At 37.2% G+C, this 249494-nt stretch overlaps 1 protein-coding gene across 1 annotated transcript; it reads right to left on the bottom strand.

The window, feature by feature from the left end:
- Positions 1 to 9747: 9747 nt before the first annotated feature.
- Positions 9748 to 248511, bottom strand: Alg1 (ALG1, chitobiosyldiphosphodolichol beta-mannosyltransferase). The gene is made up of 15 exons (XM_090387354.1): positions 248409 to 248511; positions 224988 to 225079; positions 203488 to 203651; positions 191567 to 191647; positions 186906 to 187009; positions 174253 to 174401; positions 155994 to 156083; positions 131210 to 131320; positions 128238 to 128353; positions 96328 to 96366; positions 87643 to 87702; positions 69444 to 69558; positions 52062 to 52172; positions 32352 to 32427; positions 9748 to 9879 (listed from the first exon to the last, which is right to left on the bottom strand). The coding sequence occupies exons 2-15, from the start codon at positions 225071 to 225073 to the stop codon at positions 9748 to 9750; spliced, it is 1434 nt and encodes a 477-aa protein (XP_090243480.1). The 5' UTR covers positions 225074 to 225079; positions 248409 to 248511.
- Between the last annotated feature and the right edge of the window lie 983 nt (positions 248512 to 249494).

The raw sequence follows: 249494 nt of genomic DNA, 5'->3' as shown, positions 1-249494 counted from the left end.
CAACAAGTGATGGAAGTCTATTCCACAAACCAACTGCCCGCTGGCTAAAGGCAAATTTCCGCACATCTATCGGACATCCATCCTTCCTCAATTTGAATTTATGCCCTCTCAGGTGATTATTCTGAGCAAGAGGAAGAATCCCATCGGCATTGAGCATGCTCAAGCCATTCAAAGCCTTATACACCTCTATCAGATCACCTTGCCGATGCCTAGTCTCCAGACTCTGTAATTTGCAAAACTTAAGCCTTTCTTCGTAAGAGCAACCCTTTGTTCCATTCACTAATCTTGTTGACCTTCTCTGTACTCATTCCAGCAGCTATACATCCTTCTTGAAATGAGGCCTCCAGGCCTGTATATAGTATGTGGCCTGACCATTGCCTTATACAACGGAATAATCACCTCCTTATCCCTGATAGAAAAATTCCTGTATATCATTGATAAGACACCATGAGCTACTCTTGCAGCCCATCTGCACTGCTCAGAGAATTTCATATCTGCCTCCACAATTACCCCCAGGTCCTTTTCATTCTCTACCACTGTCAGTGTAGTACCACAGAATTGATACGTTTCTCTGGGGTTACTTTTTCCCATATGTAGTACTTTACATTTGTCAATGTTAAACTTCATTTGCCACCTTTCAGCCCATCTGCTCAACCTTTCCAGATTCTGTTGCAGCAGCATAGCATCAGTAGTGTCTTTAACAACCCTGCCAACCTTTGTATCGTCTGCAAACTTGGACATTAAGCTTGATATACCATCATCTATATCATTAATAAATACAGAAAACAACAATGGACCTAACACTGAACCCTGAGGAACTCCAATAATAACATTAGTCCACGTTGAGCAGTGTCCATTGATTACCACTCTCTGTCTTCTGCCACTCAACCATCCCTTTATCCATAGCAGCAATTTGCCTCCAATGCCACACTGCTCCACACTGTTCCACCTATCCTTTGTAAAAAGGATAGGTGGAACAGGACCAGGGTGTCTGCCAGGGGCAAAGGTTGATGACGTAGAGTGGATATCATCTTTTAAGGGCACAAAAGGTGATATAGTTGTACATGTTGGCACTAATGATATTACGAGTAGAAGACCGGCAGAATTACTTAACAAGTACAGGTCACTGTTCAAAAAAAGCTGTGAATTAGGGTTGAATTTGAAAGTGTCTGCAATTCTGCCCAGACGCGATAGGAGGGATATATGATGAGAGCCTTGTTGATCAATTCGGCCCTGGAAAGATTGTGCAAGGCTCAAGGGGTAGAATTTTTTTCAGATTGGTCTGTACTTGTTAACAGGAGAGACTGCTTCTACAGGGATGAGATACACTTAAATAGAAAGGGTGCAGGAATATTTGCTGATGCTACCGAGGCAGTGTTAGGTGGGTCGGAAAACTGCTATCTTGGGGGGGGGAATACAAGGACTAATAGATTAACAGTAGCCACTGGCAGAGTTGAAAGTACAAGTAAACACATGGGTTGTGTTAGGGTAGCTAAGAATAGGAACAGGGGCATGTGCACATACACTGCTTCTATTGGAATGAGCAGCAGTCTGGAAAACAAGATGCAGGATATTTCAGAGGCTACTGGGAGTCATTGCTGTACAAGTAAACACATGGGTTGTGTTAGGGTAGCTAAGAATAGGAACAGGTGCATGTATACTTGCATGTACACCAATACTAGGAGTTTGGTAAATACATTGATGAATTTGAGGTATTGCTGAAAACATCAAAGGCAGATATTGTTGGGATATCAGAGACGTGGTGTCACACAGATATAAGGAATGCAGAACTGGGATTTTGGGAGTACTATGTGTACAGAAAGGATACACAGGATAGGAAGGGAGGAGGGGTTATGCTATTAGTTAAGAAACACATAAAATCCAAGGAAGTGAAGCCAGTCGACATTGCTGGACACTGCAGTGCCGAGTCAATTTGGTGTGACATAAGCATTGGGAGATCAAAATTGAGAGTAGGAGTGTTTTATAGGCCTAATGACTCTGATGAGTATAATAAGAAACTGTATAGGGAAATAGAGTGGGCCAGGAAATAAGAGTCTTATAATGGGGGATTTTAATTTCCCAGATATTGACTGGAATTTGTGGGTTGATCACTCACACACTAGCAAGGCTTTTGTGGATTTATTGGATGATTGTTTTCTACATCAGCATGTTCGGGAGGCAACTAGAGGGAGTAATACTCTTGATCTGATTATCAGTAGTGATTCTTCATGCATTAAGAATCTGCAGATAAAGGAACCACTAGGTGGCGGTGATCACAGTGTACTGAAATGGGATTTACTGAAAGAGGTAACTACCATTAGGGGTAAAGGGAAGGGTTATTGCTTTCGTGAAGGTGACTACGATGGTCTTGAGACAGTATTTAAATTCTATACAGTGCAACCAACTGATGATGTTACCAACAGCAAATTCAAAATGGGAAGCATTCAAAGAACTTATCTTGGAAGCTACTAGGCTTTACATACCAACCTAGAAATATTGTTCAAGGTTTAGGCCTAAATGGATGTCAGATGAACTAATGAGACATATAGCAGGGAAGAAAAATGCATGGGATACATATAAATTAATGGGTGATATGGAAGCCTATGATAGATATAAGCTGGTCTATAACCAAGTCACAAAGGAGATTAGGCAGGCAAAGGCAGATTATGAGAAATCCTTGGCAAAGGATGCAAAGAAAAACAGAAAAGAGTCCTTTACCTATGTAAACTCTAGAAGGAAAAGGGATGAATCAGATTGGTCCACTGGATATTGATGGTTCAATAGTTGAGGATCCTGCTCAGGTGGCTAACCAACTAAACGAGTATTTTGCATCTACATTCACACATGAGGAGTTATTCAGGAAGGGGACTGCCAGAGGTGAAGTAAACTCTGGCAGTGAGCTAGATGATTTTTTAATAACTGAGAGGAAAGTGGAGGAGAAATTGTTGAGGATAAACATAAAAAAGGCACCTAGGTGGATGGGATCTATCCAGCTATATTGAAGGAGGCAGCAAAGAAAGTAAGCTAATGCTTAGCCATAATTATGAGAGCTTCTTTGGACTCAGGGGAGGTACTCATAGACTGGAGATGTGCAAATGTGACCCCAATTCACAAAGGAGGATCAAAGGCTGACACAAGTAATTATAGACTTGTTAGTTTAACTTCTGTTCCCGGAAAATTAATGGAGGCACTGGTTAAAGAAGCACTGCAGGATCATCTAGACAAGACTTCAGTTATAGCTTGGACACAGCATGGTTTTGTTAAGGGAAAGTCTTGCCTGACCAATTTGATTGGATACTATGATGCAGTCACAAAAGAACTGGGTGCCGGGAATAACTTTGATATTATATATTTGGATCTTAGAAAGGCTTTTGATACTGTTGCACATGGAAAATTGGAGCAGTGTGGGAGGCAAATTGCTGCTATGGATAAAGGGATGGTTGAGGGGAGAAGACAGAGTGGTAATCAATGGACACTGCTCATCGTGGAGTCCCTCGGGGTTCAGTGTTGGGTCCATCAATATCAAATGATATTGATGATGGTATATCATCAATATCATTTGACCCCAATTCACTTAATGTCCAAGTTTGCAGACGATACAAAGGTTGGCAGGGTTGTTGAGGTCACTGCTGACGCTATGCTGCTGCAACAGGATCTGGAAAGGTTGAGCAGATGGATTGAGAGGTAGCAAATGAAGTTTAACATTGAGAAATGTAATGTACAGTGGATTCCGGTTATTTTGGCCACTGGTTAATCAGGGCAAATCTTAAAAAACAGAAACCAATCGAGAAAATAGCCAGGGTTTACTTCGCTTAATTGGGACAGCACACCGTTTAATCAGGGCAGGAGACCGCAGCACTGGAGATTACCTATGATTGTCTCTGGCGGTACCACCTGGTTCAGTCGAAATTCTGAAGGTCACAACCATAAAACAATAAAAACAATTAGCAGTCACCTGTTTATTGATCTTTTCTGTTAGTGAAATCTATCATAAATGGACAGTAAACTCGATATTACTGAATTTGCGATAATACCGACAGCTGGAATTCTGTGGGTTGTTATAGTGAAATTTGTTTACACTTCCATGAAATCTTCAATCATATAAAAAAAATTAATTTTCAGATCTTCTCTTCATTCCTATTTTTAAAGCTTTATAACTCATTACTCCGTTCTCTCTTGTGCGTATCATGTTACTTGCAATTTGGGTGTGCTGTGTTCTTTGTTGTTGATTGCTTATCTTTTTACTATTTTAAATTTTAACCCCACCCACAAATGTCAGCGAACAGAAATATCAACTAGTTCGTATGTACATATTACAGTACGTATTAATTATTCCGATTTTCACGTATCATTTAATTTTTTAATTGGTAAGGTACTAAAGGGTAAATTTGTGCTTAATATATCTTTACTTTTTTAGCCTGTGGATAATATTCCTCCTATTTTCTCTAATTAGAATCGCTGTTTAATAGCATTAAAATTCAATTCACAAAAACGTGATCACAATGACCGGCGCTTACTACACATCGTATAGTGTGAACGGTACTTTACTATAGTGAGTTTGTCGTAACATGATTTGATTGTACAGTGAACTAATTGTAGAGTGGGGGTACATTGTATTTTTAACTATTTGCGTAAAACTTTGGATAATTCGGGCAGCCGCTTAATCGGGCTAAAATTCACTAGTCCCGATGTGTCCCAAATAACCGGAATGGACAGTATTACATATGGGAAACAGCACCCTAGAGCAAAGTATCAACTCTGTGGTACTACAATGACAGTGGTAAAGAATGAAAAGGGCCTGGGGGGTAATTGTGCAGGCAGATATGCAGTTCTCTGAGCAATGCAAACGGGCTGCAAGAGCAGCTCGTGGTGTCTTGTCAATGATATACAGGAATTTTTCTAGCAGGGATAAGGAGGTGATTATTCCCTTGTAAGGCAATGGTCAGGCCACACCTTGAGTACTGTATACAGGTCTGGAGGCCTCATTTCAAGAAGGATGTAGAGCTGCTGGAACGAGTACAGAGAAGGGCAACAAGATTAGTGAATGGAACAAAGGGTTACTCTTACAAAGAAATGCTTAAGTTTTGCAAATTACAGTGTCTGGAGACTAGGCACCAGCGAGGTGATCTGATAGAGGTGTATAAAGCCTTGAATTGTTTGAGCATGCTCAATGCCGATGGGATTCTTCCTCTTGCTCAGAATAGTCACCTGAGAGGGCATAAATTCAGATTGAGGAAAGGCAGATGTAGGATAGATATGTGGAAATTTGCCTTTAGCCAGCGAGTAGTTGGTTGGTGGAACAGACTTCCATCCCTTGTTGTGGAAGTTGATAGCCTAAATAAATTGAAGGCTCAGCTGGACAGGTATTTCGAATGAACAGAGGGGTGAAATGGGAGCAGGTTTTTTTTTGGTTGATGCTGCATAAGCTTGCTTTCTTGCATCGTATGCCTCTACTAATGCTAATTTCTCCTCCACTTTGCTCTCAGTTATTACAAAATCAGTTAGCTCCCTGTTAGAGTTTGATAAACTTCTGGCATTCCCCTCCTTGAATAACTTGTGTGTGAATGTAGATGCAAAATACTCATTCAGTTTATCAGCTACTTGAGCAGGATAATCAATAGTCGAACCATCTATGTTTAGTGGACCAATCTGATTCATCCACTTCCTTCTGGAGTTTACATAAGTAAAGACCCCTTTGCTGTTTTTCTTTGCATCCTTTGCCAAACACTTTTTTTAGTGTTTTTTTCTTTCATACACTCTGTTAGAATACCCAAAAACCCAAAATAGTGTAGCAAAGAGCAACGAATGATGGTCTTTATTGCACTGTTTCCGCCAGATGTACATCCTTCCTAAAACTAGATTTCTAAACCTGATAAAATATTCAAGAGGTGATTAACCCATTACTTTACACAATGGGTTAATCACTTCTTTGCAAACCTAATTTTTCTAGGTCTTTTTACAGTAGTGTGGCCTTGATTTCTGTCATTAACCACCTACCAAACTTTATATCATCTGCTGAGACGTTAAGACTGATATTCCTTTCAATATTGTTAAAAACAAATATTGAAAACCATAAGGGGCCATGCTGAACCCTGAGGAACTCAATGACTGTAGTTCAAGAAGAACATTGCCCATCAAAAACCATATTCTTAGATTTCAGCTTTACTGAAATCTAAGAATATGATGTTAAAATTATTTTTTCATCCGATCTGTGAGGATCTTCCCTGAATCCAAGTATACCTTCTCATAATTATGGCCAAAAGGTTTGCTTTACCACTTTTGCTACTGATTTTTGATGTAACTAGATAGATTCTGTCATCTGCAGGGTGCCTCATTTACTTTTAACTTCAACCTTGCTCATTTCAACATTTTTCGTTCTTAGTTATCACAAAATAATTTTTCTCCTGGCTCTAACTTATAATGGTATTCCTCTCCCTAAATACTTTTTTCATGTGAGAATGTAGATGTAAAATATTTATTGTTTGTCAGTAATATGAACAGGATCATCAATAGTAATGCCATTCATATCTAGTGGCTCATTCCTTCCCTTCTAATGTTAATACAAGCAAAGAATTCTTTTCTACATTTCTTTGCATTCCTAGCCAAACTTCTCATAAGCTGCATTATCTTGCCTAATCCCTTGTAGTGACTTGATTACAGACTAGTTTATACTTACTGTGGATTCCCATGATAATTTATAATCCCATGAATTTTTCTTCTCTGCCACTAGTCTAAGTTCCTCTGACATCCATTTAGATCTAAACTTTAAACATCATTTCTTAGTTGGTATGAAAGCTTAGTAGCTTATACAGATACTTCCCGTGTAGAATCTGCTGCTGTTAATGTCATTATCAGTTGATCCCCTTAATTAAATTTAAAACTAAGGCCTTTACAAAAGCAGTTTTTTATGAAAGAATATCTTGAAAGTCAAAATTCCGCATTATAAGACATTCTGATTTATTGGCTCATTCTGTTTGTCTTCATAATTCTTCATTAGACTCATCAGTGTCTGGGTGGCTTGTAACATACTTCTACTTCATTTTGTTTTCCCAGTTTTATGTTATACCAGACTGACTCATCATCATAGATTCTATATGCTTCTTAATCAAAAGCATAACCCCTCCAGTCCTTTTTTTTTTGTACACAGTGTATTCTCCATATTCAAATGCTGCATTATGTCTGGGTGGCACCATGTTTATGATATCCCTACATTTGATGACCTAACCAGTATTTCAAATTTATCAAATGTATTTACTGTGTTCCTAGCATTAGTGTACAAGCACATATATGTGTGCACCTGTTTTTGCTCTTAGTAAACCTAACATAGCCCATATACCTGCTTGTTCCATGAGAACTCTCAGCAGGCCAGCCTTGTAATCCCTCTCAACATCTCTATAACAACAGCATAAGAATCAGTTTCGCCTCTGTTGCAGCTGCCATTAAACCACACCTCTGTGTATTCCACTCTCCCCTCAAACAGAAGTTTTCTGACAATCATACTGCCTTAATAGCTTTATCAAATAATATTGCACTCCTATTTAAGTGCATCCCATCCCTGTAGAAATAGTCTTTCCTGTTAACAAGGACAGACCATGCTAGGAAAAATTTTATTGCACTAACTTTGCATAATCTCTCCAGAGCTGAATTTATTGACAAGGCTCTCATCACATACTCCCATCTCATGTTTGAACAAAATTCCATACACTTTCAGATTTAATCACAACTCGTGGCTTTTTCTCAACGTTGCCCTATACCTGTTAAGTAACTACTCAGATCATTTATTCTTAATATCATTAGTGTCAAAATGTGCAACAATACCACCTATTGTGCCTTTTTGATCCACAGATCAGGTTGGCTTTCCATATAAACTGTACACGCACTCTCTTTCAAAGCTGGTTCACTAGAGCTCTTTGAAGGATGCATTATATTTTAATTAGAGTCCAGACCAATTAACTTAGTACACCATTACTGTATTACCATTAACAACAATTCCAGTCCTTTTTCCTTGATGTCAGCATGATAGCTTCCTGTTTCCTCCAGTTGAAACTGAGAATATGATTAAAGCTGTATCTATGCTTATCTGTGAACAGGCATGGTGCACTGCACCTAGGTTCAGCTGACATACTGTTGATATCAATTAAAATGAGCTCTTTTGTGTATAGGATCAAGAGAAAACAGCTGGTCATCATTCATATTCTCTCCCACGAAGTTGTTTATGGAATGTATCTGGAAGCGAGCTCCACCATCGATCCAACGAGCTCCAGTGCTATGAAGTTTATATGAAACTCGCAGTTAGCACTGGCATTAGTAGAGACATGATGCAAGAAAGCAAGCTTAAACAGCATCAGCCAAAAAAAAAAAATTTTTTTTGCTCCAAAAGTTTGTCCAGTTCTTCCTTGAATTTATTTAAGCTATCAACTTCCACGACAGATGGAAGTTTTTCAGCAATTAACCAGCCACTAGCTAAAGGCAAATTTCTGCAACTGTCTTTCCACAATTTAAATTTATGCCCCCTCAAGTGTGTAATCTGAGCAAGAGGAAGTATCCCATCAGCACTGAGGTTGCTCAAACCATTCAAAGCCTTATACACTTTGGTTAGATCACCTCACAGTTTCCTAGTCTCCAGATGCTGCAAATTGCAGCATCTGGAGAATAGGAAACTGTGAGGTGCAGTTAGACCAAATAATGGCCATTTTGCATGGAGATGACATGAAGATAGCTTCAGTCAGGTCTTCAAGAAAGTATGTATGTTTTGGAACCAATTCCTATTTTAGCTTACAGTGCTACAAGTGGTGTTCAGTCACTTCCACTTAACTTTGTCCTGCCTTCAACCACAAAGAATCATCTAAATGGTGTCTTTGTGATATTTTAAAAATGAGGTAATCTTGATATTAATAATGCTAGCAATAAATAGGAAGTATAAAGGTTCTGAAAATGAGCTGTTTTTATGTGGTTACCCTATTTGCAGGGTTGTAACAAATTCCTCAAAATAAATGTTTTGACTAGTCTCCTGAACTTAATTATAAATACTACAGTTGAGAAAAAAATAATGGCAATTATGTGAATGTGCAATTTATTAATGTGTAATTATTGCCCACTTACATAATCTTTTCCTTTATTTGTGCTAACCAGAAAATTCCATCTATAGAGCAGTTTTTATCGATATCTACAATAGAATTGTCTGGTATATAATGATGTCCTATCTGTTTTTGACTCTAGAGAGGTTCTTTCATTTTGGAGAACAGAATAAAATGGCAAGGTCTCATGTTAGTGGAATATGATGGATGCTTCAGTTTTTTATTATTTCATCAGTTTTAAGAATTTGCTTGATGTGCAACAACCTATGCTTCTACTTTTGATGCAGTTTTAGTCATAGATCATGCTGAATAAACAGTAGTACTTTCATAGTAATAGGCAACAATCAGTATCATCTTCATTAAAAAAAAGTGAAAGAATCTCCCTGGACTGAGATCATCTTACATATCATTATATGGTCTCTTGCAGATATCCATAAAAAGCATTCTGCAGATGGTATTTCCCAGCTACAAGAGGTATGGTAACAGGTTATACAGACTGGTATTTACATTCAAGGAATATGATCAATTATCCTGATCTTTTACTTTGTTGACACTACTTTTTTCCTCAACCCTTGTATATATTACAATATATGTTACTTATATTTAAAAATGTTTATTTCCTTCTAAAAATTTACAGTAGTATTCTTTTATACACTAACAAACAGATATATTAACTACATTTAAACATACATAAAGCATTCATTTCCCAGTTATGATCCCATTTTAAACCAGCAAACATTTCTAAGTTCTTTTGAAATTTTTTCAGTTGTTCTGTTTTCTGAGGAAATCCAGTCAACAATTCCTAAATAGGTAGAAAAAAAAAAAGAAGCTATTTGAAAAAAACAGAAGTAGAAATCAGAACATGTTCATTAATAAAACCTAGGAAATATTGTCATCAGTGAAATACTATAAAGTAATTATATTTTAAATTGCACAGCTGCAGCAAAGAATTTGGGGAAACTGGCAAAGCAGTGCCATGTAAGAAAATGTATTGTGACATATTCACATGATTGCAAACTTTTACAAATAGCAATTGAAATTTAACATTGACAAATGCAAAGTACTGCATATGGGTAGCAGTAATCCCAGAGTAACATACCAACTGTTTTACTACACTCAGGGTAACGGAAAATGAAAAAGCATAGGGATAATTGCGCAGTCAGATATGAAATTCTCTGAATAATGCAGACAGGCTTCCTGGAGAGCTTTTGGGCTTTTGTCAGTGATATGCTAGCAGGGATAAGGTTTGTTTGTTTTGTTTGTTTGTTTCGGGATTTATTGGGCGCATCGGCAACTATGACCATAGTGCGCCATACATATGATAATTATGCATGCTATTTCTTTTCACTTACAGAAAATGGAAAAAGAAATCAGAAAATAATTTTTTTCCCTAACTAAAGGAGGTGATATACTTTAATCATCTTCAGAAAGTTATATATGCTTGAGACATTTGTTTCATTGTTTAAAAGTGAGGTAAGTGTAAGATCTTTTGTCGTGGCTGAAGTGCAAAGAATCTGGCGTTCTCTTGTATATTTTGTGCATTCGACCAGAATGTGTTTCACTGAGAGCAGTGTATTACAGTGATGACATTGAGGGGGTATTTCTCCTCTTAAAAGATAACCATGAGTGATATTTGTGTGCCCTATTCGCAGTCGAGCCAATATTACCTCTTGATGTCGGTTTGAATTAAAGCTGGAAGGCCATCGCTCAAGGTTTGGCTTGATACTTCGAAGTTTATTATTATGTTGATTTTCCCATGATAACTGCCATTGGCACATGCATTTTTCCTGGATTATTGGTCGATAGTCTTGATGAGGCACTTTCCATTTTTTCTCGGGTGGTAGGTGAGCTGATTTGGCAGCATTGTCCGCTAGTTCGTTTCCAGGAATTCCAATATGTCCTGGGACCCAGCAGAAATGTATGTTTTTTCCAAGTTCTGATAAGCTATGTAAAGAGCTGACTATTCTTTTCACGACTGGGTGGGTGATGTTCATGGTGTTTTTTAGTGCTTGGAGTGCACTTAAAGAATCTGTGAAAATTATACTGTTGTTAATATCAGAGGACTCGATATGGTTCAGTGCAACCTGAATTGCTATTAGTTCTGCGGAAAATATACCGAACTCAGGTGATAACTGATAAGCTAATGTGATGTTTGGAAAAACTGCGGCGATTCCAACGTGGACATCATTCTTTGATCCATCCGTATGTACTATGGAAAAGCTGGGAAACTGGTCTACTACTGCATGGTATAGTTGCGAGAAGTTTTCTCTATGCAAAGTAGATTTATTCCATTCATGCAGATGTAAGTCACATGAGGGTGGAATGATATTCCAAGGAGCAAGAGAGGATGGGAGGCTATGTGCCACATTGTCTAAGGTTAGATTTAGTTCTTCTAAGAGGTGTTCTATTCTCATACCCAAAGGACGATTAGCATTAGGGCGGTTTTGGTATAACCTACTGTGCTGTGATGTGAAAAGTATAGGCCAGTTCGGGTGTTCTGGCATAGATCTAATTTTATAGGCATAACGTAGTATCAGTTGTTGTCGCCTGATTGAGAGAGGTGGTTCGTGTGCTTCAGCATATAAGCTATGTATTGGTGACGTGCGATATGCCCCTAAAGCAACGCGTATTCCACTATGATGGATAGGGTCAAGCCAGCGAAGGGCACTAGGTCTTGCTGAACTATAGACTGGTGCTCCGTAGTCAAGTTTCGATCTTATTAATGCTCTATATAACCGTAATAAAGTAAGGCGATCAGCTCCCCATTTGGTTGCAGAGAGAACCCGGATGATATTTAGTTTTTGTTGACATGATGTTCTTAGTCTTTTGATGTGCTCAACGAAAGTGAGTTTATGGTCTAAAGTGATTCCTAAGAACCGTATGCTGGGATGAACTGTTATTTGTTGGCGATTCAGTTGTAGCTCCGGATTGGGATGGAGTTTGCGTTGGCGGCAAAAATGGATGCAAAACGTTTTTTCTGGACAAAGTTGAAATCCATTAGTCTGAGCCCATGAACTGATCTTATTTATTGCCACTTGCAACTGTCTCTCAATAGTATTCATATTTTTAGCATGACACCAAATACTAAGATCGTCTACAAACAGTGCTTTATCAACAGTGTCTGGAATTTGTCCGGCAATGGAGTTTATTGCAATTATAAAAAGTGAAGCACTGAGTACAGAGCCTTGAGGAACTCCTTCTTCTTGGGAAAATACTTGGGACAGTGAGGTTTTGAATCGAACCTGGAATGTACGCTTGCATAGGAAATTCTGTATGAAAATCGGGAGGTGACCCCGAAGTCCATGACGATGTAATTCACGGAGTATTCCATACTTCCACGTGGAATCATAGGCCTTACTGATGTCAAAGCAGACTAACACATGGTGTTCCGATCTGAGGAATGCATTACGGATGGAATTCTCTAGTCTGACTAGTATATCTAGTGTAGATCTGTTTTGTCGGACACCGTATTGTGCAGAATGTAGCAGATTGAGATTTTCAAAGTACCAGATCAGTCGATGGTTCACCATCTTTTCGAGAATTTTGCAAATGCAACTGGTCAAGGCGATTGGTCTATAATGAGTGGGATTTGTAGGGTCTTTACCTGGTTTAGGGAAGGCAAGGACCGTAGCGTGATGCCATTGATTAGGAAATTTATCTTCCAGGAAGAGTCTGTTGAATAGATGAAGAAGTAACTGTAATGATTCGGTACTTAGTTCCTGAATCATGGAATAGTGAATGTTATCTGGTCCTACAGCACTGCGTCTAGATGTTGACAAAGCTCTATGTAATTCGTGAATGGTAAAAGGTAAATTATATTGTTCATCTCCTTTTGAAGAGAAGTTTAACTTATGTTTTTCTAAACTTGTTTTTAATCTTCTGAAGGTCGGTGTATAACTTTCTATTGCTGATGTTTTTGCAAAGGTTTCACCTAGTATATTGGCAATTCCAGCAGGATCATTTACATTCTGCCCTCTCCATTCCATGATGGGTAGGGGTATCGGTTTATATTTGCCACTCATTTTTCTGATTGCTTTCCAAATTTTATGTGTAGGCATTGCTTGATTAATAGTCGAAGTGAAGCGGATCCAAGCAGCCTTTTTATTGCAGCGTCTAACATATCTCGCTCTTGCTCTAGCACGCTTATATTGAATGAGATTGGTTGTAGTTGGACTCCGGCGAAAAGAATTCCAAGCTTTACTTTGCATTTTTTTAGCCACAAGGCATTCATCGCTCCACCAGGTTTTTGGATGAATCGGTAATTTTGATGAGGATTTCGGTACGGTTTGTTCTGCTGCATGTAATATCATTTTGGTGACATAGCCAACTGCTTCGTCAGTTGTGGAATTTTGGATTATTTCGGGATCAAGCTTGGTTAATTTTTTATAGGACTGCCAATCTGCTTTATCAGTAAGCCAGTGCGGAATTTTAATAGGATGATGAGGGGGCTTATTAAGTAATTCAATTATTATGGGGAAATGATCGCTATGTAGCGGATCGTTGTTTACCGTCCACTTTAGAATAGGATATAAGGTTGCAGAACAGATAGACAAATCTATTGCAGTGCTTGTTCCTGAAGGAAGGTGAACGTATGTAGGTGAACCGTCATTTAGAAGAAGGAGGTTGTTATTGTCAAGACACTGTTCAATTAGTTTTCCTCTTTGGTCGATGCTGTTGTTACCCCAAAGAGTGTGATGACCATTTAAGTCTCCCAGAATGAGGAAAGGTGTTGGGAGTTGAGCTATAAGATTGTTGAGATCATTTTGCTGGAAGGTATAGCTTGGTGGAATGTATAAGGAGCAGATTGTCATATGGATGTCAGCAGCTATACGGACTGCTATTGCCTCGAGGGGAGTGTTCAGTGAGACCTGTTTGGTAGGAATATGTGGGTTTGTTAAAATAGCTACGCCACCATGTGCGATATTCTGATTGGTTCTGTCTTTTCTAATAATGTTATAATGAGACAGTTTTGGTGTATTTTGGGGTTTTAAATAAGTTTCTTGAAGGCAGATACATATTGGTGAGTATTTACAGGAAAGATCGTATAGGTCATCGATATTGGCGCGGAATCCACGACAGTTCCATTGTATTATTCTGTTCATTGTTTATCTCTTATTAGACTTTCTGAGCGTTTTCGGGTTGTTGATGTTTTCTGTTTTTCACTTTTGTTTTTATCTTTTTTTGGGAAGGAAGGCCTTTCGGTGTCCATATCTTCTTCAACAAAGATTTGAAGAACAGGGTCATCTGCTGATTTTTCTTTAGTGTCCATTTGTTGTTGGTGACTAGAAGTTAGGATATGTTTTTCTTTAAATCCTTCGTCCGGAGTGTGTATGTTTTCTTGTGGTATGGTAATTGGTGTACTGACTGCTTGGGTTTGAGTTGCACTGTACAAAGATTTTACGTAATTTGAGAAAGACTGCTTTGGAGATACTGTTATTTCAGTTTGCGATCCGGTTGATTGGAATTTTTTGGTGGCTTGGGCATACGTAGGTCTGTCTGAATGAATTGGTGGTGAGATGATTCTTTTTGCTTCTTGGTAAGAAACATTATGCTCAGTTTTATATTTTTGGATAAGTTTCTCACTTTTCCAGCGCTCGCATATTCTGGCATAAGCGGGATGATCCTTTTTGCAATTTGGACATACTGATTGAGGAGCATTACAGTTTTCGCAATCGTGTTCGATTGAACCACACTTTGCGCAAGTAGGGGTTCCCCGGCAAGCTGTTTGGGAATGTCCATACTTCTGGCATCGGAAACACCGTAGCGGGTTTGGGACGTATGGTCTCACATTACATACCAGATATCCGGCCTTAATGGATGATGGACGATTCGGTGTGTTAAAGGTCAAGATCAGATTGCGGGTAGGGATCAGATTACCATCTTTTCTCGTGGAGATTCTCTTGACATGAATAACTCCTTGTTCTTTCAGTTCTTCTAGCATTTCTTCTTCAGTTACATCTAGTAAGTCCCAGTTTGAGATCACTCCTTTAGAGGTGTTTAGTGATCTGTGGGGTGTTACAGTTACTGGGAGACCTGCAAAGAAATTTGTTTTCAGAAGTCGCTCAGAATGTTTGGTATTAGATGTCTCAATGAGAATATCTCCTGATCTGAGTCTTTTTACGGATTTCGGAGATCCTGCTTTACTTTCCAATTCCTTTTGAATTCTAAAGGGAGAGAGTTTGCCAACTGCATTCTCACCAGTTGAATGGATGATTAGATAGGTTGGAATTGGATATGTCTCTGGCTCAGTTTTTTGGCGCTTTGCCGTTCCTGCTGTGGAACTGTCTTTCTTTTTTGATATCTGGGTTGCGTCTGGCAGCCCAGATAAGTCTGAGTTTGATTTACTCATGGTATGCTCTTTTTGGCCCCGGGAGATTGTCTTTTTCTCCCAGGTTACCAGCCCCGCCACGTGGAGGCAAGAGCGGTGCCGCCTAGTGACCCAAGCGAAGAAAAGGGTTAGTAATAACTAAAAATAAAAAGAGGGATTAAAGAAAGGTGGCTTTCCTTTCTAGGTTATAGTATTTGAATATATCTATTTAATTATAATCTTCAGGAGTTATCGGACTTTCGAAACTCAGGAGAAACGTATTTACAATTAAGCGTACTAGATAATCACTCTGGAAAGGCGCTGTGGTCACTAATATCGCTTGGCACTCGGGGCCGCAGGGATAAGGAGTTGCTTATCCTATTGTAAAAGGCAATGGTTAGGCTGCATCTTGAGTACTGCATACAGGTCTGGAGGCCTTATTTTAGGAAGGATGTAGAGCTGCTGGAACAGGTACAGAGAAGGGCAACAAGACTTGTGAAGGGAATTTAGGGATGCCTTACAAAGAAAGGCTTCACTTCTGAAAATTTCAACAACAGAAGACTAGGCACCTGTGAGATGATCTGATTGAGGTGTTAAGGCTTTGAATTGATTGAGCAAGCTCAATGCTGATAGGATTATTCCTCTTGCTCAGACTACACATAAAAGGGAGAATAAATTGAAATTGAGGAAGGACGGTTGTAGAACAGATGTGCTGGTTTGCTTTTAGCCAGTGGGTGGTTGATTGCTGGAACAAACTTTCATCTGTTGTGGAAGTGGATAGCTTGAATAATTCAAGGAGAAACTAGACAAATTATTGGAGCAAGTGAAATGGGAAGGTTTTTTTTTTTGGCTGATGCTGTATCTTGATTTCTTGCATCATTTTCCACAACTAATACTAATTCATAGGTGGTGCCACTGTTTAGTGTTGGCAGCCTTGCTCTTGTATTTTATTTTATTTTACTTTTTTTTTTGATACTGTTATATGTAACATTTGTCCTGTTCAACCCAAATGTATATGAATTATTGTGTGGTTGGTTATATATGTTATCCATATAATTTGTTTCCTCTGCCTTTCCATGGTGTTACCTACAAAAGACATTTTCTGTTTGATTGTTGGCTTGCTAACAAAGGCCTTCCACTGCAGTCACTTGCCTCATTAGTCTTTCAGTGAATCAAGAGCCCATAAATTACAGAGGGTGAAGAGCTCACTTCAAGAGGAGGAGGCACCACCCACTGTCTTCCCCTAAAAGTACTGTAAGGACTCTCCCCATCTCCTTTCTTTCTCAATACCTACTATTGTGTCTTGTTGACCACGTGGATGCTGTGGACCTTCTTCTGTTGCCACTGTCACGATTAACTGCAGTAACTTGCACTTCTTCGGTCAGTCAGAATACCTGTAACCGAAAGAACAAACCATCTGATTGTTTGTTTGTTATTTGGTTTTTAGGAGCAATAGCAACTAAGGTCATATTGCTCCGGGATATGCGGTGGTCATTCCCTGTCCTTTCCGCATCCTCCGTATTTGGTGGTGACGGGCCCGAACTCCGGTCTAATCAAGAAGCGTGTGCTACGCACTGCTGCTCCTTTCCACCTGGCTACGGAGGCACCTAAAAACTATCTGATCTTGAAGCTCTTCTCTTCATTTCTCAAACTTCCGTATCTGTTGCCTTAATAAAACCTGGCTTTGTGAGAGCACTTCAGACATTATTTTTCCTGTTAATATTGGTTTTATGAGAATAACAGAAGAATTAAAAAAGGGGATAGAGTTTTGGTATTAATAAAAGAGAGCTTTGTTGTATTAAAATTTTTATGTTGTCAATCCCCCTTTTTTGAAGCCTTACTAAATGAATGCCACCCCAAATCTTTTTAATCTAAAATATTGTGCATGTACAATATTTAGCCTTAGCATAGGCACATGATGCAAGGAACCAAGCTTATACATCACCAGCCAAAAAAAAAAACCCCTTCCCATTTCAGTGATTCATTCATTCCAAATGTTTGTCTAGTTCTGCCTTGAATTTATTTAAGCTATCAACTTCCACAACAACAGATGGAAGTTTGTTCCAGCAATCAACTGCTCGCTGGCTAAAGGCAAACTTCCACACATCTATTCTACAACTGTCTTTCCACAGTTTGAATCTATGCCCCATCAGGTTCGTAATCTGAGCAAGAGGAAGAATCCCCTCAGCATTAAGCGTGCTCAATCCATTCAAGGCCTTATAAACCACAATCAGATCATCTCACAGGTGCCTAAGTCTCCAGAAGCTGCAATTTGCAGAACTTAAGCCTTTCTTCATAAGAGCACCCCTTTGTTCCCTTCACCAGTCTTGTTGCTGTTCTCTGTATTCATTCTAGCAACTCTACATCCTTCCTAAAATGAGGCTTCCAGACCTGTATGCAGTACTCAAGGTGTGGCCTGACCACTGCCTTATACAAAGGGGATAATCACCTCCTTATCCCTGCTCGCCAAATTCCTATATATCATTGACAAGACCCTATGACCTACTCTGGCAGCCTGTCTGCACTGCTCAGAAAATTTCATATCTGACTGTGCAATTACCCCAAGGTCTCTTTCATTCTCCACTATCCTGAGTGTAACACCACATAGTTGGTACATTTCTCTGGGGTTACTGCTTCCCACATGCAGTACTTTGCATTTTTCAATGTTAAACTTCAGTTGCCACTTTGCAGCCCATCAACCCAAGTTTTCCAGATCCTGTTGCAGCAGCATACTGCCATTACTTATTAACAACCCTGCCAACCTTTGTATCATCTGCAAACTTTGACATTAAGCTTGATATACCTTCATCAATATCATTGACAAATATACAAAACAACAATGGGCCCAACACCAAACCCTGAGGACACCACTAATAACATTAGTTCATGTAGATTAGTACCCATTGACCATCACTCTCTGTCTTCTTCCACTCAACCATCTTTTTATCCATTGTAGCAACTTGCCCTTAATGCCATATTGCTCCAATTTGTACAGTAGCCTTCCATGTGCAATAGTATCAAAAGCTTTCCTGAAATCCAAGTATATGATATCAAAATTATTTTTTGCATCCAGTTGCTTTGTAACCACATCATAATAACCAATCAAATTTGTCAGACAAGACTTTCCCTTAACAAAAAAAAAAAAAAAAACCATGCTGTGTCTGAATTATTGCTGCAGTATTGTCTAAATGATCCTGCAATGCTTCTTTAAATAGTGACTCCATTATTTTCCCTGGAACAGAAGTCAAACTAACAGGTCTGTAATTACTTGTGTCACCCTTTGATCCCCCCTTTGTGAATTGGAGATACATTTGCACATCTCCAGTCCATGGGAACTTCTCCCAAGTCCAAGGATGCTCTCATAATTATGGCTAAGGGTTTGCTTACTCCCTTTGCTGCCTCCTTTAATATAACTGGATAGATCCCATCTACTCCAGGTGCCTTTCTTATGTTTAACTTCGACAATTTCTCCTCCATTTTGCTCTCAGTTATTATAAAATCATTTAATTTAGAGTTTGATACACATCTGGCCCTCTCTTCCTCATGTGTGAATGTAAATGCAAAATACTCATTTAATTACTATATTAAATATTTAATGTATAATTAGTATACATTCCTCCAGCACTGATAAACAGGTATTTATAGATTTGCTTACCTGGCTCATCCAACATTTTAAATTGAAAGTTAGTACTATTATTTTTGGTGATTTTAATCTTCCTTTGCCTTCCAATGATGAATTACATTCATAAGTGCCTCAGTATTTCAGTGCTCTTAATTTATTCCAAGTTGTTAACTTTCCTACTAGACTTGACTATATGCTTGATCTGTTATTCACAAATATTACCAACTTCTCCTTCATTACCTTGGAATTCCCTCTTCTGTCCTTATCTATATTAAAAGTAAAAAGCTCCTTTTTATCTCAAACAAAGAATAACATTTCTTCTTTCTGTAAAAAGCTGTCCTTTTCTCCCAAATTTCTTACTATTCCAGCAGCTCTTGAACTTCTTAATGTTTTCCTTTGGGATATCTGCATTTTGACATTGCATTTGCTCTGCCTCTCAAAATGGTTGGCTTGCACTGCCACACATGCTACCTCCAAGATGATTAACATCATATCAATTTCCAAATGCTGGTGGGATAGGGAACAGAGTGCTGCCTTTTCTTTTAAACAAAAGTGCTTTAGGACAAAACAAAAAGCCCCTACTGACCTTAATTGTAGCCTCTATACTCATGGTTATACAATTTTTATCTCTTAAAAAAGCAAAAATTTTCTGTTTCTAAATTCTTGGAATCCCACCTCTTAAAGATATAAAGTTATTGTAGAGCATTAAGTGGTGAAGAATGCTTTTGGACATAATGTACACAGACACATTCCACACAGCTACAAAAAAATGTGTAGTCCACTGTTAACTGTATTGTGGTATATCAGGTACAATAAAACATTAAAATGAAGTTTTAAATGCCTCTGGCATTGGCCATAGAGTATAAATGGGTTTTTTTTGTTCATTCTCCACATATAAAATTTAAAAAATGAAATTGGAAATTTTTTTATTCTGGGGTAGATGTCTGCTAATATAATTAAAACTGTGAAATCCTAAGCTGCATGTTACCACTTTGTTGTTCTTTTTCTTTTCTTTCTCTCTAAGAGCAAATGATTAGAATTAACCTAGAACATTTTAGATTTGACAAGTATACAAGGGTCACAAATGAATATAGGTAAATGTAGAAATACTGATATTGTCTAACAGACAAAACAAAGCCAAAATTGCAACATATCCTGGGCAGGTGATCTTAATGTATCAATACATTGTGCCTATATTTAGTGTGGTACATCTTAATTTACCACACTAAATATAAGCACAGCCACTTAACTGTACATTAATAAGTATCTGACTGAAATGGAATTGTCCTCCAATCTACAAATTGTAAATAACAGGTGGAATTTTCTCTGAACAAGCCCTGTTATATTGCACTGGCATCTGATCTGCTATGGCCTGTGTAAGAGTGCCCAATTCTTTTTAACTTCTGTCAGCATCTGGTCATAGGACTGACTGCCACTGATCAGATGTTTTCTGATTGTTGGACCATTCTTAGTGTGCCTTAAACACTCCTGCATTAACACTTCAGCAAGGTGTGCCACACTGATGACATGTTACTAAATCTAAGAGACATAAAAAGTCATTTGTATTATGCTGTTGTCCTTTTCTCTCACTGTGTATACATCTCTAAACTGTGTATATACACAATCACATACACTATCCCTCAGTATCTTTACCACTTGCTTTATATAGCATGGTGCAGACATGATGCTGTTTCTGACAGAGATGTCTATTCCTTTGTTGATAGGGATATATCCATTAAACTGGCCATTCAGTGTAAACTGTATATACATATTTTATTTAAATACAATTAGTACATTACTTATGTTCCTCTATAATAAACAGTCTTAAGTTAATTGAAGATGACACCCTATGAAACTGTAAACATTTCATTCAAATTGTTGCCAACCAAACTGAAACATGTCAAATCCATATAACTGCTTATTCCCAAATCTGGTCTCCATCACTATTGCTTGTAGATAAGCCTCAGTGGTAACTAATTTTTATTTATTTGTTTTTTAAACCCCTTAACTTGAAACAGTAACTACTACCATTTATATTTCTACTTATATTTGTACAGTGTTCTGTTTATTTCACTACATCGTATGGATTTTACTGTGACTTCTATTTTACCTCATGGGTAATACATGGTGTCCCAAAAGTCACTATCTATTAGGTTAAATAAGGCGAATTTCAAAAAAATGTTTTAATGGCAATATTATATGTATAATTGTATACACAATACAGAAAATGAACCAAAAAAATCATTACATATGTACATAGCTTAAAACTTTAATTATTACATTCTACATGTGCGCCATTGGTATCTACAAATCTCAAACCAGTCAGCTGCATTGCGAAACACGTTTACAAGCATTTCAGGGGTTATTTTTAAAATTGCCTCCATAATATGATTTCTGAGATCTGGTATACACTTAATTCTTCTTCAGTAAACATTTGACTTAATGAAGCCCCAGGCAAAGAAAATTAATGGTGTTAAATCGGGAGACTGTGCTACCCATGGCTGAGATCCTCCATGCCTGATCCACCGATTGGGAAAATGATTGTTGAGGTAGGCTTGAATAATTTTTGCATAATGGCATGGTATCCCATCCTGCTGAAAGACTACAGTGTCATGGTAAATGGTTCCTGCAACTGTAGACTCTGCAAAGAAAAAGGGCCCGTAAACTTCTGATTTAGTCATAACAAGCCACACATTCACTTTCAGCCATAATGAGTCTCTTTCCCATTCGATGACACTTCGGTTAGTTTTTCCTCTGACCAGATGCGACAGTTATGTTGACTGACGTTGCCACAAGTGTGGAAGGTCACTTCATCACTGAACAGAATGTTGTCCATTAGATTTTCATTTTGATTACAAAGATTGCCACACATTGTTGCCTTTCCTCATGTAAGTTGTGAAAAATTTGAATGTGGTAAAGCTTTTTATGCAGGTTAGAATGTAAGATTCTGTGAACTGTTGTTTTTGGAATGCCCAATCTGCATGATGCATCCTGAACCAATAATTATTGATCCTCCTTGAAGACATGCTGCACAGATTCAATGCTTGCACAGGATCTTCCTGACTGAATGACAGATGATTACTTCAGTCAAAAAAGTGACTCGAATACAGAATACTCAGGGTGGGGGGAGATAAATGTGGACAATCATAAAATAAAGTCAGAAATCAAGTAGTACTATATTTATATTTTGCTGGAAAGTTTTTTTTTGCCTAAAAAATGGCATTCAATTTGTCTTAGCACTGAACCTACATCCACCTATCGTTGTAGGAAGTGAAAGTTTAAATTTTAAATTTATTACAGTTTAAAGTAATTATTTAAATATTTGAAAGAAATATGTAGTGAAATGAGGATGTGAAATTCGCTATATTATTTATTCTATTTTTTTATTCTTGGTTGATGCTACATGATTTTGTTTTTTTGCATTATTTTGCCCATAATAATACTAAAATTTGGAACCACAGCTCCAATCCTTTCTAGACTGGTCAAAGTCAAGATTGTTTGAGACTTATTTAGTGACCAAATTTCATAGCGATAGGCTAACCCATATCCTCTGTGTACTGGTGCTCCCCAAAACTGATACATGGATCCCACTTCACAGCTGGAGTGATAATTTTTTTTTTTTTTTTTTTTTTTATGTAAACCCCAAACACAAGAGGTATTAGAACTTATAGTACTTAGTACCGTGCTTGGGTTGGAGGTTGAGAAGATGAAAGAAGATATTTGTTGACATTGGACTTGAACTTCTGTAGACTGTAATTTTCAGGAAATACGTATGAAGGAAGGTTGTTCCAGAAAACGGCAGCTGAATGAATAAACGAGGAAGATGAAAAGTTTGAATTTGGACAGTAAATGGATGTTGGCTGGTGGCGGCACATATTCGGACTGTTTTGAAAGAGAGAGCGGGAATTATAGAAGCCAATTCAGAAGAACAGTGCCCATGGAAATATCTGCAGAAGAGGCATGCAGCAGAAACAGTACGTCTATGAGAAAGCGAGTGGAGAGACTCTGTTAGAGATGAATCATTAATTAACCTAACTGCCCTCTTCTGAACGGAATCAAGAAGTCTGAGAGAGGTTTTGGGGACACCACCCCAGATGTGGGACAATATTCCATGGTAGGGCAGATTTGTGATTTATACAGAGTGAGCAGCTGTTTGGAAGAAAAGTAACGCCAAGAGCAAAAGAGAAAAACAAGTTTTTTAGATGCAGAGGAAGCAATATTTGTAATGCGCTTGTGCCAAGAGAGATTAGAAGTCAGGGTAATCCACAAAAGAGATATATCATTTTGCCTAGAAATTGGAGTGTCACCAAAGATAAGCATAGGAGCAGAAGAATCCTTTTTGCGAGATATAAGACAAGACTGAGTTTTAGAAGGATTGAAATCAACTAAGTTGTCTTTGCACCACTGGAGAATTACCTGGAGATCAGCATTTAAGGAATTGGTAGCAGATTTTTGAGAAGTTGAAGCTGATTGAGCAGGGCAAGGTTTCTCTAAATGGAAAGTGGAATGCAACGTGCTATCATTGGCAAAACTATGGATAGGATTTCCAGTCAATAGAAGAAGGTCATTAATATACAAGAGTAAAAGAGTGGGGGAAAGAAGTGAATCTTGGGGGGACACTAGCATTAGTGGAGAAATTAGAAGACAGAATCACCCTCAGTGAGCGATAAGAGAGAAAACTGAATAACCAATTACAAAAAACAGTTGGCAAACCATAAGATGGAAGCTTGTTTAGAAGAAGATCTTTATGCCATACACGATTGAAAGCCTTTGAGATGTAAAGAGCAACTGCTTGTGTTTCACCGAACGTTTTCATTGAATTAGTCCATAAATGGGTAACATAAGCCAGAATATGGGGTTTGGAAAATTTACTGCCAGCAATTGATCGCCAGAAATTTACTGCCGCGTCAGTTTATCGTATTTTACTGTCTAGAACAATGAGATGTGTTTGGTCAAATCATAAAAAGTTATTTTTTATTTAAGTTTCTGCCTTAAGCTATGATTAGCATATTTTTGGAATTCTATGAACTATGAGGGAATAGTACGGAAATTAAAAAAAACGCATGTATGGAAATATGTAATTTAATAGGTAGATTATGTATTTTAATGGTTACATGTATCACAAAAAATAGTAAAAAATCCATTATTTGAACAATATAACAATTGGTTAATTTTAAAATAAACATAATTATAACATTATGTATGTCATAGTACAGTACACTGCAAAAATTCAAAATGAATGTTTATGCAATCTTCAGAATCAGTAACGTTGGGATAATTAATTACTAAGAAACTGTAATATTTACAACACAGTATGTAAATTATTAATAAGAAATATTATGCGCTATACCTCTTAGATAATCAATAATATCACCCCGTTCATCGTATGCACTAACAAGCCTTTTAATTCATTCATCACAATCGCGATACTTCTTTTTTTTTGTTGCCCGGGTCACTTCCACTTAAATATTGTTCAATGTGCATTTCATTAATACTTTCTTCTTTTTTAATGCAATCGATAAATTTCCAAATGTTGGGATGATAAGCGGCGCCTTGTTCCTCAAATCCTTTATGCCATTCTTCAACAGAATTATTCGTTCGTGGTAATCCTTCAAGAACAAGCTAGCATACGTTCCAACATTTCATGGGAATACTTTGATGGTCGACGAAGATGTCGTCTGATTATTTTGAGGATACAATCGATGTATCCTCAAAATAATCAACAACTTCTCGCGATTCTGGAGGAAAAACACCATTTTCACACAAATGTTTTTTGGCACAAATGCAATTGCTGTCAAAATTTGCATATTTAAAGCAAAATTAGAATCAGTTTCATAACGTCGTTTCAATCCATTATTCTGAATGGAACGAAAAATACATTGTGAAAAGTGGAAAAAACAACCCCGTTGCGAAGCATCAGGAAAAACTCTTCTGGCTATCATCGCCAGTTTCAATACTTTCAGCTGCTGTAGTAGAGATACATACGTTTCCTCAGACTTGTTAGGCAATAATGCATAAACTAATGGAAGTGATATTTTTTCCTTGAATCAATGTATTGTATACAGCTGATAAAAAAGTAAGGGAACAGTTTTGAAAGTCCCACCGGCATACCAGTGTTCACTTCGCGCTAACAACTGCAAATTTCTTTTCGTACTGAAAATTAACGTACGATTGTCCTCGGGTCCAGAATCAAATTGTAGAAACAATTCTCCATTGCACGATGTTTTATATTCTTCTGTATTCTTGGAATACAGAAGAATATAAAATTTATATTCTTGGAAGAACTGGGCCATCAAAATTTCGATTTCTTATATTTCGGATCGTTCGTTTCATTGTATCTACACTTGGAAGCTTAGGGGCTGCTGCGCTTGGCTACAGATTCTCGAAACATTTGAAATAATACTATGAGGCGTATTATTTGTTGTTTCTGCATAAGTTCAGATGGTATCAAGAAGTAGTGCTGCCTCAACTCCTGCTGCATCTCCACAATGATTGTGCTCCTTCCATGTTTTAACAATGTTGTTATCTACCGTAGTAACTCGAGCAGCACATTTGGTTTTTCAGTAATTTCGACACTTCCAATGAATTTTTTTCATTTTGCCTGTCTTCATAAAACAAATGTCCACTAAAGAACAATTTCAGTTTTCCTTTTTCTGATTTCAAAAAATTCCACCGACGTGATGCATTCACAAACTCAAAAGGATGAAAAACAAACTCAAAATAAGAAAATGTTGTGATTGTAAGAGATTATAATATATAAGTACCTCTCTAATCAGCATGCCCTACCCCCACTCCCCTAAAACATGCTACTTAAGTTAAAAATAAATTTATATAAATTATATGTATTGCCTGGCAATATATATATAGGCTATAAATTGTTTACGTGATAAACTGACACGACGATTAATTGCTGGCGGTGAATAGTGGGCGATAAAATTTCCTAGATTTAAGTCTAGGAAACTTGGTCTAGGAAAGTTTATCACCGAAAGTTTAGGAAAATTTAAGTTTATAAACAATTTATAGCCTACAAATGATTGCTAGCATATTTTATGACCAGGCAATACATATAATTTATATAAATTTATTGGTCATTTTAAATTGAAAATAAGGCTTTTCTATAGGTGTTATTTAAGAATTAAGTGCAGTTAAAAATGGAAGTTATATGCTAGGTATACATTTCCTAGAAATACATACCATTGCAGGTGCTTTAATTTAATTGCCTGTTATTTTCCAAAATTGGAATTAGGTAGGTACCTACTTAATTCCTTCCATCAGTTTATGCATTATTGCCTAACAAGTCTGAGGAAACGTATGTATCTCTACTACAGCAGCTGAAAGTATTGGAACCGGCTATGTCCCAGCAATCAATAACTATAGATTTTGAGACAGCGATAGTGGCCAGAAGAGTTTTTCCTGATGCTTCGCAACGAGGTTGTTTTTTCCACTTTTCACAATGTATTTTTCGTTCCATTCAGAATAATGGATTGAAACGACGTTATGAAACTGATTCTAATTTTGCTTTAAATATACGAATTTTGGCAGCAATTGCATTTGTGCCGACTCCAATTGTGATGGTCGTTTTTGAACATTTGTGTGAAAATGGTGTTTTTCCTCCAGAATTGCGAGAAGTTGTTGATTATTTTGAGGATACATCGATTGTATCCTCAAAATAATCAGACGACATCTTCGTCGACCATCAAAGTATTCCCATGAAATGTTGGAACGTATGCTAGCTTGTTCTTGAAGGATTACCACGAACGAATAATTCTGTTGAAGAATGGCATAAAGGATTTGAGGAACAAGGCGCCGCTTATCATCCCAACATTTGGAAATTTATCGATTGCATTAAAAAAGAAGAAAGTATTAATGAAATGCACATTGAACAATATTTAAGTGGAAGTGACCCGGGCAACAAAAAAAAAAGAAGTATCGCGATTGTGATGAATGAATTAAAAGGCTTGTTAGTGCATACGATGAACGGGGTGATATTATTGATTATCTAAGAGGTATAGCGCATAATATTTCTTATTAATAATTTACATACTGTGTTGTAAATATTACAGTTTCTTAGTAATTAATTATCCCAACGTTACTGATTCTGAAGATTGCATAAACATTCATTTTGAATTTTTGCAGTGTACTGTACTATGACATACATAATGTTATAATTATGTTTATTTTAAAATTAACCAATTGTTATATTGTTCAAATAATGGATTTTTTACTATTTTTTGTGATACATGTAACCATTAAAATACATAATCTACCTATTAAATTACATATTTCCATACATGCGTTTTTTTTAATTTCCGTACTATTCCCTCATAGTTCATAGAATTCCAAAAATATGCTAAACATAGCTTAAGGCAGAAACTTAAATAAAAAATAACTTTTTATGATTTGACCAAACACATATCATTGCTTCTAGACGGTAAAATGCGATAAACTGATGCGGCGGTAAATTTTTCTAGACTCCCAGAATATCACCAGTGGATCGATACTGATGGAATCCATACTGGCGATCGTTGATCAGACAGAAGATTTCTAGATGGTTTTAAGAGTTGGCGGTTAATTGTTTTCTCCATTATTTTAGAAAGAGTAGAAATAATTGCAATGCAACGATAACTGTATGGGATTGATTTGTCACCCTTTTTAGGAACTGGCTGGATATGAGCAAATTTCCAAGCATAAGGAAAAACACCTTTGGAATAAGAAAGCGAAAAAAGGCAGCAAAAAACAGGAGTAAGTTCAGAAGCACAGGTTTTGAGAACAAGTGGAGAAATACCATCAGGACCCGGAGCTTTCTTAGTATCAAGATTCGTCAAAATCCTTCTGACATGCTTTTGACGGACCAAAGGAGGCATTGAATGGAACGTGTTAGGAATGGTGGGAGGCGTTTTACCAAGATCATTAATACATGAGTTGGAAGAAAAATGGGATGCTAGCAGGTCAGCTTTATCCTTGGCCGAAGTGACAACAGAACCATCTGGTTTGGACAGAGGTGAGAGCAGAGATGGGCAAAAGTTGCGGCCAATAGCTTTAGCAAGAGAACAGAATGCTCGGCAACCATTAGGGCAAGAAGCAAGTTTTCTACTCTTAGCCTGTTCAAACTCTAGTTTGGACTGATTAATAACTGCTTTACAATTGTTACAAGCTTTGGCGTAGGCAGAAAATGAAACTCAAGAATTAGAAACAAGCCAATTATGATATGCAATGTTCTTCTCTTGAACAGCCTTAACACATTTATTGGAAAACTAAGGTTTAGATAAAGGACGAGATTTTAAAGTGGAGTGTGGGATAAAGGATTCCATTCCTCCAAGAATAATTTCACTGACATGATCTGAGCAAACGTTGACATCAGAAGTTTTGAAACAGTAATCCGACCAAAGAAAAGAAGAAAAGAAATCTCACAGGTCATCCCATTTTGGATTCTTGTAATGCCAAACAATACGAGGTTGGGAATAGCCATGAGATAAAGGCTCCATTGGAGAAGAGAGAATCACCAAGTTGTGATCTGAGGTGCCTAAAATGCCACTCACTTTGACTGTGTACTTAGAAGAGTTGTTTGTGAGAAAAAGATCAAGCATGTTGGCTGTATGGTTAGGATTGTCTGGTATTCTTGTAGGTAAATGAATAATCTGTACAAGGTCATTAGTAATTGCAAAAGCCTCGGCATCTCGACTAGCTGTGTCGGTGTGACTAGAAAACGGAAGTCAGCTGGAGTTGTGAACATCAAAATCACCAAGGAAAATTACCTCACTCTTAGGAAAGTTGGACTGGAGAAAGTCAAATTGTAAAGAGAGGAAGTCAAAGAGCTTCAAGCGATTAGTGGAGTTAGGAGAACGGTAGAGACAACAGATGAATTTGACACAATGAGGTAAAGAGATTTTAAGCCAGAGAAGATCGAAAAGAGGTGATTCCAAATTACCAAGTCCCTGACAGGGAATATCGGAACGGACATATGCACAAGTACCACTTTTGAGGCAAAAGGAATCATACAGCGAATAATTTGGGCAATTGAGATGAGCAATATTTGAATCAACAGATAACTGAGATTCGGTCAGAAAAAGTACATGGGGAAAAAGTACATATTGGATCTCGCCACGATGTTCATCATAACCTCAAAAGTCATCAATCATACTGCATGATGGAAGAGATGGGACAGGGTTGACCAGAACTTAGCTTTGGAGACTAAAAATGGGTTCCACCACTTCAAGCCTCCAATAAGCAAAGTGGTGGTATTGCACTGGTTGATGAGAGTCTTCTACCACTTAGTACTGCCTGGTAACAAAGACGGGTGGCATTGCTCCATGTGGTGTGGGCGCCACACCTCGACCCCTGCTTAAGTTGGTTAAGCACACCTGGGTGGTCACCCACCGTGTGCTTGTGCATGGAGGTTATACCCAGGATTACTAATAGTCCCATCATTGTGAAGGTCCAAGCAGAGGATTTGGCTAACACGGACCATCTGGACTTCGCCGCAATTGGGTCCACTTGACTTGAGTGTCACTCGAATATTAGTTCCATCAGCGTTTTAGACTCCCAGGTAGCAAGTACAGCTTGTCTGGCATATCTGAGAGAATGTCTGTGACAACCTCAAGGACCAATACTATGTTTTACATAGTATTATTTACATAATACTATGTAAAAAAATTACATTTACCTGGATAACCAAATATGACATCAGTTTTTATATAGATCAATGGTTTACCCAGAAATGAAAGAAAAGGAAAGATACAATAATACTATAGCAGATTTATTAACAATGTTTAGCTTCTGTACAGAACAAAGTATTAATCTTGTTATAAGTAAGCAAGATAAAAAAATCACAAATTAAAAAGTAACAACTCTCCTTGGGTTAATCAAATTTCTTTAAAAATGTACCTTTGAATGTCTATCTTTTGTGGTTGGTGTCATTATCCCAAACCAAGAACCAGATACACTTTCTCATCCAAGCTTCATCCCATGTTCCTTGGTACCTTTTCTCCACTGACTATATGTCATGGTGGAATCTTCACTAACCTTGAAGATGAGCAATAGTTGCTCATCTTCAAGGTGAAAATCCAGGTGAAAGTGCAACAGAGATTGATTGATATTCTGAATCCCATTTTTTTATAATTTTGGTGATTAGGAAAATGTGACATTACTTGAACAAGCTTCTGAGGTGTAATCCTAATTACTCTTGCACCACGTTCATCATCCAGTTCTGAAGACCTGCCAACTCCCAATCCATCTGGAAATTAAAGAGTAAAAAAAAACTCTGGCAAGTCTTCATTGTGGTACTAGAACGATAGAGGATTTGATGTTGGAATACACTATAGCTTTTTGATCTGCAGACTTTTCAAACTGATATATCCACCATACAAAAGCAGTAATCATCATGATGGTTTGCAGGCTTTTTCCAAATTTGGGATGTAGAAAAAAGCATACACTTATGACTGCCATTAAACCGTCTCTCTAAATAAGTTAATATTAGTAGTGGTAAATGATGCAAGAAGGCAAGCTTATACAGCATCAGCAGGAAAAAAAAAAAAAAAAACCGCACACACACCACATCCCATATCAGCTGTGCATCATGTTTAACAGTCTGTCTTGCAGCTACCACAGCAGACATAAAGCATCCACAACTTGGCAGAAAACATCCATGGATATTCCAAAACAGGTTTTGTATGCACTGAAAAACTTGGTGCCATCACCAAGTTTTTCAGTGTATATAGCACTTCACCTGCTTCAGGGAAAAAAATTATATGTATATTACATTCTCTTATATATCTGGTGCAATGAGTGCTAAAAAAACATTATTGTAAGTGGTGGCCAAAGCCGTTTTTCTTATGTAGCATTGAGCAAACTAAGCTTGCTACTTAGTGCATCAATCGCATATTATGGTGGTACTTTCATCAGGGGGTTTCCTTGGTATTGCACTACTCTACATAAAATGCACTTCTCTAGCAGAGAAGTATATTTCTGTTTTATTTAAAGCGTTTTACACTGCCCAGACAGAGTTTAAACTCAAGTTTCGGCAGTGGCAAACACTTCAAATAAAACAGCAAATTACTTCTCCACTGGAGCAATGCATTTTATTTAGAGTAGTGCAACACCAAGGAAACTCGAGGTGAAGGTGGCTCCACAATATGAGGTCAGCGTACTAAGTAGCAAACTTACTTTGCTACTTAGTACACTGATCTCATATTGTGGAGCCACTGCTACTTAGTAAATTATAAATGTCAGATAATCGAACATGCCTGAAATGCAGTGTAATACTTACATTACCTCTCATTAAGATGGTTTTCACAAGATGATTTTTCCAGCCACTGTACATGTATCTGATAGTAGTTTAGGAACATCCACTTCCCCAAGCCAATGACATATGTTAGTAGATGGTAAAATCATCATCATCAGGGCTCCATTAAACAAATGAAATGTGTTCTGGAATTTCATGTACAGTCTAGCACCATTACCAACCAAAAAAAGAATTACACAGAGTGGTATTTAAAATGTTGATACACTTAAATGTATCCTAAGAAACTAGACCTAACAAGCCTATTCACATAATCACCTTTCCTTTATGGCTTTTTTTCTTATAAAGCTCGTGGAGAAGTTCTGTTGTCAAAAAAACTGTACTTTCTGCTTATTAACACATCCATTCAAATTAAAATAAACTTTATTTGAAAATCAGGTGTTACGAAACACTGCAGTTCTTCCCTCTGCACATGCAGTTAATTGAAGTATTCTCTGCTTATCATTTTTGGAAAGTTTATGCAAAACTGTAATCTTGTATGGAAATATTTTCAAATCCAATTGAAGCATTCGTTGAACAGAATGCTGAGATATTCCAAGTTCATGTGCTGCTTTTCTTGTTGACTTTTCTAGACTCAAAGAGCTTCAACATATTCTGGAAATAACTCTGATTACCAAAGGTAATTTCCATTCCTTAACACAGCATTCTTCTTCAAACTCATGGAACAAATGGACCTTTCAGGATGAGTTTAAAAAGAAAAAGGAAAAAAAAAAACCCACCTGTAGTCTTCTGCCGGAGATTGTGAGGCATAATTTGGCTTCTCTGCATTCACGAGCATGTAAAGCACCATGATTTATTGCTGCTCTCTAGCAAATGTTCCAGGAACTACTGCAACTACTACCAACTTTAAAGAAATTCAACTAACAGTCCAGTTTTAAAAGATGATGATACAAATGTGTCAACATGTCATGTGCCACCCTAAACAATGGCCTAATATTACACTGGGAATGTTTTGGTGAATCCACATATGACAAATTCAGATGTTTTTAATGAGTAGTGCTCCTAACTGCTATTGAGGTCAAGTTTACAAGGTATAAGAATTCTTACCTGTATTTGTTTACATAGGTCTTCACTAGTTTGAAATACAAGTCCATTTTCTTTATTTTTTACCAATTCATTTAAACTATAAAATAGGAAAATAAGTTTTTATAACACAATATTCAAAACTAAATTTTATTGTCAATATCTGTTATCAAAATAAAATTTATGTATGGATTGCTGAAATATTAGTAGGATTTTATAGGAGTTTTCATTCTTGTTTTGTGTATGTGTACAAACATTTCCATTCTGTGTAACATAACTAGAATAGTTACGTTTGTTTGTACCATTTGAATAAATAACTTGTATCGATATGGCAAAATAAGTTTTTTATAACACAGATTCGGCATTCCTTTAATTTCAAATTAGTTTAGTACATCATCAATAAAACTCTCACTAAAATAAGAAAACATTTCTGATAAAATCGGATAGAAAAATCTGGAACATCAAAAAAGGGAGATTATGTTTAAGCATGGAAAAAGTGCAGAAGAATTTTTCATTTTCCCGGATGTGCAGCTCAGTTTCTTTAACATATTCTGCATCCTTTTTATTGAGTTAAGTATTAATTTGAATGTTCTTCTGATTCTGCTTTCAAATATAATTTTCTTCTTGAACATTATATTTGAAATGGGTTTAGTGTCTTACAGGATGTTACTATGTCTAATTTCCCCAAATAGAGGCATTTTGGAGAAGCTTTTCATTCTTACCTCCATAGTGCAGCTGTTTGAAAACAGATACCTACCAAACCTTACTACTAAATAAAGGCAGCTGACCTTTGTCTGATAGTATAATGTGTTATCAGGAATTTAAGTAGAGGATCTGATAAGACTTCCATTCTGGATCTCTTTGCTATAATGGTAGTATCTGATTCTTTATCAAAATGTTCTAATAAAGGACTATGTTAGGGTCCTAGAAGGATTTAGATTATTAGGAGTCATGAATTTTTTTATGTTTCAGTGTGCAGGTTCTCTCACTTACCACAGAGCTGAAAGAAACACATTACTCAGAAAGCAATAACACACTTGGAAGTGGACACCAGGGCTGCCCAAGAATCTATAACCTCAGCCCTAATCCTGTCTCTGGAACCATAAGGACAGGGAGACGTGGCTTCAGGATGGCCAATCCTTGAAAGCAAGCCTATTGTCAACTGGCCCCATGCAAGACACATCAGGATTTCCCATCTTGTTGAAGCAGTAGTGTGTTTGAGCTGGGCACCTCATGCCCATGTGAAGAGGGAAAGAAGAAAACACATTATGGTACAGATTTTTTGAATGAAAGGCATGATGTGGGAACAGTTAAAATGAGATTGAAATCAAATTAATAACACTTAACTCCACTTTTATGAGAGCAACAATTTGTTAACTGATTGTAATGTTGAGGTAACTTTAGAAGAGAACATTCAGTATAGTAAGATATTACTTGTTTACAGATGATGTTTCTGAACCACTTTGGATCTAGTTATCAAGTTTATTCTGAAAAGGCAAGTAAAAAGAAGATAAGAGCATTACTACAATTTTTAAATATCAATATAGACATAAATTTAATGACATAAAGGGGAACTGTACTCAATAATACTGAATTTTAAAATATAATTTCAAGAATATGAACTCTATGTATATAACTGCCTCTGACAGAGACAAAAGGAAACCGAATATCCCGAGATATTAAAAAAAAACAAAATTAACCCACACAGAAAACTAGTTTCCATCTCAGCAAGGAAGTTACAGAGGGAAATCACATCTCCTGAAACAAGTATCCTTGCAAAATAGGATATTCAGAGGAACAACACCCAAAAGCCTTGAGGATCAAGGGATCACAATAGAGACAAATCCAAGAACAACAAACTGCCAACCATAAAGAAGGGCATACCTCAGAACTCATCAGATCACACAGTTGCAACTTCAGAAGCCTAGTCCAAAATGGAACGAATTACAAAAATTACTGTGTAACAAATCATTGTTACACTAATTTTTGTCAATTTCGTAAAAAATAATTTGATCCCAAATTTATAAATAATTTTAGTAGTGGTATTCTTCTCTTACCGGTTCTGTTTCTTAAATTTTGTTATTTAGTTTCAATTAGTCTGTCAATTTTTTTTGTATTTGCTATAAAGGGAGTTATTTATTTATTAATTATTATTTTTTTAAATAAGGAAATGCACCTATTGTGCATTTCCTTATACTGTCCATTGTGTCAACAACTTGATTCCATGGACCAATTTTCGCAAAATTTTATATTTAGGCCTTTTAAGATTTGTCAAGCCATTCCAGATTTCCTTAAAATTGGACTAATAAAAATCCAACAGTTATTATTTTATTTTTTCCATCTTCATGTAATAACTTGACTCTCAGTGATTTCCATGAAATTTATTATTTGGATCTTTTGAAAAGATTTGTTGAGGCTTCCCAAATTTCATTAAAATTAGACCAACAGGAATCCAACAGTTATCCTTTCTTTGTCCTGTAATGATTTGCATCACCCCAGGGGCTCACATCTGGTGAGTATGAGCTTGGCAAACCCAGGGTTCTGAGCTGGATTTGTTTGTTATTTGGTTTTTTTTAGGAGCATTAGCAACTAAGGCCATATTGCTCCGGGAATATGCGGTGGTCATTCCCTGACCTTTCCGCATCCTCTGTATTTGGTGGTGACGGGCTCGAACCCCGGGCTAATCAAGAAGCGTCTGAGCTGGATATCATCATCCTTCTCTCTCTCTCTCTCAGGGTAACTTGAGAATTTCTTTTGGCTGGTGCAGCATAAGCCTCTGGCTTCCTTGCATCGTATGGCTAATAATAATAATGTAATAACTCTACTCGCAGTGATCAATTTTCATGAAATTTTATATTTTGCTCTTTTATAACAATCTGTCAAACATTCCCAAATTTCACTAAAATTGGACGAATAGAAATCAGGCAAGTATTATTTTTTCATACATATCACATAGGCTACGAATATACTGCATAGCCTATGTGATATTGTAGCTGAAGCATTGTATATTATGTTTGTAGCTATGTGCTGGTTAGAAGAATGAATGGGCAATGTGACAAATGCCAGAAACAAAAGTGCTCAATTTTCACATAAACGTTGTTGCTTTTTGCTCTTTTTTTTTTGTTATAAATCATGAATTATTATTATTTGCTAATATGCCTGAAATGTAACACAACGGTGTATATTAATTATTATTATTTTTTTTAATAAGGAGAATATTTTCTTGATATGTTTGAATCCTGTTTAAATTTGAATAATTCTTTCCCCCACCCTGATAAGTATGTTCAATTAGTTTTAAAATTTTACATTCATTCACCTCAGGATTTAGCAGCTGCAGATTAGAAATTAATCTTGCTGTCAAGGAGTCATATTTAGTGTTTTGACAAGTACAAGTATTTCTGATACTTTATTTTCATCTTACAATTTTGGCATTAAATTTAGTGTAAAGGGATTTTATACAGTGAATTTTCATGAAATTATTTATAAAAATTCAATAGTCCAGTACAGTGTAACTTCATGCAATTAAATTTATTTTTGCATGCATAGTCAAAATTACATCAATGTTTTCTTTTTACTTGCCTCTTTTAAAACTGACCTCATAAAATAATCCCATAAAATAATCCCTCAGAAACATCTGTAAATATGTTTATCATGCTAATGTTCTGAATGCTGGGCTTCTCAACTTTACAGCATGAATAAATGAATTGTTGCTTTAACATGGAGTTAAATGTTATTAATTTAATTTAATCTAATTATAACTTTTATTTGGAGTCGAGTAGCTGGTCATAATTTCACAGTGTGTAATATGCATTTTTCAATTATTATCAGAGTTTAAATGAAAGTCAGTGCAGTTCTGTCAATACTGTGCCATCAAGTTGATTATGTGTATTTATCTAATTCAATGAAGTGTTACAAACAAGTTTTTTAATATGGCAGAAGCTATGTAGTTTAAGAAGTAAATTTGGTAAATTTTGGAACTGGCTAATGTTTGACTTGGCAAATCACATTTACTTCAAGCAGTTGAAAGTTGCTAGTTTCCACATACAGAATGCACTCATTCAGAGAAAGAGAGGAAAAGCAACCTGCTGACTGAATTTTTGGAAACATTATTAAATATTAAACTTTGATACACATGTGCATCATGGAGTTTTTAATCCACTTGGATGAAAAACCACCTGACTTTAATAAACGTTTTCTTCCAATTTGACGGAATAAGAACTGGTTATTTTTGTTAAGCAACCTTCACCAGTGACTAATTCAGTCATAGTGAGAAGAAAGCCCAAAAATGTCTTTGCCCTTCCCAATCCAGGCTGATTCAAACTAACAATTTTTGAATTCGGTTCATAAAGGTCATAGGTCAAGTCAGTAGCAAAAGGTGTTAACTTAAATATAATTATAATCAGAGAATCAGTTCACCACTAAACAAGGCTGCACTGAGAACAAGTTTTGTGCCAAATCAAAATGAATTGGTTTTGCATAACTGAAAAAGATAAAGAAATAAATAAAAATAATATATAAGCTAGCATACTATTATGTGAATTTGGTAAAATAATTCTTACTCCAGTGGTATTAGCTTGACACCCCTAAGGTGACTGAATTAACAAGAACCTTCTGGTTGTTAATGTGGGCTATTAATGATGAAATACTGTAATCCTAATTCAAATTTAAATATAATTTACCATGTGCAAGCAAAAGACCAATAAATGAAAAGTGAATATACTCATGATCAAATCGGGGGGGAAAGCAGCTGCAGAATAACATACCCTGTTTGAGACAATTAATAGATAAAAAAAATCAACACCGAAGGATAAAGAGTACATTACATTAATTTGCCTTTCTTTAAAGAAAAACAACAAAGTTGAGTTTATGAAAACCAAAGGACTTTTACAATGAATAAATGCAAAAGAAATATACAAAGATTATGTAATCAAGATCCTAGTTTAAATGATTTTTTCAGTAAATAAAATAAAATAAAAAAAATAAAAAAAAGGGTTTTTGTACTAAAATAAAGGGTCTTGAATTTTTCTTGTAAAAGGCATTTCTCTATGTAACATTGCTATTAAATAGAGAAATATAATGTTACTAATTAGTAATATGGTGTCACTTTTCCCCTCCCCCCCTCCAAGACAACTGTTTTGGTGCTCACTGGCAGGAAGCTAAGCACCTCATCAGTATAATGTCTGACAACCCAATGATGGTTTAACTTGTCAGATGAGAGATGCCAAAAAGGTGGAAATAATAGATTTCCAAAATTAGTCAGGAAATGCTCTGAAGTTATATTATTCATAAATAATATAACTTAGCTACGATTGGACTTACACCTTTATTATATAGCACAAGTATTAAAAAGATGCAGTCTTGTGAAAGGCACCGAGAAATCATTGCCTTTCACAAGACTTCATGTGAGTTACCCTGTGTAAACTGTATTTCTCTTTTTAATGTCCATCTAGTGGATAGGAAAGGGCTCCACATTACTAATATGTTACATTATAACTTCTCTTTTTAGAGAAGTGTTACTTATTAGTAGTGCTGTATAGGGAAACTCATTGTGAAATTAAGTTACTATTTGTGAAATCAATGCCTATCACAAGACTTAGTGGGTTTTTCATATGTGTTATAAAATAAGGATGCAATACATGTCCTACCATAGCTAAATTAGTATTGCCATTAGTAGTGGAAAATGATGCAGGGAAGGAAGCTTATACAGTATCAGCCAAAAAAAAAAATAAATAAATAAATAAAACTCCTCGACATCACCAGTCCATCCTCTTTAATAATTTATCTAATTCTTACTGAAATTTATTCAAACTACCCACTTCTATATCAGAGCCAGAACTAGACAATCCTATGCCTGGCGCAAAAGTGTTATGAGTACGCCCCCATTATATGCAGGTAGTCAATCTTTCAGTAACGTAGCTAGGGTCGTCGACGCTCAGGGGCAACATGTCTTCGTAGCGCCCCTGAAGCTCGGCACCCAGGGGAAATTCTCTCCCTTGCTATGCCACTGAAATCTTTATGAATTTATAAAAATTACTATTGTAACGGTCTACGATTTGCACATATTTATTTACTAAAATAATTTAAATAATACAATGAATATAACAAAACAAAAATATAAAATAAAATTACAAATATTCGTTTATATCTAGAGAAAATTTAATTCTACATAAACTATAAAGTACATATAATTACAAAAAAATTAGAAAACCAGATAGTTCATGTTTATTTTTATCTACTTTAAAATCATAATATATAGTATATATAGTATTTTTAACATTATAACATAAACTAAAAATATGCAATGAAGGTGTATGATTTTAATTGAATTTTTCTCGCATTAGCATTAGCAAGGGCACATGATGCAAAAAAGCAAGCTTATATAGCAAAAGCCAAAAAAAAAAACACACCCCCCCTTCTCATTTCACTCATCCACCTGGTCCAAATTGTTTGTCTAGTTCTGCTTTGAATCTGTTTAAGCTATCCACTTCTACAACGACAGATGGAAGTTTCTTCCAGCAATTAACCACCCGCTGGCTAAAGTCAAACTTCCACACATCTATCTTACAACTGTCTTTATTCAATTTGAATTTATGCTCTCTCGGGCGATTATTCTGAGCAAGAGGAGGAATTCCATCAGCATTGAGCATGCTCAAACCATTCAAGGCTTTATACATCTCAATCAGGTCGCCTCGCAGGTGCCTAGTCTCCAGACATTGTAATTTGCCAAAATTAGGCCTTTCTTTGTAAGAGCAACCCTTGTTCCATTCACTAATCTTGTTGCCCTTCTCTGTACTCGTTCCAGCAGCTCTACATCCTTCTTAAACTGATGCTTCCAGACCTGTATACAGTACTCAAGGTGTGGTCTGACCATACCTTGAGGTGATTATTCTCTTATACAAGGGAATAATCACCTCCTTATCCCTGCTAGAAAAATTCCTGTATATCATTGACAAGACACCATGAGCTACTGTTGCAGACCGTCTGCACTGCTCAGAAAACTTCATATCTGCCTGCACAATTATCCCCAGGGTCCTTTTCACTCTCTACCTCTGTCAGTGCAGAACCACATAGTTGATACGTTACTCTGGGGTTACTGCTTCCCATATGCAATACTTTACATTTGTCAATGTTGAACTTCAGTTGCCACCTCTCAGCCCATCTACTCAATTTTTCTAGATCCTGTTGCAACAGCGTACAGTCATTAGTGTCATTAACAACCCTGTCAATCTTTGTATCGTCTGCAAACTTGGACATTAAGCCTGATATACCATCATCAATATCATTAATGAATACAGAAAACAACAATGAACCCAGGGGGACTTCACTAATAACATTAGTCCACGATGAGCAGTGTCCATTGATTACTACTTTCTGTCTTCTCCCACTCAACCATCCCTTTATTCATAGCAGCAATTTGCCTCCAATGCCACACTGCTCCAATTTGTGCAGCAGTCTTCCATGTGCAACAGTATCAAAGGCTTTTCTAAGATCCAAATATATGACATCAAAGTTATTCTTTGCATCCAGTTCCTTTGTGACTACATCATAGTATCCAATCAAATTAGTCAGACAAGACTTCCCCTTAACTGAGCTATAACTGAAGTCTTGTCTAGATGATCCTGCAATGCTTCTTTAACCAGTGCCTCCATTAATTTCCCTGGAACAGAAGTTAAACTAAAAGGTCTGTAATTACCTGTGTCTCCCTTAGTTTGTTAGCTACCTAAGCAGGATCATCAACAGTTGAACCATCGATATCAATCTTCGGCATAGTCTTCAGCAAGTTTTCCTCTAAGTTTAGGAATCGATGCACAACCAGAAAAATTTAATTATTATTGGACTGTTCTTCATGATTAACGGAGGAAGAAGCATGTGAAACTTTATTTGTTGCATCATATAAGGCAACAAAATCCTGCTTCAAATTGTTTGAAGCAGTTGGCAATACTTTTTTGTCAACTTCATCCTGTGTAGAAACACAAATACATTGCCTGTAGCATGTTATTTTGCACTGTTTTCTTTTGAGGCATAAAAATCTTGTTTAATACCATTCTTTGATAGTTTTTCTTAAAGCATTTAATTACACTTTGATCAAGTGGCTGAAGAACTGATACTGTATTAAATGGCAGGTACTCAACAGTGATTGCACGTAGGCCGTTCACTTGGAAATGAGGGGTGCAGTTTTACACAAACAGAAAAATTTTTCTATTCTTCTCACCCACCTTGCAATCTAAGTCAGATTCGTTCTCCTTAGATTTATGATTCTTGATGCATAATTGGCAATGTCTTCAAACCTTTAAAGCATTGGAGCTTCTGGGCTTTTCCAGCGATTAAGAGTTTTCCTATGTCAAGACATGTTTGCCACTAGGGGAATGGTAATCTGTTGTTTTGACTTTTTTCCCAGCACTAACAATTCTCACCTTTAAATGTAAGCATTTTATCAGGTAGTAACTTATATATATATATATATAAAAAAAAAAAACACTGCCAGTTTCATCAGCATTGATGATGTTCTTCTGGTCATATGCCGAAAGAACATTGTTTAAATGTTTCTCCTTCCATTCCTTCATAGCTTTAATATCGATGGCTGCACTTTTGCTGCACACATTTTTTGAAATTCAGAGCCCCAAAGAGTCTTACATTTTTGGAACAATACCATTGGAAGACTTGAAATCTCCAACCTTTGTGCAATGTGCAAATGCAAATGTTTCAGCCTTAGTTTTTAAAAGATTTCCATCTACAGTTTTTGCATGCATCATTATTAGCCATTCCAAGAGCACCTTTTCAAGATCTGGATACTCTGCCTTTTGCAGTAGTTATTTATTTGTTATTTGGTTTTTTTTTAGGAGCATCAGCAATTAAGGCCATATTGCTCCGGGGATATGCGGTGGTCATTTCCTGAACTTTCCGCATCCTCCGTATTTGGTGGTCAAGGGCTCGAACCACGGTCTAATCAAGAAGCGTGTGCTATGCACTGCTGCTCCTGCCCACCTGTCTACGGAAGCACCTTTTGCAGTAGTAGTAGTGGCATGTGATGCATGAAAATAAGTGTATGAGCTTATGCAGTATCAGCCGAAAAAAAAAAAAAAAAAAAAAATTTACAAAACCAATCCCTCTAAATGTTTGTCCAGTTCCTCCTTAAATTTATTTAATCCATCAACTTCCACAACGATAGATGGAAGTTTGTTCCAGCAATTAACCACCTGCTGGCTAAAGGCAAATTTCCGCACATCTATTCTACATTTGTATTTTCTTAATTTGAATTTATGCCCCCTTAGGTTCGTAATCTGAACAAGTGGAAGGATCCCATCAGAATTCAGCATGCTCAACCCATTCAAGGCCTTATATATACCTCAATCAGATCACCGTGCATATGCCTAGTCTCCAGCCACTGCAATTTGCAGAACTTAAGCCTCACTTTGTAAGAGGATCCCTTCATTCCCCTCACCAATCTTGTTGCTCTTCTCTGTACACGCTCAAGTAAATTTACATCCTTCCTAAAATGAGGCCTCCAGACCTGTACGCAGTACTCAAGGCGTGGCCTGACCATTGCCTTATACAGAGGGATAATCACTTCCTTTTCCTTGCTAGCAAAATTCCTATATATCATTGACAAAACCCCATGACCTGCCCTGGCAGCCTGTCTGCATTGCTCAGAAAACTTCATATCTGCCTGCACAATTACTCACAGGTCTTTTTCATTTTCTACCACCTTAAGTTTGAGAGCCTTGTCGATCAATTCGGCCCTGGAAAGATTGTGCAAGGCTCAAGGGGTAGAATTTTTTTCAGCCTGGACTGTACTTGTTAACAGGAGAGATTGCTTCTACAGGGATGGGATACACTTAAATAGAAAGGGTGCAAGAATATTTGCTGATGCTATCGAGGCAGTGTTAGGTGGGTCGGAAAACTGCTAGCTTGGGGGGAGACAAGGACCAATGGATTGACAGTAGCCATTGGCAGAGGTGAAAGAGATTCTTGCACTGCTTCTATTAGAATGAGCAGAAGCCTGAAAAACAAGATGCATGGTATTTCAGAGACTGCTGGGAGCCATTGCGGTACAAGTAAACACAGGGGTTGTGTTAGGGTAGCTAAGAATAGAAACAGGTGCAGGTATACTTGCGTGTACACCAATGCTAGGAGTTTAGTAAATAAATTTGATGAATTTGAGGTATTGCTCAAAACATCGAAGGCAGATATTGTTGGGATATCAGAGACATGGTGTCACACAGATATAAGGGATGCAGAACTGCAATTTGGGGAGTACAACGTCTACAGAAAGGATAGACAGGATAGGAAGAGGGGAGGGGTTATGCTATTAGTTAAGAAACACATAAAAACCAAGGAAGTGAAGCCAGTCGACATCGCTGGACAGTGCAGTGTTGAGTCAGTTTGGTGTGACATAAGCATTGGGAGATCAAAATTGAGAGTAGGAGTGTGCTATAGGCCTAATGACTCTGATGAGTATAATAAGGAACTGTACAGGGAAATAGAATGGGCCAGTAAATCAGAGAGTCTTATAATGGAAGATTTTAATTTCCCAGATATTGACTGGAATTTGGGGGCTGGTTACTCACACACTAGCAGGGCTTTTGTGGATTTATTGGATGATTGTTTTCTACATCAGCATGTTCGGGAGGCAACTAGAGGGAGTAATACTCTTGATTTGATTATCAGCAGTGATTCTTCATGCATTAAGAATCTGCAGATAAATGAACCACTAGGTGGCAGTGATCACAGTGTGCTGAAGTGGGATTTACTCAAAGAGGTAACTACCATTAGGGGTAAAGGGAAGGGTTATTGCTTCCGTAAAGGCGACTACGATGGACTGAGACAGTATTTAAATTCTATACAGTGGGACCAACTGATGATGTTACCAACAGCAAATTCAAAATGGGAAGCATTCAAAGAAGTTATCTTGGAAGCTACTAGGCTTTACCAACTAAGAAATATTGTTCAAGGTTTAGGCCAAAATGGATGTCAGATGAACTAATGAGGCATATGGCAGAGAAGAAAAATGCATGGGATACTTACAAATTAACAGATGACACAGAAGCCTATGATAGATACAAGTTGATATGCAACCAAGTTACAAAGGAGGTTAGGCAGGCGAAAGCAGATTACGAGAAATCTTTGGCAAGGGATGCAAAGAAAAACAGCAAAGAGTTCTTTACTTATGTAAACTCTAGAAGGAAGGGGATGAATTAGATTGGTCCACTTGATATTGATGGATCAACTGTTGATGATCCTGCTCAGGTAGCTAACAAACTAAATGAATATTTTGCATCGACATTCACACATGAGTTATTCAGCAAGGGGAATGCCAGAGGTGTATTCAACTCTAGCAGTAAGCTACAGAATCTTGAAATAACTGGGAGTAAAGTGGAGGAGAAACTGTTGAAGATAAACACAAGAAAGGCACCCGGGGTGGATGGGATCTATCCAGTTATATTAAAGGAGACAGCAAAGGAAGTAAGCAAACCCTTAGCCATAATTATGAGAGCTTCCTTGGACTCAGGGGAGGTACCCACAGATTGGAAATGTGCAAATGTGACCCCAATTCACAAAGGGGGATCAAAGGCTGACACAAGTAATTATAGACCTGTGAGCTTAACTTCTGTTCCAGGAAAATTAATGGAGGCACTGGTTAAAGAAGCACTGCAGGATCATTTAGACAAGACTTCAGTTATAGCTCAGACACAGCATGGTTTTGTTAAGGGGAAGTCTTGCCTGACCAATTTGATTGGATACTATGATGCAGTCACAAAAGAACTGGATGTAGGGAATAACTTTGATATTATATACTTGGATCTTAGAAAGGCTTTTGATACTGTTGCACATGGAAGACTACTACACAAATTGGAGCAGTGTGACATTGGAGGCAAATTGCTGCTATGGATAAAGGGGTGGTTGAGGGGGAGAAGACAGAGAGTGGTAATCAATGGACACTGCTCATCGTGGACTAATGTTATTAGTGGAGTCCCTCAGGGCTCAGTGTTGGGTCCATTATTGTTTTCTGTATTTATAAATGTTATTGATGATGGTATATCAAGCTTAATGTCCAAGTTTGCAGATGATACAAAGGTTGGCAGGGTTGTCAAGGACACTACTGACACTATGCTGCTGCAACAGGATCTGGAAAGGTTGAGCAGATGGGCTGAGAGGTGGCAAATGAAGTTTAGCATTGACAAATGTAAAGTACTACACATGGGAAACAGCAACCCCAGAGCAACGTATCAACTCTGTGGTACTACACTGACAGTGGTAGAGAATGAAAGGGACTTGGGGGTGGTTGTGCAGGCAGATATGAAGTTCTCTGATCAGTGCAGACGGGCTGCAAGAGTAGCTCATGGAGTATTGTCAATGATATACAGGAATTTTTCCAGCAGGGATAAGGAGGTGATTATTCCATTGTATAAGGAAATGGTCAGGCCACACCTAGAGTACTGTATACAGGTCTGGAGGCCTCATTTCAAGAAGGATGTAGAGCTGCTGGAACGAGTACAGAGAAGGGCAACAAGATTAGTGAATGGAACAAAGGGGTGCTCTTACGAAGAAAGGCTTAAGTTTTGCAAATTACAGTGTCTGGAGACTAGGCACCAGCGAGGTGATCTGATAGAGGTGTATAAAGCCTTGAATGGTTTAAGCATGCTCAATGTTGATGGGATTCTTCCTCTAGCTCAGAAAAATCACCTGAGAGGGCATAAATTCAAATTGAGGAAAGACGGATGTAGGATAGATGTGCGGAAATTTGCCTTTAGCCAGCGGGTGGTTGATTGGTGGAACAGACTCCCATCCCTTGTGGTGGAGGTTGATAGCCTAAATAAGTTTAAGGCTCAGCTGGACAGGTATTTTGAACGAACAGAGGGGTGAAGTGGAAGTGGTTTTTTTTTTTTTTTTTTTTTTTTTGGCTGATGCTGCATAAGCTTGCTTTCTTGCATCAAATGCCTCTACTAATGCTAATGCTAATGCTAAAGTGTAGTACCACACAGTTGGTACGTTTCTCTGGGGTTACTTCTACCCATATGCAGTACTTTGCATTTGTCAAGGTTAAACTTCAGTTGCCACTTCTTAGCCCATCTGCCCAAATTATCTAGATCCTGTTGCAGTAGCACACTGCCATTACTGTCATTAACAACCCTGCCAACCATTGTATCATTTGCAAACTTCGACATTAAGCCCGATATACCTTCATCAATATCATTGATAAATATACAAAACAACAGTGGACCTAACACCGAACCCTGTGGGACCCCACTAATAACATTAGTCCAAGAAGAGCAGCACCCATTGATTACCACCCTCTGTCTTCTTCCACTTAACCATCCTTTTATCAATTGTAGCAACTTACCCTTAATACCATTCTGCTCCAATTTGTACAATAGTCTTCCATGCGCAACAGTGTCAAAAGCTTTCCCGAAATCCAATTATATGATATCAAAATTATTTTTTGCATCCAGTTCCTTTGTAACCACATCATAATATCCTATCAAATTTGTCAGACAAGACTTTCCCTTAACAAACCCATGCTGTGTCTGAATTATTGCTGCAGTCTTGTCTAGATGATCCTGCAATGCATCTTTAACCAGTGACTCCATTATTTTACCAGGAACAGAAGTTAAACTAACTGGTCTGTAAATACTCGTGTCACCCTTCGATCCCCCTCTGTGAATTGGGGATACATTTGCACATCTCCACTCCGTGGGAACCTCCCCTGAGTCCAAGGACGCTCTCATAATTATGGCTAAGGGTTTGCTTAGTTGCTTTGCCGCCTCGTTTAATATAACTGGATAGATCCCATCCACCCCAGGTGCTTTTCTTATGTTTAACTTCAACAATTCCTCCTCCACTTTGCTTTCAGCTATTACAAAATCATTAAGTATCCTGCTACAATTTGATAACCTTCTGTCATTTTCAAACCTTAATAATTCCTCACGTGTGAATGTAGATGCAAAATACTCATTCAGTTTGTATGCTATCTGAGTAGGATCATCAACAGTCGAACCATCGATGTCAAGTGGACCAATCAGATTCATCCCCTTCCTTTTAGAGTTTATATAAGTAAAGAAATCCTTGCTGTTTTTCTTAGCATCTTTTGCGAAGGATTTCTCGTAATCTGCCTTCGCCTGCCGAACCTCCTTTGTGACCTGATTACAGATTAACTTATATCTGCAATAAGCGTCTGAGTCGCTTGATAATTTATATGCATCCCATGCATTTTTGTTCTCTGTTACGAGTCTCATTAGTTCATTTGACAACCATTTAGGCGTAAACCTTGAATAATATTTCTTAAGAGGTATGAAATTTAGGCCTAAACCTTTTAGTAGCTTCCACAATTAATTCCTTGAATGCTTCCCACTTAGAATTTACTGTTGGTAACATCGTCAGTTGATCCCACTGTACAGAATTTAAAAACTGTCGGAGACCACTGTACTCGCCTTTACCCCTGATGGTAATTAAATCTTTAAGTAAATCCCACGTCAGTACACTGTGATCACTGCCACCTAGTGGTCCTTTTATCTGCAAATTCCTAATACATGAATGATCACTGCTGATAACCAGATCAAGAGTATTACTTTCTCTGGTTGCCTCTTGAACATGCTGCTACAGAAAACAATCATCCAATAAATCCACAAAAGTCTGACTAGTGTGTGAGTGACCAACCCACAAGTTTCAATCAATATCTGGGAAGTTAAAATCCCCCATTATAAGACATTCCGATTTACTAGCCCACTCTATTTCTCTGTACAATTGTTCATTGTACTCATTCAAGTCATTAGGCCTACAACACACTCCTACTCTTATTTTTGCTTTTGCAGTGCTTATGTCACACCAAACTGACTCAACAGTGCACTGTTCATCTATATCAACTGGATGCACTTCATATCATTGACAAGACACCATAAGCTACTCTTGCAGCCTGTCTGCACTGCTCAGAGAACTTCATATCTGCCTGCACAATTACCCCCAGGTCCTTTTCATTCTCTACCACTGTCAGTGTAGTACCACAGAGTTGATACGTTGCTCTGGGGTTGCTGTTTCCCATATGTAGTTCTTTACATTTTTCAATGTTAAACTTCATTTGCCACCTCTCAGCCCATCTGCTCAACCTTTCCAGATCCTGTTGCAGCAGCATGGTGTCAGTAGTGTCCTTGACAACCCTGCCAACCTTTGTATCATCTGCAAACTTGGACATTAAGCTTGATATACCATCATCAATATCATTTATAAATACAGAAAACAATAATGGAACCAATACTGAACCCTGAGGGACTCCACTAATAACATTAGTCCACGATGAGCAGTGTCCATTGATTACCACTCTCTGTCTTCTCTCCCTCAACCACCCCTTTATCCATAGCAGCAATTTGCCTCCAATGCCACATTGCTCCAATTTGTGCAGCAGTCTTCCATGTGCGACAGTATCAAAAGCCTTTCTAAGGTCCAAGTATATAATATCAAAGTTATTCCCTGCGTCCAGTTCTTTTGTGACTGCATCATAGTATCCAATCAAATTGGTCAGGCAAGACTTCCCCTTAACAAAACCATGCTGCGTCCGAGCTATAACTGAAGTCTTGTCTAGATGATCCTGCAGTGCTTCTTTAACCAGTGCCTCCATTAATTTTCCTGGAACAGAAGTTAAACTCACAGGTCTATAATTACTTGTGTCGGCCTTTGATCCTCCTTTGTGAATTGGGGTCACAACTGCACATCTCCAGTCTGTGGATACCTCCCCTGAGTCCAAGGAAGCTCTCATAATTATGGCTAAGGGTTTGCTTACTTGCTTTGCCGCCTCCTTTAATATAACTGGATAGATCCTATCCACCCCAAGTGCCTTTCTTATGTTTAACTTCAACAATTTCTTCTCCACTTTGCTCTCAGTTATTAAAAAATCATTAAGCACCCTGCTACAATTTGATAACCTTCTGCCATTTTCAAACCTTAATAAATCCTCATGTGTGAATGTAGATGCAAAATACTCATTCAGCTTGTTTGCTATCTTAGCAGGATCATCAACAGTCAAACCATCGATATCAAGTGGACCAATCAGATTCATCCCCTTTCTTTTAGAGTTTATGTAAGTAAAGCAATCCTTGCCTTTTTTTTTTTAGCATCCTTTGCCAAAGCTTTCTTGTAATCTGCCTTTGCCTGCCTAACCTCTTTTGTGAATTGATTACAGACTAGCTTATATCTGCCATAGGCTTCTGTGTCGCCTGATAATTTATATGCATCCCATTCATTTTTCTTCTCTGTAACGAGTCTCTTTAGTTCATTTGAAAACCATTTAGGCCTAAACCTTGAACAATATTGTGTTCTTATACTACCTGGTATAGCAAATTTCTCCAAATAGCCTTTCAGAATGGTGAACAGTGTTTTACCTTATCATAACGTATCATAGTAGTATACTGCACTTTGTTTTTACTGCATATAAAAATTAAAGTGCACTGTTTTAGAAATGTTTTCAAATCCAATTTTTGTTTGTTCTTTTTTCTCAGTTGTCCTTGCTTTATTCATTATTGTTTTTTAACAAAAGCAATCCTGTATGTTTATTAATTTTTTTGATAATTTGGTACAGGATTATTACCAGAATTATACTGACAATTCCTGTTAGCCTTTTAAATGTATTTGTTATTTTTATTTGCTTTGTTATTATTTTACCAAATAACATAATAATCCTGTGGTGATTGCACTGTAATGACAGCACTTGAATTCTCTTCATCAGACAGAGAACCACTTTCCAATTTCACGATAATAAATCGTGAAACCTACACTGCAACAACTATATTTATCCCCAACAATCCCAAAACTGCTGTGCAGACAAAGATTAGAGAAAGTGCCAACTGCCATTAATGGAATGGACATTTGGTATTGTAGCAGGGTTGAATTTGGAAGACTTCCACCCATCACCTCCAAGAAAATACAATCTGTGAATAAGTGTATCAGTGGCCTTAATGACATCTCCTGAAATTTTATTCACTATCTTCTCAGTAGTCTTACCCTGATTAGAAGCAATAAACTTTGGCCAAATTTAATAGTATCAGCAGATTAGTAGTTGTAGTCTGAATAAAGAGAGAAAAAAAAGGTTACCAGAAGAAATAAAAATATTTTTATTTGGATCTGTCAATAAGCCTACTATAGCCTTATCAAGATGATCAGTACACTTACTGACCCTCTTGCCAAGATGTTAGAGGAAGCTGAGGCCCTCCAAATTTTTTCTAGACCAGGAAGACAGTCTAGACCCTGATTAGAAGGAAGAAACTTGAGGGCAAAATTATGTACTATCATTGGATTCGTAACAATAAACTTGAGGCTACTATTTTGTGGTTTTGTCAGTGAAATTGCTAGAAATGTTTTCATATCCAAGAGAATTTATTATTGTTCAATTCTTCATTAGTGAGTTTTATTTTTCCCACGTATCTCTCAGCTTTTATGGCTTGCAACATCCCTTTGTCTTGTAAATGATAAATTCTAACAGAAAGCATACTAACCTCAAAGATAAGCTGCTTTCCTATAGCTTTAACTAGTGACTGACAAAACTTTTAGAGGGAATATATATGTGAAATGGCTTCTTTTTTTTGGTTGATACTACATAAGCTTGCTTTCTTGCATCAATGCCACTACTACTACTACTACTACAACAACAAAAACACCAAAACCATAATATATTGATACTACCAAGTCAACTTACATAGCACTAACTGTAAGCTGGATTAGACTTGGAGAAAATATATGTAGAATCAGCAGTGACTGTTCAAACTTAGAACACTTATATCTTCAAATTTTGTTCAACTGGAATATATTCATCTTATATACACTGATGAGCCAAAACATTATGACCAGCAAGCCGTTATGCAAATCGAAGCAACTGCAGGTGAACTACGGCACGTGTGCAGGCCGGGACATGGTATAAAAAACACCTCGTACTGAGCTCCATTAATCAATGTTACTCTTGTTCTTCAGATCGGAAAGACAGCAGACTTAAGAAATTTGACAATGGCCAGACAACTGGGTCAGAGAATATCCAAAATGGCATGGCTGGTAGGGTGCTCATGGTCAGCACTGGTAAGTACCTACCGAGAGTGGGCTGAGAAGGGAAAACCCACAAACCGCCGGGGAGGTATTGGACGACCATGGTTCATCAATGATCGAGGTGAGTGAAGGCTCTCTCCTGGATGGTACGTGGCGAAAGAAGGGCGACTGTGGTGCAACTTACTGGTAATTCGAATGCTAGTGACGGGAGTAATGTGTCACAACACACAGTACATCGAACCCTGCTGAAAATGGGGCTGCGTAGCCACAGGCCACTCCGAGTGCCCATGCTAACCACAGTTCACCAGCGACAGCATCTACAATAGGCACATGAGCATCGAAATTGGACCTTGAGTGATTGGAAGAAGGTCATCAGGTCTGATGAATCAAGTTTCCTGTTGCACCATGTGGACAGCCGGGTACGTGTGCATCGTTTACCTGGGGAAGTGATGGTGCTTAGATGCACCGTGAGACGAAAACAAGCTGGTGGCAGCGGTGTCATGTTTTGGGCGATGTTCTGCTAGGATATCCTGGATCCAGTCATCCATGTGCCGGGCACTCTGACATCTACCTCTTACCTAAACATCGTTGCTGACCAGGTGCACCCTGTCATGGCAGCGGTCTTCCCCCTCTGGTGGTGCCATCTTTCAGCAGGATAATGCACCATGCCACACTGCCTAGAATGTTCGAGACTGGTTCATGGAACATGAGGAAGTCTTCCAGGTATTGCCCTGGCCTCAAAATTCCCCAAACATCAATCACATCGAGCATCTATGGTTTGTGTTGGAACAGCAACTCCGGTCTGCGGCATCTCAACCACGGACCTTACAGGAGTTAAAGGATCTGCTGGTTACGTGTTGGTACCAGATACCACAAGACACATTTAGATGTCTTGTAGCGTCCATGCCTTGCCGGGTACGAGCTGTTTTGGCTGCACATGGAGGACCAAAATCATATTAGGTAGGTGGTCACAATGTTTTGGCTCATCAGTGTATGTGATGGCATTGATGATTTTATTAAAGAATAAGGTTGTCAATGCTCATTGACATACACACTTGCAGTGACACTGTATGCTGCTGTGTAAATAATGAAAGCTAAGCCACACCCATTCTCAAATTCATTAACAATATTCTCCTGTCCTCTTTTCCCTCAGAAGCAGTATAATGTCTGTCTTGACCTCTCCAAAGTCTTCTTATGTACATTCCCATCCCTTTTATTTTTGGAAGCTTCTCCAGTAAAACTGATCAGAGAAATCCTCTCATATGTTTCATATTACATAATGTATTTTTTATTTTATATTAATTTTAATTTGAAAGAAAAATGGTAATTCTAAATTCATATTATTATATTATAATAGTCAACCATGTGCTAAATATATAATAGAAATTCAATACATATATCAGTGTATATACAGAAACTCAGTAGTTTACATAACACTTTATAAAAGCTTCAAAATATAATAAGAGGTTTTCAGTATAAATATTTCAAAAAATTTTAAAGGAATCGACTTGAAGAGCCTCGTAAGGTTAATCCAACAATAATTCAACCAGAGGGAGTAATACCCTTGATCTTATTAAGCAGTGATTATTCATGCATTAAGAATTTGCAGATAAAGGAACCACTAAGTGGCAGTGAACACAACGTTAATTTATCCAACAATATCATTAATGCATGAAAAAAAAATTAAACACTACAAAGAGAAAGGCAGCTTACCATTTATAATTAACAGCACAGACAGGTAAATGACATCCAAACATGTCCACTACTTTCATAGGAAGGTCTAAACCACTAGAAGATTTGTGCAAACATATTCCGAGATCAGCACTTCCTGGAGATGAAATATTTCACATGGTGGAAAAATAATAAATAATATAAATATATATTAAATCATTAGTAATAACAATTATATTATCAACTAATATCCACAGAAATAGTATTATCATATACATACATAGAGTACAAGAATATTTGCATATGCTATCGAGGCAGTGTTAGGTGGATTGGAAAACTGCTAGCTTCAGTGGGGGGGGGAGATTCACAGACTAAAAGTACCCGCAGGCAGAGGTGAAAGTGATACTTGCAATGCTTGTATTAGAATGAGCAGCAGCCTGGAAAGCAAGGTGCTGGGGATTTCAAGGCCTGCTGGTAGTCATCATGGAACAAGAAAATACATGGGCTGTGGTGTTAGGGTAAGTAAGAATAGGGGCATGTACACTTGAATGTACACCAGTGCTAGGAGTATAGTAAATAAATTTGATGAATTTGAAGGGCTGGTCAAGACATCAAAGGTGGATATTGTTGGGATATCAGAGACATGGTGTCATGCAGATATATGCAATGCAGAATTGGAATGGAATTTGGGGAGTACAATGTGCACAAAAAGGATAGATAGGATAAGAAGGGAGGAGGGGGGGTTGTTGTTATTTGGTTTTTAGGAGCATTAGCAACTAAGGCCATATTGCTCTGGGATATGCGGTGGTCATTCCCTGACCTTTCCGCATCCTCCGTATTTGGTGGTCACGGGCTCGAACCCCAATCTGATCAAGAAGTATGTGCTACATGCTGCTGCTCCTGCCCACCTGGCTATAAAAGTGCCCCGAGAGGAGGGGTTATGCTGTTAGTTAAGAAACACATAAAAGCTGAGGAAGTGCATCCAGTTGAAATGAGTGGACAATGCAATGTTAAGTCAGTTTGGTGTGACATTTGGTGTTGCACATGGAAAACTGCTATACAAATTGGAGAGGTGTGGCATTAAGGGTAAGTTGCTACAATGGATAAAAGGATGGTTGAGTGGGAGACAACTGAGAGTGGTGATCAATGGACACTGCTCTTCGTGGTCAAATGTTATTAGTGGAGTTCCCCAGTGTTGGGCCCATTGTTTTGTATATTTATCAATGATAGTGATGAAGGTATATCAGTTTTAAAGTCCAAGTTTGCAGATGACACAAAGGTTGGCAGGGTTGTTAACAACAGTAAAGACAGTATGCTACTCCAACAGGATCCAGATAAGTTGGGAAAATGGGCTGAGAAGTGGCAACTGAAGTTTAAAATTAACAAATGCAAAATACTGCATATGGCTAGCAATAACCCAAGAGAAAAGTACCAACTGTGTAGTACAATACTCAGGGAAGTGGAAAGTGAAAAAGACCTGGGGTTATTGTGCAGTCCAGGTGCGCATCCAGAATGATTTATCTGAGGAATTTACCATCCAAACTAGAGTCTGCCAAAGGGACGTGGCCTCCTCGTTGCTTTTCACCATCGTGGTCGACGCCATTATGAGGCAAGCATTCAGCAACAGACGGGGCATACAATATGGCAAGGATCACTATATGACTGACTTGATGTTTGCCAACGATAGTGCTAACTCTGCCGGAAACGACGCTGAAGCCATGGACATCCTCTACGACATTGCCCGTATTGCCAGGCCATACGGGTTGAAGATCAATGCTGATAAGACAAAGGCCCTGACAACAGATGGGTCGCAAGCCACCATCTATCTCGAAGGCATCCAGATCGAGCAAGTGCAGAACTTTAAATACCTTGGGTCGCTGGTCCAGGAGAAGAAAGTTGCATCCACTGTGGAGATCCACAGCAGAATTGGACAGGCGGCCACTGTGTTCACCTCGCTCAAATGGTGTCTGTGGAAGAGGACCAACATTTCCTCAAAGACTAAAATCCGACTCTTCCGGATTTTGATCCTGCCCATTCTCCTTTACGGATCGGAAACATGGATTTGTCTCAAGCTAGATTTAAACAAACCTGAGGTATTCCAAATGCAATGCCTGCGGCAGATCCTGGGCATATCACTTCACGACCGCATCACTAATGATACCATCCGCGCCATATGCCAAAAGCAACCAACCAACTATCGCTGACTAAATCCAGAAGCGAAGGCTTAGATGGTTTGGCCATGTATGTAGAATTGGCCCGAATAGAATACCATCCACACTCGTTTGGAGATAACAACCCACCCAATGGAGCATTCAACGGACCACGCCTAGGAAAACGTGGGCCAAGCAAGTGGAAAATGACCTGAAGAGCTGATGTCTCGACCTTAATCAGGCCGGGACCGATGCCATGGATTGTAAAGCATGGAAGAACATCACAGAGCAAGTCCGAAACCCTGCGGCACCTACAGCAGCGTACTGGTTGCATGGCAACCGCCAGCTAAGGACCAAAGAAGAAGAAGATTGTGCAGTCAAATATGAAGTTCGCTGAGCAGTGCAGGCTGGCTGCCAAGGCAGGTCACGGAGTCTTGTAAATGATATATATTGGAATTTTGCTAGCAGGGACAGGGAGGTGATTATCCTGTTATACAAGGCAATGGTCAGGACACACCTAGAGTACTGTGTACAGGTCTGGAGGCCTCATTTTAGGAAGGATGTAGAGTTGCTAGAATGAATACAAAGAAGAGCAACAAGATTGGTAAGGGGAACAAAGGGGTGCTATTACCAAGAAAGGCTTAAGTTCTGCAAATTGTAGTGCCTGGAGAGTAGGCACCTGTGAGGTGATCTGATTGAGGTGTATAAGGCCTTGAATGGGATGAGCAAGCTGAATGCTGATCGGATTCTTCCTCTTGCTCAGATTAAGAACTTGAGGGGCATAGAATCAAATTGAGGAAACATATTTGTAGAATAGATGTGCGGAAATTTGCCTTTAGCCAGTGGGTAGTTGATTGGTGGAACAGACTTTTATCTTTTCTTGTTGAAACTGATAGCCTAAATAAATGTAAGGCTGAGCTGGACAGGCATTTGGAATGAACGGAGGGGTGAAATGGGATGGTTTTTTTTTTTTTTTTTTTTTGGCTGATGTTGCATAAGCTTGCTTTCTTGCATCGTATGCTTCTAATGCTAGTAAGTACTAATGCTAATAAGCACTAGGACTAATGACTCTGATGAGTGCAGTGAACAATTGTACAGAGAAATAGAGTGGGCCAGTAAATCAGGTTGTCTTATAATGGGGGATTTTAACTTCCCAGATATTGACTGGAACTTGTGGGTCACTCGCATACTAACAAGACTTTTCTGGATTTATTGGGTGATTGTCTTCTACAGCAGCAAGATCAAGAGGCAACCAGAGGGAGTAATACTCTTGATCTGATTATCAGCAGTGATTATTCATACATTAAGAATTTGCAGATAAAGAAACTACTAAGTGGCAGTGAACACAGTGTACTGCTGTGGGATTTACCTAAAGAAAAGGGAAGGGTTTTTGCTTTCATAAAGGTAACTACAATGGTCTCAGGCAGTTTGTACAGTGGGGCCAACTGTTGATGTTACCAAAAGCAAATTGTAAATGGAAAGCATTCAAGGAATTAATCTTGGAAGCCACGAGGTTTTTGTACCAAATAAGATATACTGTAAAGGTTTACACCTCAATGGATGTCAGTTCAACTAATGAGACTCATGGCAGAGAAGAAAAATGCATGGATTGCATAAAAATTACCAGGATACACTGATACTTATAGTAGATATAATATAGTCTGTAATCAAGTCACAAAGAAGGTTAGGCAAGCACAGGCAGATTGAGAGTAATCTTTGACAAAGGATGCAAAGAAAAACAGCAAAGTCTTTACTTATATAAACTCTAGAAGGAAGGGAATGAATCAGATTGATCCACCTGATATCGATGGTTCGACTGCTGATGATCCAGCTCACATAGCTGATAAACTGAAAGAGTATTTTGCAACCACATTCACACATAACAAATTCTATAGGGAAGTAGAGGAGCGAAGTTTATTTAACTCTAACAGGAAGCTAAATGATTTTGTAATAACTGAGAGCAAAGTGGAGGAAAAATTGTTGAAGTTAAACATAAGAAGGCACCTGGGGTGGATGGGATCTATCCAGTTATATTAAAGGAGGTGGCAAAGGAAGGAAGCAAACTGTTAGCCATAATTATGAGAGCATCGTTGAACTCGAGAGAGGTTCCTATGGACTGGAGATGTGCAAATGTATCCCCAATTCACAAAAGGGGGATCAAAGGGTGACACGAGTAATTACAGACTTGTTAGTTTAACTGCTGTTCTGGGAAATAACGGAGTCACCGGTTAAAGAAGCATTGCAGGATCATCTGCACAAAACTGAAGCAATAATTCAAACACAGCATGGGTTTGTTAAAGGGAAGTCTCGTCTGACCAATTTGAATGGATACTATGATGTGGTCACAAAGGAACTGGATACAAAAAATAATTTTGATATCATATACTTGGATTTCAGGAAAGCTTTTGATACTGTTGTGCACGGAAGACTACTGTACAAACTGGAGCAGTATGCGTTAAGTTGAAATTGCTACAATGGATAAAAGGATTGTTGCGTGGGAGAATACAGAGTGGTAATCAATGGACACTGCTCTTTGCGGATTAATGTTATTAGTGCAGTCACCCAGGGTTCGATGTTAGACCCATTGTTGTTTTGCACATTTATCAATGATATTGATGAAGTTATATCAGGCTTAATATCAAAATTTGCAGGTGATACCAAGTTAATGGCAGGGTTGTTAATGACAGTAATGACAGTATTCTACTGCAACAGGATCTAGAAAAGTGTCTAGTTTGTCTAGTTCTTCCTCGAATTTATTAAAACTATTCACTTCCACAACATATTGATTCCAGCAATCAACCACCCATCGGTTGAAGACAAACTTCACATCTATTCTGCTACCATCCTTCCTCAATTTAATTTATGCCCCCTCAAATGCATAGTCTGAGCAAGAATCCCATCAACACTGAATTTGCTCAAGCTATTCAAAGCCTTTAACACTTCAATCACATTACCTGACAGGTGCCTAGTCCCGAATTGCTGCAATTTGAAAACTGAAACCTTCCTTGTTAAGAGCACCCCTTTGTTCCCCCTCATCAATCTTATTTCCCTCCTCTGTACCCATTCCAGCAGCTCTACATCCTTAGTAAAATGAGACCTCCAGACTTGTATGCAGTACTCAAGATGTGACTCGACCTGCCTTATACAATGGGATAATCAACTCCCTTATCCCTGCTGGCAAAATTCTTGTATGTCATTGACAAAACCCCCATGAGCTGTTCTGCCGGTCTCATAGAGAGAACTTCATAACTGACTTCACAGTTTGTCTCAGTTCCTTTTCATTTTCCATTACCAAACCATACAGTTGGTTTGTTACTCTGGGATTACTGCTACCTGTATACAGTACCTTGCATTTGTCAATGTTAAACTTCACTTGCCATTTCTCAGCCCAACTGCCTAATTTTTCTAGATCTTACTGCAGCAGCAGCATACCTTCATTACTGTCATTTCCACCCTGTCAACCTTTGTTTTATCTGCAAACTTAGACTTTAAGTCTGATATACCTTCATCAATGTCATTAATAAATAAATACAGAAAAACTACAATGGGCTCAGCACCAATTCTGTGGGACTCCAATAATAAAATTAGTCTATGAAGAACAGTGTCCATTGATAACTACACTCTATTTTCCACCACTCAACCATCCCTTTATCCTTAACAGTAACTTTCTACAATGCTCCAATTTGTACAGCGGTCTTTTGTGTACAACAGTATCATAAGCTTCCCTGAAATCCAAGTATATGATATCAAAATTATTTTTGCATCCAGTTCTTTTGTTACTGCATTATAATATCCAATCAACTTGATCAGACAAGATCTCCTCTTAACCAATCCTTGCTATGACTGAAGTATAACTTCACTTCTGTCTAGATGGTCCTGCGTTAATTTTTTAACAAGTGACTCCATTATTTTACCTGCAAAAGAAGTTACACTAACAGGTCTGTAATTACTCATATCACCTTTTGATCTCCCTTTGTGAACTGAGGATACATTCACACATCTTCAGTCCACAGGGACCTTCCCTGAATCCAAAGATGCTCTCATAATTATAGCTAAGGGTTTGCTTACTCTTCTGCCTCCCATAATATAATTGGATAGATCTCATCTATCCAAGGTTCAGGTGCTTTTCTTATGTTTAATTTCAATGGTTTCTTTTCCACTTTCCTCTCCATTATTACAAAATTATTTAGCTCCCTGTTAGAGTTTGATAAACTTTTGGCATCCACTTCCCTAAAGAATTCCTCGTGTTTTGAATGTAGATGCAAAATACCTATTTGATTTGTCATCAAACTGAGCGGGATCATTAAAATTTACCCATCGATAACCAGTGGACCAATGTGACTCATCCCCTGCTAGTGTTTACTTAAGTAAAGAAGTAGTTGCTATTTTTCTTTGTATCCTTTGCCAAAGATTTCTCATGATCTGCTTTGATTGCCTAACTTTCTTTGTGACTTGATTGCAGACTAGTTTATATCTACCATAGGCTTCTGTGTGTCGTCTGATAATTTATATGCATCTCATGCATTTTATTTCTCTGCCACATGTCTCATCAGTTCATCTGACATCTATTTAGGTTGAATCCTTGAACAGTACTTCTTAGTACTGTTCTTACATTGCGCGCACACACAGACATTCCCCTTGGCAATATTGTCCCATTCCTGATTGCTCCACAAACATCAATCAAGCAGTGCATTTCAATAGACTGTGATTCAAAGGACAACTGTCCCTCTTAGTTCTCCCCTGAGCAACAGCACTTCCACTAGTTTGAGCCTTTTGCTTTGCTGCTCTGAGTCATGATTTCTATTCAAGTTCAATAAAATTTCAATACAAAATATAACCCTAAACCTATATCCCAATGCAGTTATAACACTATATATATGTATTTCGGTATCGAATATTATCTCCGAGTTACGTTATATGACTTTCTTATCCCCTGTCAACTTATATGTATTAATTTATGATTTACGTTTGTAATCACTAGGTTGCTATATTTATTTAGTTAAAAAAGTACAATTCAATTGACAATGAAATTTAATAAGATCAATAAATTTTACTGATTAATTGATACTACTATACTTGCTATCTAGTTTTCTGTTAAACCTTACGCTAGCACACGGTGTATTTTATAACAATGGTGGCAAGTTACAAACAGTTAATCTACGGACACAAGATATCATTTACTTTCCAAATCGCACTATTAAATTCAAAATAAACCACAGAGCTTGACTAGGTCTATAAGCTACTTATAGAAAATAATTTAATCTAACAATTAAGTCAATAAAGCGAAATGTATAATTAAAAACATTTCGTTCGCAGGAGCTGCAAAACCTGTCCACACGTGGATTTGATACCCTTTCCGATACTAAGGGTATCAAATCCACGTGTGGACAGGTTTTGTATATAACCTACAAAATCTCTATCTAAATTCAATTTAAACTAAAGTATTGTTACTAGGAATATAAAGAAACTCTAAAAAATAAATTAATATGCCAATTTAAGTCAATAAAAAAGCAAAAACTTCTCTATTTGCTGGAGCTGTAAAAACTTTGCTTGTTCACATTTACTCTCACACCCACTCAGGGTGCAGAGTACATGTGAACAGGCAAAGTATTGATTGATTTATTGTAAATGCCACTGACCTGGTGGTCGTGTCAGAGTATAAACAAGAAATTAGTTAAGGAATCAACCATACAGTTCAATTCGTTTAAGCACTCTGATATTCTGGACACTTTATCACGAACGGTCTCCCACATGATTTCTAGCCATAGAGTTTGAACACAGCCTCTTTGTTAATGTTTTTGCAATTTTTATATGTGTGGCCTTTCCCAGTACAATGCTACATATAGGATCTCATCGTCTACATGTTTTGGCAGATGACTGTACTCTACACTGAAAATTGTAGCATATAGTCACAAGATAAAAATTGTTTAATCTGTATGACATCAGGCCAACAAACAAATGCTGCTGTTGCATTAGAAACGTTCTAATTTTTTGTGAAACCTCCAAAAATCCAGTGATTACCAGAATCAGTCATTTTTCTACTTATAAAGTGAACAGTGGCCTCAGCAACCAGTGTTGAATCCAAGGGGTGATGGGGCCGAGTTTAACCCCCGATGGATTAAAATTCCCCCCAACAAAAAATAGTTATTTTTATTTTAATATTCGTTCAAAGACATCAGAGGTTGAATTTGCCACATTTTTTGTTTATTTTTAATTGAAATTTTCTTCTTACTGCGCTCTTTAGGGGCCATATTATCAGTTTACACAATGTTGTAATTATAAAACATGAATTCAATAAATTTACGTAAAATAAACACAACACAAAAAAAATCACATCAACTAAGTGTGGTACTTGTTATGTGGTACATGGCAAAAATAAATCACTGAAATTCAAAAGACAATTTTCAAAATAATTAAATGGGAAATATTTCTGGCTGCACAAATTGTAACTCAAAGCCACTATTTCAAGTGTCGGCATTTTCATTTTATGGTTTTCAGGTTCCCTTTATTTTCACACAAACCATCTCTTGATAGTGTCTCAAACAAACTGTCTACTTGCGACTAATTCTTTGTTTGTATATTGCGAAGAAGACAAGTGGATCGCAGGCCGTGAATAAGTTCGCCTGAATTGGTTCCTGACAGATGCTATTGTAATTATAAAGTGTCCTGCAGCTTTTGGGGGCAGGGCTAAGCAATGTTATGGCAGAGAGGGGAGTCTACTGCACAATGAATACAGCAATCAAACTGAACTTTCTTCCCCACCATAGCATTTCTGCCTTTGATGATGTGTTTTGATAGGATATTCATGTGGTCTATGTGGCGTCAAAAGTGCAATGTGCTTATCATTCCTACCATTCTCACTATCCAATTCTGCCAACATGATAGCATTACCTGAGAGACCTTCCCCCCCATTCCAACATTTTCTCACCTACACTTCTGGAGACAGAAGCCTCAGAAGATTGTTTATTTACACTCATTGACAATTTACCTTGTGATATACTTGGTTCATAAAATTCCAGCTTACCCAAAAGAATTCCAATTCTTCCTTAATTTGTTTGAAATTTGAAGATTTAGTGTTCTCTCTACCAACAGTGAGATTAGACTCCTAGCACTATTTTCAAAATTTGTAAAACCTGCAACACCTTCCAATTCAACACCACAAATTTTATCACGTGAGATCACCCCTGTGTGTATCTGACAATTTTTTTTTTTTTTTAATGATATTATATCACTTCTATCTGTTTATGCAGCGATGCCGCTGCATAAACAGATAGAAGAGACTAACAACCATATAAGGAGCACTACAAGACTTCTTCCTCCATTGATAATAGCTGTATAGGCCTTTACTAATTAAATCACAAAATCTTTAAAATTCTATATCTTTCCCGATAAGAAGATATTTTGTCCCAAAATTAGATACAACTAATCAGTCTGATATACCCTTCTACCTATTTAAAGTCCCCCTCATCCATATCTTGTAGATCAACCCCAGGGGCTCACATCTGGTGAGTATGGGCTTTGCAAACCCAGGGTCCTGAGCTGGATATCATCATCTTTCTCCTTCTTGGTTATTCTTTTCTTTCTTTCTCTCTCTCTCTCTCTCTCTCTCTCTCTCTCTCTCTCAGGGTAACTCAGAAAATTTTTTGGCTGGTGCAGCATAAGCCTCAGGCTTCCTTGCATCATATGGCTAATAATAATAATAATAATAATAGTTAGTACGAAAAGCCTAGTAGCATCCAAGATTAATTCCTTGAATGCTTCCCATTTAGAATTTTCTGTTGGTAACATCATCAGTTGGTTCCACTGTAGTCACCTTTATGAAAGCAAAAACCCTTCCCTTTACCCTAGATAGCTACATCTTTAAGTAAATCCCACATCAATACACTGTGATCACTGCCGCCTAGTGAATCTTTATCTGCAGATTCTTAATGCATGAAGAATCACTGCTGATAATTCAGATCAAGAATCTCTCTCTCTCTCTCTCTCTCTCTCTCGCATGCTGCTGTAGATAGCAGTCAACCATAAATTTACAAGTCTGCCAGTGTGTGAGTGACTAACTCACAAGTTCCATTTAATATCTGGAAAGTTAAAATATCCAATTCTAAAACATGCTGATTTACTGGTCCACTCTCTTTCTCTGTATAGGTAGTTCACTGTACTCACAGTGATTAGTTCACTGTACTCACAGTCATACTCTCATTTTTGTTTTCCTAGTGCTTCGGTCACACCAAACTGACTCAACATTGCATAGGCCACCAATGTCAATTGGATTCACTGCCTTAAATTTTAATTCCTTAACTAAGACCATAACCCTTCTTCCCCTCCTGTCCTTTCTGTACACCCTATATTCAAATTCTGCATCCCTTATATCTGAGTGACACCACATCTCTGATATCCCCAGAATGTCTGTATGTGATGACTTAACTAGCACTTCAAATTCAAATAATACAAATGTAAAGGTCATTCTGTAATGAAATTTATATAATAATACAAGTAATATAATCAGTCATATAATAATATAATCAAAGAATTAATTGAACTATTAAATAAACCAAACCATTCTCAAAATAATAAAAACAGAATTGACAAATATTTATGATTCTGACTTAGTCATAGGAATTTCTAATGTCAAGGTCATGGCATATCTAAACCAGAAAAGATCCTGTTCTTTTATTGAGTGAGGAAGTAGTTTATCGATATAAGGCATGTTTTACTGAGAACATAACGGTGGTTGAAATATTTATTTCGTCTTGAATGTATATTAGTTATTGTGTTGTTTGTTTTATTTTTAAGTTGAACGGTAAATGATTATAGATTGTCGATGGCAGCGACGTTGGACAGTTACATAAATCGTATCCTTGAATTGATATTTGTTTTCGAACTAGGGTTGCCGGGTGTGTGGTATTTGCGTTTACTGGCCTGTGAACAAAATGCTGGTTATGGAAGTGTTCTATATTTTCTAATTAACTAAGTTTTACTGTCACGTAATATATTTGGTTAGTTTTTTAATTATATTTTGTTTTCATTATAATGTTTTCTCGAGATTTAATAAACGCAACCATTGTTGTTTAACTAGAATTATATTTATTAAATATACACTGGTTAGGTTAAACTTACTTGTAACTTACTTTGATGTCAGGATAATATACAAGTACTGAAAAATCTAATGTTAAACTATGGTGGTAAATTTTGAATGCCTCCAGAGAGGACAAAAACACAAAATGAAATATTAGGAGGGCGCTTACTGAATTTTATAAATTACAGGGGAATTACAAAAGGTGATATTGTTGTACACTTTGGCACCAATGACATTAAGAGTAGCAGATCTGCAGATTTACTTAATAAGTACAGGTCAATGTGGCAAAAAAGTCGTGAGTCAGGGTTAAATTTGAAGGTGTCTACAATTCTGCCCAGACACAATAGGCTGGAGTACATGATGAGAGCCTTATCAATCAATTTGGCCGTGGAGGGAATGTGCAAGGCTTAAGGGATAGAATTTTTTTTCAGCGTGGTCTGTGCTTGTTAACAGAGACTGCTTCTACAGGGATGGGATATACTTAAATAGAAAGGGTGCAAGAATATTTGCTGATGCTATCGAGGCAGTGTTAGGTGGGTCGGAAAACTGCTAGCCTGGGGGGATTCACAGACTAAAAGGTTAAAAGTAGCCGCAGGCAGAAGGGAAGGTGATTCTTGCACAACTATTTTTTTTTGGCTGATGCTGCATAGGCTCATACACTTGCTTTCTTGCATCACATGCAACTACTACTACTATCTCATTTCCATAGAGTTCAGAGTGGAAGAAAATAGTATTGCCTGAACTTGGACAAGTAGTAGTGTCATGTGATGCAGGAGTGTTCCAGCAATTAACCACTGCTGGCTAAAGGCAAATTTCCGCACATCTATTCTACATCTGTCTTCTCAATTTGAATTTATGTCCCCTTAGGTTCGTAATCTAAACAAGTGGAACGATCCCATCAGAATTCAACGTGCTCAACCCATGCAAGGCCTTAACACCTCAATCAGATCACCGCGCAGGTGCCTAGTCTCCAGCCACTGCAATTTGCAGAACTTAAGCCTCTCTTGGTAAGAGGATCCCTTCATTCCCCTCACCAATCTTGTTGCTCTTCTCTGTACATGCTCAAGCAAATCTACATCCTTCCGAAAATGAGGCCTCCAGACCTGTACGCAGTACTCAAGGCATGGGCTGACCATTGCCTTGTACAGAGGGACAATCACCTCCTTTTCCTTTCTAGCAAAATTCCTATAAATTCCTATATCATTGACAAAACCCCATGACCTGCCCTGGCAGCTTGTCTGCATTGCTCAGAGGGCTTCATGTCTGACTGCACAATTACTCCCAGGTCTTTTTCATTTTCTACCACTTTAAGTGTAGTGCCACACAGTTGGTACGTTTCTTTTGGGTTGCTTCTTCCCATATGCGGTACTTTGCATTTGTCAAGGTTAAACTTCAGTTGCCACTTCTTAGCCCATCTGCCCAGGTTTTCTAGATCCTGTTGCGGTGGCACACTGCCATTACTGTCATTGACAACCCTGCCAGCCTTTGTGTCGTCTGCAAGCTTCGACACTAGGCCTGATATACCTTCATCAGTATCATTGAGAAATATACAAAATTGCAGTGGACGCAGCACCGAACCCTGTGGGACTCCACTAATAACATTAGTCCACGAAGAGCAGCTCCCATTGATTACCACCCTCTGTCTTCTCCCACTCGGCCATCCTTTTGTCCATTGTAGCAACTTGCCCTTAATGCCATTCTGCTCCGGTTTGTGCAGTAGTCTTCCGTGCGCAACAGTGTCAAAAACTTTCCTGAAATCCAAATACAGTAAACCCCCACTATTCGCGGTTTCGTGTATTCGCAGTCGCTGATTTAATATAAAATGAAACCTAAAAAAATGTGAATTTTAAAGCGCCGTGAACATTTTCCGCCATAAAAAAACATGGGCGTGACTAAAATTATCTTTCCCAGTCAAAACAGGGCTCAGTGGGTGGGGGGAGAGGGGTGACAAAATCGCAAGCGTGGATGTTTCTCGCCAATCCTTGTATACTTGCGTGTACACCAATGCTAGGAGTTTAGTAAATAAATTTGATGAATTTGAGGTATTGTTCAAAACATAAAAGGCAGATATTGTTGGGATATCAGAGACGTGGTGTTACACAGATATAAGGAATGCAGAACTGGAATTTGGGGAGGACAAGGTCTACAGAAAGTATAGACAGGATAGGAAGGGAGGAGGGGTTATGCTATTAGTTAAGAAACACATAAAATCCAAGGAAGTGAAGCCAGTCGACATCGCTGGATAGTGCAGTGTTGAGTTAGTTTGGTGTGATGTAAGCATTGGGAGATCAAAATTGAGAGTAGGAGTGTGCTATAGGCCTAATGACTCTGATGAGTATAATAAGAAACTGTACAGGGAAATAGTGGGTCAGTACATTAGAGAGTATTATAATGGGAGATTTTAATTTCCCAGATATTGACTGGAATTTGGGGGCTGGTCACTCACACACTAGCAAGGCTTTTGTGGATTTATTGGATGATTGTTTTTTTTCATCAGCATGTTCGGGAGGCAACTAGAGGGAGTAATACCCTTGATTTGATTATCAGTAGTGATTCTTCATGCATTAAGAATCTGCAGATAAAGGAACCACTACGTGGCAGTGATCACAGTGTGCTGAAGTGGGATTTACTCAAAGAGATAACTACCATTAGGGGTAAAGGGAAAGGTTATTGCTTTCGTAAAGGCGACTACGATGGACTGAGACAATAGTAAATTCTATACAGTGGGATCAAATGATGATGTTACCAACAGCAAATTCAAAATGAGAAGCATTCAAAGAACTTATCTTGGAAGCTACTAGGCTTTACATACCAATTAAGAAATATTGTTCAAGGTTTAGGCCTAAACGGATGTCAGATGAACTAATGAGACATATGGCAGAGAAGAAAAATGCATGGGATACATACAAATTAATGGGTGGCATTGGAAGCCTATGATAGATATAAGTTGGTCTGTAACCAAGTCACAAAGGAGATTAGGCAGGCAAAGGCAGACTACGAAAAATCCTTGGCAAAGGATGCAAAGAAAAACAGAAAAGAGTTCTTTACCTATTTAAACTCAAGAAGGAAAGGGATGAATCAAATTGGTCCACTGGATATTGATGGTTCAACAGTTGAGGATCCTGCTCAGGTGGCTAACAATCTAAACGAGTATTTTGCATCTACATTCACGCATGAGGAGTTATTCAGGAAGGAGAATGATGTAGGTAAAGTAAACATTGGCAGTGAGCTGGATGATTTTGTAATAACTGAGAGGAAAGTGGAGGAGAGATTGTTGAGGATAAACATAAAAAAGGCACCTGGGGTGGATGGGATCTATCCAGTTATATTAAAGGAGGCAGCAAAGGAAGTAAGCAAACCCCTAGCCATAATTATGAGAGCTTCTTTGGACTCAGGGGAGGTACCCTGAGTAGACTGGAGATGTGCAAATGTAACCCCAATTCACAAAGGAGGATCAAAGGCTGACACAAGTAGTTATAGACATGTTAGTTTAACTTCTGTTCCAGGTAAATTAATGGAGGCACTGGTTAAATAAGCACTGCAGGATCATCTAGACAAGAATTCAGTTATAGCTCAAACGCAGCATGGTTTTGTTAAGTGCAGGTCTTGCCTGGCCAATTTGATTGGATACTATGATGTAGTCACAAAAGAACTGGATGCAGGGAATAACTTTGATATTATATATTTGGATCTTAGAAAGGCTTTTGATACTGTTGCGCATGGGGGACTGCTGCACAAGTTGGAGCAGTGTGGCATTGGAGGTGAGTTGCTGCAATGGATGGGGGGATGGTTGGGTGGCAGAGGACAGAGAGTGGTAATCAATGGACATCAATGTTATTGGTGGAGTTCCTCAGGGTTCGGTGTTGGGTCCATTGTTGTTTTCTGTATTTTTAAATGATATTGATGATGGTATATCAGGCTTAATGTCCGAGTTTGCAGACGATGCGAAGGTTGGCAGGGTTGTCAAGGACACTACTGACACTGTGCTTCTGCAGCAGGATCTGGAAAGGTTGAGCAGATGGGCTGAGGGGTGGCGGATGAAGTTTAACATTGACAAATGTAAGGTGTTGCATGTTGGAAACAGCGACCCCAGAGCAACGTATCAACTCTGTGGTGCAGCACTGACAGTGGTAGAGAATGAAAGGGACCTGGGGGTGGTTGTGCAGGCGGAGATGAAGTTCTCTGAGCAGTGTAGATGGGCTGCAGGGGTAGCTCATGGTGTATTGTCGGTGATATATAGGAATTTTTCTGGCAGGGATAAGGAGGTGATTGTTCCCTTGTATAGGGCAATGGTCAGGCCACACCTAGAGTACTGTATACAGGTCTGGAGGCCTCATTTCAAAAAGGATGTGGAGCTGCTGGAACGCGTACAGAGAAGGGCAACAAGATTGGTGAATGGAACGAAGGGGTGCTGTTACGGAGAAAGGCTGAAGTTTTGCAAGTTGCAGTGTCTGGAGACTAGGCGCCAGCGAGGTGATCTGATAGAGGTGTATAAGGCCTTGAATGGTTTGAGCATGCTCAATGCTGATGGGATTCTTCCTCTCGTTCAAAATAATCACCTGAGAGGGCATAAATTCAAATTGAGGAAAGACAGATGTAGGATAGATGTGCGGAAATTTGCCTTTAGCCAGCTGGTGGTTTGTTGGTGGAACAGACTTCCATCCCTTGTTGTGGAAGTTGATAGCCTAAATTAACCCCAGGGGCTCACATCTGGTGAGTATGGGCTTGGCACACCCAGGGTCCTGAGCTGGATATCATCATTCTTCTCTTCCTTGGTGATTCCCTTCTACTTCTCTCTCTCACAGGCTAACTTGGGAATTTTTTTTTTGGCTGGTGCAGCATAAGCCTCAGGTTTCCTTGCACCATATAGCTAATAATAATAAAAAAAATAAATCACTGATGTGATTACATTGTGCAGAACTTCCCATTGAATACTTATAAGCTGAAGTAGAAAACATTTTATCAAGTGTCAGCAAGATATCCATCATTTTAAAATTTGAAATTTTTGGTGGACAAATTTCTGGTACAGCTTGGTGTCATTAAAGAAACAGATGAAGTAATGAATGTTTTCCAAATGAGTTCAGTTTCAGTAGTTGTAGATACTATTATGAAGAAAAAAAAAAAAAAACACACAAACAAAGAATTGATATACATTGGTCTTTAAATTTCAAATTCCTTTAGCAATGATAAGGCTAAAGGAAATATAATAAATTATCCCATGTCATTCTTGGCATGTTAACTATTTCTTATAGTAGTGCTGAGTGTGTGAGAGTATTCAACCAAAAAAGACTGAGCTATTCACTTTCTGGTAAAGCTTTGGAAATGCTCTAGACAGTATAAACAAAGCTCTGACTGTTGTTATAAACAAAACTTTGGCTCAACATTTCTGAAGAGAGCAAAATCTTTCAACAGAATTTTTCTTGGAACAATCATAATCAGTTGATGTCTAGCAGACAACTGAAACAGAAATCCACAGACAGAAAAATCATTTACATTTAGTGCATTTCGTGGATATAAAATATCCATGAAAAGTGTGATGTAATAGCCAATTTAAAGAGCCCCCCCCCACCAACAACACACAGAATGACATAATATACAATACTCTCCAATTTTGGTATATACTCAGGCATTAACAGAAATGCCATGAATATAGCTTTTATGATGTCATATTTCGACAATCCACAAAACCACACACATTTTACAGTTGCAACTTGCCATTTAGCAAAAGTATGATTCTGCTGGCTAGAAGTCAAATCTACTATTTTTCAGTTTCAGAGTGATTTCTTTACAAAGTGCATCACTGTGATTAGTCACAGTCAGTTTAACTCCTCCCAATACTAATAATGGAGGAGGCCCATAACTTTATTACTGGTAAGTGTTATAGGTGTTGATATCAAATTTGTTAAACTTCCTTGAACAGTGTGGATTTCTATTCAGATGAAATTTTGTGGAGAGATATAACAAAACTTCAAGTAGCTCCTGTAACAATTTAAATCTGTTAATTAGCATTCTGTACTTTATGATAATCTTACTAATTAGGAACAGATATTTAAGTCAGAAAAAAATAAGGAACCTTAGTACATAATGCATAAATAAATAATTTTTTAAATGACATTAACATAATACTTCAACTTCCCAAAGTAAGAAATAAGTGTACTATCTGAGAGAAATAAACACATAATTAAAATGGATGAAAACTTGCCTAGGAACCTGGGGTAATCTTCAGGTGAAAGCCAGGGTGTAATAAACTCAACATGTTGGCAGTTTAGAGATTTTATTTGATTCTTGTAATATGATTTTAATGGACCTTTACCTAAATAAAAAAATTAAATTATGACAACTATTTCATTCAATTCACTTTATACCTTCAAATGGATTTTATGTATATAAAATTGTATATAAGATGGAAAACCAGCATATCATTTGAATATATATAATTTGGTGACACAGGAGTTTTTATTTCTATTTTATCTTCTAAATCTATCCAAATATCTGATTTGTCAGTTTAAGCACTGGGTAAGGAAATTTACAGGATTCATTCCACAATTTACAAGTTGCGTAACAGGTAATTTTTTTATTTATTATATCAAGTTACATTAAGATATTCCAAAGCAGCAATCCTGGGAGTAACTTCAATGAATAAAACCATGCATCAAAGCAATTGACTGGTAAATTATGTCTAAGTGGCCATTAAGCCACGATTGGAAAAGCAGTTTGCTGACAGGACAATTAACTCTGTACCAGGAGTGAGTCCAAGACGGCTTCCCAAGGGTTGATTTTCTGGAGGGAAAAAATTATTAGAAGGAATGTCCAAAACAGTGAGTGAAATTTATTTATTTTACCTTAACCTCTGAGTTAGGTGTGAGAGGTTGACGAGACCCCAACAAAATTTCAGAAATTCTTGCTTCATCCATGCAGCTGAAACTCCTAATAGCTGTTTTTGAAAATGTTTTCTTTGATTTCTCCACTAAAAATTTCAGAAATCTCTGTTACTTATTGTACATTTAAGAAAAATTCATGAACTACATTAAAACTAATTATATGCATGTGTTAGTTTTAATTTTAATGAACTACATTAGTTTTAATGTAGTTCGTGAATTTTTCACATCTGTCACATAGTTATTGATAGCAAACTGGCTTTACTACCTTGTGCCAATTGGTAACACTCTCTTGCTTTGTTTGGAATCAAGCTGTTGATATATGTGCTTCATGTTTCATGCAGTGAGTGCTCCTGTCACTAACAGGCTGACGTCTAAATGCATACATTTGTTGAAGCACACAGTTTTTGATTTGCATTTTGCTTGTCAAAAGGTCTAAATTAAAATTTAGACACGAGTTTTAATTTCAAAAATTAATTAAAAAAATATTTTTTTTAATTATAAAACATGGATTTTTCACAGTTATGTTCAAAAAAAGACTACAAAATAAAGTTTTCATCAAAAAAAGTGAACAATTTTTTCTGATTTTTCAAATATTGATGCTATGTTTGCACAGGAAGGCTTTGATTATGCTGGTCAACACGTAAAATGTTAAAAAATCGAAAATACCCAATCTTGACTAATTTCATGCTACCGAACATAAAAATTTGTTGATTGGCTCTTTTTTCAAATGACAGTTGGGGTCTAATATTAGTGAGTCACTCTGCATTATCAACTACGGCTCTCGGGCAAAATGCATGGCAACACTGCAGTTTCAGTACCACCATGCTATTATCACATGATCAGCAACTGTCACCTCATGTGATAAGTTCACATGAGGCGACCTCAAATGCATCTTCAACTCCATTGCAGTAATCCTCAAATATAGCTGGGTATTGGGTGATTTTTTCTCAGTTAACGGTTGTTCTCTGTGAGAGGTTCCTACTTTTTGCACAGTATTTTTGTTGTGTAAGATTATTTTATTTATTTTTTTTTTTTGTTAGTTGTTGGCGCATCAGCTTCTGCGGCCATAATGCACCTCCCAAAGTTTTTGCATTTTACTCTGATCCAAGCCCGAGGCGGGATTCGAACCCGCAACCTTTGAGTTGCCAGGCAGGCACTTTACCCACCTGGCTAGCCCTGTTGGCACTGTGTATGATTAATATGCCCCGAATGACTTCTGTTATGTATGTGGGGAAGTCACATTAGCTTCAAGAAAGCATTTCTTAACTCGAGCTATAAAAAAGGCCTACTTCTTGTACTTTGGATGTAAAGTAGGCGACCAAGACAAGACAAGAACTGGGCTCCACACTTATGATGCACTACGTGTTCATCAAAATTCAATACGTGGGTGAATCGAAAGGGATATTTTATGCCTCTTGCAGTGCCCATGATATGGAGGGAGCCAACAAATCACGTCACAGACTGTTAACTTCTGTATGGTGCTTCCTATCAGAAAAGGGATGACAATGAAGAAAAGGTGGACAGTGACGTACCCAAATATACCATCTGCAATTCATCCTGTGTCTCACAGTGAAGTACACTACCTATTCCGGAACCACCTGACCAATTTTCTGTACACTCTGATGAAGGTGAAGACAATAATGAACATCAACTTGATATACATGAAGAAGTATCCATTTACATCAAGGGATCCACCATTTTGTCCAAACCTTTATCTTTCTGAACCACATAAGATCACAGAAAGTGAGCTTAATGACCTCACCAGGATCTCGAACTGCCAAAGAATAAGGCAGAACTTTTGGCCATTTTGGCCAACAGTGGAACATTCTAGATTATTCTGTAAAAGTGACAACATTTCATACTCGGAAATAAAGACTATCATAAATTCTATCAAGCAAAGGTGAACTCACTGTTTGTAAGGATGTTGATGGTCTAATAGCAGCAATGATGTGTTCAAAGCCGCTAAGTGGATTTTCTTATTTATTGATTTGAAATTATTGTTTTTCTAAAACTTGTGATTTCAATTTAGTAGTATAGCATTATTTTGTGATTTTCTGATTAATCTGGTGTATTTATTCTTTACTCGGCCTTGTAATTTCATAAAAGTATCGGTAAGGGTATCAAATCCACACGTTACAAATTGCAGCTCCGCTGAACAAAAAGTTTTTTAGCCATATTTAGCTGCTTTATTGACCAATTGTTACATCAAATTATTTTCTATAAGTAGCTTATAGACCTAGTCAAGATCGTTAGTTTATTGAATTGAGACAGTGAGATTTGGAAGTTAATTAATACTTAATTAATAAATAAATAAATAAACATTTATTGCAAATACAGCAAGCCATCACAGCACATGGCTAGGGGCAGATAAGAATACAGAGGAAATGATATAAAGTATATGTACATAGCAAATTTTATATAGATATTAACAATGGCTAGGAATTTTAGTTATGAATTTAAAAAATTGCAGAACAGGGCATTTAGCTTTCGGCTGCCATTACTGGGTTGGATTATTTTTCTTCATTTCATCGGAGATCTGACTCCTGTAGGCTTCAGAGTTGATTAAACTGTTGCAATCAATGTTGTGATGATTTATGAGGTGAAGAGATGCATTGGGGAACATTCTGTCCATTTGTTTGAGCCTGGAGAGGTTGGATTTGAATCGCTGGTTTCTTGTATTTTCCCTGTTGGGGGCAGCTATTATATTGCCTAAATTTGGTGAATCGCATGCAGAGGTGATTATCTTTGCAAGAAGCATGACTCCAGACTCGTTGATCATCTCTTGCAGAGGCTTTGTTTTTAGGTTTTTATAAAGCTGTTGCCTGGATATTGTATGGGGAAAGCGAAGCTTCCTATTGAGCCATCTAAGAACCCAATATTCTAGGGCAAGGAATTTCTTGACGGTTACTTGGGGAGCACCAGACCAGATTTCGGAAGCATAGGACAGAATGGGAAAGATGCATCTTTGAACATGCTTAATGACTGTTTTTCTGTCTTGAATCGCTGCTGTTTCTTGTTTGATTAACCATTTTGCTTTTTGAATTTTTTGAGCAACATATAAATAGTGGGCATTAAAGGAGAGATTTTTATCAAAAACAACTCCAAGGTCTTTGTGAGCGTAAACATTTGGGATTGGGACATCTGCAATTTTTATTTCTATGTGGTTGGGTTGTTTCTGAAGGGAATAAGTAATTTGAGCAGATTTGCTTGCGTTTATATTCAGATTGAGATCTTTCAGGTACTTGATGATTTCACAAATCTGTGAGTTCGCATCATTGATAACTTTGCGAATATCATCACTGGCTTTGGAGGTTATAAATAACTTTAAATCATCAGCATATGACAGTAGATTTGGATTTTCTTGTAGAAGTGGTTGAAGAGATGCTGAAAATATCGTACTGGAGAGAACGGCTCCTTGGGGAATGCCTGTTGAGGTTGTGACGAGAATATCGTCAGTATTAGTGGGGAAGAGGAGAAGTCTACGATTTAGGCTGTATTGAAGATAGGAAATAATCATTGTGTCAACGAGAAAGTGATTTTTTAGTATTTGAAAAGCTTTTTTGAGATCTATGTTGTCGAAAGCACCTTTGATGTCAAAATAAAATACGTCGCATTGTGCCTTGTCTTGAAATGCAGTTTGGATGCGTACAATGGTGTCAGCTAGGCTTGTTGTTGTGGAGCGCCCTCTGGGACCAAAATGCATATTGACAGGTGCCTTGGCGAAGATTGCATGTTGAAGATATGGGAGCATGATTTTTTCAATAATTTTAGTGATTAATGACGAAACAGCAATTGGTCGATGGCTGGGATGGTTATTTCTGCAAGCTTTTTTAGGAATCAGCGTAATCCTGAAAGTTTTGGACTGTCTTGGAAGGAATGGCTGGCAGATGCACCTGGAAATGATATGCACTAACAAATCAATGATGTATATGCTGGACAATCTAATAATAAAACCAGGGATGCCGTCAGGGCCTTCACTACTATCAGGGCGTATTTGGTTAACTGCACGCTGAACTGTATTTTTGTTCACAAGTTGGTTAATTAGCAAGGCTTGATTCGGAGACACATCATGTTGCACTTTGTCTGCTTGTTCATAGGAATTAAATGCTATAAATCTGTTTTGTATACCTTCAGTGAAAATGTCAGATCTGCTTGTTTTCATATTGCATCTTATCCATTCAACAACTAGATCATGCTGTAAGGTAGCTGTTGTTTTTGTAGAAAGTGCTCTTTTATTGTGCTTTAGCGTGGACATAACATCATTTTTGTATGACTGAATTTTTTTGAGTTGAAACAAAGCTCTGCTCTTTTTATATTTTATGTGTGCTGATGAAGTGCCGTATTTCTTCCACTGTCTGTGGTATTTTTGCTTACTTTTAAAGTATGGTTTCAGGTGGGATTGGAACCAAGGTTTGGAGTGAGAAGATATTCTAACAAGTTTGGATGCCGACTCTGTTTTCAGTTGATTCAGCCATTTTATAAGAAGAAAGGTGGCGTCCTGTATAGGAATATTTTTGAGAGAATCCCATGGGTAGTATTTTAAGAGGTGCAAAAACTTTTCTTTCTGAAGGAATTTAATTGATGATATTCTTTTAGTGATTTCCAGAGGGGGGCGAGGATTCCCGCAGCAAATTGTTGCTTGCAGTTCTATACTTTTGTGGTCAGATTTAAATGTAATGTTCATACTAAGTTTTTCATGCAGTGGAAAGTTAGAGTATACAAGATCAAGCGCTTGATTACCTCTTGTAACAGGGACATTGATTTTGTTTGCTCCTAGAACTAAAAATGAGTCAGACAGCAGCTTCATTTGTAGATTATATTTGGGCAGGGGAAGGTTAAAGTCGCCCATTATAATGATGTTAGTTTGAGGCTTAAGAACAGTGGTGATCCAGGTTATTACTTCATTAATGATGTCATCAGTAGGTCCAGGCGGAATATAAATATTATAAATTTGAAGCAGAGATTCCTTAACTTGAATTAGTAGGGAAATTTCTTCAAAGTTGAAAGTATTAGAGTTGTATGTGTTCAAAACTTTAAATTTGGATTATAAAATTATTGCTGTCCCACCACCTCTACGATTAATTCTTGATGTCATGAATGGCGTGTAGCTGAGATTCTTCGGCAGAAGGAAAACATCTTGTAAAGATTCCTGCATCCACGTTTCAACTAAACATATGATGTCATGCGAAATTAACTGCAATTAATTAAACACTGATGTTGAAAATGTTGTTCAATATATTTCTTATCCATTTAATGTCGACTTAGATACGAAACAAATTGCAGAAAAAATCTCTCATATTTTTCACATGCAGAAAATAGTACTTAAAAATGAAATTATTACATTGCAAAATGATAACTTCTTAAAAGCCAGATCATCAGAAAAAGACTTTTGGAAATATTTTCTCGGCAAACTGCCGAGAAAAGTACCCAAATGTAAAAAAATTAATTGAACTTTTAAATTCCTGTTTTGGTTTCACATCTCTAGGTGAATCAGCCTTTTTGTTTTTGAAACAAACAAAAACGAAGAATCGCTCTACTCTTACGGACTTGCATACAGAAGATCCTTATCCAGTATACCTCCAATTTTGAAAACTTGGCAGATGACATGAAGACACAAACTTCACATAAATTAAAAATTTAAATATGTGTGAATTTAAAATAAGAATTCTGAATTGTATGTAATTTTAAAATTTATAAACAACATTTTTTCAGTATGTGTTGATTAACTTTTTTAACCATGTGCAATGAAATTCTTGAGATGGTAGATCACGGCACATTTTGAAGAAAAAAAGATCACATCACAAATTAAGTTGGTCACCCCTGAAATAGGGAATGTCCTAAGAGGATGTCTGTTCTTCTGTTTCACAAGTTATCAGAGAAAATTTCTCAAGCTAGAATAGTGGAATTAGAATGGGTGAACCGAGTGTGAGTCACCATCTCCAGATCCATATAAACAGCTGACTTTGACATAACTTCTTGGAGATATTATGCTGACAAGAAACCTACAACTATTCCCTGCTACACTAATTCTTTTGCATACTCAGTACTGCATGCACCCAATGTTGACAGATATTCAAGCATGATTTTTTAATAAAAATACTGTTAGTTTGACTTATACATCATTAGGTTTAGTAATTCAGCAAATTACTAATTGTAATTACACATTACTATTTGTAATTAATTTTAAATTTTTTTCTTATGTTTTTGCATACCATCTGGTACAATTAGGGTTCTACCAGTGGTACACATACCATTGGCTGGAACCTATTCATTAGCTGATCTGATGCCTCCAAGACAGGAAACAATAACCTCAAAAAGGTAATGTATACTTAGAAAACTAGACTAAAAGGAGGACAATGAAGGCAAAAATGTTGAACAAAGACAAAAAAGTACTGAGGGTCACTTATTTTAAAAGATTCCTTGTTTTTCCTTGTGTTTAACATTGTGTTTAGCTGATCTGATGCCTCCAAGACAGGAAACAATAACCTCAAAAAGGTAATGTATACTTAGAAAACTAGACTAAAAGGAGGACAATGAAGGCAAAAATGTTGAACAAAGACAAAAAAGTACTGAGGGTCACTTATTTTAAAAGATTCCTTGTTTTTCCTTGTGTTTAACATATAATATAACAGTTAACAATTATTGTAAACAGACTAAATACAAGAGTAATGAAAAAGCTAATTGTAAATTTTTTTTGTTGCATTTACTAAGATTTCACCTATTTACTTTGATACTGGGGATATAGAATTTGACATAACAGGATGGGGATATGCTCTTGGTTTATAAGAACAAATTATAAAATGTACAACTAGTAGATAGGGTTGTCAGTGTAATAATGAATCAGTCTAGAATAATAAAATTGGGAAAACAAAAATAACAGTAGGAGTGTGTTATAAACCAAATGATATGATAAGTATAATAAATAACTATGCAAAAAACAGAATAGGCCAGCAAACCAGAATATCTTATCATGGGGGATTTTAACTTCCCAGACAATAATTGATACTTGTGGGTTAACAGCTTGCTCAGGAGTAGAACCTTTCTGAATTTGGTGGTTGACGCTTTTTACACCAATATACAGGGTGTTTCAGTTAAACGTTTCAGAACTTCTAAGAGGGGTAGGGTACATCCTGACAACTCGAAATCATATAGCAATGTGGGGTCGGAAATGCTTTCCTGAAGCGGTGTTGTACACAGAAGCACCATAAAGAAAAGAGACCGTAAGTGAGAAATCGTTTTAATAATACATGAAAAGAAGCAAAAGGTACATGGATTAAAGTAAGTGTTCGAAGTTTCTTCCACGGGCTACAATGCACGCCTCACATCTCCGACGCATGGACATCCGAACATTCTGGAATACTCCAGGCGAATTTCGAATTTCTTCGGCAGCTACTGTGATTCTTGCAACCAGCTCCTCAGCATTGTCAACAGGGTTGTCATAAACTAGCGATTTCATATGACCCCAGAAATAAAAATCAAGACATGATAGGTCGGGTGACCGAGCAGGCCAACGCACGGGACCACCACGTCCGATCCACTGTTGACCAAATGTGACATCCAGGTAGTTACGAACATCTCCGCTATAATGGGCAGGGGCTCCATCGTGTTGGAACCACATTGTCTGTTGCGTCGATGCAGAAATCTGTTCATCTCTCAAAAGTTGTGGCAATACTTGCTGCAGAAAGATCAAGTAGATAGGTCCGGTTAGACGACACGGTAACAGGTAAGGTCCGATGAGGTGATCTCCCATAATACCGGCCCATACATTGACCGAAAATCGAATCTGTGCTGCACGACGTCGTATTGCATGCGGGTTCTCGACCGCCCAGATATGGTCGTTATGCGTGTTGAAAAATTCCTTCCCTTGTGAAGGATGTCTCATCGGAAAACAACACTTCAGCAGGAAAAAGGGGATTTGTAGCACATTTTCCAAGGTACCACTGTGCAAAAGCAATACGAGGTGCATAATCCTCCGGTTGCTGTGTCTGGACACGCTGCACGTGAAACGGATGCATGTCTTGTTCTCGGAGAATCCTCCAGACGCTGCAATGGGAAACCCTGACTGCGTTTGCTAGACTTCGTGTACTCGTTCTTGGATTCCCCTGTACATGCTGCAGCACATTCTGTTCGACGGCTGGAGTCCGTGCTGTTCTTACCCTGTCCCTGTCAGCTCTTTCAAATGAACCTCTCTCAGGTAACCTCTGGTGCAGTCTTGCAAAGAAATTATGACTGGGAATACGCCTCGTCGGATATCGTTCCGCGTACAAACGCTGTGCGGCTGGCCCACTACAATTTGCAGCCCCGTACGCCAAATGCATATCGGCTAACTCTGCATTCGTGTAATCATCCATCCTACTAACTTGGCATTCTTGTTCAAGAAATTCGAAATTCGCGTGGAGTATTCCAGAATGTTCGGATGTCCATGCGTCGGAGATGTGAGGCGTGCATTGTAGCCCGTGGAAGAAACTTCGAACACTTACTTTAATCCATGTACCTTTTTGCTTCTTTTCATGTATTATTAAAACGATTTCTCACTTACGGTCTCTTTTCTTTATGGTGCTTCTGTGTACAACACCGCTTCAGGAAAGCATTTCCGACCCCACATTGCTATATGATTTCGAGTTGTCAGGATGTACCCTACCCCTATTAGAAGTTCTGAAACGTTTAACTGAAACACCCTGTATAAGAGATACATCAAGAGAAAGCAATATTTTTGAACTGATTTTGTTAGTGTGGAAAGAAAATTTGAATATCATCAGTTGTTCATCATACCTTCAAGTAAAAGAACTACTACTCAAAGGCAGCAGTGATCATAGCACATTGATGTGGAATTTATCCAATGAAATAATATTAATGAGTGGCATACCACAGTACTTGGTACTAGATCTTTTACTGTGTTTAATATTAATGATATTGATGTAGGTATTTTAAGTTTGATGTCTTAGTTTGCTATGATACAAAGGTAGGCAAGGCTGGTGAATGACATTAGTCAAGGTATGCTACTTGAAGCAGATCTACACAAACTTGTTAACAGGAGAGACTGCTTCTACAGGGATGGGATACACTTAAATAGAAAGGGTGCAAGAATGTTTGCTGATGCAATCGAGGCAGTGTTAGGTGGCTTGGAAAACTGCTAGATTGGGGGGATACAAGGACTAATAGATTAACAGTAGCCACTGGCAGAGGTGAAAGTGATTCTTGCACTGCTTCTATTGGAATGAGCCGCATCCTGAAAAATAAGATGCAGGATATTTCAGAGTCTGCTGGGAATCATTGGGGTACAATTAAACACATGGGTTGTGTTAGGGTAGCTAAGAAAAAGAACAGGTGCATGTATACTTGTGTGTACACCAATGCTAGGAGTTTAGTAAATAAATTTGATGAATTTGAGGTATTGCTCAAAACATCAAAGGCAGATATTGTGGGGATTTCAGAGACGTGATATCACACAGATATAAGGAATGCAGAACTGGAATTTGGGGAGTACAATGTCTACAGAAAGGATAGACAGGATAGGAAGGGTGGAGGGGTTATGCTATTGGTTAAGAAATACATTAAATCCAAGGAAGTGAAGCCAGTCGACATCGCTGGACAGTGCAGTGTCGAGTCAGTTTGGTGTGACATAAGCATTGGGAGATCAAAATTGAGAGTAGGAGTGTTTTATAGGACTAATGACTCTGATGAGTATAATATGAAACCGTACAGGGAAATAGAGTGGACCAGTAAATCAGAGAGTCTTATAATGGGGGATTTTAATTTCCCAGATATTGACTGGAATTTGGGGGCTGGTCACTCACACACTAGCAAGGCTTTTGTGGATTTATTGGATGATTGTTTTCTACATCAGCATGTTCAGGAGGCAACTAGAGGGAGTAATACTCTTGATTTGATTATCAGTAATGATTCTTCATGCATTAAGAATCTGCAGGTAAACGAACCACTAGGTGACAGGGATCACAGTGTGCTGAAGTGGGATTTACTCAAAGAGGTAACTACCATTAGGGGTAAAGGGAAGGGTTATTGCTTTCGTAAAGGCGACTAGGATGGACTGAGACAGTATTTAAATTCTATACAGTGAGACCAACTGATGATGTTACCAACAGCAAATTCAAAATGGGAAGCTACTAGGCTTTACATACCAACTAAGAAATATTGTTCAAGGTTTAGGCCTAAGTGGATGTCAGATGAACTAATGAGACATATGGCAGAGAAGAAAAATGCATGGGAGACATACAAATTAACCCGTGACACAGAAGCCTATGATAGATACAAGTTGATCTGTAACCAAGTTACAAAGGAGGTTAGGCAGGCGAAGGCAGATTACGAGAAATCCTTGGCAAGGGATGCAAAGAAAAACAGCAAAGAGTTCTTTACTTATGTAAACTCTAGAAGGAAGGGGATGAATCAGATTGGTCCACTTGATATCGATGGGTCAACTGTTGATGATCCTGCTCAGGTAGCTAACAAACTAAATGAATATTTTGCATCGACATTCACACATGAGGAGTTATTCTGTGAGGGGGAATGCCAGAGGTGTATTCAACTCTGGCAGTAAGCTAGAGAATCTTGTAATAACTGAGAGGAAAGTGGAGGAGAAATTGTTGAAGATAAATACAAGAAAGGCACCTGGGGTGGATCGAATCTATCCTGTTATATTAATGGAGGCAGCAAAGGAAGTAAGCAAACCCTTAGCCATAATTATGAGAGCTTCCTTGGACTCAGGGGAAGTACCCATGGACTGGAGATGTGCAAATGTGACCCCAATTCACAAAGGAGGATTAAAGGGCGACAAAAGTAATTATAGACCTGTTAGTTTAACTTCTGTTCCCGGAAAATTAATGGCGGCACTGGTTAAAGAATCACTGCAGGATCATCTAGACAAGACTTCAGTTATAGCTCAGACACAGCATGGTATTGTTAAGGGGAAGTCTTGCCTGACCAATTTGATTGGATACTATGATGCAGTCACAAAAGAACTGGATGCAGGGAATAACTTTGATATTATATACTTTGATCTTAGAAAGGCTTTTGATACTGTTTCACATGGAAGACCGCTGCACAAATTGGAGCAGTGTGGCATTGGAGGCAAATTGCTGCTATGGATAAAAGAGTGGTTGAGGTGGAGAAGACAGACAGTGGTAATCAATGGGCACTGCTCATCGTGGACTAATGTTATTAGTGGAGTCCCTCAGGGTTCAGTATTGGGTCCATTATTGTTTTCTGTATTTATAAATGATATTGATAATGGTATATCAAGCTTAATGTCCAAGTTTGCAGACGATACGAAGGTTGGCAGGGTTATCAAGGACACTACTGCAACAGGATCTGGAAAGGTTGAGCAGATGGGCTGAGAGGTGGCAAATGAAGTTTAACATTGACAAATGTAAAGTACTACATATGGGAAACAGCAACTCAAGAGCAACATATCAACTCTGTGGTACTACACTGACAGTGGTAGAGAATGAAAGGGACCTGGGGGTGGTTGTGCAGGCAGATATGAAATTTTCTGAGCAGTGCAGACGATCTGCAAGAGTAGCTCATGGTGTATTGTCGATGATATATAGGAATTTTTCTAGCAGGGATAAGGAGGTGATTATTCCCTTGTATAAGGCAATGGTCACGCCACACCTAGAGTACTGTATACAGGTCTGGAGGCCTCATTTCAAAAAGGATGTAGAGATGCTGGAACAAGTACAGAGAAGGGCAACAAGATTGGTGAATGGAACAAAGCAGTGCTCTTACGAAGAAAGGCTTAAGTTTTGCAAATTACAGTGTCTGGAGACTAGGCACCAGCGAGGTGATCTGATAGAGGTGTATAAAGCCTTGAATGGTTTGAGCATGCTCAATGCTGATGGGATTCTTCCTCTTGCTCAGAATAATCACCTGAGAGGGCATAAATTCTAATTGAGGAAAGACGGATGTAGGATAGATGTGAGGAAATTTGCCTTTAGCCAGCGGGTGGTTGGTTGGTGGAACAGACTTCCATCCCTTGTCGTGGAAGTTGATAGCCTAAATAAGTTTAAGGCTCAGCTGGACAGGTATTTCAAACGAACAGAGGGGTGAAGTGGAAGTGGTTATTTTTTATTTATTTATTTATTTTTATTTTTTTTTTTTTAGCTGATGCTGCATAAGCTTGCTTTCTTGCATCAAATGTCTCTGCTAATGCTAACTTAGCACATAGGCTAAAAATGGCAATTATATATATGATAGCAACATTTGCAGAAGAGCATACCATTTGGGTAGCACTTTTTCATTATCAGCAATTCAAGGTTGCTGATAATGAAAAAGACAATATGGTAATTGTAGTGTTATTTGAAGTTCTCTGAGCAGTGTTATTTGAAGTTCTCTCAAAAACACTAAAAGGGGTTATGAAAGTGGCAATACCCTCCCTCTCTCGCAACTTTATCATAAAAATAAAATCAACATTAATGGCAAAATTTTCAACTGCAAAACAATTAAAAAAACCCCCCATAAAATTAAGGATCATTTCTAATTACATCTGACTAGATAGTTACTTATTTTATAAACATGAAATAAGTCGTATTCAAACTTACTTCACTATTGTTCTATGTATATCTTTACGGTGGATCCAACTCGTAGGAGGAAAACATTATCACTTTAGATGAGTGGCTTAATACTTTAGATATACGCTACAAGTAATGCGAGTTTATCTGTTAATTAAAATTTTTCTATATAATGTTTGTAAACTTATGATTTCATCTATGAGTGACTATTTGCTTATTTAATATCTAATATTTAAACAAATGCGGAATTACTGCTGTTGATAGTAAACTGTTAACATGGCGGCAATGACTGCGAAATGCTGGCAGCACGTGTTGCAAAATATTTCATTCGTACATGCTTCAGTCTGTCAACGGTTATTAACTCCCAATAAAAATGAAATTTATCTTCAAAGGCCAAGCGCACATTTTGCGTTTGTTCCAGATACGGTTCCCGCCTCCGAAGGTGAGAACACAATACACAGTCAAGCAAGTTAACATTATTTTCTTTCTCTGTTATTTCATGCGTGATCCATCAGGTGAAACTTTTCACGTTGTTAATGTTGTTTTTCTTTTTATCCATCGGACTTTTCTTATTATGTACCTTTAAAATAACGGTCTGGAATATATTCGTTAATTTTTATAAAAAAAAAAATTAAAGAATATACTCACAGGGACTCCCAACAGGTGGGTATGGGCTTGGCACACCCAGGGTCCTGAGCTAGATATCATCATTCTTTTTTTTTTTTTTTTTTTTTTTGGTGATTTCCTCTTACTTCTTTCTCTCTCTCAGGGTACTCAAATTTTCTTTGGCTGGTGCAGCATAAGCCTCAGGCTTCCTTGCACCATATGGCTAATAATAATAATAATAATACTCCAGTGCAGAGAAACTACTAGGACAGCTTACAGGATTCTATTACTAATCTACAGGAACTTTGCCATCAGGTATAAAGAGGTAATTATCATATTATAAAAAGCAAAGGTTAGATCATATCTTGAATACAACACATAGGTTTAAAAACCTCATTTTAGGAAGGATGTAGAGCAGTTAGAAGGGGTACAGAAAGAGCAATGAGATTAGTCTGAGGCACAGAAGGTATTCTTAACCAAGAAAACTAGGGTTCTGTAAATTTTAGAATTGGAAATTTAGACATCTGTGTGGTGTCCTAATTAAAGTGTTTAAATCTTTAAAAGAACTGAGTAAACTGAAAGTTAATAGCATCTTTACTCTCTCATTTCTCAGACAATGTTCACAAGGGAACATAAATTTAAACTGAAAAAGGATCATTCAGAACAGATATATGAAAATTTGCTTTCAGCCAGAGAGCAATTTATTCATGGAACAAACTTCTACCTTGTCATGGAAGTGCATAGTTTGAATAAATTAAAAGATGGTTTGGACAAATTTATTAGGAGTGGGCAAATGTAGTGGGTGATTTTTTTGTTTTTGGCCGACGACGATGATGATTAAATTTGTTTCCTTACATAATTTTGCCAATACTATTACTAAAATTTAGTATTAGCACAATAATGAACAACTGTTTCAATCCTTTTCAAAATTTTATAGCTTCTTTGAATATTTTGAATCTCTGCAAAGTTTCGCCCATTCCCTCTCCAACATCAAACGGTAAGTTTTATTAATCACTTCTTGAGTACAGCATGGATGTTTTTAATCCCTGAACTGCATTATTTTTTTTTATTAGTATAGTCATATAGTGCAAGGAAGCCACAGGTTTTTGCTGCGCCGGCAAAAAAAAAAAAAAAAAAAAAAACCAGAAAAGAAAAAAAGTAGATAAGAAAATACAAATTATGAACTTTCCTCCTCATACCCAGTTAACCTTTGAATTTCTTCAAACTGTCAGCCTCAACTACTTGCACAGACAACTTGTTCTAGTAATCAACAACACACTAGCTAAAAGATTTAATCCCATTTATCCAAAGTTACACGATGTGTACATTACCTAACTTGTTTAACCCTTGTAGTGGTAGTGCTAGACCTTGATGTTACTCTCAAAAATAACAAGCTCATGTTAATTGCTTGTTAAAGATAAAAATCTACAATTTTCAACACATTCCTAAATATAATCAAACTGGTATGGTTTTTGCATTTTTTTTTATTGTTTTCATATAATTACAGTGTAAGTAAACCTCAGGTTCTGTACCACTATGTTTGTTCTACTTTTGTGTCATATCACTAGCATTAGAACCTGATAGGTTCCTGCCAATGCTATGAAATGTGGAATTTTATCTGTTAATTGTGGAATTAGCAACGTGAATAATATTCAAATTCTGCAGACTTCACACGGTGTACCAAATATGAATTAAATTTTGTAAAAATTTGAAAATTGAAGTAAATATTAGTATCTAATATATGTGGTAAACTATCTAAAATCTGGAACTTTACAATCCAGAATTCTTTAAAATCTAGTGCTTTACCATCAGAATTCTTTAAAATTTTGATCTTTTTGTAAAAGATCACCATTTCCCAATCTGAAAATATTAAGAAAGCAATCTGGCATTTGTATTGACAATCACATTTGTCTTTAAGAATGCGTGCAAAAAAAATGACATTTCTTGCTTTATATGATTCTTGAAGGACTATCTTGTCCTTTAATCTGTTTTGTGGCCAACTATGAGAATTAAGACCATTGCATTTAAACTGCATAAATATTGTGATGGTCTTAGTTCTCACAACAGAACAAACATGCTTTTTCAACAAGTTGCCCTGGTACTGCACTACTTTCATACAGATGGCCTCTCTAAAAGGTTATTTGGCCATTTGTTTAAAAGATGAGACTGCTATGACAGCCTGTGAGGATTAACTGTCTCTCATTAGATAACAGGTGGTCTCTAGTGACAACATGCAGACAACATAGTTGTAAAGAAGTTGTTCCATGTGCACTACCATGCAGTATATAAAATCAGTTTTCAAAGTTATAATATAGATATCTTTTAAAAGCTAACTTTTGAAAGTAGTGCAATACCAAATGAACTCATTACAAAATAAGTTTGTTTTGCTGTGAGAATTACAACCACTGCATTATCCATGCAGTTTAAATCCTGATTTCCACAAAAATAGAAGGAAACACAAGACAATCATCATAAATGTTTACAAATGTAAATTCAGTGTTCGTGTTTAATATATAAAATCTAGCACTTCTAATTAATTAATATAAAATCTAGCACTTCTGATCCCCCAAGGATGCAGATTTTAAAAAGTTTACTGTATTTTTATTATTTTTTTTAAAATTATTTATACACATAAGTCAAACATGCACATATGTACATGTGCATGTTTGAAATTTTTCACAGTTAATGGTTTTTTAAACTGGAAAATTGAAGAGACCATCAGTTTGATCTTTATATTTTATGCCCATAATATATATTTTTTTAATTTTCAGTAAAATTAATTTTTTTTAAATAAAAAAGCATAAAAGACAGTATTTTTTAAATGTTTATTTTTTTATTAAAAACTAAAAATTACAATAAGTATTGAAATCCATTAAGAAAAGATGAAATATTTGTATGCTCCAAGCCGAATTCAAAACAAATTTTTTTAAGAAATTAAAAAGAAGGTTCAGTAGATATCAGGTTCTGGGCCATTAGCTTTGTTACTGATGGTGCAGAACCTGTACTGCAGGGTTAAAACTTAATATTTCACTTTTACAATTCAAATAGTGTTACTAACCCGAATACCAAATTCTAATTAAACTTGTATTGGGAGCCAGCAGAATATGTGCCTAAAATTTGGGTGTGAAAATTGTCATTGTGCTGATGTAATTAGGAAATATAAAAATAAAAAGGATCACACTTAGGAATACAAAAATTTTTATGGTGAAAAATAGATAACCACAAAAGAAATTATTTATAAAAAATATTCATAAATGGTCAAACTATAAACTTGAATTTTGGGTTTGTTTGGACCCCATTCAACTTTTTAAATCTGATACAACTGAAGGGTTACTTAAAATTTAATTTTAAAGTGACCTTTGCATTTATGAATCATAAGGACACAAAGTTCTGATGTAATAATAACAAACGTCATATTGCACAAATTCTTACCAAACAAAACATTTTGCCTCTACTATCATTATTTTCCAAACGTCACTCCATTTGCTTATCACTTGAATCTCTTCAGCACCTCCTTTTATAGGAAGGTATGGAAAAAACTTTCAATTTTGCCATTAGGGTATTGAAAGTCCCACCTTTTTGAAGAAAATGTGGGACTTTCGCACTTGGTGATTATAAAAAAAGAAAGAAAACAAGAAAGTAAGAATGGAGGAAACTGAAAATATGTGACATTTTCTTAAATGACATTTTCATCAAGCTTATACTATTTCTTGGTTAACTAACTCTTTACCAACCCACTGATCATCATCATTAATGTATGTTACCCTCTCAACAGGTAAATACTGTAATCTGGCTTGAATTTGGTGAAAATTAATATATTACAGGTTAAATGAAGCTGATTTATTTGAAGGGGGGGGAGTGCAAGAGCAGAAAGAGCCCTGAGGAGGTCAGACTACAAAAATATTTGAGAATAATTACCACAATTTCTTTTTAATATAAGATATCACCATCATTTCTACTGCACCATACTTTCTTTTTCCTTCACGTTCCACTGTTTTGTATGGTTATTTAAGTGAAGAGAATTCATTTATGGGAACAGTAGTTAAAAAAATGGATGTTTTAACTATCCTGTATAGCCACTGTGGCCACATATACATTGCAGCAGACAAAGCAGCACAAGAGTTAATAAGGTTAGGCAGTTTTTGTGACAGCACACAGGGGATATCTCACAATAATAACATTAGTGTCTCCATATGTTACAACAAGAATACAGTTAAAAAAAAAAAAAAAAAGTTTAAAATAAAATAAATTCTTTTCAAGTCAGTTATACCATATCCAAATCATTAATCAAATTCACTACTTAATATTACATCACTTAATATTAGTATTCAATAATGGTAAACTTTATTTGATTAAGAAAATTATATCCACATATAGACAACATACCACTCACTGCACAAAGTATGTTAGGCAAGTTTTTGTTGCTTTTAACTGCTTCTTCATAACCTAGAATAAAAATATCTTAGGAAATTATATGTGAAGCAAATGATCTCATGGATAAATTATTATTATGGCAGCTCATGACTCTGATGTATGGGGGTGCTGCTTCTTAAAGTTACATTAAATTGCCTTGGTTATAAGACATGTAGACATAGATGGTAATAATAATAAGCAAGTTAAAAATACTACAAAATATTAACTGGACACTTACCATTAAGAGACTTGAGTACTCTCAAAATTTTATTTAAAAATAAAAGCCATCCTTCGGTTTTTATTTGTTGAAAATAGATTAATAACGTTTTCATTCAAATTTGGTTCACTGTTCAAATCAACACTGCTCGCTCCACAGTTCCTTTGACTTGTTTTATCACCTCCAAAAAAATGTGTATTGGCAACCTGCCAACTACGCATTGACTCAACCACTTGGGCCAAAATGTGGAACTGTAACACACAGTTTCACACACAGTTTCACCTACAGTTAAACTTCAAAGTTGAAAACGATTTCGTGTTTTTATTCGTTTATTATTGAAATGATTATTCAAAATAATCATTCAGGACCTGTTAATAAAAATATTCATTGCGTTGTATTGTTGTATTTGTTCTTCACAAAATTTCATATAACTCCGTTGACCGTATATTTAGATTTAAAAAGCTGGGGATGCTGCAGTTCCACAGTACCTACTAACGAGCCAGACTTCATTTGGGTAAGACTTCATTCTTAGCTTCTGATGAAGCTTCTAGTTATCCAGAGCTGGTTTAATAAGGAGTGATCAGTATGGCACTGGTTCAGGGTGCCAATGTTTAGGAGGCAGCAAATTTAAAAGAGCAACAGAAAAAATATCACTTTCAATCAAAAAGAAACAAGTGAACAGTTTAAAAAAGGATTCTGGTACTTGTCTATTATCTTCCTGTCAGTAGTTACAATGTAGCCACTCTAGTGGGGCAATGTCCTTCACCATTAAACTTATGTATGAACAATACATAAATATACACTGTAATGGTTAGATTCACTTGTAACCTACACTAGCAGGAGGATAACAGACAACTATTGGAATGGAATTGTATATAGAAAATTATGATCCGAATGTTTTGTACCGCGAATTGTTGTTGGCTCATCACTCCAAAGCAGAGCTTTGGGGTGATGGATCATGGCTCATGGTCTACCAGTCTGACGGTCATACCTGGGTGTAGCTAATGCCTGGAGAAAGCTACCTGCTGGACTATCAGCATGGTTGCCTGGGGCTGTGTTTCATGGTTTGGCCTGGGACTATTGATTGTTTTGGACAAAATCATAAACTAGACATCCTGAACGATAATGCATTGCCTACATTGTGGCAGGAAAGGCCCATATATGCATCAGCAGGACAATGTCCCACATCATACTGCTTGTACTGTAATAAATTAGTCTGATGAAATGAGAGTTGAAAAGTTGTACTGGCCAGTCTACATCCCATCCCCTGACCACAATCCTATATAGCTCTAGGATGAATTCAGCCCAGAGGTTCTCTATGAGAATGGGGTTAGGACTCCGGGCTGGCCAGACCAACTTTTCAACACATATTCAAACCAATCATAGATGAATTGGTCACCACTCTGAATGCTGAATGGCAGAAAATATCAGAAGTCATATATATAAAGTGGAAATAAAATATCAGAAGACAAAAAAAAAGTGGAAAGTGTTGCATGGAGACCACAAGTTGTCATAACAGCTAAAAATTTCATCCCTATACTATTAGATTCATTTCTTAATGATGCAGTTCATGATATTGGGAGGGGGATTACTGAGAAAGTTTCTGACATTGTCAAGTTCAGAAGCTAATTCCTGAAGAGGTTTTTAGGACTGTCACACTCTTAACTTATCCAGCTTTAATGCTAGGGGAGGAGTTAGAAAGTAAGTCCAGAATGGTGTAAGTATCAGTGAGTTTTCTGTAAACTCTTGTGCAGTGCTTTCCCCCCCTCTTGTGATGCGTGCCAAGGCATACTTATCAAGAGAAAATTGGAGGTAGGCTTGGCCAGCTCTAAGGTTGATTAGACCCAAGATGTAATGAGTATGGGAAGAGAGGGTTCATGTGTGTGTCAAGGTGGCAGCCAAAGCTTGTTCTGGCATTGCTGAGAAAGACACTAGCGAATGTCAACTCCACATTCATCTTTAGAGCATGAATTCTTGTCTGTCTAGAATGTCATGGGCAGTATTTCTCAAAGTGTGGTACAAGTACCCCCAGGGGGTAAGTGAAAGGGTTTTAAAGGATACATGGCAGAATTTTTTATTTTACTTTATCACAGTTTTTTTTTTAACTTGTTAAACATTTTGTTTTGTACTGAAAATTTCAATTTTTCCAACGCATGCATTTGTACTTTATGTTAAAGTGTACAAATGCATGCGTGTTACATTAAAGTGTATGAATCCATTATCTACGCTATCCTGTCAAAAGGTTTGTTCATTTTTATTAATACTTCCATTTTTTAATTAAATGAATACCATATATTGTACTGTATTTGCTCTAGTCCAGATAAAATAGTATTACTAAAACTATCCAAAATTATCTTTGCCCACGAAGGGCTACACCAGTAAGACTAAACTCTCAAAAGGGGTATGCAATTATTGTAAGTTTTAGAAACACTGGTTGTCGGAATTGAACCCCTGGCAACTTGCCGTGATGGGAATAAAGATTTATTTATTTATTTATTCCTGAGAGAGAGAGAGAGAGAGAGGTGGGTGAGGGTTGGAGGAGGATGAGGACAAGGCATTTGGCAAAATGCTTGCCATGGTACTACTCCTCACTGATGGTAGGGTGAATGGGAAGACCTGATTTATGTGCTTTAGCATAAAGAAATATAAAGGTAGTTCTGAATTGATCGGGTTGAGGTGCTTAAAAGGTAGATTTATCCAGCTTACCTGCATGAAGGAGCTCCTTCATGAGGAGGATTTTGTAGGGGCAAACTTAATCTTGTAGGTTTCCATGTCTTGTAAAAGATTAGAAATATTTTAAGTATTACCTCTTTGTTGAGGATGATAGTGCCCTTCACCCTTGTCAGCCCGGGTGAGAGAGATGGAATGGGTTCCTCTAAGGCAGTGTTTCTTCACATCTTATGAAATTTGTTTGTGGGACTTGACAATAATAATCTAACATATACTACATATGTTAAGTAGGAGCACATATCACTGTATATGAAAAAAGTTAATATATCTACAAGTATAGTTTAATATTTTTTGTGGCCTATGGCCTCTACCCCAAATATAAAAGTGGCCTGTATCTGACCAAAGGTTGGAAAACACTGCTCTAAGGGAAGTTGGGGTTTTGAATTCACTGGTGATGAGATTCAAATGGATTGTGTTGAAGGTTGGCAGTGGAACCAGTTGTTGGCCTGTAAAATGTCAAGGGTGATGCTTTCCCAAATCTGGTGCACTTATCCCCCCATACACCCATGCTGGCTCCACAGGGGGGGGGGGGGGTTGGAGACAGTGGGTGACAGTTGGTGATGAGATTCAAATGGATTGTGTTCGAAGGTTGGCAGTGGAACCAGTTGTTGGCCTGTAAAATGTCAAGGGTGATGCTTTCCCAAATCTGGTGCACTTATTCCCCCCCATACACCCATGCTGGCTCACAGAGAGGGGGGGGAGTTGGAGACAGCATGGGGGCACTGCCCAAGTGGTCCAGAATCTCCTGTTGAGGTGAGTGCTATCTTCATGTCACTGTGGACAATGCTGAGAAAATTTTCTTGGGTGGGTAGAGCTAAATATTCCCCCCCCAAATGGTAAGTGATTCCAGAGACTGGTTAGAGTATCTTTTACCAATGCTAATCTGCTTGATGAGGCACTGGGATGTGGTGAATTTTGGAAAGCCTGTTCCAGATGTGTTAGGCACACATGTTACAAGAGAGATGGCATTAATGAGGGTTCTCAGCTCACAAATGAAATAGGTTTGATGTCTGGAGAATTTATGGTTGTTGGAATGAATGCTAAGAACCATGCCCCTCACCCCCAGTGATGCATGATTCAGTCTATCAGGTTCAGTGCAAGCATAGTAAGTGCTACATCCATCAACATTACAGCTAGCTGGGGGTCCAACCCACTTTGCTGAACATGCTGGCACAACTTGCAGGAGCAACTTGAGGAGTGATATGGCACTTCACAGAATCTGTGACAGCCATATCTTTAATTCCCAAGAGTCCTGAAATCCTTTAGATCTCACACAATTGCTCCTAAAAACTTGGGTCATCTAACACATTGCCTAGATCCAACATAGTCCACTCATTGAACACCATCAACCAAGAGTTTAGAGAGGCTACAGAAATGGATTTTAGTACAAGGACAATGCATAGGGACCTGCATATCATTGGATTTTACAGAAGAGCTGCAGCACAATGTACAAACATCACAGTATGCAAAACACAGTCTCAATTTGCCTAGTACATATAGTACATAACCCATCTTAACTGGTCTCTGGAACATTGTGTTATGGAGTGACAAAGCACAGCACAGGGTTTTCTGATCAGGTGGTCATGTTTGGGTCTGTTTATTGTTTGTTTGTTTGTTATTTTGTTTTTAGGAGCATTAGCAACTAAGGCCATATTGCTCCGGGGATATGCGGTGGTCATTCCCTGACCTTTCCACCTCCTCCGTATTTAGTGGTCACGGGCTCGAACCCCGGTCTAATCAAGAAGCGTATGCTACACACTACTGCTCCTACCCACCTGGCTACGGAGGCACCTTTGGGTCTGTTGGATGCCCAAGGAATATTATACACAAGAGTAGGATGTCCCTACTGTGAAGTTTGGCAGAAGTGCTGTCTCCATCTGGAGTTGTTTCCCTTGGTTTGGGCTTGGACTATTGGTTTTTGTTCCTGGAATGATGAATGATATATGGTGTCTTAATATTCTGGGCAATTTTATTCTTCTTATAATATGGCAGCAGTATGGGGAGGGCCTTCTCTGTTTCAACTTATTGGTGCACCATGTGACTTGGTTCAAAGCCATGGGAATGGAAAAGCCTCACTGGCCTACACAGAGCTCCAACCTTAATACCACTGAATATCTGAGATGAACTGAAACATCAGTTTTTACTACCATGCCAGCAACCACCAGTTGAATTTAATACTATTTAACAGGAAGATGGCATTTTGGTCCATTCTTCCTTCAGGAGGAATGGACCAAAATGCCATCTTCCTGTTACCAAAAATTGGACTGGAAACTACTGATTAGGATGCAGTCTGTAATTAAAGCAAAAAGGTGGGCCAGCACATTATTAAATATTTTATCAATAAGAAGTTCTTTGTGCAATATAGTGTACAATTCTGCAACCTTTATTATTTAACTTCTTTTATTCTTAATTTATCCGTCCTCATCTGTTTTTTGAAACAGTCTTTTTTTTTTTATCTATATCCTACTTCACTTCCTTTATGCTACAATAATCTGGTCTTTCATCTTGAAATCTCCCCTTCAGTCTACGTTGGCCAAATATTTTCTTATCAGATGATTAAATGTTATGATATTAAATGCTTGGACATCCTATGGTGTCATCTCAACATCAAATGAACCAAAAAATTGAAATAGTGCCTGTTACTATTTGCTAGAAATGCAAAGCAATTCAAAGTAACCCAAAGTGTTTTATAGGCCAAAGTGATTGCCTTAACATCTGGAAATTTTTCAGTGGTGAATTCCACCCAAGACTACCAGAGCCATTTTGTCTCTTTAGTTTGAACTCTTCAGAATAAGCAGATTTGATTCTTCATTCGTCAACAACTCTGCCACGCTAGCTACCTCCTTTGAACTTGACCCAGATGTCTGGATTCACAACAAGATTGTTGTTGTTGTTGTTAGATTTCTGGTGCGTCGGCAACTTAGGCTATAATGCACTCACAACAAGGTATATTTTAAATTGATTCATATCAAACTTTTAATTTTGCAGCCTTATCTCCAGTTTCATTGAGCTTGTCACATTTTTACTTTATTTTATTCTTTTTGTTAAATCCACATTCACCTATTTTATATTTTATTATTATGATTCAAATTATGTAAACCCTTCTAGCTTGGGTGTACCAGGGTATAGTCCTTACTTTATTGGATGGTAATAAATGACTATAATATACAGGGTGTTTCAAAAGTGATGGTCAATAATTTAAATATGAACTGTACAGACTACAATATGCAAAAAAAGCCTAGTAAACATGGGTCCTTAAGTGAATCATTTTCGAGATATTGCACATTTCTAGTTGGGATCCACCACTGACAAGGTGAACTGTACAAAGTTGGGATCCACCACTGACTTGTTTATTTAGGTTAGGTTATGCTCATTCTCTCCCTTTCCTCTTTCTCAGTGCTCTGAGACGTAGCAGGCATACTAGTACTTGTCAAAGGATAGTCAACATGGAAAGAGGTTACAGCAACGAAGAGTATGCGGACATGCACTTCATGTATGGTAAAGCCAATGGCAGTGCACTCAAGGCTGCACATTTGTACCAAGAAGCATTTCCCCGCCAAAGGTAGCCCAACAGGTGCACATTCATCAGGGTATGTCAACACCTTAGCGAACATGGGCACTTTGCACATGGAGTATAAGGTAGGCCCAGCAGCATAACACCTGATGTTGAGGAAAGGGTGTTAGAAAGAATACAACAAAATCCCAGGAATTTTGACAAGGAGGATTGTTCTGCAAGAGAGTGTACTGAGTCATAGCAGTCTGCGGCAAATTTTACATTGCCAATTACTGTACCCCTACCATATCCAGCGTGTACAAGGTCTCAGCAATACAGACTACTCTCCCAGAGTGCTCCCATAGTCAGTGGCGGATCTTAACAGAAAATGTGCATTATCTCGAAAACGGTTCATTTGCGGCCTGATGTTCACTGAGACTTCTTTGCTTATTTTAGTTTGTACTTTTCACCTTTAAATTATTGACCATCATTTTTGAAACACCTTGTATATTTTCTGAAAATTATGATTTACACAAATTCAAGTTTAATGTCAACAAGCATATTCTGTCTTCTCCCCTCCACCCTGCATGGCACTAGAATACTATAAGTCTCAATAATCTTTCATGTTTGGAGTTATCACAATTTTCATAACACATTTTAACCCGGAATTCATAAAGCATCATTTTCCTAAAATAAAATGTGTAATTTTTAATGTGTAAGTATTGTCAGGAATCACCAGCCTTTTCTTAGATACACTAAACAAATAACTCAGAATTTGTAAGTATGGTTGAGAATTTGCAAAATGTGCAATGGAATCAGATAACTGGCACTTACCAAGAAAAGTTTTACTAATGACACATTACCTCAGCTGTTCTCCTGAAACAAATTTCATTATTAAACAACTTAAGTGAGGCAGCATGTCTGCATAACAGTTTGGTAGAAATAGTGTTCTATGCAGTCAGCTGTGCCACATATATACTTTATAAGCTAAATTTAAATAAGAAAAGATTCTAAGATTTATTTACAGTTGTCCAAAAAATAAATCTAAGCCACTTATGAGTTGAGTTCCCAATAATCAGAACCTAAACCTTTTGGTTTTAACAAATAAAGTCCCTTGTCTGGACAAAAGAAGAATTAAAGTATATTACAAAATCAGAAGATGTGAATAGATTTCTGAGATTGTAATTTGAAAATTTTTACATCTACAGTATATTCTTTACAAGTTTTCAATACTTAGTACACTTTAGCATCTTTGCCATGTAAGTAGGAAAAATTTTAAATTCTTATAACTTAAAATCATAGCAGTGGCCACCTCAAATAAAGTGTTAAGTCTAAATTTAAGCAAAAGGATCTTATCAATTTTGACATTTAACACAATGAAACCAAACATTCAGAACATATAAACATTTCTAAGAAAATAGTTCACTGCACTTTTCTTTTCGTGGTCAGTCAGTCATTTACTACACAGATGCAAGTCAATAAGGTTGGCACTTTTAGAGATGATTGATATTTAATTTCTCTCAAAAATTCCTGGCTCTTCAAATTTATTGAAAGCAGCATGAAGATATTGGAAACAGGCTTACCTCCTGACTTCAAAATAAACAAAAATGTTTATTTTGAAGTCAGGTACTACATGACATCATTACACAAAAATTATAATATACTGGGTAATACAATGGGTCTGACAGTTACTATTCAATAAAATGTGATTGTTAGCTATTTGTTAGGTATTTTTCTTTTCAGACTGAATTAAGCTGTGATGACTCTAACATCTTTTGTAATTTATTATAACAAATGCAAGAAAATTATTAATTAGCAATAAACAGTATTGTTTCAATGACCTGTCTTATTTATATCACCCTGTATTATATTTATGCAATTTCCTTAAATCTCATAATGAGTAACTGAGTTAAATTTCAAAGCAAAAGCTTATGTATATTGAGAATCACCTCTTAAACCAAATATTTTTATATAAATGAGCAGTTAAATTTACAAAGTGATAATTAAAAATTAAAATTTAAAAAAAATTTAAGTATGGATGCACTGATATCTTAGTGCATTGTTAAAATAAAATATCATGGCATTGCAACTGACAACAGCAAAAATTATGATGAAAGCAATTATGATTATTTTTTATGAATATTAAAGTTATATTAAAGTGATGATAATTATAAAAAAAATTATGATTTAGTCAATTCAAATTTAAAAAAATATATACCTCTCAGTGCTTCAAGAAGAAGTGAAAAATCTTCATCTTCTGTTTAAAAAAAAAAAAAAAAAAAAAACAAAAAAAAAGATAAATATACAAATGTATATATATATATATGCACCCATATTTGTGAGGAGTGGGGAGAAAGTGAGAGAACAAAATTAGGCACTAACTTTTTTATATACTGATGCTAATTTTTCTAGTGATACTAGTTTTCTGTAATAATGAAAAGTAATTACAGTAGTGCCTGCATTTACAGTAGATTATGTTTAATGTGATCCCCTTTCAATTCTATTAAGCAGCAGTTTTAAATGTTTTTTTTCCTATTCATTAATATATATGCAGTTCAGAAATAAATTACAATAATTGTTGACATGTATGTCAACAATTATTGTAATTGTATGACTCAAAAAAATTAATTTATCATATATTTGTGTATAGTGTGAGTTTTTATGACGAAAATTTTATACAAAAAGTAGGAGATCACACTATACACCTAATACTTCTTAAGAGTTTAAAATTCATGCATTTTCATAGGGAATTTTCGAGGAACTTAAGTTTACCACATCCACACATGCTCATCGTAGGCTAATCTTAACAGTATGATCCTTTATTGTCATTTATGTTGCTAGATGAAGAGTAGAACCTTTTTCATATATATCGCTCTAAATTCATAAATACTTGATACAAATGAAAATTATCAGTTCCAACTTCCAACCCATCAGTACTGTTTAGTGTTTACATAGTTCATGTGTTGCTTTTCCAATGGCTTTTGTTTTTGTTTTTTATAATTTTATATTCTTCATCTGTATTCCCTTATTCTGTTTCTGGAATCCCATATTTTCTATCAAAATGGATTCAAGAAGGAACAAATATACTGCTAAGTTCAAGCTTAAAGTGACTGAGTATGCAGAAAAAATAAACAATTGCAGCTGCAAGACAATTTAATACCATGGAGCATAATGTTAGGAATTGGAGGAAGCTGTCTACACAGCTTAGGCAAAGCACAAATAGAATTACAACTAATAGGTGGCCACAGTTCGAAGATTAAGTAAATAAATTTACCACTGAAGTTTGGCAGAATGGAAACAGTGTTTCTGGGGAACAAATTCAGATCTTTGCCCTGAAACAGGCAAAGAAAATGAACATTGCTGATTTCAAGGCCAGTGTGTTGGTGTGTTTCGTTTCAGAAATTTATAATCAAACATTGAAAGAAGAACAACTATTGATTAATGTGTATTGGAAACATGGATGAAACTCCAATCAATTTTGACATTCTAGTCAGCAAAAAGTGAACAAAATGGGAGAAAAATCAGTGCTAGTCAGAACGACTGGTCACAAAAAAACAAGAGTTACTATTGTGTTAATATGTATGGCTGATGGCACGAAGCTGAGGACAATAGCAATTTTCAGGAGAAAGACATTACGAAAACAGAAATTCCCTAAAGCAGTAGTCGTGCATTTCATGAAAAGGGTTGGATGGATGAACAAGTTTTGAAAATGTGGCTGAAATAAGTGTGGTGTCCCTAACCAGGAACACTAAGGAAAGAAAAAAGTCTACTGATCTGGGATATGTTTAAATGCCATCTGATGGATAATGTTATTGCTCAAGTTGGATCCCAGAATACAGATATAGCAGTGATTCCTGGAGGAGGTCATGATTCATATCACTCTTTATTAAGATATTTAACTGAAATTAATAAGATAGACTACATACATATATATAAAAAACTTTTAAAGCTCTTAAAAACTTTTAAAGCTTTTAAAAACTCTTAAAAAACTTTTAAGAGATAGAATTAAAGGATATGGCAAATGCAACAAAGTACACAAAGCAGTAGCAATGGATGCAAATGTAAATATATGCATATTAAAAAATATGACAAATAAAAATAAAGATGGTGGTAGTGCGAAACATCCAGAAAGCCACAGGCCAAAAAGGAAGATAGCCGAAAAAGTGTTAACCTTTAAAATAAAAATGTGGTAACTTTTAAATTAAAAATTAAAATAAAATAAAAATAACAGCAGCTTACATCAGATAAAGGAGGGAAAATTTTACAAAAATACCTCAAAAAAGGTATTTTTGCAAAATTTTCCCGCCTTGATCTGATGTGGGCTGGTGTTATTTTTATTTTAAAAGTTACCACATTTGTTTATTTTAAAGGTTACCACTTTTTCGGCTATCTTCCTTTTTGGCCTGTGGCTTTCTGAATGTTTTGCACTACCATCATCTTTATTTTTATTTGTCATATTTTTTAATATGCATATATATATAACTGATATTAAATATAAATCAAAATTAATGCCAGTAGCATGGCAAAACTATTGAGTGAAAAATAATAAATTAAACATAATAATAAATGAACAGGGAGGGAGAAGAAAAGGTAAGACTAAAAATTGTAGCAAAAAATAAGAATTTAGCGGCACCCCCTCATAAGGTGCCAGTTCCAAATTACATGATTTATCACAAATAGAGACTAAACTAACTACAATAAAATAAAATATATATATATGTATATAATAAGATTACTGAAAGTGTGAGCAAACAAGAAAAGGTATTAAAAAATAAAATTAAAAATATTAAACTGGGTTATAGATCCAGGGTACTACTAGTTATAGCAGAAAAAACCGGCAACCATAATGAAATAAAGACAAATATATTATCATCAGTGGTGGTATATTATTATTAGGTGGAGGAGCTGAACTATCAGGTGTAATTACCATGGAAAAATTGAGAACACATGAATAGTAAAAACAGATTACCTGAAATAAAATGAAATTAAGGTTTAACGTAAAAAAAATTATAGTACCTAAAACCGTGGGTCCTAGTACTTTAACTACTTGGTAAAAGGGACAGCAGCGAAAATCGTAGCAGCTACCGCAATAAGCCAGGTCTGTTTCTGTTATGACGTACATGTTAAAAGGTGCATACATATACTTCATGGCCAACCCAACAGACACCAAAAGGAAGGATTAATTCTTTAATTATAATCCTTCTTTAAGTGTTTTTCTCATTTTTAGTGAGAAAAAAACACTTAAAAAAAACATATATATATATATATATATATATATATATATATATAGTAGTAGTAATATACAACTGTTAAGAAGCAAAATAAGCAGAAAAAGGGAAATAACAAAAGTTATTGTATGTCTAATGCTCCAAAACATCCAGTGCAGCAGTAAAGGAAGCAAAAGGATATAAATAATGTGTGGTTTGTAAAATAAATAAAGTGTCTGTGAAAATGGAAATGAAAAGTAAACATGGTGCCTGAACTAAGAGAAGTTTAAGGGATAGTCGAAAGTGGAAGTGAAATAGTGGTTAAACAGATGAAAGAATTTGAAAAACCTAGTACAAGAATGAACTGGGACTGAGGAAGCAAACAAAAAATAAAATAATAAAATAACAAAAAATAAAAATAAAAATAAATAACAATGTATTCAGATATGGGAGGGCAATTTTAGCAAGAGGTCAAATCAAGGGATGGCAAATATGCAAAATCTGAATGTAGTAGATAAAAATATGATACATAGCCAGGAAATTCATCATTCCTGACCATGTATCACAGACTGTGTTTCTAAACTTGTCTGTAGTATTAGAAGAAGAGGGAAAGCAAATATGCAGCCTTTATCGTAATACTAATAGACAAGGTAATCCCTAAGCAGTTTAAAAATAAAGTTAATGATGTAAATTAAAATAAATACAAATTTACAAAAGTGTAATATGAAACATAATACAAATGTATGTGAAGTGCTGAAACGTAATTAAATTAGCATGGTTGAAACTTAAAATCCATATATAAAGCAGAGAAATTTGATCAAAAAAGTGTGGACAAGCAAATGGTATATAAGGAAAAATTCTTGGGGAGGGGAAAGATTAGAAAAATATGGTAAAAAGAAGGCGAAAATAGTGATAGAATTAAGGATAGATGGAGCGTTCGTATCACCCTTGCATTACACTAATAGTTTTAGAAATGGGAAAAACATATAAAAAGACATTATAAAGACAAAAAGTGTAGAAAAAGTCATTAAAAATACTGAACTAACTGGGTGTGTAAGGCCCAACCTTAAAGAAAGGGTTCTGGTTTTACTAAGCAAGTGTTAGTAAAAATAGGTGTTAATACCAAGACTTGTAGAGAAGAAGGGAAATCAAAACCAAAACTAAAAGCAGGAGTTACCTGGAGTCATTAAGTCGAGCAGAGGAGAGATGACGTTCAGAGCCAAGATGCAAAAGGGGGAAACAATGAAAAGTCACCGAGTTATATAGATTTAGAGAAACAGATAGGGATGACCTCTATCACTGAGAAAAAAAAGTGGAAAAGATGGCCTAAAAACATGAAATGCCAGACAAAAGCCACAGACATACCAATATGTGAAGGAACATGTGAAACAGAAAGTAGAACAAGAATAATTCTCAACTACAGAAGATAAAATTCTGGTAAAATTTAGATGATCAGAGAACAGGGTTTATAGATCATGGCTCCAAACTTCCAAGATGACAAACTGCTGTGGAAAGAGAAAAGCTCAGCTTGGCACATCTGAAGTTGATTGAAGGTTTAGCGAATCCATTGAAGAGCGTGACAAAAAATTCGACAGGCAAAAAACTTTTGATGGAAACAGAATTAAAAACGTTGAAGAAGAAGAATTTTTGTATCCATTGATAAAATTTTATTCCACCAAATAAAATGCCTGGTTAAATGATGCAAGGTTACCATACAGACACTGGATCTGAGACCGGTGTCAGAGAAGCAAAGTGCCAAACCTAGCAGTTGTTATCAGGGAAGATACACAATAAGTCCAGGAATAAAAAGCCAAATGTACAGAATTCCAAAAATGTAGAAAGGACAAATTCAAACTAAATGTGTGAAAAAACTTAGAGAGTAAAGCTGTTGTTGTTGGTTTAGAGATTTATTAGGCACATCGGCAACTATGGCCACAGTGTGCCAGAGAGTAAAGCAACAGTAATCTCCTTCTGAGAAAGAACCTTAAATGGAAGTCATGAACAGGATTACTAACTAAGTAGTGGAAATCCCACCAAATAATATACAACTGTACAATACCTTTAACACAGACAGGTGCCAAGTAAATTGAAATTGAATTTATTTTTAATTGTAGAAGAAACTATACTGAAACAGTATTTGATGAAAAAGCTTGTTATAAAAAAAAAACTTTTATTGCTTTGCTGAAAAGGATATGGTTGCTGCATAGGTTGGCTACTCTGATAGCTTGAATACAAATACAGTCTACAGAAGTTCAAGTCTAATGTCAACAAATATCTTCTTTCATCTTCTCAACCTTCAACTGAAGCACGGTACTAAGTACTATAGGTTCTAATACCTATCGTGTTTTGGGTTTTCATAAAAAAAAATAAAAGTAGTATTTTTGTGAATTTTATTGGAAATATTAGATTGCCAATTTGTGAGGTAAATGACCTCAAAGTTAAAATAGTTTCTTTTGTCATAAATGTCAATAAGATGAGGAACTGTGTCATTGCGGAGTGTAATTTTCAGATCAAGGAAGTTGGCTGTGCAATTATCAACATTTTCTTTATTGAGTTAAGTTCAGAGGGTTAAATATCTGCAGCTAAGCGTTCAAGGTTGGTATTTAAAACTAATATGTCATCAACATACCAGAAAGCTAAAAATTTTTGTTTGGGATTGCTAATAAAAAATAATTCCTCATAGTAGTGTAAAAACAGGTTAGAGACAAGGCTGGAAATTTGTGAACTCATGGGAACTCCAATTATTTGTTTGTATGCAAGCTTGTCATCGATAATAAAGTTATCGAGTATGCAAAGATTGACGAGGTTGTCCCAAGTACTCTTGTGGATAATAAGTTTCTCATGGTATTTGTTGAACAATTGTTTTAGTATAAACACCAGTAGTTCAAGTGAACAGATTGGTGAAATCAAAAGTTTCAATACTAGTTATAGAGAGATTGGATCTAAAAATGTTTAAAACAGATTGGTTATTGTTAACAATCTATTAACAATAACCAATGAAGATGGCTTTAGCTGTCTGAAGAATTGCTTCCCTTCACCTACCCTGCAAACAATTCTTCATTATTAACAATAACCAAGCTATTTTAAACATTTTTAGATCCAATCTCTCTCTATAACTAGTAACATTTGATTTCACCAACCTGTTCACTTCCATCCCACTTAACCTACAGTGTTTGTGCTAAAACAATTATTCAACAAATACCATGACAAACTTAATAATGAGAGTACTTGGGACAACTCCGTCAATCTTTGCATACTCAATAACTTTAATTTCAATGGCAACCTTGCATACAAACAAATAATTGGAGTTCTCGTGGGTTCACAAATTTCCAGCCTTCTCTCTAACCTGTTTTTACACTACTATGAGGAATTATATTTAACTAGCAATCCCAAACAAAAATTTTTAGCTTTCCGGTACATTGATGATATCTTAGTTTTAAATTCCTACTTTGAACGCTTAGCTGCAAATATTTACCCCTCTGAACTTAAACTCAATAAAGAAAATGTTGATAATTGCACAGCCAACTTCTTTGATCTGAAAATTACACTCTGCAATGATGCAGTTCCTCATCTTATTGACATTTATGACAAAATAAACTATTTTAACTTTGAGGTCATTTACCTCACAAATTGGCAATCTAATATTTCCAATAAAATTCACAAAAATACTATTTGTATTCAAGCTATCAGATTAGCCAATGTATACAGCAACCATATTCTTTTCAGCAAAACAATAAAAGTTTTTTATAACAAGCTTTTAAATAATAATATACCTCCCTTTTTCATCAAATACTGTTTCAGTATAGTTTCTTCTACAATTAAAAATAAATTCAATTTTGATTTACTTGGCACCTGTCCGTGTTAAAGGTATTGTACAGCTGTATATTATTTGATGGGATTTCCACTATTTAGTTAGTAATCACTGTCCATGACTTCCATTTAAGAATGAGATTACTGTTGCTTTACTCTAAGTTTTTTCACTTTTCATTTAGTTTGAATTCGTCCTTTCTACTTTTTGGAATCCTGTACATTTGGCTTTCTATTCCTGGACTTATTAAGTGTGTATCTTCCCTGATAACAACTACTAGGTTTGGCACTTCGCTTGTCTGCCACTAGTCTCAGATCTACTGTCTGTATGGTAACCTTGCATCATTTAACCAGGCCCTTTATTTGGTGAAATAAAATTTTATCAATGGATACGAAAATTCTTCTTCAAGGTTTTTAATTCTGTTTCCATCAAAAGTTTTTCGCCTGCTGGATATTTTGTCATGCTCTTCAATGGATTCACTAAACCTTCAATTAACCTCAGATGTGCCAAACAGCTTTTCTCTTTCTACAGCGGTTTGTCATCTTGGAAGTTTGGAGCCATGATCTATAAATCTTGTTCTCTGATCATCTAAATTTTACCAGAATTTTATCTCCTGTAGTTCGGAATTATTCTTGTTCTACTTTCTGTTTCACACGTTCCTTCACATATTGGTATGTGTGCGACCTTTTGTCTGGAGTTTCATGTTTTTAGGCCATCTTTCACACTTTTTTTATTTTTTTTCTCAACGATAGAGGTCATCCCCATCTGTTTCTCTAAATCTATATAACTCGGTGATTTGTCATTGTTTCCCCCTTTTGCATTTTGGCTGTAAACATTGTCTCTCCTCTACTCGACTTAATGACTCCAGGTAACTCCCACTTTTAGTTTTGATTTCCCTTCTTCTCTACAAGCCATTTTTACTAACGCTTGCTTATACCAGAACCCTTTCTTTAAGGTTGGGCCTTACATACCCAGTAAGTTCAGTATTTTTAATGACTTTTTCTATGCTTTTTATCTTTATACTGTCTTTTTCTATTTTTTTCCGTTCGTAAAGCTATTAGTGTAATACGAGGGTAATACGACCACTCCCGTCTATCCTCAATCCTATCACTATTTTCGCCTTCTTTTGACCATCTTTTTCTCCCCTTCCCCTCCCCAAGAATTTTACCATTCCCTATACCTTGTCCACACTTTTTCGATCAAATTTCTCTGCTTTATATTTGAATTTTAAGTTTCAACCACGTTAATTTAATCACCTTTCACCCCTTCCGCACTTCACATACATTTGTATTATATTTCACATTACACTTTTGTAAATTTGTATTTATTTTAATTTACATCGTTAACTCTATTTTTACACTGCGTAGGGACTACCTTGTCTACTAGTATTAAGATAATGGCTGCATATTTGCTTCACCCCTTTTTCTTATACTACAGACAAGTTTGGAAACACGGTGCCTGATACATGGCCAGGAGGTGCCTCCGTAGCCATGTTGGCAGGAGCAGCAGTGCATAGCACACGCTTCTTGATTAGACTGGGGTTCGAGCCTGTCACCACCAAATATGGAGGATGTGGAAAGGTCATAAAATGACCACCGCATATTCCCGGAGCAATATGGTATTAGTTGGTAATACTCCTAAAAAAAAAACCAAATAACATGGTCAGGAGTAGTCTCCTGATGAATTTCCTGGCTATGTATCATATTTTCATCTACTATATTCAGATTTTTGCATATTTGCCATTCCCTGATGCGACCTCTTGCTAAAATTGCCCTCCCATATCTGAATATAGTGTTATTTACTTATTTATTTCTTTGTTATTTATTATTATTATTTTTTTTTTTTTTTTTTTTTTTTGTTTGTTTGCTTCCTCAGTCCCAGTTCATTTTTGTACTAGGTTTTTCAAATTCTTTCACCTGTTTAACCACTACTTCACTTCCACTTTCGACTATCCCTTAAACTTCTCTTAGTTCAGGCACCGTGTGTACTTTTCATTTCCATTTTCACTGACACTATTTATTTCAAAAACTACACATTATTTATATATGTATATACATGCATATTATAATAAATATAAAGATGTAAGTATGAGCTAAACGGAAAGCCAAAAGCCAAAAAGGAATAATAGCTGAAACATAAAAGAAATATTTTAAAGGAAGTGATCTGTAAAATAAATAAATAAATTTAACTGACCTGTAAAATAAATAAATAAATTTAACTGACCTGTAAAATAAAATAAAATAACAGTAGCTGCCATCAGATAATGGTGGATAACTTTAGCCATAGTTCAAAAAGGGGGAAATAGAACAAAAAAAAAAAAAAAGAATTAAATCCGATGTCAGCAAAAATAAAAGTTGGTAATTGCTCAGGGGACTACACATGACCATGCATCAAAGAACTGCTTTTCCATACTTGTCCAAAACTGTGTAAGAGCAGAAATTTGAAAATTAAAAATAATCGAAAAAGAAAAGAAAAGCAAAATAACTCCTACAAAGTATGGACAAGGTAGTCCATATGCAGTGTTTATAATGAGATTTACGGTAAAATTTAATATCAAAGTTGCTGTATATTTAATAAAACGAATTAAAGCAAACAAATACCGATAAGTCAAAAACTTAAAAGCGTAAGACATTTCAGAAAATCTATATCTGAAAAACAAAACCAAATAGGCAGGAAATGACAGGGCGAAAACACAAATAGTCAACCCGATAGCTGCAGCAAACCATTAACAAACAGGGTCCATACTTAATTTTTAGTAATAAAACCAATGTGAAAGAGCTGTTAAATAAACAGTGACCTTTATAATAGGTAGCAAAGAATAGGAACAGGTGATACTTGCATATACACCAATGCTAGGAGTTTGGTAAATAAATTTGATGAATTTGAGGTGTTGGTCAAAACATCAAAGGCAGATATTGTTGGGATATCAGAGATGTGGCGTCACACATATATAAGGAATGCAGAACTGGATGGGGAGTACAATGTGTACAGGAAGGATAGACAGGACAGGAAGGGAGGAGGGGTTATGCTATTAGTCAAGAACACAAAATCCAAGGAAGTGCAGCCAGTCGACATCGCTGGGCAGTGCAGTGTCGAGTCAGTTTGGTGTGACGTAAGCACTGGGAGATCAAAATTGAGAGTAGGATTATGTTATAGACCTAATGACTCTGATGAGTATAATAAAAAACTGTACAAGGAAATGGAGTGGGCCAGTAAATCAGAGAGTCTTATGATGGGAAATTTTAATTTCCCGGATATTGACTGGAATTTCTGGGTTCGTCACTCACACACTAGCAAGGCTTTTGTGGATTTATTGGATGATTGTTTTCTACATCAGCATGTTTGGGAGGCAACTAGAGGGAGTAATACTCTTGATCAGATTATCAGTAGTGATTCTTCGTGCATTAAGAATCTGAAGATCAAGGAACCACTATGTGGCAGTGATCACAGTGTGCTGAAGTGGGAGTTACTCAAAGAGGTACCATCGGGGGTAAAGGGAAGTGTTTTTGCTTTCGTAAAGTCGACTACAGTAGTCTGAGACAGTATTTAAATTCTATACAGTGGGACCAACTGATGATGTTACCAACAGCTAATTCAAAATAGGAAGCATTCAAAGAATTAATCTTGGAAGCTACTAGGCTTTACATATCAACAAAAAAATATTGTTCTAGGTTTAGGCCTAAATGGATGTCAGATGAACTAATGAGACATGTGGCAGAGAAGAAAAATGCATGGGATACATAAAAATTAATGGGTGACATGGAAGCCTATGACAGATATAAGCTGGTCTGTAACCAAGTCACAAAGGAGATTAGACAGGCAAAGGCAGATTATGAGAAATCTTTGGCAAAGAATGCAAAGAAAACAGCAGAGTTCTTTACCTATGTAAACTCCAGAAGTAAAGGGATGAATCAGATTGGCCCACTGAATATTGATGGTTCAACTGTTGATGATCCTGCTCAGGTGACTAACAAACTAAATGAGTATTTTGAATGAGTATTATTCACACATGAGAAGTTATTCAGGGAGGAGAATGCCAGAGGTGAATTGAACTCTGGCAGTGAGCTTGATTTTGTAATAACTGAGAGTAAAGTGGAGGAGAAATTGTTGAAGATAAACATAATAAAATCACCCGGGGTGGATGGCATCTATCCAGTTATATTAAAGGAGGCAGCAAAGGAAGTAAGCAAACCCTTAGCCATAATTATGAGAGTTTCCTTGAACTCAGGGGAGGTGCCCATGGACTGGAGATGTGCAAATGTGACCCCAATCCACAAAGGAGAATCAAAGGGAGACACAGGTAATTACAGACCTGTTAGTTTAACTACTGCTCCAGGGAAATTAATGGAGGCACTGGTTAAAGAAGCATTGCAGGATCATCTAGACAAGACTTCAGTTATAGCTCTGACACAGCATGGGTTTGTTAAGGGGAAGTCTTGTCTGACTAATGTGATTGGATACAATGATGTAGTCACAAAGGAGCTGGATGCAAAGAATATCATTGATATTATATACAGTAAACCCCTGCTATTCGCGGTATCTGTATTCACGGTTTCACATATTTGCGGTCGCTGAGTTAATAAATATGAAACCTAAAAAAATGTGAATTTTAAAGCGCCGTGAACATTTTCCGCCATAAAAAAACACGGACGTGGCTAAAATTATCTTTCCCGGTCAAAACAGTGCTCAGTGGGTGGTGAGAGAGGGGTGACAAAATCGCAAGCGTGGATGTTTCTCGCTAATCCTTGTACAGTATGTGTTATGCGCTTGTCATGGAAGGTTTTGTCGTTTGCTTTTAATTTATATGCTTATAAATTGAATAAATTTATCAATTTATAAATTGATATGCTTACAAATGATAAATCTACTGTTTTGCAGTGTAAAACAGACTTTTTCGAGTGTGTTAACAGAAGAAAGTGACTTTATTGTGGACAACTTCTTTCTAAACCGTACAAAAATATGGCTACGAATAACAAGGGAAATGTGAAAAGATCAAAGAAGGTGATGACATTAGCGAATAAAATTGAGTTATTAGACAAAATTTCTAATGGTAGAAGTGTCTCCTCATTGGCAAAACATTATAAAATCAATGAGTCAACGGTACGATCAATCAAGAAATCGGAAGAAAAAATCCGCCGTAGTGTCCGTGAAAACGCACTAATTGTTTCAAAAATTTGCTCTGTAACTCGTGATATTAAATTAGAAAAAATGAAAAAAGCTTTAAATCTATGGACAGAAGACCGAACTCAAAATAAAATTTCGTTAAGTTCACTCATCATTCGTGAAAAGGCAAAACTCCTTTATCAACACTTTAGAAAAACTGGGGATAGCACTGGCGGGATAAGTTTTTTAGCTAGCAAAGATGCTGGTTTGAAAGATTTGTTTGAAATTTCTAATAAATATTTCATTTAATATTAAATTGTTTCTTATTTTCATTTCGATGCCATATGCTTGCATTTCACTATGTACTGTCTATGTACTTAGTCATATTATGAAGGTACATATAATACATACATATACAAAATTTTAGAGTAGTTTTTCTTATATATTTCATACTTTGGAACGGAACCCCTTTATTACTATGGGAGCCATAACTCAGTATTCGCGTTAGCATTAGCATTAGCATTAGTAGAGGCATTTGATGCAAGAAAGCAAGCTTATGCAGCATCAGCCAAAAAAAAAAAAAAAAAAAAAAAAGTAACATAAATAAATAAAAATAACCACTTCCACTTCACCCCTCTGTTCGTTCGAAATACCTGTCCAGCTGAGCCTTAAACTTATTTAGGCTATCAACTTCCACGACAAGGGATGGAAGTCTGTTCCACCCACCAACCACCCGCTGGCTAAAGGCAAATTTCCGCACAAAATTTCCGCACATGCAAGATAATTATACCATATATCCTGGGAATCGGAAAACAGCTAGAACCTAAAATATCCAAACTTCTATAGAGCATCTACATATTTTAAATAGCATCTGACAAAAAAGAATCTTCTGTATAACCCACAAAGCACCACATACTTTTTACAGTTTAAATGTTTACCGAAGTGTAAAAGGGCATCACCCCATCTGTATCTCATACTGTGCGCCCTCTTCACAATGAGTTGCCATGTATTGCACTACCTCGAATAAGTAACGCTTCACTAAAAGAGAAGACGATTGTTACTTATTCTCGGTGGGCACCACCACCACCCAGACGGCACTGTTTCAAGGGTAGTTGGCCTTTCATTGGTGGGTGGGCAGGTATCCTGGTATTGCAGACATGACAATCCAGTTGTGAAGGAGGAGCACAATATGAGACACAGACAAAATGATGCCCTTTTACACTACTAATGTAGTTTTTTGCCTTTAAGAGTGATCTATGGTGGGTTCACACCAATATTATATAGATTATTTGTACTCTTAAACCTATGATGCCTTGTTGCATTGACTTTAATTTATACTTTGTAATTTTGTAAAGAATTTAATTTAAGTAAATCATCTTAACTAAATCATCAAAATGCCAATACTGTACTACAACTCATTAATGCAACACAACAATGTGATGCTGTTGCAACACCACAATTACTAAATCGATTCCTTTCATGCCCCAATCTCCCCCATAGGGCCTAATGATGGAGTTCAGTTGAACCTCAAAATATTGCCAAGTATAAAGTGTAAATTGACGTCAATCCACCTCAATAAACATCCAAAACTCTATTTCACTATATCACATAGTGAAATCGTGCTTTTAATTTCCTTCAAATCATAATGAAACCAAATTCTCAAATATAATAATTTTTTTCTGGTATATATTTGCGGCATTTCTCAGGAACGTAACCCCTGCAAATAGCGGGGGTTTACTGTATTTGGATCTTAGAAAGCTTTTGATACTGTTGCACATGGAAGACTGCTGCACAAATTGGAGCAGTGTTGCATTGGAGACAAATTGCTGCTATGATAAACGGATGGATTAGTGGGAGAAGACAGAGTGGTAATCAATGGACACTGCTCTTCGTGGACTAATGTTCTACGTGGAGTCCCTTGGGGTTCAATGTTGGGTCTGTTGTTTTCTGTATTTATAATGATATTGATGATGGTATATCAGGTTTAATGTCCAAGTTTGCAGGGTTGTTAAGAACACTAATAATAGTATGCTGCTGCAACAGGATCTAGAAAAGTTGAGCAGATGGACTGAGAGGTGGCAAATGAAGTTTAACATTGACAAATGTAAAGTACTACATATGGAAAACAGTAACCCCAGAGTAACATATCAACTCTGTGCTACTACACTGACAGCAGTAGAGAATGAAAAGGACCTGGGGATAATTGTGCAGGCAGATATGAAGTTTTCTAAGCAGTGCAGACGGTCTGCAAGAGTAGCTCATGGTGTCTTGTCAATGATATACAGGAATTTTTCTAGCAGGGATAAGGAGGTGATTATTCCCTTGTATATGGCAATCGTCAGGCCACACCTTGAGTACTATATACAGGTCTGGAGGCCTCATTTCAAGGAGGATGTAGAGCTGCTGGAACGAGTACAGAGAAGGGCAACAAGATGAATGGAACAAAGGGTTGCTGTTATGAAGAAAGGCTTAAGTTTTGCAAATTACAGTGTCTGGAGACTAGGCACAGGCGAGGTGATCTGAGAGAGGTGTATAAAGCCTTGAATGGTTTGAGCATGCTCAATGCCGATGGGATTCTTCTTCTTGCTCAGAATAATCACCTGAGAAGGCATAAATTCAAATTGAGGAAAGACAGTTGTAGGATAGATGTGTGGAAGTTTGCCTTTAGCCAGCAGGTAGTTGACTGGTGGAACAGACTTCCATCTTTTGTTGTGGAAGTTGATAGCCTAAATAAATTTAAGGCTGAGCTGGACAGGTATTTGGAATGAATGGAGGGGTGAAATGGGAGCGGGTTTTTTTTGGCTAATGCTGCATAAGCTTGCTTTCTTGCATCGTATGCTTCTACTAATGCTAATGCATTTTACGCTCAATTATGGACAAAAAAAAAAAATATGAAGAAATGTGGCAGGAAGTACAACGAACATGACTATCTAAACAATAAAGAAATTAAGCAGAAGTGTTGTATTTTAAGACTAGCTTTGCACAAAGCAGCAGAAGGTTAAGACTTAAATTGAAGATAGATAAACATTTATTAAATATAGATTGAATATAACAAATTCTCCAGAGTGTACAAAGTTGCAGCATAGGATGCAGATGTATATATAATAACTATGAAAGATAATGCAAAGACAGAAGTGCAAGTCACACAAAATGCCACAATTAAAAGAACAGAAAGCAAATGGCTGAAGGTGTAAAGACTATCTAAAGAAAGGAAACAGAAGTGGCTGTAATTTAAAGAATAGCATCGTGCAAAGCAGGAGATCGCTAATTCTTAAATAGATATAAAATATCACATGTTGTGCTATAAGTCAAAAACAGTGGAAATAAAGGGAAAATAAAAATATACTGAATATGTCAAATGCACCAAAGTGCACAAAGGTGCAACAAAGGATGCAGAAGTATACATATATATATTATAATAAATATAAAGATGTAAGTATGAGTTACACAGAAAGCCAAAAGCCAAAAAGGAATAATAGCCAAAACATAAAAGAATTATTTTAAAGGAAGTGACTTGTAAAATAAATAAATTAATTAATTAAATTGACCTGTAAAATAAAATAAAATAACAGTAGCTGGCATCAGATAGTGGTGGATAAATTTATCCTTAGTTCAAAAATGGAGAAATGGAACAAAAATACAATTAAATCCGATGTCAGTGAAAATAAAGGTTGATACATGATCAGGTTTTTCATCAGGGGACTACACCTGACCATGTATCAAAGGACTGTGTTTCCAAACTTGTCCAAAGCTGTGTAAGAGTAGAAACTTGAAAATAAAGTAAAAATAACAAAAAAAAAAAAAAAGGAAAGAAAAGAAAAATAACTCCTGCAAAGTATGGACAAGGTATTTTACAGGTCACTCCCTTTAAAATATTTATGAAAAAAATAGACGTTGCATTATACATGAAGTTGGCTTTTACACGAGTATATACAGTACTCAAAATATAAAATAGATATATTTTATATTTTGAGTATCGTATATACTTAAAAATATACATATATATAGAGGGTGATTCACTACCAGTGCGACAAACTTACAGGAGGTGTAGGGGGCACAAAGACGAATCAAAATCACATAGCATTGCAGGGTCCGAAATGCCTTCGTCATGCAGTAGAGGACGTTGAACGGGAGGTTGCGTGAACAGCGATCCCGCTGGAAGTCAGCATTTGCGAACCGGTTCCCGAGGCAGTAGGATGGACGAGTATTCAAACGTTGAACTGGCCGACATGCACCTCGCTTTTGTGATGCGGACTGTAATGGGCGCGCCGCTCTGCGCTTGTACCAGGAACGTTTCCCACACAGGTGTGATCCTCATCATACGATTTTTGCACGTGTGCACAGAAGGTTACGTGAGACTGGTTGTTTCACGAGAGGTACCGTGAATCCAGAGCGAACGACGAGGACGCCAGACAATGAGGAGAATGTCCTACGTCTTGCAGAAGGCAATCCGAGTACGAGTACTCGAGCGATAGGCCAACGATTGGACATTTCCCAATCCACTGTATGGAGGATACTGTCAACAAACCAAATGAGTTCATACCATCTGCAATGCGTCCAATCATTGGAGCCTGTGGATTATCCACTCTGGAGGACTTTTGCTACTTGGTTTGTTCAACAGAAACAGTTCGCAAATGCTGACTTCCAGTGGGATTGCTGTTCACGTGACCTCCCGTTCAACGTCCTCTACCGCATGACGAAGGCATTTCGGACCCTGCAATGCTATGTGATTCCGATTCGTCTTTGTGTCCCCTACACCTCCTGCAAGTTTGTCGCACTGTAGTGAATCACCCTGTGTGCGTGTGTGTGTGTGTGTGTGTGTGTGTGTGTGTGCTGTATATCGTGTGCTAGCCAGGTTGGTAAAGTGCCAGCCTGGCAACCCAAAGGTTGCGGGTTCGAATCCCGCCTCGGGCTTGGATCAGAGTACTGCAAAAACCTTGGGAGGTGCATTATGGCCACAGAAGCCAATGCGCCAACAACTAACTAAAAACAAACATACTGTATATCACTTTTTGTTGCTTGCAGTCTACCTTATCAATTTCTGTACTTTTCAGTCAACTATTAATATTTTGTAGTTCTCACCAATTCATCAAATTCTAATGTAGTTCATACTGAAGAGCATTTCTAATTATTATTAACCATATGGTACAAAGAAGCCTGAGGCTTATGCTGCACCAGCCAAAAAATATTTCTGCTAGAGAGAGAAAGAACATGAGTCAGATGTAGAAGGGAATCGCCAAGAAAGACAAGAACCATGATATCCAGCTCAGGACTCTGGGTGCACCAAGCCCATACTTACCAGATGTGAGCCCCTGGAGCTGCATCAATTTTGAAATACCGAAGAATTTCGACAATAATGAAATAACCTTCACCACTTAAGTGTAGTTTCTTTCAACTTAACATCAGTCAATGTGAAATCAACTGGTAATTGCAAGACCTGCATCACTGCTTACCCAGATTCTGAAACCCCAAGCAGAAATAAAATCTGCATTTGTTTGTTTCTTTGATCTTATCTTGAATCCCAAGTGTATTACATCATCTTGAAACCATGATGTGTACTACACCTTATAAGCTAATGCTTTAGCAACATCATTAGTATTTGTGTTAGTAAAGGCCTAAAGATGCAATGAAGCTACTAATCCTGACATCAGGCAGAAGACTGAGATACAGTGGTACCTTGGTTTGCGAGCATAATTCGTTCCAGAAATGTGCTCGTAATCCAAAGCACTTGTATATCAAAGTGAATTTCCCCATAAGAAATAATGGAAACCCAGATGATTTGTTCCAAAACTCAAAAATATTCATATACTGTAAAAATGATTAATACAAAATACATACATCCCTTTTTATATTTTTAAAAGCAATCGAATTTATTAATTATTGGGTAGGACGATTTTCACTGTCACTAACGGAATCACTACTATCTGTTGAGTTTTTCTTTTTGTGCGACTTTAACAAGGAACCTCTCCAATGACACTTGCTTTTGCCTCCTTTTGAGGATTTCACAGAAATATGACACTGCATTGTCGTTAAAACAGATTCATCGCTCGCACTGCCACAGCCTTACTCGGGTGGTGCTTTTCTACGAAATTTTGCACTGTTTCCCACATTTTCCACACCTCCCTAATCTCATTTGAAGAGAGGGATGTCTCCATTTTTTTCTCCTCTTCCTCAGACGAGATCTCCATAACCTCTTACTGTTGCTCGCGATGCAGATCCATCAGTTCGCTGGTGGTAAACTCCTGGCCATGTTCCTCCACCAGCTCTTGAATGTCTTCCTTATTCACCTCCAGTCCCATGGTCATCCCCAAGGACACAATTTCATCGACAACTGGCAGCTCCTGTTCATGAGCAAACCTCTCAACGCAATCAGACCACAGTTTTCTCCAAGCAGAATTGAGGGTTCTCGTGGTGACCCCATCCCAGGCTTTATCGATGATTTTGAGGCAGTTTATGATGTGGAAATGATTTTTCCAAAACTCTCAGAGGGTAAGGTTAGTTCGTTCGGTCACCTCGAAGCATCGCTGAAATAGTGCCTTGATGTAAAGCTTTTTAAAGTTCGAAATGACCTGCTGATCCATGGGCTGGAGTAATGGAGTAGTGTTGGGAGGAAGGAACTTGACCTTAATGAACTCGAATTCTTCCAGTAAGTCGTTCTCAAGGTCTGGAGGATGAGCAGGAGCATTATCCATAACCAGCAAGACTTTGAGTGGCAGTTTTTTTTCTAAAAGGTATTTCTTCACTGCAGGACTGAAGACCTTGTTGATCCACTCAACGAACAAGATACGAGTGACCCAAGCCTTGCCGTTGGACCTCCACATAACGTTTCACTGGCTCTTCTGCACCTTGCATTTCTTGAAGGGTTGTGGATTCTCATATTGATACACGAGCAGGGGCTTGACTTTGAAATCACGGCTTGAATTAGCACACAGCAAGAGGGTGAGATGGCCTTTCATGGGCTTGTGACCGAGCATTGCATTCTCTTCTGCTGTAATGTAGGTCCTCTTTGGCATCTTTTTGCAAAAAAGCCCCGTCTCATCGCAATTAAAAACTTGCTGCAGCAGGTAACACTTGGAAACCACGAGCTTCTGGAACTCGGCAACGAACGCCTCAGCTGCCTTAGCATCCGAACTTGCAGCCTCTCCGTGCCTCACAACACTATGGATGCCACTTCTCCTCTTAAAGTTATCAAACCATCCCCTGCTCGCCTTGAAGCCTTCTTTGTTTTCTGTAGACATACCTGGCTGTTTACTTACGAGGTCGGCATACAAGGCCTTTCCCTTCTCACATATCAAGTTCTCGGTCACAGTATCACCTGTTAGTTGCTTCTCGTTTATCCACACCAAAAGCAACTTTTCTACATCTTCCAGAATACGTGGCTGTTGCTTTGATATTCTTTTGACTCCTTTTGCTACATCTTAGTCCCCTTAGTTCTTCTTTCTTCTTTAATATTGTGCAAATTGTTGACGTAGACTTCTTATAAAATCTTGTGATGGCGGCCACTTTCATACCTTGTTCGTGCTTCTCGATGATTTCCTTCTTAACTTCTACGGTAATCATCTCCTTCTTACTGCCTTCTTTTCCAACCCTTTTCTTCATTGGGGCCATTTTCGTAGTGCACAGTTAATAAAGAACAGTCACTACATTTGAACACAAAATAAAAAAATGCTTTACGCACATACACGTGGTCACAACGCTAGCACGAATGTTGACTGTATACGAATGAGGTATGCCAACTGAGACCGAGCATGTGAGACGATTAACCACAATCCCGAGCAGCACGTGATCACGTGACACTCGGCAGGCAATTTTTAGGGAATAAAGCACAATTACAAAATGAGGAGGCACCCTTGATACACATAAACAAAGCTGCGTGCGTGTAGCAACTGAATAAACAATACCGTAAAGGAGGAGATACATTATTAACACCTCACATTTTACTAAAGTACATTTCTAGGGGTTACTACCATAAAACAATAAAAACAATTTCCAGTTGCGTTTCTGCTAGTGGAAAATGTTATAAACTGGCAGTAAACTCGACCTAATTGCATTTGCAATTATGCTGATAGCTAGAATTGTGTTGGTTTTTACGTTATGGTGAAATGTGTTTCGCCTTTACTGATATAAAACACAAATACATTTTCAGAATCTTCTCTTCATTCCTATCGTGTTGCGTTCAGTTGGGGTGATTCTGCGTTCAACTGTCATTTCTTGTAAACATAAAGGCGAATCGTGCATAAGCGAATTCGGTTCATGTTATATAAGATATCGTTCCCCTATTTATAAATCGTGTATGATCGAATTCGTGTAGGGTGAACACGTGTTATACGAGGGCTGACTGTACTCGAATTGCAAGACCTCGCTCGTTTATCAAGTTAAAGCTCGTTTATCAAGTTATTAAAAATTTTTGCTCGTCTTGCAAAACACTCGCAGACCAAGTTACTCGCAATCCAAGGTACCACTGTATTAATGAAACCAAAATTGCATGTAGAACACAGCTCTGTAATGTATATGCTGTACTCATAAGGAATTTGCTCAGATACTGTTGCATTTGGAAAGACAGCAGCAGATCCAACAAGTAATTCTGACTTTGAGCCATCTGTATAAACTGGCAATAAGTCAAAGTGTTCAGCTTGGTGTGCTGAATAGAGCTGCAGGAAACAGAAAGGAGGGTATAACACTTCATTCAGTTCTTAAGGGAGAACTGAATAAAGTGTTATACCCTCCCTTCAGAAGTCACAGGCTGGAAGATTGCATGCCAGGGTGGAATGTGTTACTTTGATGATAGGGTAACCTTGTCTACTGCGATATATAAATCTTGGAGTAGCTTTTGGACACAAATACCAAAAGGATGGTTAGCAGTCTGACCGATATTATACATGGTTTCCCACTGTGGCTCAACAAATGGTACAAATACTGTAGAAACAACTGCCTTGGTCGAAGCAATAAAGATGATTCATTTGCTAACACGTAGAAACCCTGCACAGGTGATACATGAAGTGTTCCAGTAGCAATACAACCTGACAGTGAATAGCATCCAGCATCAAAGTACACTGTTTCTGGCAGATGCATATACCTGGAATCTATAATCTAATTTTGATTGCAAGAGTGCATGATACAGACAGAGAAGGTGCATCAGTCTGTATCCCAAGAGGTAAAGGAGAGAGCACGAAGTATGTTCAAACCTCTCGTGCACTTTGTATGTAGTTGATGGACGTGTTGTAAAAAAGTGAGCTTTTTATCAAACATGAGCCCCAAAAATCTGGTCTCGGGTATTATTGTAATAACCTTATGACCAAGCCTCATTTCACTTTCAGGATTAAAATTATACTTACAACAAAAATGCCCACAAAGTCTTTTTTGGTGAGAACCTAAAGCTATTTGTCACTGCCCAGGAATTGATACAATCAATGGCATGTTACATCACTGGAAAAATATGTTAAAGTCACCAATACAGAAGGCACTATTTACAGTTGGAAAAATAGTTGTTCTGTAACTGAATTTACTTTGATGGCAAAAAACATAACACATAAAAAACTCATCCTCAAGGCACTCCCTCTTCTTGGCAGAAGAACAGAGAGGGGGTGGATCCCACATGAACTTGGAAAGCCCGATGGGATGTAAATTTTCTAATAAAAACAGGGAAGTGACCTCTAAGACTGAAGCTATAAAGATTTTAGGTCTTTTAAAATACCAAATCTTCAAGTTGTGTCACAAGCCTTTTCTGTACCAAAGAACATAAACACCTGGTATTCTTTTTTTAGGAAAGCATCTTGAATTGTTGTTTCCAGTCCAGTTAGATGGTCCAATATAGACCTGTTTTCTTCAGAAGCTGCACTGCACTGCATGTTGGAGAAAAGGCCATTTTCTTCTAAATACTATGTAAGGCAAGCAATGATCATTCTCTCCAGGATTTTGAACAAACAGACAGCTAGTCAGAGAAATAGGATGATAGGACTTTGGGATCCTTTCCTGCTTAGGGACCCACAAATTTTAGTGTTGGGTATTTAATAATTTCATAACAAATGTTATCCAACATAACTTACCTTAGTAAGAGTCAGAGCTATTTATAACTTTTGTATGGTAAATGGTCCACTGTATGGGTAAAAAATGAAATTAAATATCTGTTTTTCATTTTTTCTGTTTCAGGACCAGGAACTCTGGGGAGTTAGAGCAGTGGTTTTCAACCAGGGTGGCACGGAACCTTAGGGTGCCACAACAACATTCCAGAGGTGCCACGTAATTTGGGCTTAAGCTACTTAAACTTATTATTATTTTTTAATTTATATGTTTATTTCATTATAAAATGGTGTCTACAGTATCTTTTTAATTTTGTGCTGATCTATAATTGATGTTTACTTGGTACCTCTATATAAAGAATAAAATTATATACTGCATATATATATATATATAATTTGTATTATGAAATGTAATTTTTATAATTATATTATTGTAATAAATATCATATAACATATATATATTTTTAATATCATATATATATACATATATATACAGTATATAATTATAATTATTGATAAAAAGTAAAGAAAGTTAAAAACGACAGTAACTGTAACTAATATGTAAATAATATTTATGAGTCAATGCAGTTGCAAGCAATCATGCAATGCACCCATAATGTCTATAATATTACGGATAATATAAAGAACCATTAGAATAAGCAAATAAATCCAACAATAATACCATCAGGGACCTAAGACAACGCAAAAAAAAAAAAAAAAAAAAATTATTATCGTTTTTTACCGACAATCTAGATGACGTCAACTGGGGCCAACCACCCAGAATGAAGGCAAAAAAACGACAAGGTTCTCTGTTTCTGTGATGATAAATATGTGCTAAGTAATTTAAATCTAAACCAAATATAAACCAGTATAGGCCGAAAATAAATCGAATATAAATAAATCGAAAGATGATAATAAAATTTAGAAATATTAGAATCAAAGGCAAGAAATATAAGTAAAATATAAATGTAATCATATATTAATCATCGTTGACCCGACAGAGAACATAATTTAATGATTAAAATAAGATTTAAATATATAATACATACTACATTTGACCGTATCTAGGACATAATGTAATAGTCGTCAAAATAATATGTGGTGCCCCCTATGTGATGGATACGGTAAAAATAAATAATTAAATTAAAGCATAGAGAAACATGCAGATAGTAAGAAGAAAAACTAAAGGAGTAGGAATAATAGAACCTGAACTCCACAAAGGCGAAAAATAGTGGTATAGATAAGAAATAGTTTCTCCTACGTCCTCGGATTGCCCTAATAATTTCGGAGAAATAAAAATAAAGAGTGTAGGACAGTTTAAAGACATTACAAGATATAAGTTGTGGCTCGGGTATGCCCGGGATCGCAAACCCGTTCCTATAGTAGGACCCTGAGCTGAATTTGCATGTTATCTCAGCGTGAACTTAAGTAAATTTAAATGAATTTAACTATATATATTAAAAAAAAAAAAAAAAAAAATAGAATAAAATTAAAAAAAAAAAAAAAAAATGATACACTGTAATTTGCAAGCCGGTGGGTACAAGTTTTCTACGCCGTAAGACACCAAGAATGCAAAGTATCCTATTTACATATATACATGGCACTAAATATAACGATTATATTGAAAATTATATTAAAACAATAGGTTCAGAAAACAAATTTTTGAAATTAATAATGTTTATCGCTTTCCTGAAATGATATTTCAGGTAAGCGATAGGGAAATTATTATTGATCAACCTGCCGTACAACACTGTTAAGCCCGCTGAACAATTTTTATTACTATTGCAGATATAAGCAATTCTTAGACATTGTGATAAAATTATATTAGCATGCACTGATTTTGATATATTAGATTTCCAATTTGTAAAGCTTACTACGTTAAAATTGAATGCATCTCTTTTATTATATACGTTTACGTCTATATTATTATTATGCAATATTTCTATATGAAGATCCAGATAATTTGCTATAGTATCAGAACTATTAGTTTTTTCCAATACAAGTTCTACTGGATATAATTTACTGTAATCCTGGACAAAATGTGGACAATTAAAAACACATATATCATCTACGTATCTATATATAAGTAGGTTATCTTGGAATTCTCTTTCTGTATAATGTAGATAAAGGTTTGCGATTATGCTTGATGCTGGACTTCCCATAGGGGTGCCAGTCACTTGTAGGTATAACGATGTTCCGTCATATATATATAATTATTAAAGATGCATAATTTTATTAGAGAATCCGAATAGGTTAAATCAACCTTTATAGCATTTTTATTTTCTAAATATAGTTTCTGGATATATATATATATATGCGGATATATACAGAGAGAGAAAATCTAACAGGCAAAAAATTGAGTAGGGGTGCCGCAAAATAAAATAAATTACTCAGAAGTGCCGTTATTAAAAAAAGGTCGAAAACCACTGTGTTAGAGAATGTTTCCCAAGAGTATTGACTATTGCAGTTGAATCTGCAATAGAACATCCATTATATTCCAGAATAAGTAAGGGTGTAATGCATACTTCTTCTGCATTTTCCAGATTTGTCTGTCCCAGACCACCTTAGTGCTGGTCAACTGGGTAATAGAAGAAGTAAAATGGATCTCCAATTCCTTCTGGCTCTGATATAATGTGCTTTAGCATGTGCATTTAAAGGCAATGAGATTAGTCAAGGTGAGACACTATCAGAATATTCCCATTTTTATACTGCTGTGCATTCTGCAGTCCACCATGGTTTTGGAAATGGTGGAGACTGGGAAGATGTTTTCAGAACTACAATTGCAGCTGCATGTACATATATGTGATATACGTAACTACATCATTGATGGACTCTTGACTGCCTGCAGTGTGTCTGGATGATCAGCATCATGTAGTGTAGGGCCTCTCATCATGTGCCATGTTGAGGGGACATCCTTCCTAAAATGAGGCTTTCAGACCTGTATGCAATACTCAAGATGTATCCTTACCATTGCTTTATACAAAAGAATAATTACTTCCTTATTCCAGTATACCACTGACAAAACCCTAATGAGCTGTCCTAGCTGTCCATCTGCTCAGAGACCATGTCTGATTGCACAATTATACCAAGTCTTTTTCATTCTCTGCTACCTTGAATATGGTACTACACGGTCGGCATGGTATCCTGTGATTACTGCTACCCATATGCAGAACCTTGCATTTCTCAATGTCAAACTTCGATTGACACTTCTTGACCATCTGACTAATTTTTTGAGACCTTGTTACAGTAGCATACCCTGACAACTGTCATTAACTGGCCTGACAACCTTTGTACCATCTGCAAACTTAGATTTTATTTTAGATTATCTAGATTTATTAATGATATTTATGAAGGCATCAATATCAATACTGAAAATTACCCCAGGGGCTCATACCTGATGAGTATGGGCTTGGCACACCCAGGGTCCTGAGCTGGATATCATCATTCTTCTCTTTCTTGGTGATTCTACTTTTGACACTCTTCTCTCTCAGGGTAACTCAGGAATTTTTTTTGGCTGGTGCAGTATAAGTCTCAGGCTTCCTTGCACCATATAGCTAATAATAATAATAACATAAATATAAATACTGCAAACAACACTGGGCTCAGCAATGAACCCTGGGGAACTCAACTAACAAAAGTAGTCCAAGAAGAGTAGCATCCATTGATAACACTGTCATCTCCCAGTCAAACTATTACTTTATCTATGGCCCACACTATTCCAATTTTTACAGCAGTTTTTTTGTGTGGGCTAGTACCATAAATTTTTTTGAAGTTTAAGTATATTATGTATGTAAGAATTATTTTTTGCATCCAGTTGTTTTGTTACTGTGTCAAAATATCCAATAACACTGGTCAGACAAGAATGCCGCTGTAGAGCAATCACAGCATGGATCTGTTTATTAATTTTTTCTTTTGGTGGCCATTACTTCAGCCCTACTGATTTACGAATAATTAATGTAATAATTATGCATTCCTGATACACTACAATTTACTGTGTTTGAAAAAACCAAATCAAAACCAAACCATCCAAGCCTATCATAGTGTCAAAGTGAAGTGATGTGATTTCCCCTTAAATCACTTGTCAGTTCATTTATTTTTTTGTCTGGGTTAGTTTTTTGCTATCCTAAGTGTAACTTCTAGTTGAAGAAAGGATGAAATGTACTGTTGTTTACAAAAATTTACTTTGTAACTAAATGTAATACACTTGACAAATGGTAGCTGTATTCCCCTCCAGAGGTAGCTATTTGTAGTTAACATTCCACTGATATATACTCTTTTATTGCATCTCTAGCTGAGAGGAGAAACTATGTGTCTACAGTAATTAGTCTCTGAGGATACCTTCTGTTTACAAAAATTACTTAGCAAATAAATACTGAATATACTGAAGTGAATGTAGTAGCTAATTTCCCCCTCTTGGAAATATGGTAGTATGATGTACAGTAGATACGAGTACATATGATATTTGCTTTTTCCAGTTTCTAATATTAAATTGCTAGTTTTTTGAACATTATTTTTTTTTTCATAATTTGTTTTGGGGATGTGATTATACCTGCAATATATCCGAAACTGCGGTATGAAGAAGTGTTATATATAGAGCTTGCGCTGTATTATGATCACTTAGTGATTCCTTTTCCTGGATTTTCTTAATGTATGAAGAGTCACTGCTGAACATAAAACTCTAGTTTACAAATTGGTTTCACTGTTATCCTGTATTCTGTAATTTTAAACAATTGTATGAGGGATGAAACCACCATTTGATGTAGGGAATGAAAATAAATAATTTTTTTTGTAGTTTTTCGGATTGATTAATTGTCATATTCAGTTGTAGTCTGACTTAATGGATAAGATTAATTCTTTAGGATACATACATTTTATAAAACTATTTGTCAAAATATTTATTTCACTATCTAAACCTGGTTGTGTATGTGTTAGTTGTCTGACGACACCAGGGGTTTCCTCCATCTCCGCTGTTGTGTACTGAAATATTTATAAGCATTCAAAAATTGATTAAATACTTTTGAACATTTGTGAACAAATGAATGGTAAGTATTATAGTGAAAAAACATACCTGTATTTGTAGGTTTATAATACAGGTAGTCAACGCAGAAATGAAAAACTTTGAAGATTTATTATTTTTTTTACTGACAAATACAAAAAGAGGAATATTCACAAAGATCACAGTCGGTATGCTTGAGTTTCAAGTGATATACGTAAACATAACATCTGAGTACGTAATGTGATGGTCCAACATCACAGACATTCAATATGTGCAGCAGTTGTTGTTGTTATTTGAAAGCTATTGGCGCAAGAGCAGCTTAGGCTATAATGCGCCTAGCCTAGGTAGGAGAGTTTTGTATATCAGCATTTTTTCACTTTACTTGTAGTTTATGGCAGAACCAAGACTTTGCTATATATATTTGTGTAGTTTCTCTATAAAAGGTGTACTATTAATTTTATATGTTTTGAAAGTATCCAGTTAACTTAAGGAAGGAGAAAACTTTGGTTATATTTGGCCGGTCATCTAAAATTGTTTTAAGCATTAGGTTGTTTTGTTTATTCATTATTGATTGAAAGGCTCTTTGACGTTCTCTATGAAATTTTGGACAGTTCACCATGAAGTGATGTATAGTCAGCGGAACTTGACAGTTTTGGCATTGAGGGGGGGGTCTTCACCTCTGAGTAGGTAACAGTGAGTCATATGTGTATGCCCGATTCGCAATCGAGCGAGGATCACTTCTTCCTGTCTATTCGATCGGAAGCTAGTAGACCATGGTCGAAGTGTTTCTTTTATTAGGCGAAGTTTGTTGTTAGTCTGATCTAGCCAGTGTTTTTGCCATTGTTTTATACTGCTTTGGTGGATCAAGGACTTGTAATCTGTATATGGCATTGTATGAAAGGCATAATCAGATGTGGAAGCTTCTTTTGCTACTTTGTCTGCTCTTTCGTTTCCAGTTATTCCTGTGTGGCCTGGGATCCAGCAGATTCTGATATTGTGATTTCTTTGTAATACCTTTGATACTGAAAATTGGATATGTTGTAGGATTGGATGTCCTTTGGTATTTGCGTTCTGCAAAGCAGTAACAGAGCTAAGCGAGTCCGTGAAAATAATGCTGTTTGCTATCTGTTTATGTTTGATGTGGTTTATAGCCATTGAAATGGCTTGTAATTCAGCAGTAAAAATACTGCATTCTTTTGGGAGTTGTTGGATGAAGGTACGATCCTCAAAATGAATTGCAGCTCCTACACAAGTCTCTGATTTAGACCCATCTGTATATATGAAAGTGTGATGTGGATATTGTTCTTTGTATGCTGCATATAACTGCTGGTAGTTTTTTCTGGATAGAGTGTTTTTCCCCCAGGTTTGAAAATACATATCATATATGGGTTGAATACCATGGTGGAATGGTCTGTGCAATTGCAGTAGCTATGTTGTCATAATCAAGCTCTCGGCTTAGTAGTAAATCTTTCAGACGGATGTTGGCAGGTCGATTCATCCGTGGATGGGCTTGGTATATGTTTTCCCAGTTATATGAAAATAGAAAGTCTCTATTTGGATGATCACTGATAGATTTTATCTTGACGGCATAGTGCAATAACAAGTTCTGTCGTCTAAGCTGTAATGAAGGTTCATGGGCTTCTGCATAAAGGCTTCGTATAGGTGAAGTTCGAAAAGCGCCGAGTGCTATACGGAGTGCACTGTGGTGTATGGGGTCTAACCATCTCAAAGCACTTGGTTTAGCCGAGTCGTAAACAGCTGCTCCATAGTCTAGTTTGGCACGAACTATATATCGATAAAGTTTGAGAAGTGTATATCGATCTGCTCCCCAAGTTGTTGCGGAAAGAACTTTGAGAATGTTTAATTTCTTTAAGCAAGAAAGCCTGAGTTGTTTAATGTGATCAAGGAATGTTAGTTTCTTATCCAAAAGAAGTCCTAATAATCTTATGCTTGGTACTACTGGGATAATATGTCCGTCAAGTTTCAATTCGGGATCAGGGTGGAGGTTTCGTTTTCTACAGAAGTGTATACACGCAGTTTTTTGTGTGGAAATCCGGAAGCCATTTGTTTGAGCCCATTTGCTTATTTTGTTTATTGTTCCTTGTAGCTGCCATTCTATACTTCGCATATTCTGAGAGTGATAGGAAATGCTGAAATCGTCAACGTATAAAGCTGCATCAACGATTCTTGGAATGTGCTCGGTTATTGTATTTATTTTAATAGCGAACAGGGTAGTGCTAAGCACAGACCCCCCGAGGCACTCCTTCTTGGATGAAAACCTTTGAAAGTATTGTCTGCAGCCTAACTTGGAATGTCCTGTGTTGCAAGAAATTTTGGATATATTTAGGAAGATGTCCACGTAAACCAAGCAGGTATAGGTTTTGAAGGATTCCATAACGCCATGCCGTATCGTAAGCTTTTTCTATATCAAAGCAGATCATGACGTGATGTTCCTTTCGGATGAAGGCATTCCATATACTGTTTTCTAATTTTATAAATAGGTCTAGTGTTGAGCGATTTTTCCTGAAACCATGCTGTGCCGGGTCGACAAGACTATTACTGTTCAAATACCACATTAAACGAGCGTTGATGATTTTTTCCATAACTTTGCCTAGGCAACTTGTTAAAGCAATTGGACGGTAGTTGCGTGGATTGGAAAGATCCTTTCCCGGTTTTGGGAAGGCCAGAATTATTGCATGATGCCAACTATCTGGAAACTGGTTTTCTAGAAAGATTTTGTTGAACAGTTCAAGTAATGCCATTTGGGATTGGTGGTCAAGTTCCTTTATCATCATGTAGTGAATTTGGTCTGGTCCTACAGCGCTTTGCTTTGTCTGCAACAGAGCTGTTTTTAATTCATGGAAAGTTAACGGAAGGTTGTACTGTTCGTCATTTCTCGTGGAAAAATTCGGTTTGTGTTTTTCTATTCTTGCCTTGTATATTTGAAAATTAGGAGTACAGTCCTCGTATAACACGTGTTTACATTACACGAATTCAATCATACACGATTTATAAATAGGGGAACGATATCTTATATAACACGAACCGAACTCACTTATGCACGATTCGCCTTTGTGTTTACAAGAAATGGCAGTCGAACGCAGAATCACCCCAACCGAATGCAACACGATAGGAATGAAGAGAAGATTCTGAAAATGTATTTACGTTTTTTATATCAGTGAAGGGGAAACACATTTCACCATAATAACGTAAAAACCCACACAATTCCAGCTATCGGTATTATCACAAATGCAATTAGATCGAGTTTACTACCAGTTTATAACAGATTCCACTGGCAGAAATGTAACTGGAAATTGTTTTTATTGTTTTATGGTAGTAACCCCTAGAAATGTGCTTTAGTAAAATGTGAGGTGTTAATAGTGTGTCTCTGCCTTTACGGTGTTGTTTATTCAGTTGCTACACGTGTGCAGCTTTGTTTATGTGTATCAAGCGTGCCTCCTCGTTTTGTAATTTTGCTTTATTCCCTAAATATGAGTAAAATGTGTGAAAAGGAAGCGTCCTGGTGAAGACACTACAGATTCAGAGAGAAAAAGAAAAGCAATATCGATAAACAGAGGCCGACTGGATCAAAAATTCTTACCCGGGAAAATTTATAGTGGCCTCATACTACGGTTTATGGCCAAAATCACTCCGGCCCACCGGGGTTTCGCCTCTGTCGATAGAGAAAAAATATGAAATTGTGAAACGCTTTGAGCGAAATGAAAGACCATGTGATATTGCACGTGATACAGACCTAAATGAGGCATCGCCAAGAATTACAAAGAATGCAGAGAAAATAAAAAACTTTCATAGCAGGAACAACTCAAAGTGTAATTAAAATCCATTAGATTAAGACACAAGAATTGGAAGAGATGGAACGGCTGTCATCTGTTTGGATAGAAAACCAAACAAAAAACAAGTTTGCTTACAATAGAAGCAAAAGAATTAGCAATATTTTATTACGTAATAGTCGTAATAAAATACGTAAGTATTTTATTACGATTATTTATTGTGTTTGGTAATGTTTTGGTTACAAATGTGTGTTCAATCTTGGGTGGTCGGCACCTAACCCCATTTTTCCCATAGGGCCTGTTGTTTATATTGCACGATTTTGCATTGCACGAGGGTTTCTAGGAACGCAACTATCGTGCCATACGAGGACTGACTGTATATGATGTGGTTGCTGATGTTTTGGCAAAGGTTTCACCCAGTGCATTGGCTATTTCTGAAGGCTGTGCGGTGATTTGTCCATTCCAGTTTAGGATTGGAGGTGGATTAATCTGGTATCTGCCATTCATTTTTCTGATTTTATTCCAGACAGTTTGAGATGGTGTGGAACTTGTTAAAGTGGATGCTGATAGCAAATATCTGTGCAGCAGTCATAGAATGGACTAAGTCAAGTTGTTTCATTACAGAACACAACCCAGTTTGGGTACTGTGGGTTATGGTTTAGACTGGCCAGCATGTGCACAGCATAATTTTTCCTTCTGATATGATCTTTAAATGTTATCTCCTGAACCAGGGGCTCACATCTGGTGAGTATGGGCTAGGTACACCCAGGGTTCAGAGCTGGATATCATCATTCTTCTCTTTCTTGGTGATTCCCTTCTACTTTTGACTCTCTCTCTCTCTCTCTCTCTCTCTCAGGGTAACTCGGGAATTTTTTTGGCTGGTGCAGCATAAGCCTCAGACTTCCTTGCACCATATAGCTAATAATAATAATAACCAGCTAAAGGTCATATGGATACAGTTGTATTCAAAGGGCTACAGCTCTGTCCATATAAGATTCAAGTGTTTGATAATGCCATCACCTTTTATCATACTTTCTGACAAATGTGATGGAATTATCAATAGAACCGTGATTTTTTTTCTCACTGTTTATAGTTAAGTGACTAACCTTATAATTTAATTAACACCTTTATTATAAAAGTTAGTTTCATCATTATTATATATATTTCCTCTTAATCATGGAAACAAATTTTAAAAAAAACACACCTGTCCAGCTAGTACTGCTAACAATTAAAGGCGGACGATCATTTCTCATTTCTACTACTCCATTTGATTTTCTAGTAAATCTAGTTTCTTCTATGCAGTGATCATCTGCTGATGTCCTGAAAGATCAAACAATATCAGTACTCTAAGAACAGGCAAGTAATTAACAAGTATTTAGTTCAGACCCTAAAAAAAAAAAAGAAGCAATTTTAAACCAAAAATGAGCAAAAACTTCATTCATTTAAATGCTTAAGACATATGGGGAGATGCTAATGAAGGTCTTTTCAACTTTTTTTATGTATCACCCTAATAATAAACCTTTCACTACTTGTGAATTTAAAAGACAAAGCACACCCTAAAAAAGAAAGAAGAAAAGTAATTCCCCAAAATTTGAACATCATCCTGTTGACAACACACACATACTTTTTTTTTTTTCTCATCAGAAATGGCTACCTGTCCCTGGTTGATTTTTAAAATATTCCTCAAAGAGAGATGACATGAAAAGTGAAAATTTGTGTCCTTGAAACTACTCTCCACCCAGGTTAATATTCAATACATTACCTTACAAACACTCTTGAAAGAGTCAACAATGATATTTGCTTTCTACAGTTGCATTAGGCGCCTCCGTAGCCAGATGGGAAGGTGCAGCAGTGTGTAGCACACGCTTCTTGATTAGACCGGGGTTCGAGCCCGTCACCACCAAATGCGGAGGATGCGGAAAGGTCAAGGGAATGACCACTACATATTCCCGGAGAAATATGGCATTAGTTGCTAATGCTCCTAAAAACCAAATAACAAACAAACATATAGTTGCATTAGTGTGAACATCAGCAGCATAATTAGGGGGAAATGTAGCCTCTGCTATAGTTACCAAATGGAGTTAAATAAATTACTAAAATAACTAAATTTATAACAATTTATAATTTATTTTAAAATATTTTTTAAATGACTGATTTTTTTGTTATCTAGATCAATTGTAACACTATAGTTTGATATAAAAGCTACAAACTATAAAGTATTTAAGGGCAAAGGCCTCATGCTATAAGGTAGAATGACTAATATGTAGGTTAGTGCAAATGCATCATTTTAACATAGCTATCTACCAAAGTAGTTAAATTAATTAATTAAATTGGCATCATTTTGGTTATATCTCATATTGTGACTGCCTTCACAATGAGATGCCATGGTATTGTACAACCTCAAATAAATAACACTTCACCAGTGGAGAAGACTGTTGTTATTTATTCTCAGCAGATACCACCACCCAGATGGCACCATTTAAAAGCTTGTTGGCTTCTCTTCATTGGGTGGGCCCCTGGGGTTGAATGCTTCCCATTTAGAATTTGCTGTTGGTAACATTATCAGTTGATCCCACAGTATAGAATTTAAGAACCTTCTGAGACCACCACAGTCACCTTTACAAAAGCAAAACCCCCCTTCCCTTTAACTTAATTTAAAAATGCCAAAATTCTATATATGAAATAGTAACAATTTACTAAAGAGATTTATCATTAAAAAAAAAAAAAAAGAAAAAAGGTGAAGCTGTAAAAATATGTTTGTAGGTAGTTCTCAAGAACGCAGTTACTTTATAACTTCATTATTGTTTCTCAGGTTAATTACAAGTGATTTCTCTTTAGGCAACATTATACCCATCCTGTTTCTTTTATAATTATTTTCATGTCCAGATGCAACTGATATATTTTCTTCATTTTAGAATCCATAATTTTCCTTGTCACAGAAGTTAGACTTAACAGATCTGTAGTTATCCAATGCATCCTTAGGGTCACCTTTGTAAACAGGAGGCACATTTTCTCATCTCCATACTTTAGGGACTTTCTGTGTCTAGGTGGACCTTCATAATATTTGAAGGTTTGGTGATATGCCTAGATATTTATTTATTTTTTTAAATATAACTAGATAAATACCATTAACCAACGTGTTATTCATATTTAACTGATAATTTCCCTTTCAGTCCTCTGTTAATCACAAAAATATTTAGTTATCAACTACTGATATCTGAGTAAGTAGTGCTACCAAAAACTATGTTGATATTATATTTATTTCCGAATTGGAAATATATACACAATGGAGTCAAATGTTTCGTGGTATTTTCTTACCACTTATTTGGTGACAGCTGTCTTTATATCACCATCAAAAAAGATCACTTTGGTCACAAGTTCTTGTGACTAAAGTGATCTTTTGATCACAAAGTGATGATTCTAGTGAAGGTGACTAAGGTGCAGAAACTGGTTAGTTCCTACACCTACACCTTAGTCATCTTCACTAGAATCATCACCACTTCACCTGGCTTGAGGATGACTATTTGTTAAATCCCAAAATGCTACCAAAATATTTTTGAGATGATTACATTTCATAACTTATACAACTTCACACAGAGTAAAAGGGTATATTTCTTTTCGATTAACTATAAGTAACCAAAACTATTTACCATTTGGATATTCCCGGGATACACAAAAATAAAGAAATGTCCATTTTTTTCCAGACAAAATAATTTTGAAAAATCGTTATGAATGTTGAAGTTTCTTTTCTTATTTTATAAAAACCGGCCTCCATAGCCGAGTGGTCAGAAGTGGAAGTGCAATAGTACATGCTCTTTGAGTAGACCGGGGTTCAAGCCCCTTACTGCTAAATGCGGTCGATCTGCCAACCCGCACTGGACCAGCGTGGCAGATTATGGTCCATTTCCCTCAGCTTGAATTGTTGAGGAGGCTTCCATCCTGCAGTGGGTTGATAGCTGCAGTTTACCTTTTTTTCTTTTTTTTTTTTTTTTCCTTATTTTATAAAAAAATAAATCAACTTTAAGAGATATTTTGAAGGTTAATAACATGCAAAAAGAATCTTATAGCAGAGATACACATGATTTGCTTAAGAAAAGATTACGATTAAATTTCAAAACAACAAATATATTTTCAAGTCCTTTCATATAACACCCTATTATTATATATAATACTTACTGCGATTTTAACTGAGGATATTCTAAACTCAGTTTGAGAAAGAGGGAATGTTTTTCATCATCTTTTATTGGATGGAATCTGGCTGAAGGTCGATCATATAATACTGCTGCTCTGTATAAAACAAACAGGGCAGTAGTCTATTTCTTGTATCATGTGTATGTTATATATACAATGCACAATTTTAATATTTATATCATGATGAAATTCTTAACAAAATTACTATGAAACATGAGTCCTTGTGCAGTTTAAAATTCTTACTTTTTGTAGTATACAATTTTGATTACGTTCTTCCCCATTACATACTAAATTCATTTTATAAAGGGAACAAAGAATATTTGACATTTATAGAACAAAAGGCTTATATATTATTATAATGAACAAAAAAAAAATTCTTTGTTTGCAGTTTTTTCATCAAACACAAATATGTTTTGTTAATATTCAAAAAATGTTAATTAATACGAGTAAATTAAAGCAAGGGAAATTAGTTGGTATAAAATAGGTAAACAAAAAACACAAAAAACTGAATATCTCAAAAATAAATTCACTGTATTTTAATAAACTGAATGAATAAAGTTATATGTGAATATTTTACATTCAATATACCTTTTATATTTTAACTCAATTATATAGGTATATCCAATTATAGTAACAAAATGCAATTCCTAAAAACCTTCATTCAAGGAAAATAAAAAGAAAATAACATGAGGGCCGGAAGTTACAGCCTAGATTAGACTAGCAGACATCCCCCCCCATGAGTATACTTCTTTATATTAACACAGTACAACCTCAATATAATGTGGGTGATGAAGGGAAATAACAAATTCAATGGAATAGTGTGGTGAAGCAAGCAGTTTGGCATGAATGTCTTCTAAATAAGTTTTCACATTATGGTTTGCCAACTATTTTTTGTAACTGAGTATCCAGTTTTCTTTCTGACTGCTCGCTATGGGTGATGGTAAATGTCCCTCTGTCTTCTAACTTCTCCACTAATGCTGGTGTTTTCCAAGGTTCAGTTCTTTTTCCCATCCTTTTCCTCTTGTATATTAATGATCTTCATCCATTGACCAGAAAGCTTATCCACAGTTTTGCTGGTGATAGCACATTTCATTCCAACTTTCCAGTTTGAGAAACCTTGCCCTGCACAAACAGCTTAAACTTCTCGAATATCCACTACCAATTCCTTAAATGCTGATCTCCAGGTAATTCTCCAGATGGGGCAAAGATAACTTAGTTGATTTCATTCCTTCTAAACCTCAGTCCTGTCTTATATGTTGCAAAAAGGATTCTTTTGCTCCTATGTTTATATATATATATATATATATATATATATATATATATATATATATATATATATATATATATATATATATATATATATATTAATAGTTATATTAGTGATAAAAGGAAAGCAAGAAATAAAGCAAAGCAAGAAAGTTAAAAGACAATAACTAATATTTATTAGTTATTAGTTTTTTGCCTTCATTCTGGGTGGTTGGCCCCAGTTGAAGTCATCTAGATTGTCGGTAAAAAGCGATAATAATAATAATTTTTTTTTTTTTTTTTTTGCGTTTTCTTAAGTCCTTGATGGTATTCTTATTATTGGATTGATTTACTTTTTCTAATGATATTCTATATATATATATACAGTCAGTCCTCGTATAACACAATAGTTGTGTTCCTAGAAACACTTGTGCAATGCAAAATCGTGCAATATAAACAACAGGCCCTATGGGAAAAATAGGGTTAGGTGCTGACCACCCAAGACTGGACACACATTTGTAACCAAAACATTACCAAACACAATAAATAATCGTAACAAAACACTTACACAAAACACTTACACAGACAACTTCGTGTCTTCCTCATCTTCTACCTGACCTCCTGCAACAAGTGTTGCAGTTCTTCAGTTGAAAGTTCTTCTTCATGAGACTGAAGCAACTCTTCTAAATCTTCTTCCTCCAATTCCTCAACCTGCTTTGCGAGGGAAACACAATGTGCTTTTAATTTAGGAAGCTCGTTTACAGGATCAAAGCCTTTAAAATCATTAATAAAATATGGTAAAAGAGGCCACCATGTAAGCATTCTTTTGTCACTTTGTTCCAAGCCTCCAACAATTATGTAAATTTCATTCTTTATGTTGAATCGCTTCCAGGAGTTTTTAACTGTTGGTGCATTTTCACCTTCTGTTTCTGATATCAGCATCTTAAATGTGCGTCTTGTGTAATGGTGCTTAAAGGAAGCAATTATTCCTTGGTCAAGTGGCTGGATAAGAGATGTTGTGTTAGGTGGCAGTTCAGCAAGGGTTGGAGGGTGACTTGGTGCATTGTCCAAAATAATTAAAATCTTAAAATCCAAATTTTTCTTTTTGCAGTAGCTTCGAAACACATCCTCAAACACTTCTAGTAGAAGGTCAGTGAAGATCTGCCCTGTCATCCACCCTCTTCTGCTGTTTCTAAAGTAAACACCCAGGGTAATCCTTATGATCCCTTTAACGCTCGTGGATTGGCTGCATGATAAACAACAACAGGCATCAGTTTCAAGTCGCCACTTGCATTTGCTTCTAACATAACGGTCAATCTATCCTTAGCAGCCTTGAAGCCTGGAGCTCATGCTTCCTCTCTTGAGATATATATTTGTGATGGTATTTTTTTCCAATACAGTCCGGTTTCATCAAAGTTGGTCCAGTGTATAGCCCTCTTCCCCAATTAGTTTTTTCAGTATTGGCGGAAATGCCTTTGCTGCTGCTTCATCTGCAGTGGCAGCTTCACCTGATAACTTCATATTATGGAATGCATGATGTTTCCTGAAATTATTGAACCAGCCACTACTGGCAGTAAAGGGAGGTCTTCTTGAAGGTTTTCAGCTTTATTTCTAAGGTCTTCAAATATTACCAATGCCTTTGCTTTTACCGTAAGCAAATTTGTTCCTGATCTCTTCTTTGTTTGATCTATCCAAACAAATAAAAGATGTTCCATCTCTTCCAATTCTTTGTTTCTTGATCTAATTGATTTTGTTACACTTTGTGTTGTTCCTGCTATGAAAGTTGCTTTTATTTTTTCTGCATTCTTTCTAATTGTTCTCAGTGTTCCCTCATTTAGGCCTGTAGCACGTACAATATCGCATGTTCTATCATTCTGCTCAAAGCGTTTCACAATTTCATATTTTTCTTCTATCCATATTGCTTTTCTTTTTCTCTTTGAAGTATTTTCACCAGAACGCTTCCTTTTCACACTTTTTTTTCAAGTATTTTACTCATTTTTTTTAGAATAGAGCACAAGTATAAAAAGAAAAAAAAAATTAGGAGGCAAGCTTGATATACATAAATGCACAGCAAGCAAGTAGCAACTGAATAAACAATGCAGTAAAGGCAGAAACACTTTTCTCACATATTACATGCTTAGCACATTTCTGGTGGTCACTACCATAAAATAAAAACAATTTTCAGTTTCCTGTTTGTTGGGGTTCCTATTAGTGGAGTCTGTTATAAATGGGTAATAAAAGTCGATCTAATTACTATACATTTGCGATAATACTGATAAGTGGAATTCTGTGGGTTTTTACGTTATTATATGAAATGTGTTTCTCTTCTACAAAATCATAAAAACAAATAAATTTTCAGAATCTTCTCTTCATTCCTACTGTGTTGTGTTCAGTTGGGGTGATTCTGCTACGTTCTACTACCATATCTTGTAAACACAAAGGCAAATTGTGCATAAGCAAATTACGTTCGTGTTATATGCGACATTGTTCCCCTATTTATAAATCGTGTATGATCAAATTCGTGTAGTGTAGTGTAAACACGTGTTATATGAGGACTGACTGTATCTCTATTGGGAACTTCATCCTCACTAATAGAAGATATATCGTGAATGATGTTACTGTCCTGAACAAGGTAAATGTTGGAAGTGATCACAGAATGGTAAGATGCACACATGATATAGATGTAAGAAAAGAAATGAAAAAACTGACTCGAAAAAATAATACAAAGGTCTTTGAGATAACAGAAGAGGAGAAAAAGCAGTATGTACTGGAACTTAAGAACAAGTTTGAGCTTCTGCAGACTGTTCAGGATCAAGATACTGATGAGGAATATTACAACTTTCTGAAAGTGATAAAACCCAAGAAACCTATAGGTAAAAAGAAATCCAAAAAAAGAAAAAATCAGTCAAGAAACACTTGTCATGATGAACCGAAGACGACAAATGAAGAGCACCAAAAAAACTGACAGGGAGAAAATTGAGCATACTGAGTTATGCAAAGCCATTAGAAAGAGACTCAGAGAGAACATAAGAAAATTTAACACAAGAAAAGTAGAACAAGCATTAAGGGAAAACAAAGAATTTAAATCAGCAGTCATAAGCAGTAATACAGAAAGACAAATGATACTGAAACTGAAGAATAGCGATGGTGTACTTATGAATAGCAGAGAAGGCATAATTCAAATAGCAGAAGACTACTATAAAGAGTTATACAAGGAGTGAGGGAATGATGCCAGCAGTGGGGAAGATGGATCGAAAATTAGTAACACATACAACATACCTGATATCCCTTCCTGATGACGTAGCACATGCATTGAAGAAAATGAAGAATCAGGAAAGCCCCGGGGGAAGATGAAGTTACTGTAGAGTTGTTAAAATTGGGAGGAAGAGACATGACACAAAAACTGGCAAGACTCTTCACAAAATGCATTAGAAAAGGTGTGGCGCATAAGGAGTGCAATAATGCAATCATAGTTTTGCTGCATAAGAAAGGAGATAAATCAGAAATTGGAAATTATAGACCAATTAGCTTGTTATCCCACATCTACAAGTTGTTCAAATGGGTCATTACTAACAGATTAGAAAGAATACTTGATGAGAATCAACCGAAAGAGCAAGCTGACTTTAGGACAGGATTCTCAACTATGGATCACCTTCACGTAATGTCACAGCTAATGAAGAAAGCAAATGAATAAAAAACACCATTGTGCCTGGCATTTGTGAATTATGAAAAGGCAATGTTTCAGACATTGGAAAGACAAGGTATAGATACCCCATATATTATGATTTTGAAGAAAATATATGAGAATGCTACCTTCTTCATTAGACTAGACAAAGACAGTAATAAATTTAAAATTGAGAAAGGAGTTCGACAAGGAGACACAATATCGCCGATGTTGTTTACTGCTTCCCTTGAGGAAGCTTTCAGAAGATTAGACTGGTTGTAGAAAGGAGTCAATGTGAATGGAGAGTACCTAAACCATTTACGATTTGCAGATGACATTGTGGTCATAAGCCATGATCCCAAAGAATTAGAGGGAAATCTTAATCAGTTATGCAGAGTTAGTAAGGATTTTGGACTAAAGTTAAATATGGCTAAAACAAAAGTAATGATGAACAAGTATGCCACAGAAAGGGATATAATGATTGAAGGAGCAGTAATTAGCATTAGCATTAGTAGAGGCATATGATGCAAGAAAGCAAGCTTATACAGCATCAGCAAAAAAAAAAAAAAAAAAAAAACACACTTCCACTTCACCCCTCTGTTCATTCAAAATACCTGTCCAGCTGAACCTTAAATTTATTTAGGCTATCAACTTCCACGACAAGGGATGGAAATCTGTTCCACCAACCAACTACCCGCTGGCTAAAGGCAAATTTCCGCACGTCTATCCTACATCTGTCTTTCCTCAATTTGAATTTATGCCCTCTCAGGTGATTATTCTGGGGAAGAGGAAGAATCCCATCAGCATTGAGCATGCTCAAACCACTCAAGGCTTTATACACCTCTATCAGATCACCTCGCTGGTGCTGCAAATTACAGTGTCTCCAGATACTGTAATTTGCAAAACTTAAGCCTTTCTTCGTAAGAGTACCCTTTGTTCCATTCACTAATCTTGTTGCCCTTCTCTGTACTCGTTCCAGCAGCTCTACATCCTTCTTGAAATGAGGCCTCCAGACCTGTATACAGTACTCAAGGTGTGGCCTGACCATTGCCTTATACAAGGGAATAATCACCTCCTTATCCCTGCTAGAAAAATTCCTGTATATCGTTGACAAGACACCATGAGCTAATCTTGCAGCCCATCTGCGCTGCTCAGAGAACTTCATATCTGCCTACACAATTACCCGCAGGTCCTTTTCATTCTCTACCACTATCAGTGTAGTACCACAGAGTTGATACGTTGCTCTCGGGTTTCATTTGCCACCTCTCAGCCCATCTGCTCAACGTTTCCAGATCCTGTTGCAGCAGCACAGTGTCAGTAGTGTCGTTGACAACCCTGCTAACCTTTGTATCGTCTGCAAACTTGGACATTAAGCTTGATATAGCATCATCAATATCATTATATAAATACAGAAAACAATAATGGACCCAACACTGAACCCTGAGGGACTCCACTAATAACATTAGTCCATGATGAGCAGTGTCCATTGATTACCACTCTCTGTCTTCTCCCCCTCAACCACCCCGTCCATAGCAGCAATTTGCCTCCAATGCCACACTGCTCCAATTTGTGCAGCAGTCTTCCAGGTGCGACAGTATCAAAAGCTTTTCTAAGATCCAAATATATAATATCAAAGTTATTCCCTGCATCCAGTTCTTTTGTGACTGCATCATAGTATCCAATCAAATTGGTCAGGCAAGACTTCCCCTTAACAAAACCATGCTGTGTCCGAGCTATAACTGAAGTCTTGTCTAGATGATCCTGCAGTGCTTCTTTAACCAGTGCCTCCTTTAATTTTCCTGGAACAGAAGTTAAGCTCACAGGTCTATAATTACTTGTGTCATCCTTTGATCCTCCTTTGTGAATTGGGGGTCACATCTGCACATCTCCAGTCTGTGGGTACCTTCCCTGAGTCCAAGGAAGCTCTCATAATTATGACTAAGGGTTTGCTTACTTCCTTTGCTGCCTCCTTTAATATAACTGGATAGATCCCATCCATCCCAGTGCCTTTCTTGTGTTTATCTTCAACAATTTCTCCTCCACTTTACTCTCATTTATTACAAGATTCTCTAGCTTACTACAGGAGCAGCAGTGCGTAGCACACACTTCTTTATTAGGCCGGGGTTCGAGCCCATCACCACCAAATACGGAGGATGCGGAAAGGTCAGGGAATGACCACCACATATCCCGGAGCAATATGGCCTTAGTTGCTAATGCTCCTAAAAACCAAATAACAAACAAACAATCTAGCTTACTGCCAGAGTTGAATACACCTCTGGCATTCCACTCGCTGAATAACTCCTCATGTGTGAATGTCGATGCAAAATATTCATTTAGTTTGTTAGCTACCCGAGCAGGATCATCAACAGTTGACCTATCGATATCAAGTGGACCAATCTGATTCATCCCCTTCTTTCTAGAGTTTACATAAGTAAGAACTCTTTGCTGTTTTTCTTTGAATCCCTTGCCAAAGGTTTCTTGTAATATGCCTCTGCCTAACCTCTTTGTAACTGGGTTACAGATCAACTTGTGCTACACACTGCTGCTCCTGCCCACCTGGCTACAGAGGCATCCCGAATTGGCTTCTATAATTCCTCCTCTCCCTTCAAAAGTAGTCCGAACATATGCAGCAACCAGTCAATATCCTTTTACTGTCCAACTTCAAACTCACAGAACCAACTTTTCCTATTCCTTATTTATTCAATCAATTTTGTTTTCTGGAACAACCTTCCTTCAATATATTTCCTGAAAATTAAAATCTACAGAAGTTCAAGCCTAATCTCAACAAGTATATTCTTTCACCCTCTGAAACTTCAACCCATGTATGTTACTAAGTACTACAGGTTCTAATACCTCTTCTGTTTGGGGTTTCCATTAAAAAAAAACTTTAACACCTGCATTATAAGTGAAGCATACAATATTAAAAAAAAAAAACTATTTAGCGGGCATTTCTTAAAAATAAAAAAAAGTTGTAAGAAACATTAATTTCTTACAATAATCTCATTCTTCCATATGAGACATGTTTACATGGAATCCAATTCGCAATAATACTACCTAAACGTAAAATAAGGAAAAATTTAGCCATTAATCCAATGGCCACCTTAGCTGAGTAAGTCAATGTAAGTCAAACAAAAAAAGCTTTGTTTTTGAATTCAACTTATGAAAAATTTGAACCATAAAATAAACATTGTTCAATATATTCCCCCCCCTATTTAGTTTGCTTTTTTCTGTCCCATTTTATATTAATTTGAACACTTGTGTCCACCAGATTCTTCATTATGTTTTAATTTATTCTATCTTTTTTATATTATTAATTTAATTAATCGAGTTATTTAAGTTTAATTCTTTATTATGATTTCTTAATCTGGAGTTGTATATTTGCATGTTATTTTGGATTCTTTGATTACAGTTGACATTAAATTTATTTTAATTGTTATGTTTCCTTATGTATTTTATAGAGGGCAATGGCCATAGCATATTTTATGTTTAGTTGATTTGTATTTCTCTTAAATGTAAGGGGCATATTGGACATCCACTTATATTTGGCTGAGATAGTAATCAGTAATTGAAACACAACCCTGTTTGAAGTTCTATATGCTGGAATAATAAAACATATAATGGAAACAAAAATGCAATACACCTAATGCTCAGTTAATAAATGCAATGTGTTTTGCATTGCATTTGTTAATCACATGTTAGGCTTGTTATGTTATCTGTTTTTTTTTTTTTAGGAGCATATTAGCAACTAAGGCCATATTGCTCCGGGATATGCAATGGTCATTCCCTGACCTTTCCGCATCCTCCGTATTTGGTGTTCACGAGCTCGAATCCCAGTCTAAACAAGAAGAGTGTGCTATGCACTGCTGCTCCTGCCTACCCGGCTACGGAGGCGCCGCACATGTTAAGCAAACATTAAATTTCCATATAAACTCATAACTTGCTGAGATACAGTATCAGAGATTTGTGAATAATTCGATTTTTTAAAAATTAAATAAGAATAAATGGATAGCAGTAAAATATGAATAAATTGTATTTATGCATATTTACTGCTATCCATATGCAGTATCTTGCATTTCTGAATGATAAACTTCAAATGCCACTTATCAGCCCATCTGCCTATTTTTAGATCTTGTTGCCATAGCATATCATGTTTACTGTCATTGACTACCTGCCAAACCTCATATCATCTGCAAACTTAGACATTAAGTTTGATACGTGTTCATCAGTAACATTAATTAATATAGAAAACACTGGGCCCATCACTGGATCTTGGGGAACTCCACTAATAACATTAGTCCAAGAAATACAGTGCCCATTGGTAACCACTTCATTCTCAAACTCAATCATCCCTCAGTAATTTGTCCCTAATGCCACACTGCTCCAATTTGAACAGTGATGTTTCATATGGAACAGTATCAACAACTTTTCTGAAACCTACATATAGGATGTAAAAATTATTTTCCTGCATCCAGTTCCTTTCTTACTGCATTATAGTATTCAATTAGATTAGTTAGACAAGATCACCACTTAAAAAATCCATGCTAAGGTTTCTATATAACTGTATCCCTGTTTAGATGGTCCTGAATTACTTTTTTAACCAGTGACTACATCATTTTAACTGGAACAGAAGACAAGATTGCAGGTCTGTAGTTTCTCATTTTGCCCTTTGATCCCCCTTTGTGAATTGGGGATACATTCCAACATCTCCCCAAATCCAAGGATGTTCTTATAATTATGGTTAAAGGTTTATTTACCTATTTATTGTAATATAACTTTATAGATGCCATCAATCCCATGTGCCTTGCTTACTCTTGGCTTCAACAATTTCTCTTCCACTCTCCTCTCAATTAGCACAAAATCATTTAGCTCTCCGTTAAAATATGATAAACTTCTGGCATCCCACCTGTAAAATATGTGTAAACAGAGCTGCAAACCGAACCAAACTAAACTGCGAACTGAACCAAACCGCAAACCAAACCACACCCATTTTTCTGAACCGTGAACTGAACCGAAGCCACTGAACAGATTTTTTTCTGAACCAACATTTTTTGGGAAAGTGGTTCAGTTTTTGGTTCAAACATCGACTCCAGCCTACAGGTCAACAAAAATTTGGAAAATTTTCATGGGAAAATCCAGTCAGTAGGAAACATACTCCTTCCTCTCTTTTTCCATTGTTCATGGCTAGGCTTCTAGAATGGTTACTAAGAAGACGTGAGAAGCACTGCATTAGATTAGGAGCCCATCTCAGGGCTAGGGAAAGAGTTTTTTCGCTTTGACCACGAAATGAGTTGCGGAGGTCCCTGCTGAGCAATTTGAATAGAAGCTCTGCAGTGGGGCGTGTGGAACACTACACAGTTACACCGATCAAATCAGTGATAAGGAAGTGAAAGGACGTAGTACTGAGAATCATTCATTAGAGTTTTTCTTGGAAAAGATTAGCATATTTCGTTTCTGAGGTTTTGTTCAGAGGGTTCATCATTCCTGTTTCCACTCTGGGAGAATTTACTCTACCAGAGTGATAATGATACTGAGGATATTGAAGAATCTGAGACTACAGACTCTAGTAATACGAATGTATGTAAGGAAAATTTCTATGATCTACATCTTCAGGGTATTATGGTATCTGTTCATTGTGCTGCGAATTCTCTGCAATTGGCTGTTAAAAATTTTCTGAAAAGTGATGAATTGAAACTTCCCTTGGCTAAATCATGAGCAGTGGTGAAAAAGCTGTGAACCCCTTCTATCCTTATACACATTAAAAGAGAAAAGTGTAGGAAACCAATACTAGACTGTGAAACCAGATGGAATTCCACTATTAGTATGTTACGTCTTGTGGAGCTAAAACAATTTTGCATCAATTTATCTGGGTCTATAAAGGAACTGCATTTGTCAGCCAGTGTGTGGCAAAAGATTGAAAATATTGTAGAAGTTTTGGAACCCATTAGGGTAGCATGGAAGTGCTGCAGTCAGAGCAACTCACAATGACTGATTTTTACTACACCAGGATGAAACGTAAAATGGAAGTTAGAAAAATTGAAAATGAATTGTCATCTTTTTTGGTAACCTCTCTCACGCTACAAGAAGTAAATTTGCTGGAAAGCAAGACATTTTTTAGCTTGAATGTATCTGGACCTTAGGTACTAAACATTACTAGATAATATCTAAAAACAGAAAGCTAAGGAACATTTATGTGACATTCATGATAGCTTGTGCCAGCTGCAGTCTACAGAAACAAATCGTGAAATGAAAATTTCAGATGAAATTGCATATATTACTGTAATGGGCAAAACCATGGATGAAATCGAAAAGCTGATAGATAGTGGAAACAAATAAATTCAACTTAATGACTCAGGTGAACAATTTTGATGATATCGAAAGGGTACCAACAAAATCAAGCATCTTGGGATATTGGAAAGCAAAAGAGTTTAGTCACACAGAGCTTTATCAGCTAGCCAAAGTAATCTTCGCAGTTCCTGCAACACAAGCCATGTAGAAAGATTCTTTTTGACATTAAAGATCATTTTGACTTATAAGAGGAATTGTTTAGGCTCAAGATTAATGGAGCATATTTTATTTTTAAAATTAAATAATTAATTTCAAATTATCTATGTTGTTTTTAAGATTTCATGATCAATTTTCAAAGTAAAATTATTTTGATACATTAATTCCTTATGCACATTATCTGAGTAACTAATAATATTTTGCTTGTAACTCATGTTTATTTCTTCTGTTCTTAAAGTTTTATTTTTTATTGTCATTATTTTCTGTAATTTTTTATATTAACTGGAAATATCTGCCTTACTTAATATTATTAAATTATATTAAAAATTTTGTTTGAATAATTATTTTCTTTCCAAATTAAACGTTCTCTTGTATACATTTATGAGTACTGAATAGGAGAAGAGATTAATATTCAGAGTTAATGTTTTGGTAATTTCTGTTCCTTTTCAATCAGAATATCTCAAAGCGTCATAAAAATACCCAACTATTATAATGATTGATTAATTTTTTTCTTGTTACTTAATTTTTACTCGCCTGTATAGAAAATATAAGTGTTTTTCTTTGAAAAGATTAGCATGTTTCATTTCTGAGGTTTTGTTCAGAGGGTTCATCATTCCTGTTTCCGCTCTGGGAGAGTGGACTCTGAATGTTAAAAATAATTTTATAAAATCTGGTATTTTTTCCTACATTAGTTCGATATTATTTCGATATCGAGATCTCACTTCAAGCTGAAATGATTAACATGTGATTTTATTACTTGTCAAATATATACTTTTACATGTCAAATATTTACTTTTACATGACTATTACTTATTTTACATAAAAGTAAATTATTAACATAATTTACTTTTATGTAAAATAAGATTTTATAGTAATATTTTATTATAATGCGATATTATTACTATCATTAATGAACTAAGAAACTATAAGAATTATATTTCAGATGATATACTTCACAGAACCAAACCACTGGTCAAAATCACCTTTTTAACCAGACCGCAAATCAAACCACTTCAGAAATTTTTGAACTGAATCGCAAAACCGAACTGGTCCAAAATTTTAGGTGGTTTGCAGCTCTATGTATAAACGTAGATGCAAGATACTTATTCAGTTTGTCAGCAACCTGCGCACAATCATCAACAGTTAAAACTATTCATATCTAGTGGACCAATGCAATTAATTTCCTTCATTCCAGTGCTTGCTACTTTTCTTTGCTAGAGATGTCTTGTGATCTGTGTTAGCTTGCCTAACTGCCTTTGTGACTTGATTGCAGACTAGTTTAAAGTTTAATATAGGCCTCTGTGTCACCTGATAATTTATATGTATACATGCATTTTTCTTCTCTAACATGAGTCTCATCAGTTCATTTGACATCTTGTTGTTGATAAATGCTGTTTGTTTATTTTCTGCAAAAATGAGTTGTCCTCTTTGGAACACATAATTTTATGGATCTACTAACTACAGTCGAACTTCCCTATAACGAATTCGATAAATCTAGCGAAAAAATTCGTTATAGATAAATTTCGTTATACAGAGAATATCTTTTTTTATTATAAATTATCTAATTAGAAAAATGAAAACGAATCTACATTTATTTTTAATGTATTTTATTTCAAAAACATACTTATTTAAATTACGTTTACACAATTTTTGCCAGTAAGTATCACAAATTAAAAAAATCTGTAATTTTTGTTTGCACAGTACAATTAAAAAATTGTCTGATTCTTAAAGAAAACCTCACATTTGTTCAGAGCATTAAAAACATTATCAGGAACATTTTCACAAAACTGTAGACCCATACGAACTGGCGCCTCCGTGTCCAGGTGGGAAGGAGCAGCAGTGTGTAGCACACGCTTCTTGATTAGACCAGGGTTCAAGACCAACACCACCAAATACAGAAGATGCGGAAAGGTCAGGGAATGACCACTGCATATCCCGGAGCAATATGGCCTTAGTTGCTAATGCTGCTAAAAAAAAAAAAAAAAAAAAAACCAACCAACACCCAACCAACCCATACGAACTGTTAATCAAGCGTTAATCATTTCTTCACGAGTTGGCTTTTCTACGGGTTGTTCTGATGCATCATCGTTAATTTCTTCGTGATCATGGTCGCGTTTAACACTGTTCAGCAGTATTTCATCTTAATTTGGATGTTGTACTGTGATCTACATAAACAAAACTATCCAGTGTTATTTCATTTTTGATGTTTCCGGACGATTCTAATAATGCCCAAAAGTTTTTCAGTTGTGAAAGGGGCAGTTCATCTAGTTCGTCCAGTTCAGAACTGGCAAACTTTTGCCAGTTCAGAGATGCAATCTCTAAGGTTAATTGTAACCTCCAAGTTTCTATTTTCTGATAACGCATTGACAATCTCCATTATTATTCTCTTTCGATAATGAAATTAAAATTTTTAATAATACCTTGGTCCATTGGCTGGAGTTTTGACGTTACGTTTGGTGGTAAAAACAACTTCGCACTTTTAAGTTTGGCAGAAATACTGGCAGGATGTGCCACACAGTTGTCAGTTACCAACACGATTTTCCTTTTTTTATACGCTTGTCTAATTTTAATATCCAGTCTTCAAAGATATCACTTGTCATCCATGCTTTTTTATTAAAGGTGTAGTCAACTTCCAAAGATTTTGTACCTCTAAAACACCTTGGGTTTTTTGATATTCCGATGACTAAAAGTCTTAATTTTTCTCTTCCTGTCATATTTGCTCCAACTAGCACAGTGATTCTTTCTTTGCTTTGTTTTCCGCCAAAACATTTATCATCCTTAAAAGCAAGTGTTCTATTCAGTAAACATTTAAAGAATAAACCCATTTCGTCAGTATTAAAAACATCCTTACACTCATATTCTTCCAAAATCTTCTTTAAGGTATTGTTCCTCCAACTGTTGCAATCTTCTTCGCTTACATTAACACTTTCTCCACAAATAACCTTTTCCACAATTCTGTGGCGCTTCTTAAATTTATCTAGCCACCCAGTGATCGCATTAAATTCTGTATGTCCAAGGGACTGTGCAAATTTCAGAGTTTGTTGCTTAATTATTAGGCCCAATATTGGGATATTCTTTTCACGTATCATTTGCACCCATTTTAGAACAGTTTATCAACACCTTCATATATACACAACTTAATTCGCTTCTTGTCTGCTCCTCCTTCAATTGCATTTAAATTGATTCTCGATTTTTTTAAAATCGTAGATAAACTGCTTGCAGATATGCCATATTTCTCTGTAACATCTTTTTTTCTTAAAACCCTGGTCAATACCATAACAATCTTTGCTTTATCATTAATACTTAAACGCTTTTTCTTCGACATTGTTTTCGCAATTGTAAAAATTACTGGACTGCAGCTCTTGCCGATATATACACCACAAACTTCGCTGTGCTGGCCGTATAGTGAATTGTTATTTGGAAAATTAAATGCACAGCATATAATCCTTATGGGTTTTGATAATTAACTATATAGTATCGGTGTAAATACACCATAGTTAACCCATATATTTGAACTACGTATGTAGCGTAGAGGGCATCGCTGATGAAGATCAGGGCCGTGCCGTGCTATGATGCAGAGAGGTGGCCGCATCAGACAGCACCGTAAGGGGGCAGCATAAGCAGCGAAATCAAAATACGGGAAATCAAAATAGGGGCGGCATTTCGAAGACTTGCATCATACTGAGAAAATCTACCGCACGGCCCTGATGAAGCCACACAGCTTTGAAATGATCGTCTGGGTGGTGGTACCACTGAAAATAAATAACAGTAGTCTTCCGATACTATATAGTGAATTGTTAGTACAGATACCACCTACTCAATGACGTTTGCTTGCCAATTCAACAGTATCACTTCCTTTGAAGAAATATATGACTTTATGAATTTATTTTATTCTACTTTCATTCATATATACACGAAAGAAAATTTATGATTAACGTATGCTGTATGTTACTTTTCAGAAAAAAAAGAAAAAAAAAATACAAGCGCATATAACCTATGTGATTGATGACAAATGAAATTAAAAAAAAAAAAAAAAATCATGAAAACCATCTACTGGGAGTCCAGTTAGACGAGAACGGACATATCATATAATGATTGACACGAAGGTCACGTGGTACAGTGAGGTGAGAAGCGAATGTCACTCAGTAGGCGTTACTAAAAACAGACTATTGTAGCATTCTATATATTTCTGCCGCAGCACGCTAAAGGCTTACCGCACCGAATTTTGCTTTCCCCTGAGCCAACATCAATTTACATATCTTCCCTATTTATTGCAACATTTACGACCACTTTTAAGAAAACCCATTTGGTTTAATAACTGTAACAAAAATGAAACAAAGACCCTCCTACAGGCATCAATGGCCACAAGTGTTCACTAAAAGGATGATTATTTAATTCCAGATGCTAATGTGCAATTTCGGAAGGATGTGTTTTTTTTTGTTTGTTTGTTTTATTTGGTTTTTAGGAGCATTAACAACTAAGGTCATATTGCTCCAGGAAATGCGGTGGTCATTCCTTGACCTTTTCGCATTTGGTGGTGACAGGCTCGAACCCCGGTCTAATCAAGATGCGTGTGTTACGCACTGCTGCTCCTTCCCACCGGAGGCAGTATATTTGAGCGGCTGTTTAGCAGTAAATGCTTGAAAATCTTCAAAAATGCTTTTACTAATTTTTTTAAAAATTCGTTATAGAGAGCCTAACACTTCGTTATATAGGGTTAATTTTACATGTAATTTCGTTTCAAGGTGCAATGTTTCGTGAAAAAATTCGTAATATAGAGAAATTCGTTAAATAGAAGTTTGTAATAGAGAAGTTCCACTGTATTTCTTCAGAACTTCATATTTTAAGGGAATATAAGTTACTATAAATTAGTGTTATATATGTTGCATTATATCTGGCACAGTTGACAAGATAGCTTGGTATTTATTACCAGTGTGTTCCATAGCTTATTTTAGAAGTTATTACTTGGTTTAAAGCTTTTAGTTTTTATTTTCGTTAAATACAAAAAGAAATTATGAAACCAGAAATGCAGAGATTTGCTGATCAAACTTTCTAATGAATCCTGGTTCCCATATTCAAACATTTTCTGGGCCAATTATGAATTTCCAGTGTTGATTCTTTTTAAACTTTTAGAAAGGCTACAAACATCTTGTAGATGGCTTGCTAAATATTGTCAGTATTATTCAGAACAGAGTGCAAGGTAAGGCTAGATCCTTTCTTTATTCTTTTTCTACTCTGATGGAAACTCAGTAGAAAAATACAGACTCTTATACTGAATTAAAGCATTTTTAGCAGATTTTACACAAGTGGTTTTGCTAACATTGGCAATACCTAGTTTTTGTATTGTAAAAACTGGGAATTGTATCCTCCTTTCTTCCTCAGCATTCCAATGATTGTTTGTTTGTTTGTTTGTTTCGGGATTTATTAGGCGCATCGGCAACTATGACCATAGTGCGCCACATTCCAATGAAACTGTTATCCTCTTTATGGAGAGACTGCTAATGATGATGATGATGATGACAGAAGTGGAGGTATATATACTATATATACCTCCTATTAATATATATACTATATCTGCACCCATTCTAGCAGATCTACATCCTTCCTAAAATTAGCCCTCAAGACCTCTATGCAGTACTCAAGATGTGGCCTAACCATTGCCTTGTACAATGGGATAATTACCTCCTTATCCCAGCTGCAAAGTTCCTGTATATCACTAACAAAACTCCATGAACTGTCCTGACAGCCTGCCCACTTTGTTTAGAGAACTTTATATCTGGCTGCACAAGATCTCCCCCAAGGTCTTTTTCATTTTCCACTACCCGAAGTGTAACACCACACGGTTTATAAATTAATCTGGAATTACTGCTACCCATATGCAGTGCCTTCCATTTGTCAATGTTAAACTTCATTTGCCATTTCTCAGCCCGTCTACCTAATTTTTCTAGATCTTGTTGCAGTATCTTACCTTGATTATTGTCATTAACCACCCTGCCAACCTATGTATTGCTTACAAATTTAGACATTAAGCCTGATCAATGTCATTAATAAATACAGAAAACAACAATGGGCTAGCACTACTTCTGTGGGACTTCGATGATAATAATAATAATAACAGTGTCCATTGATAAACATACCTTGTCTTCTTCCACTCAACCATTCCTTTATCATTAGTAGTAACTTGCCTTTAATGTCACACTACTCCAATTTGTACAACAGTCTTTTATTCTTTTTCTTGGTGATTCCCTTCTACTTCTCTCTCTCTCGGGGTAATTCAGAAATTTTTTTTTTTTGACTGGTGCAGCATAAGCCTTGCACCATATGGCTAATGATAATAATAGTAATAATGTGCAACAGTATCAAACATCAAGTATGTTGAAATAAAATTATATGATATTAAAATTATTTTTGCATCCAGTTTCTTTGTTACATCATAGTATTCAATCAAATTGGTCAGATAAGATCTCCCCTCAACGAACCCATGCTGTGACTGAAGTATAAGTGCACTCCTGTGTAGATGGTCCTGCATTACTTCTTTAACCACTGCCTCCATTATTTTTCTTGGAAAAGAAGTTAAACTAACACGTCTGTAATTAATCATGTCACCTTTTGATCCTTCTTTGTGAACTGGGGATACATTCACATATCTTCAGTCCATAGGGCTCCACCCCTGAATCAAGAGATGCTTTCATAATTATGGCTAAGGTTTTTCTTACTTTGCTGCCTCCCTTAATATAATTGAGGGGATCACATCCACCCCAGGTGCCTTTTTTTATGTTTAGCTTTAACAATTTCTCTTCCATTTTCCTTTCAGTTATCACAGAATCATTTAGTTCCTGTTAGAGTTTGATAAACTTCTGCCATCCCTAATAATTCCTCATGTGTGAATGTATATGCAAAATACCTATTTGGTTTGTCAGACATCCAAGCAGGATCAACAGTTAAACCATCAACACCAAGTGGATCAATGTGATTCAATCCCTTCCTTCTACTGACTGTTAATATAGGGAAAGAAGTCTTTGCTGCTTTCCTTTGCATTCTTTTCTGGAGAATTCTTGTAATCTGCCTTAGCTTGTCAAACTTCTTTGTGACTTGATTACAGACTAGTTGATAACTATTATAGGCTTCTCTTTCACCTGATACTTTTATGCATCACATGCACTTTTCTTCTCTGCCGCAAGTCTCATCAGTTCATCTGACATCCATTTGGGTCTAGGCCTTGAATCAAACTTCTACGTTGATATGGGAAGCCAAGTTCCTTCCATGATTATTTCCCTACTTGCTTCCCATTCAGAATTTTCTGTTAGTGACATCATCAGTTAGTTCCACTGCATAAAATTTAAAAACTGTCTGAGACCACTCTGGTCACCTTTACCTTGACAGTAGTTATGTCTTCAAGTAAATTCCGCATAAGTACACTGTGATCACTGCCACCCGCAGATCTTTTACCTGCAAAATCTTAATGCATGAAGAATTGATTAAGACTTAAATTAAAATCTGGCTGCCATCAATAACTGGTTACTTGTCTTTGCTGCTTGCATCTTTATCAGGGTATCTTTATCATCCAATACCTGCCAAAAATAACCTCTGTTTTCCTATATATAATAAGAGAGAAATGTATTTTATTTTGGTTTGCAAATCTAATGTTTAAACTTATAATGTTATACTTAATGTTCTTATTCCCGTAATGATATAAATTATTCTATTAGTTTTTTTATTTATAAAAAAAAATTCTTTGCATGCTTGGCTCCGTATTATTCTCGGCTCCGTATAGCTATTTTTCACTGTGATTCAAAGATGGGCAATGCACTTGGTAAAAGTGACAGGAGGGTACCCATATCGCACATCACATGGAAAAGTGATACAACTCAAAAATTGTGAATTCGAGTTAATATAATAGGAGGGTGCATAAGCATGACCTCTACATCCTGGAAAAAACTACATATTTACAATTCCAATTTTGAGCCAGTAGATAGAGTGCAGCTGTGTCGCTTTTCCACTAAGTAGATATTGCCACGGTCACAGTAGAAAAGTGACAGATCAGAGTTGTAACAGATAGAATTATCTTTGTTGCACTGGTAAAACGACACTCTTTTTAACTGTGACTGGGTGATAGGAGTGATGTTTTCTTATTCTATTACAAATCTAAATTTAACTGCTGTATCTTTACAATTTCAGAACTTAAAAGTGATAAAATACATTGTTTCTTCTGGCAGGAGTGTGAAGGTAACTGGGGGGTCCATAGAAATAGACACTTGCGTTCACAAGTATAGTAAATAAATTTGATGAATTTGAAGTGTTGGTCAAGACATCAAAGGCGGATATTGTTGGGATATCCAGAGACGTGGTGTCACACACATATAAGGAATGCTGAACTGGAATTTGGGGGAGTACAATGTGTACAGAAAGGATAGACAGGATAGGAAGGGAGGAGGTGTTATGCTGTTAATTAAGAAAAACATAAAATCAAAAGAAGTGCATCCAGTTGATATAGATGAACAGTGCACTATTGAGTCAGTTTGGTGTGATATAAGCACTGCAAAAGCAAAAACAAGAGTAGGAGTGTGTTATAGGCCTAATGTCTTGAATGAGTACAATGAACAATTGTACAGAGAAATAGAGTGAGCTAGTAAATCGGAATGTCTTATAATGGGGGATTTTAACTTCTCAGATATTGACAGGAACTTGTGGGTTGGTCACTCACACACTAGTCAGACTTTTGTGGATTTATTGGATGATTGTTTTTTACAGCAGCATGTTCGAGAGGCAACCAGAGAAAGTAATACTCTTGATCTGGTTATCAGCAGTGATCATTCATGTATTAGGAATTTGCAGATAAAAGAACCACTGGGTGGCAGTGATCACAGTGTACTGACGTGGGATTTACTTAAAGATTTAATTACCATCAGGGGTAAAGGAAAGGGTTTTTGCTTCCATAAAGGTGAGTACAGTGGTCTCCGACAGTTTTTAAATTTTGCACAGTGGGATCAACTGACGATGTTACCAACAGTAAATTCTAAGTGGGAAGCATTCAAGGAATTAATCGTGGAAGCTACTAAAAGTTTCACACCTATTAAGAAATATTGTTCAAGGTTTAGGCCTAAATGGTTGTCAAATGAACTAATGAGACTCATAACAGAGAAGAAAAATGCATGGGATGCATATAAATTATCAAGCGACTCAGAAGCCTATGGCAGATATAAGTTAGTCTGTAATCAGGTCACAAAGGAGGTTTGGCAGGCGAAGGCAGATTACGAGAAATCCTTGGCAAAAGATGCTAAGAAAAACAGCAAGGATTTCTTTACTTATATAAACTCTAAAAGGAAGGGGATGAATCAGATTGGTCCACTTGCATTGATGGTTCGACTGTTGATGATCCTGCTCAGATAGCAAACAAACTGAATGAGTATTTTGCATCTACATTCACACGTGAGGAATTATTAAGGTTTGAAAATGACAGAAGGTTATCAAATTGTAGCAGGATACTTAATGATTTTGTAATAACTGAGAGCAAAGTGGAAGAGAAATTGTTGAAGTTAAATGTAAGAAAAGCACCTGGGGTGGATGGGATCTATCCAGTTATATTAAAGGAGGCGGCAAAGCAACTAAGCAAACCCCTAGCCATAATTTTGAGAGCATCCTTGGACTCAGGGGAGGTTCCCACAGACTGGAGATGTGCAAATGTATCCCCAATTCACAAAGGGGGATCGAAGGGTGACACGAGTAATTACAGACTAGTTAGTTTAACTTCTGTTCCTGGTAAAATAATGGAGTCACTGGTTACAGATGCATTGCAGGATCATCTAGACAAGACTGCAGCAATAATTCAGACACAGCATGGGTTTGTTAAGGGAAAGTCTTGTCTGACAAATTTGATAGGATATTATGATGTGGTTACAAAGGAACTGGATGCAAAAAATAATTTTGATATCATATATTTGGATTTCAGAAAAGCTTTTGACACTGTTGCGCATGGAAGACTATTGTACAAATTGGAGCAGAATGGTATTAAGGGTAAGTTGCTACAATGGATAAAAGGATGGTTAAGTGGGAGAAGACAGAGGGTGGTAATCAATGGGTGCTGCTCTTCTTGGACTAATGTTATTAGTGGGGTCCCACAGGGTTCGGTGTTAGGTTCACTGTTGTTTTGTATATTTATCAATGATATTGATGAAGGTATATCAGGCTTAATGTTGAAGTTTGCAGATGATTTATAAAAAAAAAAAATGCAGTCAGACACTGTTGCGCATGGAAGACTATTGTACAAATTGGAGCAGTGTGGTATTAAGGGTAAGTTGCTAAAATGGATAAAAGGGCAGTTGAGTGGGAGAAGACAGAGAGTGGTAATCAATGGATGCTGCTCTTTGTGGACTAATGTTATTAGTGGAGTCCCCCAGGGTTCGGTGTTGTTTTGTATATTTATCAATGATATCGATGAAGGTATATCAGGCTTAATGTCGAAGTTTGTAGACGATACAAAAGTTGGCAGGGTTGTTAATGATAGTAATGGCAATGTGCTACTGCAACAGGATCTAGAAATTTGGGCAGATGGGCTGAGAAATGGTAACATTGACAAATGTAAAGTACTGCATATGGGTAGAAGTAACCTCAGAAAAATGTACCAACTGTGTGGTACTACGCTTAGGGTAGTAGAAAATGAAAAAGATCTGGGAGTAATTGTGCAGTCAGATATGAAGTTTTCTGAGCAATGAAGACAGGCTGCCAGAGCAGGTCATGGGGTATTGTCGATGATATACAGGAATTTTTTTTAGTAGGGAAAAGGAGATGATTATCCCTTTGTATAAAGCAATGGTCAGGCCACATCTTGAATACTGCATACAGGTCTGGAGGCTTCATTTTAGGAAGGATGTAGAGTTGCTTGAGCATGTACATGGATGGAAGGGTCCTCTTACCAAGAAAGGCTTAAACTCTGCAAATTGTAGTGGCTGGAAATTAGGCACCTGTGAAGTGATCTGATTGAGGTGTATAAGGCCTTGAATGGGTTGAACACGCTAAATTCTGATGGGATTCTTCCGTTTGCTCAGATTATGAATCTGAGGGGGCATAAATTCAAATTGAGGAAAGACAGTTGTAGAGTAATGTGCAGAAATTTGCCTTTAGCCAGTGGGTGGTTAATTGCTGGAACAAACTATCTCCTGTCGTTGTGGAACTTAGCTTTAATAAATTCAAGGAGGAACTAGACAAAACTTTTAGAGGGAATGGATGTATGAAATTGGTTTTTTTTTTTTTTTTTGGCTGATGCTACATAAGCTCATATGCTTGCTTTCTTGCATTACATGCCTTCATTACTACTACTATTCTGTGATAGAAAAATCCGTAAAGCATTGAAATTGGGACCAATTTATATTCCTTAGCAGTATATTACATTAACACATTAAGAAACAAGGAATCTGTATAGAGTAACTGAAATACCCATGACGATTTCATCGATTTTAAAAATGTTTGTCAGCATTATGGGAACAACTCAAAGACGAAGACAGTGAAAATGTAAAGTTGGGCGAAATCAAGATACTAAAGGTTGAAAAATGTAGTCCCAGGGCATTCTTCATAAAAACATCGTACAAACAAGAGAACTGTAAAAAAAAATTGTGACTAACAAGAAACTTCAGTCATCGCAGTGTAAAACTATTGAAATGAAATCAGCATACACCAAGAAGATACATGTCAGATAAAAAAAATAAATAAATCAGATATCCTGGACCTGATTAAAGCAAATCATATCCCTAAAAGCTACAAAAAGTTTTATGTTTTGGCATTCTTTAAACCTTATTTTGATTAAAAAGAGAATTAATGTATTTTTTAATTAAAATTCTTTTTAGTGTTTTTGTTACATTGTTCATTTCAAAATATATTTTCATTAATTAACAAAAGATGCTATTTTTGTCTAAACTATTTCAGAATGTTAATTTTTCTGTACCTTTCCTATATTAAAAATGTCACAACTAAAAAAACAAAGAAATAACAAATAAGAAAAGTGACACAACTCAAAGTAATGGCCTCTATGGTAGTCATAGTAACACAAATCTATTAGAAAGGTTTATTGCACTTTATTATGCTGGTAATTTTTTTTAATCTGTTATTAATGTCCACATTTGAGATGAAACCTTATCTGATTTCTTTGTTTTCACTTTTCTGAAAAATTGCATTTTTTGAGTTGTGTCGCTTTTCCACACATTGTGCGATATAAGGAAAGACCTTAAATATGTGGACTACAGAGTTTGATAACTGTGTTACAGCAGACCACAATCAGAAATTTAGAGGGGCTCTAATTGTAGTACATTATATAAGGGTGTGAGAATGAATGGTAAAAATGAATGAAGGGGATATCTTTACAGTTATAAATGATACTAAAATTATGGGGCCACAAATTCAAATTATGGGAGAAGAGTCTTAGACTAACTTGTAGGAGGTTTTCTTTTAGCCAGCATGTTGTTAATCAATTCTCTATGGGTAAGTTGAAGCTAACAGCTTGGAGAAATTCAAAGGTCAAGCTGGATCAGTTACCTACATGAGAAGTGAAACACAAAAAAGTGTTATCTTCTTTTTTATTTTTTTATTTTTTTTCAGAAAAAGGCCTAGAGCAGTGGTTTTCAACCTTTTTTTAATAACGGCACCCCTAAGTAATTTATTTTATTTTGCGGCACCCCTAGTCAATCTACTCGATTTTCTGCCTGTTAGATCCGATTCTCTCTCTGTATATATATATATATATATATATATATGTTATATGATAGTTATTACAATAATATAATTATATAAGGCTTAATGTCGAAGATTTATATAATAATTTATATAATAATATAATTATATAAATTATATTTCATAATACAAATTATATATATATATATATATATATATATATATATATACACACACACATATACACACAGTATATAATAATTTTATTTTCTATATAGAGGTACTAAGTAAACATCAATTATAAATCACTACAAAATTAAAAAGATACTGTACACCGTTTTATAATGAAATAAACATAAATAAAAAAAAATAATAAGTTTAAGTAACTTAAAACCCAAATTATGTAACACCCCTGGAACATTACTGCGGCACCCCGGTTGAAAACCACTGGTCTAGAGCTTTTTTGCACCATATGGTTAATATCAATACTGTCTTGAATAACCTCCCACTTCCTAATGTAATGTAATAAGAGAATTTGCTCAACAGAGATACCTAAAGAAAGTGCTAAGTAAAAAAAAAAAGTTATTAGTTTGTAAATCCACCCTATCCTAGGATCGATTTACACATTTTTCTTCATGATAAGCTGCATAATAGTTTTTAAATGAAATTCTGTAAGATTAATAATGATAATTTCATTACCTTATATTCCATGTGTCATGTAACTTTTCTTTCATTGCTTTTGTTACACATAAGTGATGTGCTGCTCTTCTACCAAAGTGCTCCTCAAACCTAGATATAAATTCATATAAGAATGACCTTTTTCATTCTACAAATATTTTACATTTGAATATTATATTTACAAGGCATAAATAACAAAGGTGATTTCTGAAAAATGCCTTATAACATAAAAAAAAAAAAAAAAAGGAGAAACTTGTTATATACAGGATAGTTAGAAATATTAGCTCAGCTTGTTGTTAACATCTCATAGTTAACAGCATAATGCTTTTTAATTTAAATACAGCATCAAGTTTCACTGTAGCGTAAATACACCTCTAACATAGAGCAATGTACTTTTAGAAATCTCAATCTGGATAGCATTTAATAATGGATAAACACACTAGAAAGCTGTTCCTGTCTTAAAGCCAGGACAGTTTGACAGCTTTCTAGTGTGTTTCTCACAAATTAGTAAGAAATATTAATTAATGCAAATTGCAAGATGAAGCAAAAAAAAAAAAACCATGTGTGTACCCTGTATGCACAAAAGATGTTTTATGTGAAAACATCTTTGACGAAAACTAGAACCTTTTAAAATCGAACAGCTAGAACCGAAGCCATGAACAAGGTAACATTTTATGCTCACGCCCACTACTTACTCTACTGAATCAATGTTAGTGACATTAGCATCATACTTCAGTCTGAAATATTTAGTATGAACGATGTAATGTTTTATGCACATGCCTGCTACGTCCTCTACCAAATCAACCTTTGGAAGAGATTAACAAAATCCAAGCCAATAGCCTAATTATCCATTTGTTGAATTGTATGATTGCAACAATACAAGTATTTGTATTGTTGCAATCCTGATAGGATATGTTCAGCTCTGCTTTGATTCCCTGCATTTCTTTTTCTTCTTTCCACCACTGGCACACTTGTGTGTATGCTGGGTGCTCTCCCTGGCAGTTAATACATAGAGGTTTTGGAGATGAATATCCTGTGAATTTGTAATACTCTGAACCACATTGAGCACATGCAAGAGCACCATGACAGGCCATTCGCGAGCATTTGTATTTTTGGAACCTAAAGCACTTTAGAGAATTTGGTACATATGGCCTTACTGGGCAGTTTGGATACCCAGCTGTGATGGCATTAGGAGACATTGGAGATTTAAAATTGATCTAGTGGGTACTAGATTCCCATTCCTTCACACAAATATTCTTTTTACAACTGTCTTTCCTTGTGGCTTAAGCTCAGAACAGATGTCTTCTTCTGAAACTTCAAAAAGATCCCATTCAGAGATCACACTCACAAAATGAATTTAGTGTCACATGAGGGATGATTTTATCAGAATTCCTCCAACAGAAGTGGCTTGAAGAAGCTGTTCTAAATGCTTATTACACTTTTGGTTTTGATTAAAAGGTCACCAGAACACAGCTTTATGATTTAAAAGGGCCTGCAAACCCTTCTGTACAAAGAAGGGGTAACAGACTTTCACTAGTGGAGTGGATTATCAGGAAGCATAGTGCAGATCCTGATACCTCCTCCTCTGTTCTGGGTCTTCTTAGTTGCAGTAATAGCATTATTGTAACCATCATTATTATCTGGTGGAGGCAGTGCTGGAGTCTCAGAAGATAAGTTTTGATTATCAGGATTCATGAGCTTTTTTTGTGGTTCAGTGCTGGGGATACCCACCCAACATGGACCTAAATAGAAACTCCACTACCAAGCAAGCAATAAATTTGTTCAGGAGTGGGACACCAAGTATACCCAGACACCATACTCACACTTCCACCAGCCTGAATCTTGTTTCACGAGAGCAGGGAGACATGGCTTTAGCGCAAGCAAACCCACTAACTGGCCGATTCCCAGCAATTTTTTATTGTTGGGAATCGGCCAGTTAGTGGGTTTGCTGTTTTAAAGAATTCCAGAACTAGGGGTCATAAATTCAAATTACAGGGGCTGCAGTTTATATTAGATTGTAGGAAGTTTTCTTTTAGCCAGCAAGTCGTTTATTTCTGGAACACATTGCCCTTGCAGGTAGTTGAGGCTGATGTTTGAATAAATTCAAAGGTCAACTGGTATTTACATGTGTGAGGAGGGAAGCATATAATTTGCATTTTCTTATCTACTTGTTTTGTTTTTTTTTGCCAGTGCAGCAAACGCCTGTGGCTTCCTCGAACTATATGGTGAATACTATTACTATTATTATAACACCGAGCTGGGGGATATCATGAGAAGGACTAGAACAATGATGACCAAGAGCTGCCAGCACCATCTGAAGGTAGACCTCACTAAACAACAGAAAAAAGAAATTGAAAACCCTGAACGATTACTTCCAGAAAAACACAGTGCCAATCTACCAGGCCAGAAGGAAGACAGACAAGTGACACATCCTGTTCAATCTGAAAGAGGAGAGGAGATCCATTCACTCAGACAAAAAAAAACAAACAAAGACTGAAAGATGGGCAAAGAATAGATGGGCAAAGAAAGATGGTTCACCAGCAGAATGCACTTCCCTCACACCAAAGCATTGATGCTTGCCATAAGAAAGAAAAGGTAACACCAGGCCCTATAGAGAATACACCAAGGACTCCAGATATCGACATGCCACCTTTCCCAAGAAACAATCCAATACATCACCACAGGATGCAAGGTGATCACCCTGAAGGAGTACACACTCACAGACATGACCAGATTGCCAGGATAATACATCAGAAGCTAGCAAAGAAATACCAGTTGATCAAAGAATGTATACTGTATTATAAGTATGAACCTCAGGCTGAAATAGGCCCCTGCCCACAAGCTGTACTAGGATCACATCATAAGAATGGACAAGATGATCCTGCAAAACAATCCAGACATAATCCTCATTGATAAGAAGGAAAAGACTACCTACCTGATCAAAACAGTGGTGCCCAATGCCAGCAACATCCAGAAAACCTATGATGAATAGATCAGGAAGTCAAAGGGTTGTGGCATAAGGAACAAGTAATGACCATACTCATCACCATGTTAACGAACAGGATGATTCAAAAGAGCCTACATAAGAACCTAACAGCAACATGCCTCCCAGTGAAGTCTATAGGGCACCCCCAGAAAGCCACAATCCTGAACATCTGTAGGATAGTCAGAGAGCTCCTTAACCAATAATAATAACAACAGTCAGATATAACTACTATTCCAAGAACCTGATACCAGTACCCTTTTAGGAACGGAAAAAAAAACATAAGGAGAACAAAGAAAGATAATGATAATTGTAATAATAAAAACAACAACAAATATAATAATAATAATATAAGTAGAAGGCATGCAATTAGCCCAGTGGTTAAGACGCTGGACCACTAATGTTATGAACCCAGATTAAAATCCCACATTGAGATGGATAAAAAAAAAATTGCAGAGGAGGGAGAAAAGGAAAATCATGAAAATATCTTCACTGGACTTAACTCCCTTAACATCGAAATGACGGCTGAGCCATTTCAATGTTAAGAGTGGTGCCATCTGGTGTTGCTTGTGAAACTACCACCCATCACTGGATGCCAAAGCTAAAACAGGTCGACCTCCATAGATGTATAAAGATAAGAAGTAGAAACACCGAACATACTGCATCGAGTGTGACGCAGGATAAAGTCACTCTGTTTAGACAGAGGAATCAGCTTGAAAAGTTGGAGACAGTCACCCGTGGACAACAGTGGAGTGAGTGGGCTGTCTCCCACAACTGAAGGACAAGCCTATCCACCCCCAACCAACTGGAAGTGCTTCCTGTGCAATTGCACTAGTGACCAGCTGGGAAGGAGGAAGAAGCGAGAGCAAATGAAGTGGAGCATTGAAATTAATATGCTCATCATGTGAGCATAATATGAAGTAATGAAACTAGAGACAGACATAACAGGAGGAAGCTACACACGAAGTGCTTGGAACAATTCCCGACTGTTCAAGTCACGGAACAGCGAATAGCAGACCAGAGATGGACCATCATCCAGAACCTGATAATTCCTGCAGCAAAAGAAAAAAAATCAAGCAGAATGCAAGTTACCAACTACAACGAACAACGAATATGGACACAACAGAAGCAGAAATGGAGGAGGAATAGCAAGTACAACAACAGACAAGATCATAATATCCAATCTCCAAGGCAGAATGCACTGGTCCCAAAGGAACTAGTCATTGTTAGTGAATCTGTTGTCAGGGAGGTCAGAAATATACTATGCAAGAAGGATAAGTGGAACAGGACCAGAGTATGTCTGCCAGGGGCAAAAGTTGATGACATTGCAGAGCAGATATCTTTTAAGGGCACAAAAGGTGATATTGTTGAAAAAAATGGGTCAATGTTGGAAAAAAAAGTCGTGAGTTAGGGTTGAATGTGAAAGTGTCTGCAATTCTGCCCAGAAACGATAGGAGGGAATATATGATGATAGCCTTGTCAATCAATTCGGCCCTGGAGAGATTGTGCAAGGTTCAAGGGGTAGAATTTTTTTCAGCCTGGTCTGTGCTTGTTAACAGGAGAGCCTGCTTCTACAGGGATGGGGTACACTTATATAGAAAGGGTGCAAATATTTGCTGATGCAATCGAGGCAGAGTTAGGCGAGTCGGAAAACTGCTAGCTTGGGAGGGATACACAGACTAATAGATTAACAGTAGCCGCTGGCAGAGGTGAAAGTGATTCTTGCACTGATTCTATTGAAATGCAATTGAGCAACAGCCTGGAAAGCAAGGCAATGGAGATTTCCAGGACTGTTGGGAGTCATAGTGGAACAAATAAATAAACTAAACAGTTAGGATACATATACTAAAAAGTTAGGGTAACTAAGAGTAGAAACAAGTGCATGTTCACCAAGGAGTATAGTTAATAAGATGATCTTGAAGTGTTAGTTGAGACATCAAATGCTGCAGATATTGTTGGAATATCAGAGACGTGATGTCACAGAGACATAAGCAGTGCAGAACTGGAATTTGTGAAGTACAATGTGTACAGAGAGAATAGACAAGATAGGAAGGGAGGAGTGGTTATGCTTGTTAGTTAAGAAACACATAAAATCAAAAGAAGTGCATCCAATGGACGTTGGTGGACAATGCAATTTTGAGTCTTTTTGGTGTGACATAAGCACTGGGAAAGGAAAAAATGAGTAGGTGTGTGTTATAGGCCTAATGAATCTGATGATTATAACAAGCAATTGTGCAGAGAAATAGTGCGTCAGTAAATCAGAATGTCTTATAATGGGGGGATTTTAACTTTCCAGATATCAAATGGAACTTGGGGGTTGGTCACTCGCACACTAGCAGGACGTTTGTGGATTTATTGGATGACTGTTTTCTACAGCAACATGTTCAAGAGGCAACCAGAGAGAGTAATACTCTTGATGTGATTATTCATGCATTAAGAATTTGCAGATAAAGGAACCACTGGGTGAGAGTGATCACAATGTACTGATGTGGGAATTACTTAAAGATGTAACTACCATCAAGGCTAAAGGGAAGGGTTTTGCTTTCATAAAGGTGACTACAGAGGTCTCAGACAGTTTTTAAATTCTGTACAGTGGGATCAACTGATGCTGTTGCCAATGTTGAATTCTAAATGGCAAGTCTTCAGGGACTAAATTTTGGAGGCTACTAGGCTTTTCATTCCAATTAAGAAATACTGTTCAAGGTTTAGGCATAAGTGGATGTCAGATGAACTAATGAGGCTCGTGGCAGAGAAGAAAAATGTATGGGATGCATATAAAGTATCAGGTGACACAGAAACCTATGGCAGATATAAACTAGTCTGTAATCAAGTCAAAAAGGAGGTTAGGCAAGCGAAGGCAGATTACGAGAAATCCTTGACAAAGGATGCAAAGAAAAACAGCAAAGAGTTCTTTACTTATGTAAACTCTAGAAGGAAAGGGATGAATCAGATTGGACCACTTAACATAGATGGATTGACTACTGATGATCATGCTCAGGTAGCTGGATAAAATGAATGAGTATTTTGTATCTACATTCACACATGAGGCATTATCCAATTAGGGGAGTGCCAGAGCTTTATCAAATTCTAACAGGGAGCTAAGTGATTTTGTAATAACTGAGAGCAAAGTGGAGGAGAAATTGTTGAAGTTAAACATAAAAAAGGCACCTGGGATGGATGGGATCTATCCAGTTATATTAAAGGAGGCAGCAAAGGAAGCAAGCAAACCCTTAGTCATAATTATGAGAGCTTCCTTGGACTCAAGGGAGGTCCCCACGGACTGGAGGTGTGCAAATGTATTACCAATTCACAATGGGGGTTCAAAAGGTGACACAAGTAACTACAGGCCTGTTAGTTTAATTTGTGTTCCAGGGAAAATAATGGAATCACTGGTTAAAGAAGCAGGATCATCTAGACAAGACTGCAGTAATAGTTAAGCAGGGCTGCCGCAAGTGGGTAGGCAAGGTAAGCATTGTTTATGGGCAGCAGTTCAGGAGGGCACCAAATTTAATTTTTACATATACAAGTCGGACCTCTGTTTAACAAACTTCTTTATAGTGAAATTTTCTATTTGACGATATTTTTTGAATTCCCCTTGGTAATTACATTTAAATAGTTTCCACAGAACGAAAAAAAATTTCCATATAATAAACGGATTAAGTGCATATGGGCTTATTGTCCTGGTGGCATTGTGATGATGATGTTAATCATGATTTGATCATTTACAAAATAAAATAATAAACAAAAAATAACGAACAGATTACGAAAGACTTAACTGGGAACACATTGTTAGCACCTCTGGTCTTCAGGCAATTAGTTTGACTCTTAATTTGTACTACTAAGCAAGAATTAGAAGAAAAAGAAACTGGAAAATGGCATTTTTTTTAAAAACAGCTAACAAAAATTAACACACCACATACAACCACTGATTCTTTCCTTCATACATTACTAGAAGATTTCATGTGCATTAAAAACAAGAATTGTTCATGCTCGTTAACAGGAATGTTCCTTTTCTTTCTTTCTTTTTTTGTTGTTTTGGGGGCTGCTGTCACCACACCCTGCTAATATAAAGAGAATCTGATACTAACAACTCATACAATTACTGGAAAAAAACATCAAATCGTTAAGAACTAGAAAACATCAAAAAAAAAAAAAAAAATAGCCTAACCTCATCAGCTCACACATGCTGACTGGTACAGTCATAAAACATCCACAATGAAAACACTTGTATTCCGAAGCTATCAGATTCACACTCTCACACCATTCAATTACACTCTTACGTCCATCCTTTTGCAAACGGAATAACACACAATAACCAAGGTAGCGGAGCAGCATGACAACGACAACTAAACAACAGCACGATAATTTTGCATTTCATGCTAAAATCAGAAGCGAATTTGTATCCAATCAAGCAACCAGAAATGCAAAATGAGGTAAATTACGCATTCCCAGTAAGTGCCCATCACAGAACTCGACTGAACAATCACTCCATTCTTCGGCCACGTCCGCAACGGAGATACCATGTTCTGTAGTCCAGAATAAGATAGTGTATATGATACTATTTTTATCACGGCAATGTACAGCATTCAGGGGATCTTCAAAAGAATTATATGAAAATGACAATAGTAACTTTTTAAAACTTACTGAAACAATTGCTAAATTTGATTCAGCCGTGACAGAACATATTCGCCGTATTCAGAAATCTGAGTGGAAAAATATCGTGCATTATTTGGGTGATCAAATACAAAATGAAATTATTGAAATAATTTCACAAAATATTACAGATAAAATACTATAAATGACTAGAGAAGCTAAATATTTGCTATGATTGTACTATAATCACTGAAGACAAAAATAAAGTTAAGGATACAAGGAATCATTCTAAATTGATAGCCTTAAAAATAACGTCTTATAGTTTCTTTGTTCAATTATAATTTGGCATGATACTTTAAATAAAATTAATCAGGTAAGTAAAATGCTCAAAAAGAAAGAAAGAAAGAAAAAAAAAGAGATTCCGATATATATGAAACTCTTGGATGTATACAAAATATTACGGAATATTTTAAAGAAAATATAATAGAGGAAGTAGCCCTAAACTATACCGTAACATTTCTGAATTTAAAAAAAAATGGTCAGATGACAATTTATTAAATCATTGCAAAGATTTACGTATTAAGTTAAGTGACATTGATCATAATGAGTCTGATATTGATGGTTTACCGTTATCTGAAGAGTACTTCAAATTTATATTAAAGATAATATTACCCAATTTGAAGTTTTACAATATATTTTTAAAAATGATTTTACAGATACTTTTCCAAATGTAGCAGATGCATTAAGAATTTTTCTAACTTTACCAGTTTCAGTTGCCTCAGGTGAATGGAGTTTTTCAAAATTAAAATTAACCAAAAATTATTTACAATCGACGATGTCTCAACAACGAATCACTAATAATGTCAACAGAAAATGATATTTTGGAACAAATAAACATAAATGAAATAATTAATAAATATGCACACCTTGAAGCAAGGAAACATAAATTTGTATAATTTTTTAGCATTATAATTTTCTTTTATTATTGTGGGTACGATTAACAGTGATTTGGAATTTAATGATTTTTTTATATTTGTTTGTTGTTTGATTATATTAACATGTGAAATATGTTGTAATTCTTTTCTTTTTCAATAAATTATTAATAACTATGTATGCTTTTTTATTTTTTAATCCAAATATTTTGGGGTGGCAAATTTTATTTCGCTTACTGGTGGCATATACGGTCACAGTGGCCCTGGTTAAGACACAGCATGGGTTTGTTAAAGGGAGGTCTTGTTTGACCAATTTGATTGGATACTATGATGTGGTCACAAAGGAACTGAATGCCAAAAATAATTTTGATTTTGACTTGGATTTCGGGTAAGCTTTTGATACTGTTGCACATGGAAGACTGTTGTACAAATTGGAGAGATATGGCATTAAGGGTAAGTTGCTACAATGGATAAAGGGATGGTTGAGTGGGAGATGACAGAGAGTGATAATCAATTAACACTGCTCTTCACTGAAAAATGTTATTAGAGGAGTTCCCCGGGGTTCGGTATAGGGCCCATTGTTTTGTATATTTATCAATAATATTGATGAAGGTATATCAAGTTTAATGTCCAAGTTTGCAGATGATACAAAGGTTGGCAGGGTTTTTAATGACAGTAAAGACAGTGTGCTACTCCAACTGGATCTAGATAAGTTGGACAAATGGGCTGAGAAGTGGCAACTGAAGTTTAACATTGGCAAATGCAAAGTACTGCATATAGCTAGCAATAACCAAACAGAAATGGCCAAACTATGTGGTGCTTCACTCAGGGAAGTGAAAAGTGAAAAACACCTGGGGTAATTGGGCAGTCAAATATGAAGTTCGCTGAGCAGCAAAAACGGGCTAAAAGGGCAGGTCATGGAGTCTTGTCAATGATATATAGGAATTTTGCTAGCAGGGACAGGGAGGTTTGTTGTTATTTGGTTTTTAGGAGCATTAGCAACTACGGCCATATTGCTCAGGGATATGCGGTGGTCATTCCCTGACCTTTCCGCATCCTCCGTATTTGGTGGTGACGGGCTCGAACCCCGGTCTAATCAAGAAGCGTGTGCTACACACTGCTGCTCCTTCCCACCTGGCTACAGAGGCGTCTGGACAGAGAGGTGATTATCCCATTATACCAGGCAATGGTCAGGACACACCTAGAGTACTGTGTACAGGTCTGGAGGCCTCATTTTAGGAAGGATGTAGAGTTGCTAGAATGAGTACAAAGAAGGGCAACAAGATTGTGAGGGGAACAAAGGGTGCTCTTACCAAGAAAGGCTTCAGTTCTGCAAATTGCAGCGCCTGGAGAGTAGGCACCTGCAAGGTGATATGATTGAAGTGTATAAGGCCTTGAATGGCTTGAGCAAGCTGAATGCTGATGGAATTCTTCCTCTTGCTCAGATTAAGAACCTGAGGGGACACAGATTCAAATTGAGGAAAGACAGTTGTAGAACAGATGTGCGGAAATTTGCCTTTAGCCAGCGGGTAGTTGATTGGTGGAACAAACTTCCATCAATTGTTGTGGAAGTTGATAGCATAAATAAATTTAAGGCTGAGCTGGACAGGTATTTGGAACAAATGGAGGGGTGAAATGGGAGGTTTTTTTTTAAGCTCATGCTGCATAAGCTTGCTTTCTTGCACCGTATGCTTCTTCTAATGCTAATGCTAATAGAAGAAGAGTGGAAGAAAGCTCTAGCAGAATTTGGGGGAATAGACCCCACAAAGACCCACATTGTAACAAAGCAGAGACCCAACATAATCCTGTGGAAAGTCACAAACCACTTCAATAGGAGAATAATACCAGATATGAACAACAATGAAGTAACACCAGACACCATCCACACACCTATTTACTGTACCATTGTAGAAGCAACCAGGATGAAGTGAAGGGAAACCAGAGACCAACATAACACAAAAATCAAAGAATCACCAGCTTGGGGAAGAAGGCTACAGAAGAGATAATAGTGATGATAGACCAAATGAGTCAGTACCAATGTGGTAACAGAAGTAAGAAGCTGATCAGAAATGTGATGGCCTTCTTCAAGAAATAAAGTCCACAGCAAACATGAGACTTATAATCAGAGAACTGAAGAATAGAGTTTCTGCTTGGCACCCTCAAGCAGAAATTCCTGGCACTCAGCAAGAGACCTGCTGTTACAGGGAGAGTGCTCAGAGGAAAACAGCAACAGGATATTTAATGAATACAAGAGAGTCTTCTACATGAAAATCAAACAAGAGGAGACAGAAGGCAAGGGACTCCAAACCAGAAGGCACTTGAGGAGCTATGGAGCAACCTGTGGAGCAGGGAAGTTAACCATAACAGCCATGTCCCCTGGATAAATCTGGAAAGGAAGAAAACCAAGAACACACAAGAGATGACAGAATGGGAGATTCGGAAAGAAGAAGTATAACAGTTGGTCAGGAAGTCCCACAACCGGCAAACCCAGGGAATAGTAACATCCATAACTACTGGTATCAGAGGTTCATCTGCGCACACATGCACACAGAGCACAGCAGAGCAGAGCAGTTCACCCAGATAATAAGACAGTGTGATACAAAGCAAGAGTCTGACTCAAAGAATCACATACCTGTCGGCTAAGGACAAAGACACCACAAACCCAGAAAAGTACAGACCAATCACCTCTCTCCCAACAATGTACAAACAGAGCTTGTTTACTGTTGGGATTCTGCTAAATGACTAGGAAGATATCAGACCAACTGCAGAGCCAGAACATAATGGCTGAGCACCAGAAGGGATATAAGCAGAGGATACAAGGAGCAATTGACCACTGTCATTGCAGTTATGGAGCAAACCTACAAGAAGCACTGCAACCTGTACACTGCATACAATGACTATGCATGGCCTTCAACTCCGTGCCCCACAGCTGGCTGATAGAGACATTGACAACCCAACATTGACATACTTCCTAGAAGTAACCATGGCAAAATGGAGGACCACCAAGGTCGAGAACATCATGACCAGACTGATACTCATCAGAAGAGGAACCTTCCAGGGAGATGCTCTGAGCTCACTATGGTTCTGTCTAGCACTCAACCCACTGTCCGCCATGATCAATAACAGCAAGTACAGGTATACCCTATTGTCTTAGGAAGAAGGGAGGAAGAACCTGTACATTAGTATGTACAGGTTCTTACATGATGTACATAGACAACATCAAACTCTATGCTGCAACTGAGAATTAACTCCAGCAGTTACTTCAGATCTTCAAAGAATTCAGCACTGATATCAGGATGCAATTTGGCCTAGACAAATAGAAGATCCATGGATTGCATCAAGGACATCCAGTAGGATGAATCTATCAGCTGAAGACCAGTGAAGAGATTGAAGTCATGACAGAGGGAGAGACATACAAATATTTGAAGATGATGCAGGCCCACCAGTTAGAACACAAGGAGATCAAGACCTGCCTAACTGAAAAATACCATCAGATAAAGAGAAGCCTGCTAAAATCAAAGCTACATGGCAGGAACATGGTCACAGCCATAAAATCTTGCGCAGTTCCACTACTGACGTAATTCTTTGGGATCATAGATTAGAAAGATGCCAAGCTGAAGGAGATTATGAGGTCAACTAGTATAATGATGACTAAGAATTGCTAACACCACCCAAAGTTGGCAATTTAGAGACTGACCATATGCTATAAAGGAAGGAGGGGATTGAGTGACCTCATTGAACAAGAGAAGATGATTAAGCATCTGCATGATTACTTCCAGGAAAGCACAGCACCAATCTACCAAGCCATAAGAAAGATAGACAAATGGCACACAGCACTCAACCTCTACAAGAAGAACACACTTGCACAGAGAAAAGAAACAAAGACAGAAAGATGGGCAAAGAAGACATTCCATGGCAGATACTACAATGACCTCCATCATGACTACATACATAAGATGGTTCCCAACACATGGCTCATAAATGGGAAGCTCTTTCCTGGGACAGAAGATTCATGCTCACATCCAAGACCAAGTAATACACACCAGGAACTAAAAGAAATACATGCCAAGAATGCTAATGTAACAGAAGACACGTCTGCCAACCCCTCAAAGTGCAAAGTAATCTCTTTCTCATCCTGCAGATCTCCACAAATAATAAATACGGAGTACACTATTAACTCTGTGAGCATTGAAAGGTGTGATCAAGTTAACGACTTGGGGATTCTCTTCTCCAGCAGTGCTAAATTTGATGCCCATGTCCTTAAAATCACCAGCAAAGCATTGAAATCACTGGGATTTATCAAACGGAACACCTACAAGTTCAAAAACTACAGATATGCTATCATTCTTTATAAAACTATAGTTCTCCCAATCCTGGAATTCAGCTTACCCATCTGGAATCCTCACACGAAAACTCTAATTAACAAAATTGAAGCAGTCCAAAAAAATTTTGTCTGTTACCTTATGTTCTGTAATCCTTTGTTTTATCATACGGTGTACTATGAATTGCTGTGTGATTACTTTCTTCTGAGGCCTCTGTACACTAGAAGAGTTACTGCTGACATCACCCTCTAGCCATAGTAATCACTGGAACTTATGAAGCATATGATATCCTCAATAAAATCAACTCCAATGCTCCTTGTAGACAAGTCAGGAACCATACACCGTTTTGCCTCGACTCTGCCACCACGGACTTTATGAAGTTCAGTCCACTGAACAGAATCTGCAAATCAGCAAATGACTCTCTCATTGACTTCTCTAACAACTCACAATCGCTGATGAACTCCACCCACAACTTTGCCTCTTCTCTTAAACTGCAAAGTGACTAGCTCTCATCTAATTATTATAGTTTATTATTACAGTAAACCCCCGCTATTCGCAGGGGTTACATTCCTGAGAAATGCCACGGATACCGAAAACGTGAATACTGAGTTATGGCTCCCACAGTAATAAAGGGGTTCCGTTCCAAAGTATGAAATATATAAGAAAAACTAGTTTAAAATTTTGTCTATGTATATTATATGTACCTTCATAATATGACTATGTACATAGAAAGTATGTAGTGAAATGCAAGCATATGGCATCAAAATGAAAATAAGAAACAATTTAACATTAAATGTAATATTTATTAGAAATTTCAAACAAATCTTTCAAACCAGTGCCTTTGCTAGCTAAAAAACTTATCCCACCAGTGCTATCACCAGTTTCGCTAAAGTGTTCATAAAGGAGTTTTGCCTTTTCACGAATGATGAGTGAACTTAACGTAATTTTATTTTGAGTTCGGTCTTCTATCCACAGATTTAAAGCTTTTTCCATTTTTTTCTAATTTAACATCACGAGTTATAGATCAAATTTTTGAAGCAATTAGCGCGTTTTCACGGACACTACGGCGGATTTTTTCTTCCGAATTTTTGATGGATCGTACCGTTGACTCATTGATTTTATGTTTTGCCACTTTCACCATTAGAAATGTTGTCTAATAACTCAATTTTATTAGCTAATGTCATCACCTTCTTTGATATTTTCCCACTTCCCTCGTTATTCGTAGCCATATTTTTGTACGGGTTAGAAAGAACTTGTCCACAATAAAGTGACTTCCTTCCATTAACACACTCGAAAAAGTCTGTTTTACACTGCAAAACGGTATATTTATCACTTTTGTATGCATATCAATTTATAAATTGATGAATTTATTCAATTTATAAGCATATAAATTAGAAGCAAATGACGAAACCTTCCGTGACAAGTGCATAACACATACTGATTAGCGAGAAACATCCACGCCGCGATTTTGTCACTCCTCTTCCCCCCCCCCACCCACTGAGCGCTGTTTTGACCGGGAAAGATAATTTTAGCCACGCCCATGTTTTTTTATGGAGGAAAATGTTCACGGCGCTTTAAAATTCACATTTTTTTAGGTTTCATATTTATTAAATCAGCAACCGAGAATACGTGAAACCTCAAATACAGATACCGCGAATAGCGGGGGTTTACTGTATTTGTTTTATTATTTTTCTATTCTCTGACTAATTAATTTATTATTTGTTTTACCGGTAACTTAACTTAATGCAATCCTCTTTTGTACATATGATTTTAATTTTAAATCTACATCAATGTTTATCTTCCTGTTGGATTTCATATTTTTGTTATCAATTGTGTTCATTGTTCTGCTCTCAGATACGCTGTTAATGGTTACCTGTTGTGTATCTTGTTAATAAAATAAAATAAAAATAAATAAAACATGTCGACATTGCCACCTGGCTCCAGAAACAATCCAGCACATCACCAAAGGATGCAGGGTGATCACCCAGATAGATTACACTCACAGACATGACCAGGTGGTTAGGATAATACATCATAAGCAAGTGCAAAAATACCAGTTGAACAAAGAAAGTGTGCCATATTATAAGTATGAACTCCAGGCCATACTAGTGATCCCTACTCACAAACTATACTTGGACAGTGCCATAATAACAGACAAGATGAAAACCAATAGTAAAACAATAATAACAGTAACTGGACACAACCAACCATCCCATGCACTTGGTACCAGTACCCATCATGGAGCAGAAAAAAATCCCATACAGGAGATGAGTTTTATAATAATAATATGCAAAAATCAGAAGAATAATCATAAAGTAATTTCTTAATAAAAGAAATAATAAGAGTGAAATCATTATGACACTTATTTACTACCTGTTAAAAGCAGAACATGAGACTAGTTGAAAAAACAGTTTGTGCAAAACACAGATAAAGAGAAACAGGAATGATGCCTGGCATTAAAATTTTATGTCATAAAGCGATGACAGAGAGATTCATAGTAACATTGATAAATAACAGATGGGTTGCACAAACAAAAATCTAATAAATTTCATTTGAGTATCCTTGAGACTGTACAAGAGAGATATAACAGTAACAGTGACCAAATTATTATCACAGCAATCAATAATGGAAAGTAACTTTCAAACACAAATGAGGAAAAAACTATTTTAAAATTTGACAGATACAGGCGTGATTACACAGGGAAGGATGGAGATTAGTTTGAAGGATAACACCTAAATCTTCATTAATATCTTAGTCAAGATATAGGAAACACCGCGCCTCTGTAGCCAGGTGGGAAGGAGTAGCAGTGCGTAACACACGCTTCTTGATTAGACCGGGGTTCGAGCCCGTCACCACCAAATACGGAAAGGTCAGAGAATGACCACCGCATATCCCGGAGCAATATGGCCTTAGTTGCTAATGCTCCTAAAAATCAAACAACAATAACAATAAGGAGAGAGAGAGAGAGAGAGAGAGAGAGAGAGAGAGAGAGAGAGAGAGAGAGAGAGAGAGAGAGACAGCAAATAGTTGCCACTTGATGTTGGCAGATTGGAATGTGAATGACATATTATTTCAGTAAAGATCATCTAGTAATGACACTGAGTATAAACTAGGGCTTACAATACTGGGATCCCAGTCATTTTTTTCCGGTATTGAAATACCAGTATTGATACAAAAAATACCGGTTATTCAGTACTAATTTTAAAAAAAAATAATTTCTTATAATTTAATCACATAAAGGTTATAAAATCACCTTTTAATGATTATGACATCCTATCTCTAATATCAAATGTTCGATAAATCATTGAAAAGACACCATGCAACATTGCAACCTGTCCACAATTCTCGGACAACTTCATGTCTGACCGTATCGTACTCCACTACTGATTTTAGTTCAACTCCACCAAGTGTACAAGTTATTTCGGGGTTGCTGTTACCCAGATGTGAGACCTTGCATTTTGCTGAATTAAAGCATAGCTGCCACTTTTCTGACCATCCCAGAAGTCTATCTAGGTCACTCTGAAGACGCTCTGCTTGGCGGCGACCATTAACTACTCTACTGATCTTTACATCATCTGCACGGTTAGACCTCACACCCTCCATCCTTTCATAGATGCCATTTAAGATAATCAAAATCAACAGTGGTCCCAATACCGATCCTTGGGGAACCCCACTTCCTACATTAACCCAATCTGAGGAATAACCATTTATCACAACCCTCTGCCTGGTGCCCTCAAGCCATAGTGCTATTCATCTAAAGATTTTCCCTATGATTCCACCCTGCTCCAACTTATAAAGTAACCACTCGTGTGGGACTGAGTCAAATGCTTTGCTGAAATCCAAATAAACAATGTCGAAATTATTCCCGAAGTCCAGCTCTTGAGTGACACTGTCAAAATAGCTAACCAGATTAATTAAACATGATTTTCCAAAACCATGCTGTGTATCCTACAGAATTCTATTTCCATCTAAATGAACCTGAATTCCACCCTTGATTATTGCCTCCATGATTTTCCCTACTACTGAAGTTAGACTGGCCGGTCGGTAATTTCCCGTTACACTCCTAGAACCGCCTTTATGTTCCAATTTACACCAATCCAACGGAATCTCTCCTGAGTCCAGTGATACTCTCATAACTAGCTTAATGGTTCAATGCACTCACTTGCCGCTTCCTTTAAGATTATAGGGTATATGCCATCAACCACAGGAGCCTTACTCACCTGTTCTCATTAAATAATCATTTGAAATTTCAACATCATTAATTACATTTTTTTCAACTTCACTTCCATAATATCTCATTGACACAAAGGGGTTTTTTTTATGTAAATATCGATGCAAAGTAACTGTTGAGTTCATCTGCAACTTCAGCTGTGGTATCTAATACTGTCCCATGTCCATTACATAAGGGTCCAGTCTGATTTGTCCTTCTGTTCTTTGCATTTATATATGTGAAGAATTCTTTAACTACACTCTTTGCTCTCTTCTTTATTCCTTATCCCCACTCTTTGCTCTCTCCCAGACTCAATAAAGATACTATAGTGAAAATTATACTTTGCTTAATAAAACATCTTTCTCCTTCAGAAAATGATGAACATAATTCAACCATAGAAGACCAACATGGAATGGAACATCAGTGTTCCACAAATTCTTTCCAAAATAAGAAATTGTCTGACTCCAATGAGATTTCAAAAGATGAACTTGAGTCGGAAATTAATGAACTACTTTTAACTATTTTTGCTAAAAAAGTTCAAAGCCTAGAAAATATGGACCGAGATTGTCTACGATTATCTCAGTACAATAGTACTAGAATAGAATCTGAAAGGGTGTTTACTGCCGCTAATCAAATACTGTATGTACCAAAATTAGATCCATTTTAAACGATCATACTATTGATTGCTTATGTTTCTTAAGAGCTCACTTTATTCGGACAGGTAGTGTGGATGCTTAAACATAACTAAACTTTGCAGTAACACTATGTATTTTTTTGTTTTTATAATAACTGTATTTTAATGTTTTTTTTCAGAATATTTATTATTGCAATAAAAGTTTATTTTAAACATGAATTCAAGTAATTACAGTACTTGTTTTTTTCCTTACTTTATTGCACCTAATTGTCATAAAAATGTATTGAGAAAAACGTTTGTTTTTGGAACACTGGTATCCCAGTTTCATAAATTAAAAATAACGAAATACCAGTAATGTAAACCCTAGCATAAACCAATTTAAAAAAAAAAAAAAAAAAAACAGTGCAAAAGAACTAATGCAATTTTGACTTTTTTTTTTTTTTAATAAAATTCTAAACTATGATATACTTACCCATGAAAGGAAAAAAGAAAGCAATTACCAATTTTGGTCTTGTATCATGTCCAATTATCACAAAATTGATGTACAAAGAAACAAAACTGGTAATAATGAACATATATAATTACTAAACAATATAGTTTACATACCATTTACATATTCTTACTAAAACATGTTGGTGACCTAAGGAGAGCTGCAAAATAGTGTATCCATAATTATGCCAATCTATTATAAGATGAGAACATTGAATCCAGCAAACAATCCACACTATAGGTAGAGTAGGAATGGAAGGAGGATTCTAAACAGGAAAAAATATTTTTTAAAATACATAAAAAAAGTAGAGTACATGCATTAGTAAAGTTAAAATTGAATTTACTGGAATTACTAAGAAATAAAATGACTGACAAGTGAGAAATTGTAATTATTTGAATTTTTTTTAAAAGATTTGAAATAGACCTATTATAAATGTTATACATCACCATCATAACACTAATTATGCAAAGAATTACTATGTATCACATGAAAACTTTCAGTCAACACTGATCACAACAGTTTACTACCTTCCTGATGACAGAAAACCAAAGAGGAATGTTCAGAAATATGTATGATATAATTTGTTTAGCCACTGGGTGTACTGGGTGTTATTATTTTAATCAATCTTTCATTTAACATTCAATTAATTAATTGCTATTGATATAGACTATAAAATATTTAAGGGCAAAGGCCTCATGCTACGAAGTAGAATGACTAACATGTAGATCATGCTAAAATAGATATAAACAGTATTTTGCATGTCGTAAATAAGCAAAAAGAAGCAGCATTATAAGTCGTGATTGGGAGATTAATGTGCCTACTATCTTGCAACCCCCACTGTCTTCACACCCGCTAATCAAAAAAAAAGAGACCAAATGTTTAGTTTGTTTTAGTGCGTTGCATCGATTGTTGTGTTCTGTCGCACTGCAAAAGGACAAATTTTATTTTGTTATTTATGTCGGGAATGTTGAAATTTTTTTTATAGTAAATACATTTTTTTTTGTTTAGAAATTGCGAAAATGATGGGTAAATGCAAAAGAGTTGCGCTTTCGGTTAAACAAATATTTGAAATTATTCAAAAGTTTGAAAACGGTGCACCTGTTAAATCTTTACAGAACTATTATAATGTTGGTGACAAAACCATACGCGAAATTGTAAAAAAAATAAAGGGAAGCTATTAGATTTAAAATCGACATCGAAAAAAATAAAGGGAAGCATCTTATTGGACATGCGAGTAGTACGGGGTAAGTTTTTTATCTATCGCCATATTTTTTACGTAGGTTGTTGTACATTTCTCGATACAGTAAGTCTCTGACTTACACAACTACGGATTTATAAATTTGTTTTCCCTCAATTTTTTTATTATTTTTTTTTTTTAGGATTGTAAAATTTAAAAAAAAAATAAAATAAATAATAAGAAGAAATCAATAACGACGATCACGGCACACACAAATTGCACAAGTGAGATCGGAGTAACAAGCAAAAATAAAGGAAAGAAGAGAAGATTCCTACAATTATTTATGTTTTTTATATGACTGAAGATTTCAGTGAAGGGGACACGCACTTCACCATAATAACGTAAAAACCCACAGAATTCCAGCTATCAGTATTATCGCAAATGCAATAAGATCGAGTTTACTACCCGTTTATAATAGATTGTGCTAACAGAAAAGCCCAATAAAACGGCAAGTGCAAATTGTTTTTATTGTTTTATGGCAGTGACCTCCAGAAATGTGCTTTAGTAAAGTGAGCTTGCGCGGTGTGATAATAGTGAGTTTTCGCCTTAACCCTATGAAGTTCTTTACAGAAAATTTCATTTTGACCATTATCATGGTGCTGACTAAGAGAATAGTGACAGCACTACTAGTGAATCTACCAAGAAAAGGAAAGTGATCGATTTGGATCAAAATGTATGAAAATGGTCAAACACTAACAAGTATCGCGCTGAATTCAGATTACAATAATACAGCAGCAATATGTTACTAGTCATTCCCGAGTTACGTAAAACTTGACGAAGTAAAAAGTCCTGGAACGTATCTCTTGTGTATGTCAGGGACTTCTGTATTTTTGGATTAACCAGGAAATCGATTATCCAGGATTTCTTTTTTACCATCTATCCCGGAAAATCGAGAGTTTGAAAGGAGATTTATGAAAAACGATTTCTGTTCTGTATGCTACATTAGCAATCGTCTATGGTTCAAAAACAACACAAAGAAACCAGCTGCTAAAGCTACACCATTGATACACACTGCATTTCCAGATGTTGATGTCGAAGGATCCTTGTGTGTAATAGCTGCAGAAGATCACTTAAGAACAACACCATTCCAGCGCTATCTAATTGTCAAATGGCTTTGTCTACCCAGAAATTCCATCGCATTTACTGAAGTTGGATTTAGTGACAGAGAGGCTTATTTTTCCTTGCTTACCGTTCATGCAATTAAGGTGCCTGAGATGCATATGGACACTACGGCATTCTGGGCCAAGTGATCAATGTGTTTGTTTCAGTCAACATGATGGTGCATCGCTTAACAAGGAAGATTGACGATGATCATTATATAAACATGCATATAAAATGCAAGAAAATACACAAGCCGAGCTATTTGATTGGTTTAGTAAGAAAGCTAGTGGTTAAAGTGTGGCTTCTATATTTGGTCAACATGCTTCTCTATCGATTGTATCAAATCACGATAGATCAGTCATTCTTTGATAAAAGTCATATGGAAATTAATTTGGCTAAAGATGACATAACAGAAGCGGTTTGATCGAGGAAAGTCTCACTGCCCAACAGTAAATGTTGTGGAGCAAGAATAAAATCTTAGAATCACCCCAGGAGAACCTAAAGTACTGCAAAGCCTACTGTTTGACAAGCACACAGAGAAACTGTCCTTTCCCAGCACTTATCTTGGACAATTCAGAATCTTCAGAGAGAGAGAGTTTACAAGTGACTGCATTCATGATGGCAATGAGCAAGCTCAGACAATCTGACTGATGCGGTGTTACTCCATATGATCTCCTTTACATAACAATGAAGATAATGAGATTGAGAACAAGAGTCTCTTTGACAGTGAAATTCAAATACATAGGTAAAGATACAAAACTAGCCCATGAGCAAGTTCAATCCAAAGAATACATTAATTGCAGTATCGAAAACAATTTGGCCTTCCTAAGGGCAATTCCTAACTCAATCTACTACCGGGCTCAATGTAAGTGCAATATATTAGCTATAGAAGCCAATTCAGAAGAACAGTGCCCATGGAAGTATATGTCGAAAAAGCATGCAGCAGAAACAGTACATCTATGAGACAGCGAGTAGAGAGACTCTGTTAGAGAGGAGTCATTAATTAACCTAATTGCCCTTTTCTGAATGGAATCTATAAGCCTCTGAGGGAGGTTTTGGGGGAACCCCCCAGATGTGGGAACAATATTCCATGGTAAGGCGGATTTGCGATTTGTACAGAGTGAACAGCTGTTTGGAAGAAAAGTAATGCCAAGAGGGAAAGAGAAAAACAAGTTTTTTAGATGCAGAGGAAGCAATATTTGTAATGTGCTTGTGCCAAGAGAGAGATTAGAAGTCAGGGTAATCCCCAAAAGAGATATATCATCTTGCCTAGAAACCAGAGTGTCACAAAGGTAAGCATAGGAGAATCCTTTTTTTCAAGATATAACACAGAACTGAGTTTTAGAAGAAATGAAATTAACTAAGTTGTCTTTGCCCCACTGGAGAATTACCCGGAGATCAGCATTTAAGGAATTGGTAGCGGATATTCGAAAAGTTGAAGCTGATTGAGCAGGACAAGATTTCTCAAAATGGAAAATGGAATGCAACGTGCTATCGTCGGCAAAACTATGGATAGGATTTCCAGTCAATGGAAGAAGGTCATTAATATACAAGAGGAAAATAGTGGGGGGAAAGAACTGAACCTTGGAGGACACCTGCATTAGTGGAGAAGTTAGAAGACAGAGAGCCACCTACCATCACCCTCAGTGAGCGATTAGAGAGAAAACTGGATAACCAATTACAAAAAAACAGTTGGCAAACCATAAGATGGAAGCTTGTTAAGAAGACCATTATGCCAAACATGATCAAAAGCCTTTGGGATGTCAAGTGCAACTGTTTGTGTTTCACCAAACTTTTCCACTGAATTTGTCCATAAATGGGTAACATGAGTCAAAATATCACCAGAGGATTGACATTGATGGAATCCATAATGGCGATCGTTGATCAGACGGAAGGTATTTTAGAAAGAGTAGAAGTAATTGCAATGGGACGATAATTGGATGGGAGCAATTTGTCACCCTTTTTAGGAATTGGTGGTATGAGCAAATTTCCAAGCAGAACGAAAAACAACTTTAGAATAAGAAAGTGAAAAAAGGTGGCAAAGAAGAAGAGTAAGTTCAGGAGCACAGGTTTTGAGAACAAGTGGAAAAATACCATCAGGACCTGGAGCTTTCTTAGCATCAAGATTCGTCAAAATTCTTCTGACAGAAGACCACAGGAGGCATTGAATGGAGAGTGTTGGGAATGGTGGGAGGTGTTTTACCAAGATCAATACATGAGTTTTACATTACATCAATACATGATTTTACCAAGATTAATACATGAGTTGGAAGAAAAATGGGATGCTAGCAGGTCTGCTTTATCCTTGGCTGAAGTGACAACAGAACCATCTGGTTTTGATAGAGGTGGGAGCAGAGATGGAGAAAAGTTGCGGCCAATAGCTTTGGCAAGAGACCAGAATGCTCGGCTACCATTAGGGCAAGAAGCAAGTTTTCTACTCTTAGCCTTTTCAAAATCTAGTTTGGACTGATTTAGGTTTAGATAAAGGACGAGATTTTAAAGTGGAGTGTGAAATAAAGGATTCCATTCCTACAAGAATAATTTCACTGACACAATCTGAGCAAATGCTGGCATCAGAAGTTTTGAAACAGTAATCTGACCAAGGAAACGAAGAAAATAAATCTCGCAGATCATCCCATTTTACATTCTTGTAAAGCCAAACAACACAAGGTTGGGAATAGCCATGAGATAAAGGCTCCATTGGAGAAGAGACAATCACCAAGTTGTGATCTGAGGTGCCTAAAGAACCACTCACTTCGACTTCGACCGTGTACTTTGGGTTGGGTAAGGGTTGTTTGTGAGAAAAAGATCAAGCGTGTTGGCTGTATGGTTAGGATTGTCCAGCATTCTTGTAGGTAAATGAACAATCTGTGCAAGGTTATTAGTAATTGCAAAAGCCTCAGCATCTTGACCAGCTGGGTTGATATGACTAGAAAACAGAAATCAGCTGGAGTTGTGAACATTAAAATCACCAAGGAAAATTACCTCACTCTTAGGAAAGTTGGACTGGAGAAAGTCAAATTGTAAAGAGAGGAAGTCAAAGTGCTCCAAGTGATTAGTTGTTGTTTGTTTGTTATTTGGTTTTTAGGAGCATTAGCAACTAAGGCCATATTGCTCCGGGGATATGTGGTTGTCATTCCCTGACCTTACCGCATCTTCCGTATTTGGTGGGCACGGCTCGAACCCCGGTCCAATCAAGAAGCGTGTGCTACGCACTGCTGCTCCTGCCCACCTGGCTATGGAGGCACCTCATGTGATTAGTGGAGTTGGGAGAACGGTAGAGACAACAGATGAATTTGACACAATGAGGTAGAAAGATTTTAAGCCAGAGAAGATCGAAAAGAGGAGATTCCAAATTACCAAATCTCTGACAAGGAATATCGGAATGGACATATGCACAAGTACCACCTTTGAGACAAAAGGAATCATACAGCAAATAATTTGGGCAACTGAGATGAGGAGTAGTTGAATCAACTGATAACTGAGATTTTGTCAGAAAAAGTACATGGGGTTTTCCAGGCTGCAAGTGAAAATGGATATCGTTGAGATTACAATTGAAACCACATATATTTGTGAAATGAACTAGGAAGTGTTTGGAAGATCTAGATGTTTTCACAGATAAGCTCACTCTATTAGTTTGACAATTCATGGTGTACTGAATAGTAAATAAAAGTGGGGGGAGGATATGAAGTATTAAAATTTTTGGATATAGTGTACACATGGTAAAAATATACCTAGATCCATGATATAATGTGGCTTTGACAATGCCCTCTACATACACACTACTCGGACTTCCTCCAGTCACTATCTGTCAGAGTAGAGATAGCAGGATTATACACTAGCTGATACAGAAGCCTCCTAAAGAGTTACCAATAGGTTCGGTCAGGTGTACTAACTAGCAGCCAGCCTGCAAACACCGTTTTAGAGCTGTACCCTCGAAATGTATGGAAGATGGATCTTGCCATGATGTTCATCATAACGTCAAAAGTCATCAGTCATACTACATGATGGAAGAGATGGGGAAGGGTTGACTGGAACGTAAGTCTGGAGACTAAACATGGGCTCCACCACTTCAAGCCTCCAATAAGCAAAGTGATGGTATTGCACCAGTTGATGAGAGTCGTCTACCACCTAGTAAACTCTAGTGATAATACTTTGCATTCTTCTCAGAGATGACTTGTAATCTGTCTTAGCTTACCTTACCTCCTTTGTGACTTGACTGCAGACTAGTTTATATCTGATATAGGCATCGGTATTACCTGATAATTTATGTGCATTCTTTGTATTTTTCTTCTTGACATGAGTCTTATCAATTCACCTGATATACATTAGGTCTGAGCCTTGAACAGTATCTCTTAGGGGGTATAAAAAATCTAGTGGCATCCCTGAATGCTTTCCATTTAGAATTAGCAGTTGGTATCATCAGTTGATCCTAGTGAATAGCAGTGGGTGACCAACTCACAAATTCCAGTCAAAATTTGGAAAGCTAAAATCCCCCATTACAAGACATTCTGATTTGCTGGCCTACTCCATTTCTCTGTATGGTTGTCATTATACTCAATCACGAGGCCCATAACATACTCTTTCTTTTTTTTTTTTTATAGTGGTTATGTCACACAAAACTGATAACATTTCAGTGGCCACTCACGTTGACTGGATGCACTGCCTTATATTTTATGTGCTTCTCAACTAAGATCATAAATTTCTCCCACTTCCTGCCTTGTCTATCCTTTCCATACACATTGTTATCCCTATATTCAAATTCTGTATCCCTTGTGTCTGAGTGACACCATGTTTCCAATATCCCTACAATGTCTGTGTTTGACTAAACCAGTACTTTAAATTCTTCAAATTTACTTACTATGCTCCTAGAATTAGTCCAGACTCCAGACTCAGAACTCGAAGAGGGACTCAGCTCTGTTCCTCATATAAGCCCATCAGAATGCTGCCTTGGTGTTCACACCTTACACACACACTGCAAAAAAAACACACAAAGATAGCCCACTGGCTCTTTAATGTCTCATCATAAATAACACCACAAAAAGGCCAAAATTAGCATAATGTATATAGCTTTCATTCACAAAAGAACCGATATCGGCAATTCTCTCCTGAGCCAAATTACTTCTAATTGATCTTTTTGTTTACTGCTCTTGTTTGAGGCAAAATTCTAGTCAACTCCAACAGTTTTTAAATTCTGTACAGTGGGATAAACTGACGATGTTACCAACAGTAGATTCTAAGTGGGAAGCAGCATTCAAGGAATTAATCGTGGAAGCTACCAAAAGTTTCATACCTATTAAGAAATATTGTTCAAGGTTTAGGCCTAAATTGTTATCTAATGAACTAATGAGACTCGTAATACAGAAGAAAAATGCATGGGATGCATATAAATTATCAAGCGACTCAGAAGCCTATGGCAGATATAAGCTAGTCTGTAATCAGGTGACAAAGGAGGTTAGGCAGGCGAAGGCAGATTATGAGAAATCCTTGGCAAAAGATGCTAAGAAAAACAGCAAGGATTTCTTTACTTATATAAACTCTAAAAGGAAGGGGATGAATCTGATTGGTCCACTTGACATCGATGGTTCGACTGTTGATGATCCTGCTCAGATAGCAAACAAACTGAATGAGTATTTTCATCTACATTCACACATGAGGAATTATTAAGGTTTGAAAATGGCAGAAGGTTATCAAATTGTAGCAGGATACTTAATGATTTTGTAATAACTGAAAGCAAAGTGGAGGAGAAATTGTTGAAGTTAAACGTAAGAAAAGCACCTGGGGTGGATGGGATCTATCCAGTTATATTAAAGGAGGCGGCAAAGCAACTAAGCAAACCCTTAGTCATAATTATGAGAGTGTCCTTGGACTCAGAGGAGGTTCCCACGGACTGGAGATGTGCAAATGTATCCCCAATTCACAAAGGGGGATCGAAGGGTGACACGAGTAATTACAGACCAGTTAGTTTAACTTCTGTTCCGAGTAAAATAATGGAGTCACTGGTTAAAGATGCATTGCAGGATCATCTAGACAAGACTGCGCAATAATTCAGACACAGCATGGGTTTGTTAAGGGAAAGTCTTGTCTGACAAATTTGATAGGATATTATGATGTGGTTACAAAGGAACTGGATGCAAAAAATAATTTTGATATCATATATTTGGATTTCAGGAAAGCTTTTGACACTGTCGCGCATGGAAGACTATTGTACAAATTGGAGCAGAATGGTATTAAGGGTAAGTTGCTACAATGGATAAAAGGATGGTTAAGTGGGAGAAGACTGAGGGTGGTAATCAATGGGTGCTGCTCTTCTTGGATTAATGTTATTAGTGGAGTCCCACAGGCTTCGGTGTTAGGTCCACTGTTGTTTTGTATATTTATCAATGATATTGATGAAAGTATATCAAGCTTAATGTCGAAGTTTGCAGATGATACAAAGGTTGGCAGGGTTGTTAATGACAGTAATGGCAGTGTGCTACTGCAACAGGATCTAGATAATTTGGGCAGATGGGCTAAGAAGTGGCAACTGAAGTTTAACCTTGACAAATGCAAAGTACTGCATATGGGTAGAAGTAACCCCAGAGAAACGTACCAACTGTGTGGTACTACATTTAAGGTGGTAGAAAATGAAAAAGACCTGGGAGTAATTGTGCAGGCAGATATCAAGTTTTCTGAGCAATGCAGACAGGCTGCCAGGGCAGGTCATGGGGTTTTGTCAATGATATATAGGAATTTTGCTAGCAGGGAAAAGGAGGTGATTATCCCTCTGTATAAGGCAATGGTCAGGCCACGCCTTGAGTGCTGCATACAGGTCTGGAGGCCTCATTTTAGGAAGGATGTAGATTTACTTGAGCGTGTACAGAGAAGGGCAACAAGATTGGTGAGGGGAATGAAGGGATCCTCTTACCAAGAGAGGCTTAAGTTCTGCAAATTGCAGTGGCTGGAGACTAGGCACCTGCACGGTGATCTGATTGAGGTATATAAGGCCTTGAATGGGTTGAGCATGCTGAATTCTGATGGGATCCTTCCACTTTTTCAGATTACGAACCTAAGGGGGCATAAATTCAATTTAAGAAAAGACAGATGTAGATTAGATGTGTGGAAATTTTCCTTTAGCCAGCGGGTGGTTAATTGCTGGAACAAACTTCCATCTGTCATTCTGGAAGTTGATAGGTTGAATAAATTTAAGGAGGAACTGGACGGGCATTTGGAGGGAATGGTGTGATTTTTTTTTTTTTTTTTTTTTTTTGGCTGATGCTGCATAAGCTCATACACTTGCTTTCTTGCATCAAATGCCACTGCTGCTACTACTACTACTACCGCTTAATCTGAATTTTCACTTTCTTATTACAATACTCACATTTAAAAATGATAGAACACTTCAAATATATTGAGTAATTGCAGCTTGTGAGAAATCATTTTTTAAGATTTCCCACGCTCTTTTCTCGCAGTTCAATAATAAAATGAACATCAGCTAGAAGTCAGTTACAGTGTATGTTCATTGGTATGGCTACAAGAAAGCAGACAGCTTTGCCAATTGCAAGAAATTAGAATTCTGCAAGCTGTAGATAATGGTGTGCATTCTAAGGCTGATATCGCCAAACAGTTCCACTGTTCCAGAAGAGAACTCTGTTCACTATTCTGAAAGATTGGAAAAGCTTGAAAGTTTAGAGAACTCTGCTGCTGCACTGTGCAGAATTCGAGCAGGAAAGGCTGAGTATCAGGATCTTGAAAAGGTAATTTTGGAATGGCTAATGATGATGTGTGCAAAAAAAGTCCTGTAGATGGTAAAATTTAAAAGATAAGGCTGAATCGGTTGCACATCAAATGGATATTGAAGAATTTAAAAGTTCAGATGGATGGTTCCAGAAATTTAAGACTTGTCATGGCCTGTCTTTCAAAAAAGTGTCTGGTAAAAGTGCAGTTGTGGACAGTGCACAAGTGACAGTGTCTAGTACCTATGACCAAACATGATGTCAGTTCTTCAGCCACTTGCTCAAGGTATAATCCAGTTTTTAAAAAAATTACCAAAGAATGCTATTAAATAAATTTGTGCTGTCTTGAAAGCAAAATTCAATGTGAAATCGACATCCTGCAGGCAATGTATTTATGTGTTTAAGCATGGAATGAAGCTGATGAAAAATTGATTGCCAACTGTTTCAAATCCTGCATGTTTGAATCGTCCATTCAAACATGTAGGATTTACCATTTTGAATGATGCAATTGTGATGTTTCACATGCTTCATCCTCTATTAATTTAATACTGTAGTACATATTATAAATAAGATTATACTACATCCTATTAGTAGAATTATATTAAATATTCAAGCTTTTACTTGTTCAGTTGGGGATTTTATGAACGATGGATATAACACTCTTTCGACATAACCGTTTTTCTCATTCCCCTGGAGGGTCGTTATATAGAGCTTCGACTGTAATTTAAAATTACTGCATGAAATAAGAAGAGTACAGCAATGCACACTTTACTGGATTTTGTCACAAGTCTATGCTATGCTATTACATTTATAAATAATGCTACTGATTTTCTAATTTCTTATCTAGAAACAAAAAAGGTATGCCAACCTACATTATTAGACCCTTGAAGATATTTATTTACTTCCCTTAAAGAACCACAATGATGCACTACACTACAATTTACTAATTACAATATATGATATTCACTGAATGTAACCAAATTGTTTTTAAAATCAGATTCTTTAAATATGACTGAATTCTAAGCTAATAATTTGACTTGTTCCCAAAGGATCCAATGAATAATAAAAGCAACTATTAGCAAGTGTGCCTTTAACATGAAATCATTGATAACAAAAATAGAAAGCTAAGAACAAATTTTAGCACCTGATAAGAAATGTTCCCAAGGGAATTTTTTTTAATATGAAAATTTTGTTCTTTTAGTGTGTACAGTATAGTATATACAGTATACAGTACAGTATAGTACAGGCTTAGTACAGTATATAAAATGAGGTCCCTCTAAACCAAAACCATTTAAACTGCAAATTATATCAGAGTAGTCTAAATAAAATAGGAAACATTAAGTATACAATTCTTTATTCAAAGCTATGGTAAGTTCCTTATCGTAGCTTTGTATTGTGGTTCCTTACCACAATATTTTTCAACATAGCACAATGCACATCTTCTATTGACAAACTGTCTGGATACTGTCAAAGAATTTCTCTGCACCACATGAACCAAATAAATCTTTAAGGACTTCAGTGACTGACAAAGATGATAGTTACTTAGAACCAAATCATAAGAATAAGAAGACTGTGATAGCACTTCAAAATGCAGCTATTGCATAGTGTCAAATCTTGTGCAAATGCTTTTAAGATGGGTGCGCTCGTGCAGTACAAAATCCCTTTTGGGATCAACCTTCAATGTTTGGTCTGGATTACAGGCTTCAGATAGCTCATAAACATATCATAGTACAAAGCATTCTTGACAATTGTTCCCTTATTCATATAACTATCCGAAATAACCTTCATTTTTGTCCCAAAATACAATCAGCATCACCTTCCCTGCAGGTGGTATGACTCGGAATTTCTTCAACTTTTGGCAGCTGGAATAGCACCACTATCACCATACAAAGCCAAAAACAGAGGGCTGCATCAGCACCTGATAAGAAATGTTATTGTTTCAGCTGCCCTGTAAGTAGACAGCTAGCCATCTGTACATGTTTTACTGAATCCTCAGCCACCTGTGCACACTTTACTGAATCCTATCCATCTGTACATACTTCACTGAATCCTGTCTTAGAGAAGTATGATAAGATCTAATGCTCATATTGAGTTGCTTACTCATGTCATTCAGCTTAATACACTGGTTTTCATAAATAAGCCATTTCAACAGCAGAAACCTTGTCTAGTGTAAAAAATGCAATTAATCTCTCCAGGCCAGGTAAAGGAGAATTTTCAAAACCATGGACTTCATTTTTAAACATTTTGACCATTTATATAGTGATCTCTGTTACAAACAGCTACAAATGGAAGCAGAAATTTCAAAGCCATAGATCATTTTTAATTTTCTGGGCCATTTCTATACTATCCTCTGTTACAAAGAGTCCTTGCCATACACACTAATCATCCTACAACTAATTTCGATAGGCTTCACCCCTTATGCATTTAGAAATCATAAAACTACTCTTATCTCCATCTTAGTACAACTTTCCATATACAAAATCATTTTGAATGCTATAAAATATATATTTTATTTTACCTGTTTTTACCTGTTGTTACCTGTTTTTATAGCATATAAAATTATATGCTATAAAAACAGGTAACAACTGGATTAATGGGTGCTAATGCAAACTATATCAAAGATGTCATGTTAGAGGCACATTTAGAAATAATGAGCCACTTTTGGTATTTTCATTTGAACCACCCTCATACAATGACATATAAGCAATAAACTTACCTGCACTAATATATGTTTAGGCTTTCTTAGAGAAAACAGGGTAATCAGTAATATAAATGACAGCCAAAGTGTTTTTAAGATGTAAACCAACAATCTTGGTAAGTCTGAAATTATATTAATAAAGAATCAGCATTGATATATATTTGGTAAATACTTTTTCAAATACATATATATGGTGTCAAAAAAATCCAATTACCTAATAATTTATAATGTTAAAACCATGTTTAAACCATAACCGAGCATGCTAGTTATTTTTTTTCCCTTATACATGTACTTGCTTAAAGGGCTAAGTATAAAAAGTTATCCCATTTATTATCTTAAAAACCAGCAAGAAATAATTCAAAATCATTCCCTTTTTGATGACCCTTTATTTTCAATCTTTTCTAAACAAAACTGTGAAAATTCCATTTTATTTATACTAATTTATTTTTTGAAAATAAAATGCCTCTGCAATACTTTAAACATGTTTTTATACAGTTTATAGTAATAGCCATATAGTGCAATAGCCACAGGCTTCTGTTGCACTCACTGAGGGGACAAAAAAAAAAAAAAAAAAAATTCAAGTAGATAAGAAAATACAAATTATATGATTCCCTCTTCACACAGATAACTATCCAGTTGACCTTTGAATTTATTCAAATTGTCAGCCTCAACTACCTGAGAGGGCAACTTTTTCCAACAATCAACAACTTGCTGGCTAAAAGAAAAGTCCCTACAATCTAATCTAAACCTCAAGCCCTGTGATTTGAATTTATGTCCCCTAGTTCTGGAATTCTTTATAACAGTGAGAATTCCACCTTCATTCATTTTATTAATCCCTCTCAGAGCCTTATAAACCTCAATCAGGTCACTCTGAGGTACCTGGTTGCCAAGCTCTGTAGCCCACATAATTGGAGTCGTTCCTCATATGGCTGTCCTTCTACTGATTTCACCATTTGAGTTCCCCATTTTAAGACCCTTTCAAGGAGCTCAATTTCTTTTATTCAGATGAGATCTCTATACTTCAACACAGTATTCCAAATGTGGTCTTACAATTGTCTTATACAGTGGGATTATGACCTCCCTATCTCTACAGGATAGGGAGGTCATAATCGATAAAACACCATGGGCTTTCCTGTTTCCTGCCTGTTTACGTGCTCAGAAAACTTCATATCTGACTATATTGTAACTCTCAGATCCCTTTCCTTAGCCACTGTTTTTAATTCAATCCTACCGAGTGTATAATTTGTTTGTGGGTTGCTATTCCACAAGTGCCAATCTTTAAAAAAGGCAACATAAATGACCAATAACTATAGAAGAATCAGTCTTCTAAACTATGGATACAAAGTATATTCAAGCCTTTTAAAACTGAAATTAGCAAATATGAAAACATTCTTGGAGAAGAATAAAACGGGTTCAGGAAGAGAAGATCATGTGCAGAAGCTTACTTCACACTCAAGCTTCTGATAGAAAAAAGAAGAGAGTTTAACTTAGAAACCCATCTCCTATTCGTAGATTATAAAAAAGGCTTCAACAAGGTGAACCGAACAAAACTATCTGAAATCTTAAAAGAAGATAATATGCCAAACCAGTTGATCGAGGCCATCTTCAATATCTATGAAAATAATAGAATAAAAATTAAGATTGAATCACAAACAACTGAATCAGAGACAATAAATACAGGGGTACAACAGGATGTGGACTGTCACCACCTCTATTTGACATACAGTCGGTCCTCGTATAACACGTGTTTACATTACACGAATTCGATCATACACGATTTATAAATAGGGGAACGTTATCTTATATAACACGAACCGAATTCGCTTATGCACGATTCGCCTTTGTGTTTAGAAGAAATGGCAGACGAACGTGGAATCACCCCAACAGAACGCAACACGATAGGAATGAAGAAGATTCTGAAAATGTATTTATGTGTTTTATATCAGTGAAGGGGAAACACATTTTACCATAATAACGTAAAAACCAACACAATTCCAGCTATCGGTATAATCGCAAATGCAATTAGATGGAGTTTACTACCAGTTTATAACAGATTCCACTAGCAGAAACAAAACTGGAAATTGTTTTTATTGTTTTATGGTAGTAACCCCCAGAAATGTGCTTTAGTAAAATGTGGGGTGTTAATAGTGTATCTCGGCCTTTACGGTGTTGTTTATTCAGTTGCTACCTGTGCGCAGCTTTGTTTATGTGTATCAAGCATGCCTTCTCCATTTTGTAATTGTGCTTTATTCCCTAAAAATTAGTAAAATACTTAAAAGGAGTGAAAAGGAAGCGTCCTGGTGAAGACACTGCAGATTCAGAGAAAAAAAAAAAAAAAAGCAATATCGATAAACAAAGGCGGACTGGATCAAAAATTCTTACCCGGGGAAATTTATAGTGGCCTCATACTATGGTTTATGGCCAAAATCACACCGGGATTTCCCGGGTAAGGCTTATGGCCAGTCCGCCTCTGCCGATAGAGAAAAAAATATGAAATTGTGAAACGCTTTGAGCGAAATGAAAGACCATGTGATATTGCACGTGCTGCAGACCTAAATGAGGCAACGCCAAGAATTACAAAGAATGCAGAGAAAATAAAAACTTTCATAGCGGGAACAACTCAAAGTGTAATTAAAATCCATTAGATTAAGACACAAGAATTGGAAGGGATGGAACGGCTGTCATCTGTTTGGATAGAAAATCAAACAAAAAACAAGTTTGCTTACGATAGAAGCAAAAGCATTAGCAATATTTTATTACGTAATAGTCGTAATAAAATACGTAAGTATTTTATTACGACTATTACGTAATAAAATTCATAAAATTCGTAAAAAAATTATTTTATTTAAAATAATAATTTTTTTACGAATAAAATACGTATTTTATTCGTAAAAAATACTTTTTTAGTATTAAAAAATACTAAAAATACTTTATTATATTATAATAAAAAATATATTATATTTTTTATTACGTATTTTAATCGTTATAAAATACGTAAGTATTTTATAATGATTAAAATTACCCGATTATTTATTGTGTTTGGTAATGTTTTGGTTCCAAATGTGCGTTCAATCTTGGGTGGTCGGCACCTAACCTCACTTTTCCCATAGGGCCTGTTGTTTATATTGCACGATTTTGCATTGCACGAGAGTTTCTAGGAACACAACTATCGTGCTATACGAGGACAGACTGTATATATATTTCATATTATAAGAGAATGGAGGAAAATCTCCAAGAGAGGCAACGAAATTGGCCACAAAGCAAGAATAGACATGGTTTTTTGCTGATGATCAGGTTCTAATAGAAGAAAATGAGAACTCATTGCAGAAGGCCATATTCTCACTAACAAATGAATAGCAAAAAAAAAAATAAGATTTTATTATTTTGAATAAACGAAATAGAAAAATCATTTGATGCGGAAATTTCAACCTCAAAGATAAAAGTGGTGGCATTCAAAGGAAGAGATCCAATAAGAAGCAAGATCTGCATCAACAATAATATTATCAAACAAGTTAATACTTTCAAATACCTAGGATACCATCTGTCCTATGAAAAAGAAAAAGATATTGAACACAAAATAAATAATTACACAGAAATAACTAAAACTATAAGTCATATTTTTAAATCTAATCTGGAAATCTAAGAAAACAAGGATACGAATACATAACATACTCGCCAGAACTATCCTAACTTATGGCTCCTATCCTATCCTAACTTGAGGCATGGACAATGAGCTTTGAATTTATTCAAAGCTCATTGTCCATATAGGAGGAGGGTGACTGGTGCAGAAATGTGCTTTATGTACAGAACCACAGGTTATACCAGACTTGCCATGAAAAGAAATCAAGACATCCTGTCAGAACAAAAGAAAACTTCGATACTGAATTTTACCAATTCATACAGAAACAGATGGATCCACATGTAGAGACAATGGAGGATGGATGCTGTCCAAAAGAGATTTTGTACTACAAATCCAAGGGAAGGAGAGAGACAGTAACAGGCCACTAGGCTTAATACTGGATAGGAAGAAGAAGAAGATATAATTAAATTAATTTCTTTTTTCATTTCATTTATTATTACTTTATTTAGTTACATGCAAATTAAATCAAACACAGTACTTCCAAGATATATGGAAGTATGTTTAGGTGCAACTGCCAAATCTGAATATGATATTCCAAAAGCAGCTGCACACATCATTAAATCAAACACAGTACTTCCAAGATATATGGAAGTATGTTTAGGTGCAACTGCCAAATCTGAATATGATATTCCAAAAGCAGCTGCACATCATCTTGTATAGAGGAATAATAACATCCCCAGGTACTAAATTCCTAGTGATTGAGCAATAACACCATCTCTAAGATGGTGATATACCACACTGTGCTGAGTTGGAATATTCGGATATAGAATAATACCTCATGGCAGAAATTGGTAAGGCAATTCCCACCATGAAGCATCATTATATACTGGAAACTTTTGACGTAAAGTGTTGCACTCCTAAATTGAAAATAACCTTTTATCTTGTAAGTAGTTATAGAAAATGGATTAGATTTAATTTCAATACTTTGTCTTCTTTTTCTGTTTCATAATTTAATGAATTAGATAACTCATGTGAATATTACGTTTTGCCAAATATATGTGTAAAAAGTTGAATCAATCTGATATCAATGCTTACTTACATTTTTGAAAAGATGGAGGTTCCTTAATGAGATGTACAGTTATACTGGATTCGGTAGTTATTTCTTTGTGTGGTTCAGATCCTGAAACATAAAAAATATACATTTCTCTATTACAGAATTACATATCACATAATGCATTTTAATAAAAAACTACTAACAGAAAAGAAGAAACTAATTTTCGATTAATGCTCTCCAAAGAATATTTACTAACTATAAAAAAAGTTATCTTTAACTCAGTTTAAATTTAATAAACAATTAAAGAATAATAGGCAGTCTTCTACAATTCTGTGTGCATGGAGACAAGCTTAATGTATACATATCAAGAGGACCCTCGTTATCCAAGGATAATTGGTTCCAAAAAATTCCATTTCAAACAAATCCACTTAAAATGGGGAACAATTTTCATAATGTTTATTATTTAAATAAAACTAAATGCAACTAGGCATAATATTTTAAGAGTTTAAGATTCTATATCTATAATATTGGTGTAGATACATCATAGATAATTCTTAAAGAAAAACTATGATAGTAGCGTGAAAAGCATCATTTCATCAGTATCTCATATTGTGCTCATCCTTCACAACAAATTGCCCGTGTATTGCATTACCTCGAATAAGTAACATTATTCGAGGTAATGCAATGGTCAGGTCTGGAGGCCTCATTTTAGGAAGGATGTAGAGTTGCTAGAACGAGTACAGAGAATGGCAACAAGATTGGCAAGATGAACAAAGGGGTGCGCTTACGACGAAAGGCTTAAGTTCTGCAAGTTGCAGCATCTAGAGAGTAGGCAACTGTGAGGTGATCTGATCAAGGTGTATAAGGCCTTGAATGGTTTGAGCAGTCTCAATGCTGATGGGATACTTCTGCTTGCTCAGATTAAGAACCTGAGGCGGCATAGATTCAAATTGAATAAAGAAATATGTAGAATAGATGTACGGAAGTTTGCCTTTATCCAGCGGGTAGTTGATTGCTAGAACAGCCTTCCATCTGTTGTTGTGGAAGTTGATAGCTTAAATAAATTTAAGGCTAAACATTTGAAGTAACCGTTTGGGTGAAATAGGAAGGATTTTTTTTTTTTTTTTTTTTTTCGGCTGATGCTGCATAAGCTTTCTTTCTTTCATCATATAGTAATAGTGGCATGTCATGCAAGAAAGCAAGCGTATGAGCTTATGTAGCAATAGCAAAAAAAAAAAAAAATTCACACAACCATTCCCTCTAAATGTTTGTCCAGTTCCACCTTAAATTTATTTAACCTATCAACTTCCACGACAGATGGAAGTTTGTTCCAGCAATTAACCATCCACTGGCTAAAGGCAAATTTCTGAACATCTCTTCTACATCTGTCTTTCCTCAATTTGAATTTATGACCCCTTAGTTTCGTAATCTGAACAAGTAGAAGAATCCCATTAGAGTTCAGCGTGCTCAATCCATTAGCAGCCTCTGTAGCCGAGTGGTCAGGACCGGGAGTGCACTAGCACACGCTCTTTGAGTAGACCGGGGTTCAAGCCCTTGACTGCGTGGCAAATTATGGTCCATTTCCCTCAACATGAATTGTTGAGGAGGCTTCCATCCTGCAGTGGGTTGATAATGGTTGCATTTTACCTTTACCAATCCATTAAAGGCCTTATACAACTCAATCAGATCACTTCACAGGTGCCTAGTCTCCAGCCGCTGCAATTTGCAGAACTTAAGCTTTTCTTGGTAAGAGGATCCCTTCATTACCCTCACCAATCTTGTTGCCCTTCTCTGTATATGTTCAAGCAAATCTACATCCTTCCTAAAATGAGGCCTCCAGACCTCTACACGGTACTCAAGGCGTGGCCTGACCATTGCCTTATACAGAGGGACAATCACCTCCTTTTTCCTGCTGGCAAAATTCCTGCCTAGGAAATAAGTGAACTCATACACCAACCATTAGATGAATTTTACTGTGACTAAAATTTTTACAAATAACAAAAAATATAAAAATATTATATAGTAGTAGTAGTAGTAGTGGCATGTGATGCAAGAAGCAAGTGTATGAGCTTATGCAGCATCAGCCAAAAAAAAAAAAAAAAAAAAAAAAAAAATCACACCATTGCCTCCAAATGCCTGTCCAGTTCCTCCTTAAATTTATTCAACCTATCAACTTCCACAACGACAGATGGAAGTTTGTTCCAGCAATTAACCACCCGCTGGCTAAAGGCAAATTTCCACACATCTATTCTACATCTGTCCTTTCGTAATTTGAATTTATGCCCCCTTAAGTTCGTAATCTGAACAAGGGGAAGGATCCCATCAGAATTCAGCGTGCTCAACCCATTCAAGGCGTTATACACCTCAATCAGATCACCGCGCAGGTGCCTAGTCTCCAGCCACTGCAATTTGCAGAACTTAAGCCTCTCTTGGTAAGAGGATCCCTTCATTCCCCTCACCAATCTTGTTGCCCTTCTCTGTACACGCTCAAGTAAATCTACATCCTTCCTAAAATGAGGCCTCCAGACCTGTACGCAGTACTCAAGGCGTGGCCTGACCACTGGCTTATGGAGAGGGATAATCACCTCCTTTTCCCTGCTAGCAAAATTCCTATATATCATTGACAAAACCCCATGACCTGCCCTGGCAGCCTGTCTGCATTGCTCAGAAAACTTCATATCTGACTGCACAATTACTCCCAGGTCTTTTTCATTTCAACTCTGTGGTACTACACTGACAGTGGTAGAGAATGAAAGGGACCTGGGGGTGGTTGTGCAGGCAGATATGAAGTTTTCTGAGCAGTGCAGATGGGCTGCAAGAGTAGCTCATGGTGTATTGTCGATGATATATAGGAATTTTTCTAGCAGGGATAAGGAGGTGATTATTCCCTTGTATAAGGCAATGGTCAAGCCACACCTAGAGTAATGTATACAGGTCTGGAGGCCTCATTTCAAGAGGGATGTAGAGGTGCTGGAACAAGTACAGAGAAGGGCAACAAGATTAGTGAATGGAACAAAGGGGTGCTCTTACGAAGAAAGGCTTAAGTTTTTCAAATTACAGTGTCTGGGGACTAGGCACCAGCGAGGTGATCTGATAGAGGTGTATAAAGCCTTGAATGGTTTGAGCATGCTCAATGCTGATGGGATTCTTCCTCTTGCTCAGAATAATCACCTGAGAGGGCATAAATTCAAATTGAGAAAAGACAGATGTAGGATAGACGTGAGAAAATTTGCCTTTAGCCAGCGGGTGGTTGGTTGGTGGAATAGACTTCCATCCCTTGTCGTGGAAGTTGATAGCCTAAATAAATTTAAGGCTCAGCTGGACAGGTATTTCGAACGAACAGAGGGGTGAAGTGGAAGTGGTTATTTTTTATTTATTTATTTTTATTTTTTATTTTTTTGGCTGATGCTGCATAAGCTTGCTTTCTTGCATCAAATGCCAATGCTAATGCTAATGCTAATTTTCTACTACCTTAAGTGTAGTACCACACCGTTGGTACGTTTCTCTGGGGTTATTTCTACTCATATGCAGTACTTTGCATTTGTCAAGGTTAAACTTCAGTTGCCACTTCTTAGCCCATCTGCCCAAATTATCTAGATCCTGTTGCAGTAGCACACTGCCATTACTGTCATTAACAACCCTGCCAACCTTTGTATCATCTGCTAACTTCGACATTAAGCCTGATATACCTTCATCAATATCATTGATAAATATACAAAACAACAGTGGACCTAACACCGAACCCTGTGGGACTCCACTAATAACATTAGTCCACGAAGAGCAGCACCCATTGATTACCACCCTCTGTCTTCTCCCACTTAACCATCCTTTTATCCATTGTAGCAACTTACCCTTAATACCATTCTGCTACAATTTGTACAATAGTCTTACATGCGCAACAGTGTCAAAAACTTTCCTGAAATCCAAATATATGATATCAAAATTATTTTTTGCATCCAGTTCCTTTGTAACTACATCATAATATCCTATCAAGTTTGTCAGACAAGACTTTCCCTTAACAAACCCATGCTGTGTTTGAATTATTACTGCAGTCTTGTCTAGATGATCCTGCAATGCATCTTTAACCAGTGACTCCATTATTTTACCCAGAACAGAAGTTAAACTAACTGGTCTGTAATTACTCGTGTCACCCTTCGATCCCCCTTTGTGAATTGGGGATACATTTGCACATCTCCAGTCCGTGGGAACCTCCTCTGAGTCCAAGGACGCTCTCATAATTATGGCTTAGTTGCTTTGCCGCCTCCTTTAATACAAAAGGTACTAGGAAAGTTTTGCAATACAGCTTTGTTTATTTAATTTTTTCAAAGTAATTTCCTCTACATTCAATACACCTCTCCATCCTCCGAAACCAATCTTTAAACCAGTTCTGCCAAGTTTCACTAGGGAGTAAAGCACACTCGTTGTCCCAAGCCCGTAGAAGGTCCTCATCACTGGAAAAACTATTCAGTGCTTACTTGCAAAATGGTGAACAACAGGTTCCCATATAAATGGAACCTGTCCTAACAGAGGGTAGACAATTTCTCATCTACTCTCTGTTAAGACTCCAGAGGCACAGTTGAACATTCAAAAGAGAATTTCAGCTAGCCCCGGAAAATCTATCAGGAAACTCTCGCAACAAACTGGAGCGAAATCAACCTGAAATTGAAAGCCTACTGCATGACGTGTGTCCAAGAACTGCTGCCACCTGATGCAGCAAAATATGAATTATTGTGAGTGGCTGCTTAACAAGATTGCAGATGGTGAACTCAACCCACTGCTTTATTTCATGAGTGATGAGGCGTGGTTCCAGCTTTCTGGTCATGTGAATTCTCATAACGCTCAATACTGGTGTGCCGAAAATCCTAACAGCTGACGTCAGAAACTGATTCACGACTAGGAAACTGGAGTATGGTGTGCAGTTTCTAGCAATTGAATCATGGGCCCAATATTGTTTTGACACAGTGACACTACAGTGAACACAGCAGTTAATCTTCAAATTTTTGAGAACTTCTACACTCAGTTAACAGAACGCGAGCGTGAAAACTGCTACTTTCAACGGATGGCACCACATGTCTCTTGAATCACTGGCCCATATTCATGACAGTTTCATAGAGGAAAGCACAGTTGGAAAAGGATTATGGCCACCGTGTTCTCCAGATTTGTCTTCATGAGACTTTTACCTGTGGGGATATTTGAAAGGAAGAGTTTGAGCACAACCCCCATACAATAAATGAACTGAAGGACAGCATTCAAAGAAATATTGAGGTTATTGAGTCACTGTTTTGCATCGGGTCACCTTGAATACGATTACACGTGCACAAAGTTGTATAGATGCAAAAGGACATCATTTCCAGCTTCTCTTATAACTGTGTGTATATTCAGAGAGAATAAATAGTTACTTTTGACTGAGTTTTTTTTTTGTGTTTATCTCATTTTACTCCCGTATAGATTTCTCTAATTATTTTGCGAGTGACTAGGCTGGTTTTACTTGAAACATCCTGTATATATTACGGCTAAACACAAAAGCCTGTATGTATAGATTTAATGACATGATTTGAAATTTTAAGAATTATTTTTGAAATATATGCTTAAGAATTATTATTATTACTAGCCATATAGTGCAAGGAAGCCTGAGGCCTTAGGCTGCATCAGCTAAAAAACATTTCTGAGTTACCCTGAGAGAGAGAGAGAGACAGAAGTAGAAGGGAATCACCAAGAAAGAGAAGAATGATGATATCCAGCTCAGGACCCTGGGTGTGTGCCAAGCATACTCACCAGATGTGAGCCCCTGGGATTAATTGACTTCAACCAGCTAATATATTAGTGGGAGTAAAAATAATGTCAGCCAGTACTGGTGACATGATACTTTTTTTTTTTTTTTTTTTTTTTGACTGACAACACCATACAAGCTTGATTCCTTACATGATTTTTCCTTCTAATACTAATAATATTACCCAAGTTATCACAGAAAAAATCCAGATGGAAATGTAAAAAGTGTATTTTAAGAGCCATCCAGCAACCTAAACTTTTACAATTATGTAATTCTTCTTTCAAAAGATGTTCAGAGCTTTCCTTTTTTTTATTACCTAAAAATACCTGTGAACCATAATGATTTTTGACTGCCATGTAACTAACTGAATGATATTTAATTTTTGTTTAAAAGGAATCATGCAATATTTTCTTACTCTGCAATTTAACAAAAATTCCTTCAGTGAGTTTTGCATCCCTTAATTTTGATAATATTCCTTTAACTTCACAATATTCACTCCCCAATTGTTGCAAAAAATGGTCACATGGGCATATGACCATTTTTGGTCTCCTGATTGTCTCCTGACATGACAAATTTTGATTGTTATTTCTGTAAAAAGTTTTTTTCTTTCCATTCTGTTTGAAGTACACCACTGCTTGATATTTTATTAATAGGTTTCAGCTTATTAAATGTAATTTTTTATTTTTTATTGAAAAATTTGAAAAATTAATGTGTCTTTTTTTATGCATAATGCATAAAAATGAAAAAAACTTTTATAAGTTTTTATCAATGGAAAAAAAAAACTTTTATTAGTTTTTCTGAAAATGAAAAGAAAGTGTTATGGTCGAGGACAGATGTAGGGAAGCTCTTGAAGATTAGTTCAACTCTGCCATGGTTTTCTGTGATGACAGAAAGCACTGTTAAAAGTGCCGGATATGTCTAAAATGTAGTATTTGTGTGTGTGCGTGTGTGTGTGTGTCTTATTATGCTGAAACTGTTGTTTGTACCAAGAAGCAGCAAATTTTTTTTTTTATTTAGTCCAGTTTTATATGTAAGAGAAAAAGAAATTACCAACCGAGGATCCAATAATAGTGCATATTTCACATTATTATTCTCAGAAATATACTCTGGGATTGCCTTCCAATGACTGACAACATAGTACTCTTCTGTTGTCCAAATGTATTCGACAAGCAGAAGAAACAGCAATACTTGGTAAATCCACTGCAATTCCATAAAAGTGTGACAAAATTAAAACCATGTAATTGCCAATGTTTCTCGTACATGACTGCACTCAAAATCTGAACCACACTCCTGAACTTTCCTTCATTCCTAAAGTATGGGTTACAGGTATTAGAGGCTTTTTATTTCCAATATATAATAAAAGTGCCCTTAAATTTGGTTCAGATGAATCAACGAGTAGCTGCCATTCTTCAGTTCTGTGAATTGCAATTCTTCCATCAGCCCAATTATATATAGAAACACATAGGGAATCCTAAACAACACAAAATGCAGACAATTTTTTTATTTTTATTTTACAGAAATTTTTGTATCATCAACTAGAAAATTCGATTCCTGCAGGGTTAATTCAAAAAGGTCTACGTTGAACATATTTAAATCATATATAGGTCATTAAGCTAACTTTGTTCAATTATATGTGCTTCTTTGCTACTCTGTACTTGGACCTCTATTGCCTCTTCTTTCTCATCATTTTAGTTGGTGGTACAAGAAAATTGGAAGTTCTTTGAAATTAACTAGTGGTATAGGGATAAATAGCAAAAATAAAATAGGATATCTGAACATTGCTTCTTCATTGAAGAAGCAATGTTCAGATATTCTATTTTATTTTTGCTACTCCTTGAAAAATTAAAATTTTTTAAGTTAGAAATAATAGTCTTCACTGGTTCATATCACACTATGGGACAGTAAATGACATGCACTTCTTTCCTTTCATCCGTTGAGAAGTTTGCAAACCATGATGCGTGACATACATAGGGTACCCAACTTCTGTCTTAATCTCCTAATTGGCATCCAAAGTAGACGTAGAGGATAAACATGTTTATTTTTGTTATAAACCTTTGTCAACACATGTAACAAAAATTTTCCATTGAATTTATACATCCACAGTGGTGATGTCACTTCGTATTGATTGTCAGAAAACCACTTTATACAAAGATAATAAAAAGTGCAGCCAGCCTCAAATGCACACACAGATGACACTAACGATTAACATGCATGAACGTGTTCTAGCAACTTCTTATAACAATGAGTCATAATTATAAATGTAGTGCCTGCACATTGTCAGGTGAATGGTTTCAACACTGAATGTCCTTTACCAGTAGTTTCCAAATATGTTCAATTGGGTTGAGAGTGGGTGGCCATGGGAGGATGGAGAATTCATTGTCATATTCCTGAAACCCAGTTAGCAACCTACCAGGCCTTTTATGGCATGGTGCATTGTCTTGTTGACAGATGCCAGAGTTGTCTGAATACACTGTCATCATGAAGGGATGTACATGGTCAGCAATGACAGAAAAGCAGGCATTCCAATCGAGCAGTTGATTAATGGCAATTAGAGAATCCAGAGCATGCCACGAAAACAGTCCCCAAGCCACAACACTGCCACCATTGTGCTGAACACCAACAGTGCCTCCAGGTGCCATGGCCTTATTGCATTCTCCAAATGCAGATATGCTCATTAGCATGATAGAGTTGGAAATTGGATTTATGAGACCAGGTGACAGATTTCTGCATGTCAGTGTTCAGTGGTGGCGCAGACATGGGCATGCAAGATACAGTTTCTTGTGTCTCGCAGTGATCATGGGCACCTGTAAACTGAGATAGCCTATAGGAGCTAATGTCCAGCACATAGTCCATGTGGCTACTGATCTTGTTATTCCTATTTGTATGTTGAAATACTGTTTTGTAATTAATAATGCACACAATTTTAGTAGACTTTTATCATTATTGTTAGGTTTACAGTTCTCTCTAAAATTTCATAAAATATCTCTCTCTAGATGTAAATATGCTTCTACCAGCCTTCCAATTAAACTAAAATACAGGAAATATGGACATCATTTGCAGAAAAAGTAGAATGCAGTATATAAAATACAGAAAAACATGAACATTGTTTCTAGAGGCAGGCAAAATGAATGTTTAAAAAACAAAAATAAGTGATACAACAAGCAGACAGATAAAGCCTGTGATTGTTCTAGAATACATTTTAAGATTATAGGAAATACAAGACAAGCCGAAGCAACGTGTAACTGTCATTTCCTATCCTGCTAATTAAATCTTCAACCAATAACTATTCTCTCTTTGCCATTAGTTTCTACTAATGTTTTTTCTGTCCTAGGTTATTAAAAAAGAAATTTTCTATTTTATCTTTTTTTTCTCTCCAAACCTTACCGGTTCATATTCACAAAGAAATTTCATCATTCAACTCTCTTTCTTAAATTTTACTCACATAACTCTACTGGATAATGCTTCCCATACAATTAAACTTTCTTCCGAGGTTGCTCTAAAAGCTATCACTACACCTTCCTTGCACTGTACCTTACTTTCAGTATAAATAAATTTATAATTATTATTTAGTTGCAACTTCTCCTGATTCATCCTCGTGATTTCTGTGATGCCTGCTATTTTTATATCACTGACCTGCAGTCTATTCATGAAAAGGAGACAGTTTCATGTAAGCAAACAAAAGGGAATGATTATCATATGTTCACTTGTCGAAGTCCAATTAGCCTGTACAATTAATGATACTAAAGGCAATGTTGGATATTAGCTAAGTTTAAATGAAGGATTAAAATTATACCTCAGCACAGCAAATAGTCGTATAAGAGCTCAATTTAAATCATCAGCCTCTTCCTATTATTGGGAGAAAACCCACTTCAATGTTCATCCTGTCAGTTGCAACTTAGGTCCGTCATTTCCTAGTTGATGTCCCTTATATTAAACCATCCAGTCAAACACTTTTCAATAACTCTCAATGTTGAATATATCATCTGATTTATCTAATTTCTTAGGAAATTAAGCAAATATTAATGAACTTTTATTGTATCTAAAACATATTGGCTTGTACAGGAGCATTTAATTTAACATCTATAACTATATGCTGCCTGTAAATAAACAATGAACAGGCACAATTTGGCCTCAGTAAACCTTGTGTCATTAAGCCCAATACCGACAACATTTTTCTTTGATGTTAATGCACTTTTGTTCACACACACACACACACACACACACACAATCCCCATGTCGTGAATATACACTGGTGGGCAAAACTTAAGGACCAATACTATTTCTAACGGTTATAGCCACAAAATCAAACGAAAATCTGTGGCAATCTGTATAACTGTGGTCATTCAGTAGAAAGCTGGCGCACATGCAGAAATTTGAATCGTGATGAGAGGGCTCACATAAACAGATAAAAGCAGCAGTTATGTGCAAATTACCGAATGATGAGCATGATTGTTACAGTCATTTGATCGGTTTCATACAGTGCTAAAAACAACAAAATGGCCAGTAGAAATATCTGGATGACTTTACCCGGAGTCAAATAATTGGGAAGTTTGAGGAAGGTCGAACTGCGAGGAGTGTGGCTGCAGAGTTCGGTATTGCTATAGCATCATCTCACATGCATGGTCGGCTTTCAGAATAACAGGTACAGCTGTTCGAAGGACCAGTGGTAGTCGTCCACGAAAAACAACTCCCAATGATGACTGCTATATACTCCTACAGGCCAAGAGGGACCGACACCAGACAGCAGGATCCATTGCAAACCAGCTGCACAGGACGCAGGATATCGCAGTTTACTGTGGCCAGGCGACTCCACAAAGGTGGACTGTTTGCCCGACAGCCAGTACCCTGTATCCCTTTAACACCTGCCCATTGGAGACACCATTTACAGTGGTGAATCACACATAAGGACTAGACAGCAGCACAATGGGGTAAGGTACTCTTTACCGATGAGAGTAGATTCAGTCTCAGCAGCGATTCTGGGCGTCAGCTAATCTGACAAGAGGCTGGCATACAGTATCACCCCGCAAACATCACTGAAAGGTATCGATATGGCAGTCGAGGTGTTCTCGTCTGGGGAGGCATTATCTTGGATAGACACACAACTCCAGACACTGGAAAGCGGTACTGTAACCAGTGCATGCTATTATACCGAGGTAATCCTTCCCCATGTGAGTCTGTTCCGAGGTGTCATTGGCCTCGAGTTTGTGTTTATGGAAGATAACACCACACCCCATCGCACTGCAGCTGTTGATATAACTTTTGGAAAGTGAGGCATTGTTCGTATGGATTGGCCTACCCATTCCCGCTGATCTAAATCCCATTGAACACATATGGGACGCTCTGGGGAGATGCCTAGCAGCACATCCACACCCATCAGAAAATGCTCACCAGCTGAAGATGGCGCTGACCAAGGAATGGATCGTGTTACCGCAAGAACTTATCAACAACATTGTTCTAAATATGGACAGGCGGTGCAAAGCCTGCATCGACATTAGGGGGTGGCCATATCTCCTACTGAGGACCACCTCTTCCCTTTGTTCCATCTTTGGCAGTGATGCATCTGTATCATGGCAGCCACTGCTATGTTGCCATTTTTGAATAAAGTCCCTCTGTACCGTTTTGTTTCTGTTGTTGTGTTGTTTCTTTCATCATTTCTGTACCTCACGAGGATCCTTTAGTATGCTTTTCCCACATCCAGGCCACTCCTATGAGAAGCTGCAGGTGAAAACCTGACTGGTCCTTAAGTTTTGCACACCAGTGTAGTATAAGTGTTCTGCTAATTCCTTCTTTCCTGTTAAAGCTTCTGACAATGATTGTGCCTATTATGATGGTTGTTTCAATAGCATATGTAGCACTGTGTGTCTTGGTTCCCATTGGATGAAGCTGTCCAAGAGGTTATCAGGTGACTTCTTATTTACAATTTCATCAACCAACATTACAATTCCATGAATATGTATGATGACTATATCAAAAAGTAGTTTAGGGATGTGACTTTAGCAACAGTATTAACATTTCAATGTGAATCACTTGTACTGGTAATAAAAAAATTGGGTACATTACTTTTGATTTTCTCTCATTAATATATTATCAGAAAATCTTTATTAAGCAACATTACTATTTATGCATTCATCAGTATATCATATTTTCAAAATTCAGCTAATGTTCATTTTAATATATAAAAATTTCAAAATCCAACCTCCATAAGCAACAAAATCTACAGAAAATCCATGTTTTGACAAAGAAAGAGCATGGTAACTCATTCGTGGGCTACGACCAATGTCACCCAAAACAACAAGGCAGACATGGTTTTCCTCCATACTATTCCATCGCCTAGCAAAAACTGCTAGCAAAATTAGGAATCTGTAAATGAAAAAAATAAACTTACATGAGTTTTTACATTTTAAACAACAGATACAGGTGTAGTACTTAATTTCATTTCACTTTTTGTCCCTGTATGCAAATACAAAGTCAACTAAGAACTATGATTAGTACTACAGCAGCATAATTGTTTTTGGACACTAGTGGTTTTGATGGATGTACAGGGTGATACAGCAATACAAATGATTTTAAAAACTCAATAATTAAATAAAGAATTAGTATTTGCCAAATTAAAAAAATTATGACATCATAAAGTGCATAGCATGCCATTTATATTTTGAAGATGATATCCTTGAGGTGATTTCTGTCTCCGAGCAGGGATTATAATCTTCCACACATTGCCCATGACACAGCATAGAATACTGACATATCGGAACCTTGGTTGAAACCAACTGACCTAATTAACTTGAGAAAACCTAGTACTTGGTTCACCAGTGAAAAAACTTGAAATCATGTTAGCACAATGGACTAATTTTACAGTTGTTAACCTTCCATTATCACCTTGAAAAAAAAAAAAAGAAAAAAAAAATTCTGGCTGATAATGTGATGAGTTACACCGATGAGGCAAAACATTATGACCACCTACCTAATATGATGTTAGTCCTTCGTGTGCAGCCAAAACAACTCGTACCCGGCGAGGCATGGACACTACAAGATTTTTAAATGTGTCTTGTGGTATCTGGTACCAACACGTAACCAGCAGATCCTTTAATGCCTGTCAGGTCCGTGGGTGAGACGCCACAGATCAGAGTTGCTGTTCCAACACAAACCACAGATGTTCAATGGGATTGATGTCTGGGGAATTTGGAGGCCAAGGCAATACTTTGGAAGTCTTCCTCATGTTCTGCAAACCAGTCTCGAACAATCCGGGTGGTGTGGCATGGCGCTTTATCTTGCCGGAAGACGGCACCGCTAGAGGGGAAGACAGTTGCCATGAAAGGGTGTACCTGATCAGCAATGATGTTTAGGTAGGTGGTAGACATCAGAGTGCCTGGAACATGGATAACTGGACCCAGGGTATCCCAGCATAACATCACCCAAAGCATGACACCGCTGCGAACTGGCTTGTTTTCGTCCCATGGTGCGTCCAGGCCCCATCACTTCCCCAGGTAAATGACACACACGTACCCAGCCGTCCATATGGTGCAACAGGAAATGCAATTCGTCAGACCAGACAACTTTCAATCACTCAAGGCCCAGTTTCAATGCTCACGTGCCCATTGTAGGTGCTGTCGCTGGTGAGCTGTGGTTAACATGGGCACTTAGAGCGGCCTGCAGCTTCACAGCCCCATTTTCAGCAGGGTTTGATATACTGTGTGTTGTGACACATTACTCCCATCACCAGCATTTCAATTACCGGCAGGTTGCGGCACAGTCAGTCACCCTTCTGTTGCCACATACCGATGTTTGTTTGTTTGGTATTTGGTTTTTAGGAGCATTAGCAACTAAGGCCACATTGCTCCAGGGATATGCAGTGGTCATTCCCTGACCTTTCTGCATCCTCCATATTTGGTGGTCAAGGGCTCAAACCCCGGTCTAATCAAAAAGCATGTGCTACACACTGCTTCTCCTGCCCACCTGGCTAAGGAGGCGCCTGCTACATACAGACAAGTGGTCCGTGCTCTGTGCAGTCGCATATGTTTATGCTCCTGTTCAATGAATAGTTTAAAGGGTTCATCTCAGCATCTTGTCAGGTTTTTGTTACCCATCGACTCAGTTTCTGGCATGCTTTTTCCTGAAGCAAGTTGTTACTACTAAATGATCAGGTAAACAACTTTATTTTCAATTTAAAAACTTGAATTGCATATCTTGTTTGTTCAGCCAAGCCCTTCATCGCATAATAGCCAGTACAAGATCATGCTGACCAGTGTCTTAGAGATCACCACCTCCCCGTAATCAGCTCAACCTGCAGGTAGTCTGTTTAAGTTGTCTCTCTGCAGTGGAGAACAACTACCCACTGGGTACTTAAAAGAAAGGAAAGTCGTGCTATGCTAAAATTAACTGATTGACAAAATACATCCACATAGAGTAAGAAGTGATTTTATTAGCATTAGTAGAGGCATTTGATGCAAGAAAGCAAGCTTATGCAGCATCAGCCAAAAAAAAAAAAAAAAAAAAAAACCCACTTCCACTTCACCCCTCTGTTCGTTCAAAATACCTGTCCAGCTGAGCCTTAAACTTATTTAGGCTGTCAACCTCCACCACAAGGGATGGAAGTCTGTTCCACCAACCAACCACCCGCTGGCTAAAGGCAAATTTCCGCACATCTATCCTACATCTGTCTTTCCTCAATTTGAATTTATGCCCTCTCAGGTGATTTTTCTGAGCTAGAGGAAGAATCCCATCAGCATTGAGCATGCTTAAACCATTCAAGGCTTTATACACCTCTATCAGATCACCTCGCTGGTGCCTAGTCTCCAGACACTGTAATTTGCAAAACTTAAGCCTTTCTTCGTAAGAGCACCCCTTTGTTCCATTCACTAATCTTGTTGCCCTTCTCTGTACTCGTTCCAGCAGCTCTACATCCTTTTGAAATGAGGCTTCCAGACCTGTATACAGTACTCTAGGTGTGGCCTGACCATCGCCTTATACGATGGCATAATCACCTCCTTATCCCTGCTGGAAAAATTCCTGTATATCATTGACAATACTCCATGAGCTACTCTTGCAGCCCGTCTGCACTGCTCAGAGAACTTCATATCTGCCTGCACAACCACCCCCAAGTCCCTTTCATTCTCTACCACTGTCAGTGTAGTGCCAGAGTTGATACGTTGCTCTGGGGTTGCTGTTTCCCATGTGTAGTACTTTACATTTGTCAATGTTAAACTTCATTTGCCACCTCTCAGCCCATCTGCTCAACCTTTCCAGATCCTGTTGCAGCAGCATAGTGTCAGTAGTGTCCTTGACAACCCTGCCAACCTTTATATCGTCTGCAAACTTGGACATTAAGCCCGATATACCATCATCAATATCATTTATAAATACAGAAAACAATAATGGACCCAACACTGAGCCCTGAGGGACTCCACTGATAACATCAGTCCACGATGAGCAGTTTCCATTGATTACCACTCTCTGTCTTCTCCCCCTCAACCACCCCTTTATCCATAGCAGCAATTTGCCTCCAATGCCACACTGCTCCAATTTGTGCAGCAGTCTTCCATGTACAACAGTATCAAAAGCCTTTCTAAGATCCAAATATATAATATCAAAGTTATTCCCTGCATCCAGTTCTTTTGTGACTGCATCATAGTATCCAGTCAAGTTGTCAGGCAAGACTTCCCCTTAACAAAACCATGCTGTGTCTGAGCTATAACTGAAGTCTTGTCTAAATGATCCTGCAGTGCTTCTTTAACCAGTGCCTCCATTAATTTTCCTGGAACAGAAGTTAAGCTCACAGGTCTATAATTACTTGTATCAGCCTTTGATCCTCCTTTGTGAATTGGGGTCACATTTGCACATTTCCAGTCTATGGGTACCTCCCCTGAGTCCAAGGAAGCTCTCATAATTATGGCTAAGGGTTTGCTTACTTATTGTTGCTGCCTCCTTTAATATAACTGGATAGATCCCATCCACCCCAGGTGCCTTTCTTGTGTTTATCTTCAACAGTTTCTCCTCCACTTTACTCCCAGTTATTTCAAGATTCTGTAGCTTACTTCTAGAGTTGAATACACCTCTGGCATTCCCCTCGCTGAATAACTCCTCATGTGTGAATGTCGATGAAAAATATTCATTTAGTTTGTTAGCTACCTGAGCAGGATCATCAACACTTGACCCACCAATATCAAGTGGACCAATCTGATCCATCCCCTTCCTTCTAGAGTTTACATAAGTAAAGAACTCTTTGCTGTTTTTCTTTGCATCCCTTGCCAAGGATTTCTCGTAATCTGCCTTCGCCTGCCTAACCAGTGTTGCCAACTCTTAATAATATTTCCCGCTAGCCACATACTCAAAATCCGCTATTTTTAGCACTTGACCCGCCAAATTTTTAAAATTTTCATTTGTTTGTACTTTGTAGTGAATAAAAACAAACAAACAAATAGTATATATAAATAGTTATTTATTTTCTGTTTTTAATATAAAATCAATATCTAAAAATCTAAATTAATTTCGAAATTCAATACCTCCTCATCATATGTTTCTTGTGTGCCTATTTTGCGAAGCACTTCTTCAGGTAAAACATAATTTTTACAACACTTTTCAACTCTTTTGAGCCCGTATCGTACTGATAAGATTGCATTAACCGTGCCAACACTCATTCTGTTGCGTGTTTTGTTATTTACTAGATTTATGTTGCTGAATATTCTTTCCACATCTGCATTGGATAATGGCAAAATTAAAATACCCAATGCAAATTCGCTAATTTCTTTAAATGGATTTTTACCGCTTGCATCTCGATATTTCGAAACTTCTGACCAAAACTTCATTGTATTGTTGATGTTTTCCCATTTAACGAGAGTAATGTTTATATACTATTGCTCAATTTTTTCAATTTCTACTTCAGACAATTTTAAATTTTGTAATAAATTTATCAGTGGTTCTTTAATATATTGTTAACTGAGATTAATGACATTTTTTCTAATTCTTTTATGTTGTCCGGAAGGCGTTGTTTTAATTGTTGATACAAATCAATCAAGAAATTACGGCATCTCTCTCTTATTGCCATTTCATCTGTTGTTGTTGTGATAAGTTTATTCATTATTAATTCATTTATTTTTCTTTCATTATTTGGTAAAAACATTTTATTGGCAATCATCGACAATAGCATGTTTAAATCATGTAGTAATAATGTAGGATCGGCAGTATTTGATTCAAAAGATTTGTTTACTCTTTGTACTTCAGATAAGATAGGTTTTAAAATAAAAGATATGCTAAATTACTTTCATCTTTGAACATTGAATAAAGAAGTTCTGCAGTATAACATTTGTCAGTCAAACGAGTTATTCCAAAATGGGCTTTTAATTCAATATACTGTTCTAAAATTCTTGTTATAGCAACTTCAATGGATAACCACCTTGTTTGACACGAATGAACTATCTTTTTCGGATCTGCACCATCGTTTATGGCACTGTATAAATATTTGAATTGATTTTGTCGGCTGGTGGATTTACTAAACGCACGATTTTGCATTGCACGAGGGTTTCTAGGAATACAACTATCGTGCTATACGAGGACTGACTATACTAAGATATTATTACACTGTGGTTATTAGAAATAATTATTACTTATTACTCTTATTGCTCTGTGGTTATTAGAAACGTTGAAAGAGATGTCGGTAATTCGGATCGCATTTCTTGGAAGCCAAACAAATACGACGAAGAAAAATTATCCAATGCCATTCCTTCGCTGTTTCAAAAAAAGGCGTCATTAGAATTTTTTCCACATTTTTAGATTTGATTCAACAATTTAAAACTATGACCCAATGATCAGGTCGTTTGACCGCGAGCGTAACTACGTAAAATTGTTGGGGTTCTCCTCAGGGAAATCCAGAATAATATAAAACCGATTCTTCGCTTTATAAAAAAAAAAACTATGAAATATGATATCCCTACTATTTCAATTATGAAATATTTTTATTGTTAATTAAATAATTAATCGAACAATTAATTTAATATTTCTTAAATGAATATTTCTTAATATAAATGTTACATTGCCAAAATACATAAAATGCTAAACATTTATACTCTTCCCGCTAAAAAATCCGCTATCCGCTATTTCATATTTTTATCCGCTAAACCTGAAGCAATTCCGCTAAATCTAGCGGGAAAACCGCTAAAATGGCAACACTGTGCCTAACCTCCTTTGTAACTTGGTTGCATATCAACTTGTATCTATCATAGGCTTCTGTGTCATGTGTTAATTTGTATGTATCCCATGCATTTTTCTTCTCTGCCATATGCCTCATTAGTTCATCTGACATCCATTTTGGCCTAAACCTTGAACAATATTTCTTAGTTGGTATGTAAAGCCTAGTAGCTTCCAAGATACGTTCTTTGAATGCTTCCATTTTGAATTTGCTGTTGGTAACATCATCAGTTGGTCCCCTGTATAGAATTTAAATACTGTCTCAGTCCATCGTAGTCGCCTTTACGAAAGCAATAACCCTTTCCTTTACCCCTAATGGTAGTTACCTCTTTGAGTAAATCCCACTTCAGCACACTGTGATCACTGCCACCTAGTGGTTCATTTATCTGCAGATTCTTAATGCATGAAGAATCAGTGCTGATAATCAAATCAAGAGTATTACTCCCTCTAGTTGCCTCCCGAACATGCTGATGTAGAAAACAATCATCCAATAAATCCACAAAAGCCCTGCTAGTGTGTGAGTAACCAGCCCCCAAATTCCAGTCAATATCTGGGAAATTAAAATCTCCCATTATAAGACACTCTGATTTACTGGCCCACTCTATTTCCCTGTACAGTTCCTTATTATACTCAACAGAGTCATTAGGCCTATAGCACACTCCTACTCTCAATTTTGATCTCCCAATGTTTATGTCACATCAAACTGACTCCACACTGCACTGTCCAGCGATGTCGACTGGCTTCACTTCCTTGGTTTTTATGTGTTTCTTAACTAATAGCATAACCCCTCCCCCCTTCCTATCCTGTCTATCCTTTCTGTAGATGTTGTACTCCCCAAATTGCAGTTCTGCATCCCTTATATCTGTGTGAAACCACGTCTCTGATATCCCAACAATATCTGCCTTTGATGTTTTGAGCAATACCTCAAATTCATCAAATTTATTTACTAAACTCCTAGCATTGGTGTACACGCAAGTATACCTGCACCTGTTTCTATTCTTAGCTACCCTAACACAACCCATGTGTTTACTTGTACCGCAATGGCTCCCAGCAGTCTCTGAAATACCATGCATCTTGTTTTTCAGGCTTCTGCTCATTCTAATAGAAGCAGTGCAAGAATCTCTTTCACCTCTGCCAGTGGCTACTGTCAATCTATTGGTCTTTGTCTCCCCCCAAGCTAGCAGTTTTCCAACCCACCTAACACTGCCTCGATAGCATCAGCAAATATTCTTGCACCCTTTCTATTTAAGTGTATCCCATCCCTGTAGAAGCAATCTCTCCTGTTAACAAGTACAGTCCAGGCTGAAAAAAATTCTACCCCTTGAGCCTTGCACAATCTTTCCAGGGCCAAATTGATCGACAAGGCTCTCATCATATACTCCCTCCTATCGTGTCTGGGCAGTATTGCAGACACTTTCAAATTCAACCCTAATTCTCGGCTTTTGTTCAACAGTGACCTGTACTTGTTAAGTAATTCTGCCGGTCTCCTACTCTTAATATTATTAGTGCCAACGTGTACAACTATATCACCTTTTGTGCCCTTAAAAGATGATATTCGCTCTACAACGTCATCAACCTTTGCCCCTGGCAGACATACCCTGGTCCTGTTCCACCTATCTTTTTTACAAAGCATGTTCCCCGTTTCCCTGACAATAGAGTCACCAACAACTACTAGTTCCTTCGGGACCAGCGCATTCTGCCTTAGGGGTTGTCTCTGTGTCACGCGATGCCCAAGTGCAAGCTCTGGCGTTGATGTGGGCAGCTGAGAGCTTGATGGGGCCCCTCAATTTAGTTTCTTCGAGGGCATCCACCCTGTCCTTCAAGCTCTCATATAGGCCCACAAGAACGCCGAGTTGTTGCCTGATATCGATACACTCCTTGCATCGCGCACACACAAAAACATCCCCCTTGGCAGTATCATGTCCCGTACCCGATTGCTCTGCAAACATCAAGCAAACAGTGCATTTTATAAGGCTGTCAGTCAGAGGACAACTGCCCCCCTCAGTTCTGCTCTGAGCCACAGCACTTCCATTAGCTTGAGCCTTTTGCTTTGCTGCTCTGGTCTGAGCCATGATTCTATTAATTTATTAATTAATTATGTTATGTTATTAATTATATTACGTTTGTAATCTAAATCGTTATATGTATTTATTTAAACGTACAGTTTAACTGCTAATGAAGTTCAACTAACGCTATCTAGTATGGTATATAACCTACGGTATATCTAGTACGGTATCACAATGGCGGGAAAGTTACTAATGGTAGCGGTAGTTACGAACGGTAGTTACGAACACGTGGAAACCCTTACCGATACTTTTACAAGGCCGAGTAAAGAATAAATACACCAAATTAATCAAAAAATCACAAAATAATGTTATACTACTAAATTTAAATCAAAAGTTTTAGAAAAACAATAATTTCAAATCAATAAATAAGAAAAATCCACTTAGCGGCTTTGAACACGACCGTCACTAGTAGCCTCGTCAGCAGACTGTGTTCAGTCAAGTGTTCAACTGCTATTGCCTAGCAGTTGAACACTTTAGAAATAAGGAACTTTAGAAACTATACAGAACTTTCAGTAATTATATAAAAGAAAAAAAGAAAAAAAACTTGCAGACGCCTTCTGCCACGACGGAAATGCTATTTAAACATCTGTTCATTATTATTATTATTATTATTATTAGCTATATGGTGCAAGGAAATCTGAGGCTTATGCTGCACCAGCTAAAAAAAAAATTCCTGAGTTACCCTGAGAGAAAGAGAGTCAAAAGGGAATCACCAAGAAAGAGAAGAATGATGATATCCAGCTGAGGACCCTGGGTGTGCCGAGCCCATACTCATTACCAAGTTCCCCCTATTTAACAATTATTATGCCTGGTCGTGCAACCAAACAAACTTGCGATTGCTGCAAAAAAAATATTAAAATTTTTCTGATTTGTAATGGCCCCTGCAAAAGAATCCTGGGGGGGAGTGCTGTTCTGGAAGATTGATTCCAAAGATTAGTGATACAGCTTGAGCTAGATACGTCTGCAGTCGGTGCAAAATCAGTGTACCAAGTCTGGATAAAAACAACGCAGAGAGAAACAACACAACAAGCGACCTAATCTTTCTCACTCCTGCGGACTCGTCTGTCGAGGAGTCATGATTAGGCGAAACTGATAACCTAGAAAGTAGCAGGAAGCAAGACATTGAGACTGAAAGAAACAGGGGCAACCCTGAAGAGCACCCAAATACACCTTATGACAATGTTACAGTACTGGATCCAACACTCCCTGATGACCCTATCAGGGTCATCAGGGTCAAAACTTTCCAATGAGAACTGGAGGAGCTTACGACTGACTCCAGTAATCACATAACTACAGCCCTGAGAGAAAAGATAATTACCATCTGGTCAAAGATGGAATACTTATTGCTGAATATGGATATCGAATGCAAAAAGACTGTGACCAATTTAGAGGCTTATATGGAGGTACAAGGAAACCAAATGCAACAGTGCCCTCATTCGTACGCAGATGCGCTGAGGACCACTACTAAGCCGAGTAATGAGGCCTATGGCCAGACAACCAAAAGAAAAATATTATTAAAAACCCCAAATATAGTTATTGTAAAACCTATTGACAACCAAGAAATTAAGTCTAGCAAGGAAGACAAGAATACAGTTGTCAATAAACTGAAGCACTTTAAAACTATAAGAATTAAATCGATCAGGAAAACTCGAAATTTTGGGGTACTGATCGAAACTGAAACATAAAAGATCCTGCCATCTCGACACTCGGCCTTACTGCAGAACAATTGAAGAAAAAAAAGCCTCTCAGTAGTCATATTTGAAGTCAGCAAGGACTCCACACCTATGCAAATCACCGAGGAACTATACTACTGTTATTTATCCGTTTCAGATGACCATGTAATGGCCTCATTTGATGTAGCATCTCTCTTTACTTCAATCCCGGTACAACTAGCCATCACACATATGCAAAGGAGAATCTACACAACGACCAGATCCTAAGCAGCAGATCTTCAAGCATCTCACCCTGACTCGGCCCCAGAAGAGCTTATTAAGCCAAAATTTCATAAAAAGTCTAGTCTGATAATAATGTCAACTGGATGGTGGAGTTAACCCCCCCCCCAGCTTGGAATACAATAAAAAATCAAGATAGAATATATATATAGACTAGGGCAATCATCATTTTAAAGAACACGTGGCTGTCCCAAAGTGTTTCAACTGCTGCAGGTTTGGCCACACCACACACATCTGCACTCAGGCTGAGTCAACCTGTGGGCACTGTGCCCAGAAGGGACATCACTATAAGGACTGCCCCAACAAAACCAGCGAGCCTGTGTGCGCAAACTGAAAACTGCGCAAAACTTCCTCATAATCACTCAATAAGAGACAACAGTTGTCCAGTTTATCTAAGTGCAAAGCGAGCACAACAAAGTAGAACCGATTATGGGCCTATGCCTTAAACAGTTCAACACCCAACAGAGCAAATTCATCAAACTTAATGTGCAGCGGGCTAAGGTAGTTCCAGACCAGCTAAAAGTAATTATAAATGAGGAAAATATCAACATCATGATCCTTCAAGAACCTTATATCCATGCCAAGCAGGTGCAGGGTTACCCACTTGCATACAAGATAATCCAAGCAGATAATGAAACTTCCTGGGTGGCAATTGTAGTCAGGAACCCAGAACTCACCACCACCAAAATATCAAGTCTCTGCATATCCTGGGAAGTATGCCTGCATGTCATAGGTTCCCTTGGAACCTGTTATGTGGTTTCTATATACAGTATAACAGACTTGGAGAGGATATTCTATAACAATAAACTATCTGAAAAACATAGTGGCCCTCTTTCCCAATGAAAAAATTATCGTTGGGGCAGTTGTAAACTGCCATTCTCCTGCTTGGTTTGTGGGGGTCTGATGACCATAGTGGCACCCGCAATGGGCAGTGATTGGAACAGTTTATCTCCAATTTACAGCTTATCGTATTAAATAGGCCACACAATTTGCCAACATTTTCATCCACTCTCTGGGAATCAAATATTGATATCCCCCCTGGCAGCAGAGAAGGCTGGCTACATCTCTGGACCACTTCGGACCACTGGGCCATAAACTTCCAAATGTCTAGAATCCAACAGTAACCATTGAATCCCAAACTCACACTAAACAGAATTAAAATAGAAAATGCTAACTGGGAAAACTTCATAGCAGCTCTGGACATCTCTGTCATGCAACTCCTGCGGGGGACTTTAACTTGCTGGATCCAGAAGTGCACCAGAGAACTGTTACCAGGGTCATTACAAATGCTTGTACTACAACCTTTAAATGAAAAAATCTGCTCCCAGCACTGTTCCCTGGTGGTCCCCAGAGCTGCAGCGCCTCCACAGAGATGTAAATAGTAAAAGGAAAGCTTTTCAAAGGAGATCATAGAGATCATGGCCGCAGCCAGAGGTGGAGGTCTTGAGACAACAATACAGAATAGCCAGGAACACCTATATGGTTCTAATCTGCCAAAGGAAAAGGACATCTTGGGAGCATCTGGTGGCATCGACTGGGATACCGACCCTTGGGGGGTTGTATATAAAATTACCACCAATAAATTCCCCAGGGGAGAGGTTCTGACAACCACTCTGAACACCACAAAGCACAATAACAACTACCTGGGAGCAGACAATTAATAATATACTGAATACCATTTTCCAGGCACCAATCTCTGACCTCATACTAATACAAGCCCAACTGTGTGCCTCAATCAGGGCTATACCACGCAGGAAACCGAAGAGCCCTTCACCCTGAAGGAACTTCATCGAGCAGTACTGAAACTCAAGGACAGAAAATGCCCAGGTCCTGACCTTCTGGAGTACAAAATTGTCAGAAGAGTAGCAGACTACAAGCCATACTTACTGCTGAATCTTTTTAACCACTGTCTAGCAAAAGGATCCTTTCCATTTGATTGGAAGACAGCTAATCTTCGACCTCTCCTCAAAAATCTGAATAAACTGCCACAACAGCCAACATCATACAGACCAATTGCCCTTCTAACTATTCTCAAGAAACTCTTTGAGAGACTCATCTTCTTCAGAATTCACAGGTATTATACAAACACAAACCTACAGGCCGACAACCAGTATGGATTCCATCAGGGGTGCTCGACAGTAGACACACTAAATAACCTGATAACATCTTTTCAATCCACACCTGAAAAACACTTCCTTGTAATTGCAGTCGACTTTGCCGGGGCATTCAACTCACTTTGGTGGCCAAGCATCCTCGGCAGGCTGAGGCAAGCACATATTCTTTATTCCTCAAAATCTCTACTCCTGCATTAAAAACTATCTATGTGACAGATCTGTCAGTGTAGAGACTACCTACTCCAGGGTGATCAGAAAGATCCACAGGGGATGCCCACAGGGCTCGGTCCTAGGACCAGCTTTCTGGAACATGGTCCTAAATAAGTTCCTAAATCAAGATCTTGGGCATGTTAAGTCCCAAGCCTATGCAGACAATTTGATCCTTTCCGTGCCTGATTAAGATCAATGCCACAACCATCAAGTGCCACACCCAGCTTAAGCACCTTTGTGTAATCCTGGACTCAAAACTGTCCTTCCTCCCACACCTACAGTATATCCAAAAGAAGATAAGAAATTACACAGCATTGGTGGCAAGGGTCACCTGCGGGGACTGGGGTCTAAACCGACGTACCCTAGCCCTGTTTTACAGTCTTTATTCCAGCCATCTCATATGCTGCAGGGGTCTGGTTTCACCGGGCAACTACAACTTAGCAACTACTACAAAGAACAATACTACTTACTATCACCAAAGCTTGCTGCACAGTGAACACTCCTGCTCTCCAAGTCCTCACTGGAGTCCTCCATCTAGACTTTGAAATAATTAGATGCAGCATGTTGTATCATCTGTCCAAAGGAATCTCCACTACCACCAGTGGATTCACCACTAACCTAGCAATCAATCGCAAGACAGAGAAAAGGCACCTTCTTGCACACCTGCAGCAGGTCTGGCAGAACAGATGGAAGACATCCACTAAGGGAGTAATTACAAAGAAATTCATCCCTGAAGTAACGCTGAAGTTCCCAAGCTGGTTTTCCCTTGGCCTGTACATAACGTACCTCCTCACAGGCCATGGGTTGATACAAGAAAAATTAACATCTCTGGGCATCACAGATGATCCACGCTGCCACTGTGGCACTGACGAATCTTGGCACCATATAATGTATGACTGTCCTGATTATGAAGACTTGAGATCTATTCTGATCGCAAAGATTATTAATTTGCCAAAGGCCCAGGAACGTATACTAATTCATATCCATGACAATTATAAATACTTCACCACTTTTGCACAGGATGTAACTTCAACAGACAAAGAACATTAAGGAACCTAAACCACCAAGACCAATAACTTGAGACAGATTCTGGTCACCCCTCTCCAGTAGCATCAAACGCCTACCTCATCGAAGCTCAATTGAACTGAAATTCACTTCCTTCATCCAAATTCCATCGGGCTGATATCTGCAAATGAATCTGCAGGCAAAATCAACCTGTACTTGATCCCACTCAAGACCCCAAACCCAGACACTGGAGACACCAGCAGCTTTTCTACCACAAGCCACATTGGCAATCAAACCTAGCACTCTAGCCTGGTTTTCTTTTACTCTCCTCCCCAGCCGGAGGGAGGATATTGGTTCCGGTCTCCCCCCCCAGCACCCCTTCTTCTGCTGGTGAGGCATTGCCCTGCCTCACTGAATTTCTAGAGTTGCCTTCTTTATCGTACCCATACCTCTATCTTTTTCCCCCAGGCTTCAGTCTCCCCCCCTACTCTGTCTTACTTGCAGTGTACATCCCACACAACTTATCAATTAATAATGTCCAAATTTAAACCTCTCTTAGCTTTTTATATTCTAGTGTTAACCCCCTTTTTTATTTATTTATCTATTTTTTTTTTTTTCACGTAGGCCCTTGCCACTGAAATCTTTGGAAACTAGGTGGCAGGGCCTGCCAGAGTACAAAAAATGTACTGGGAACCTGACCTGCCTCCCCGGGGCCAAGTGCAGTAATGATGGGTCCCAACGGCTAAATGGTCAGAAGAACAACAGTATACAGCACTACACATCCGTCCATTCCCCACACACTTTTTAAATCTCTGGCCTTCACAGAGTTCTGTTCTACACAAACAGAGTACACAACACGGAGATGGGGGAACTCCTGGTGCCGTCAGACAACTAACACACTTTGCACATATTGCCACATACCATCCAGAAGAGTCTTTGCTCACCTCGAGCCATGGTTGTCCAACACCTTAACAACGGTTCGTGGGCTTTCCCTCCTCGGACCACTTTTGGTAGGTACTAACCACGGCTGACCATGAGAACCTCACCAGCCGTGCCATTTCAGATATGCTCTGACCCAGTCGTCTGGCCATTAAAATTTGGTCTTTGTCAAACTCGCTTAAGCCTGCTGCCTTTCCCATCTGAAGAACAAAAGCAACACTGATTAACAGAGCTCAATATCAGGTGTTTTTTATACCATGTCCTGACCCGTGCCATAATTCACCTGCAGTTGCTTCGATTTGCATAACAACTCGCTGGTCGTGATGTTTTAGCTGATCGGTGTACATGCTCTAGAATAGGAACAGGGTATGCCTGCCAATAGTTGATGACATTGTAGAGCAGATATCATCTTTTAAGGGCACAAAAGATGATATTGTTATACAATATCACCTTATGTGCCTTAAAAAATATTGTACAGGGCAATTTATTCAGAAGTTAGAGTGAAATTTGAGTGTCTGCAATTCTGCCCACACATGATAGGAGGGGTTATATGATATTAATTAATTTGTCAATCAATTTGGCTCTGCAGAGATTGTGCAAGGCTTGAGGGTAGAATTTTTCCCAGCATGGTCTGTGCTTGTTAACAGCAGATACTGCTTCTGCAAGGACATGATACACTTAAATAGAAAGGGTGCAAGAATATTTGCTGATGCTATCAAGGTAGTATTAGGTGGGTTGGAAAACTGCTAGTTTGGAGGGATACACAGACTAATAGAATAACTATAACCACAGGTAGAAGTGAAAGTGATTCTTGCATTGCTTCTATTGAAATAATGAGCAGCCTTGAAAGTAAGGTTTGGGGATTTCAAGAATTTCTGGAAGTCATCATGAAATAAGAAAATACATGGGCTGTGTTAGGGTAACTAGGAGTAAAAACAGGGGGATGTACACTTGCATGCACAGTAATTCTAGGAGCACAGTAAATAAATTTGAAGTTTGATATTGTTGGAATTTCAGAGACATGGTATCACTTAGATATAAAAGATGCAAAATCTGAATATGGGGAGTACAATAGAAAGGACAGACAGGATAGGAGAGGGAGGGATTATAATCATAGTTAAGAACACACAAAATCTAATGCAGTACATCTAGACATGGGTGGCCAGTGCAATGTTGAGTCAGTTTGGTAAGACATAAGAACTGAGAAAGCAAAAATTAGAGCAGGAATGTGTTTTAAGCCTAATGACTACAACAAACAGCTGTACAGAGAAATAGAGTGGGCCAGTAAATCAGAATGCTTATAAAGGGGATTTTAACTTTCCAGATACTGACTGGAACTTGTGGGTGGGTCTCTACTCACAGACTAGCAAGACTTTTGTGGATTTACTGGATGACTATTTTCTACAGCAGCAGCATGTTAGAGGGGCAACAAGAAGCCATAATACTCTTGATCTAATTATCAGCAGTGATTATTCATGCATTAAAAATCTGAAGATAAAAGAAACACTAGATGGCAGTGATCACAGTATACTGATGTGGGATTTATTTAAAGATGTAACTACCATCAAGGGTAAAGGGAGTAGTTTTTTCTTTCATAAAGGTGACTACAGTGGTCTCAGACAGTTTTTAAATTCTATACAGTGAGATCCGCTGATGTTGTTACCATCAGCATATTCCAAAGGGAAAGCATTCAAAGAATTAATCATAGAAGCTATGATTAATTCTTTGAATAGGCTTCTCATACCAAATAAGAAATAATTCTTCAAGGTATAGGCCAAAATAGATGTCAAATGAAGTGATGAAACTCATGCCAGAGAAAAAAAATGCATGGCATACATATAAATTATTGGTCAAATCAATAAAAACTTATGCTGGATATAAACTAGTCTATAATCAAGTCACACAGGAGGTTAGGCGCAAGCAAAGGCAGATTACAATAAATCTTTGGTGAAGGATGCAAAGAAAAACAGCAACGCCTTATTTATTTAATGTAAACAATAGAAAGAAGGAAGAGGATGAATCAAATTGGTTTCCTTGATATCAATAGTTTGAGTGTTGATGCTTCTGCTCATGTTGCTGGCAAACTGAATGAGTATTTTGCATCTACATTCACCATGAAGAACTCTTTAGGGAAGGGTATGCCAGAAGTTTATCAAATTCTAATAGAGAGCTGAATGATTTTGTATTTGTTTGTTTTGTTATTTGGTTTTTAGGAGCATTAGCAACTAAGGCCATATTGCTCCGGGAATATGCGGTGGTCATTCCCTTGACCACCGCATCCTCCGTATTTGGTGGTGACGGGCTCGAACCCCAATCTAATCAAGAAGCGTGTGCTATGCACACTGCTGCTCCTTCCCACCCAGCTACGGAGGCACCTGAATGATTTTGTAATAACTGAGAAGAAAGTGGAAGAGAAATTGTTGAAGTTAAACATACAAAAGGCATCTCGGTGAATGGGATTCATCCAATTAAATTAAGGGAAGCAGCAAAGAAAATAAGCAAACTCTCAGTCATAATAATGACAGCATTCTTGGATTCAGGGGACGTCCTCACAGACTGGAGAAGTGCAAATGTATCCCCAACTCGCAAAGGAAGGGGGACGATCAAAGGGTGACATGAGTAATTACAGATATGTTAGTTTAACTTCTATTCTGGGGAAAATAATGGACTCACTAGTAAAAAAAAGTATTGCTGGATCATCTAGACAAGGCCACAATTATACTTCAGACACAGAATTGGTTTGTTAATCAAATTAGCCAAACAAGATAGGATACTATGATGCAGTCACAAAGTAACTGGATGTAAAAAATAATTTTGATATCATATACTTGGATTTCAGGAAGGCTTTTGATAATATTGCGCATAAAACCTGCTGTACAAATTAGAGTAGTGTGGCATCAAGTGCAAGTTACTACTATGGATAAAGGAATGATTGAGTGGGAGAAGACAGAGTGGTAATCAATGGGCATTGCTCTTTGTGGACTAACGTTTTTAGTGGCATCCCCCTGGGTTCGGTGTTGAGCCCATTGTTGTTTTCTATATTTATCGATGATATTGATAAAGGCATATCAGGCTTAATGTCCAAGTTTGCTGATGATACAAAGGTTGGTAGGGTGGGTAATGACAGTATGCTACTATAACAGCATCTTGAAAAGTTAGGCAGATGGGCTGAGAAATGACAATTGAAGTTTAACATTGATAAATGCAAAGCACTATATATGGATAGTAGTAACCCTAGAGTAACATACCAACTGTGTAGAGCAGTGCAGAGAGGCTGCCAGAGCAGCTCATTGGGTTCTTGTCAATTATATACAGGAATTTTGCTAGCAGGAATAAGGAAGTGATTATCCCACTATATAAGGCAATGGTCAGGCCGTAACTTGAATGAGGTAAACAGGTCTGGAGGTCTCATTTTAGGATGTAGATCTGCTAGAATGGGTGCAGAGAAGAGCAACCACATTTGTGAAGAGAACAAACATTACCAAGAAAGGCTTCAGTTTTGCAAATTGCAGCATCTGGAGACTAGGCACCTGCAAGGTGATCTGATTGTGGTGTTTAAGGCTTTGAATGGTTCAAACAAGCTCTTTAGGTTCAAACAAGCTCTTTTTTTAGGGGTGGGGATGCCAGAAGCGTGTCAAATTCTAATATAGAGATGAATCATTTTGTGATAACAAAGTGGAAAGTGGAAGAGAAATTGTTAAAGCTAAACATAAAAACAGTCACCGGGATTGGATGGGATCTATCCAATTATATTAAGGGAGGTGACAAAACATGTAAACAATGTATGTAAAACTACAGCCATAATTATGTTGTTATTTGGTTTTTAGGAGTATTAGCAACCAAGGCCATACTGCTCTGGGGATATGTGGTGGTCATTCCCTGACCTTTTTGCATCCTCCGTATTTGGTGGTCACGGGCTCGAACCCCAGTCTAATCAAGAAGCGTGTGCTACGCACTGCTGCTCCTGCCCACCTGGCTACAGAGATGCCCCAGCCATAATTATGTGAGTATCCTTGGATTCAAAGAAGGTCCTTATGGACTAGAGATATAAGAATCACAAAGGGGAAACAAAGAGTAATATAAGTAATTACAGACCTGTTAGCTTGGCTTCTGTTCCAAGGAAAATAATGGAGTCACAGTATGGATTTGTTAAGCAAGGGATCTTGGCGGACCAATCTGACTGAAAAGAAACTAGATGCAAAAAATAATTTTGACGCCATATACTTAGATTTAAGAAAAAATTTTGATACTGTTGCATACAAAAAGACTGCTATACAAATTGGAGCAGTGTGGCATTAGTGGTACATCCCCAGAGGTTCAGTACTGGCCCACTGTTGTTTTCTACATTTATTAATGATATGGATGAAGGAGTATCAGGCTTAATGTCTAAGTTTTCAGATGATGTGAAGGTTCGCAGGGTGGTTAATGCCAATAATTAGGGTATGCCTCTGCAACAAGAGTCAGAAAAATTTGGCGGATGGGCCAAGACATGACAATTGAAGTTTAATATTGACAAATGCGAGGTACTTCATATTGGAGCAGCAATCCTAGATTAATGTACCAACTTTATAGGTGCCTCCGTAGCCAGGTGGGCAGGAGCAGCAGTGCATAGCACACGCTTCTTGATTAGACCGGGGTTCGAGCCCGTGACCACCAAATACAAAGGATGTAGAAAGGTCAGGGAATGACCACTGCATATCCCCAGAGCAATATGGCCTTAGTTGCTAATGCTCCTAAAAACCAAATAACAAACAAACAACTTTATGGAACCACACTCAGATGTGGAGAATGATAGAGACCTGAGAGTAATAGTGCAGTCAGATATGAAGTTCCCTAAGCACTGCAGAAAGGCTGCCATTGCTGAATATCATTGACAAGATCCCACATGGGGTCTTGTCAATGATACTCAGGAATTTTTCCAACAGAGATAAGATTATCCCATTGTTTAAGGCAATGGTTAGGTCACATCTTGAGCAATGCATACAGATGTGGCCTCATTTTAGGAAGGACATGAATCTGTTGGAACAGGTGCAGAGAAGAGCAACAAGGTTAATGAGAGAAACAAAATGGTACTTTTAATAGCAAAAGCTTCAGTTCTGCAAAGTGCAGCACCCGGAGACTAGGCACCTGTAAGAGTTCTCACTGAGGTATTTAAGTATTTTTTGAATGTATTGCATAAGCTCAATGCTGATGAAATCCCTCCTCTTGCTCAGACTACACGCACAAGGGGCACAAATTCAAATCGAGAAAGGATAACTGCAGGTCAGATGTACAGAAATTTGCCTTCATCCAGTGGGTGGTTGAAGCCCCATTAAATATTGTAGAGGTGGGTAGTAGTTTAAATAAATTCAGAGAACTAGACAAACTACTCAAGGGAATGTATAGGTGATATGGGAATTTTTTTAAATTTTTATTTTGTCTGATGCTGTATAAGCTTGTTTTCTTGTATCATTTGCCACTACTAATACTAATGTACAATTTTAAAAGAAATTTTTTTTTTTATTAACCCAAGGAGGGTTTCTATTTTTTAATTTGATTTTTTTTTAGCTTGTTCTTTACTTGTGGCAAAGATTAATGCCACAAGTAAAAATAAAACAAATGCAAAAGTTAAACACTGTTAATAATAACATAGTATTATTGCATATTTACTTTGCAATTTCTGGGGAAACCACTGATGGTATGCAAAAACTAAGGTCATATTTGGGATCAGCATATCCATGAAGAAATGCAGATAAATAGAATCTTAATGTTATTAGAAAGGATGTTTGTTTTGGCTGATGCTATATGAGCTTTCTTACTTGCATCATTTTGCTATTAATACACTGATATATTAATAATTAATATTAATTTAAACCACTACTACTAATAATAATAATATTGAAATTTTGGGAAATTTGTACCAAGAGAAGCAGCAGAAAGAAGCAAAAACAATAAAAGAACAGAGGACATACACAACTAATTCCCACAGCACTTACTGACCAAAATGTGGTTAGAGAGACAGATGAGGGAAAATGGAAAGCCTTCTCTGATAATCCATTCTCCTCAGACAGAAGTTAATGAGCAAAACATATCAGATGTTATATAAATATCACATATAATTCTAGATGTCGTTGTTGTTTGGTTGTTTCATGGTGCCCTAGCAGCTTAGGCCATAATGTGGCAAGTTATATAGTTGCAGGGGAGACTGAACATACAACTCATAAAATGCAACCGGGAAGAGTTCCAGAATGACAAAAATAAGCCAAGATTTTGTTTCCAACATTACCAAAACGCAATAGAACTCAGATCACCCTGGAAGCGAAACAATAGAAGGAATCAGGCTGCATTCAAAAGAGGTTTCTGTGCAATTGACCATGTACAAATCATCACTCAGAGAGTGATGCAGAAAATATAAGATACCATGGTGCATTCTATTCACAGGCTTTAAAAAAGCCTTTTGGTATCTAACATAATGCATATTCTTCAACCATCATAAGAAAAAGTTCTGCTGTCATTGACCCAAAATAGATACCAATAATTGGGATCAACACAAATCACTTTGCTCAATAAACCCACTAAAATTTGTATTCAAAGGAGAGTAGGAGATGCTGTCTACCCAGATTTGTCCATACGTGTCTTGTAGAGCTGAGGAAAATGGACTCCAATGGGGGCATGCCACTCAGAGCACATTTACAAGCTTTCCTTTTTAACACTATCAGGATTCCATTTAAACATAAAGGCTCACGCACAACTTTTATTATATTTAATATTGGCAATTGAAAAAAAAAAAAAAAAAAAAAAAATTGAGGTCCTACATAGTGCCTAACTATATGAATGTTACTGCATTTATTTGTAGATTCATCTATTTTGTGTAAAAAATATGCCAGAATGTGAAGAGGTTAACTATCAAACAGAGATCACTGGCAAAAATACACAGCAATGTGAAAATGGTCACGTCTAGCAGGAATCACTAAATAAATGTACAACTGCCCACAAATTCTCCTAGTATTTGCCAGAATTCCAATCCTTATCTCAGTAACAGACTATACTCTTAAAATAATTCTAGGTAAATAGAGGTTAATGTTTAAATATTAGTTTTATTGTGATGCATTCTCTTTTATCATTGTTCCACAAAATTCATTTAAAATTGCATGACCTGCAAAAATGAATAAAAGCAGTCAGCTAACATTAACATCAATGCTATTATTAGTACATCACAAACAAAATATAGGAATTCCAATCACTTACCCCAAACTGTATAGTGTAATGAGACAAAGAAGGGGAAACGAAGGCCAAGTAAATAAGATATCTTCAAAGGCATATCCAAACATCATACGTCCCTACAAATGAAGAATCAACATATACATTTAGACTCACAACAATAGTTTGGTAAAATCAAAAGTTCTGACAATAAATCACATAAAAATTCACATATATGGTGGATGTTCAAGTTTAATAATACTATTTCAGTTTTCTACACCTATCCTGATATTCTTAATACCTTTCCAACTGATTCACAACCAGTAAAATACTGGGCAGAAATGTATTTAAATTCTTTCTCGCCTCCACTCTAACAAATGTAAAGTTAAGTAGCAAAGGTTGTGGACTATATTTCAGAGCAGGCATTTAAGCAATTTGAAAACTCTAATGACAGATATAGCAATTTTCAACATGTGAGAGTGAGTGAGACAAAAATACTACAATTAACAATTTCTAACCTTTCCAGTAAATTCTAATGAATAAATGAAACACTCTCAGAACTACATGTGAATGATTATCAAAGCAGCGGCAGGCTAATATTGACACAGCAATTAATATTCCAAATGAATGTTCCTATACCTACAAATAAAATTGAACAGCATGCTCAAGTTTATTTACACTTCAAATATGCTGCTCAAAAACAAAAAGTTGCATGCTTGAAATGAAAAGTCACAGAACATGATTCATTGGGAAATAAAGCCAAGCATGAGACAAAAGTTACAGAAATGGTTGAGAAAAGTGATTAATCTGGCATTTTAACAAAGAAGTAACAATGTACATAGATCCATACACTACTCAATGGAGAGATAAAAATAACAGCTGCTTCCAATGCAGGAATATGTCAGGGAAAGGTTACATTAGTCCTTTGGTGTCTCTACAATGATTTCAGTCTCTGTGTGGTGATCCTTGCTGATATTTTCTCTCACTATCACTGTTAGCAGATTCAGTTCTGCAAGACTGCTAACATTTGTTGCACTGGATTCGCCTCTTTCCCTTGAAATTTCCCTCTGTGAGGTGTGATCTAGATCGATATTCTGCTGTTGAACATGTGGATAGTGCTATTGTTAATGAATAACTTTTGCAATAATTTGGAATAATTCCTTCCCAAAGACAGGAAATTCATGCCTGAAAGCTGCCATGTTTGGCAAAACTGCAGAAAGATGTTGCACTACTAGAAAGAGTACAGAGAAGGGCAATGAGATTAGTGAGTGGAACAAAGGGTTGCCTGTTACCAGGATAGGATTAATTTCTGCAAATTGCGACATCTGGAGATAAGGCACCTGCGAGGTGATCTGATTGAGGTGTATTAGGCCTTGAATGGTTTGAGCAAACTTAATGCTGATGGAGTTCTTCCTCTTGCTCAGATTCTGCACCTGAGGGGGGGGGGCATAAATTCAAATTGAGGAAAGAGTTGTAGAATAGATGTGCAGAAATTTGCCTTTAGTCAGCGGGTGGTTGATTGCTGGAACAAACTTCCACCTGCTGTTGTGGAAGTTGACACCTTAAATAAATTGAAGGCTGAACTAGACAAACTTTTGGAGTGAATGGATAAGTGTAATGGCAATTTTTTTTTTTTTTTTTTTTTTTGGCTGATGCTATATAAGCTTGCTTTCTTGCATCATATGCCTCTACTAATGTACTGCTAACACTGCACCCATCCCATATCATCTGGATGTACTGCCTTACATTTAATGTTTCTGAACTAAAAGTATAACCACTTTACCTCTCCTGTCTTGTCTGTCCTTACTAACATGCCTGGCGCCTCGGTAGCCAGGTGGGCAGGAGCAGCAGTGCGTAGCACATGCTTCTTGATTAGACCGGTGTTCGAGCCCATGAGCCACCAAATATGGGGGTGTGGGAAGGTCAGAGAATGACCACTGCATATCCCCAGAGCAATATGGTCTTAGTTGCTAATGCTCCTAAAAAAAACCAAACAACAAACCTAACATGCCAACATATGGTAAGTAACGTACATTGGTACTTAAGTAATGTACCAACTGTGTGGTACTCGGGGTAGTGGAGGGTATATGCCATAAACCCTCTGGATTTTTTTCGGTGAATAGTGTATACCTTCTGGATTTTTAAAGTCTTAAAAAAATAAATATTATTAAAATATTTACTGATGATTAAAAAATAAATTTATTAAGTTTATTTATAAATAAATAAATTTATATATATATATACACACACAGGTATACACTGTATACCCTCTGGAATTTGATTAAAAAGTCTGATATGCACAGTATATGCTCTGCTTTTTGTAACATTCATAGAGTATACCTTCTGCTAATTTTACGACCATAGCACTGGTGGTACTACACTCAGGTTAGTGTAAAATGAAAAAGAACTGGGAGTAATTTTGCAGTCGGATATGAAGTTCTCTGAGCAATGCAGACAGCCTACCTAGACAGCTCATGGGGTTTTGTCAATGACATATAGGAACATATAGGAATTTTGCTAGCAGGGATAAGGTAATGGTCAGGCCACATCTTGAGTACTGCACAGAGGTCTGCATTCCTCTTTAGGAAGGAAATAAAGCTGCCAAAACAAGTACAGAGAATGGCAATGAGATTGGTGAGTGGAACAAAGGGGTGCTCTTGCCAAGAAAGGCTTTAGTTCTGCAAATTGCAGAGTCTAAACACTAAGCACCTGAAAGGTGATCTCATTAAGGTGTTTAAGGCTTTGAATGGATTGAGCAAGCTCAATGCTGATGGGATTCTTCTTCTCACTCAGACTATACACAAGGGGACACAAATTCAAACTGAGGAATAGCGGTTGCAGAATAGATGCGCAGAAGTTTGCCTTTAGCCAGGTGGTTGATTGCTAGATTAAACTTCCATCTGTTGTTTATGGATGCTTAAATAAATGTATGGAAGAACTAGACAAACTATTAGAGGAAATAAATATATGAAATGGTAAGTGGCATTTTTTTTTGATGACTCTGTATAAGGTAATAGTAATAATATTCACCATATAGAGCAAGGAAGCCACAGGCTTTTGCTGCACTAGCAAAAAAAAACCAACCAAGTAAATAAAAAAAACACAAATTATGTGCTTCCCTTCTCACACAGGTAAGTATCCTTTGAATTTATTCAAACTGTCAGCCTCAATTACCTGCGAGGGTAACTTGTTCCAGCAATTAACGACTCTAGCTAAAAGAAAACTTCCTACAATCTAATCTACACCTCAAGCCCTGTAATTTGAATTTATGATCCTTAGGTCTGGAATTGTTTAGAACAGTGAAAAGTCCACCTTCATAGATTTTACTAATCTTTCTCTTAGAGCCTTATAAATCTCAATCAAGTCACCTCTGAAGTGACTGGTTGCCAAGCTCTGTAGCCCACATAATTGGAGTCTTTCCTCACACGGTCGGCCTTCTGCCAATTATCTCACAATTCGATTTGCCTGTCTTCAGACCCTTTCAAGAAGCTCGATGTTTTTTTCAGGTGAGGTCTCCAAACTTCAACACAGTATTCCAAATGTGGTCTTACAATTGTCTTATACAGTGGGATTATGACCTCCCTATCTCTAGAGGATAGAGTTCGGTAAATAGTTAATAGGACTACATGGGCTTTCCTGGCTGCCTTTTCACACTGTTCAGAAAACTTCATATCTGCCCATATCGTAACTACCAGATCCCTTTCCACCTCCACCTCCTCCTCCTCCCCTGTTTTTAATTCAACAACACCAAGTGTATAATTTATTTGTGGGTTGCTATTCCTCAAGTGTAAGACCTTGTATATAGCAGCATTAAAATGTAGCTGTGACTTCTCTGACCATCTTTGAAGTCTGTTCAAGCCATCCTGAAGGGATGCTGCTTGGCTCTGATCTTTAATAACTCTGTCAATCTTTACGTCATCTGCAAATTTTGACATTGCACCTTTGTTGATGTCAATTATGAAAATGAGAACCAATAGTAGTCTAAGAACAGATTCCTGAGGGACCCAACAACCCTTGACTTTACACCAATCTCAAGAATATCCATTAATCACAAACGTGCAGCCACCCAGCAATCCATCTTACAATCTTACCAGTAATCTGAACCTGTTCAAGCTTATGCAGTAACCTCTCACAAGGGACTAAGTCAACTGCTTTGCTAAAATCCAAAAAACTATGTTGAAAATATTCCCTTAGCAGCTCATAATTAACTCTGTCAAAATAGCCCACTAAGTTGGTTAAGATTTACCCTTAACAAAGCAATGCTGTATGTTCTTCAGAATGCCATATCTATCTAAATGTCCATGGATTACACTCTTACTGCCTCTAAGATTTTTTCTACCACTGAAGTCAGACTAACCGGTCTGTAGTTACCAACATCACCATTAGCATTAGTATAGGCATATGATGCAAAAAAGCAAGCTTATGCAGCATCAGCCAAAAAAAAAAAAAAAAACTTCCACTTCACCCCTCCATTTGTTTGAAATACCTGTCCAGCTGAGCCTTAAATTTATTTAGACTATCAACTTCCACAACAAGGGATGGAAGTGTGTTCCACCAACCAACTACTCGCTGGCTAAAGGCAAATTTCTATACGTCTATCCTACATCTGTCTTTCCTCAATTTGCATTTATGCCCTCTCAGGTGATTATTCTGGGCAAAAAGGAAGAATCCCATTGGCATTGAGCATGCTCAAACCATTCAAGGCTTTATACGCCTCTATCAGATCACCTCGCCGGTGCCTAATCTCCAGACACTGTAATTTGCAAAACTTAAGCCTTTCTTCGTAAGAGCAACCCTTTGTTCCATTCACTAATTTTGTTGCCCTTCTCTGTACTCATTCCAGCATCTCTACATCCTTCTTGAAATGAGGCCTCCAGAACTGTATACAGTACTCATGGTGTGGCCTGACCATTGCTTTATACAAGGGAAATCACCTCCTTATCCCTGCTAGAAAAATTCCTGTACATCATTGATAAGACACCATGAGCTACTTTTGCTACCCGTCTGCACTGTTCAGAGAACTTCATATCGGCCTGCATAATTACCCCCAGGTCCTTTACATTCGCTACCACTGTCAGTGTAGTACCACAGAGTTGATACATTGCTCTGGAGTTACTGTTTCCCATATGTAGTACTTTACATTTGTCAATGTTAAACATTTGCCACCTCTCAGCCCATCTGCTCAACCTTTCCAGATCCTGTTGCAGCAGCATAGCGTCAGTAGTGTCCTTAACAAACCTGCTAACCTTTGTATCGTCTGCAAACTTGGACATTAAGCTTGACATACTATCATCAAAATTATTTATAAATACAGAACACAATAATGGACCCAACACTGATCCCCAAGGGACTCCACTAATAACATTAGTCCACGATGAGCAGTGTCCATTGATTACCACTCTCTGTCTTCTCCCCCTCACCCACCCCTTTATCCATAGCAGCAATTTGCCTCCAATGCCACACTGCTCCAATTTGTGCAGCAGTCTTCTATGTGCGACAGTATCAAAAGCCTTTCTAAGATCCAAGTATATAATATCAAAGTTATTCCCTGCATTCAGTTCTCTTGTGACTGCATCATAGTATCCAATCAAATTGGTCAGGCAAGACTTCCCTTAACAAAACCATGCTGTGTCCGAGCTATAATTGAAGTCTTGTCTAGATGATCCTGCAGTGCTTCTTTAACCAGTGCCTCCATTAATTTTCCTGGAACAGAAGTTAAACTCACAGATCTATAATTACTTGTATCAGCCTTTGATCCTCCTTTGTGAATTGGGGTCACATTTCCACATCTCCAGTCTATGGGTACCTCCCCTGAGTCCAAGGAAGCTCCCATAATTATGGCTAAGGGTTTGCTTACTTCTTTTGCTGCCTCCTTTAATATAACCGGATAGATCCCATCAACCCAAGTGCCTTTCTTGTGTTTATCTTAAACACTTTCTCCTCCACTTTACTCTCTTATTACAAGATTATCTAGCTTACTGCCAGAGTTGAATACACCTCTGGCATTCCGCTCGCTGAATAACTCCTCATGTGTGAATGCAGATGCAAAATACTCGTTTAGTTTGTTAGCTACCTGAGCAGTGAGTTAGCATTAGCATTGGTAGAGGCATTTGATGCAAGAAAGCAAGCTTATGCAGCATCAGCCAAAAAAAAAAAAATAAATAAATAAATAAATAAAAAATAACCGCTTCCACTTCACCCCTCTGTTCGTTCGAAATACCTGTCCAGCTGAGCCTTAAACTTATTTAGGCTATCAACTTCCACAACAAGGGATGGAAGTCTATTCCAGCAACCAACCACACGCTGGCTAAAGGCAAATTTCCTCACGTCTATCCTACATCTGTCTTTCCTCAATTTGAATTTATGCCCTCTCAGGTGATTATTCTGAGCAAGAGGAAGAATCCTATCAGCATTGAGCATGCTCAAACCATTCAAGGCTTTTTACACCTCTATCAGATCACCTCGCCGGTGCCTAGTCTCCAGACACTGTAATTTGCAAAACACAAGCCTTTCTTCGTAAGAGCACCCCTTTCTTCCATTCACCAATCTTGTTGCCCTTCTCTGTACTCGTTCCAGCATCTCTACATCCTTCTTCAAATGAGGCCTTCAGACCTGTATACAGTACTCCAGTGCCTCCATTAATTTTCCGGGAACAGAAGTTAAACTCACAGGTCTATAATTACTTGTACAAGGGAATAATCACCTCCTTATCCCTGATAGAAAAATTCCTATTTATCATCAACAATACACCATGAGCTACTCTTGCAGCCCGTCTGCACTGCTCAGAAAACTTCATATCTGCCTGCACAACCACCCCCAGGTCCTTTTCATTCCCTACCACTGTCAGTGTAGTACCACAGAGTTGATACTTCACTCTGGGGTTGCTGTTTCCCATATGTAGTACTTTACATTTGTCAATGTTAAACTTCATTTGCCATCTCTCAGCCCATCTGTTCAACCTTTGAAGAGCCCGTTGCAGTAGCATAGTGTCAGTAGTGTATTTGACAACCCTGCCAACCTTCGTATTGTCTGCAAACTTGGACATTAAGCCTGATATACCATCATCAATATCATTTATAAATACATAAAACAATAATGGACCCAATACTGAACCCTGAGGGACTCCACTAATAACATTAGTCCACGATGAGCAGTGTCCATTGATTACCACTCTCTGTCTTCTCCCTCTAAACGACCCCTTTATCCATAGCAGGAATTTGCCTCCAATGCCACACTGCTCCAATTTGTGCAGCAGTCTTCCATGTGCAACAGTATCAAAAGCCTTTCTAAGATCCAAGTATATAATATCAAAGTTATTTCCTTCATCCAGTTCTTTTGTGACTGCATCATAGTATCCAATCAAATTGGTCAGGCAAGACTTACCCTTAACAAAACCATGCTGTGTCCTAGCTATAACTGAAGTCTTATCTAGATGATCCTGCAGTGCTTCTTTAACCAGTGCCTCCATTAATTTTCCGGGAACAGAAGTTAAACTCACAGGTCTATAATTACTTGTGTCGCCCTTTGATCCTCCTTTGTGAATTGGGGTCACATTTGCACATCTCCAGTCCATGGGTACTTCCCCTGAGTCCAAGAAAGCTCTCATAATTATGGCTAAGGGTTTGCTTACTTCCTTTGCTGCTTCCTTTAATATAACTGGATAGATCCCATCCACCCCAGGTGCCTTTCTTGTATTTATCTTCAACAATTTCTCCTCCACTTTACTCTCAGTTATTACAAGATTCTCTAGCTTACTGCCAGAGTTGAATACACCTCTGGCATTCCTCTCGCTGAATAACTCCTCATGTGCGAATGTCAATGCAAAATATTCATTCAGTTTTTTAGCTACCTCAGCAGGATCATCAACAGTTGACCCATCGATATCAAGTAGACCAATCTGATTCATCCATTTCCTTCTAGAGTTTACATAAGTAAAGAACTCTTTGCTGTTTTTCTTTGCATCCCTCGCCAAAGATTTCTCGTAATCTGCCTTCGCCTGCCTAACCTCCTTTGTAACTTGGTTACAGATCAACTTGTATCTATCACTTGTATATATCAGGCTTCTGTGTCACGTGTGAATTTGTATGTATCCCATGCATTTTTCTTCTCTGCCATATGTCTCATTAGTTCATCTGACATCCACTTAGGCCTAAACCTTGAACAATATTTCTTAGTTGGTATGTAAAGACTAGTAGCTTCCAAGATAAGTTCTTTGAATGCTTCCCATTTTGAATTTGCTGTTGGTAACATCATCAGTTGGTCCCACTGTATAGAATTTAAATACTGTCTCAGTCCATCGTAGTCGCCTTTACGAAAGCAATAACCCTTCCCTTTACCCCTAATGGTAGTTACATCTTTGAGTAAATCCCACTTCGGCACACTGTGATCACTGCCACCTAGTGGTTCATTTACTTGCAGATTCTTAATGCATGAAGAAACACTACTGATAATCAAATCAAGAGTATTACTCCCTCTAGTTGCCTCCTGAACATGCTGATGTAGAAAACAATCATCCAATAAATCCACAAAAGCCTTGCTAGTGTGTGAGTGACCAGCCCCAAAATTCCAGTCAATATCTGGGAAATTAAAATCCCCCATTATAAGACTCCCTGATTTACTGGCCCACTCTATTTCCCCGTACAGTTTCTTATTATACTCATCAGAGTCATTAGGCCTATAGCACACTCCTACTCTCAATTTTGATCTCCCAATGCTTATGTCCAAACTGACTCGACACTGCAGTGTCCAGCAATGTCGACTGGCTTCACTTCCTTGGATTTTATGTATTTCTTAACTAATAGCATAACCCCTCCTCCCTTCCTATCCTTTCTGTAGACATTGTACTCCCCAAATTCCCGTTCTGCATTCCTTATATCTGTGTGACACCACATCTCTGAAATCCCCACAATATCTGCCTTTGATGTTTTGAGCAATACCTCAAATTCATCAAATTTATTTACTAAACTCCTAGCATTGGTGTACACGCAAGTATACATGCACCTGTTCTTTTTCTTAGCTACCCTAACACAACCTATGTGTTTATTTGTACCCTAATGATTCCCAGAAGTCTCTGAAATATCCTGCATCTTATTTTCCAGGCTGCAGCTCATTCCAATAGAAGCAGTGGAAGAATCACTTTCACCTCTGCTAGTGGCTACTGTTAATCTATTAGTCCTTGTATCCCCCCCCCCAATCTAGCAGTTTTCCGACCCACCTAACACTGCCTCGATAGCATCAGCAAACATTCTTGCACCCTTTCTATTTAAGTGTATCCCATCCCTGTGGAAGCAGTCTCTCCTGTTAACAAGTACAGACCAGGCTGAAAAAAACAGTTGAACAGTTGAACCATCGATAAAAACAGTTCAACCATCGATATCAAGTGGACCAATCTAATTCATCCCCTTCCTTCTAGAGTTTACATAAGTAAAGAACTCTTTGCTGTTTTTCTTTGCATCCTTTGCCAAAGATTTCTCGTAATCTGCCTTCGCCTACCTAACCTCCTTTGTAACTTAGTTACAGATCAACTTGTATCTATCATAGGCTTCTGTGTCACGTGTTAATTTATATGTATCCCATGCATTTTTCTTCTCTGCCATATGCCTCATTAGTTCATCTGACATCCATTTAGGCCTAAACCTTGAACAATATTTCTTAGTTGGTATGTAAAGACTAGTAGCTTCCAAGATAAGTTCTTTGAATCCTTCCCTTTTTGAATTTGCTGTTGGTAACATCATCAGTTGTTCCCACTGTACAGAATTTAAATACTGTCTCAGACCATCGTAGTCGCCTTTACGAAAGCAATAACCCTTCCCTTTACCCCTGATGGTAGTTACCTCTTTCAGTAAATCCCACTTCAGCACACTGTGATCACTGCCACCTAGTGGTTCCTCTATCTGCAGATTCTTAATGCATGAAGAATCACTACTGATAATCAAATCAAGAGTATTACTTCCTCTAGTTGCCTCCCGAACATGCTGATGTAGAAAACAATCATCCAATAAATCCACAAAAGCCTTGCTAGTGTGTGAGTGACCAACCCACAAATTCCAGTCAATATCTGGGAAATTAAAATCTCCCATTATAAGACTGTTTTTATAACTGTTTTTATGTATTGGTGATACATTGGCACTTCTCCAATCCAAAGGGGAGATTCCTTTGCTTTCATGCATCATTTGCCTCTGTTAATGCTAATGTGGAACTGTTTCAAAAGCTTTGCAAAAATTTAAGTAAATAAGATCAAAATTATTCTTTGCAACCAGTTCCTTTGTAAAGACTCTACAGTAACTAATCTGATTAATAAAGCATGATCACCCCCTTAACAAATGCACGATGTAATTGCCCTATAACTCCATAACTTATGGACTTCATAATTTTCTCTAATACAGAAGTTAATTAGGGAATTACAAATCTGTAATTACTCACTTCACCCTCTGAATCACTTTTATGAATAGGAAACAATCTATAGAGAATTCCTCTGAATCCAAGGATACTCATTTTTATGGCTAAAAGTTTGACTGAAACAGAGGAGCTACAAACGGATACTGCTATAAACCTTTTTTCTTTAACATTTACACAAATTTTATGATAAGAAGTTGGAGACTAACTGTTTATGGTAATATTCCTCTAAAACAAGGAACATATTCAGACAATCTACTGTTCACAGATGATCAGATTTCAATACCCTGCTCTAAGGATGATTTACAATATTCAGTCTATCATTTAAACTTATTCGCAAAAAATATAATATTGGAAATATCACTAGGAATAGCCAAAGTAATAGCTTTCCAAGGTCATGTCCATAAGGAGCAAATTCTGCATAGAAAACTAAATCCAAGAACAAGTAAATAGTTTTAAATATTTTTGATACCCTTTATATATATGGAAGAAAAAAAAAAGACAGACTCAAAGATAATAAATTAAAACAGAGCACTAGGGATCATAAATCAAGTTATTAGACCTTTGTTTATACAAAAATAAGAATTTACAAACATTAGCTTATCTTTACTTATGTATAAAAGTGAGGCTTGGACCATGTATAAGAAGGATGAAAGAAGAATAATGGTTGCAAAGATGCAATTTATGAGAAAAACTGCTGCTAACACCAGACTTTCCAAAAAGAAAACATGATATAACGGAAGTAAAGAAAAACCAATCACTGAACACATACAAATTTACAGAAGATGGGCCAATCATGTACATAGAAAGAATAAACAAACAATCACTACATAAACAGTTACAATATAGTTCTAAGTTATTAGCATTAGTAGAAGCATTTGATGCAAGAAAGCAAGCTTATGCAGCATCAGCCAAAAAAAAAAAAAAAGTAACATAAATAATAAAAATAACCACTTCCACTTCACCCCTCTGTTCGTTCGAAATACCTGTCCAGCTGAGCCTTAAACTTATTTAGGCTATCAACTTCCACGACAAGGGATAGAAGTCTGTTCCACCTACCAACCACCCGCTGGCTAAAGGCAAATTTCCGCACATCTATCCTACATCTGTCTTTCCTCAATTTGAATTTATGCCCTCTCAGGTGATTATTCTGAGCAAGAGGAAGAATCCCATCAGCATTGAGCATGCTCAAACCATTCAAGGCTTTGTACACCTCTATCAGATCACCTCGCTGGTGCCTAGTTTCCAGACACTGTAATTCGCAAAAGTTAAGCCTTTCTTCGTAAGAGCACCCCTTTGTCCCATTCACCAATCTAGTTGCCCTTCTCTGTACTCGTTCCAGCAGCTCTACATCCTTCTTGAAATGAGGCCTCCAGGCCTGTATACAGTACTCTAGGTGTGGCCTGACCATTGCCTTATACAAGGGAATAATCACCTCCTTATCCCTGCTAGAAAAATTCCTATATATCATTGACAATACACCATGAGCTACTCTTGCAGCCCGTCTGAACTGCTCAGAGAACTTCATATCTGCCTGCACAACCACCCCCAGGTCCCTTTCGCTCTCTACCACTGTCAGTGTAGTACCACACAGTTGATACGTTGCTCTGGGGTTGCTGTTTCCCATATGTAGTACTTTACATTTGTCAATGTTAAACTTCATTTGCCACCTCGAAGCCCATCTGCTCAACCTTTCCAAATCCTGTTGCAGCAGCATAGTGTCAGTAGTGTCCTTGACAACCCTGCCAACCTTCGTATCGTCTGCAAACTTGGACATTAAGCCTGATATACCATCATCAATATCATTTATAAATACAGAAAACAATAAAGGACCCAACACTGAACCCTGAGGGACTCCACTAATAACATTAGTCCACGATGAGCAGTGTCCATTGATTACCACTCTCTGTCTTCTCCCCCTCAACCACCCCTTTATCCATAGCAGCAATTTGCCTCCAATGCCACACTGCTCCAATTTGTGCAGCAGTCTTCCATGTGCAACAGTATCAAAAGCCTTTCTAAGATCCAAATATATAATATCAAAGTTATTCCCTGCATCCAGTTCTTTTGTGACTGCATCATAGTATTCAATCAAATTGGTCAGGCAAGACTTACCCTTAACAAAACCATGCTGTGTCCTAGCTATAACTGAAGTCTTATCTAGATGATCCTGCAGTGCTTCTTTAACCAGTGCCTCCATTAATTTTCCGGGAACAGAAGTTAAACTCACAGGTCTATAATTACTTGTGTCAGCCTTTGATCCCCCTTTGTGAATTGGGGTCACATTTGCACATCTCCAGTCCATGGGTACCTCCCCTGAGTCCAAGGAAGCTCTCATAATTATGGCTAAGGGTTTGCTTACTTCCTTTGCTGCCTCCTTTAATATAACTGGATAGATCCCATCCACCCCAGGTGCCTTTCTTGTGTTTATCTTCAATAATTTCTCCTGCACTTTGCTCTCAGTTATTACAAGATTCTCTAGCTTACTGCTAGAGTTGAATACACCTCTGGCATTCCCCTCGCTGAATAACTCCTCATGTGTGAATGTCGATGCAAAATATTCATTTAGTTTGTTAGCTACCTGAGCAGGGTCATCAACAGTTGACCCATCGATCTCAAGTGGACCAATCTGATTCATCCCCTTCCTTCTAGAGTTTACATAAGTAAAGAACTCTTTGCTGTTTTTCTTCGCATCCCTTGCCAAGGATCTCTCGTAATCTGCCTTCGCCTGCCTAACCTCCTTCGTAACTTGGTTACAGATCAACTTGTATCTATCATAGGCGTCTGTGTCACGTGTTAATTTGTATGTATCCCATGCATTTTTCTTCTCTGCCATATGCCTCATTAGTTCATCTGACATCCATTTCGGCCTAAACCTTGAACAATATTTCTTAGTTGGTATGTAAAGACTAGTAGCTTCCAAGATAAGTTCTTTGAATGCTTCCCATTTTGAATTTGCTGTTGGCAATATCATCAGTTGATCTCACTGTACAGAATTTAAATACTGTCTCAGTCCATTGTAGTCGCCTTTACGAAAGCAATACCCCTTCCCTTTACCCCTAATGGTAGTTACCTCTTTGAGTAACTCCCACTTCAGCACACTGTGATCACTGCCACCTAGTGGTTCATTTATCTGCAGATTCTTAATGCATGAAGAATCACTACTGATAATCAAATCAAGAGTATTACTCCCTCTAGTTGCCTCCCGAATATGCTGATGTAGAAAAAATCATCCAATAAATCCACAAAAGCCTTGCTACTGTGTGAGTGACCAGCCCCAAAATTCCAGTCAATATCTGGGAAATTAAAATCCCCCATTATAAGACTCTCTGATTTACTGGCCCACTCTATTTCTCCGAACAGTTTCTTATTATACTCATCAGAGTCATTAGGCCTATAGCACACTCCTACTCTCAATTTTGATCTCCCAATGCTTATGTCACACCAAACTGACTCGACACTGCATTGTCCAGCGATGTCGACTGGCTTCACTTCCTTGGTTTTTATGTGTTTCTTAACTAATAGCATAACCCCTCCCCTCTTCCTATCCTGTCTATCCTTTCTGTAGACGTTGTACTCCCCAAATTGCAGTTCTGCATCCCTTATATCTGTGTGACACCACGTCTCTGAAATCCCCACAATATCTGCCTTTGATGTTTTGAGCAATACCTCAAATTCATCAAATTTATTTACTAAACTCCTAGCATTGGTGTACACACAAGTATACATGCACCTGTTCTTTTTCTTAGCTACCCTAACACAACCCATGTGTTTACTTGTACCCCAATGATTCCCAGCAGTCTCTGAAATATCCTGCATCTTATTTTCCAGGCTGCGGCTCATTCCAATAGAAGCAGTGCAAGAATCACTTTCACCTCTGCCAGTGGCTACTGTTAATCTATTAGTCCTTGTACCCCCCCCCCCAATCTAGCAGTTTTCCGACCCACCTAACACTGCCTCGATAGCATCAGCAAACATTCTTGCACCCTTTCTATTTAAGTGTATCCCATCCCTGTAGAAGCAGTCTCTCCTGTTAACAAGTACAGACCAGACTGAAAAAAATTCTACCCCTTGAGCCCTGCACAATCTTTCCAGGGCCAAATTGATTGACAGGGCTCTCATCACATACTCCCTCCTATCGTGTCTGGGCAGAATTGCAGACACTTTCAATTTCAACCCTAATTCACGGCTTTTTTTCATCAATGACCCGTACTTGTCAAGTAATTCCACCGGTCTCCTGCTCTTAATATCATTAGTGCCAACGTGTAGAACTATATCACCTTTTGTGCCCTTAAAAGATGATATCCGCTCTACAACGTCATCAACTTTTGCCCCTGGCAGACATACCCTGGTCCTGTTCCAATTATAAGCCAAATGGGACAAGATCTGTCAACAGACCTCATGGAGGCAACATATGATAAATTACCAGGTCACTACCCCAGTTATAAAACCCCAACTTACAACCATTGTGCAATACAAATAAAACTCATTAAGATACAAGGTATGTTTTCAATCTTCAAATGTTTATTTTTCCTCCCATTGAATACAAATGGATAAATGCTACTGAGAGTTTAGCGCTGTATTAAACTTATTATACCTTTCATGAAAGTTGTGCCAATCCTTGGCTGATAAGCCCACAGCAGTCAAAAAGGAAGAAAAATGCATTGGATCATTATAAATTATCAGGGGTTACAGAAACCTACAGTAACTATAGCCTAATCTGCAAACAGGTCACTAAAGGAGAGTTAGGCAAGCTAAGGAAGATGGTAAGATATCCTTGGCTAAGAATGCGAATAAATTGCAAAAAAAAGTTGTTGCTTATTTTCACACTAAAAAGAAAGGGTTAAACCACATTGGTCCACAAGATATGGAAGGCATAACTACTGATGATCCTGTTTGGGTTGTTGACAAAAGGAAAAAATATTTTGGATCTACATTCACATTTGAAGTTTTTAGGGATGGGTATACAAGATGTATAACAAGTTATAACTGGGAGCTAAATGGTTTTGTTATAACAGAAAAAAATTGGAAGAGAAATTGCTGAAGCTAAATGTAAATAAAGCATCTAGAGCTGATGTGGTCTATCCAGTTACATTAAAAGAAGCAGCAAAACAGGTAAACCTTTGGCCATAATTATGGGAGCATCCTTTGATTCGGGGGAGATCCCTATAAGTTGGAAATGTGCAAATGTCTCTCCAAAAAAAAGGAATAATTAGATGAATTATGATGAGAAAAAAGATGAATTATGTGCTTCCCTCCTTACATAGATAACTATTCAGTAGACTTCTGAATTTCTTCATTTGTCAGCCTCAACTACCCATGGAGGTAACTTGTTTCAGTAATCAACAACTCACTGGCTGAAAGAAAACTTTCTGCAATCTAGCCTAAACCTCTTCTCCTGTAATTTGAAGTTATGGTCCCTAGTTCTGGAATTATTTATAACATTTAAAATTTTGCCTTCATTCATTTTACTAACCCCTCTCAGTGCCTTATAACCTCAATCAGGTCCCCTCTTAAGGGGCTTGATTGCCAAGTTATGTAGCCTACATAAAGTTTGTTCCTCGTACAGTTGTCCTTTTGCCAATCTCACCATGAGAGTTGCCTTCACTGGATCCTTTTAAGAAGCTCAATGTCTTTTTTTAGATGAGGTCTCCATACCTGAGCACAGGTATGGAGACCTCATCTACATACCTGAGCACAGTATTCCAACTGCAATCTTATGATTGCCTTTTACAGTAGGATTATGACCTCCCTATCTCTACAGGCTATCATTCAAAAAATTATTGATAGAACCACAATGGACCCATAATGGACTCAATGGTTAAAGTGGTAATGCAGAATCACCTTGACAGGAATAGAGCTATACAAAAATCACAGCATCTTGTATGACCAACTTGATTAGCTACTATGATATAAGGAACTGGATGCAAAAAATAATTTTGGCATCATATAACTTAGTATTCAGTAAAGCTTTTGATGGTGTTCAACATGAAAGACTGCTGTACAAATTACGGCAGTGTGGCTTTAGGGGCAAGTTACTGCTATGGATAAAGGGTTGACTGAGTGGCAGGAGATAGACAATGGTTATAAAGAGGAACTGCTCTTCTTGGACTTATGATATTGTTGGGTCCCTAGGAGTTCACTGCTGGGCCACTTGTTGTTTTCAATATTTATTAATGATATTGATGAAGGCACATTGAGCTTATTATCTAAGTTTGCACATGATACAAAGGTTGGCTGGATGGTCAATGAAAGGAATTAATGCATAATACATCAACATATCTAAAAAATTAGGCAGATGGAGCTGAAAATTTAAACAATTTGGCCTACCAAATTTGGGTATTAGAGAAAAAAACTTCAAATCTTTAGGCAAAAGATGTGAAGCTTTCTTAGATGGTTTCTTTGCTGATGAAAACATCTGTGAACACCAGTTTGTGAACTTAAGTTCATTTCATGATATTTATCCTAGATCATTAAATATTTGTTTTTGCAAGCGTGGATATAATTCTTTGCACTTAACTGACTGCATCCATCAGCACCTGTTTTGCCAAAAGTTCCTTCTTAATACTTATATGGATCAAAAAATAAATAATTTTTAATAAAGTATGATCAAATATCATTGAAATTAACTATAAGTTTATTTTCTTTATTCTATCTTTTTTTATATTTGAATAATATATTTATAGTCTATTTCCTTTTTTTAAGCAAAAATAATAAAACAGAAAAAAGGAAATGTAATTTTATCTTCTTTATTTTGTTCCTTGTTTAAATGAAAATGTTATTCTAACCAATTAAAAATGATAATAAAAACTGTTTCAAGATAATAATTTTGGAGCAAGGCACTGAAGATTTTTAGAAAATCTATTGGTCACCAGTGAATAATTTGTAATATAGCATGGCACAAAGCCTTAATTTGATCCTGATTACAATGTTGGGGCAGCTTACTTGATTTCATCCTGATTATCACGTTATGTTCTTTGTGACCCCACCACAACCCATATGAGTCACAAGGGGGCCTGCATATCTAAGATTACCAGAGACATTAATGGTGAGAAGAACATCAGGGGTGAAATTGAAGTGAAAAGGCCATCAGAAGCAATAATGGGAAAAGGAGGGCCCAGAATTGATAGAGTAGTGTTAAAAATGGAATTAATATTAATAAAAAGCCAGACAACAACAAATTTAATATGCTGGGTGGACAGAAACATTATGGAAAAAGGGAAGACTGAGCATTAGCATTAGTAGAGGCATATGATGCAAGAAAGCAAGCTTATAAAGAATCAGCCAAAAAAAAAAACCTTCCCTTTTCACCCATCCATTCAGTCCAAAAGTTTGTCTAGTTCAGCCTTGAATTTATTTACGATATCAACTAGCACAACAACAGATGGAAGATTGTTCCAGCAATCAACCAACCACCCACTGGCTGAAGGTGAATTTCTGCATATCTATTCTACAACTGCCTTTCCTCAATTTGAATTTATGCCCCCTCAGGTGCAGAATCAGAGCAAGAGGAAGAAAGCCATCAGCACTGAGCTTGGTCAAACCATTCAAGGCCATATACACCTCAATCAGATCACCTCACAAGTGCCTAGTCTCCAGACATTGCAATTTCCGGAAATTAAGACTATCTGGGTAACAGCAACCCTTTGTTCCACTCACTAATTTTGTTGCCCTTCTCTGTACTCGTTCTAGTGGCTCAACATCTTTCCTAAAATGAAGCCTCCAGACCTGTACGCAGTAATCAAAGGTGCGGCCTGAACACTGCTTTATACAAAGGGATAATCACCTCCTTGTCCCTGCTAGAAAAATTCCTATATATCATTGACAAGACCGCATCAGCTACTCTTGCAGCCTGTCGGCATTGCTCAGAAAACTTCATATCTGACTGCACAATTACCACCAGGTCTTTATCATTCTCCACTATCCTGAGTATAGATAGTACACCACAGTTGGTATGTTATTCTGGGGATACTGCTACCAATGTTAAACTTCAGTTGCCACCTCTCATCCCATCTGCTCAACTTTTCTAGATCCTGTTTCAGTAGTGTACCGTCCTTATTGTCATTAACAACCCATCCAACCTTCGTATCATCTGCAAACCTGGACATTAGGCCTTCTTCAATATCATTCATAAATACAGAAAACAAAACGGATCCCAAACACAGATCCCTGGGGAACTAAACTAATAACATTACTCCATGAAGAGCAGCATCCATTGATTACCACTCTCTGTCTTCTCCCACTCTCTCATCCTTTTATCCATTGTAGCAACTTGCCCTTAATGCCATACTGCTCCAACTTGTACAGTAGTCTTCCATGTGCAACAGTATTAAAAGCATTCCTAAAATCTAAGTATATGATATCAAAATTATTTTTTGCGTCCAGTTCCTTTGTGACCACATCATAGTGTCTAATCAATCTGTACAGACAAAACTTCCCCTTAACAAACCCATGCTCTATCTTAAATATAACTGTAGTCTTGTCTAGATGATCCTGCAGTGCTTCTTTAACCAGTGACTCCATTATTTTCCCTGGAACAGAAGCTAAACTAACTTGTCTAATTACTCCTGTCACCTTCTGACACCCCTTTGTGAATTGGGGTCTTATTTGCACATCTTCAGTCTGTGGGGACTGATTTAACTCCGAGTCAATGGATGCCCTCATAATCATGGCTAAAGGCTTGCTTACTTCCTTCCTTTGCTGCCTCCTTTAAATATAACTGGATAGATTCCATCCACCACAAGTGCATTCCTTATGTTTTACTTCAGCAATTTCTCCTCCACTTTGCTCTCAGTTATCACAAAATCATTTAACTCCCTGCTAGAATTCGATAAGCTTCTGGCCTCCACTTCCCACCAGAATTCATGTGTGAACGTAGATGTAAAATCCTCATTCAGTTTGTCAGCTACCTGAGCAGAATCCCCAACAATCGCACCATCGATATCAAGTGAACCAATCTGATTCATCCCATTCCTTCTAGAGCTTTCATAAGTAAAGAAGTTTTTGCTGTTATTCTTTGCATCCTTTGCAAAAGATTTCTCATACTCTCCCTTCGCTTGTCTAACATCTGTGACTTGATTACTGACTATGTTATTTCTGTTTGTTTGTCTGTTATTTGGTTTTCAGGAGCATTAGCAACTAAGGCCATATTGCTCTGGGGATATACAGTGGTCATTCCCTGACCTTTCCGCATCCTCCGTATTTGGTGGTTACGGGCTTGAACCCCAGTCTAATCAAGAAGTATGTGCTACGCACTGCTGCTCCTACCCACCTGGCTACGGAGGCGCCATTTTATATCTGCCATAGGCATCTGTGCTCCTGATAATTTATATGCGTCTAATGCATTTCTCTGCCACGAGTCTCATTAGTTCATCTGACATCCATTTAGGCCTAAACCTTTAACAGTGTGTCATAGTTGGTATGAAAAGCCTAGTAGCTGCCAAAATTAATTCCTTGAATGCTTCCCATTTAGAATTTGCTGTTGGTAACAGTATTGAAATTCTATAAAGTGGGACCAACGTCATCAGTTGGTCCCACTTTATAGAATTTCAAAAATCTCTCAGACCATTGTAGTTACCTTTATGAAGGCAAAAATCCTTCCCTTTACCCCAATGGTATTTTACATCTTTGAGTATCATCATTTATGGACTAATTCAATGGAAACGTTCGGTGAAACACAAGCAGTTGCTCTCGATATCTCAAAGGCTTTTGATCGTGTTTGGCATAAAGGTCTTCTAAACAAGCTTGCATCTTATGGTTTGCCAACTGCTTTTTGTAATTGGTTACCCAGTTTTCTCTCTGATCACTCACTGAGAGTGATGGTAGATGGCTCTGTCTTCTAACTTCTCCACTAATGCCGGCATCCCCCAAGGTTCAGTTCTTTCCCCCACTCTTTTCCTCTTGTATATTAATGAGTTTCTTCCATTGACTGGAAATTCCATCCATAGTTTTGCCGATGTTAGCACATTGCATTCCACTTTCCATTTTGAGAAACCTTGCCAAGCTCAATCAGCTCCAGGTAATTCTCCAGTGGGGCAAAGACAACTTAGTTGATTTCAATGCTCCTAAAACTCAGTCTTGTCTTATATCTCGCAAAAAGGATTCTTCTGCTCCCATGCTTATCTTTGATGACACTCAGATTTCTAGGAAAAATGATATCTCTTTTAGGGATTACCCTGACTTCTAATCTCTCTTGGCACAAGCACATTACAAATATTGCTTCCTCTGCATCAAAAAAACTTGGTTTTGTCTTTCGCTCTCGGCGTTACTTTTCTTCCAAACAGCTGTTCACTCTTTACAAATCGCAAACCTGCCCAACCATGGAATACTGTTCCCACATCTGGGGTGGTGCCCCCAAAACCTCTCTCGGGCTTCTTGATTCCGTTTAAAAGAGGGCAGATAGGTTAATTAATGACTCCTCTCTAACAGAGTCTCTCCACTTCCTGTCTCATAGACGTACTGTTTCTGCTGCATGCCTCTTCTACAGATATTTCCATAGGCACTTTTCTTCTAAATTGGCTTCTATAATTCCCGCTCTCTTTCAAAACAGTCCGAAAACGTGCCAACATCCATTTACTGTCCAACTTCAAACTCACAGAACCAACTTTTCATCTTCCTCGTTTATTCGTTCAACTACAGTTTTCTGGAACAAACTTCCTTCATACATATTTCCTGAAAATTAGTCTACAGAAGTTCAAGTTCAATGCCAACAAATATCTTCTTTCGTCTTCTCAACCTCCAACCCAAGCACGGTACCAAGTACTATAGGTTCCAATACCTCTCGTGTTTGGGGTTTACATTGAAAAAAAAAAAAAAAATCTAACAGCAGTATACTGTGATCACTGCTACCTAGTGGTTCCTTTATCTGCAGATTCTTAATGCATAAATAATGACTTCTGATAAGTAGATCAAGGGAAGATCATATTACTCCCGTTAGTTGCCTCTCGAACATGCTGCTATAGAAAACAATCATCCAATAAATCCATAAAAGTTGCTAGCGTGTAAGTGACCAAACCACAAGTTCTAGTCTATAGCTGGGAAGTTAAAATCCCCCATTATAAGATAATCTGATTTACTGGCCCTTCTATTTCTCTGTACAGTTGTTCATTATACTCATCAGAGTCATTAGACCTATAAAACACTCCTACTCTCAACTTTGCTTTCTTAGTGCTTATGTCACACCAAACTGACTCAACACTGCACTGTCCACCCACATCAACTGGATTCTCTTCCTTAGATGTTGTGTTTCTTAACTAACAGCATCACCCCCTCCTCCTCTTCTGTCCTGTCTATCCTTTCTGTACACATTGTACTCCCAAATTCTAATTCTGAATTCTTTATCACCGTGTAACTACATCTTTGATATTTCAAAAATATCCACTTTTGATAGACTTTTTCTCGTTTGATGAATATCTGGTAACCCTAAGCACATCCCATAAGATTCCTCGGCAGGTTCTATAAAGAGCTCCCCTTCCTGCTTTCCATATTACAAAATGTCCCAACACAATTAATATTGTACCTCTGCTTATAGCTATCATTAAATTTCCCTGTGCATCCCCCCACTATGTTTTCCAAACTGCCACACTATCAATGGCATCAGTATATATTCTCATTTCATTCAATCTCTATTAAAAAAAAAAAAAAAAAAAAGTCTCTTTGCCATGCTCTGAAAAATTCGAGGGCTGGATTTAAACTTGTTGTGGCCTAAGCTATAACAGGTATGAGGCCCTCATCTCTTACCTGTGACAATATTAAAAAAAGAATTTTTTAAGATGGAGTGAGGCCCCTTGCAATGTGAGGCCCTGGGCTATAGCTTGTTTAGCTTATGTGTAAATCCAACACTGCTTTGTATAATCTAGCCAGTGTCTAAATAATTAATTGGCAAGGCTCATCGAGGCTGAACTAATCATGCCTAGGCCATATTCCAAGCACTTTAAAATACAGCCTTAACCCATGGTTTTTTCTATTACCTCACACCTAATGAAGTAAAGCCATAGTTTGCCTTTGCTTCGCATTTTTAATACCTAAGCATATAAAAATATCTTTTGTGTGCTTAAAATATGCCAATTATTCTACAGTGTCACTCACTTATTTCCCCCCCCCCCGTCAAACATAACTTAGTCCAATTCCAGCTATATTGGATAAAATATTACCTGTTTCCCTGAAAACAGTTACTAAGAAAAACCACCTCCTGTGGGAGCACCACTGCTCTTGATCCCACTATTCAGCCATAAAATGAGGGCACATTCTGGCATTAAGTTGAGCAGTTGCAGACTTGATGAGACAAGTCTTTATGCAGTGGGACTTTTGGGGGTACATCATTGGCAGAGTTCTGGGAAATCTGGAAAGAAACTCTGTTTACAGTGAGTTGAAGTTTGTGTACTTACAAACTTAAAACAAAAGATGAAAAACAGCTTTTTAATCATTTTAAGATCATTAAATAACTGGGTGTTGATAGTAGGAAACCTAAATAAAGTGGAGATCTCCAGAAATCCCACAGAATTGGAGGAAGATGAGTCTCAGAACATTAACAGTATCAACAGAAGCAGTGTAGACAACGTCAAGACCCGAGTTACAGTACTACTACTACTACTGAGAAAGCTTGGTTATTTTTGAGATCACAACTCCTTTCACTGCGATTTTTTTGTTTGTTATGTGAACATACTGTTACCAAATATTACTGGCCGTATTTAGTAAAACTCGGTAGGCTGGCAGCGTTAGACATTTTTTAACCATATAATGTACATTCACAAAAAGCATAATTTTAAGAAGTTGCCTGAACACCTCATTAGCATTAGTAGAGGCATACGATGCAAGAAAGCAAGCTTATGCAGCATCAGCCAAAAAAAAAAAAAAAAAAAAAAAAAACATTATGTGAATGTATAAATTTCATGGCTTAAATAGCTCTTCCTGTTTTTTCTTACCTCCTTTTCATTAAAAATTTCTGCCTTAAAAGAGCAAATTCAGTGCCCTACTTCCAACTAATCGTTGAAACAGGTGGGCTGTATTAAGAATTAAAATGACCACAGCCAAATTTAAATATGCTCAAAACGTTGATATAAAACAATTGGTTACCTAATCAAAATATAGCCCTTCGCATTTTTTGTAAGAGATTTTTGTGAAATGGTACGAGTTTTTCACAATGTACACGACACGAACAAGCTACAGTTTGAAATTTGCCACGTATATTGGCAAATTTCAAATCGCTCACAGAGTCGTACTCCGTGATAGGGTATTGGAATAAAATTCAGTAACATAAAGAACTACAAACGCAACAGATTATTCAACATCTGTAAAATCAATTACGTACTGATGAAATTAAGTTTAAAATTCTTAATTTATGTAATGATTTTTTTTAAAGTTCAGTAAATTTGACTTTTTTTTTTTTTTTTTTTTTTTTTTTTGTAACCTGGATGATAGCGTGCTTCCTAACATCATTTGGCTGATATAAAAGTCAGAGGCGTACGCTGAAAATAATATTGAACAAGTAGTATGACATCAGTTCTGAACATACCTATAAGGAAATATAATTTGCAACCATGCTTGTCATGGCAAACTTTACTAGACTTATACTACAATAAATTTTCTAACATTCCATAGAGCACTAGCAGTGGAAAATGATGCAAACTTATACGGAATTAGCCAAGAACAAAAGACACCTGCCATTTCACCTGTTCATTCCGTCCAAGGAAGGAATGAACTAGTTTATCTAGTTCTTCCTTAAATTTAATTAAACTATCAACTTCCACAACAACAGAGGAAAGTTTGTACCAACAATTACGCACCCATTGGCGAAAGGTAAGCTTTCGATTAACTGATCTGCAAGTGTCTTTGCTCAGTTTGAATTTGTCTCCCCTCATGTGTATATGGTCTGAGCAAGAGAAAGAATCACATCAGCATTGAGCTTGCTCAAACCATTCAAAACCTTAAAGAGATCAAATCGCGGAGTATCATACAGTTGGTACGTTGCTCTGGAGTTACTGCTACCCCTATATTAAACTTCAATTGCCATTTCTCAACACATCTGCCTGACTTTTCTAGATCCTGTTGTGGTAGCATCAGGCCATATCACGGGGGGGGGGAGAGAGCAAGTTGACATGGGCCTACGATTTGGAGGGGGGCTTACTCCCCCTGGTAGGTGGAACAAAATTAAGATGTGCT

This window comes from Mastigoproctus giganteus, chromosome 13 (genome assembly GCF_048544385.1).
Source record: "Mastigoproctus giganteus isolate SK-2022 chromosome 13, ASM4854438v1, whole genome shotgun sequence".
NCBI classification, from domain to species: domain Eukaryota; kingdom Metazoa; phylum Arthropoda; class Arachnida; order Uropygi; family Thelyphonidae; genus Mastigoproctus; species Mastigoproctus giganteus.
The sequence above is the reverse complement of the archived record's forward strand: the minus strand, read 5'-3'. Positions and strand labels throughout refer to the sequence as shown.

Coding starts and splice junctions, on each gene's coding strand:
- Alg1 (XM_090387354.1), bottom strand. CDS start 225,073: ATGATGTTTGGATATGCCTTTGAAGATATCTTATTTACTTGGCCTTCG. Junction 131,321..155,993: donor CATGACACATGGAATATAAG/GTAATGAAATTA, acceptor TGTTTTATACAG/AGCAGCAGTATTATATGATC. Junction 128,354..131,209: donor TATCCTCAGTTAAAATCGCA/GTAAGTATTATA, acceptor TTGATCTTTCAG/GACATCAGCAGATGATCACT.